Source organism: Trachypithecus francoisi, unplaced genomic scaffold (assembly GCF_009764315.1).
Source record: "Trachypithecus francoisi isolate TF-2019V2 unplaced genomic scaffold, Tfra_2.0 Contig01580, whole genome shotgun sequence".
In the NCBI taxonomy this organism is placed as follows: Eukaryota; Metazoa; Chordata; class Mammalia; order Primates; family Cercopithecidae; genus Trachypithecus; species Trachypithecus francoisi.
The window spans coordinates 1,515,488-1,764,493 of NW_022681443.1; the positions used below are offsets into that span (position 1 = coordinate 1,515,488).

General features: G+C 49.4%; 7 protein-coding genes and 1 pseudogene across 21 annotated transcripts; 3 read left to right on the forward strand and 5 right to left on the reverse strand.

Annotated features, from left to right (window-relative positions):
• Positions 1-1,115: 1,115 nt before the first annotated feature.
• On the reverse strand, positions 1,116-81,261 carry FAM227A (family with sequence similarity 227 member A). The gene is made up of 18 exons (XM_033189745.1): positions 80,822-81,261; positions 74,161-74,397; positions 69,034-69,116; positions 64,771-64,840; positions 63,856-63,932; positions 61,247-61,393; positions 53,572-53,673; positions 52,978-53,082; positions 50,997-51,120; positions 48,267-48,374; positions 45,320-45,398; positions 39,766-39,774; positions 31,320-31,399; positions 28,844-28,938; positions 18,931-19,088; positions 16,040-16,192; positions 8,882-8,982; positions 1,116-1,903 (listed from the first exon to the last, which is right to left on the reverse strand). The coding sequence occupies exons 2-18, from the start codon at positions 74,300-74,302 to the stop codon at positions 1,824-1,826; spliced, it is 1,713 nt and encodes a 570-aa protein (XP_033045636.1). The 5' UTR covers positions 74,303-74,397; positions 80,822-81,261; the 3' UTR covers positions 1,116-1,823.
• Positions 81,262-81,342: 81 nt separating this feature from the next.
• Positions 81,343-99,827, forward strand: CBY1 (chibby family member 1, beta catenin antagonist). Of its 6 annotated transcripts, XM_033189683.1 has the most exons (7): positions 81,367-81,464; positions 82,035-82,305; positions 90,063-90,202; positions 92,835-92,950; positions 96,857-96,962; positions 97,042-97,160; positions 99,140-99,827. In XM_033189683.1, the coding sequence occupies exons 3-7, from the start codon at positions 90,112-90,114 to the stop codon at positions 99,215-99,217; spliced, it is 510 nt and encodes a 169-aa protein (XP_033045574.1). In that variant the 5' UTR covers positions 81,367-81,464; positions 82,035-82,305; positions 90,063-90,111; the 3' UTR covers positions 99,218-99,827. The 6 variants fall into 6 exon arrangements, with proteins under 6 accessions (XP_033045595.1, XP_033045584.1, XP_033045574.1 ...); XM_033189693.1 differs by lacking the exon at positions 82,035-82,305 and having other exon boundaries at positions 81,359-81,464; positions 90,108-90,202; XM_033189721.1 differs by lacking the exon at positions 90,063-90,202.
• A 10,656-nt stretch (positions 99,828-110,483) lies between these two features.
• On the forward strand, positions 110,484-113,666 carry TOMM22 (translocase of outer mitochondrial membrane 22). Its single transcript, XM_033189733.1, has 4 exons — positions 110,484-110,644; positions 110,872-110,990; positions 112,061-112,178; positions 112,940-113,666. The coding sequence occupies exons 1-4, from the start codon at positions 110,528-110,530 to the stop codon at positions 113,012-113,014; spliced, it is 429 nt and encodes a 142-aa protein (XP_033045624.1). The 5' UTR covers positions 110,484-110,527; the 3' UTR covers positions 113,015-113,666.
• Positions 113,667-114,791: 1,125 nt separating this feature from the next.
• JOSD1 (Josephin domain containing 1) lies at positions 114,792-133,194 on the reverse strand. Of its 6 annotated transcripts, none has more exons than XM_033189636.1 (5): positions 133,098-133,194; positions 131,930-132,746; positions 118,476-118,604; positions 118,115-118,309; positions 114,792-117,168 (listed from the first exon to the last, which is right to left on the reverse strand). In XM_033189636.1, the coding sequence occupies exons 2-5, from the start codon at positions 132,112-132,114 to the stop codon at positions 117,069-117,071; spliced, it is 609 nt and encodes a 202-aa protein (XP_033045527.1). In that variant the 5' UTR covers positions 132,115-132,746; positions 133,098-133,194; the 3' UTR covers positions 114,792-117,068. The 6 variants fall into 6 exon arrangements, with proteins under 6 accessions (XP_033045527.1, XP_033045506.1, XP_033045553.1 ...); XM_033189615.1 differs by having other exon boundaries at positions 133,036-133,183; XM_033189662.1 differs by having other exon boundaries at positions 133,052-133,141.
• A 4,776-nt stretch (positions 133,195-137,970) lies between these two features.
• On the forward strand, positions 137,971-167,055 carry GTPBP1 (GTP binding protein 1). 2 transcript variants are annotated; one of them, XM_033189786.1, is made up of 12 exons: positions 137,971-138,390; positions 141,094-141,205; positions 148,760-148,940; positions 149,845-150,193; positions 154,948-155,071; positions 157,817-157,931; positions 159,515-159,659; positions 159,767-159,949; positions 160,720-160,855; positions 161,490-161,668; positions 162,959-163,159; positions 164,110-167,055. In XM_033189786.1, exons 1-12 carry the CDS (start codon positions 138,199-138,201, stop codon positions 164,200-164,202), a joined length of 2,010 nt encoding a protein of 669 aa, XP_033045677.1. In that variant the 5' UTR covers positions 137,971-138,198; the 3' UTR covers positions 164,203-167,055. The 2 variants fall into 2 exon arrangements, with proteins under 2 accessions (XP_033045677.1, XP_033045684.1); XM_033189793.1 differs by lacking the exon at positions 141,094-141,205 and having other exon boundaries at positions 138,178-138,390.
• Positions 155,922-157,660, reverse strand: LOC117070527 (annotated as a pseudogene). Its single transcript, XR_004431951.1, has one exon. The product of XR_004431951.1 is annotated as a thioredoxin-dependent peroxide reductase, mitochondrial-like (transcript).
• A 1,192-nt stretch (positions 167,056-168,247) lies between the features above and the next one.
• On the reverse strand, positions 168,248-189,425 carry SUN2 (Sad1 and UNC84 domain containing 2). Of its 3 annotated transcripts, none has more exons than XM_033189765.1 (18): positions 189,174-189,425; positions 185,932-186,093; positions 184,624-184,799; positions 184,311-184,448; positions 183,674-183,769; positions 183,217-183,310; positions 182,152-182,222; positions 179,516-179,640; positions 176,164-176,418; positions 175,345-175,422; positions 174,834-174,877; positions 174,073-174,238; positions 173,525-173,746; positions 173,147-173,231; positions 172,681-172,796; positions 172,397-172,564; positions 171,984-172,076; positions 168,248-169,926 (listed from the first exon to the last, which is right to left on the reverse strand). In XM_033189765.1, exons 2-18 carry the CDS (start codon positions 186,054-186,056, stop codon positions 169,813-169,815), a joined length of 2,166 nt encoding a protein of 721 aa, XP_033045656.1. In that variant the 5' UTR covers positions 186,057-186,093; positions 189,174-189,425; the 3' UTR covers positions 168,248-169,812. The 3 variants fall into 3 exon arrangements, with proteins under 3 accessions (XP_033045656.1, XP_033045648.1, XP_033045664.1); XM_033189757.1 differs by having other exon boundaries at positions 183,674-183,832; positions 189,174-189,420; XM_033189773.1 differs by lacking the exon at positions 189,174-189,425 and adding an exon at positions 188,454-188,892 and having other exon boundaries at positions 183,674-183,832.
• A 23,541-nt stretch (positions 189,426-212,966) lies between these two features.
• DNAL4 (dynein axonemal light chain 4) lies at positions 212,967-229,317 on the reverse strand. The gene is made up of 4 exons (XM_033189820.1): positions 229,187-229,317; positions 217,376-217,586; positions 215,383-215,466; positions 212,967-214,069 (listed from the first exon to the last, which is right to left on the reverse strand). The coding sequence occupies exons 2-4, from the start codon at positions 217,442-217,444 to the stop codon at positions 213,905-213,907; spliced, it is 318 nt and encodes a 105-aa protein (XP_033045711.1). The 5' UTR covers positions 217,445-217,586; positions 229,187-229,317; the 3' UTR covers positions 212,967-213,904.
• Positions 229,318-249,006: the final 19,689 nt, after the last annotated feature.

Here is a 249,006-nt window from a genome sequence, read left to right on the forward strand (position 1 = left end):
AAAAATAACTATAGTACACTTTATGGCTCAGCTGGCAATAATGTTATGGTATCATTATGCTGCTTAGTGATCCAACCAAAATTACAATATAAGCCCATTGGGAGGATGAGAGATAGGAAGTGTGTGCATATGTGAGAGAGAGCCTGGCCCTCATCTTTCCTACTGAGAAGTCAATAGATAATGCCTAACATGGAAAAATCAAGAGGAAGCTGGGTGGGGTGCAGTGGCTCATGCCTGTAATCCAGGCACTTTGGGAGGCCGAGGCAGGTGGATTACCTGAGGTCAGGAGTTCAAGACCAGCCTGGTCAACATGGCAAAACCCCATCTCTATTAAAAATACAAAAATTAGCCAGGCATGGTGGTAATCCATGGTGCCTATAATCCCAGCTACTTGGGAGGCTGAGGCAGGAGAATCACTTGAACCCAGGAGGTGGAGGTTGTAGTGAGCCAAGATCACGCCACTGCACCCCAGCCTGTGCAATAGAGTGAGACTCCATCTCAAACAAACACACACACAAACAAACAAAAAAGAGGAAGCTGCAGCAGTATGGTATTTAGATATACAGTGGAGAAAAAATACCAAAATGATCAGTTAAAAAAGAGGAAAGTAAAAAAAAAAAATAGAGGAAAGTGTTGTGGGGGAAAAGGAAAAGCAGCCTAGAGGAGTGCAATTTTTTGTAACAAGCTTTGTAGAACTATTAATTTGATAATTTGATAGGCGTTTCTATTATGCTGCCTCTGAGCCTTTGCCCCCTGCTCCTCTAACCACTGGGCTTGCCAGCCTCTTTCCAATATGCCCCCCTTCCGCCTGGCAAACATCTTGTCTTTTCTTTTCTTTCTTTTTTTTTTTTTGAGGCAGAGTCTTGCTCTGTCACCCAGGCTGGAGTGCAGTGGCCGGATCTCAGCTCACTGCAAGCTCCGCCTCCCGGGTTCCCGCCATTCTCCTGCCTCAGCCTCCCAAGTAGCTGGGACTACAGGCGCCCGCCACCTCGCCCGGCTAGTTTTTTGTATTTTTAGTAGAGACGGGGTTTTACTGTGTTTGCCAGGATGGTCTCGATCTCCTGACCCTGTGATCCGCCCATCTCGGCCTCCCAAAGTGCTGGGATTACAGGCTTGAGCCACCGCGCCTGGCCACATCTTGTCTTTTCTAAACTCGGCCCATGGACATGACATCTGTAAAGTGTTTCTGTGTGACTCCCAGGCTTCTGCCTTCGTTTTCCTCTGTCCAAGACTTAGAGCATTTAATGTGTTGATACATCTGTCCTCCCTCTGTCCAATACTTAGAGCATTTAATGTGTTGATATATCTGTCTTCCCTCTGTCCAATATTTAGAGCATTTAATGTGTTGATATGTCTGTCTTCCCTCTACCAGATGGTGACTCCCTTGAGAACAGGGACTGTGTCTTATCTACTGTTAATTACTCAGTGTCTACAGCAGAGAACTTTAGAAACCTTTCTAAACCTGGGCTTGCTGCTGTGTAAAATGCAGTGCATAATCCCTACTTCATATGGCTGGTATGAAAGTTTAACTTTTGTTATGAGGTCATATTTGTAACATACTTACCAACATGCATTTAATAAAATACTGAGTGAAAGAGTAAATGTATGAATAAATGTAGTGACCCAAGCACCAACTCTCTACTCCAGCTTTTCACTCAGCCTAGGAAAAACTACAACGGAATCTTTCCCCTATGGTGAAATCGTGATTCCTATTTCTCAGTCTTTGGCCACAATTTTCTTATTTTCTTGTTCTTCCACTCCACCTCATAGCAGAAATATCACAGATTCTGTAGGCACTTCCTGGTTCTAGGTTGTGGAGCTCCTCAGGGCTTGGAAGTGAGTGGAAGGAAATGTTCAACTTCTGCTTCTCTTCTCTTTCCCTCTCCTCCTTTCCCCTCCTGTGGGGGAAACAAACAAACAAAAACAAAAATTAATTTACAAATGTAATTTCTTCAAAGACTGCATGTGAGCAGTGGCGTGGCCAGTGGTGATCCTTGTGTGCATGGAATATCGAGGGCGCGCTCCTGCCTCCAGAGAAAGTGGTCGAGTAGGACAGCTGGCATCCACGGCTTCCACATCCCCAGTGCCTCCACCCTTCATCTTTCACCAGTACTGACAGGAACACTGCTGCATGGGATCTGAGCTGGGCCCCACAAACCTCTAGGCAGCAAGCAGGTACCACCCCATTGGAGGTGACAGCACTCTGGTGACGCTTAAAACCTGGATTGTGTTTTCTAACTCTGTGTTCCCTACTGCTTTACACCTCCAGATGTGAATCTTCAGAATATTATTTGCTGGGCTATGGCATGGAGACTAGTCTCACAAGCCTAAAGGACTTCCTTTAATATTTCACAAAAGCATCATACTTCTTTTTTCTTTTTCTTTCTTTCTTTCTTTCTTTTTTTTTTTTTTTGAGATGGACTATCGCTCTGTCACCAGGCTGGAATGCAGTGGTGTGATCTTGGCTCACTGCAAACTCTGACTCCCGGGTTCAAGTGATTCTCCTGCCTCAGCCTCCCAAGTAGCTGGGATTATAGGCATGTACCACCACGCCCAGCTAATTTTTGTTTGTTTGTTTTTTAGTAGAGACGGGGTTTCACTATGTTGGCCAAGATGGTCTTGATCTCCTGACCTTGTGATCCGCCCGCCTTGTCCTCCCAACCTGCTGGAATTACAGGCGTGAGCCACTGTGCTCAGCCTATACTTCTTCCATTTAGGTTCACTGTCCTTATTTGGAAAGAACATGCTACAACTTGAAGGAGAAATCATAAGACATACTAAAAAATATTTTGAAATAAAAACAAAAACATAACACAATAAAACTTATGGAGTAAAGCAAAAGCAGTGCTAAGACAGAAATTTATAGCTATAAATGCCTATGTTTTAAAAAGAAGAAACATCTCAAATCAATAACTTCACTTTATGACTTGTGGACTTAGCAAAAGAAGCACAAACTAAATCTGAAGCTGATAGAAGGAAGGAGATTAAGATTAGAGCAGAGGACATGAAATAGAGAATAGAAAAAATAGAAGGTCAATTGAGAGAAACAAAATGTTAGTTATCAATAAAATTAACAAACTGAGTTTGAATGACTACCAAGAAAAGGACACACATAGATGAAAGTGGGAACATGAGTACCGACCTTACAGAAATAAAGCTTGTAAGAGAATACAAATGCCAATAAATTACATAGCCTGTATGAAATGGAAAACTTCCTAGAAATACACAAATTACCACAACTGACTCAAGAAAAAAATAAAAATTCTGCATAGACTTATAACAAAACAATTGAATCAATAATCAAAAATCTCCCTTTGAACAAAGAAAAGTGAAAGACTACAGGGCTTCATTTGTGAATTCTACCAAACCGTTAAGGAAGAATTAACACCAATTCTTCTCAAGCTCTTCCAAAAAATAGAAGAGCTAATAGTTTTTCATAGCTCATTTTATGGGGCTGGCATTATGCTGATACCAGAACTAGAAAAAGAAATGACAAGAAAAGAAAATTATAGACCACTATTCCTTAAGAATACAAATGCAGAGATCTTCAACAAATACTAGCAAACTGACTCCAACAGACTATTAAAAGGATTATACACCAGGACCAAGTGGGATTTACCCCAGGAATCTGAGGGTGGTTCCCCTCAGTGAAACACAAATCGATCAGGGTATAGAGCACAATAAAGGAATGAAGAGAAAGCCCCACATAATTATCTCAAATGATGTAGAGAAAGCATTTGACAAGAACCAACAGCATTTCATGATAATAAACACTCAGAAAAATAGGAATAGAATGGCATTACTCTAACATGATTATGGACATTTATGACAAACCCACAGATAACAGCACACTCAATGGTTAAAGACTGAAAGCCTTTCCCTCAGACCAGGGACAGGACAAAATGCCTCCTTTCACTGCTAGTATTCCACTTTGTATCAGAAGCTCTAGACAGATAATTAGGCAAGAAATAAAAGGCATCCAAATTGGAAGTGAAGAAGTAAAACTATGTCTACAGACAGCATGATTCTATATGTAGAAAATGCCAACACAGCAAGACCCTGTCTCTACAAAGAAATTTTAGCTAGGCGCGGTGGCTAATGCCTGTAATCCCAGGACTTTGGGAGACTGAGGTGGGTGGATCACCTGAGGTCAGGAGTTTGAAACTAGCCTGGTCAACATGGTGAAACCCTGTCTCTACTAAAAATGCAAAGATTAGCCGGATGTGGTGGTGCATGTCTGTAGTCCCAGCTACTCAGGAGGCTGAGGCAGGAGAATCATTTGAACCTGGCAGGCAGAGGTTGCAGTGAGCCAAGATCGCGCCATTGCACTCCGGTCTGGGTGACAGAGCGACTCTGTCTCAAAAAAAAAAGGGCTGGGTGCTGTGGCTCACGCCTGTAATCCTGACACTTTGGGAGATCGAGATAGGTGGATCACGAGGTCAGGAGATCAAGACCATCCTGGCTAACACAGTGAAACTGCGTCTCTACTAAAAATACAAAAAAATTAGCCAGGCGTGGTAGCAGGCACCTGTAGTCCCAGCTACTCAGGAAACTGAGGCAGGAGAATGGCGTGAACCCAGGAGGCGGAGGTTGCAGTGAGCCGAGATCACGCCACTGCACTCCAGCCTGGGTGACAGAGCAAGACTCCATCTCAAAAAAAAAAAAAAAAAGAGAAAAGAAAAAAAGAAAAAAGACGTTATAGGTTTAATTATATTCCCCAAAAGACATGTTAAAGTTGTAAACCCCAATACCCATGAATAACACCTTTTTTGGAAATAGTCTTTATAGATGTAATCAAGTTCAATGAAGACATTAGCGTGGGCCTTTATCCAATATGACTGCTGTCTTTAGAAGAATAGATGCAGACAGACATGAAGAAGGCCAGGTGATGACAGAGGCAGAGACTGGAGTGAGGCATCTACAAGCCAAGGACAGCCATGGACTGCTGGCAATCGCACGAAGCTAGGGAGAGGCAAAGGAAGACTACCCTGAACCCCGCAGAGGAAGCATGGCCCTGCTGACACTTTGACTTTGGAGTTTGGCCTCCAGAACTGTGAGAAAATACATTCATGTTGTTTGAAAAAGAAAAGAAATATATATACAGATGCCAAGAGGCGAATAAAGAAAGATAAGAACATTAGAGGATCAATCCAGGAGGTCTGACAGTTGACTATCATAGTTCCAGAAATAGCAAAGAAAATGAAGGGAATTTTCAAAGAAATAATACAAGCAAAAATCTCAGAATTGGAGGACTCTGCCCTCTGGACTGAGAGCACTCCTGACCTCAGTGATGCATATTAAGAAAAGGACTCATACCAAGGTATATCATTGGGAAACTTCAGGATACTAAGAATGAAGACAATATCCTAAAAGTTCCCACAGGGGGAAAAACAGTGACCCACAAAGCCATAGGAATCAGAATAGCATGAGACTTCTCAACAGCAAAAGTAGGACGCAGGAAAAATTTTCCAAAATTCTGTAGAATATTGACTTTTAACTTAGAATTTTTTTCCCAGCAAAACATTTGCCAAATATTAATCAAGAACAAATACATTTTTTCATATCTGTAATCCCAGCACTTTGGGAGGCCAAGGCCAGAGGATCACTTGAGTTCAGGAGTTGCAGACCAGCCTGGGCAAAACAGCAAGATCTCATTTCTTAAATAATTTTTGAAAAATAGAACAAAGGGCCGGGCATGGTGGCTCACACCTGTAATCCCAGCACTTTGGGAGGCCGAGGTGGGCGGATCACCTAAGGTCAAGAGTTTGAGACTAGCCTGGCAAACATGGTGAAACCTCGTCTCTGCTAGAAAAAAAAAAAAAAAAAGGCCAGGCGCGTGGCTCAAGCCTGTAATCCCAGCACTCTGGGAGGCCGAGACGGGCGGATCACGAGGTCAGGAGATCGAGACCATCCTGGCTAACACGGTGAAACCCCATCTCTACTAAAAAAAATACAAAAAGCTAGCCGGGCGAGGTGGCGGGCGCCTGTAGTCCAGCTACTCGGGAGGCTGAGGCAGGAGAATGGCGTAAACCCGGGAGGCGGAGCTTGCAGTGAGCTGAGATCCGGCCACCGTGCTCCAGCCTGGGTGACAGAGCGAGACTCCATCTCAAAAAAAAAAAAAAAGAGAAAAGAAAAAAAGAAAAAAGACGTTATAGGTTTAATTATATTCCCCAAAAGACATGTTAAAGTTGTAAACCCCAATACCCATGAATAACACCTTTTTTGGAAATAGTCTTTATAGATGTAATCAAGTTCAATGAAGACATTAGCGTGGGCCTTTATCCAATATGACTGCTGTCTTTAGAAGAATAGATGCAGACAGACATGAAGAAGGCCAGGTGATGACAGAGGCAGAGACTGGAGTGAGGCATCTACAAGCCAAGGACAGCCATGGACTGCTGGCAATCGCACGAAGCTAGGGAGAGGCAAAGGAAGACTACCCTGAACCCCGCAGAGGAAGCATGGCCCTGCTGACACTTTGACTTTGGAGTTTGGCCTCCAGAACTGTGAGAAAATACATTCATGTTGTTTGAAAAAGAAAAGAAATATATATACAGATGCCAAGAGGCGAATAAAGAAAGATAAGAACATTAGAGGATCAATCCAGGAGGTCTGACAGTTGACTATCATAGTTCCAGAAATAGCAAAGAAAATGAAGGGAATTTTCAAAGAAATAATACAAGCAAAAATCTCAGAATTGGAGGACTCTGCCCTCTGGACTGAGAGCACTCCTGACCTCAGTGATGCATATTAAGAAAAGGACTCATACCAAGGTATATCATTGGGAAACTTCAGGATACTAAGAATGAAGACAATATCCTAAAAGTTCCCACAGGGGGAAAAACAGTGACCCACAAAGCCATAGGAATCAGAATAGCATGAGACTTCTCAACAGCAAAAGTAGGACGCAGGAAAAATTTTCCAAAATTCTGTAGAATATTGACTTTTAACTTAGAATTTTTTTCCCAGCAAAACATTTGCCAAATATTATCAAGAACAAATACATTTTTTCATATCTGTAATCCCAGCACTTGGGAGGCCAAGGCCAGAGGATCACTTGAGTTCAGGAGTTGCAGACCAGCCTGGGCAAAACAGCAAGATCTCATTTCTTAAATAATTTTTGAAAAATAGAACAAAGGGCCGGGCATGGTGGCTCACACCTGTAATCCCAGCACTTGGGAGGCCGAGGTGGGCGGATCACCTAAGGTCAAGAGTTTGAGACTAGCCTGGCAAACATGGTGAAACCTCGTCTCTGCTAGAAAAAAAAAAAAAAAAAGGCCAGGCGCGGTGGCTCAAGCCTGTAATCCCAGCACTCTGGGAGGCCGAGACGGGCGGATCACGAGGTCAGGAGATCGAGACCATCCTGGCTAACACGGTGAAACCCCATCTCTACTAAAAAAAATACAAAAAGCTAGCCGGGCGAGGTGGCGGGCGCCTGTAGTCCCAGCTACTCGGGAGGCTGAGGCAGGAGAATGGCGTAAACCCGGGAGGCGGAGCTTGCAGTGAGCTGAGATCCGGCCACCGTGCTCCAGCCTGGGTGACAGAGCGAGACTCCATCTCAAAAAAAAAAAAAAGAAAGAAAAAAAAATTAGCTGGGCATGGTGGCACGCACCTTTAGTCCCAGCTACTGGGGGAGGCTGAGGCAGGAGAACTGCCTGAACCCAGGAGAAGGAGGTTGCAGTAAGCCAAGATCGTGCCACTGCACTATACAGCCTGGGTGACAGAAGGAGACTCCATCTCAAAAAAAAAAAAAAAAAAAGACGTTTTGGACATGCAAAGACTCAAATAATTTCCCATATGCCTTTTTTGTTGGGAACTACTAGAAGATGTACTCCAGCAAAATGAACATGGCTTTTTAGATCAGGACTATGAGACAGACTTGGGCTGTCCATGGCCCTGAGGCAGAGGTAGCTTGAAAAAGAAGTCAGCTCACAGAAGGGAAAAGGATCAAGAGACAGAGAGAGAAAGAGCCTGAAAATATCAAGCTCTTAGGTTTAATATGCCTGCAGATGACCTGTCATGGCCTTCCCAGTTATTTAAGCTGCTACATTCTCCTTCCATTTAAGCTAGTTTGAGCTGGCTTCCTGGCACATGCAACCAAGGAGCTCTGTCTCATACAGTTCATAAAGTACATAGGCCAATGCTTGGTACAGACGAAGTACAAAATCATTAATAGCCCTTACTACCACCAATAATAACACTAAAACTAAAATGAGAGTGGTGTGAGTAATACATAAAAGTGAACTTTTTTTTGAGACAGAGTCTAGTTCTGTCTCCAGGATGGAGTGCAGTGGTGTGATCTTGGCTCACTGCAACCTCCGCCTCCCGGGTTCAAGCAATTCTCCTGCCTCAGCCCCCCGAGTATCTGGGATTACAGGCACGCCTAGCTAATTTTTGTATTTTTAGTAGAGGTGGGGTTTCACCATGTTGGCCAGGATGGTCTCCATCTCTTGACCTCATGATTTGCCCACCTCGGCCTCCCAAAGTAGTGGGATTACAGGTGTGAGCCACAGTGCCTGGCCATAAGTGAACTTTTATATGCTCTTTCCTATGTTTTAAGAATTTTCCAGCCTGGGCAACATAGTGAGACCCCCATCTCTACAAAAATAAAAAATGAGCCGGGCGTGGTGGCACACACCTGTGGTCCCAGCTACTCAGGAGGCTGAAATGGGAGATTTGCTTGAGCCTGGGAGGTGGAGGCTGCAGTGAGCTATGATGGCACCACTGCAGTCAGCCTTGAGGAGATAGTGAGACTCTGTCTCAAAAAAGTAAAAATAAAATAATTCTTATTCTTACACTGTTCACACTTCTACATTTCCCATGGTTTTTGTTCGAACAAACCGTAAAAGAAACTCAATTTCTCTCTGGAGACTTCCCTTCATTTTTTTGTCAGGTGATTCCTCATTGAAGGCTGAAGGTGGGACGAACATGTGGTTTGCCTTTTTTTTATCTGATGCTTTTTGATCAATATTCTTCATTTCTCTGAGGGGAAAACACAGAGACATATAGAAAAAGGCTGGAGTAATTAACATGTCCTCAATGTTCTGTATGTCCTGTAAACTGATAGATCTGCGTGACCATTTACAAAGCATGTACTGAAGTATAATGTAGAAACTAGGAGTGCACAGATTCTAAGTGTGCAGCTCATGACATTTTCATATACTGAACACGTCCATGTAACCAGCACTCAGATTGAGAAAGAGAACGCTGCCAGCTCCTTAGAAGCCACCTCACATCCCTGCTCAGTCACTATCCTACTTCCTTAAGAGTAACCCTGCCTGGATGTCTAGCAGCACAGGTGTGTTTTAAGGCACCATTTTTATCTGTAGACAAAACTTTGAGAATCACTTTATTAATATAAGGCATGATGAGCTTCTCAACAATATATTTTCTTTTTTTTTTTTTGAGATGGAGTCTCGCTCTGTCGCCCAGGCTGGAGTGCAGTGGCATGATCTTGGCTCACTGCAATCTCCACCTCCCAGGTTCAAGAGATTCTCCTGCCTCAGCCTCCTGAGTAGCTGGAACTACAGGCGCCTGCCACCACGCCTGGTTAATTTTTTGCATTTTTAGTAGAGATGGGGTTTCACAGTGTTAGCCAGGATGGTCTCGATCTCCTGACCTCATGATCCACCCACCTCAGCCTCCCCAAGTGCTGGGATTACAGGTGTGAGCTACCGTGCTCAGCAATAATATCTTAAACAACTAAAAGTGGATATATTTAGCAATGCAACTTCTAACACACAGTTACAAACTTCCTCCTGGCAAAAGAATCTTTACTATGATAATTCACCTAGTAAGAATTTATTTATTAAACAAGGAGATCCTTTATTTCTGAAATGTATAAGCTGTAAACTTAACCCTGGAAATTCTATGTGAATTTAATGTTAACTTTAAACTAGTTCTGAACTTTAAAACGTTCTGGCCATGGAATGGAAGGGCTATTTGCAACTTCCAGAAGAAATACATTTCTTTGAACTCATCTTCCTTTGAACTGGATGAAATGTGGACCTGGTGGCTGGAACTTGAGCAGCCGTTTTTTACCATGAAGCTAAATCATGAGCTGAAGCTAGTGGAGCAATATGATAAAAGATCTTGGCCAGGCACAGTGGCTCACGCCTGTAATCCCAGCACTTTGGGAGGCCGAGGTGGGCCGATCACGAGGTCAGGAGATGGAGACCATCCTGGCAAGCATTGTGAAACCACGTCTCTACTAAAAATACAAAAAAATTAGCCAGGCGTGGTGGCGGGCGCCTGTAGTCCCAGCTACTCAGGAGGCTGAGGCAGGAGAATGGCATGAACCTGGTGGGTGGAGCTTGCAGTGAGCCGAGATTGTGCTACTGCACTCCAGCCTGGGCGACAGAGTGAGACTCCATCTCAAATTAAAAAAAAGACCCTGTCACTATGAACTTTCTATTTTATTTTATTTTATTTATTTATTTTTTGAGACAGGGTCTTGCTCTGTGCCCCAGGCGAGAGTGCAGTAGTGCGATCTCGGCTCACTGCAAGCTTCGCCCCCCAGGTTCACGCCATTCTCCTGCCTCAGCCTCCCGAGTAGCTGGGACTACAGGCGCCTGCCACCATGCCCGGCTAGATTTTTGTATCTTTTAGTAGAGACGGGGTTTCACGGTGTTAGCCAGGATGGTCTCGATCTCCTGACCTCGTGATCCGCCTGCCTCGGCCTCCCAAAGTGCTGGGATTACAGGCTTGAGCCACCGCGCCCGGCCTATGAACTTTCATATCTACTGGAGTCCTTGCAAATGAGAGAAAATAAATTGTAATAAATTTTAGCCACTGTTTGAGTTTTTCTGTCATTCTAAGCCAAACATAATTATAACTGATACAATTACCTACCTATGGGCCTAGTTCTGAGAAAAGTCTTTACAGACCTTAATTTATTTGATCAATAAAACCCTACAAAGTAGGAAATACTATCAAATGACTGAAGTGCAACAAAACAACTGAGGATCAGTGAGCTGTGTGCAAATAACCCTTCCATCTTTTATTCCATGGCTAGAACTTAGCCCCATACCAGGACCTACCTGTGGCCTTAAAAAGGCAAAAATAGTTTAATAGTCCATGGTAACAGATTTTTTACCATGTAAAAAGTAAGTAAGTAAAAAGTAAGTAAGTAAAAAGACCTGTATTCCAACCTTAGCCTCGGCCATTCCATGGATCCTGCCATCAAGGCTTGTTACAACTATTGGGAGAGACAGATATGTAAGTAATCATAATGCCTGGTGCCCAGAAGGTGCTGAAAATATCTGTTGGGACAATGAACTATAGAATAAATGAAGCATAATGGTCCGGGCGCGGTGGCTCATGCCTATAATCCCAGCACTTTGGGAGGCCGAAGTGGGCGGATCACAAGGTCAGGAGATCGAGACCCTCCTGGCTAACATGGTGAAACCCCATCTCTACTAAAAATACAAAAAAATTAGCCAGGCATGGTGGTGGGTGCCTGTAGTCCCAGCTACTTGGGAGGCTGAGGCAGGAGAATGGCATGAACCCGGGAGGCAGAGCTTGCAGTGAGCCGAGATCGCACCACTGCACTCCAGCCTGGGCGACAGAGCCAGACTCCATTTCTTAAAAAAAAAAAAAAAAGAATAAATACAGCATAGTGAACAAGTTACAGAGGCAGAAGCAAAGAGCCCCAAAGAGCAGTCCCTGTGTCTTCTCCCTTCTCCATCCTGATGCTCTCCTCCCTCACCTACATGTTCAATCTCTCCCCCTTCACACAGGCTTGGGTCTTCTACCTTATGTTTATTTACTTATTTATTTATTTAGAGACAAGGTCTCACTCTGTCATCCAGACTGGATTGCACTGGCGTGCTCTCGGCTCACCGCAACTCCTGCCTCCCAGGTTCAAGCGATTCTCCTGACTCAGCATCCCAAGTAGCTGGGATTACAGGTATGTGCCGCTACCGCCCAGCTATTTTTTGTATTTTTAGTAGAGATGGGGTTTCACCATGTTGGCCCGGCTGGTCTCAAACTCCTGACCTCAAATGATCCACCCGCCTCGGCCTCCCAAAGTGCTGGGATTACAGGCGCGAGCCCCTGCGCCCGGCCTTCTACCTTATGTTTAAATAGCCCCTGTTACTTGACATCTGATCTTGCCTTTTTGATGCAGAATTTTATTCCTTCTGCTTCCTAGGAATCCCACCCACCCATGGGGACTTACATCTTCCCCTACATGTCCCAGGCTCTGCCTTCCCACTTTAGCCTTGTTGAGACTGCCCTCTACCAAGTCGCCTACCTGTCTCTGCCCCACGTTTTGGAGTCTGGCCACCACACTGCTGCTTGCTGCTTCCCTACTGTCCTTTGTCCCCTTGGCTTTATGGTCAGTGTATCTACATGTATGGACTCTCCTCCTTCCCTTCTGGTCACTCCTCCCCTTACAGAATGTTCTGTCCTCCCTGACGTATGTGGTTGCCCTCCAAGGTTCTGTCCTCAACCTCAGCTTCCACATCTGTAAAATGGGAATAAGTAAATAATTGTACCACTTTAAACACACTGTCTTATAACCTAAATTTTGGTCCAATAATATGTTGTGACCATCTTTCCTTGTAAAATAAAAATAGAGGGACATTTTTCTTGGCTGCAGATTATGGAGGTATGATAGTTTATTTAACCAATCATCTTTTGATGAACATTAATGCTGAACTGCTGGTGGTGGTGGTGATGTTTAACAGGGTTTTGTGAATGTGTGTGGTCTGTGTCCCATAATATTTTATAAATAACCCAATTGTGGCTGGGTGCAGTGGCTCATGCCTATAATCCCAGCACTTTGAGGTCAAGAGGTCGAGACCATCCTGGCCAACATCTCTACTAAAAATACAAAATTAAAAGGCCAGGCATGGTGGCTCACACCTGTAATCCCAGCACTTGGGGAGGCCAAGGCGGGCAGATCATGAGGTCAGGAGATTGAGACCATCCTGGCTAACATGGTGAAACCCCGTCTCTACTAAAAATATAAAAACTTAGCCGGGCGTGGTGGCAGGCGCCTGTAGTCCCAGCTACTCGGGAGGCTGAGGCAGAAGAATGGCGTGAACCTGGGAGGTGGAGGTTGCAGTGAACCAAGATCGTGCCACTGCACTCCAGCCTAGGCAACAGAGCAAAGATTCTGTCTCAAAAAAAAAAAAAAAAAAAAAATTAGCCGGACATGGCGGCATGCACCTGTAATCCTAGATACTTGGGAGGCTGAGGCAAGAGAATCACTTGAACCCGGGGGCAGACGTTGCAGTGAGCTGAGATCGCACCACCACACTCCAGTATGGCGACAGAGCGAGACTCCATCTCAAAAAATATATAAAAATAAAAATAAAACTCGGCCGGGCGCGGTGGCTCAAGTCTGTAATCCCAGCACTTTGGGAGGCCGAGATGGGTGGATCACGAGGTCAGGAGATCAAGACCATCCTGGCTAACCCGGTGAAACTCTGTCTCTACTAAAAAACACAAAAAACTAGCCGGGCGAGGTGGCGAGCGCCTGTAGTCCCAGCTAGCTACTCAGGAGGCTGAGGCAGGAGAATGGCATAAACCCGGCAGGCGGAGCTTGCAGTGAGCTGAGATCCGGCCACTACACTCCAGGCTGGGCGACAGAGCGAGACTCTGTCTCAAAAAAATAAATAAATAAATAAATAAATAAAAATAAAACTCAATTGTATTACATTGCATAACAAAATATTTATCTACATGTTCATATTTTTCTGTCCCTCTTATTATGAGAGACATGGATAGCTGTCTAGCCAATAGCAATTCCCTCTTTCTCGTTTGTAAACTGAATCCCATTTTGTTTTGGACAACAAAGTGCCCAGTTCTATGGAAGGTCTAGTCCAGTCACGGAAATCTCACCCTCCTTGGCCAGGTATTTCCCATGCTTCCCTTGCAGACAGGGTGGCTACATAAAAGAGTTATAGGGCCATGCAGGAAAGACATGAGAGAGACAAAGTAGGATAAAAGAAAGTGAGCTATTCTCTATGGAAAAATGCCAGCTAATAAATGTAGAAGAAATGGCAGAAGTAGAAAAATCACCATTTTGCAACCTTAAATGTAATAGTTAATCAGGCAAAGATCATTGATGAATGCTAAAACCACTGTGTGAAAGATATTGGGGAAGCACATTCACACAGTCTGGCAGAATCACATCATTTATTCCTGACGAATTAGAAAGACATACATGTGCTCTTACAATGCAGAGATCTGGCAGAGACCAGTTTAACCAAGTGTTTAAATTTAGCATCACCAGTAGCGGGGCAACCTGACATGATATGACTCCTAATGGGATGCAATGTAAATATACAACATCAGGCTGGGCATGGTGGCTCACGCCTGTAATCCCAGCGCTTTGGGAGTCCGAGGCAGGCGGATCATGAGGTCAGGAGATCAACACCATCCTGGCTAACACGGTGAAACCCCGTCTCTACTAAAAATACAAAAAATTAGCTGGGTGTGGTGGTGGGCATCTGTAGTCCCAGCTACTCAGGAGGCTGAGGCAGGAGAATGGCGTGAACCTGCGGGGGTGGAGCTTGCAGTGAGCGGAGATTGCGCCATTGCACTCTAGCCTGGGAGACAAAGCAAGACTCCGTCTCAAAAAAAAAGAAAAAAAAGAAAAAATACACACACACACACACACACACACACACACATACATACATCATCTGTGAAAGATTCTGAGCAAAAGGATTTAACTTGAATCTAATCAAACCTCTAGCATAGACCTAATGTCCAGTGTTTAGGAATAGGCTATATTGGAATAAATTCAATGATACTTTGAAGAAATATCAGAAAAACCCAGAGGGTGGCTTGAGCTTTTCAAAAAAGCCCATGTCGCAAAAAACAGTTAATAAAAGGCAGAGGCAGGATACTGTTATAGATTCAAAGATCCCAAAGAGATAAAACTAAATATAATTTCTGGCTAGGCACGGTGGCTCACGCCTATAATCTCAACAGTTTGGGAGGCTGAGGTGGGGGCAGATCACCTGAGGTTAGGAGTTTGAGACCAGCCAGGCAATATGGCAAATCCCCTTGTCTACCAAAAACACAAAAATTAGCCGGGCATGGTGGTGCACACCTATAGTCCCAGCTACTCAGGAGGCTGAGGTGGGAGGATTGCTTGAGCCCAGGAGGCAGAGGCTGCAGTAAGCCAAGATCACACCACTGCACTCCAGCCTGGGTGACAGACTGAGACTCTGTCTCAAAAAAACAAAAAACAAAATATAGTTCATGATTCTTGAGTGGATCCTGGAGCAGCAGGTAAAGCCAAAAAAGACACATTGAGTTAGGCACAGTGGCTCATGTCTGTAATCCCAGCACTCCAGAGGAGGTTAGGGCAGGAGGATCACTTGAACCCAGGAGTTCGAAGCTGCAGGGGGCTGTAATTGAGCTGCTGCACTCCAGCCTGGGTGACTGAGTAAGACCCTGTCTCTAAAAATAAAAACACAGTTTGGGGACAATTGGGGAAATTTGAATTTGGATTAGATATTAGAGAGAGAAAGCAAATGGGGCAAAATGTGAATACTTGGTAAATGCCTGATGGCACATGCTTGTTTAGTGTACTATCAACTTTCTGAAAGGTTTTTCTAAGTAAAATAAAAATTTTGAAAAAGGCAGAGACAGAGGAAAATGTCCATAATATGCTGCAAAGTGGGAAAAAATAGTTCTAAAAAACAGACCAACAGTATGACTTTACTACTTTATTTAGTGATACAGATATATGGGCCCAGAAAAGAAAGACCGGAAGGATTTACGGGAAAATGTTGGCGCTGTGTATCTCTTGGTACTTTTATGTGGTTTTCTGGATCCTTTGTTTGCTTTCATTGAACACATAATGTTTTTGTAGTTAGAAAAAAAAAAATAACAACAAAAAAAGTTCTGGTCTCTGTTATTAGGAGTTTATATTCTGACCACAAGAAAGCTGATTATGCTTATGATAGTTACAGGAACCCCCCCGCCCCCACCAACCCATTTAAAAATGATGATGATGACAATGTGCTGCAAAAGATGAGTGCTGGAGCAATGGCATTCCCCAAAGCCCCTTCCATACCTGGAGAAATTGTCTTGCAGTTCCTTTAGATGCTTGTCAAAATAATTCCATTCACTCCAGTGACGCTGGTACAACTGATTGAGGTTGTCTTTCCGCTTCTTCATGCTGCACAGGGTCTCGCTGATGACATCGGTATACGTTGGGGTGCAGTCAGTGGCTTCTGCTGTCAAGGAAATCCCCGTACTGTCTAACTGCGTTGACGCTGCATTATTCGTGGCATGAGCGCAGTGCATGGGGAGGAGAGGCATGGAGGACAGAGCAGGGAAAACGCCCTGCATTTCTGGATAAGATACTTGAAATCTGAGCAGGAAATGACTCTCCTGTTCTTTGACCATGGCCTGCTTTGGAGGGAAGAGGCTATCCTATCTGTGGCCAGGCATTCTCTACCTAGGAATAAAGCCCTTCTCTGCCCCTGTGGATGGAAGGCAGGGCTAAGGAATACTTTTTTAGACTGTCATCTGAAATTCTTACTCTATTATCACAGCGGTGAATAGGAAGGGCTTCCAGCTTTCCTTTTCTCTCAGCCCAAGGCCTCATTCTCCATCTCGTTTGTATATAAAAACATTCTTGGCCAGGCGCAGTGGCTTACACCTGTAATCCCAGCACTTTGGGAGGCCGAGGCGGGCGGATCACAAGGTCAGGAAATCAAGACCATCCTGGCTAACACAGTGAAACCGTGTCTCTACTAAAAAATAGAAAAAATTAGCCGGGCGTGGTGGTGGGCACCTGTAGTCCCAGCTACTTGGGAGGCTGAGGCAGGAGAATGGTGTGAACCCAGGAGGCGGAGCTTGCAGTGAGCTGAGATCGCACCACTGTACTCTATCCAGCCTGGGTGACAGAGTGAGACTCCATCTCAAAAAAAAAAAATTAGCTGGGCATGGTGGCACATGCCTGTAATCCCAGCTACTCGGGAGGCTGAGGCAGGAGAATCACTTGAACCCAGGAAGCAGACGTTGCAGTGAGCCGAAATTGCGCCACTGCACTCCAGCCTGGGCAACACAGCGAGACTCTGTCCCAAAAAAAAAAAAATTAGCTGGGCATGGTGGCACATGCCTGTAATCCCAGCTACTCGGGAGGCTGAGGCAGGAGAATCACTTGAACCCAGGAAGCAGACGTTGCAGTGAGCCGAAATTGCGCCACTGCACTCCAGCCTGGGCAACACAGCGAGACTCTGTCCCAAAAAAAAAAAAATTATCCCTCTGCTCTGCCCTCCTTCCACCCCTTCTTGATTGGTTAGAATCTCAGCTACACTTGCCACAAGCTGTGGGACCTCAGACAAGATAGCAGTCATCCTCTGTGCCTACATTTCCATATCTGTAAAACAGAGATCATAATGCCTACTTTAGATGATGTGAATCATAATCGTGGTAGTTATTTATGTAGTACCAGCTGTATGCCATTTAATCTTCATCACAACACTATAAGTTTGGTATAACCATCCAAATTTTAGGAATGAGTAGATAAAGATACTGAGCTTGGAGGTCGAGCTGTGCACATAAGATCTTAAAGCCAGTGGTTGCTAAACTGGGACTCAAATCTAAGGCTGTGTATCCCAACCCAGATTCCTTCCACTACACTAAACTGTCTTTAGAGAACAATGAAGTGATGTTTGGGAAAACACGTTGCAAGAAATAAAACACTATGAAATGTGAGTTTTTGTTACTACTCTCTCCCTATAGAACATGTGAATAAGTTTGTGGACATGGAGTTCTATGCAGCAGAAGATGCAAAGTTCTCCCTAGTTCATTACGAAACTCCTCCTGTTGGGGAGCTCAATGTAGACGTGGATCATCCCAGCCCCTGTTATCTGCCAGGCACTAGCCTTTATCTCTGTTGTGTCTGTAATCTGCATAATAGCCCTATGAGGCAGGTACTCTTATCCCTATTTTACAGGTGAAAAAAATGACGCACAGAGAGAAGTTGGAACTTATCTCAAATCACTCGGTTTGCAGTAGAGTTGGTTCCTGAGTCCAGGTCCATTTGAACCAATAGACCAGTTTGATTCCAAATAGAACCTGTGTTCTCTGACTCCTATGGTAAGCTGCTAAGACTCAGGACACCAACATATGCCACACTTATTTTCCTTTTTCTTTTCTTTTTTTGGAGATGGAGTTTCGCTCTTGCTGCCCAGGCTGGAGTGCAATGGCGCAATCTAGGGTCACTGCAACCTCTGCCTCCTGGGTTCAAGCGATTCTCCTGCCTCAGCCTCCCAAGCAGCTGGGATTATAGGCATGCACCACCAGGCCCAGCTAATTTTTTTTGTATTTTTAGTAGAGACGGGGTTTCATCGTGTTAGCCAGGCTGGTCTCAAACTCCTTGCCTCAGATGATCCGCTCATCTTGGCTCTCACAGTGCTGGGATTACAGGCGTGAGCCACCACACCTGGCCAACCGCACCTATTTTCTTGAGATCTGAGCTTTCGATTCGATCTTTAGGATAAATGGCAACAGGGCCAGGGATTTGCTGATGGGTCTAAGGCAGGAGTGTGTCTGAGGAAGGTGTTAGATGAAACATACATGTGGACAACAAAATTCCTGGTCAGTACATACGCTGGGGTCTACGAGGGTCTGGGAAGCATTACTTGGTTTCAACGTATGTTAGAATACTGAGTTAGCACATTCATTCTGGTAGGTGGAAAAGAGATTTTGCACACAAGGAAATCTGACACACCCCAGGGTCTCACGGCCAGTTCACAAGGCTGGCTCTAGATTTGGAACTGAGATGAGCACGATTCTGACCCTGAGGCTCGTACCACTGGCCACCTCTGGCGAGTACACGTGGTGTGCCAGGCGCTGTGCTAAGGCCTGGGTGCCATTCCCTGACCTTTGCTTCTGGGAAGAGGACACGGGGGCCTGGAGCAGTGCGCACCCTGACCACAGTGACAAGGATATGGGGTGCTCATGGTCTTTTCCCTTCTGACTATCAACACATTCTTGCCATGCTGCTGCAGACTGACGTAGTTCTGGAGAAAGTACACAATCAGAGGGCTCTTCCCATAAATGTCGAAGAGGTTTGAAGTCAGCTCAGGGCTTTTGCAGGCAGCACATGACTGAGGATGGAAGAAAAAGGAAAAATGAAGGATAATGTTATTTTTACAGTATGTATTAAGAACCGGAAAGGTATCAAAGCACTCATGTCCTTTGATCCAGTCATTCCAGTTTTAGGATGCATCCTAAGAAAATTACTCAAAATAAAGAAAAAAGAAAAGTCAAGGGGCAAATATGTCCACTGCAGAGATATTTACTGTATGTAGCAAAAGATGAGAATAACTAAAATGTTCAAGGAGAAGATATTCATCTCTTTACCCAAAGGAATGGTATGCCACTATTAAAATGTTTATGAAGCGTTGATAACTTAAAACAGGTTTCAGGTATAAGAGTAAATTTTTAGGCCGGGCACGGTGGCTCAAGCCTGTAATCCCAGCACTTTGGGAGGCCGAGGCAGGCGGATCACGAGGTCAGGAAATCGAGACCATCCTGGCTAACATGGTGAAACCCCGTCTCTACTAAAAATACAAAAAAATTAGCCCGGCGAGGTGGCGGGTGCCTGTAGTCCCAGCTACTCGGGAGGCTGAGGCAGGAGAATGGCGTGAACCCGGGAGGCGGAGCTTACAGTGAGCCGAGATCGCGCCACTGCACTCCAGCCTGGGCGACAGAGCAAGACTCTGTCTCAAAAAAAAAAAAAAGAGTAAATTTTTAAATACTGAGATGCAAAGTTTGATAGGGTTTTTATATGTGTGTGTGTGTGTGTATATATATATATATATATATTTTTTTTTTTTTTTTTTTTACTTTTGAGACTTGAGTCTCAATCTGTTGCCCAGGCTGGAGTGCAGTGGCACAATCTCAGCTCACTGCAATCTCCATCTCCCAGATTCAAGCAATTCTCCTGCCTCAGCCTCCCGAGTAGCTGGGATTACAGGGGCCTGCCACCACACTTGGCTAATTTTTGTATTTTTAGTAGGGACAGGGTTTCACCATGTTGGCCAGGCTGGTCTCAAACTCCTGAACTCAGGTAATCTGCCTGCCTCGGCCTCCCAAAATGCTTGGATCATAGGCATGAGCCACTGTGCCCAGCCGATAGTGTCATATATTTTATAGAAAATAATTTAGTAAAAGCCGGGTGCGGTAGCTCACACCTGTAATCCCAGCATTTTGGGAGGCCGAGGCAGATCGCAAGGTCAAGCGATCAAGACCATCCTAGCAAACATGGTAAAACCATGTCTCTACTAAAAATACAAAAATTAGCTGGGTGTGGTGGCGGGCACTTGTAGTCCCAGCTACGCAGGAGGCTAAGGCAGGAGAATCACTTGAACCTGGGAGACAGAGGTTGCAGTGAGCCAAGATTGCGCCACTGCACTCCAGCCTGGTGACAGAGCAAGACTCCGTCTCAAAAAAAAAAAAAAAATTATTTAGTATAAAACAGATAGATGAGAGACTGGAAGGCTCTTACCAAAATGTTAATAATTCATTCAGCAAATATGTATTGAGTGATTACTGTGTATAAACACTATTTTAGGTGCTGGAGATTTAGCAGAGAACAAGACAAATTCCAGCCCTTACGGAGTTTGCATTACAGGTGGAAGAAAACAATGAAAATAAATGAACAAATAAAAACATAACACAATATGATGAATACTAGTAAGATCAAGCAGGCCAGGGTATGGAGAGTGGTAGGGAGGAGAGGACTGGGGTTCCATGGGGTGATCAGGGAAGGCTGTGAGGAGGTGAGACCCCAGGGATCCTGAATGCTGTGGGGGAGGGAGCCATGAGAAGATCTATCAGGAGATATTCCTGGCTAGGAGGACAGCAGGTGCAACAGATCCAGCCACGATATGTGCTTGGTATGGCTGAGGAGCAGAAATAGGGTGGCTCACAGGGGTGGGGGCAGGTGCAGAGGGAGCAGGCGCTCTGGTCATGGTGAGGAGCTGGGATCTTTTTTCTAAGGGTCATGGATGCCACTGGCAGATTCTGAGCTGGGGTACAACATAATCTGAGTAATCTGTTAAGGTCTCTTTGACTGATGTGAGGAGAAATGTGATGGGTGAGAACGGGTACAGAAGAGCAGTCAGGAGGCCCCTGCAGCAGTTGGGGAATTTCTGATGGGGCTCAGGACTTGGTGGTGCACACAAGGGGTGAAAAGTGAGCAAATTTACAACACATGATAAAGGAGAACTGGCAGGATTTGCTGACGGACTCAACTCCACGTGGGTGTGAGAAAGAGAAGAGTCTAGGGCGGCTCAGAGGGCTTGGGTGTCAGCTGCTCAGGTGGGACGATCTGGGGAAGAACAGGTTGGGGCAGTGGGAAAGTTGAGTCCCATTTTGGGTGCTATTTGAGATGCTAATAGACAGCCAGGAGCAAACAGATCAGAAAGAGAACAGGCTGGAGCCAAGAATGGTTTGTTTTCTTCTGCCTTTTTCCAAACATGACAGTACTACTTGTGTGTGTGTGTGTATGTTGTTTTTTTTTTTTTTGAGACGGAGTCTCGCTCTGTCTCCCAGGCTGGAGTGCAGTGGCCGGATCTCGGCTCACTGCAAGCTCCGCCTCCCGGGTTCCCGCCATTCTCCTGCCTCAGCCTCCCCAGTAGCTGGGACTACAGGCACCCGCCACCTCGCCTGGCTAATTTTTTTGTATTTTCAGTAGAGACAGGGTTTCACCGTGTTAGCCAGGATGGTCTCGATCTCCTGACCTTGTGATCCGCCCATCTCGGCCTCCCAAAGTGCTGGGATTACAGGCTTGAGCCACTGTGCCTGGCCTTTTTTTTTTTTTTTTTTATACTTTAGGTTCTAGGGTACATGTGCATAACGTGCAGGTTTGTTACATACGTATACTTGTGCCATGTTGGTGTGCTACACCCATCAACTCGTCATTTACATCAGGTATAACTCCCAATGCAATCCCTCCCTCCTCCCCCCATAATAGGCCCTGGTGTGTGATGTTCCCCTTCCCAAGTCCAAGTTATCTCATTGTTCAGTTCCCACCTATGAGTGGGAACATGCGGTGTTTGGTTTTCTGTTCTTGTGATAGTTTGCTGAGAATGATGGTTTCCAGCTGCATTCATGTCCCTACAAAGGACACGAACTCATCCTTTTTTATGGCTGCATAGTATTCCATGGTGTGTATGTGCCACATTTTCTTAATCCAGTCTGTCACTGATGGACATTTGGGTTGTACTTTTGTGTTTAAAAAAATAATACATTTTATTTTGAAGAAGCAGTTATACCTTAATGGAACAAAAATTCCGCCTCATGAATAAAGGCTGCAGTAGTACCCAATCACACTATTTTCTAATCCTGTCCTAATGGGATAGGGTTGCACTTAATTAATCGTCTAATGGGATTTCTTCTGTCTCCAGCAAAGTTTCTCAACCTCAGCACTATTGACATTTGGGGCTGGATATTTCTTTGTTGTGGGAGGCTGTCCTATGCACTGTAGGATGCTGAGGAGCATCCCTGGCCTCCCCTGATGTCCCCCTGCCCCAGTTGTGACAACTAGAAATGTCTCTAGAGCTGGCCAAATGTCTCCCAGGGGACAAAATTGCCCCATTTGAGAACCACTATTCTAATAGCAAGATACCACTGGAATCACAGAAACCTGGAGTTAGTAGGGAATTTATAGATCATTTGGTCCAGTGACTCGGACACCCTGTCTCCTAATGGGGGCCATGCTGTGTCTGGTGGTCACCAGGGAAATGAGGGAAACAAGGAAAAATCAATATGAGTCTAACAAGAAGTAAACTGATTCAATTTAAGGACTTTTTACATTTTTTGCTTTGTGGTATTAATGACTTTCTTTATAAAATGCTACTGATGACAGACAGCATTCTGTTTTAATGAATTTACTTAGTGAAAACCTTTTTTTTTTTCAAAGTCTACGAAAGTCCAGCATCTAGGATCCACTAAAGAAGTGCAACGTTTCTCTGAGGGTCATTCCTTTGGCAACCCAGTGTCCTTCCCCTTTCCTAACAGCCCCTGACTCTTTGTGTGTTTTAGGGGGTGATCTGCCCTCTACTGCATTTGGGCTTGAAGTCTTTTTGTTTGTTTTTGTTTTTTATTTTTGAAATGGAGTCTCACTCTGTAGCCAGGCTGGAGTACAATGGCATGATCTCGGCTCACTGCAACCTCCGACTCCTGGGTTCAAGCGATTCTCCTGCCTCAGCCTCCTGAGTAGCTGGGACTACAGGCAAGTGCCACCATGCCCGGCTAATTTTTCTAATTTTAGTAGAGACGGGGTTTCACCATTTTGGCCAGGATGGTTTCAATCTCCTGACCTCATGATCCACCCGCCTTGGCCTCCCAAAGTGCTGGTATTACAGGTGTGAGCCACCGCGGCCAGCTGAGGGGGTTTTAAATCAGGTGTCTTGCTCCCCTGACGAGAGCCACAGGAGGGGTCTTCAGAGGCCTTCACAGGCTCTCGAGTCAGAATCTTCCTTTCACTTCCCCTACCCCGACCCCTGCCACTCAGTTACAGCTCCTGGAATAGCCTGGCCATTCAAAACTTCTGCTCCTTGGATTCTGAGTTCTGAGTAGAGTGAAATATGGACTGAAAACATGTGGAGGTTCACCCATTCCAGAGATGTCACCTTGAAAAGATGGTTCGAGGGTTGCAACTACCTTGATGTTTCTGCTTCCTGGACTGATTCTCCAGACTCTTCAGTTACTCAATGTTCTTTCAGTTTTGGCTTAAGCTGACCAGAGACAGCTTTGTTACTTATAAGCAAAGAAATGCAACTGATACACATCCTTTCAGTAATATTCTCAACAGGTAAGTGTACATTTTTCCTTCCCCAGCTTTGGAGACACGGAACATGCTACCTTCTCAAACATCCAGTACTACTGTTCGGAAGTATCCGATTCCTCCCAGGCAGAAGGCAGGGTAGGGCGTTTGGGTATAGGGACCTGGGCATAGAAATGGGAAGGGCTGGCTCATACCCACATCACTAGGTAAAGAAGGAGCAATGGGCAAGGGAAGAGACAATCTGGAACATCCGATCTAAGGAGCAGATAGAAAGCAAAGCAGGAGGCTGGGCACTGTGGCTCACGCCTGTAATCACAGCACTTTGGGAAGCTGAGGTGGGTGGATCACTTGAGGTCGGGATTTCAAGACCAGCCTGGCCAACATGGCAAAACCCAGTCTCTACTAAAAATACAAAAATTAGCTGGGCGTGGTGGCGCACACCTGTAATCCCAGCTACTTGGGAGGCTGAGGTGGGAGAATTGCTTGAACCCAGGAGACGGAGGTTGCAGTGAGCTGAGATCGTGCCACTGCACTCCAGCCTGAGCGACAGAGCAAGACGCTGTCTTAAATAAATAAATAAATAAATAAATAGCAAAGCAGGAGCTAGCATTAAGGGGTTAGCATCAGAGATCTAGGATGAGGAATGGCTTGGTTTGAGAGCTAGAGCTGGAACAAAACCTAGCAGCCTGCAGCACAGCCAGATGCAAAGTGGGTTTGAAATAACAACTTGGACTCTTAGGAAGTTCTTTCTTACCTTAGATAAAAATCACACTGTCTGTAATTCCGACCCATCTTTCTCCAGGGTCACAGGTTACATGACAGTCCTTAAAATATCTGAGGAGAGCCCTCAGGTCTTCTCCAAGTCTTGCTTTCTCCAACCTAAACATCTCCAGTGCCTCAAGGGCTCCTGAACATGATTCGAGTCTGATTGTGCTCTCTGGACACATGTCAGATAGGGCCATAAAAAGTAGGACCATCTTCTCTCTTGCTCCAGGCTTTCATTTTGACATTTAGATAGTATTTTTCTGCCACAAAAATATTTATTTTTTTTACAAAATAAATTAATGCTCATTGTGAAAAATTCACATAATCTAGAGATGTAAAAGAAAAAGCTTTCCTCATCTCCACTCATATTTCTTTTCTTTTCTTTTTTTTTTTTTGAGACGGAGTCTTGCTCTGTCGCCCAGGCTGGAGTACAGTGGCCGGATCTCAGCTCACTGCAAGCTCCGCCTCCCGGGTTTACGCCATTCTCCTGCCTCAGCCTCCCCAGTAGCTGGGACTACAGGCGCCCGCCACCTCACCCGGCTAGTTTTTTGTATTTTTTAGTAGAGACGGGGTTTCACCGTGTTAGCCAGGATGGTCTCGATCTCCTGACCTCGTGATCCGCCCGTCTCGGCCTCCCAAAGTGCTGGGATTACAGGCTTGAGCCACCGCGCCCGGCCCACTCATATTTCTTAGCAATAAACACTGTTAATATTTTTCTGTGTATCTTTCCAAACCTTCTCACAGGCACATACTGACTTTATACCAAAAACATACTTCAAAAATAAAGATGGAATCATCCTATATACAATGTTTTACAACTTTAATTTTCACCCACTAACTACATTGCCTGTAATATTTTCTTGATTAATTTTATTGTATTATTATTATTATTTGAGACTGAGTCTCACTCGATCCCCCAGGCTGGAGTGAAGTGGCACAATCTCAGCTCACTACAACCTTCGCCTCCTGGGTTCAAGTGATTCTCGTGCCTCAGCCTCCCAAGTAGCTGGGATTACTGATGCCTGCCACCATGGGCACCTAATTTTTGTATTTTTTTAGTAGAGATGGGGTTTCACCATGTTGGCCAGGCTGGTCTCAAACTCCTGACCTCAAATGATCTGCCCTCCGAGGCCTCCCAAAGTGCTGGGATTACAGGAGTGAGCCACTGTGCCTGGCCATTTTCTTGATTAACTTTAGATGTCATTGGCTGATAATCTTTCATATCAGTGTAAATCTTCCTCACCGTTTTTCATAGCAGCAGAATATGCTTATTATGGACATTTCACAATTTACCTATTTCTCTATTGAAATTGAAGTTTTCTACGATGTCTGCTGGTACAGATTAATGCTGTAAGGGATAGCCTTGTAACGAACATTTCTACATGACAGATTATTAGAAGAATTACCAGGTCATAGGTGTATTTAAAAATTTTAAAGGGTACCCTAAACTCATGACAAAACATCTAAAAATGCAATATACATATTTTTTAAAACCCTTGGCCAGGCATGACGACTCACACCTGTAATTCCAGCACTTTGGGAGGCTGAGGTGGGCAGATCACGAGGTCAGGAGTTCCAGACCAGCCTGACCAACATGGTGAAACCCCCATCTCTACCAAAAATACAAAAATTAGCCGGGCATGGTGGTGCGAGCCTAATCCCAGCTACTCAGGAGGTTGAGGTAGGAGAATCGCTTGAACCTGGGAGGTGGAGGTTGCAGTGAACTGAGATCACACCAGTGCACTCCAGCCTACACAACAGAGCGAGATTCTGTCTAAAAAAAAAATAGGCCAGTCACGGTGGCTCAAGCCTGTAATCCCAGCACTTTGGGAGGCCGAGACGGGTGGATCACGAGCCCAGGAGATCGAGACCATCCTGGCTAACACGGTGAAACCCCGTCTCTACTAAAAAATACAAAAAACTAGCCGGGCGTGGTGGCGGGCGCCTGTAGTCCCAGCTACTCGGGAGGCTGAGGCAGGAGAATGGCGTAAACCCGGGAGGCGGAGCTTGCAGTGAGCTGAGATCCGGCCACTGCACTCCAGCAGTTCAAGTGATTCTCCTTGCTTAGCCTCTCAAGTAGCTGGGATTACAGGCACCTGCCACCATGCCTGGCTAATTTTTGTATTTTTAGTATAGGTGGGGTTTCACCATGTTGGCAAGGCTGGTCTCGAACTCCTGACCTCAGGTGATCTGCCCACCTCGACCTCCCAGAGTGTTTGGATTACAGGTGTGAGCCACCACACCCAGCCAACTAATATTAATTTTAAAATTATTTGCATTACTGTGGGCTGGGAGTGGTGGCTCATGCCTGTAATCCCTTTGGGAGGCCAAGGTGGGCTAATCATTTGAGGTTAGGAGTTCGAGACCAGCCTGACCAACATGGCTAAACCCCATCTCTACTAAAAATACAAAAATTAGCTGGGCATGGTGGCACACGCCTGTAATCCCAACTACTTGGGAGACTGAGGCAGCAGAATAGCTTGAACCCAGGAGGTGGAAGTTGCAGTGAGCCAAGATTGCACCACTGCACTCCAGCATGGGCAACGCAACAAGACTGTCTCAAAAAAAAGAAAAAAAAAAATTATTTGCATTCCTGTGATATGGGCACCCCTCTCCTCATCTCTTTAAACTTCAGTAAAGTCTTCCATTCTTCCATATACACAAATATATGCACACAGAGGCCTTGTGTGAGTGGTTTTTGTAAAAATCAGAAGAGGTGAGTTCCACATTAGGGCTGATGCAGTTAGTATGTGCATAGCGTATGCAGGACAGATAAGGAGCTTAGTGCCAGAAAACATCAGGCCCCCAGAGTTCACAAACATATTTGAGAGGGTAATAGACTTCAAACAAATTAGGTAACAAATGCTTAAGCCAATCTTTAGCTAAATTCCAAGGAATAGAGTGACCCCTGGTGATACTGGGGGGTTACGTGAGTAAATATTTTATTGAGAATAGGTGATAATATACTGGGAAAAAATTGGGGAAGATGTTTTATATAATCTTAGAATGGTAAAATGCTTAGCAGGAAATCTAGAAGCCATAAGAGACTACTAAATATGACTATAATAATTAAAAACTTCTAACATAAAACACCGCAATTAAAGTCAAAAGATTAGCCTGGGAGTGGTGGCTCATGCCTGTAATCCCAGCACTTTGGGAGGCCGAAAGGGGCGGATCACCTGAGGTCACGAGTTCAAGACCAGCCTGACCAACATGGTGAAACCCTGTCTCTATCAAAAATACAAAAATTAGCCAGGTGTGGTGGTGCACGCCTGTAGTCCCAGCTACTAGGGAGGCTGAGACACGAGAATCACTTGAACCCAGGAGGCAGAGGTTGCAGTGAGCTGAGATGGCACCACTGCACTCCAGCCTGGGTGACAGACTGAGTCTGTCTCAAAAAAACAAAAACAAAAAACAAGAAATCTACACTGCTCGTGGTACTTGGCCCAAATTCTATGGCTGACTCCCTTGCTAGCTGGTGCCTGGGGAAGCTCCCAAACCTCTTACCCTGTTCTGGTCCCGCTACACAAGACTGAAGTTCCACTGACATACACTACCATCCACTGAGGTTTGTGGGGAAGGGGAAGAGGAGAGAATGATGCTAGTGACTTTCCTGCACTAGGCACTGCGCTGCAGGGAAGGCTCAGTGGTTGAGAGCTCAGGCTCAGAGACAGGCAGATCTGCATGCAAATCTTGATTTTATCACTTATTTGCTTTTTATTTATTTATTTATTTTGAGACACAGTCTCACTGTGTTGCCCAGGCTGGAATGTAGTGGCACGATCTTGGCTCACTGCAACGTCCGCCTCCCAGGTTCAAGCGATTCTCCTGCCTCAGGCTCCCGATTAGCTGGGATTATAGGCATGCCACCATGCCCAGCTAATTTTTGTATTTTTTAGTAGAGACAGCGTTTCACCATGTTGGCCAGGCTGGTCTCAAACTCCTGACCTCAAGTGATCCACCTGTGTCGGCCTCCCAAAGTGCTGGGATGACAGGCGTGAACCACTGCGTCTGGCCTTGTTTTATTATTTTTTTTTTACTTTTAATATCACTTATTTGCTTTGTGATATGTGACAAAGTGGGTACCTGCTCCCAGCATCACTTTGCTCATTAATAAACTGAGAATAACAATAGTAACTATCTCAGAGGTTGTGACAGTAAAAGAAAACGCACTGTTTGCATAAGGTTCGGCATAGTACCTGGCATTTAGTAAATATTCATTAAATGTTATTTCTCATTTTCTTCCATCTCTCACCCCCTTTGGAATCACCTTTACTATTAAATTTCCAATCATGTGCTCACCTTTTTAGGAAACCTATTCTCACATTCTCTTCCTTCTGATATCCTCTTGACTTCTTGTGTAGGTTTCTTCAAGACCAGGGCCTGAGAATGATGCTCTGTCAATGTGACATTAGCAAGAAATGACCATTAGGTTCAAGCGATTCTCATGCCTCAGCCTCCTGAGTTGCTGGAATTACAGGTGTGTGCCACCACACCCAGTTAAATTTTGTAGTTTTAGTAGAAACGGGATTTCGCCATGTTGACCAAGCTGGTCTCAAACCCCTGGACTCAAGTGATCTGCCCACCTCAGCCTCCCACAGTGCTGAGACTACAGGCGCGAGCCATTGTGCCCGGCCAAAGCAGCGTTTAGAGGGAAGCCTGTAGCCTTAAATAAATGTTCATATTAGAAAAGAAGGTCTCATTTCGTTCAGTTCAAATATTTTCTAATTTTCCTTGGCAACTCCTCTTTGACACATGGATCTTTGTGAATTGAATATATATGTAAGCTCTGGGGGACTTGCAAAGCTTCCTACAAATATTTACCTCTATTTAGAGCCCTGGCTAAACCTGTTGATCAGTGGTCCCCAAGCTTTTTCTTTAACAGCTTTTTTTTTTTTTTTTTTTTTTTGAGACGGAGTCTCGCTCTGTCGCCCGGGCTGGAGTGCAGTGGCCGGATCTCAGCTCACTGCAAGCTCCGCCTCCCGGGTTTACGCCATTCTCCTGCCTCAGCCTCCCGAGTAGCTGGGACTACAGGCGCCCGCCACCTCGCCTGGCTAGTTTTTTGTATTTTTTTAGTAGAGACGGGGTTTCACCGGGTTAGCCAGGATGGTCTCGATCTCCTGACCTCGTGATCCGCCCGCCTCGGCCTCCCAAAGTACTGGGATTACAGGCTTGAGCCACCGCGCCCGGCCATCTTTAACAGTTTTATTGGGACATAATTCACGTACTAACTTCTCTGAGCATCCATTTCTCCCTCAAGAAAAAGAATAAAGTTTAAATAACAATAATGATGTGAAATAACCTAGGATGGTACTTCAGAGCTCCTGTTCTGTGTTTTCTTACATTCTGTATTTGTCTATTTGCCATCCATTAATTACAGGGCTAGACTAACAGATACAGTTGCTAATACACCTCTCCTACAATCCAGAGGCTACACTTTGAACCAACTCTTTTATCTAACTCACACACCAACCCAACTAGGGAGAGCCCCTCTGCCCCAGAGCCCGCCGGAATTATTCAACCCAGCCAAGTCTAAATTTTTTTTTTTTTGAGACAGGGTCTCACTGTCACCCAGGCTAGAGTGCAGTGGCTCAATCGTGACTCACTGTAGCCTCAATCTCCCGGACTCAAGTGATCCTCTCACCTCAGCCTCCTGAGTAGCTCGGACTACAGGTGTGCACCCCCGTGTCCAGCTAATTTAAAAATTTTTTTGTAAAGACAGGGTCTCGCTATGTTACTCAGGCTGGTCTCGAACTTCTGGGCTCAAGCAATCCTCCTGCCTCAGCCTCCCAAAGTGTTGGGATTACAGGTGTAAACCGCTGCACCCAGCTAATCCTAAACTGGTTACCGTACCTTGCTTTGTCTTTCCTGCTGAAACTTCAAAAAAGAGTGTGGCCTGTCCCTTCCCCACGCTCCTTTCTGCCTCCTGGTCAGCACTGGTGCTTCCCGCTGTGTCCCTGCACAGTGTGCTGAGTTTAATGTTACTCGCAATTTCCAGGGGGAGTTTCTAGGGGAACTGCGAGTAACATGAAACTTTTCTTTCAATGGCACTGACCTCTCTGTACTATCACTCAGTCACCAATATAAATTAAGACCTGGGTGCAAATTAGTTCTAACCTTAGTAATTACTGGTTTCTGATGGGGCAGAGGAGCAGTCATCATGTCTTAAATTTATTTTCTTCCAGTGTCAACAACCTCTCTTCCCCATAGATATTAGCATTGTGCTGACCTCATCACCACAAAAGTGGAACTTAATCAGTGCTTAGGCTGGGTGAGGTGGCTCACGCCTGTCATCTCAGCTCTTTGAGAGGCTGAGGCGGGAGGATCACAAGGTCAGGAGTTCGAAACCAGCCTGGCCAACATGATGAAACACCCATCTCTACTAAAAATACAATAATTAGCCAGGCGTGGTGGCACATGCCTGTAATCCCAGCTACTTGGGAGGCTGAGGCAGGAGAATCACTTGAACCTGGGAGGCAGAGGCTGCAGTGAGCTGAGATCGTGCCATTGCACTCCAGCCTGGGTGACAGAGTGAGATTTTGTCTCAAAAATAAATAAATAAATAAATAAATAAATAAATAAATAAATAATCAGTGCTTACTGAACTAAAAGACAATTACATCCTTTCATAAAATATTACTTGGTGCCAAGCCCTAGGCTGGGACCCCAAGTATAAAGTAGGGTAGCAAATTCTGTTCAAATGAACCCAAGAAACCAGCGTTTTGGAGATAATAACTAAGCCAAAAGCTTACATTTCCCTTTTTGGTAGTCAATATACCTTTTGCAGTATTCTGTATTCGTAAGCTTTTTTCTGAGTTCTGCTTGGCCAAAGAGGCTTTTTCATTGGGTGAATTTGCACTAAAAAACTTCAGGAGACAAAAGAGAAAGAGAGGGAGAAAGAGAGAAACAGAGAGCGAGAGAACAAAATAAAATTGGTAGTGAGAGAAATACAAAAAAGTAATACATGCAATTTCTTTGCTATTTCTTATTGTTCTCAGCAAAGGAACATGCAGAATCAGACCTTTCCAGTCCTCCCAGGAGCATGGCAGACAGCAGTGGCTGATGTGGAGAACACATAGGCTGGGGACCCAGGCCAACCAGGGCTTCAGTCCCAATTCTCTCACTCAACAGCCAGTGATCTGGGGCAAGTCATCAAACCTCTTTACCGCCTTGGTTTCCTTGTAGGATTAAGTCAGCGAATGCATGCAAATTACAGGAGTGCTCACGGTGAGTGCTCCAAAAACACTGCCATCACCTTTGATGCAATCACCTTTTCCAGCAAATGTTTCACTGGGCAAATACTAATGTGTCTGTACTGGGCAAACACTGAAACCTAGCCCCTGGCTTGAGGAGTTTCCAGGGGAAATAACAGGAAATGGACAGTTACACTGAAGTGTGGAAAGCATCCCATATTTGTTACAGAGAGGCAATAGAAGTTAGGATTCTGTTTGAATGTGACAGAGACTCAAAATAACAGTGGCTCAAAATAGGTAGAAATTTCTCTTCCACCAGCCTGGGCAACATAGTGAGACCTTGTCTCTACAAAAAAAAAAAAAAAAAAAAAAAAAAATTAGCCAAGCACGCTGGTGTGTACCTGTAGTCCCAGTTATTTGGGAGGCTGAGGTGGGAGGATTGCTTGAGCCTGGAAGGTTGAGGCTGCAGTGAGCCATGACTGTGCCACTGTACTCTAGACTGGGCAACAGAGCAAAACTCTGTCTTTAAATAAGTCAATATAAATACATTTCTCTCCCACATAAAAGTCTGAAGGTGGGCAAGCCCGGGCTTATATGGTGTTTCTAAGCACTGGTGGGCTAAGTCCTCAGGGATTCTGACTTCTTTTTTTTTTTTTTTTTTTTTTGAGATGGAATCTTGCTCTGTTGCCTAGGCTGGAGTGCAATGGCATGATCTCAGCTCACTGCAACTTTTGCCTCCCGGGTTCAGGCAATTCTCTTACCTCAGCCTCCCAAGTAGCTGGGATTACAGGTGTCTGCCACCACGCTCAGCTAATTTTTGTTCTTTTATTGGAGATGGGGTTTCACCATGTTGGCCAGGTTGGTCTCGAGCTCCTGACCTCAAGTGATCTGCCCGCCTTGGACTCCCAAAGTGCTGGGATTATAGGCATGAGCCACTGCGCCAGGACTGATTCTGACTTCTTCCAGTGCACAGTTCCAGCTTTCATAAGATAAAATAAGACCCTTGTTCCTTTTTTTTTTTTTTTTGAGATGGCATTTTGCTCTTGCTGCCCAGGGTGGAGTACAATGGCACGATCTTGGCTCACTGCAACCTCCGCTTCCCGGGTTCAAGTGATACTCCTGCCTCAGCCTCCCGAGTAGCTAGGATTACAGGTGTGCGCCACCACACCTGGTTAATTTTGTATTTTTAGGAGAGAACACATTCACCATGTTGGCCAGGCTAGTCTCAAAATCCTGACCTCAGGTGATCTGCCCGACTTGGCCTCTCAAAGTGCTGGGATTACAGGTGTGAGCCACTGCGCCCAGCCAAGATCCTTGTTCTTAGGGTCCAAGGAGGCATCTGGAGCTCCTGCCATCACATTCACATTACAGGCAGCAGGAGGGAGGAAAGGACAAAAAGATAAAGCTGTTTTTTAAGGAAGGTTTCCAGAAACTGCCACACGACACATCCACTTACATCTCATTAACTGGATCTTAGTCACGTGGCCACACATAGAGGTAGGGGAGGCTAGGAAATACAATCTTTATTTCGGCCAGGTACACGCCCAGCAAAAAATCAGAGGTTTTCTTTTCACAGGTGAAGGGGACAACAGATATTGGGAAACAACTCATAGTTGGCCACAAGCAGTATGAGGAGATTATCACGGGAAGCTAGAGCGCAGAACGCTGGATTCTGTCTGGGCGAGAGCTGGAGGGCTTCCAAGGAGAGAAGACACTCGCATTCTGTCTTTAAGGATGAGTAGGAGGTTGGCAATGTTAAACAGATGGCCCACCAAGTGGCAGACAAGCAGTCCACCAGCCTCAACAACAACCGTTTGCTTTTATAGAAATGTGATATTTGAATGGGCAGGAGAAAGCCGAAAGGACTTCCCAGACATCATGCAGCTGGCTGTCCAAAAGCTACTGAGTTTTATAGTGTTGAGGTGGTTGCAGGGAAAACGCTCCCAGGGCTCACTGAAGCATCAGTGCTCATTCTTTTTCTTTTCTTTTTTTTCCTTGAGGTGGAGTTTCACTCTTGTGGCCCAGGCTGGAGTGCAATGGCACGATCTCGGCTCACTGCAAGCTCCACTTCCTGGGTTCAAGTGATTATCCTGTCTCAGCCTCTCGAGTAGCTAGGACTACAGGCGCCCGCCACCACGTCTGGCTAGTTTTTTGTATTTTAGTAGAGAGGGGGTTTCGCCATATTGGCGAGGCTGGTGTCGAACTCCTGACCTCAGGTGCTCTGCCCACCTTGGCCTCCCAAAGTGCTGGGATTACAGGCATGAACCACAGTGCCTGGCCGTTTTTTTTTTTTTTTTTTTTTTTTAAAGAGACAGTGTCTTACTCTGTCACCCAGGCTGTAGTGCAGTGTTACAATCACAGCTCACTGCAGCCTCAAACTCCTGGGCTCAAGTGAATTTTCTGCCTCAGCCTCCTGAGGAGCTGGGTCCACAAGCATGTACCATCACACCGGGCTAATTAAAAATATATATATTTTTGGTAGAGACAGGGGGTCTCACTATGTTGCCCAGGCTGGTCTCAAACTCCTGGACTCAAGCCATCCTCCCACCTTAGTCCCCCAAAATGTTAGGATTACAGGCCTGAGCCACCACTCCTGGTAAGGCTCATTCTTTCTTTTTTTTTGAGATGGAGTCTCGCTGTGTCGCCCAGGCTGGAGTGCAGTGGCCGGATCTCAGCTCACTGCAAGCTCATCAAGGCTCATTCTTAACAGGCCTCAGAGAGGTCTGCAGTGGAGCAGAGAACAGTGCGGGGGATTTGCCTGGGTTTCAGTGACTAGACCCTCCTACTTGCTGGAGAGGCAGCTTGCTGATGCAGAAAGAGCTCAGACTGACAGTGTCCTGACATCAGCTGAGGTCAGCTGTGTGGCCTGGGGCAAGCCATTCACCCCCTCAGTCTATTACTTCCTTTGTCAAATAAAGATAAGAAGTAATAATGACCCACCTTGCAAGGCTGATGTAAGAGAAGACATATGCAAAGAAAACTTAAACATGGGAGGCCGAGGTTGCTGTGAGCTGAGATCGCGCTATTGCACTCTAGCCTGGGCAATAAGAGCGAAACTCCATCTCAAAAACAAAACAAAACACCCTGAACATGGTGGACTCCCCATAGAGACCATGCCCTTCCACTTAGAAAGTACTTTCCTGGGCCAGGCTCACGCCTGTAATCCCAGCACTTTGGGAGGCTGAGGAGGGCCGATCATGAGGTCAGGAGTTTGAGACCATCCTGACCAACATGGTGAAAACCCGTCTCTACTAAAAATACAAAAATTAGCTGGGGGTGGTGGCAGGCACCTGTAACCCCAGATACTCGGGAGGCTGAAGTCGGAGAATCACTAGAACCCAGGAGGCAGAGGTTGCAGTGAGCCGAGATCACGCTACTGCACTCCAGCCTGGGTGACAGGGTGAGACTCCGTCTCAAAAAAAAAAAAGTACTTTCCTATCCATTCTCTCATGTTGTGACCAGCCACCACCCCATGGGTGTATGAGGCAAGGTGACTATCATAAGGGTTGGGGGTAAACCAAGACTGTTCTGAGACCCCCTGTCCCACCACAGCATAGAGGAGATGGAACTGATCTAGCCCACCTGGCCACCCAGCTGCTCAGATTCAGCACGCTGAGGGCTCAGTTGTTATTGTACAGTGTTGGACGGGGAGCCTATATTTGAGCTACTATGAGATACAATCTAGGGATGCCTAGAAATGTCTGGGTGGGGAGAGAGCTGCACAGACCTGGAATTAGCAAGTATGGACACGAGCTGGAGAAATCTGAGTCATTATTGTTAAGGACACTGACTATATCTATGCTGTGGAACTTGGGAAAATTCTGGTTAAATTAGTAGGTATTCTGACAAGACATAACTAAACGACAATCTCTGGGACCTCAGCTACCCCTAGATTGAATCTATAAGAATGAATACCAGTGGTGATGCCCATTTCGTGGATAAAAACATGGAGGCCTAGATCTGCCTCAAGGCATGTAACTGATAGGAGGCATCGCCTAGATGGAAATGTAGGTCTCCTGGCACCAAGTCCAGAGAAGGCGAGTACCATAGCGCAGTGCCTTTGCCTGTGGCTCCACAGTAGTCATGCACTCCTAGTTCCCATATTTTGGCTTGGGTAGAAATTGTTCTCTCTGTAAGCCAGGCCTCTCCTCCAAAGTCCAGTTTTGTATATCTACCTACTTGGCACCTATCTTCATTTGCACTTTTCATAGGCATCTTAAAGTTAACAAGTTCAAAGTTGAACTCTTAGGTCAGGAGATCGAGACTATCCTGGCTAACATGGTGAAACCCCGTCTCTATAAAAAATACAAAAAACTAGCCGGGTGAGGTGGCGGGCACCTGTAGTCCCAGCTACCGGGAGGCTGAGACAGGAGAATGGCATGAACCTGGGAGGCAGAGCTTGCAATGAGCTGAGATCCAGCCACTGCACTCCAGCCCGGGCGACAGAGCGAGACTCCGTCTCAAAAAAAAAAAAACAAAAAACAAAAACAAAGTTGAACTCTTGATAGCTTTCCGCTAACTCAAACCCTACACGGTCCATCTCGGTAAATGGCACCATTTGGATGCTAAAGCTGCACACCTGGGAAGCAACCTTCAACTCCGTCCTTTCTTCTCCCACTTCTCCTCCCCACTCCCAAAGCCATCCCACTAGTAAGTGTTGAAAGATCCATCTCCCAATGCGTCAGGTCTGTCTGCTTCTTGCCACCTTCTATATTTGTCATTTAGACAAATACAGAAGCCTCCCAGCTGGTCTTCTGTGCCCCTCCAATACATCCTCCATATTCAAGAGACAGTGTGATCTTTAAAACATATAAATCACATCATGTCATCCCTAATGTAATGAATTCTCATGGCACTTCAATTATATCCATATTCATATTGCTTTCTATGATGCTTATAACTCTGCAGCATCCAGCCCTGTCTACATCCCAGCCTTGGCTTGTGCCTCTCTTCTCCTCACTCTCTGGGGTACAGTATTGGCCTTCTCTGTTTCTTGAACACTCGAGCTCTTTTTTTTTTCTGCCTCGGGGCCTTTGCACATGCTGTCCCTTCTTCCTGGAAGGTTCTGCCATTTACTCTTCCAATGGCTGACTCCTCATCTCTTGGTTCTCAGCTCAAACGGCATCTTCTGGGGTCATTACTTGTTACATGTGTGATTTTTTTTCTTCACATATGTGAGACCCATCCCCAAGGTAAAAGACTTAGGTTGCAGCTGGGGTGCAGGCATTTCACCTAGGCTCTACCTGCAGATACACCGCCCCTGCCTGAGACTTCAAGATGGAAATGAGCAACGGGGAGGAAATGGGAAGCATGTGGACTCCAGTTTTTAGACAGACTGTTGACAGGAGCAACTGGTTTTTCAAGGAGCAGAGTAGAACTTTTAACATCCAGTCCGCAGTCACACTGGCACACAGTAGCACACCTTGGCAGAGGCACTATGGTTTGGGCATCATTCTTGGTAGCATGGCCTCTGAAGCTAACACAGAGGCTCTTCCAGGGGAGCTGTGCGCCTTTAATGCATTTCTTTCTACTTTAAGTAGCTGGAGTGGATTCTATGGTTTGCAACTGAGAACTTTGATGATGATTCCTGCTTACAGAAGCCTTCCTCACTGTCTTTTTTTTTTTTTTTTTTTTTGGCTCTACAAAAACTCTACCAAAAAAATATATATATATTTTGCCTCAGCCCCCTGAGGAGCTGGGTCCACAGGCATGTACCACCACACCTGGCTAAAAAAAATATATATTTTTTTGGTAGAGACAGGGGATCTCACTATGTTGCCCAGGTTGGTCTCAAACTCCTGGGCTCAAGCCATCCTCCTACCTTAGTCCCCCAAAAGTTTGTTTGTTTGTTTTCCCCCCTGCAAGGACCTAGGTCCAAGGTCCCAGCCCAGGGATGTCCTTGGACCCTGACAATGCAGTTTCTAGCCATCTCATCTTCCCAGAGACAAAGCTCAGGATCCTAATACTACGTGTTTGCACCTGATATATATAATGGGGGAAGGTGTGTACAACTGGGTTTCACGGATGCTGGGAGTCCCTGAAATGTATGCCTTCCTAGCTCAAAGACATCATTTTTCCTAATCTCCAGCTGTGTTTCTCTAGGTACCACCCTTGTATAAGATGATAAGAGCTAATGTTTATTGAGCTCTTACTCTGTGCTATGCTGTTTGTTGAGTGCTTGTGTATAAGATCGCATTTAATGCCCACATTGTGACTGATTTCTCTGGTACCCATTTTACCGATACGAAAACTGAGGTTCAGGGAGATGAAATGACTCATCTAAGAGCTAGAATTCTTTTTTTTTTTTTTTTTTTTTTTTTTTTTTTTTGAGACGGAGTCTCGCTCTGTCGCCCAAGCTGGAGTGCAGTGGCCGGATCTCAGCTCACTGCAAGCTCCGCCTCCCGGGTTCACGCCATTCTCCTGCCTCAGCCTCCCGAGTAGCTGGGACTACAGGCGCCCGCCACCTCACCCGGCTAGTTTTTTTTTTTTGTACTTTTTAGTAGAGACGGGGTTTCACCGTGTTAGCCAGGATGGTCTCGATCTCCTGACCTCGTGATCCACCCGCCTCGGCCTCCCAAAGTGCTGGGATTACAGGCTTGAGCCACCGCGCCCGGCCTTTTTTTTTTTTTTGAGACAGGGTCTCGCTCTGCTGCCCAGGCTGGAGTGCAGTGGTGTGATCTCAGCTCACTGCAACCTCTGCCTCCTGGGTTCAAGCAATTCTCGTGCCTCAGTCCCCCAAGTAGCTGGGACCACAGGTGCATGGCACCACGCCCATCTACTTTTTGTGTTTTTAGTAGAGACAGGGTTTTACCATGTTGGCCAGGTTAAGAGCTAGGATTCTAATCCATGCCTAACTTGATAGTCTGGTCTCTCAGCTATATACTACTTCTCCAGGTTTAGGACCTGGGGAGCTAGGAAAGGGGACACAGAGTTGAGCCACTGTACAAAGAGAGGCAGAGGAGAAGATCCTGCCTGCTGCTCTTTTCATCTCTCTGGTGTTCTCTCCCCCTATCATTTTCTCCCTCAGATTCCATTTCCTAAAACTTTTCCAACTTTAAAAATATTTATTAAATGAACAATGACTCAGTCTCTAATAGGTAGGTGTCCTCATTTATAGCTGGGTCTCATAGCAGAAGTCAGCTCTGTGGTTAGATACTTTTTCATTTCCACTGTGCAAATCCCTAACACTTAAACAAGCGAAGGGCAGACAGCAGGTAAGAGACGGAAAGTAATTGCAACTCATTCCCCTGAATTGTGGACTCTCAGACAGACTATTGCCATTGAAAAGCATATTTTGAACACAGCCAGCTCTTTCATTGAGCAGATGGGAAAACGTGTCTGCTCTTGACGAGAGAGGCTCTATCCCCACCACAAAACCCAATTACTCCCTCTATCCTGGTTTGCCCACTAAAACTTCAGCTGTGCTCAAGGTTCCAGAGTTTCTGATTATTTCTATTTTGGGGGAAGTAAATGGAATCTCTTAACCAGGTTCCTGAAATAACTGTCAGAGAGTTTATGTATTTCAGTACAAAGAACACACGCTTGCTTCAAGCCGCTGTGACAGGCGGTACCCAAACACTGAATAATATTTTGGTGTTGGCCGGGCGCGGTGGCTCAAGCCTGTAATCCCAGCACTTTGGGAGGCCGAGACGGGCGGATCACGAGGTCAGGAGATCGAGACCATCCTGGCTAACACGGTGAAACCCCGTCTCTACTAAAAATACAAAAACTAGCCGGGCGACGTGGCGGGCGCCTGTAGTCCCAGCTACTTGGGAGGCTGAGGCAGAAGAATGGCGTAAACCCAAGAGGCGGAGCTTGCAGTGAGCTGAGATCCGGCCACTGCACTCCAGCCTGGGCGACAGAGCGAGACTCCGCCTCAAAAAAAAAAAAAAAAAAAAAAAAAAAAAAAAAATTTTGGTGTTGGTGTCTGAGTGCTGGCTGTGCCTCTGCAGTACCTGTGTCGTCTGCACTTTTTGGGAACTGATGTGTACAGAGTACCGTCACATGCTGAGCACAGGGCCAAAAGTTTACATAGATGACCTCATTCACAAAGTCCAGAAATATTTGTTAAGTGTCTTCTTTGTGTTAGGTCTGTTCTAGGAGGTAAAAGAGAGAGAACAGCAATAACTGTTGCCCAGGCTGGAGTGCAGTGGCACGATCTCAGATCACTACAACCTCAGCTCACTGCAACCTCTGCCCCCTGGTTCAAGCAATTCTCCTGCCTCAGCCTCCTCCGTAGCTGGGATTATAGGCATGCGCCACCACGCCCAACTAATTTATGTATTTTTAGTAGAGATGGGGTTTCACCATGTTGGCCAGACTGGTCTCAAACTCCTGACCTCAAGTGATCTGCCTGCCTAGGCCTCCCAAAGTGCTGGGATTACAGGTGTGAGCCACCGCACCCGGACAGAGTTTACCTCTAAGAGAGGGAGACAAACTCTAAACAACACATCAACCCAACAGGAAGGTAAGTACTGTGCCGAGAGTGAGACAGGTGATGGGAAGACAGTGGCTGGCCGTCAGGGACAGCTTCTCTAGGGCAATGACAGTGAACCTGGCATCTGAGGGACAAGGAGGAGCCAGCTTTCTCCTCTGGATCCCTGAGGAAGGCAGATTCCAGGCAAAGAGGACAGCGAGTGCAAAGGCCCAACCAGGCATAGACCTGGCACATCCAAGAGGCAGAAGGAAGTCCAGTGCCTGGTGCTGCGGGAGGGAATGGGTGCCAGGCGCCTGGAGTCAGGGGTCCTGATTCTGTACTGCACTGCAAGTCAGGTGAATGAGACTGGATTTTATTCCAAATGCAATGAAGAAGTTATTGGAGGTTTTAAGCAGGGAATGACCCCATCTGATGTATCCCTGTAAAAGGTTACTCTGGTCACTGTGTGGAGGCTGGGTTGGAGCTACGAGTAAAAGAAAGGAGCCCAGGTGGCAGCTGCTGCAGTCAGCCCAGCAAGAGAGAACATCGGGGGCTAGGAGTCAGGTGCTTTCCTCACCTGGCTAAGTCTCAGATCCTCCTGGTGTGGCTGAGAGGGCTGGTGGACAGACCAGTGCAAGTTCCGGGAGAGGCCAGGACGAAGGTGGGTCACTGGCGTGTGGGCGGTATTTGAAGCTACCAGACCAGATGAGGTGACCCAAGGAGAATATGTAGATATAGTAAGGAAGGGGGCTTGGGAAAGAGTAGACTGACAGGACAAGGAGCTGGCAGAGAAGATGGAGAGGGGTCAGCCAGTGAGGAAGGAAGACACTGTCAAAAGTCTAGCAACAAAGAAGCCAAGAGAACAAAGCGTCTCAAGAAGATGGGAGTGGCCAACCACACCAAACAGGTTAGAGGATTGACTCAGTCCAAGCCAGTGGGGTCCCCGCGCTGTTGCCAAGAGCAGCTGCAGTGGCTGCCGAGGGTAGGAACCTGACAGGAGTAGCCAGGCAGAGATGGGGTTACAGAGGCATCTTTCAAGAAGTTCTGGGCCCGGTGCGGTGGCTCACGCCTGTAATCCCAGCACTTTGGGAGGCCGAGGTGGGTGGATCGCCTGAGGTCAGGAGTTCGAGGCTAGCCTGGCCAACATGGTGAAACCCTGTCTCTACTAAAAATACAAAAAAAATTAGCCGGGCATGGTGGCACAAGCCTGTAATCCCAGCTACTCAGGAAGCTGAGGCAGGAGAATCGCTTGAAACCAGAAGGCGGAGGTTGCAGTGAGCCAAGATTGCACCACTGCACTCCAGCCTGGGCTATAAGAGTGAAACTCCGTCTCAAAAAAAAAGAAGTTCTGGAGTGAAAGGGAGCAGAAGATGGGGATGTGGAGTCGAGATAAGAGATGCTGAAAGCACCGCTGTTCAGTGACGGGAATGACCCCACAGAACGGGAGGAAATGAGGATGCAGGAAAGAGGGGCACTAAGGGCATCTCCTTGGGAAGCTGAGAGGGCCGAGGTTCAAAACACAGGTTGGGGACTGATCTGGGAGGGGAGCAGGACCTCTCCATGGGTACAGAGATGGCAGATGGCGAGGGTGCAGAGGAGGGCAGGATGTCTTGGTGGTGGGAAGGCACAGGCCTTCCTGCTGACTGCTCTTGATTTCTCAGTGAAGACCTTCCCTGGGTGGTGCTGGGGTGGAGGGCAGGTGGGGAAGGATGCCCTGCAGGGGAAGTGTTTCGAAGGTGGGAGAACCTGGGCATGCTAGGGCAGTACAGTGGTGCGGCCAGGCAGCGCTGAGTGCCCTTCTGAGCTATGGGGTCGCACAGTCTTCAGAATGTCTGCAAGAAGGCACCATGGTTGTTGTACCTATTTTATATCTGTAGAAACGAAGTCTTAGGGAAGTCAAATAACTTGCTTGAGGCCACACAGTTAGAATCTGAACCTGTGAGAACACACTTTTTTTTTTTTTTTGAGACAGAGTCTTGCTCTGTCGCCCAGGCTGGAGTGCAGGGGCGCGATCTCAGCTCACTGCAACCTCTGCCTCCTGGGTTAGAGCAATTCTCCTGCCTCAGCCTCCCCAGTAGCTAGGACTACAGGTATGTGCCACCACACCTGGCTAATTTTTGTATTTTTAGTAGAGATGGGGTTTCACCGTGCTAGCCAAGATGGTCTCGATCTCCTGACCTTGTGATCCGCCTCCCTCGGACTTCCAAAGTGCTGGGATTATAGGCGTGAGCTTCTGCACCCAGCCAGAGGAGGCTGTCTTAATAAATGTAGTCTCTAATGCCATTTATTAAGGAAGTATGTATTAGAAATAGGGCATTCAGGTACTAGAAGTGGGAATATTCTCCCAGGGTTTAAAGATTAGCGGGGAGGCTGGGCCTGGTGGCTCACACCTATAATTGAAGTGCTTCAGGAGGCTGAGGTGGGAAGACTACTTGAGCTAGAAGTTCAAGACCACCCACCTCTACTAAAAATTCATGGTGACATGTTCCAGCTACTCAGGAGGTTAAGGCAGTAGGATCACTTGAATCCAGGAGGTTGAGGCTGCAGTGAGCTATGATCACACCACAGCACTCTGGCCTGGGCAACAGAGTGAGACCTTGTCTCTAAAAGAATAAACCAATTAAAAAAAAAGATTGAGGGGGGAAACAGCCATGATCACAGTAATAACCAAATAATTACATGAGTGCTCTGAAGGAAAGGGACATTGGTCTGTATTACAAGGATCCTCATCCAGCCCAGAGGGGCAGAAAGCTGACCCTGAGGATGAGAGTGAAGGGGGTCAGAATCTGCCATCCCAAAATAGGCCACTTTGCATAAGAATTATTTTGAGCTGAAGGCAATTGAAAAACAGCAGATGCAGGAAACCTCTTTACAATTCCACTTTCCATCTAAAAGCAGAGCATAAATTTTCCTTTGTGAAGGTGTCCCTGCTTCCCATCTCCAGTACCAGGAAGAAGAGACAACTTATTGGCCGGGCGCGGTGGCTCAAGCCTGTAATCCCAGTACTTTGGGAGGCCGAGACGGGTGGATCACGAGGTCAGGAGATCGAGACCATCCTGGCTAACACGGTGAAACCCCGTCTCTACTAAAAAAATACAAAAAATTAGCCGGGCGAGATGGCGGGCGCCTGTAGTCCCAGCTACTCGGGAGGCTGAGGCGAGAGAATGGCGTACACCCGGGAGGCGGAGCTTGCAGTGAGCTGAGATCCGGCCACTGCACTCCAGCCTGGGCGACAGAGTGAGACTCCGTCTCAAAAAAAAAAAAAAAAAAAAAGAGACAACTTATCACTGGAGATAGCATCCTTGAATCTGCATATACAAACCTTATTGATATATATATAGAATCTTTATCTTCCATTAGTTTCTCCCATATATTTACCTTCCCACAATTTACCATCCTGAAAGCCCAAACCTCTTTTCCTTTGTCTTGTCACAGCTCCACAATTAACTGCTCTTTGTTAGGCTGGTATGTGAACTATCAGACCTAGCCACTTCCTTGAGGTTTTCACTTTTTTCCAATGAAGTCCTGTGTCATGTAAAGATATTAACATCAAATAAAATTTGAATGCCTTTTTCCTGTTAAACTGTCTGTCTTTTGTCAGTTTAACTTGTAGGGATCCATACACTTTGCCTAAGAGGGTAGATAAAAGGTTTTTTTCCCTCCCTACAAGAATCTGAACTGAGATGGAAGGATGACTATATATCTCTTAGACCAGGGGTTGGCAAACTTTTTCTGCAAAAAGCCACATGACAAATATTTGGCTTTCTAGGTCATAAAGTCTTTATTGCAAGTATTCAACTCTGCTGTTTCTGTGCAAAGGTAGTTGTAGACAATAGTAATGAATGGCCATGGCTGTGCACCAATAAAACTTTATTTTCAAAAACAGGCAGTGAAAGGTCTGATTCATAGTTTGCTAAACCCTGCCCTGGATTTTTTTTTTCCAGTTCTTCAGGAAAAAAAAAAAAAAAAAAAAAGCCTTTATTTGTGGCATTTGGTTAACTGCATGTTATCAATGTCTCTGGACTTGGGAGTTGGGAGGAAATGCTGACAGTGACAATGGCAGTGGTGATGGGAGCTTACCTGGGACAAGAAGAACAGGAGGTACAGAGGCCACATACAGGAAGGGAGTGTGGTATACAAGGAACTGAAAGAAGTCCCCCATGGCAGGACCCCTAAGAGCCCAGGAGGGTGGAGAAGGGGTTGAGCTAGGCTGTGCAAGTCAGTCTACTCTAAAGGCCAGAGGAAGCATTCTGGGGTGTGGAGGGTGTAGTTTTATCGGCTAGAAGTGGGACTTTTCTTTTTTTTTTTTTGAGACAGAGTCTTGCTCTTTCACCCAGGCTGGAGTGCAGTGGTGTGACCTCAGCTCTCTGCAACCTCTGCCTCCCGGGGTCAAGCAATTCTTGTGCCTCAGCCTCCTGAGTAGCTGGGACTACAGGTGTGTGCCACCAAGCCTGGCTAATTTTTGTATTCTTAGTAGAGACAGGGTTTCACCATGTGGACCAGGCTGGTCTTGGACTCCTGGCCTCAAGTGATCTGTCTGCCTCGGGCTCCCAAAGTATTGGGATTACAGGCGTGAGTCACTGCGCCTGGCCTGGAAGTAGGGTTTTTAGGGTCGGGGGATAGGATAGAGTCAGGTGGTGATGGGATGATGTACTTAGCTTTGCACTTTGAAAAGATGGCCCTAGAAGTATCTGAGAACCTGAGGGAGACCAGTTAGGTGCCTACTGCAGTAGTGATGGGAGCTCAAACTAGGTTGGTGGGAGTGGAAGAGTGAGAAACAGGTGGTTCTGGGAGGTATGTCAGAAGGAACATCAATAGGGCAGAGGAGAAAGTAGGTATCAGGGATGACTGCTAGGTTTCAGGTTTGCCATGAGGATTAGTGGAGAAAAAAATATGTAAAAGCATCTTGCACTGAAGCCTACACTGAAAACCTGGTTCCTTCCCTTTCACTGCTCGATCGCTGCATTTCTGTGAATGCCCCTTAGTGCGCCATTTACCCACGGGAGACCTGGAGGCCTCCCGGGGCCCCTCACTTAGAAGATGGGGTAGACCCGGGCAAGGGGTACAGAGATGTGCAACTAACAGGAGGCCACTGATGCTCCAGAAGAACCCAGGGTTTCTGAAGCTTATGGGACCCCAAGGGGTCCCGGTCTGTGCCTCCCCACTTACTGAGGGTGGCAGAATTTCCTGCTCTGGGCTGGCTTCTGGGAGAAGGCTCTCGTACCCGCAAACAAAGAAAACTCTCTCCCTATAGAAGGGGAAAAGCTGTTATTAGTTCCTCTTATCATGGGGCAATGAAGCTTGCAGCCCAGGAGCTTGAGACAGCCTCCTTTCTGGAGAGACTGACACCCAACAGACCTAGAGTCTCTCTGTTGACTCCACCTGCTGGGCAAGTTACCCAACCCTGATCCTGTTAGACTGTGAACAGTATCTCCCTCTAGGGCGAATGCACCAATTAAAGGAAATAATGTATGCACAGGACCGGGCGCGGTGGCTCACACCTGCAATCCCAGCACTTTGGGAGGCCGAGGTGGGCAGATCACGAAGTCAGGAGATCAAGACCATCCTGGCTAACACGGTGAAACCTCGTCTCTACTAAAAAAAAATACAAAAAATTAGCTGGGTGTGGTAGTGGGCTCCTGTAGTCCCAGCTACTCGGGAGGCTGAGGCAGGAGAATGGCGTGAACTCGGGAGGCAGAGCTTGCAGTGAGCCGAGATCGCGCCACTGCACTCCAGCCTGGGTGACAGAGCAAGACTCCGTCTCAAAAAAAAAAATAATAATAATAATGTATGCACAGCCCTGTGCATAGGGTAGACACTCAACCCACAGGAAAAAAAGGACTGGCTTCAGAAGAAAAACCAATTCGGAGCTCTGCAAAATTAAAATGCTTAAATGCTTAAGAAACAATCTATCAAATTCATAGCTGTTTAATTTAATATTCATTAAAGTGTCATTAAACTCAAGACAATTTATGGGTTAGGTTTTTCTTCACTTTGAAAAAACTCCTTGAGTTGGCCGGGCATGGTGGCTCACGCCTATAATCCCAGCACTTTGGGAGGCCAAGGTGGGCAGATCGCTTGAGCTCAGGAGTTTGAGACTAGCCTGGGCAACGTGGTGAAACCCTGTCTTACCCTGTATTTTTGTACTAAAAATACAAAAATTAGCTGGGTGTGGTGGCGCATGCCTGTAATCCCAGCTACTCAGGAGGCTGAGGCTCCAGAATCACTTGAACCAGAAGGCAGAGGTTGCAGTGAGCCGAGATCACGCCGCTGCACTCCAGCCTGGGTGACACAGAGAGACTCTGTCTAAAAAGGAAGGAAGGAAGGGAGGGAGGGAGGGAGGGAGGAAGGGAAGGAAAAGAAAAGAAGAGAAGAAGAAAAAAAAAAACTCCCTGAGTGTGCATGATGACTACTGGGAAATCATATCTATGAAGGGATCAAGAAATGGAAATGCTTAGAGAGCTAACAGGTAAAAGTGTTGGGAGGCTGAGGCAGGAGAATCATCTGAACCTGGGAGGCGGAGGTTGCAGTGAGCTGAGATCATGCCATTGCACTCCAGCCTGGGCGACAGAGCAAGGCTCTGTCTCAAAAAAAAACCCAAAAAGCGTCTGGCCCTGAGTAAGTGCCAGCTTATAATTTCCAGCTAGTAACCACCACTGTGCTCTGCTCCAAGGGTTTCAGGTATTCTCTTCCTTTGTGCCCTAAACCAGGGCTTCTCAAACTAGAACGTGCTTCTAGATCACTGGAAGTCCTCCTGATCAACTGCAGAGTCGGAGTCAGTAGATGTGGAGAGATACTGATGCTACAGGTCCTTGGACCAACACACCCTTCGACTCTCAGCTCAAACGCCACGTACTGACCTTCTCAGGACTGGACTGAATCCCTCCACTGCAGCGCCCAATCCCCTGCAGGACAATTGTGTGGCCTGAATTTCCCACTAGATCATAAGGAGGTGAGGCTGGAGGTGGAACTCTACTCCAGACCTAATTGAAGACTAGCTCCCTAAGACATGCCCACCAGGCGTCAAGTCAGTTTATCATTCCCTAGCAATGACCGGACCTGGAATTTACCACCCCTTTTTCCAGAAATTTCTGAATAACCTGCCCCTTAATTTGCCTGTAATTAAAAGTGGGTATAAATGAGCCTGCAGAACTGGCCCTGAGCTCTTGTTCTCAACACACTGCTTATGGGTTAGCCCTACTCTGCAGAAGCAGTCAGAGAGCTGCAATAGTCAAGGTGAGACACTTTGTTCTACCACCAGCTCATCCTTGAATTCCTTCCTGGGCAAAGCCATGAACCTTTCCAGGCAGAAGCCCCAATTCTGGGGCTCCTTGGCCCTGCAACAGAGGGACTGGGCTTGCCTCCACCACCGTGTTCCCAGTGCTGAGCAGAGTACCTGGCACCCAGAGCTCATTATGTGTCTGCTGAGTGAAACAGAAAAGCTGACCTTGGACAAGTCACTTCTCTGAGCTTTAGTTTTCTCATCTGTGAATTGGATTCAGTGTGTACTTCAGCAGGCTGTCGTGAGGATTAAATAAAACGGGCTGGCCAGGCACGGGGGCTCACGTCTCTAATCCCAGCACTTTGGGAGGCCGAGGCAGGTGGATCATTTGAGGTCAGGAGTTCATGACCAGCCCAGCCAACATAGGGAAACCCCATCTCTACTAAAAATACAAAAATTAGCTGGGCATGGTGATGGGCACCTATAATCCCAGCTACTCGGGAGGATGAGGCAGGAGAATTGCTTGAACCCGGGAGGCGGAGGTTGCAGTAAGCCAAGATCACGCCACTGCACTCCAGCCTGGGTGACAGAGTAAGACTCTATCTTGAAAAAAAAAAAAAAAGAGGCAGAGAGCTCATCACAGTGCCTTGCACACAGGTAGACACTCATCATCTGGCATCCACTATTCCAATACAAAAATTCCATCCCCTGCCTTCCAACAATTATGTTGTACACTACAGTCCACAAGCACGAAGAATTTTGGTGGCTAGTTTGGGGGTACCCAAGAGAGAACCTGACCAGAGGACAACAAGGCCAAGGCCTCTCCTCCCTCATTAGATAGTGGTTGGGTATGGCAGCGGCAAAGAAGGCGGGAGGCTGTAACTGCTAACTTACCCTTTATCAGTCTTCTTCTGTGTAACATTAATTCTTCTCTGCGGAATCGCTCTGGGTCTAGTTCTGAGTAGTTCCAGCTGTCATAGCTCTGTGGGCTAGGATAGGTGCCTAAGGGAGGAGTCAAGAGTGAGAATGGGGCTGGGCGTGGTGGATCACGGCCGTAATCCCAGAACTTTGAGAAGCCAAGGTGGGAGGTCGCTTGAGCACAGGAGACCAGCCTGGGCAACATAGTGGGACCCCGCCTCTATTTAAAAAGAAATTTTAAAAAGAGTGAGAATGGATGCTTCTGCAAAAGAGGACTGGGGAGCCCCTGCTGGTTCCTGGGAGGCTGGGCTTCCAGTGTTAGCCCTGCCCCATACCAGCCTTGTGGCCTTGGGTCAGTCACTTCCTCTCTAGAGGGCTTTGGCTTCTTCATCTGGAAAACGGGGATGATGACCTTGCCCTACCTGTCGGCTGGGTGTAAGGGTCAGAACACACAGGTGTGTGAGTCCCTGACATGCTTTGCAAATGTGAAGACATCATAGTTATTTGTTTTCCATGTCCCCTGTTCTGGCTAGACCACGAGTTCCCTGAGAACAGGGGTTGGGTATTCTTCATCTTTATACCTCCAGGGCTCTAGGTCTGGCACATAATAAATACAATAAGTGCTTAGTAAATGTTTGTTTAACGTGATCACACTTAGCTTAGTGCCAGAAATGGTTTCTCTCTATACATTTGACAGTGATGCTTCCAAGGATTACTTGAGACATTTGAGCCACTATGCAAAGCTGCTGGCTCCACTGGACAAAGTAGACAGGGGGTTTATTTATACAGGGGATAAACTGGGGTAAGGAGGTGCAGCCTTGGATGTTAAAGGGAATAGCAAGGTGGAACAGCAAGAAGAGAAGACAGTCAGAAAATGGGAGGTAGGGTAGCATAATGGTCAAAGACCCAGCTTTGGAGTGGCACAGCCCTGGAATGAACACTTGTTCAGTGGCTCACACCTGTAATCCCAGCACTTTGGGAGGCTGAGGCAGGTGGATCACCTGAGGTCAGGAGTTTGAGACCAGCCTGACTAACATGGTGAGACCCCATCTCTACTAAAAATACAAAAATTAGCCGGGCATGGTGGCGTGCACCTGTAATCCCATCTACTCGGGAGGCTAGGCTGGAGAATTACTTGATCCCTGGAGGCAGAGGCTGCAGTGAGCCGAGATCGTGCCATTGCACTCCAGCATGGGCAACAAGAGCGAAACTCCATTTCAAAAAAAAAAAAAAAAAGAAGATTAAATGGGTGTGCAGAAAAGAGTTAATACAGCAGGCCTGAGACTGCTATCCTCAGAAAGGCCTGCTTGCGAGGATGCCTTGGCTGGCCTCTGGGAACCTGGCTAGTAAACAGTTTATTCCACTGATATAAAACTCTCTCTAATGGAAGAAGAGCGGCTCGTTATGCCTATACTGTTGGTACAAACAATATGGCTTATGCTGAACACCTGCCTTCCTGGAATTGTGGTACGTGACAGACAGAGGTGTCTATGTGACTATCCCAATGAAAACTTTGAGCACTCCAGCTCTAATGGGCTTCCCTGGGCAGAAGCAACACACACATGTTGCTAGCTTTTCGTTGTAGGGGGATGAGTGGGTTCTGTATGACTCCTTATGGGAGGGAGAGGGCATAAGGAAGTCTGCATATGGATTCCTCCAAACTCTACCTTTTTCCCTTATAATCCAGCTCTATTTCCTTACTACATTATTGTAATAAATCATAGTGAGACTACACTTACATATGGAGACCTGTGAGTTCTTCTAGCAAATCTTCTAACGTGAGGGTGATCTTAGGAAGCCGCAACACAATAGGAGATGTGAAAAGTGCTTACTTAGCACAGCACCTAGTACACAGGAACCTTTCTATACATGGCAGCTTTTAATGAACTTAGAAAATGTCAAGGTTGAGATTGGGGAAGGGGACTGGGAGGTGGTTGATAAAGCAGGCATCAAGCTGGTCCTGTGTGTGCTGGAGGGAGGGACACATGATTGCCCAGTGCGGGGTCACATGGAGGCTGGGAGGGTGGGATGATCTAAACTCACATACTGCTTTTGGGTTCCTGAGTCCTGCATGCATCAGCCCACAGCACACGGTTAACTAACAGGGCCGTGCTGAACCTTTGCTATCTTGTTAGGATATGGCCCTTCACTCCCTGTAGATGTAGCTGAGCACAAAAAGGGGATGAAGGGCCGGGCGCTGTGGCTCATGCCTATAATCCCAGCACTTTGGGAGGCTGAGGCAGGTGGATCACAAGATCAGGAGCTTGAGACCAGTCTGACCAATATGGTGAAACCCCGTCTCTACTACAAATACAAAAATTAGCTAGGCGTGGTGGTGCATGCCTGTAATCCTGGCTACTCAGGAGGGTGAGGCAGGAGAATCACTTGAATCCGGGAGGCGGAGGTTGCAGTGAGCTGAGATCGCACCATTGCACTTCAGCCTGGGCGACAAAGAGAGACTCCATCTCAGACAAAAAAAAAAAAAAGGATTAGGAAGGGATGTCTCAGAACTGTTTTGAGGAAGCAGGAAAATTTGTATTCCTTGGGGCTCCAACCACATACATACTTTGCTCTCTTTAATGTTAAGGAGAGAAAAGAGAGAATGCCTTGATGAAGGGTGTCAAAGTAAACAATGACATACCTAGGTACCAGTGGAAAACATTTTTCCAGAATTGCTTTCCCCGGCGGAAAAAAGTCACCGCTCACCTGAAATCCACAGGCTCATTGTGTTACAGATGTCAGACTTGAATTCATGTGTGTTGAACCAGGACTGTGGGAAGCAGCAACAGAAGCTGGTATACATGGCTTTACTCAGAAGTGATGGCAGCCTCTGCGGAGCAGGCAGAGCTCAGGCAATGTTCTCAGCATTTCCACCCTGGCTTACGTGATTTGGGGATGAGGAAGGACTTTCTTTTTTTATATATAGTTTTTGTCGTTATTGTTTAGAGACAAGGTTCTCACTGTGTTGCCCAGGCTGGATTTGAACTCCTGGCTGAAGTGATCCTCTAATCCTGTTGCCTCAGCCTTCTGAGTAGCTGGGAATATAGGTGTGTACCACTGCACTTGGCCATACTCTTTAATCTACACAATCTAGGAAGTAAAATGGGGCTGGGCGCAGTGGCTCACGCCTGTAATCCCAACGCTTTGGGAGGCTGAGGCGGGTGGATCACCTAAGATCAGGAGTTCGAGACCAGCCTGGCCAACATGGTGAAACCTTGTCTCTACTAAAAATACAAAAAAAAAAAAAAAAAAATTAGCTGGGTGTGGTGGTGCATGCCTGTAATCCCAGTTACTTGGGAGGAGGCTGAGGCAGGAGAATCTCTTGAACCAAGAAGGCGGAGGTTGCAGTGAGCCCAGACTGTGCCATTGCACTCTAGCCTGGGAAACAGAGAGACTCTGTCTCAAAAAAAAAAAAAAAAAAAAGAATTAGCTAGGTGTGGTGGCGCCTGCCTGTAGTCCTAGCTACTCAGGAGGCTGAGGTAGGGGGGTAGTTCAAGCCCAGGAATTTGAGGCTACAGTGAGTTATGATTGCACCACGCTGGTAACAAAGCCAGACATTGTTTCTAGAGGAAAAAAAACAAAGGAAGTCCTTCCTCATCCCTAAATCATGTGAGTGTTCACTTGTATTTTCTTCCAGCAATCCTTTTAGTACATATATACATACATATATACTCATATAAAAAGTATATATGTATAGTCACATTTTAAATTTTCAAATTATATGCTTATTTAAATACTACAGAAAAATATAATATGGAAAGGGAGGCTGGGCACAGTGGCTCATGCCTGTAATCTCAGCACTTCGGGAAGCCGAGGCAGTGGATCACTTGAAATCAGGAGTTCGAGATCAGCCTGGCCAACATGGTGAAACCCTATCTCTACTAAAAACACAAAAATTAGCTGGGTATGGTGGTATGCATCTGTAATCCCAGCTATTCAGAAGGCTGAGGCAGGAGAATTGCTTGAACCCAGGAATTGGAAGTTGCAGTGAGTCGAGATCATGCTACTGCACTCCAGCCTGGGTGACAGAGTGAGACTCTGTCTCAAAATAAATAATAAAACGGAAAGAGAAAGTTTCTTTTTTTGTTTGAGACAGAGTCTTGCTCTGTCGCCCAGGCTGGAGTGCAGTGCCGCGATCTTGGTTCACTGCAACCTCCGCCTCCCGGGTTCACGTGAACCCTGCCTCAGCCTCCCGAGTAGCTGGCATTACAGGTGCCCGCCACCACTCCTGGCTAATTTTTGCAATTTAGAGACGGGGTTTTGCCATGTTGGCCAGGCTGGTCATGAACTCTTGACCTCAGGTAATCCTCAAGCCTTGGCCTTCCAAAGTGCTGGGATTACAGGCGTGAGCCACCGTGCCCAACGGGGAAAGTTTCTTATAACCTCACTTCCCAGTGATAAGCATTGCTAAGAGTTTGGTAAATACTTTTCAGGGTTTTTTTTCTATTCATAGGCATATATATATGTTGTATAAATTGCTTTTTCACTTAAATATATCATTGCATCTCCCAATCAGTATAAATAGCTCTACTGTATTTTTATAACTTCTGCATTGCAAGTCAGTGTATGGATTATCACGATTTAGTAATTACTCCCTTATGTAAAGAATGTTTAAGACATTCTCTTGGCATCAGAAATGAATAGAAACCTAATGTGACTTTTTTTCTAGATAGTGGCTGATGCTCACTTTTAAGAGCGCCTCTTCATAGTGGGACTTGGGTACAGGAAACAAAAGGAAGGCGTAGTGCTGGGCTATCCGGTCGAACAGATGATGCTGGAGCTCCTTGTTTGGCTGCCAGGAATAGAAATGAAAAAGGAATTACTAAAATCCCTTGCTGAAACAACTGAGGGCTGGGATTTTTAAGTCAGTATTGCTTTCATTTCAGCAATCTTATTCTCAAGATATTTGGCCTCGTTTGCTTTATGAAATAACGTGTTCATTTTTGGGGATGAGATTTACAAAGCACGTACACAGAGGCAGAGCGCTGTTGAAGACAGCACCGTAACGCTGGCCCAGAAGTCCTGAGGTCTACTCTCAACCCTGCCTGTGACAGCCGTGCAACCAGCTCCTAAAGCCTGGGGGAGCCGCAGGGCATTGCACAATGGCTGAAGCATAGGGTGTGTGGTTGAGGCATGGATGGGGAGGGGACCGGGTGACAGGTGAGGCTGTGGCGTGCTCCATGGGATCAGAAGGGCTTGTAGCCCATGTCAAAGAGGATGGAATTGGTTCTGTAGCAAAATGACTGAAGCAAGGCAGAGAAACAAGCAGATTTGTATTTACCTGGTACGTCTCATGAAATATCCACCAAAAGCTATCCAGCCAGATGGCTCTTGGAGAAGGAGAAGAGAGAAATTTCTCTAATTCTCTCCCTGAACAGAAACGCTTGAAAAAAAATAAAATTCACATCATTATTATTGTTGTTATTCTTTTTTAAAAAATCTATCTGGAGTCAATGTATTTTAGAGTGAACAGAAAAACCACCTAACCTGTCAGTGAGGCCCTATCCAGGTAATTTTACATACTCTCATTTAACTCCTATAATAGTCTTATGAGGCATACATTGTTATCTCGTAGATGAGGAAACCGAGGAGCAAAGTGGCAAGTGGCTGAGCCAGGATTGGAACCCACAACTCTAGACTCTGGACAGCTGCTCCACACACCAACTACCTCCAGCTCTCACCTCCTACACTCAGCCAACAGCAACTAATATCAACAAACCAGTTACTGGGTAAACATAAACCACAGAACTCTAAGATTCTGCTGAGTTAGCAGCAAGCATATGGAATTCTAAAGTTAAAATGGAGTCATTTGTGGGGTCAGAGCAGCAGTATGCAGCTTCCATTGTCATACAACTGGGTCTTCACCCTTGTCCTGGCTCCAAAGCTCCCACTGTAGTAATAACATGTACCACTGAGTGAATGCTTCCTGTATCTGCCCCAGGGCTAGCACCTCCTCCCACTTCTATTTTCCACAATCTATGTGGTAGGTAGTATAGTTATCCTGCTGTATAGAAGAGGAAAGTAAGGACTGAAAGGTCAGCATTCTTGCCTGAGCTCACATGGGCCAGGAGGTTCCAAAGCCAGTAGCCGGGTCCCAGACTCACACGGGTGCCTCTCCTTTACCATCTGGAGACAGCCTGTTCTCACCATCTCCGGGATGCAGAGGGAAAGACCCTGTGGCCTTCCCCTGCAGCCTCCACACGGGTAAGATCATCATGCATGGATACACGAGCCTCATCCACTCACAAGGAGCTCTCTGAGCCCTGCTCTCTGCTTTGCCTTTCTCACCTTTCCTCGTGTTTCTTCAGACTGGCGGTCTAGTGGAGTGATTAAGAGCACAGACTTGAGTGCCAGACTGCTTGGATTCAAATCCACCTCTTTCACGTATTGGCTGTGTGACTTTGAGTAAAGTTACTGAACCTCTCTGTGCTCCATTTCTTCACACAACACATGGAGATGGTCATGGTCCCCGCCTCAAGGACTGTTGTGGAGGTTTGATGAGTGGTTCCTATTATGTGCTTAGAACACTGCCAGGCATTCAGGAAACACTTGCAGGAGTATACTAGTTACTGATTGTTTATTCATTCACACTCCTCCCTCCTTTCAAAAAGAATTTCATGTCAGCTCTTCAAAAAAATATTTATTGAGCACCTACAGGTGCTCAGGATGATGCCATAGACTCCCTGCCCTCCAGGTGTTCACAGATGAAGAGACGTTTACAACAGTGTGATAGGAATCCTGGGACAAGGCATCCCAGGGGGATGTGGAGCCCTGAGAGGGCATCTCATCTGCGCTTCAGGTCTCGGGACAGTGTTACGAGTAAAAATAACTGGATGGCCAAATGCAGTGGTTCACGCCTGTAATCCCAACACTTTGGGAGGCCGAGGCGGGGGGGGATCACCTGAGGTCAGGAGTTCCAGACCAGTCTGGCCAACGTGGTGAAACCCTGTCTGTACTAAAAATACAAAAATTAGCCAGGCGTGGTGATGCGCATCTATAATCCCAGGCCCTTGAGAGGCTGAGGCAGGAGAATCTCTTGAACCTGGGAGGCGGAGGTTGCAGTGAGCCAAGATCGCACCACTCCACTCCTGCCTGGGCGATAGAGTGAGAGTCTGTCCCAACAAAAACAAAACAAAACAAAAACTGGATGATGCAGCCATAAAAAAAGAATGATATCGTGACCTTTGCAGCAACATGGATGGAGCTGGAGGCACTATCCTAAGTGATCTAACTCAGAAACAGAAAACCAAATACTGCATGTTCTCACAAGTGGGAGCTAAACACTGGGTATGCATGGACATAAAGATGGAAACAATAGACACGGAGGACTCTCAAAAGGGGGAGGATGATGAGGACGAGGACTGAAAAATAATTTGTCGGTACAATGTTCGCTATTTGGGAAATGGGTTCACCAGAAGCCCAATCCTCACCAGTGTGCAATATACTCATGTCACTCACATGCACTTGTGCCCTCTGAGTCAAAATAAAATACGATGTAAGAAAATAACTGCATGATGAAGGGAGAGCTGAGAGCTCCTCAGAGAGGAGGAAAGCATGTGCCCAGGCTGTGGAAGCACTTGACCCATGTGGGGTGCTCCAAGGGCTTTCTGTGCAGAGGAAGCAACGGGTGCAGGTGGTGAAGAAGCAGGCAGGAGCCAGGCTATGAGATGCCTGGTGCCAGGACTGGGAGCGGTTCTGAAACTGGACCAGGGGTTGAAAAGGCACTGGTGCTGAGACATTTTCAACAGGGTAGAACACTGTGACACTGGTATTCTAGAAAGATCCCTGGTGGCAGTGTACAAGATGCATCGGAGGGGATTAGAACTGCAAGGCAGACAGCAAGCTGGGCAAAAAGGCACAGTAACCCAGACAGGAAGCTGTGGGGCCTGAACTTGACAGTGGCCAGTGGGAAGGGGAAGAGACACAGGAAAGACAGTAGTTACATCTTCCTAAGAGTGCATAGAGGTAGAGATGAGGGTAAGAGAGGAGACTGGCTGATGCCCAAGTGGAAAGCTGTGTTTTCAACAAGATGGGGAGTCCTGGAGGAAAAGCAGAACGGATGGGTATGAGAGCCTGAGGGCCGCTGAGGCCAGAGGCAGAGGGATGGAGGGATATGGGAGTCTGGAGTACAGTGAAGGCCCTGGAGGAAGTGACACAATTCTGAAGCAGTGATTGGTCTCATATGGGAATATGATTGTTATGGTCTGAATATGTCCCCCAAAGTTCACATATTAGAAACTTAATCCCCAGTGCAACAGTGTTGGAAGTAGGGGACTAAGAAGAGGTGACTGGGTTAGAGGGCTCCACCCTCATGAATGGATGAATGTGGTTATCTGGAGGTGGGTCGGTTATAAAAGCAATTTCAGTCCTTTCGCCCTCTCTCTCTAGCCTCTCTCCCTTCCATCTTCTACCACAGGATAACACAGCACGAAGGCCCTCACCAGATGTGGCCCCTTGATCTTGAACCTCCAGAACTGAAAGAAATAAATCTCTGTTCTTTATAAATTACCAGCCTCGGATATTCTGTGATAGCAGCACAAAGAGAGTAAGACAATGACCCAGGTCCACCTGACCCCTAGGGTTTGTGCAGAGGGAGAAGACAGAGAGCAGAGGGAGGGGTCCCAAAGAACATGGGTGGTAAAGGAGCCTGGGAGACCAAGATAGTGCTGTTTGCATAGAGGGAGAATGACCCACCAAAACCAAAGGGGAAAGAATTTCAGAATGTAGGGAGTTGTCGTCTGGGTCAGTTCTACAGAGGTTATCTAATAACAGCAGAAACACAATCTTTAGATTTGATAAGGTGAAAGCTAATGATTGACTCAGGACACTTTCAGCAGTGGGTGAGGGTGGGTTGCAGCCGGATAAAGAGAGTGGAGATGAGAACATGAAGCCAGCATGTGTGGACAGCTCTTCTAAGAAGTCCCAGGCAAGGCCTGGTACAGAGCTGAGACGGCACTCCCAGATAGGGCAAGATGGGAAGGGCTTTTGTCTCTGTGGAGCTCAGGGTTGGTGGCAGCCCCCAGACTCTAAAGCAGAGGCAAAGTTGACTGCCAAGAGTGAGGGGAGGTAACAGAGGAGAGGATTTGAGGAGGTGAGTGAAAGTTTGACATGGCCCCTAAGCAGGGTGGAAGAAGGTCCTTTCAAAGACGGGGTACAAATTTGCTTTGAGTTTCCTGGGAGCCAAAGAAAAGCAAGAAACAGTATCAGCTGTAAGGCTGAAAGCATTCTGGAAGTTACAGTTTTATTTGTAGTAAGTCTGAAGGAAAAGATTCCCCATAGGACCTCAAAAATGGGGCATTAAATAACATAGCAGTCGCTGTGCTTGGGGGCTACCAACCCCACAAATGAATTGAGAACACTCAGGCTGTGCCCAGGTGGTCTGTCAAGGCAAACTGTGCAGGAACAGCGGGTCCAAAAAGCATAACTCCAGGTGCTTCTTACAGACAACTTGAAAACAGAAGACGTAAAAGGAGGAAAACAACTATAATCTTATAATCTTTTTTTATTTGTTTGAGATGGAGTCTCGATATATCCCCAGACTGGAGTGCAGTGGTGCCATCTTGGCTCAATACAACCTCCGCCTCCAGGGTTCAAGCAATTCTCCTGCTTCAGCTTCCCAAGTAGCTGGGATTACAGGCGCGTGCCCCCATGCCCGGCTAATTTTTGTATTTTTGGTAGAGACAGGGTTTCACCATGTTGGCCAGGATGGTCTTGATCTCCTGATCTTGTGATCCAACCACCTCAGCCTCCCAAAGTGCTGGGATTACAGGTGTGAGCTACCGTGCCTGGCCTATAATCTTATAACCTTGTAACTCAGAGACCAGTGGTAATATCTATGTATTTCATCTAAAATTTTCCCATGTGTGCACTTACATAGATTGAATTGTTGGCCAGGCGCGGTGGCTCACACCTGTAATCCCAGCACTTTGGGAGGCTGAGGCAGGTGGACCACTTGAGGTCAGGAGTTCAAGACCAGCCTGGTCAACATGGGGAAACCCTGTCTCTACTAAAAATACGAAAAATTAGCCAGGCATGGTGGTTGTATATCTGTAGTCCCAGCTACTCAGGAGGCTGAGACAGGAGAATTGCTAGAACCCAGGAGGGGGAGGTTGCAGTGAGCTAAGACTGTGCAGCAGCACTCCAGCCTGGGCTACAGACCGAGACTCTGTCTCAAAAAAAAAAAAAAAAAAAAAAAAAAAAAAAAGATTGGCAGGGCCCGGTGCCAATCTTTTTGGGTGGGCTCACGCCTGTCATCCCAGCACTTTAGGAGGCCAAGACAGAGGGATCATGAGGTCAGGAGATTGAGACCATCCTGCCTAACACGGTGAAACCCCGTCTCTACTAAAAAGTACACAAAATTAGCCAGGCACAGTGGCGGACGCCTGTAGTTCCAGCTACTCGGGAGGCTGAGGCAGGAGAATGGCGTGAACCCGGGAGGCGGAGCTTGCACTGAGCCGAGATGGCGCCACTGCACTCCAGCCTGGGAGACAGAGGAAGACTCCGTCTCAAAAAAAAAAGATTGAATTGTAGAGAGTTTTACATAATGATACTTTTCATTCAACATCACAGCACGGCATGTTAAAATACACTCTTTATAAACATTCACTTTTATCATCACATTTTATCATGGCTACATGGTCCATGATATAGATGGCAAAGATGACCATGCTGTTCCTCTATTATTGACCATTAAACTGTTTCTAATAACACTAATCATAGACCATTAAACTGTTTCTAATAACACTAATCATACAAACTACCATTTTCTTAGAATTGATGACTTCTAGCACTGTGCTAGACACCTTTCTATGCATTATCTTATTTATTTCACAATAACACCTCAAGGTAGAGACTGTTTTTATTCCCATTTTACAGGAGAAGAAATTAGAGACCAGAGAGGCACTTAACCACCCAGATGTACTGCTTTCCACTTCCTTGCTATTGTAATGAACACGGTGGTGAGCATCTTTGTACACTGTCCTGTAGGGAACCTGATGCTCTGAGCACCGGTCTCTCCTACTGCCTCTCCCCTGAGGACAGCAGGAGCAAAGGGAATCAGGTACCCGACACCTGGGCTGCCACTGCCAGGCCCAGAGACCAGCGCCCCTTCCACTGACTGACTGCAGGCCATGCCAGCAAACAGCACTGTCATTCTGGGCAGTGACTGGCCCAAACAGATCATCTCTCTTAGGAAGTCAGAATGCAAGAAACAGAGGGGACCGACATAGCCCAGAGAGAAGGCAGCAGGAAGAAGCCATAAAGAAGAGAGGAGGGGGCCGGGCGCGGTGGCTCACGCCTGTAATCCCAGCACTTTGGGAGGCCGAGGCAGGCAGATCACGAGGTCAGGAGATCGAGACCATCCTGGCTAACACGGTGAAACCCCATCTCTACTAAAAAATACAAAAAACTAGCCAGGCGAGGTGGTGGGTGCCTGTAGTCCCATCTACTTGGGAGGCTGAGGCAGGAAAATGGCATAAACCCGGGAGGCTTTGCAGTGAGCTGAGATCCGGCCACTGCACTCCAGCCTGGGCGACAGAGTGAGACGCCGTCTCAAAAAAAAAAAAAAAAAAATTAGAGAGGAGGGAAGGGCATGACGAGAAGGAGAGGGAGACAGAGATAGAGAGATGGGGTGTGGCTCAAAGCAGCAGTGAGAACTACAGGTAGAAGAGACTGAGATGCTGGGTCTCAGGAATGGTGGGGTGACTGCCTAGGAGCTCAGAGGACAATGATCAGAGCTGCTTTGGGGACACCAGAGTTGTTTGATGATGAAGAGCCACGAGGCACAGCTGTACAGCGGCCGAGACCATTTCCTGGGCTTCTTCCCTTCTCCAAGACCTCCCTACAATGATCCCCCATCTCCAGAGCTGCCAGTGTTTGTGTCGCCTGAGCAAACAGGTTCCTCTGGGCCTTAGAATACTTCCTTCCTTTCTTCGCAAGGAACCCAGGGTGCTCTAGTGCGCAGCTCTGCAAGGAGGCATACGCACCCCCAGGGGCTTGAGAAGAGAATATTCTAACTAACATCTACATAAGAAAGAAAAGCAATTGGCTGGGCATAGTGGCTCACACCTGTAATCCCAGCACTTTGTGAGGCCAAGGATGGGGAGGGGAAGATGGCTTGAGCCCTGGAGTTTGAGACTAACCTGGGCAACCTAGCAAGACCTTGCCTCTACAAAAAAAATTTTTTTTTTAAAACTAACCAGTGTGGTGGTGCATGCTACTCAGGAGGTTGAGGCGGGAGGATCACTGAGTCTGGGGGTTTGAGGCTGCAGTGAGCTATGACAGTGCCACTGCATTCCAGCCTGGGTGACAGAGGGAGACCCTGTCTCCAAAAAGTAAGAAAGAAAGAAAAAGAAAGAAAGAGAGAGAGAGAGAGGAAGGAAGGAAGGAAGGAAGGAAGGAAGGAAGGAAGGAAGGAAGGAAGGAAGGAAAAAAGAAAGAAAGAAAGGAAGGAAGGAAGGAAGGAAGGAAGGAAGGAGAAAGAAAGAAAAAAGAAAGAAAGAAAAAGAAAAGGAAGGAAGGAGAAAGAAAGGAAGGAAGAAAGAGAAAGAAAGGAAGGAAGGAAGAAAGGAAGAGAAAGAAAGAAAGAAAGAGGGAGGGAAGGAAGAAGGAAACAGAAAAGAAAAGAAAAAAAAGAGAGATTAAGCATACTAATATCCTTTGTAGTGATTGGCAACAGAATAAGTATGTAATTTATAAACAGACACATTTCAATGAGGGTTTGTGATAAAAATTGCACACCAGTAGGATATGTGATTAAAACAGTGTGAACACTGTTGCTCTGGTAGAAGGAATCTAGCTTTTGCAGTGAGGTTGGGCTGGGGTTCCTAGTTCAGCTCAGACACCTGCCAGCCCGTGGCCCTAGGTGAGTTCCTCGGTTTCTCCTGGGGTGTGAAAGGGTGACAGCTGCATTTGCCCATGAGGTGGCAAAGTCAGGGCAGGCACTGCTTTTTCCTTACCTTGCCACTAAGGCAGTCTCTCTCAGCCCGGACCACATTGCCCACCATGTCACAGAAGTTTACTCCATTCGGAAGCTTGTTTGGCTTGGAGCTGTTAAAGTTGGGATACTGGTACAACTCCGCTAGCAGATTTTTATCTGCTGTTTTCTGAAGCAAAACAGCAGAATATGAAAATGAGGTTCACATTTTGACAGTTTGAAGCAATAGGCTAGCTTCCCCTCTTTATTATGAAGACAATATAACAATCTTACAGGATGTTGAGAAAATGAGGGGCATTTAGGATCCTAGGACCCCTTCCAAATTCCTATCTACAGTATTTCTTTCTTTCTTTTTTCTCTTTTTTTTGAGAAGAAGTTTTGCTCTTGTTGTCCAGACTGTAATGCAGTGCATGATCTCTGCTCGCTGCAACCTCTGCCTCCTGGTTCAAGCAATTCTCCTACCTCAGCCTCCTGAGGAGCTGGGATTACAGGCGCCTGCCACCACGCCCAGCTAATTTTTTGTATTTTTAGTAGAGACGGGGTTTCACCATGTTGGCCAGGCCGGTCTTGAACTCTTGACCTCAGGTGATCTGCCCACCTCGGCCTCCCAAAGTGCTATCTACATTATTTCTGTTTTCCCTTATAGACTTTGAGCAAATGTATACAAACACAAATATGTAACTTCAATCGCAATATGATTTATATATGATTTGTCTGGCTGACTTTGATAGCTCTAAGAAGTCAAATATGTATATATATGATTTTTATATCCCGCTTTATCTACTTTACTTTAGATTTTCATGTAGTTATGTTGTCTTCAAAATTTAAGATGAAATATCGGCTGGGTGCAGTGGCTCACACCTGTAATCCTAGCACTTTGGGTGGCTGAGGTGGGTGGATCATGAGGTCAGGAGACCGAGACCATCTTGGCCAACATGGTGAAACCCCATCTCTACTAAAAATACAAAAAAATTAGCCGGGTGTGGTGGCAGGTGCCTGTAGTCCCAGCTACTCGGGAGGCTGAGGCAGGAGAATGGCATGAACCCGGGAGGCGGAGCTTGCAGTGAGCAGAGATAGTGCCACTGCACTCCAGCCTGGGTGACAGAGAAAGATTCCATCTCAAAAAAAAAAAAAGGTTAATATATCATGTTAAGATGTGCTATAATTTAATTAACTACTCACTGATTACTTTCGGTTATTATTAATATCATCAATAGCTTGGAGCATATAGTTCCCCTTCCTTTAGAGTTATTTATTTAGTGTGAATTTCTTAAAAGGCTAACATTGGATATTACTATCTTTGTGGTTAATATATACCATTAAATGATTTTTAGGATAAAACATGATGACTATAAAAAATGTAAAAATATGTAAAAGAGGAAACTACTGACACCCAAAGGCGCCCACTGAAACATCTGGATGGCCCAGATGACTTCCTAACTGGGCTCTGGCCATGGACAATGGAAGAACAGTTAATGATTGGTGGCACTGACTCTGAGTCAGATGACTGGAGTCAGGTGGCAGCTCTGCACGTGCTGGCTGAGGCACCTTTGCAGGACACTTAGCTCAGCCACCATCAATGGATTGTATGACAGTTCCAATGCAGACTCACACCCCCGTTAGGCCTTGTGCTGTTTTGGAATTTCCTAGGCCAAAAGGTGTAAGAAGGATATGAATAACATACTGTTTCAGATTCCCCAGCATTTAAAGGTTTGGATACTTAAGACCTAGGTGGTGTAAAGAACAAGCTAAGGGCCGGGCACGGTGGTTCATGCCTGTAATCCCAGCACTCTCGGAGGCTGAGCCGGACAGATCACCTGAGGTCAAGAGTTTGAGACCAGCCTGGCCAACATGGTGAAACCCCATCTCTACTAAAAATGGAAATTTAGCCAGGTATGGTGGTGCATGTTTGTAATCCCAGCTACTTGGGAGGCCGAGGCAGGAGAATCACTTGAACCCTGGGGGCAGAGGTTGCAGTGAGCTGAGATCGTGCCACTGCACTCCAGCCCTTCAGCCTGGGGGACAGAGAGACCCCATCTCAAAAAAGAAAACAAAAGAAAAAAGAAAAAAAGAAGAAGCCAAGGAGGATCTGAACTGGGGGACTGTGCAGTGGGGCCAGATCGCTGCAGGGGAGGCAGTGGGGAGAGCCTGTCTCAAGTCAGAGGACTGAGCAGGAAGTGGGGCTTGCCATCGGTGAGCGGCATGACCCTGTGACAAGTCACCTTACTGCTCCTGAATCTCAGCTTCCTGAGGTATCCACAGTAAGTCTGCAGTGGCACAACTAGCATGGGGTGTGACTCAGAACAGTCGCACAGGAGCCTGCAGCGTGGACAGCCCCTTGGAGCTGCGTGGCACTGTAGCTCTGGATTAGACCTGAACATCTCTGAGCGGAGACACCTTCTAAGTTCTAAAAATAAGCAGATACATGACCTCTGTCACACTCCCTATTCTGAGGCTGGGGTCAGCTCTGCCCTTTTGAGGGTGTTATGAGAAATTCTAGATTTAGGAACTCTGTGATTTTCCTTCATAATCACTACCCAGGCACCAAGTATTCTCCTCCCCAGGAATAAAATATTTAATTCATACCTAGCAGAAGCCAGTCAGAAACAGACCCAGCAGTAGATCCCTTACCCTTTTTATAACAGAAGATCTGGCATGTCTGAGTTCTGAGCCTCTGCAGGAATACTGAGATTTTCTTTGTCTCTTGACTGCAGAAAAATGGAGAAAGAGATAAATGAGGAACCACAGGGTCTGTCCACAGCTGTGCAGTGCTTACAGCTGTGCTTTTTTTCTTCCACCTGAGCTGCCAGAGGACACTCCTACTACTAGTCTCATAGATCCCAACTGTGTTGCTGACTTATCTGATTAGACCACTTGATCCAGAGAAGCAGCAAGGAGGAGCAGACAGTGTGACTTTAGGTAAGTTACTCCCCTCCCTCCAAGGCTGTTTCCTCGTTTATAAAATATATTAAATGGTACCTACCTCCCAGGTGTTATAAAAATTTAACAAGGGACCGGGTGCAGTGGCTCACACCTGTAATCCCAGCACTTTGGGAGGCTGAGGTGGGTGGATCACTTGAGGCCAGGAGTTAGAGACCAGCCTGGCCAACACGGTGAAACCCCATCTCTACTAAAATACAAAAATTAGCTGGGCATGGTGGCGAGCCCCTGTAATCCCAGCTACTCAGGAGGCTGAGGCAGGAAAATTGCTTGAACCTGGGAGGCGGAGGGTGCAGTGAGCCGAGAATATACCACTGCATTCCAGCCTGGGTGACAGAGCGAGGCTCCATCTCAAGAAACAAAAAATAAAAAAAAAACAAGGGAATGTGGATAAAAGCACCTGGTGTCACATGTAGGTGGTCTCTAAATGGTACTGTCCCTCCCTCCTTCCTTGCCCAATGTCAAAAAGTCAGGTTTAAGGCTCCTTCAGAAGAAGATAGAAATATCGTCAACTGAAACTTGCGATTCCTACTCAGTTGCATTTTAGATACTAAAAAAAAACAAACCCCATGAAAACAGCATCAAGGCTAAGGGAAAGGTTTTTGCCTTTGTCTCCTGGACTGCTGCGAGTTTTCTCTCTTAAAGCCTTCTTCTCCAACTCAAATCTCTCAATTGCCTTCAAAAACCAAGAAAAAGAGGGGCATTAGGGATTAATGCAAATCCTGGAGAAGGGTGGGGTTAGTGACTGGGTCTTTTCTCTCATTGGTACACAGAAGACCTGGAGAAAAGTTTGTGGCCAGTGCCTTGTCTTTCTCCAGGTGGTAGGTCCTGGTGGCCTCAATGTCACTGACATCATCCTCCAGAGTGTCCCCACTGTCTCACGCTGCCCCTTCTTCTAGGAGTATGTGATTTAGAGCAGGAATTAGAAATTAAACAAGCGATTGTTTAATCTCTTTGTAAAAGAGAGATAATATCTAATTAATATCTAATAATATCTATCTTCTAGGGAAAGTAAGACCACTGGGTACCGTCCAGCCCACCTGGCCGCCACCTTCTGACTGTGGCTGCACAAGTGAGCCAGCCGCTGGCTCATCCAGTGGACAGACCATCTGAGTCCTGATCCACAGAAACCTGAACAATACACCTTATGAAGCTTTAAGGTGGGGTGGTTTGTAGCACAGCAATGGATCTTTGAAGCAGGTGTGATTCTGCACGCAAGGCTCCAGCAATTGCCCCAAACTTTATCCAGTCTCCAGTGACGAATTTCTTTTTTCCTTTTTTTTTTTTTTTTTGAGACGGAGTCTGGCTCTGTCGCCCAGGCTGGAATGCAGTAGTGGCGATCTCGGCTCACTGCAAGCTCCGCCTCCCGGATTCACGCCATTCTCCTGCCTCAGCCTCCCCAGTAGCTGGGACTGCAGGCGCCCGCCACCACGCTCGGCTAATTTTTTGTATTTTTAGTAGAGACAGCGTTTCACCAGTGTTAGCCAGGATGGTCTCGATCTCCTGACCTTGTGATTCGCCCGCTTCGGCCTCCCAAAGTTCTGGGATTACAGGTGTGAGCCGCTGCGCCCGGCCTCTTCCAGAGTTCTTATAACGGTCAAAAATAAAGTGTTTAATGTATTTTAAAACACTGGCAAAGAGGCTATCAGATAGGAGCTGTTCAGTAAGGGGTATCTATTATCTACCTCTGACCTCTCAAGAGAGACTTCTCTTCATCTCTGACTCCTCCCCACCCCCATCCTCCTACCCCCTGAAAAGGAAGAAAGAAAAATGAATGCCAGTGACCCAAGTTGCACTGACTGTCAACCAAGAGTCCAGCAATAAGCTTGGGTAACAAAGTTAACGAACAACTATGAGTCTGTGTTTTTGCCCTCAAGGGACTTACACTCTATTTGGAGAGCCAAATCAGCACTCATGGAACAATTAAACGCTAAACTGCAGTGATTACGAATCAAAGAAGTGAGGTCAATGTGGGCCAGAGCAGTCACAGCCAAATGTCCAGAAGAGGTGGACATGAGTGTTGGTGGCATCAGGCTCCAACTTTCCCCAGCTTGATAACTGGAAAATACCTCTCCAGGCCTCCCCCATCTTTCCCCGGCATCGGCCCTCCCTGGTCTGCATGAGTGAAAGGTACTGGGCACGTGTGCAGGGGTGTGTGTATGTGTGTGCCAGGGGTTGGGGGGCGGTCACAGGCGTTAGTCTATGTATTAACATTGTTGCTTCAATTAAGTCAGCTGAAATTTAAGGCATGAGGAATGAATTGGATGGGTATGAGTCACTGTAGCAATATAGCAATGCCTCTGATCTTTATCAATGTCATTGTAGCAGACACTGTATGGCCTGGAAGGATGGATAAGATTTGCACAGAAAGAGGGGAGAAAGGATAGTTGAATGTTGAAAGAAGAGCAAGTTTTGGAGGAAAGATGATAAGACCAGCATTAGGCTGAGTTCACCTTTGAGATGACTTCAGGGCCTACAAGTAGGGCCATTCTCCAGGAAGGCAACTCCCAAACCGGACCAATGACCAGCATTTTGGGTAAGTATTCAAATACACAGATTCCCCAGCCTTCACATTAGAGATGCTTATTTCCTAGATCTGCACTGGGTCCTGAATTTTTTATGCATTTATAGTGGCTCCTGAAAAAAAAATTAGCTGGGCGTGGTGGCACGTGCCTATAATCTCACTACTCGGGAGGCTGAGGCAGGAGAATTGCTTGAACCCGGGAGGCGGAGGTTACTGTGGGCCGAGATCGCACCATTGTACTACAGCCTGGGCAACAAGAGTGAAACTCCATCTCAAAAAAAAAAAAAAAGAAAAGAGCCAGGCACGGTGACTCACGCCTGTAATCCCAGCACTTTGGGAGGCCAAAGTGGGCGGATCACGAGGTCAGGAGATTGAGACTATCCTGGCTAACTGGTGAAACCCCGTCTCTACTAAAAGTGCAAAAAATTAGCTGGGCGTGGTGGCGCGCGCCTGTAGTCCCAGCTACTTGGGAGGTTGAGACAGGAGAATGGCGGGAACCTGGGAGGCGGAGCTTACAGTGCGCCGAGATTGCGCCACTGCACTCCAGCCTGGGCGACAGAGCAAGACTCCGTCTCAAAAAGAAAAAAAAAAGAAAAAGAAAAAGAAAAGAAAAGGAAAGAAAAGAAAAACCTGCAGGCGAACTCGCCTGTAGCTCACTGGATCTCTCAAAGAGTAAATCTTCATCATTGTAATCCTCAGCCTCACACCACTATGAGCAAGTGAGCTGTAAGGGGCCATCCAGTCTGAGCAGCATGGGAAACTGACCCCAAAACAATGTACCCAGCACCATCGAGGAGCAGGTCTTTAGTAGCGACCTGTTGGTTGGCAGACATTTCTTTGTGGTCCTCATTTTTAAATCTCTATCTCCATATCTTAGAGATCTTTAGATTTATGCCTCAGATTTCTTAAGTGCAGTTAAAAAATAAGAAACAAATACACACTATTGCCAAAATCCAAAATAGCCAAAAAGATACTTACAGATGATTCATGCCCGTGTTCTTCCATCTTGTGGGAGCTGTGCTACACAACAGCTACTTGCTTAACATTTAGCACTCCTGCCTCTCAAAAAGATATGTGTGTATGTGTAGGTGTGGGTGTGTTTGAGAATTATTGAAGGGTTTGTATTTTTTCCCAATAAAAATGTACCAAAATTAACCTTCAGACTTCTCATTTCAGGTCCACACGTAAGGATCTCATAAGTCACCATTCTGTCCCTATAATAAGTAAAGGTGAATAAACTGAAAAATTAACAACTCTTATTTCTATCAGAGAAGTGAGGTCACAGGGCAAACTACTGCCCGAAAACTGAAGAGACAGGCAGGTAGATACAGAGAATCACAACCGGCAGGAGGATAAACCCATGGGCAGAAACCTCCATGGGAACCAGCAGCAAAGTCAAAACTGTCATAAATGAATTCTGGAGGCTCAGTGTAGACACGCTGAGAGGTAAAAACTACAGCGATCACAAAAATGAACTCAAGGCCGGGCACGGTGGCTCAAACCTGTAATCCCAGCACTTTGGGAGGCCGAGACGGGCGGATCATGAGGTCAGGAGATCGAGACCATCCTGGCTAACATGGTGAAACCCCGTCTCTACTAAAAACTACAAAAAAACTAGCCGGGCGAGGTGGCGGGCGCCTGTAGTCCCAGCTACCCGGGAGGCTGAGGCAGGAGAATGGCGTGAACCCGGGAGGCGGAGCTTGCAGTGAGCTGAGATCCGGCCACTGCACTCCAGCCTGGGCGACAGAGCGAGACTCCGTCTCAAAAAAAAAAAAAAAAGAAAGACACTAGTCAAGAGAATGAAGTGACAAGTCACATACTAGGAGAAAATATCTGCAAAAAAATCCAACAAAAGGCTGTTATCCCAAATATCCAAAATATTCAAAGAGGCTGGGCATGGTGGCTCATGCCTACAATCCCAGCAGTTTGGGAGGCCGAGGTGGGCAGATCACTGGAGGTCAAGAGATTGAGACCATCCTGGCCAACATGGTGAAACCCCATTTCTACTAAAAAATACAAAAATTAGCTGGGCGTGGTGGCAGGCACCTGTAGTCCCAGCTGCTCGGGAGGCTGAAGCAGGAAAATTGCTTGAACCCAGGAGGCGGAGGTCGCTGTGAACCGAGATCACGCCACTGCACTCCAGCCTGGCAATAGAGCGAGACTCCGTCTCAAAAAAATAAAAAATAAAAGTTTATTCATTTTTTAAAAAATTAACATTGAGTGCTCAATTGTATAAACATGTTTTCAAATAAATGGAGAGGCCCCAGGGCACTGTGACACCTTGATGATCCCCAGGGCCCACCCCTGTCAGAAGCTTTGTCTCAGCTCCAGCACAGGTAACTCACCAGGCTGTTGGCCGACGGCTTGGTACGCAGATTTATGTCAGCAATCTTTTGGTTCACCTGGTGCATACAGCCAATAAGGCACGCTGGGAGGTGAGTCTGCTAAGGAAACTCAGGGTGATGATGACACACAGAACAGGATAGGGCTTGTCTGGTGAGAAGGGCAGCCCCTGTCTACACAGCCTCTCTCCTTAATTATTTTTTTTGCAAACATTCACATTTTTCACATTTCTTTCTTCCTTTTTTTTTTGAGACAGGGCCTCGCTCTGTTGCCCATGCTGTATTGCAGTGGTGCAATCATGGCTCACTGCAGCAGACCTCCTGGGCTCAATGGATCCTCCCACCTTAGCCTCCCAAGTAGCTGGGACTACTGGCGCACACTACCATGCCTCACTTATTTTTAAAATTTCCTGTACAGATGCAGTTTCGCCATGTTTCCCAGGCTGATCTCAAACTCCTGGGCTCAAGTGATCCACCCACCTCAGTCTCCCAAAGTGCTGGGATCACAGCATGAGCCACCGCACCCAGCCCATATTTCTTTATCTTGTTTTAAATGAGATACTTTGCAAATTATAAATGAGAGTTGACCATATTAATAGACACCTTGGAACATACAAAAAGTGAAAAAGAGCCATCCATAATGCCACCATCCTAACAACTCTGTTAGGACTTTGGAACTTCCCTTCTAGTACTTCGTACATACATATTTTTGTCTGTATTTATAATCTCAGTGTAAGCCTGTTTTACTACTCTGACTTCTCTTCCAATCATTATTATTATTATTATTATTATTATTTGAGATGGAGTCTCACTGGCTCTGTCACCCAGGCTGGAGTGCAGTGGTGCGATATTAGCTTACTGCAACCTCCGCCTCCTGGGTTCAAGTGATTCTCCTGCCTCAGCCTCCGGAGTAGCTGGGATTACAGGCGCCCATCATCACGCCTGGCTAATTTTTGTGTTTTTAGTAGAGACAGGGTTTCCCCATGTTGGCCAAGTTGGTCTCAAACGCCTGACCTCAGATGATCCGCCCGCCTCGGCCTCCCAAAGTGCTGGGATTACAGGCGTGAGCCACCACGCCCAGCCACTCTTCCATTCATTATTATGAGCATTTTCCCTTTGGCTAAAGGATCTTCATGATAAGCATTTTAAATGACATTATACTAATCCATGTAGAGGATATACCTTAATATACTTAACTGTTCCTTAGATATTAAAAATTTAAGTTATTTACACTTTTTGGCAATTATAAATAATGCTGGCTGGGCACGGTGGCTCACTCCTGTAATCCCAGCACTTTGGGAGGCCGAGGCGGGCAGATCACGAGGTCAGGAGTTTGAGACCAGCCTGGTCAGCATAGTGAAACCCTGTCTCTACTAAAAATAAAAAAAATTAGCTGGGTGTGGTGGCGGGTGCCTGTAATCCCAGCTACTTGGGAGGCTGAGGCAGGAGAATCACTTGAACCCAGGAGGTGGAGGTTGCAGTGAGCCAAGATCGTGTCACAGCTCTCCAGCCCGTGTGACAGAGTGAGACTCCATCTCAAAAATAAATAAAATAAAATAAAACAAAACAATGCTGTGTGCCAGGCTCGGTGGCTCACGCCTGTAATCTCAGCACTTTGGGAGGCTGACTGGGTGGATCACTTGAGGTCAGGAATTTGAGACCAGCCTGGCCAACATGGTGAAATCTACTCTACTCTACTAAAAATACAAAAATTAGCTGGGCGTGGTGGCACATGCCTATAGTCCCAGCTACTCGGGAGGCTGAGGCAGGAGAATTGCTTGAACCTGGGAAGTGGAGGTTGCAGTGAGCTGAGATCGTGCCATTTACTCCAGCCTGAATGACAAAACAACACAACAAAAAAAAAAAAAAAAAAAAAAAAAAATGAAAAATAAATAAATAATGCCGTGATGCACATGTGATGTCACATAGAGAGCTGTTTCCATATTTTAAAATATTTCTTTATGAGAGATTTTCAGGTGACAGATGACTGTGTCAAAGGGTATCTCGACCTTATCACTTAAAATCTGTTCAGTTCTATTGCCCCTCTTCCTACCCTCTCAGCTTTTACATTTCTTTCTGTCTTAGCCTCTATTGATCTAGGATATATCCTTTGTAAAACCCTCATAATCCTATCACCCCTCACTGCCTTCACATAAAGCAAGTTCACTCTTACTTCCATTACCCTCGGTGTTCTTACAAATCGGAGGATACTTGAAAAGGAAGACACCAAGAAGGGACATGACAAATCACAGTAGGTGAAATGGACTTGTTAGGTGTGGGATTAAGAAGAAAGAGGGGACATTAGAAAGCAGCCCTGCAAAGTGAAACCCTGAAGCAAATTCTGATGGGATGACACTTTGCCTTATCTTAAGAAGGGCTTCTGAGAGGCACGGAAGGTGATGGGGGCAGAGTGGTACATGCAGCTGGGCTGGCAGCATGGCTTGAAGGTAAATGAGTTCCACAGGAGATGGAAAGACCTGGGGTTATTTCCAGCCCGAGAGGGTTATTTGCTGGACAAGCTGTAAGGTCCTCCAGAGATGGAGTTCTGTGACCCTGGAATACAACTCAGGGTCAGAAGTGAGATGAGGATGAACGAAGACAGGGCCAGGGCAAGTATAAGATGCTGGTAGAGCCTGGATGATGCCAGAAGGAGCAGATTTGGGGCCAGGAAGAAGGACTGGCAGGTGAGAAGAGTCAAGATCAACCTGATTAAAAAAAAAAAAAAAAAAGGCCGGCCCAGTGGCTCATGCCTGTAATCCCAGCACTTTGGGAGGACGAGGCGGGCGGATCACCTGAGGTCAGAAGTTCGAGACCGGCCGGGCGCGGTGGCTCAAGCCTGTAATCCCAGCACTTTGGGAGGCCGAGACGGGCGGATCACGAGGTCAGGAGATCGAGACCATCCTGGCTAATACAGTGAAACTCTGTCTCTACTTAAAAATACAAAAAACTAGCCGGCGACGAGGCGGGCGCCTGTAGTCCCAGCTACTCGGGAGGCTGAGGCAGGAGAATGGCGTAAACCCGGGAGGCGGAGCTTGCAGTGAGCTGAGATCCGGCCACTGCACTCCAGCCTGGGTGGCAGAGCAAGACTCCGTCTCAAAAAAAAAAAAAAAAAAAAAAAAAAAAAGAAGTTCGAGACCAACCTAATCAACATGGAGAGCCGGGCGCAGTGGCTCAAGCCTGTAATCCTAGCACTTTGGGAGGACGAGAGGGGCGGATCATGAGGTCAGGAGATCGAGACCATCCGGGCTAACACGGTGAAACCCCATCTCTACTAAAAAATACAAAAAACTAGCCGGGCGAGGTGGCGGGCGCCTGTAGTCCCAGCTACTCGGGAGGCTGAGGCAGGAGAATGGCTTAAACCCGGGAGGCGGAGCTTGCAGTGAGCTGAGATCCGGCCACTGCACTCCAGCCTGGGTGACAGAGCGAGACTCCGTCTCAAAAAAAAAAAAAAATGGAGAAATCCTCTCTCTTCTAAAAATACAAAATTAGCCAGGTGTGGTGGCAGGTTCCTGCAATCCCAACTACTTGGGAGGCTGAGGCAGGAGAATCGCTTGAACCCAGGAGGTAGAGGTTGCAGTGAGCCAAGATCGTGCCACTGCACTCCAGCCTGGGCGACAGAGTAAGACTCTGTCTCAAAAACAAACAAACAAACAAACAAACCCAAGCAAACAAAATATTCAAAGAACTCTTAAAAACTCAACAATAAGAAAATAACCTGATTTAAAAATGGGCTAAAGGTTGGGCGTGGTGGCTCACGCCTGTAATCCCAGCACTTTGGGAGGCTGAGGCGGGTGGATCACCTGAGGTCAGGAGGTTGAGACCAGCCTGACAAACATGGTGAAACCCCATCTCTACTAAAAATACAAAAATAAGCCAGACGTGGTGGCGGGTGCCTGTAATCTCGGCTACTCTGGGGGCTGAGGCAGAAGAATCCCTTGAACCTGGGAGGCAGAGGTTGTGGTGAGTTGAGGCTGCGCCACTGCACTCCAGCCTGGGCAATGGAGTGAGACTCCGTCTCAAAAAAAAAAAAAAAAAGAAAAAGAAAAAGCTGGGTTTCATGCTCATCTGTCTGAGGGTGGAGGGTTGCACCACAACTTCTTAGTTGCTATCAATAACATCTATAATTCTTTGGGAGGTCGAAGGGAAACAAAGCAACCATTTTTAAAAATTAGCTTTTAGGCCAGGCACAGTGGCTCATACCTGTAATCCCAGCACTTTGGGAGGCCAAGGAGGGCAGATCATGAGGTCATGAGATCGAGACCATCCTGGCTAACACGGTGAAACCCTGTCTCTACTAAAAATGCAAAAAAATTAGACGGGCGTGGTGGCAAGTACCTGTAGTTCCAGCTACTAGGGAGGCTGAGGCAGGAGAATGGCGTAAACCGGGAGGCGGAGCTTGCAGTGAGCCAAGATTGCGCCATTGCACTCCAGCCTGGGAGACAGAGCGAGACTCCGTCTCAAAATAATAATAATAAAATAAAAAAATAAAATTAGCTTTTAAAATCTTCTTCCCCATTCTTTCAACAAATACTTCCAGAACTTCTTCCTTTGGGGCTCTTTCTGATTATATTAGTAAAATATACTGGAGTCAAACAATCCTTCACAGTCTCAAATTCTTTTAGAGGACAGGTAGAGTTTAAGTAACTGAAAAAAATGTATCTGGCCGGGCGTGGTAGCTCATGCCTGTAATCCCAGCACTTTGGGAGGCCGAGGCAGGTGGATCATTTGAGGTCAGGGGTTCAAGACCAGCCTGGCCAACATGGTGAAACCCCATCTCTACTAAAAACATAAAATATTAGCCAGGTGTGGTGGCAGGCACCTGTAATTCCAGCTACTCAGGAGGCTGAGGCAGGAAAACCGCTAGAACCTGGGAGGAAGAGACTGCAGTGAGCTGAGATTGTGCCATTGCACTCCAGCCTGGGTAACAGTGTGAAACTCTATCTCAAAAAAAAAAAAAAAAAAAAAAAAAAAGAAGAAGAAGAAGAAAGAAAAGAAAAGAAACAATGAATGTATAAGGGACAAACTAATAAGTAATGTGCATTACAGACCTGAGTACTGATTAGATCTCTGTGGCATGACTTAAGTTAGGTGTATTTGGTCTGATTGTAGGCGACACCACCAGAAGGATACAGGGTGGATTGTTCTCTAACTCCTTCCTCACAGTCTTCACCATTGTATTCCGTGCGACAAGTGAGACAGCCAGGTGCTCATCCACTGGTATCATCGGTAGGGCGGTGAGGTTGATGACCTCCATCTTCCTGAAGTGATTCATTGTCCAATTTCTTGTAAATGGACAATCAAAAATTCTTCCACTTTTAAGAGCCTCTCATTTCCCACTCCAGTCTTGTCCTTTGTTTAATCAGCCTCCTGGAAATCATAAATGGCATAGAGGCAGCTCAGAAAACACAAGAGGAAGAGCCCAGCCACATTCACCAGCTACACAGGGTTGATGGCAAAGCACATGTCCCATGCCTGCACGGGAATGAAAGCGTTCCATCTGAGAAGCCCATTCTTAAATGAGGATTTCAATGTATATGAACTTGTTCTTCCAGTGTCTGATGCCTGACTCTCCCTCTGCCTCTCCCCCATGATGAAAATTGTTCTAGTCTTAAAAATAAGGAGACTAGAATGCGGAAAAGGCCAGGGCTCCAGACTACGCCAGACCACTCAGACCAAGTCAGTTCCCAAACTAGAAATGAAATCAGATCTCTTTGCTTCTCTGAGTCCCAACTCTAAAAGAGACTTGGATTAGGTGACCCCGAGGCTCTCTCCAGCTTTCTGATGCTGTGGTTCTAGAATACAGGGTCCATCTCCTCAGCACAAGGCTCCTGATCAACCTTAGGCTTTTTGCTCCCTCTCAGAAAACTGGCCCCAACCCTACTCTTCCTCCTTGGCTCTGCAACACTCTGGCCTGCCAGCTCTCCTGGGTCCTTGTTTGTTGGCCAGGAGCCCATTACTACCAATTGTGGGCCCTCTATGTCCAGAGTCTAGTGTGACAGGCCTCGTTATAATAGAGCAAAAGATTTCGATCCGGCCCTCTAGAAGCTCATACATAATGGAAGGACAGAGAAAATGTTGAGTTTAGTGGAAACATTAACTCAAGTACCCTTTCACCATACTCTCCTTCCCTCTCCTCCGGTTCAGGCCTTTGCTCCATCCTCTTCTCCACAGACATGCATCTTACACGCCTGACCCACAGAACTTCTTCCTGGTCCCTGACCACACCATGCTCTTCCTACCTTTGTGCCTTTCCAGATGCAGTTCTCTCTGTTGGACTACACCCGGGTGACACATCTGTGGAAACCTTCTCAAATAATTCCAAGCCTTTAGCACCATGCCTTCTCTGCAAAGCCCCAGGGTTCTGCATTCATCTATTACAGGACTCACAATAGTGAACTTGAATGATTTGCTTCTACTGCTTTCTCCATTAGGCAAATTATGGATTAACTGTGATTCCTTTTAGACTTACCACAGTTTTTTTTTTGTTGTTGTTCATTTGTTTTTTTTTTTTTGAGACAGGGTCTCGCTCTGTCACCCAGACTGGAGTGCAGTGGCGCGACCTCGGCTCACTCACTGAAGCCTTGACCTCCTGGACTCAAGCCTTCCGTGTAGCTGCGACTACAGCTACCTGCCATCACACCTGCCTAATTTTTGTATTTTTAGTAGAGATGGGGTTTCACCATTTTAGCCAGGCTGGTCTCGAACTCCTGACCTCTGGTGATCCACCCACCTTGGCCTCTCAAAGGGCTGGGATTACAGGCGTGAACCACGGCTCCCAGCCACTTCTGAATATTTCATACCATTTTAGGTATTCTCGGAAACATGGTAAGTTTTTACTGCCATTACTTGGGGAGGATAAAAGGAGAGGGAAGAAACCTAGCTTCATTAAATATCTACCCTGTGGCAAATATCTACTATGCTATGTGCTGGGGGCAGATGAGTGGAAGAGTAAGAAACCTTCTGCCCTCATGGATCACACATTCTGGCAGTCAAGATTCAAATGCTTTGTTTAAAGTTAACATACTTGTGCTGGGCGCAGTGGCTCTCGGAGGCCGAGGTGGGCAAATCATGAGGTCAGGAGTTCGAGACCAGCCTGGCCAACATGGTGAAACCCCAACTCTACTAAAAATACAAAAATGAGCCGGACATGGTGGCAGGCGCCCGGAATCCCAGCTACTCGGGAGGCTGAGGCAGGAGAATCACTTGAACCCGGGAGGTGGAGGTTGCAGTGAGCCGAGATCACAACATTGCACTCCAGCCTGAAAGAGCGAGAACCTGTCTCTAAATAAATAAATAAATAAAGTTAACATATTTGATACTTTTCAGAATAGGGGATATGAAAAAAAGAAAAATAGGCCGGGCGCGGTGGCTCAAGCCTGTAATCCCAGCACTTTGGGAGGCCGAGACGGGCGGATCACGAGGTCAGGAGATCGAGACCATCCTGGCTAACACGGTGAAACCCCGTCTCTACTAAAATATACAAAAAATTAGCCGGGCGAGATGGCGGGCGCCTGTAGTCCCAGCTACTCGGGAGGCTGAGGCGAGAGAATGGCGTAAACCCGGGAGGCGGAGCTTGCAGTGAGCTGAGATCCGGCCACAGCACTCCAGCCTGGGCGACAGAGCGAGACTCCGTCTCAAAAAAAAAAAAAAAAAAAAAAAAAAGAAAAAGAAAAAACAAAAAAGTTAATATATTTGAGCATATAAAAACAATTCTGACTTTAGCATCTGACAGACTTTTTTTTTTTTTTTTTTGAGACGGAGTCTCGCAGTCGCCCAGGCTGGAGTGCAGTGGCCGGATCTCAGCTCACTGCAAGCTCCGCCTCCCGGGTTTACGCCATTCTCCTGCCTCAGCCTCCCGAGTAGCTGGGACTACAGGCGCCCGCCAACTCGCCCGGCTAGTTTTTTCTATTTTTTTAGTAGAGACGGGGTTTCGCCGTGTTAGCCAGGATGGTCTCGATCTCCTGACCTCGCGATCCACCCGTCTCGGCCTCCCAAAGTGCTGGGATTACAGGCTTGAGCCACCGCGCCCGGCCACATCTGACAGACTTTTTAGTATAACCTTCCGTCATACAATCAGGGTTCCCAACCCTGGGGCCATGGATGGGTGTAGGTCTGTGGCCTGTTAGGAACCAGGCTGCAGAGCAGGAGGTGAGTGGCAGGTGAGAGAAGCTTTCTCTGTATTTATAGCCACCCCCCATTCCTCACATGACCGCCTGAGCTCAGCCTCCTGTCAGATGAGCTTCAACATTAGATTCTCTTAGGAGGGCAAACCCTATATGAACTGTGCGTGCGAGTGACCCAGGTTGTGTGCTTCTTTTTTTTTTTTTTTTTTGAGACAGAGTCTCACTCTGTAGCCCAGGCTGGAGTGCGGTGGCGCGATCTCAGCTCACTGCAAGCTCCGCCTCCCGGGTTTACGCCATTCTCCTGCCTCAGCCTCCCGAGTAGCTGGGACTACAGGCTAGTTTTTTGTACTTTTTAGTAGAGATGGGGTTTCACCGTGTTAGCCAGGAGGGTCTCGATCTCCTGATCTTGTGATCCGCCCGCCTCGGCCTCCCAAAGTGCTGGGATTACAGGCTTGAGCCACCGCGCCCGGCGGTTGTGTGCTTCTTATGAGAATCTAATGCCTGATGATCTGTCACTGTCTCTCAGCACTCCCAGATAGACTGTCTAGTTGCAGGAAAACAAGCTCAGGGCTCCCACTGATTCTACAATATGGTGAGTTGTAGAATTATTTTTTTATATGTTACATTGTAATAATAACAGAAATAAAGTGCACAATGAATGTAATGCTCTTTTTTTTGAGACAGAGTTTCACTCTTGTTGCTGGAATGCAATGGCGTAATCTTGGCTCAGTGTAAACTCCGCTTCCTGGGTTCAAGTGATTCTCCTGCCTCAGCCTCTCAAGTAGCTGGGATTACAGGCGCACACCACCACGCCCGGCTAATTTTTGTATTTTTAGTAGAGACGGGGTTTCACCATGTTGGTCAGGCTGGTCTCAAACTCCTGACCTTGTGATCTGCCCGCCTAAGCCTCCCAAAGTGCTGGGATTACAGGCATGAGCCACCGCACTCAGCCTGTAATGCTCTTGAATCATCCCAAAACTATCCCCCCACCCCAGGTCTGTGTAAAAACTGTCTTCCATGAAACTGGTCCCTGAAGCCAAAAAGGTGGGGGTGACATGACTATTTACTGAGTACCTACCATAAGCCAGCAGCATCCTCATACTCGGGACAGAAAAGTGAACCAAACCAGACTTGATCCCTGCCCTAAAGGGGCTTACATCTACTGGAGGAGATAGGACAACCAGACAATTACCTAAACCATAAATACGAGTTATAACTGTCATCACTGCTTCAAAGGGAACAGCACCGTGAGATGACATAATAATGTGTTTTGACCATACAAGGAGGTTAAGGTGCTAAAGGAGGAGCACAATTTAATTAGATAAAGGGGAGCAGGGCTGGGCGCGGTGGCTCATGCCTGTAATCCCAGCACTCTGGGAGGCCGAGGTGGGCGGATGAGGAGGTCAGGATATTGAGACCATCCTGGCTAACACGGTGAAACCCCATCTCTACTAAAAATACAAAAACCAGCTGGGTGTGGTGGCGGGTGACTGTAGTCCCAGATACTCTGGAGGCTGAGGCAGGAGAATTGCTTAAACCCAGGAGGCGGAGCTTGCAGTGAGCTGGATTGGGCCACTGCACTCCAGCCTGGGCAACAAAAGCGAAACAAGGTCTCAGAAAAAAAAAAAAAAAAAAAATGCGGAGCGGAAATAATATGCCACCCAAAATGTACCATCCAAGCAACGGGAAGTGAGGCTGGAAAGGTAGGAAGTGCCCAGACGGTGCTGGCCATCAAAATAGCACTAGCTGCATGTGACAACTAAGTCCTTGGAATTTGGTTAATGTGACTGAATAAGTAAAAAAAAATTTTTTTTTTTTTTGAGATGGAATCTTGCTCTGTTGCCCAGGTTGGAGTGCAGTGGCGCGATCTCCACTCACTGCAAGCTCCGCCTCCCGGGTTTAGGCCATTCAGCCTCCCATGTAGCTGGGACTACAGGCACCCGCCACCACGCCCGGCTAATTTTTGTATTTTTAGTAGAGATGGGGTTTCACCGTGTTAGCCAGGATGGTCTCGATCTCCTGACCTCGTGATCCGCCCGTCTCGGCCTCCCAAAGTGCTGGGATTACAGGCGTGAGCCATTGCGCCGGGCCTGAATAAGTAAAATTTTAAGGCTGAATGCAGTGACTCCTACCTGTTATCCCAATACTTTGGGAGATGGGGATGATGCCACTGCACTCCAGCCTGGGTGACAGAGCGAGACCACGTCTCACAAAAAATAAACAAAAGGCTGGGCATGGTGGCTCAGGCCTGTAATCCCAGCACTTTGGGAGGCTGAGGCGGGCAGATCATGAGGTCAGGAGATCCAGACCATCCTGGCTAGCTAACACAGTGAAACCCTGTCTCTACTAAAAAAAAAAAAAATTAGCCAGGCATGGTGGCGGGCATCTGTAATCCCAACTACTTGAGAGGCTGAGGCAGGAGAATGGCATGAACCCAGGAGGTGGACCTTGCAGTGAGCCGAGATTGCACCACTGCACTCCAGCCTAGGTGACAGTGTGAAACTCCATCTAAAAAAAATAATAATAATAAATAAAAATACCAAAAAAAAAAAAAAAATTAGCCAGGTGTGGTGATGGGCACCTGTAGTCCCAGTTACTCAGGAGGCTGAGGCAGAAGAATGGCGTGAACCAGGGAGGCAGAGGTTGCACTGAGCCAAGATCGCGCCACTCCAGCCTGGGCGATAGAGCAAGACTCCATCTCAAAAAAAAAAAAAAAAAGTAAAATTTTTTAAAGCAATAAAAGAATGGTTACTCCATAGATAGAACAGCCAAGAGTAAAATTTTAATTTTAATTAATTCAAATTTTGGCCGGGCGCAGTGGCTCGCACCTGTAATACCAGCACTGTGGGAGGCTGAGTCAAGCAGATCACCTGAGGTCAGGAGTTCGAGACCAGCCTGGCCACCATGGTGAAACCCCATCTCTACTAAAAATACAAAAAATTAGCTGGGAGTGGTGGCGGGCGCCTGTAATCCCAGCTACTTGGGAGGTTAAGACAGCAGAATCGCTTGAACCCGGGAGACCGAGATCAGCCACTGCACCCCAGTCTGTGCAACAGAGTGAGACTCCGTCTTAAAAAAATATATAAATACATTTTGAAATGGAAGCAGTATAAATTTAGAAATACTGATTATATCTTGAAATAGTAATGTTTTAGACATATGGAGTTAAACATTACTCAAATTAATTTCACTTGGCTTTTTTTAAAAACTTTTTTTAAAATGAGGCTACTAGAAAATTCCAAATCACATATGCTTTATGTTTCTATTGTACAATGCTGAGCCAGACTGTGAAGATTTTAGTTCTAGGACATGGAAGTCTCCCCTCTTTTAATGCAGGGTCGTGTAGTTGGAAGAGAACTGCGCTTGGAGCCAAAGACCCCTGGGTCCTGCCCTTCACTGGATGGATGCCCTGGTACACCCACTAGGCAGCCGGTAAACTCCTTGAACGGCCTAAGTTTCTTCACTTATGAGACAGAACCTAATACGCTGTTAGGACTCTAGAAGGCCTGGAGTTGATAGTCCGGTAGTTCTCTGTCCGTTGCCCACAGTGCGACTTTTAAGTATTCCCTGGGCCTCAGCTTCCCTTGCTTGTAGAAGCCGCCATAAGGGCATGGAGAGGGGGCCGACTGTCAGAGGCGGGTCATGGTGCGTCTGTCCGTCCATCTTACCTGAAAGCATCCGCGGAATTTGACGAACCCGGGGCCGGTCCCGCCACGGGTCCCTCAGGGGACCCCGCAAAGTTCTGGGTGGGCCCCCGACACCCGGTGCCCCAAACTCACAGTAAGCGGTGCCCTTTGCCTTGTGCTGAGGGAGGAGGAGGGGAGTTGGGGAGAGGCCCATTTTGCTACTCTGAGTCCAGGCGTTCTCCAGGCAACGCCAGCACGGTCACCACTTTCGCGTTTCCCACAACAATGGAACTGTCGTGAGCCGCCGCGTAGTCCGCTAGACGCCGTTTCCATGGTGACAGTCCGGCCGGGGGCCCAGACCAATGTTTCTGTGGGGAGGGTGAGTGCAGGTCGTGGTCCTAGCCTGTAATGGGAGACACAAAAAGGACCCCGGAAGACACTGCCTTTGTATAATCCGTTTACTATCCCGAGGTGATTCACGGAGTTTCTGGGGATTCGCGCAGGCTGGCGCTGGGAACCCCCGCGCCGGTGCCCCCTTTCCTCGGTGGTAGAGGCCGGCCGGGGTGGCGCATGCGTGTGGCGGGCGGGCGGCAGGCGGCGGGTGGGTAAAAGGGTATCTGTACTACAGAGTCCTTGATAGGGCGTTTCGGGGAGCGCTTGGACCCTGGCTTCTGGGACACGTCAGGTACGTCTCCGAGTCCGGCGTCGCCGGCCAGCACGGCCTGGGTTCACGTGGGGGCCCGAGCTGGGCGGGACACCCGGGCCTCGCCTGGAGAGAGGCGTCGGGAGGGAGCGGGGAAGGGGGCGGAGGCCGGGCGACCGCGGGTGGTGGCCGCCCTCCTCTGTGTGTCTCCGCGGTTGTGAATTGGGGGGGTAATTCCTCCCCGTAGGTCGCCATGAAGGTGATTGCATGAGATCGTGCGTGTGAACGTTTGTTGACAGCTGTTACTTGAGTCCGACAGCCCTGGGGGCCGTGCACCTGCGTGACATGGCTAGCTCTGAACTCCTTGGGGGACACGTATACTTTTGAGAATCCGATGAAAGCCAAACATTCCTCCCTTGTTTTCTTAGAATTAAAGTAAGATAATATATTTCATGGCCGGTTGCAAACAGAAAACCTTTACACAATGATTAGTGATCAGTATCTGTGGATTGGGGAGGCCCCACTTACTTGATCCTCTTCCCAGGGTCGTTGTGAGGATCAAGTGCACAGCTTCTTATAAACACTAAAACACTATAACATCTTGTGAGCCAGGTACTATTATTATTCCTCATTGCAAAGAAAGAAGCCGAAGCCCAAGGAGGATAAATGCTGGGGTCGCACTGTGGGTGAGCAGCAGAGTGATCATTGGAAGCCAGGTGCTCCCCCTTTACTTCCTTTGGGGCCACCCCCCCCCCCGGAGTTTCACTAGAAAGAAGGTCGCCATCGGCCACAGGGACAGCTTGTACCTCAAGTGCACGCGGATGCCCTAGAATCCCAGGATCTCAGCCGAGCTGTTTGTGGATTATTAGATCTGACTTAAAAGGTAGCTAATCCAGACCCTTCCTCATCTGTAATATATGGATGACAGTTCCCAGCTGTAGTGTTATGAGAATTAGTGCGGTCATGAGTGAGGTACCCCAGTTAAAGCCCGAGAAGTAAAGCAGCTGGACCAAGGTCTAGCAAGCAACTGAGGGGCAGAGCCAGGCCCGAAACCTGGTTGTGTCCAGCCCATGTGCTCAGGCCCAGTGCAGTTAGCATCAGTGGGGACTTGCTTATTTCTCCTTCTTCAAATGTCTCTAGGTGCTATGAGTGCTGGGGGCTGCTTTTTTTTTTTTTTTTTTTTTTTTTTTGAGACGGAGTCTCGCTCTGTTGCCCAGGCTGGAGTGCAGTGGCGCAATCTCGGTTCACTGCAAGCTCCGCCTCCCGGGTTCACGCCATTCTCCTGCCTCAGCCTCCCGAGTAGCTGGGACTACAGGCACCCGCCACCTCGCCCCGCTAGTTTTTGTATTTTTTAGTAGAGACGGGGTTTCACCATGTTAGCCAGGATGGTCTCGATCTCCTGACCTCGAGATCCGCCCGTCTCGGCCTCCCAAAGTGCTGGGATTACAGGCGTGAGCCACCGCACCCGGCAGGGGGCTGCTTTTTAACTGTGTTTTGTTTATTTTGTTCATAATACATGAGTATATTCTCATTGTAATAATTCATTAAATCTCGAGTATATTTAATATAATTTTATATTGTACCATATGAAATTGTCACAGTTTGACCTTTTTTTGACCTATAAAATGACAATTTCATTTAAGCCAGTCATCCTATTCCCTTTTTCAGGTTTAACCACTATGAGCAGTTTGGTGTATCCTTCCAGATCTTTCTTTCTTTTTCTTTTTTCTTTTTTTTTTGAGACAGAGTCTCGCTCTGTCGCCCAGGCTGGAGTGCAGTGGCCGGATCTCAGCTCACTGCAAGCTCCGCCTCCCGGGTTGACGCCATTCTCCTGCCTCAGCCTCCCGAGTAGCTGGGACTACAGGCGCCCGCCACCTCGCCCCGCTAGTTTTTTGTATTTTTTAGTAGAGACGGGGTTTCACCGTGTTAGCCAGGATGGTCTCGATCTCCTGACCTCGTGATCCACCCGTCTCAGCCTCCCAAAGTGCTGGGATTACAGGCTTGAGCCACCGCGCCCGACCCAGATCTTTCTTTCTTTTCTTTTTTTTTTTCCTTTGAGATGGGATCTTGCTCTGTCACCCAGGCTAGAGAGCAGTGGCGCGATCTTGGTTTACTGCAACCTCCACCTCCTTAGTTCAAGCGATTCTCCTGCCTCAGCCTTCCAAGTAGTTGGGATTACAGGTGTGAGCCACCGCGCCCAGCTTAGGCCTACGATTTTATTATAATAATGTGCCACAAATTATTTGGCTACACCCAAATTGTTTGGATTGTTTCTTATTTTTTACTGTTATCAACAATAGAGAACACTGGGTATGAGCATGTCCAAGTCTTTCTAGAGTGTAATATTTTAGAAGTAGATTTGCTGTCCAAAAAGTGTACACATTTACAATTTTGCCAAGTTTTATTTGAGTGCCCTTGAAAGAATTATAGCATCTTCTGATTCCACCAGTAATAACAGTGTCTTTTTCTTCACATCCTTATCAACCATGGGTATTACTCATCTTTTTAATTTTTGCCAATACGATGAATGAAAATGCATCTTTATAACAAATTTTTTTTTGAGATGGAGTCTTGCTCTGTCACCCAGGCTGGAGTGCAGTGGCATGATCTTGGCTCACTGCAACCTCCGCCTCCCAGGTTCAAGTGATTCTCCTGTCTCAGCCTCCCAAGTAGCTGAGATTACAGGTGCCTGCCACCGTGCCTAGCTAATTTTTGTATTTTTAGTAGACGGGGTTTCACTGTGTTGGCCAGGCTGGTCTTGAACTCCTGAACTGAAGTGATCCACCCGCTTGGGTCTCCCAAAGTGCTGGGATTACAGGCATGAGCTGCCACACTCGGCCGAAAATGTATCTTTTAATGATGTGTCTCACATGTTACTAATACAAGGATAAGTATATACATGTGTATATAGACACACACACCATATGTATATACACATATACCATATATATGTGTGTGTGTACAGGTACATACACATACACCCACACACATAGACACATATATACCTTCAGCCAACCGATTGTGGCTGTGTACCTTGGGAAAATTGGTAAACTTCCCCAAGCCCTAGCATTTTCATCTTTATTTATTTATTTATTTTTGAGACACAGTTTTGCTCTTGTTGCTTAGGCTGGAGTGCAATGGCGCCATCTCGGCTCACCACAACCTCCATTTCCTCGGTTCAAGTGATTCTCCTGCCTCAGCCTCTAGAACTTTCTTCATGGATATTCCTCCTATTTTATTCTTGTTCTGCCCTTTACATAAGATTATAGACATAAGATTAATGCTTTTCCCTCTTCTAACCTCTTTCTCTTCTCCAGCAGAAACAGTGCAAGGGCCTTACAATGTGTTTTGGATGGTGACATAGCATCAGTCCCCCTCAGCATCTTGATCCCCACCCTGTCCCCTCCACTACCAAGCTGGAAGCACTCTGGTTTGTCCAAGTTCTAAAGTGCTGTGCCCAGGCCCAAATGCCATCCCCTAAGTTGCTGGTCTATGATTGTTTTTATTTTTGTGATTTTTATTTTATTTTGTTTTATTTTTGAGACAGAGTCTTGTTCTGTCACCCAGGCTGGAGTGCAGTGGCGTGATCTCAGCTCACCGCAACCTCCGCCTCCCGGGTTCAAACATTTCTTGTGCCTCAGCCTCCCAAGTAGTTGGGATTACAGGCGAGCACCACCATTCCTGGCTAATTTTTGTATATTTTTAGTAGAGATGGGATTTCGCCATGTTGGCCAGACTGGTCTCAAACTTCTGACCTCAGGTGATCCACCTGCCTTGGCCTCCCAAAGTGCTGGGATTACAGGCATGAGCCACTGTATGATTGTTTTTAATTCAAACATGTAACTACCAGGAAAGCTGTCATGAGCACATAACCCCAAATACCTTCATTTATAAATTATATATACATATACTTATGTATTGTATGTTATACATACATTCCAAAGAAACTTCTCAACTTTTATCATTAATTTTAGTGAGATCAATTTCTCCCTTAATGAAAACAGCCCAGAAGTTTTTTTTCCCTGTTCTTATTGGATACATGTCTTGCTGATTGTGATGGATTCATACTTTGAATTCTCTTTTAATGATAATGGATATAAAACTTTGTTTCAAATGGTCTTGAAAAGATACCAACCCCTCCTCCTGCCTTTGTTGGCCCATTTCTTGTCAGATCCAATTAACCCGTTACTGCTTTTATTTCCTAATGTGGTGAAGGAAGACCTTCTTATACTCAGGAGGAGCAGTGAGGTGTCTGCTGTTTGCTTTTCGCTCGCTCGCGCTGTCATGGTTGTTCTCTTCAGTCTATGGCTTCTTAGAAGGATTATTCGTAAGCTGTGTGTGTGCTATAAATTAAAATTGGGTAATATAGGCCAGGCACAGTGGCTCAGGCCTGTAATCTCAGCACTTTGAGAGGCCAAGTTGGGCCAGTTGCTTGAGCTCAGGAATTCGTGACCAGCCTGGGCAACTTGGCGGAAACCCATCTCTACAAAAAACACAAAAATTTGCTGGGCCTGGTGGCGCATGCCTGGGATCTCAGCTACTGGGGAAGCTGAGGTGGAAGAATCGTTTGAGCCTGGGAGGTCGAGGCTGCAGTGAGCCGAGATTGTGCCACTGAACTCTAGCCTGGGCAACAGAACGAGACCCTGTCTCAAAAAAAAAAAAAAAAAAATGGCGGGCTCGGTGGCTCAAGCCTGTAATCCCAGCGCTTTGGGAGGCCGAGATGGGCGGATCACGAGCTCAGGAGATCAAGACCATCCTGGCTAACACAGTGAAACCCCATCTCTCCTAAAAAATACAAAAAACTAGCCGGGCGTGGTGGCGGGTGCCTGTAGTCCCAGCTACTCAGGAGGCTGAGGCAGGAGAATGGCATAAACCCGGGAGGCGGAGCTTGCAGCAAGCTGAGATCCGGCCACTGCACTCCAACCTGGGCGACAGAGCGAGACTCCGTCTCAAAAAAAAAAAAAAAAAAATTTGGGTGATATATGGGGAAAAAATAACACTAACCCCTGTCTTACATCATATACAAATATTAATTCAAGATGAATTGTAGTCACAAATGTAAATGTAAACAATATTACCAGAAGTTAACAATAAAAAATATCGTCATGACCTTGGGGTAGGCAATTCTTTTTTTGGGGTGGAAAGGGTCTCACTCTGTCACCCAAGCTAGAGTGCAGTGTCATAATCTCAGCTCATTGCAACCTCTGGCTCCTGGGTGCAAGCAATCCTCCCACCTCTGCCTCCTGAGTAGTCCCTCCTGTGTGCCTCCACAGGCGCACACCACTATGCCCAGCTAATTTTTTGTATCTTTGGTAGAGACAGGGTTTTGTTTGCCATGTTGCCCAGGATGGTCTTGAACTCCTGGACTCAAGTGATCTGCCTGCCTCTGCCTCCCAAAGTGCTAGGATTTATAGGCATGAGCCACCATACCCAGCCTGGGGTAGGCAAACATTTTAAAAATAGAATACGAACACTCATCATTAAGAAATAATACCAAATTGGGCTGGGCGCAGTGGCTCAAGCCTGTAATCCCAGCACTTTGGGAAGCTGGGATGGGTGGATCACGAGGTCAGGAATTCAAGACTAGCCTGGCCAACATGGCAAAACCCATCTCTACTAAAAGTACAAAAATTAGTTGGGTGTGGTGGCAGGTGCCTGTTATTCCAGCTACTCAGGAGGCTGAGGTAGAACTGCTTGAACCAGGAGACAGAGGTTGCAGTCAGCCGAGATCACATCACTGCCCTCCAGCCTGGGCGACAGAGTGAGACTCGATCTCAAAATAAATAAATAAATAAATAATTGGATTTCATTATAATTAAGAATTTCTGGCTGGGTGCTGTGACTCACACCTGTAATCCCAGCACTTTAGGAGGCCGAGGCGGGTCAATCAGGAGGTCAAGAGATTGAGACCACCCTGGCCAACATGGTGAAGCCCCGTCTCTACTAAAAATACAAAAATTACCTGGGCGTGGGGGTGCGTGCCTGTAGTCCTAGCTACCCGGGAGGCTGAAGCAGGAGAATCGCTTGAACCCAGGAGGTGGAGGTTGCATTGAGCGGAGATCATGCCACTGCACTCCAGCCTGGTGACAGAGCGATACTCCATTTCAAAAAAAAAAAAAAGAACTTCTTTGATCAAAAGACACCCATAAGAAAGCAAAAAAAGCAAAAAGAGGCCGGGCATGGTGGCTCACACCTGTAATTCCAGCACTTTGGGAGGCTGAGGCAGGTGGATCACTTGAGGTCAGAATTCGAGACCAGCCTGACCAACATAGAGGAAACCCTGTCTCTACTGAAAATACAAAAATTAGGCCGGCGTGGTGGCGCATGCCTGTAATCTCAGCTACTCGGGAGGCTGAGGCAAGAGAATCACTTGAACCCAGGAGGTGGAGGTTGCGGTGTGCCAAAATGGCGCCATTGCACTTCAGCCTGGGCCACAAGAGCGAAACTCTGTCTCCAAAAAAAATAAAAAGAAAGAAAGCAAAGAGGTCGGGTGTAGTGACTCATGACTGTAATCCCAGCACTTTGGGAGGCCGAGGCCGGTGGATCACTTGAGGTCAGGAGTTCGAGACCAGCCTGGCCGACATGGCAAAACCGCATCTCTACTAAAAACACAAAAATTTAGCCGGGTTTAGTGGCAGGCGTGTGTAATCCCAGCTACTTGGGAGGTTGAGACAGGAGAATCTCTTGAACCTGGGAGGCAGAGGTTGCAGTGAGCCAAGAGAGCACCACTGCACTCCAGCCTGGGTGACAGAGCGAGACTCTCTTTCAAAAAAAAAAAAAAAAAACGCAAAAAGAAAAAAGTGGGAGAAGGTATTTTCAGTACTGTACATGTATACAGTAATGAAACCTGTATCCAGCATATATAAATACCCTTACAAATCCTTACAAAATGAACATGATAGACAGCTCAATTTTAAAAAATGGCAAAAGAGGACTGGGTGCGGTGGCTCATGCTTATAATCCCAGCACTTTGGGAGGCCGTGGTGGGCGGATCGCTTGAGGTCAGGAGTTCGAGACCAGCCTGGCCAACACAGCGAAACCCTGTCTCTGTTAAAAATACAAAAATTAGCTGGGCATGGTGGCATGTTCCTGTAATCCCAGTTACTTGGGAGGCTGAGGCAGGAGAATCACTTCAACCTGGAAGGCAGAGGTTGCAGTGAGCCGAGATCGTGCTACTGCACTCCAGTCCGTTGACAGAGGGAGACTCCATCTCAAAAAAAAAAAAAAAAAAAAGAGGTAAAAGACATGAACAAGCATGTCACAAAAAAATCCATATATGTCCAAGGAGTATGTTAAATGATGCTCAACTTAATTAGTTATTTGGAAAAAGCAGATTAAACAATGCAACACAAGTACATACCTGCCAGAATGGATAAGATGAAAAAGACAGAAAGTGCCAGATATTGACAAGGCGTCTTGCAAACTGCAGATAGGAGTCTAAATTGGTACAATGACTTTGGAAGACCATTTGGCAGTATCTGTTAAAGCTAAATATATGAATGCTCTATGACTCTACAGTTTTTCTTTTTTTTTTTTTTTTGAGACGGAGTCTCGCTCTGTCGCCTAGGCTGGAGTGCAGTGGCCGGATCTCAGCTCACTGCAAGCTCCGCCTCCCGGGTTCACGCCATTCTCCTGCCTCAGCCTCCGAGTAGCTGGGACTACAGGCGCCCGCCACCTCGCCCGGCTAGTTTTTTGTATTTTTTAGTAGAGACGGGGTTTCACAGTGTTAGCCAGGATGGTCTCGATCTCCTGACCTCGTGATCCGCCCGCCTCGGCCTCCCAAAGTGCTGGGATTACAGGCTTGAGCCACCGCGCCTGGCCATGACTCTACAGTTCTAACCCTAAGTGTGAAACCAGAAAAGTGTACATATGCATGTAGATACACATGCTCAAGCCTCATGTTCTTATATTCTTAGCAGCACTTTTTTTTTTTTTTTTTTTTTTTTGAGACAGGGTCTTGCTCTGTTGCCCAGACTGGAGTGTGCAATGGTGATCATAGCTCACTGCAGCCTCAAACCCCTGGGCTCAAGCGATCCTTCCACCTCAGCCTCCTGAGTAGCTAGGACTACAAGGGTACACCACCACGCCTGGTTGGTTTTTCAATTTTTTGTAGAGATGAGGTCTCATTATGTTGCCCAGGCTGGTCTCCAACTCCTGGCATCAAGTGATCCTCCTGTCTTGGCTTCCCAAAGTGCTAGGATTACTGGCATAAGCCACCATGCCTGGCCTAGCAGCAATATTTTTGATGGTCAAAAACTAGAAACAGGCCGGGCGTGGTGGTTCACACCTGTAATTCCAGCACTTTGGGAGGCCGAGGCAGGCAGATCACTTGAGCCTAAGAGTCCAAGACCAGACTGGGCAACATGACGAAACTCCCATCTCTGTTAAAAATGCAGAAAATTAGCCAGCATGGTGGTGCGTGCCTGTAGTCCCAGCTACCCATGAGGCTGAGATGGGAGGATCACCTGAGCCTGGGAGGCTGAGGCTATAGTGAACAGAGATGGTACCACAGCACTCTACCTGGGGCACCAGAATGAGACCCTGTCTCAAAACAAAACAAAACAAAACAAAACAAAACTGCAAACAGCTCAAGTGTCCATCTTCTGTAGACAAGTAAATTTTGCTGTGTTTATACAATAGAATATTATCCAGCAATGCAAATGAACAAACTATAACTACACACAGCTGCATGGACAAATGTCAGAAACGTGACGCTGAGTGTGAGAAGCCAGATGCAAACAAGGACTCACTGTGCAATTCCGTGCATGTACAGTGGCCAGGTGAGGCTTATGGAGTGCTGAAATGCTCTGTATCCCGATCTGGAGGGTAGTTTTAAAAAAATGTTTTGAGCCAGTGCATTTGTTCACACCTGGAATTCCAGCACTTTGGGAGGCCAAGGTGGGCAGATCACTTGAGGCAGGGGTTTGAGACCAGCATGGCCAAACATGGTGAAATCCCATCTCTACTAAAAATACAAAAATTAGCCAGGGGTGGTGGCGTACACCTGTAATCCCAGCTACTTGGGAGGCTGAGGTGCAGAGCAAGGCTCTGTCTCAAAAACAAAAAAATCACAAATAAAAAATAAAATTTAAAAAAATATTTGATTTTGGCCGGGCGCGGTGGCTCAAGCCTGTAATCCCAGCACTTTGGGAGGCCGAGACGGGTGGATCACGAGGTCAGGAGATCGAGACCATCCTGGGTAACACCGTGAAACCCCGTCTCTACTAAAAAATACAAAAAAAACTAGCCGGGCGAGGTGGCGGGTGCCTGTAGTCCCAGCTACTCGGGAGGCTGAGGCAGGAGAATGGCGTGAACCCGGGAGGCGGAGCTTGCAGTGAGCTGAGATCTGGCCACTGCACTCCAGCCTGGGCGGCAGAGCGAGACTCCGTCTCAAAAAAAAAAAAAAAAAATTGATTTTAATGTTTTTAGAGACGGGGGTCTCACTGTGTCACTCAGGCTGGTCGTGAACTCTTGGGCTCAAGCAATCCTCTCACCTTGGCCTCACAAAGTGCTGGGATTTCAGATGTAAACTACCACGCCTGGCCCTGGAGGGTGGTTATACTTGTGTAGTAAAAACTTATGAAACCTTACACTTACGATTTGTAGTAGGCTTTTCTGTATTAATATTATATATATGTGTATTCTTTTTTTTTTTGTAGAGACGGATCCTGCTAAGTTGCCCAGGCTAGTCTTGAACTCCTGTGCTCAAGCAATCCTCCTGCCCTGGCCTCCCAAAGTGCTGGGATTACAGGTGTGAGCCACTGAGCCTAGCCTAAATAAAAAGTTTGCTTCTCTCCTCCTTTCCTCCCCAAAAACCAGGGTGTTATCAGTAAATCTACTTAACTAGGCCTAGGTGAATTGCGATAGGTTGCACTATGCTGAAAGCAAATGTACAGGTTGGGGGTTGTCGTTGTCAGCTCTGCCATGTTGTGGACCTGCCCCCTTTTCAGGACACCTCACCTCACCTTCCATAACAGAACAGGTAACCTGACATATGAGGTGCACTGTTGACAAGTGACACTGGTGACAAGTGAGGGACACTGTTACCAATTCGGAAAGGAAATATAAACATAGCTTTATTTATTTATTTATTTATTTGTTTATTTTTGAGATGGAGTCTCACTCTGTCACCCAGGCTGGAGTGCAGTGGCGTGATCTCGGCTCACTGCAACCTCTGCCTCCCAGGTTCAAGCAATTCTCCTGCCTCAGCCTCCCGACTAGCTGGGATTACAGGCACCCGCCACTATGCCCAGCTAATTTTTTGTATTTTTAGTAGAAGCGGGGTTTCACCATGTTGGCCAGGGTGGTCTCGAACTCCTGACCTCTTGATTCATCTGCCTTGGCCTCCCAAAGTGCTGGGATTACAGGCATGAGCCACCGCGCCCAGCCATTTCTTTCTTTATTTTTTTAGAGACAGGGTCTTGCTCTTTGACTCAGGCTGGAATGCAGTGGCATGATCATAGCTCACTGGAGACTGAAAATCACAGGTTCAAGTGATCCTCCCACTTAAGCCTACTGAATAACTGAGACTACAGGCACACACCACCATGCCTGGCTAATTTTTGTATTTTTTGTAGAGACAGGGTTTTGCCATGTTGGCCAGACTGGTCTTAAACTCCTGGGCTCAAGTGATCTGCCCACCTCAGCCTCCTGAGTCACTGAGACCATGCTAGTGACTCATGTGTGCCACCATGCCAGGCTAATTTTTTTTTTTTTTGAGACATGGTCTCTCACCTTGTAGCCTAGACTAGAGAGCAGCAGTGGATCACAGCTCACTGCAGCCTCAACCTCCCTGGGCTCCAGCGACCCCCCCCAGCCTCAGCTTCCCAAGTATTTGGGACTACAGGCATGCGCCACTGTGTCCCACCCAAAAATCTCAGCATACTGTGTAGCACAAAGGAAGTGTTCAGCACATGGGAGCTATTACCAGGCATCTTAATCCATTTTGTGCTGCTGTAACAGATTACCACAGACTGGGTAATTTATAAAGAAAAGAAGTTTATTTGGTTCACAGTTCTGGAGACTGGGAAGTCCAAGAGCGTGGTGCAGATATCTGGTGAGGGTCATCCTGTGTGAGGCAGAAGGCTCACATGGTGAGCAAGTGCACAAGACAGATGGCATGGCAGCAGAACTCATCCTTTTACCAGGAGCCCACTCCCGAGAAGACTAACCTACTCCATGACAATGGCATTAATCCATTCATGACAGCAGGGCTCACATGGCCCAGTCACCACCCGTTATACCCTTAAACAGTGGCAATTCAATTTCAACATGAGTTTTGGTGGGGACATTCAAACCATAGCACCAGGATCATTAGTAGCCACATGATAAAATGTATGTCTTAAAGATTTGAGGACAATGGTGTAAGGTCAATGATCCAGCTGTTTGTACCCTGACTTTTTCTGATCCTAGGAGAAGGGAGCGTTGGCTTTGCTTTCATCAGGCCAAAGATGCCTTTCTTTGGGAATACGTTCAGTCCGAAGAAGACACCTCCTCGGAAGTCGGCATCTCTCTCCAACCTGCATTCTGTGAGTGACGGTACTGGGGTCGGCCCGGTGTGCAGCGTGAGCTGAGTTCTGAGCGTGTCTCTGAATGGAAAGTGTGGTCCTCCAGAGGCATCAGTTCAGGAGGGCATCATTTCCATCCATATCATTGCTATTGCTGAAAACATTTTTGAGCCGGGTGCGGTGGCTCACGCCTGTAATCCCAGCACTTTGGGAGGCAGAGGCCGGCAGATCACAAGGTCAGGAGATCGAGACCATCCTGGCTAACACGGTGAAACCCCATCTCTACTAAAAATACAAAAAAGTTAGCTGGGCATGGTGGCGGGCGCCTGTAGTCCCAGCTATTTGGGAGGCTGAGGCAGGAGAATGTCATGAACCCGGGAGGTGGAGCTTGCAGTGAGCCGAGACTGCGCCACTGCACTCCATCCTGGGCAACAGAGTGAGACTCCATCTCAAAAAACAAAAAAAAGAAAACATTTTTGAACTCTTATTTGGGAATGATTGTCAGAGCTTGTTTATCCAAGAACCTCAGAAGACAATCTCATTATGATATTTGATCCCAAATATCCTTTTTTTTTTTTTTTTTTTTGAGATGGAGTCTCACTCCCGTCCCACAGGCTAGGGTGCAGTGGCGCAATCTCGGCTCAATGCAACCCCCACCTCCCAGGTTCAAGCGATTCTCCTTCCTCAGCCTCCTGAGTAGCTAGGATTACAACTGCCCGCCACCATGCCCGGCTCATTTTTGTATTTTTAGTAGAGACAGGGATTCACCATGTTGGCCGGGCTGGTCTCCAACTGCTGACCTCAGGTGATCCACCTGCCTTGGCCTCCCCAAGTGCTAGGATAATAGGCTTAAGCGACCGCGCCCAGCCAGTATTATCGAATTTGACTTCTGCTTTATTCTGTGACCTTTTCCTACAGAGCTGGCTGTGCAGATTGGCCATGTCTTCACAGAAAGCGAGCAGGGTTGAACAACAAGGCTGTGGGGGCTGAGCATTCATTCCAGGCTTCAGGTCTCAGAGTCTGTTGTCTGCTGTTCCCAGTGAAACAGGCTTCAGGTCTCAGAGTCTGTTGTCTCCTGTTCCCAGTGAAACAGGCTTCAGGTCTCAGAGTCTGTTGTCTCCTGTTCCCAGTGAAACAGGCTTCAGGTCTGAGTCTGTTGTCTCCTGTTCCCAGCGAAACAGGCTTCAGGTCTCAGAGTCTGTTGTCTGCTGTTCCCAGCGAAACAGGCTTCAGGTCTGAGTCTGTTGTCTCCTGTTCCCAGTAAAAATCATGGTGGGGGCAGCCCCGCTGTGGCCAGAGCTGGGCATTCTGTGGAGCAGGCCAGGCAGAGGCTTAGGCTCTCAGTTTCTGGTGCCCCCAGACCTGAGGCTCCCTTTTCTCACTGCCACGTGTCAGAGATGCAGATACACCTGGCGGTCCCTCTGGAACATCCTCTGTCCTAACCCCACACAGTGTAAGAGCAACAGCGTGCTTACGTGACAATTGTTTCTGACCATGACTTGAAGTCGGTCCTCCCCTACGTTGTTTTCCACATTCTGACAGGTACTTGCAAGCCTTGGGAGGGAAAAAGGCCTCCACAGCACTCCGTGTGGTCTCTGGTGGAGTAGTTCCCCATTATTATAGGATAACGACTCAGATCTTGGGAGTGGCACAGATGACCCTTGGTGGCCTCACTCCAGCTCTCCTTCCTGCCCTTGCCCTCTGCACACCCTGTGCTGCAGCTGCCCAAGCCCCATGTGAGCCTTCTCTGTGCACGCTACTCCTTTTGCCTAGAATGTTCTTCTCCATTAATTCAAAAGCTATTGATTGATACCCTTCTGTGTGCCAGGCACTCTCCTAAGCACTGGGCATGCAGAAGTGGGTGAAGGAGGGGAGAGGGAAAACATCAAATCCCTGCTTTCATGGGGCAGATATTTTCATGGAAGGCTACAGAAAATAAGCAAATTTATATCAGATGGCGATACATGCCAGACAGCAAAACAAAGCATAGGCCTGGGATGGGATGTGGCTGAATACTGGGGATGGAGCTGTCATTTTCAACAGGGTGGTCAGGAAGGCCTGACTGAGAAAGACCCATATGAGCACTTACCTGAAGGTCTCTGCCTGTTGAGCAGGGGCAGAGCTGGTTGAGGGCAGAGCTGGTCATTCCCATCCCTGGATACCCAGTACCGAGTCCTGAATCGGGGTGCGTGCTCAGTGAGTTGTAGAAATGAATATATAGGCCAGGCGCGGTGGCTTATGTCTGTAATCCCAGCACTTTAGGAGGCTGAGGTGGGCGCACCACTTGAGGTCAGGAGTTCGAGACCAGCCTGGCCAATGTGGTGAAACTCTGACTCTACTTTAAAAAATACAAAAATTAGGCTGGGTGTGGTGACTTACGCCTGTAATCCCAGCACTTTGGGAGGCTGAGTTGGGCAGATCACAAGGTCAGGAGTTCGAGACCAGCCTGGCCAATATGGTGCAACCCTGTCTCTACTAAAAAATACAAAAATCAGTCGGGTGTGGTAGCGCACATCTGTAGTCCTGGCTACTGGGGAAGCCTGAGGCAGGATAATCACTTGAACCTGGGAGGCAGAGGTTGCAGTGAGCCGAGACTGCGCCACTGTACTCCAGCCTGGGCGAAAGAGTGAGACTCCGTCTCAAAAAAAAAAAAAAAAAAAAATTAGCTGGGTATGGTGGCACATGCCTGTAGTCTCAGCTATTTGGAGGCTGAGATGGGAGGATCACTTGAACTCAGGAGGCAGAGACTGCAGTGAACTGAGATGGCGCCACTGTACTCTAGCCTGGGTGACAGAGCGAAACTCCATCTGAAACAAAAAAAAGAAAGGAAAGAAAAGAAACGAATATATAAATTGTACTCTCGCATGTTAAGAAGCAACTCCTCCTCCTCCTAATTGTTAGAATTTTATGTCTTTTCCACAACATATGTAGCTCCATATTAAGCAAATGAAACTTATTATATTTAAAAAGGATCTTTTACTTAACAATTTATAGTAGGACTGCTTAAACTATTAAGTGTCAACTAGGTGTAAAATAATTCAATTTAGGCCGGGTGCGGTGGCTCAAGCCTGTAATCCCAGCACTTTGGGAGGCCAAGACAGGTGGATCACGCAGTCAGGAGATCGAGACCATCCTGGCTAACACGGTGAAACCCCATCTCTACTAAAAAATACAAAAAACTAGCCAGGCGAGGTGGTGGGTGCCTGTAGTCCCATCTACTTGGGAGGCTAAGGCAGGAAAATGGCATAAACCCGGGAGGCGGAGCTTGCAGTGAGCTGAGATCCGGCCACTGCACTCCAGCCTGGGCGACAGAGCGAGACTCCGTCTCAAAAAAAAAAAAAATAATAATAATAATAATAATTCAATGTATACATTTCAGCATATATAGCTTTTCTAGAAACATCTAATGTATAAAACAGTATATTTTTATCTCATAATTAAACTTTTGCTGTACATCATTTGATTTTATGGCCTTTAAAAAAATCATTAAAGGTGCCAGGTAGGCCGGGCGCGGTGGCTCAAGCCTGTAATCCCAGCACTTTGGGAGGCCGAGGCGGGCAGATCACAAGGTCAGGAGATCGAGACCATCCTGGCTAACACGGTGAAACCCCGTCTCTACTAAAAAATACAAAAAACTAGCCGGGCGAGGTGGCGGGCGCCTGTAGTCCCAGCTACTTGGGAGGCTGAGGCAGGAGAATGGCGTGAACCCAGGAGGCGGAGCTTGCAGTGAGCTGAGATCTGGCCAGTGCACTCCAGCTTGGGTGACAGAGCGAGACTCCGTCTCAAAAAAAAAAAAAAAAAAAAAAAAAGGTGCCAGGTAATGATTAGAGAAATGAGTTGTTGGGGTCATATTGTTGGCGGAAGAGGAACTGGGATGAGGGCGTGTTCTGGGCCTGCTGAAGTCGTCACGTATCATCTCGCCCACAGTTGGATCGGTCAGCCCGGGAGGTGGAGCTGGGCTTGGAATATGGATCCCCCACTATGAACTTGGCAGGGCAAAGCCTGAAGTTTGAAAATGGCCAGTGGATAGCAGGTGAGCTGCACTTCCTGCCATTTGTCAAACAAGATTGTAGGAGGAAGCCCTCCTTTAACTGGTTCTGTCCTTCCTCCAGAGACAGGGGTTAGTGGCGGTGTGGACCGGAGGGAGGTTCAGCGCCTTCGCAGGCGGAACCAGCAGTTGGAGGAGGAGAACAATCTCTTGCGGCTGAAAGTGGACATCCTCTTAGACATGGTGAGGCAGGTGACGGGCAAGAGATGCCTAGCTTCTTCTTCTGGGGAGGCTCCACCTCGAGTCATTTAATCCAACAGGTATCTCCTCAATGCCAGTTTGGCCAGGTATGTTGCTTTGTGTCCAAAGACACACTCAAGAAACAAGACACAGTTCTTGCCCTCACAGTGTACAGGCAGGTGAACCGTAAGCATAATTAGAGTGGTAAGGACCCAGTTGGAGTCTGCACAGGATCTGCACAGCACACGAGGGAGAAGTTCATTCTGTCAAGTCAGGAGAGCTTCCCAGAGGAAGGGATATCTGAGCTGAATGTGGAAGAATAATGGCAGGAATGGAGGTTGGATGAAGGCATTCCAGGAAGAGGGGAAGAGCCGGCTCATGGCTTGGAAGTGTCTCATACCAAGTAGGCATTAATCAGTGCCCAGCACAGACCTGCTGAGGGGCTCACACTGCATTAGCGTTGGTTTCTTGTGACTGTTAAAAATCCAGCAACCCATTGGGCCTAGAGGAGCCTGTGAAGGTTCAGAGGCAGGAGAGCATACACTGTAGTGGTTAAAAGCACACACTCTGGAGCAAAATGGCCTGGGTTCCTCACCCAGCTCTGCTGCTGACTGACTGCTCTGTGACTTAATTTCTTCAGCAATAAATGGCATAATAGCTAATTGTGGTAGTGCATCCCTGTAGTCCCAGCTACTCAGGAGGCTAAGACAGGAGGATGGCTTAACCTCAGGAGTTTGAGACCAGCTTTGGCAACAAAGTAAGACCCTGTCTTTTTTTTTTTCCTTTTTAAAAAATAACTAGGCTGGGCATGATGGCTCACACCTATAATCCTAGCATTTTGGGAGGCCGAGGTGGACGGGTCACAAGGTCAGGAGTTCGAGACCAGCCTGACCAACATGGTGAAACCCTCTCTCTACTAAAAATACAAAAAATTAGCCGAGTGTGGTGGCATGCACCTGTAATCCCAGCTACTCAGGAAGCTGAGGCAGGAGAATTGCTTGAACCCAGGAGGCAGAGGTTGAAGTGGGCTGAGATTGTGCCACTGCACTCCAGCCTGGGTGACAGAGTGAGACTCCGTCTCGGAAAAAAAGAAAAAAGAAAAAAAAAAAAAAAGAAAAAGACTGCATTTTAGGCTGGATGGTTTTTTATTTTTATTTACTTATTTATTTATTTAAGACAGAGTCTCGCTCTGTAGCCCGGGCTGGAGTGCAGTGGCATGATCTCTGCACACTGAAACCTCTGTCTCCTGAGTTCAAGTGATTCTCCTGCCTCAACCTCCCGATTAGCACCCACCACCATGCCTGGCTAATTTTTGCATTTTTAGTAGACATGGGGTTTCACCATGTTGGCCAGGTTGGTCTCCAACTCCTGACCTCAGGTGATCTCCCTGTCTTGGCCTCCCAAAGTGCCACCACGCCCAGCCTGGATTTTTTTTTTTTTTTTTTGCCTGGATGTTTTTTTAAAAAATGAGCATAATCGTAGTATCTACCTTACAGTGAGTTAGTACAAGCAAAGCACCCAGCCTGGCCGACAGAGTGAGACCCTGTCTCAGAAAACAAACAAACCAAAAAACAAAAAAAACCCTAAGGAGGAGAGTGGCGTTCTTTTTCCAGCATTTTCTCCCCTAATCCCCCTTATGGGAGCTACAGCTTAGAATCAATTTAAACTGTAATCCCTTAGCCTTAGAATCACCAGTATCTGCCTTTGACATCCTCTGAGACCTGCTGTCCTTCGTGCAGGGAGTGCCATGCCCTCGTGGGTGACAGCGTGCTGACAGAGTGGACTGTGAATATTCTTCAAGGACTTGTGGTCCTGGGCCATCCGGGGTTGCATTCTACCCCGTTTCAGAGGGTTTCCCACCATGGAGGCCAGCAGTGTCAGAGAAGTGTCAGGGGGCCTTTCCTCCGCGTGTAGGGCTGGCCTTGCCAACCTGAAACATCTAGAAATGCGCTGCTTACTAACAGCTGCTGCTTTACTTTCAGCTTTCGGAGTCCACTGCTGAATCCCACTTAATGGAGAAGGAACTGGATGAACTGAGGACTAGCCGGAAGAGAAAATGAAGACCCCAGAGACATTTATTGGGGAGTAGGATGTAGCTAAGTGCTTTTTTTTTTTTTTTGGCCAGACCTAGTGGATTCCGTCCTGGGAGAGAGTATCATATAATGGGACCCACAGGCACTGGCACCCTTGGGTTGGCAATAGAAGGTGACATGGAATGAAGAAAACCAAGATTGCAGATGGGGACAGTAACTAGAAGGTGCTTCAGATGCACTCCCTGAAAACCAGACCGCATGGAGGCCTGGGGCTGCTGATGAGCCTTTGGGTGCTCTCCACACACAAGATTGCAAACACACATGTCCCAGAATAGCTCTGTCGGGCCCTGTTGGGAGAAGCGGCTGGAGTTCATTCTCTCACCCCCTTACATTGGGGTTTGGGGTTTGGCAGCAGTTCTGCAGAGCTCTGTGTTGGGGGTCATGGATGAGTGGCTCTCTTGGCTCTTAAAGGCAGGCCTCTCTCCTTGCCTTTAAAGAATCCTCCTTCCTCACACCTGGCCTCCTCTGGCTTCAGCTTCTCAGCAGCAAGCACCAGCCTTCCACAGCAACACTATATTTTTATGCTACTTTCCTGTTTGCACTACTACTTTTTTATTAAATGATGTTAAATAATCTCTCTGTGACCAAAGTGACTAAAAAGAGAACCATGAGTTCCTCAAGAAGTAAATGGAGCTGGCCAGGCATGGTGGCTCACACCTGTAATCCCAGCACTTTGGGAGGCTGAGGTGGGCAGATCACCTGAGGTCAGGACCAGCCTGGCCAATAGAATGAAACCTCATCCACTAAAAATACAAAAATTAGCCAGGCATGGTGGTGGACACCTGTAGTCCCAGCTACTCAGGAGGCTGAGACAGGAGAATTGCTTGAACCCAGGAGGCAGAAGTTGCAGTGAGCTGAGATCACACCACTGTACTCCAGCCTGGGCGACAGAGCGAGACTCCGTCTCCAAAAAAAAAAAAAAAAAGGAGCCTGGCCAGGTGTAGTGGCATACACCTGTAATCCTAGCACTAGCACTTTGGGAGGCTGAGGCGGGCTGATTGCTTGAGCTCAGGAGTTCAAGACCAGCCTGGCAATAGCAAAACAAAATACAAAAAAAATGTTAGCTGGGCATGGTGGTGCACACCTATAGTCTCAGCCTCTCAGGAGGCTGAGATGGGAGGGTTGCTTTGAATCCAGGGAGGTTGAGGCTGAGGTGAGCTGTGATTGCTCCATTGCACCCCAGTCTGGGTGACAGAGCAAGACCCTGTTTCAAAAAAAAAAAAAAAAGAAGTATCTGGAGTCTAAGCTTCTGTTGTTCCATCAAAAGACAGAATTGTCTGGGCATGGTGGTTCACGCCTGTTATCCTAGCATTTTGGATCGTCTGAGGTCAGGAGTTTGAGACCAGCCTGGCCAACATGGCAAAACTCCGTCTCTACTAAAAATACAAAAGAAAATTAGCTGGGCATGGTAGCACATGCCTGTAGTCCCAACTACTTGGGAGGCCGAGGCAGGAGAATCGCTTGAACCCAGCAGACAGAGGCTGCAGTGAGTTGAAATCACGCCACTGCACTCTAACCTGGGCAACAGAGCAAGACTCCGTCTCAAAAAAAAAAAAAAAAAAGACAATGTTTAGCGTGTGGGGAAATGTCACCCTTGCAGGAGAGCATTCCAGCTTTCCTGGGCATTGGCAGAGGCTGATGCCAAACAGAAACAATCTCTGCTCAAATTCGCCTGCCCTCCTGCTTCATGGTGTTGGGACTGGCCAGGACCTGGCAGAACCTAGTGGTTGGTGTGAGAATTTGTGCCTTAGGCAGTATGAGCTGGACTTTTCTGGCAGGAGGAGGGAATCCAGCTCCTGAAGTCAAGCCAGAAGGAAGTAAGGGGGTGGGGGCATGGTGCCCAGGACTTTAGGGACAGGCTACCATGGCTGGCCACTTCTGAATGCCTGGGACATGCCTGGCACCAGGCTCCCTTTGCTCTCACTGTCTCATTTCCCCTTCAGCTCGCCCTATGGCAGGGGCTGTCAGCACATCCATCTGCAGAGACGGAAACTCTGGGAGGTTCAGACACTGATCTAGGATCACACAGTGGAAGTGTTGGAGCCTGATTCACACAGCCCGCAGTGAAAGAGAGGAGCTGGGGGCGGCAGTGAAAGAAAGGGAGCTGCTGTCTGCAGCCCATCCTTATGGCCAGCAAAGCACTCTATCGGGGGGATGGATCGAAGGGCAGATTTTTAGCTCCAACCCATAACCTTACTTTCTGATACAGGAGAGAATGTTTAATACAGAAGAAATTGGAAAAGGATCCACATATACGCAAGGTGTAAATCTTCAGGTGCAGATAATAGGAGCAGTGGAGTTTGCTTATGCCTCGGCTGGTATCAATGGGGACCCTTTATTAAGTACTCCCGATGCCGGACACCCCCCGATGCCGGACACCTCCCGATGCCGGACACCCCCCGATGCCGGACACCTCCCGATGATGGACACCCCCCGATGATGGACACCCCCCGATGCCGGACACCCCCCGATGCGGACACCCCCCGATGATGGACACCCCCCGATGCCGGACACCTCCCGATGATGGACACCCCCGATGATGGACACTCCCCAATGATGGACACCCCCCGATGCCGGACACCCCCCGATGCCGGACACCTCCCGATGATGGACACCCCCCGATGATGGACACCCCCCGATGCCGGACACCTCCCGATGTCGGACACCCCCCGATGCCGGACACCCCCCGATGATGGACACCCCCCGATGCCGGACACCTCCCGATGTCGGACACCCCCCGATGCGGACACCCCCCGATGATGGACACCCCCCGATGCCGGACACCTCCCGATGTCGGACACCCCCCGATGCCGGACACCCCCCGATGATGGACACCCCCTGATGCCAGACACCTCCCGATGATGGACACCCCCGATGATGGACACCCCCCGATGCCGGACACCCCCCGATGATGGACACCCCCGATGATGGACACCCCCCGATGCCGGACACCCCCCGATGCCGGACACCCCCCGATGATGGACACCCCCCGATGCCGGACACCTCCCGATGATGGACACCCCCCGATGATGGACACCCCCCGATGCCGGACACCCCCCGATGATGGACACCCCCCGATGCCGGACACCCCCCGATGCCGGACACTTCCCGATGCCGGACACCCCCGATGATGGACACCCCCCGATGCTAGACACCCCCTGATGCTGGACACCTCCTTCGCATGACCCTTTTTCAAGTTTGTTATCCCCATCGCCATCTTCTAGATGAAGAAACCACCCAGCACGGTGTGCGGCCAGGACTGAAACCTTGGGCATCACGTGGGCATATTCGGTTGTCACAATGGTGTGGATCCCCCCACGACCAGCACCATTAGGACCTTTTGGGGTTGCAGCCAGGGACCCTAAACATCCTGTGGTAGGAGGGGCAGTTCTGCAGTGAAGAAGGAATTTCTTTTGAGTGAGCAAGGAAGCAAAAGCCATTGTTATGAGCAGATAAATGCTATGATCCAACTGTGCTTTTAAAAGGCACTGGGCATGGTGACCCACACTTGTAATCCCAGCATTGTGAGAAGCTGAGGTGGGTAGATTGCTTGAGCTTAAGAGTTTGAGACCATCCTGGGCAAAATGGTGAAACCCCATCTCTACCAAAAATACAAAAAGATTAACTGGGTGTGGGGGCGTGCACCTGTGGTCCCAGCTACTCGGGAGACAGCGGTGGGAGGACTGCGTGAGTCCAGGAGGCAGAGATTGCAGTGAGGTGAGATCGTGCCATTGCACTCCAGCCTGCTGACAGAGTCAGACCCCATATCAATCAATCAATAAAAATAAAAGGATCCCTCTGGTGGCTGTGTGGTGAGAACAGACGGAAGGAGGCCAGGCCCGGCCCAGGGAGGCTGCAGTAGATGAGGTGAGGTGGTCTGATTCTGGGTAAGACTTGAAGGTGGAGCCTACCAGTGTTTGCTGATGGGCGGGAATCAAGGACAATCCTATGAATGAAAGTCTTTAGGAGAAAAGGAAAAATAATCACCCATATATCACCACACTAACCCTGTTTCCTTCAGTGAGGCGTTTTGTTTTTGCTTTTCTTGAGACATTATATATTTTCAAATCTAAATAGAGCCAGATGTATCCTTCAGGTTCTGGCTAAAATTCTTCATCCTCAAAGACTATTGGCCAGGCACAGTGGCTCATGCCTGTAATCCCAGCATTTCAGGAGGTCAAGGAAGGAGGATTGGCTGAGCCCAGGAGTTTGAGACCAGTCAGGGCAACATATTGACACCATCTCTACAAAACAAAATTTAAGTTAGCCATGCGTGGTGACACACACTTGTAGTCCCAGCTACTTTGGAGGCCTAGGTGAGAGGATTCCTTAACCTGGGAGATGGAGGCTGCAGTGAGCCAAGACTGCACCACTGTATCCTCCAGCCTGTGCAACAGGGCAAGACACTGTCTCTAAAAAAATTTAAAAAGGGCCTGGCGCGGTGCCTCACGCCTGTAGTCCCAGCACTTTGGGAGGCCAAGGTGGGCGCATCACCTGAGGTCAGAAGTTCAAGACCAGCCTGGCCAACATGGTGAAAACCTGTCTCTACTAAAAATACAAAAATTAGCCTGGCATGGTGGCAGGGACCTAATCTCAGCTACTTGGGAGGCTGAGGCAGGAGAATTGCATGAACCTGAGAGGTGGAGGTGGCAGTGAGCCGAGACTGCACCAGTGCCCTCCAGCCTGGGCAACGGAGCAAGCCTCCTGTCTCGAAAAAGAAAAAAAAAAAAAAAGTTCTGTGGGCGAGAGGGAGGGAATGAATGCAGGATTAGAGGCAATAATGGGAGGAAGTCTGAGTTTGAGTCCTAGCAAGGGGAACTGTGCGCACAACAGGACAGGCATGGGCTAATGTGCACTTTTTAATGGGAGGGGCTTATAGTTTTTATAGGATTCTCAAAGGGAGCCATGCCCCATCCCCCAATTAAGAGCTACTATATCACCTGTTTCTAATTCTGACAGGACAGAAACAAGCAAGGTGGAAATCTTGGGCTTGAGAGACAGGGAGTAGAGGAGCTAGGAGCCCAGCGTTCTTGAACGTGCCTCTCCCATCCGATGGCAGTCACCTGGGCTTCTAGCATGGGGCATTGTCACTCACTTGCTGACACCCTTGTCCACTGATGCGACCTCCATCCTGGCACCAGTCTCACCATGTCATCTCTGCTGCTAAGCCTTCCTCTTGAAGCCTTCAGCAATACCTCAGCCCTCTGGTTTTTTCTCTCCCCAATCTTGATTCCACAGGACTGTCTTTTTTTTTTTTTTTGAGATGAAGTCTGGCTCTGTCGCCAGGGTGGAGTGCAGTGGTGCGATCTCGGCTCACTGCAACTTCCAACTCCCGGGTTTAAGCAATTCTCCGGCCTCAGCCTCCTAAGTAGCTGGGACTACAGGCATGTGCCACCATGCCTGGCTAATTTTTGTATTTTTATTTTATTTATTTATTTATTTTTTGAGACGGAGTCTCGCTCTGTCACCCAGGCTGGACTGTGTGACAGATCTCAGCTCACTGCAAGCTCCGCCTCCCGGATTTATGCCATTCTCCTGCCTTAGCCTCCCGAGTAGCTGGGACTACAGGCGCCCGCCACCTTGCCCGGCTAGTTTTTTGTATTTTTTAGTAGAGACGGGATTTCACTGTGTTAGCCAGGATGGTCTCGATCTCCTGACCTCGTGATCCGCCCGTCTCGGCCTCCCGAAGTGCTGGGATTACAGGCTTAAGCCACTGTGCCCAGCCCTAATTTTTGTAATTTTGGTAGAGACAGGGTTTCACCATGTTGGTCAGGATGGTCTCGATCTCTTGACCTCGTGATCCACCCACCTTGGCCTCCCAAAATGCTGGGATTACAGGCGTGAGCCACTGCGCCCAGCCAGGGCTCTGTCTTCTGTTCTCACTTTGCCTTTTCTTTTCTTTCTTTCTTTTTTTTTTGAGATGGAATCTCACTCTGTCGCCCAGGCTGGAGTGCAGTGGTGCAATCTCGGATCACTGCAAACTCTGCCTTCCAGGCTCAAGCGATCCTCCTGCCTCAGCCTCCCAAGTAACTGGGATTACAGGTGCCCACCACCACGCCTGGCTAATTTTTGTATTTTTAGTATAGATGGGGGTTTCACCATGTTGGCCAGGCTGGTCTTGAACTCTGGACCTCAGGTGATCCACCCGCCTCGGCCTCCCAAAGTGCTGGGATTATAGGCATGAGCCACCGCCCCCGGCCTCACTTGGCCTTTTCTTTTCTTTTTTTTGAGACGGAGTCTCTCTCTGTCGCCCAGGCTGGACTGCTGTGGCACGATCTTGGCTCAATGCAAGCTCCGCCTCCGGGGTTCACTCCATTCTCCTGCCTCAGCCTCCTGAGTAGCTGGGACTACCGGTACCCGCACCACACCCAGCTAAGTTTTTTTTTTTTTTATGTATTTTTAGTAGAGACGAGTTTTCACCGTGGTCTTGATCTCCTGACCCCGTGATCTGATCCGCCTGCCTCGGCCTCCCAAAGTGCTGGGGTTACAGGCATGAGCCACCACGCCCAGCCACTCTGCCTTTTCTAGATCATCTCATCTCCTTCCAAAGTTTTGAATACTCTGCATTGCATGATTTCCAATATTTTTTCTTATCCCTTGGAAATTCTATAATTATTGAAAGAGCTCTTTCATCCTTAAACAGGTTTTTTTTTTTTTTTAAATCATGTGTTGCTCTTATGAATATAAGCAAAATTCACTGGTTTTCCTAAAACTTCTCCACATTAGCATTGCGAATTACTTTCCATTTGGAGTCACTAATGTCTGTGCTTTTCACATAAGATTGGTCCCTCTACCTTCAATAGCGTTAGTCTTCTAGCATTTCTTAAATGAACTCATAAAAGAACTAAAAGCCGTTGGCACTGGGCTCTTAAGCTGCCCTTGAATTTATAAAGGGCTAGCCCGCTTTTTTTTTTTTGAGACCGAGTCTCACTCTGTCGGCCAGGCTGGAGTGCAGTGGCACAGTCTTGGCTCACTGCAACCTCCGCCTCTCAGGCTCAAGGATTCTCCCGCCTCATCTTACCAAGTAGCTGGGAATAAAGGCGTCTGCCACCACACTTAGCTAATTTTTGTATTTTTAGTAGAGAGGGGGTTTCACCATGTTAGCCAGGCTGGTCTTGAACTCCTGACCTCAGGTGATCCACTTGCCTCAGCCTCCCAAAGTGCTGGGATTACAGGCATTAGCCACCATGCCCGGCCCCACTCTTTTTTAAAAAGTACTTTTTTTTTTTTTTGAGACGGAGTCTCGCTCTGTCGCCCACCCTGGAGTGCAGTGGCGCGATCTCCACTCACTGCAAGCTCCGCCTCCTGGGTTCACGCCATTCTCCTGCCTCAGCCTCCCAAGTAGCTGGGACTACAGGTGCCCGCCACTGCGCCTGGCTAATTTTTGTATTTTTAGTAGAGACAGGGTTTCACCGTGTTAGTCAGGATGGTCTTGATCTCCTGACCTCGTGATCCGCCCGTCTCGGCCTCCCAAAGTGCTGGGATTACAGGCGTGAGCCACCGCGCCCGGCAAAAAAGTAAACTTTTTTTTTTTTGAGACGGAGTCTTGCTCTGCCACCCAGGCTGGAGTGCAGTGGCCGGATCTCAGCTCACTGCAAGCTCCGCCTCCCGGGTTTTACGCCATTCTCCTGCCTCAGCCTCCCGAGTAGCTGGGACTACAGGCGCCCGCCTCGTCGCCCGGCTAGTTTTTTTTTTGTATTTTTAAGTAGAGACAGGGTTTCACCGTATTAGCCAGGATGGTCTCGATCTCCTGACCTCGTGATCCGCCCGTCTCGGCCTCCCAAAGTGCTGGGATTACAGGCTTGAGCCACCGCGCCCGGCCAAAAGTAAACTTTTAACACAGGCAAAAAAGCACAGTTCATAAGTGTACAGCTTGATGAATTACCCAAAATGAACACACAGCTAAGAGAACCATAGCATTCCAGAAGCTACTCTCCCCACCCTTTCCAAAATTAACCCTTCCAAGGGAATCACTGTCCTGACCTCTTACCATAGATTGGTTCTGCCTGTTTTTGAACTTTATATAATGGAATCATACAGGAAGTACCCTTTTTGTCACATGAAACTGTCTGATAGGCCAGACTCACGCCTGTAATCCCAGCATGTTGGGAGGTCGAGGAGGCTGAATCACTTGAGGTCAGGAGTTCTAGACCAGCCTGGACAACATGGTGAAACCCTATCTCTATTAAAAATAGCTGAGGTACGTTGGGCATGGTGGCTTACGCCTATAATCCCAGCACTTTGGGAGGCTGAGGCGGGCGGATCACGAGGTCAGGAGATCGAGACCATCCTGGCTAACACAGTGAAACTCCGTCTCTACTAAAAATACAAAAAATTAGCCAGGCGTGGTGGTGGGCGCCTGTAGTCCCAGCTACTCGGGAGGCTGAGGCATGAGAAAGGCGTGAACCCGGGAGGCGGAGCTTGCAGTGAGCCGAGATCGTGCCACTGCACTCTAGCTTGGGTGATAGAGCGAGACTCCATCTCAAAAAAAAAAAAAAAAAAAAAATATAGGCCAGGGTCATGCCTGTAATCCCAGCTACTAGGGAGACTGAGGCAGGAGAATTACTTGAACCTGGGAGGCAGGGGTTGCAGTGAACCGAGATTGTGCCACTGCACTCCAGCCTCCATCTCAAAAAAAAAAAAAAGAAAACTGTCTGATAGAGTTGCCCTGTCCAAAGATGAAAGGGAGGCCTGGGGACAGTATCAGAGGGAGTGTGAGACACAGGACAAACACTCATTACTTCATCCTCATGCATCACAGAAGGATTTGAACTGTCCCATCCTGGGAGTCTCTGATTCCAGGTTCAGTTGGCTAAACATGCTTATCAAATTACCCTGTTTAATAACATGGGGCACGTTTTAAAAAGAAACACTTACATCCATCATATAGGCAAAAAGTAAAGAGATGGATAACACCTAATGCTGGGGAGGGTGTGGGACAAGGACACTTCCATTTACTGTACTATTATGAAAGTATATGACAGAGGCTGGGAGCAGTGGCTCATACCTGTAATCCCAGCACTTTGGGAGGCCAAGGCAGGTGGGTCACCTGAGGTCAGGAGTTTGAGAACAGCCTGGCTAACATGGTGAAACCCCGTCTCCAATAAAAATACAAAAAGTTAGCCAGGCATGGTGGCACACACCTGTAGTCCCAGCTAATTGGGAGGCTGAGGCAGAAGAATTGCTTGAGCCCAGGAGGTTACAGTGAGCTGAGATCATGCCACTGTACTCCAGCCTGGGCAACAGAGCAAGACTCCATCCCAAAAATGAACAAACAAACAAAGATTTATATCTGCATACTTTCTGACCAGCTCACCCACTTACTAGAAATCTATGTCCTATGGGCCGGGCGCGGTGGCTCATGCCTGTAATCCCAACACTTTGGGAGGCCGAGGTGGGCAGATCATGAGGTTAGGAGATGGAGACCATCCTGGCTAACACAGTGAAACCCCATCTCTACTAAAAATACAAAAAAGTAGCTGGGCATGGTGGCGGGCGCCTGTAGTCCCAGCTACTAGGGAGGCTGAGGCAGGAGAATGGCGTGAACCCAGGAGGTGGAGCGTGCGGTGAGCCAAGATAGCGCCACTGCAGTCCAGCCTGGGTGACAGAGCGAGACTCCGCCTCAAAAAAAAACAAAAAACAAAAAACAACAAATCTATGTACTATGCCTTAGTTTCCTCATTTCTAAAATGGGGATAACAGTGCCTACCCCAGTGAGCTGCTGTGCAGATTAAATGAGTACACACCACACCCACCCACACCCACAGGCACCAGAGCATTTGGTTTTTAAGTGTTAACTCTTACCTTTGTTTGGTACATTGGGGAGATTAACCTGATATTTTCCCAAAAGACCTCCAAGACACTAATTTATTCCTACCAAGTAACACATGGCTCAGGAAAATGAAACTGGATTAGTGTCTCTCAAAGGGTGTCTCCAGGGAGGCTTGTTAAAATGCAGGTTTCCAGCCAGGGTCTGGGGAAGGGGCTGCAGGCGCCCTGTCCACGAAGGTGGCAGAGAACACCCCTAAAACAACCCAAGAAGCAGGCCAAGGAGACAGACAAGGAAGATAAATCTTTGGCCCTGGCCACAGGCAGAATTAAGAAATCTGGCAAGGTAGGGCGCAGTGGCATAGGCCTGTAATCCCAGGACTTGGGGAGGCTGAGGCAGTTGGATTGCTTGAGCCCCGGAGTTCGAGACCAGCCTAGGCAACATAGTGAAACGCTGTCTTTATACATATATGTGTGTGTGTGTGTGTGTGTATATGTGTGTATATATACATATACACATACGCATATATACAAATATACATACATATACACACACACACATAAAATATTTATTATATATAATACATAAATATATATAGGCCAGGCATAGTGGCTGATGCCCGTAATGCCAGCACTTTGGGAGGCCGAGGCGGGCAGATCACTTGAGGTCAAGAGTTCAAAACCAGCCTGGCCAACATAGTGAAACCCTGTCTCCACAAAAAATACAAAAAATTAGCGGGGCGTGGTGGTGCACGCCTGTAATTCCAACTACTCGGGAGGCTGAGGCAGGAGAATCGCTGGAACCTGGGAGGTGGAGCTTTGAGCCGATATCACACCATTGCACTCCAGTCTGGGCGACACAGTAAGGCTCTGTCTCAAAACAAAACCAAAAAAAAAAAAAAACTAAAATCTGACAAAAAACGACCTGTTCCACTGTCCCTTGTGCCTGCGGTGATGGTGGGCCTGACTCCATTCGTGTTTTAACATCTCGATTCCCGGCCACATCTTGGCCACCTAGTTTAGAATAAAGTGTTGTCTTGGAGCCTGTTGTACATTTAAGAATAAACTTTTGTTAAAAAGAAAATACATCATCAAGAGATGATGAGCCACTCCTACCCTAGTTGTGAATTTAAAGTAAAACAAGCCCCCAGAATCTTGCCAGAGTCAGCCCTTTGATCTTTGTTCTTCCCTGAACTCTATTACCTGGAATTAAAACAACTCATTTGAAAAAAAGAAAAGCAGGTTTCTGAGCTCACCCTAAACCCGCTGAACAGAATGACTGCGGTGGCGCCCCGGAACTTCTCACAGGCCTCCCAGCTGCTGCTAATGCCCGCTGAAGCCCCAACGCCCGGGTAAGCCCAGGGCGGCCCGACCGACTGGAGCACTGGAGGACCCGGAGCTAGAGGGCGCCGCTCTCTCCCGGCTCGCGCCTCGGTTCCCGGAAAAGCAGCTCCTTCCGTCGTTTCGGCTGCGCTCACCTCTTTTCCGCTTCCGGTGTCCCCTACAGTCATGGCTGCCGCCGTTGCTGCTGCCGGTGCCGGGGAACCCCAGTCCCCGGACGAATTGCTCCCGAAAGGCGACGCGGAGAAGCCTGAGGAGGAGCTGGAGGAGGACGACGATGAGGAGGTACTAGGGCCTCGCGGGGTGCGGAGCGGGTAGCGGGCCAGCTTGTGGATGTGGGATCCGCGTGGTACGGGATCGAAGCGAAGCGGCTTTTTTGGGAGGCGGGGTTGGGGCCCTGCTGGGCCTTGGGGTGCCCTAGCTCCAGTGGGGCTCGGCGGCTCCCAGTGCCGCAGCGGGGCCAGGAATGGATGTCGCTTTTTCGGCTAAGACCCGTGTTTCCTCCACCACAGCTAGATGAAACCCTGTCGGAGAGACTATGGGGCCTGACGGAGATGTTTCCGGAGAGGGTCCGGTCCGCGGCCGGAGCCACTTTTGATCTTTCCCTCTTTGTGGCTCAAAAAATGTACAGGTAAGGAACGAGGGCAAAGGCATTGGGTACGTGCATGGGATGACCGTGGTGCTGTGAAAGAACACGGGGTTTGGAAGCAGCAGACCTGTGTTGGGTGACCTTGGACCCTATCCTTTCTGAGTCTCAGTTTCCTCTTCTGTAAAATGGGGATTCTTCCCTGGCAGGGGCGTTGTGGGGGTTATTTCAGATTGTTGGAGATAATGAATAAGGAGCTTTGTAAGAACTCAGGAGAATGTTAAACCGCCATCACTAGATGATACAGCTACCACAGCTGCTTCTCCTGTCTCTGGTAGGAGTATGGTTCAAGGAGCGGGTAGAATACGTTTATCAAAACATTGGAGTATGTAGGGCCGCGCAGGGTGGCTCACGTGTGTAATCTCAGCAGTTAGGAGGCCGGGGCAGGTGGATCACCTGAGGTCGGCAGTTCGAGACCAGCCTGACCAACATGGAGAAACCTTGTCTCTACTAAAAATACAAAATTAGCCGGGCGTGGTGACACACACGCCTGTATTCCCAGCTACTCGGGAGGCTGAGGCAGGAGAATTGCTTGAACCCGAGAGGCGGAGGTTGCGGTGAGCCGAGATCATGCCATTGAACTCCAGCCTGGGCAACAAGAGCTAAATTCCGTCTCGAAAAGAAAAGAAAAGAAAAACATTGGAGTATGTAATGTGAGAGGTTTGGTTACTGAGTAGTTCTTGCCGTTTTTTTTTTTTTTTTTTTTTTTTTTTTTGAGGTGGAGTCTCGCTCTGTCGCCCAGACTGGAGTGCAGTGGCGCAATCTCGGCTCACTGCAAGCTCCGCCTCCCGGGTTCACGCCATTCTCCTGCCTCAGCCTCCCGAGTAGCTGGGACTACAGGCGCCCGCCACCTCGCCTGGCTAGTTTTTTGTATTTTTAGTAGAGACGGGGTTTCACCATGTTAGCCAGGATGGTCTCGATCTCCTGACCTCGTGATCCGCCCGTCTCGGCCTCCCAAAGTGCTGGGATTACAGGCTTGAGCCACCGCGCCCGGCCATCTTGCCTGTTTTGTTTGCATGTCTTCCTGCTCACCCTCTGGGGGTTTTCCTCTACAGGTTTTCCAGGGCAGCCTTGTGGATTGGGACCACTTCCTTTATGATCCTGGTTCTTCCCGTTGTCTTTGAGACCGAGAAGTTGCAAATGGAGCAACAGCAGCAACTGCAGCAGCGGCAGGTAAGCCCAGACCCTGGGCTTTTTGCCAGTGGTGGAGACGCAAGTTATTTCACTAACACATTGGTCCCCAGCCTTTTTGGCACCAGGGACTGGTTTCATGGAAGACAGTTTTTACATGGATGGTGGGGTGGGGGTGGCGGAGGGTAGGGGGCTTTCCAGATTATTCAAGTGCATTACATTTATTGTGCACTGGATTTCTATTATTACATTGTAATATATAATGAAATAATTCTATAATGTAGAATGAGGGGGAGGCCTGAGCTTGTTTTCCTGCAAATAGACAGTCCTATCTGGGGGTAATGGGAGACAGTGACAGATCATCAGGCATGAGATTCTCATAAGGATCTTGCAACCTAGATCCCTCACATGCACTGTTCACAAGGGTTTGTGCTATAAGAATCTAATGCTGCTGACCTGACAGGAGGTGGAGCTCAGGCAGTAATGTGAGCAATGGGGAACAGCAGTAAACACAGATGAAGCTTCTCTCACTTTCCTGCTGCTCACCTGCTGCTGTGTGGCTCGGCTCCTAACAGGTCATGGGCCAGTGCCAATCCATGGCCCAGGGGTTGGGGACTCCTGTTCTAGCACCTGGGTTGACCAACAGCTAATGTGTGGGTGGGGATTGGGATTGGGCCCATGCTCTTTTAGGTGTCTGATGGTGCTTTCAGTATTATTTCTGTAGATGTTGGCCCCATCAGGTATGGTGAGAATAAGTTCTCTAGGCCTGAATGATGCCTTACACCTTTCCTTTTCTTTTCCAGATACTTCTAGGGCCTAACACAGGGCTCTCAGGAGGAATGCCAGGGGCTCTACCCTCACTTCCTGGAAAGATCTAGATTGTTACTGCTGTTTGAGCTGTCTTGGTGGGATAAGTTTGAAATTCAAGTGTTTGAACTGCTGATTATTTGGATTTTTTTTTTTTTTTAACTTTGGCACATTGATCTATCTAAACCTGGTGGGGAGAATTCTCCTCACATTGTCTCATGGAAAGACTCAACTTGCAACTGTGCCCTCCACACTATCCTTACTTCTGTCTTCACTCTGATACCAGAGTGCAGCCATGCAGACGGTTATTCCTGCTCTGGCCACCCCACTCCTTTCACCAAATTGCTTCTAACTAGAAGATGTCACTTTCCCCTTGTGGGTAGGAACCGATGCCAGTGGGAGGGATGTGCCCCTGACCATTAATGACTGCCTTTTTTATTTTTATTTTTTTTAAAGAATGGAGCTGTTGGGGAGGGACATGCACGCAATGTGAAAGACAAAAGGCATTACACCTGTAGTGTAAAGCGGCCACTATGAATCCCTATGTATAAGAGGAGGGAGGCTGGCTGCAGCTTCAGCCACAGAATGGGGACTGTGGAAGACAGATCAGGAGTTCATTTCCCCTGCACAGTTTGGTTGTTAGACCTGTGTGTGTGTTTAAAAAAAAACAGAAGTCAGTGCTTACTTTTTGTATTTAAATATTAAAAATGATTCCAACTGAAAGCGTCATCCTAAGTACCTTGAAATGAGACCAGGTCAGAGACACGTACTGCCCCTCACATTTTCTCATCTAAACCAGCAGCACCTCCATCTTAACACCCATAGGCCCAAATTGTTTCCAAAAGTGAAAAAATTCGTTTTTAGCCAAGTACTTCATAGCAATCTTTGCCCTGAATTTAGGCAGTCACTTTGAGATCCAGCAGCCTAAAACAAAGGATTGGGTCTGTGTACTACTTTAGTCTGTGACACTGTGTAATTATAAAGTTATTTGTGGGGAATAACGTAATACTGATTTCTGGGGAATAGGGGAGGGGGACAGAAATTTTTTGCTGGAGACCAGGTCTAACTGGAGTACAGGTGGTGTCATTTGAGTTCACTGCAACCTCTACCTCCCAGAGTCAGGTGATCCTCCCAACTTGGCCTCCTGGGTAGCTAGGACTACAGGTACACGCCCACCATGCCCAGCTAGTTTCTTGTATTTTTGGTAGAGTCAGGGTTTTGCCATGTTGCCCCAGCTGGTCTTGAACTCCTGAGTTCTAGCCATCCACCTGCCTCTGACCTCTCAAAGTGCTGGGATTACAGGCGTCACCTACCATGCCCGGCCAGAGTATACCTTTTATGTGAATTATTTATTAGATAAACCAACACTACAATTTTGGTGGTATTGTTCCCATTTTATGGAAGTGGAAACAGCCACAGAAAGGTAATTGCTCAAGGCCACAGAGTTAAGTGCTAGACCTGGATTCAAATCCAGGCAGTCCAACTACAGAACATTGCTGCTGTGTGCTCGGGATGGTGAGGCTGGGCCCAGGCCCGCTGGGCAGATGCATGATCTTTCACTTGTTAACTAGGGAAAAACACTAGTCACCAGTGTGGTACCAACTTGTACTTACGTGGATTATCCAAACTGTCAAGATCAGTTGTACTGAAAAATGTCTTGGGGACATCTTTTGAACCAAATCCCTTTTCAGTGAGTATTTTGTCTGGATTTCTCAGGTGAAAGACTTAATCAAAGCATGATGTCTCTAAAAGATGACTTATGCTGGCAATGAATTCCTTTTAAAACAGCATCATACTTAAGTTTATTTTTCTTTACACAATTATAGAATTCAGGCAGACAAAGAGACATACACGGAGTTTTCCATTTTTAATATTTGGTTAAACAAAATACATCTTTTGTAAACAAACCCAGCACAAGGCCAACAACAAAAAGGAATAAAAGCAAGAAAAAAAGCCTAGGGTTGCCCGTTACTGGGCATCAGGGTCAGGCCTGTTCACTTCCTTAAAGGAAGTGGGGCTTTTTGCCCTTGGGCATCAGCATGGGTCCCTGTTCCTAAGCACCAGGATTGGATATGAACAGAGAAACCAGCCCTGAAATGTTTAAGCGTCTTTGCATATCCCATTGGCTCATGGACTCCAAGTGCATGGGGACTCTTTGAAGTGCCATTTGCACAGGCCCAAGCAGATTTGTGGAGAGGAGTTTCCTCCTCTTCCCAAGAAATGGCTTACTATTTCTGACAGTGCCAGTGGCCCCAAGGTCCTGCTTGTGACAATCAGCACGGTTGGCTGTAACGTCTGGCTGGTGGTGGTTGGAATGTCATTGTACAGGGCGGGGAAAGAGCTCCCTGTGGTGCCAAGCAGGTCTGGTGTAGAAAATGATGCAGAAGAGACTGCGGCCGGTTGCTGAGAAGACATAATGCAGTAGCCGCTTGGTGGCCTATTACTCAGCATAAAAAAAATGGCCTTGTTGGATTGAAGATACATGTGCAGAAAAAGTGCTGGTGTCAACATGCACTCCAGTCACAGGGGAAAAAAGCCTCAGCTTTACCCCGTTAAGCTTGCTCAGGATCAACATGCAAGCCCCAGGCTGGCTTTGCTGCTGGAGAGAAGTCTGGCCAGTGGGGCAGCTCTCAGACCCATCGAGATCATTGATCTGAGGGCCAGCGGGTCACCCCTGCCTGCCCACCTGCCTTGAGGCAACCACATCCACTCTGGAGACACGCGTGTGGTATGATACTTATTTCTCCTCTTTTGTTTTCCAAAGTTACAAGAGAAAAGTGGCCTACAACTATTTCAAGAGGTAGGGGCAGGTTGAACTTCCATCGATACATAAAGGAAATGACATAAAGGTGACCAACCCAGGTCCTATTCCATCCATCCAGTACAGAACCACCCAACCTGAGCTTGGCACTAGAGTGGCAGCCTCCGAGCCTAGAGCGTCTACTGAATTCTGGCTGTCCCTATTCCAAGCAGCTTATCTTCACAATACTTTCCCCACCCAACTCTGCCCCAAATTAGTGGAATTTGATGGCAAAGGCAGACTTTTTTTTTCTGATTTTGCCAGAGTAAGTAAACTGGGAAAACTGCTCTTTGGCTTCTCTTTTGTCCCAGAGCCTCCTAAATCAATGCTGCAAAATGGTAGGGACAACACCGGAGTGAAGAAACCAAGCCACCCCGTGGCTGGCCCAGTTTGGCTTTAGCCACATCCTGTTTGGTATCTTACTTCATACTGGAGTATTAGCATAGAATATTAATTTTTCATTATAAAACTCTGCCGGGTGCAGTGGCTCATGCCTATAATCCCAGCACTTTGGGAGGCCAAGGCAGGCAGATCACCTGAGGTCGGGAGTTCGAGACCAGCCTGACCAACATGGAGAAACCCTGTCTCTACTAAAAATACAAAATTAGCCGGGCGTGGTGGCAGGCGCCTGTAATCCCAGCTACTCGGAAAGCTGAGGCAGGAAAATTGCTTGAACCAGGAGGCGGAGGTTGCAGTGAGCCGAGATCATGTCATTGCACTCCAGCCTGGGCAACAAGAGTGAAACTCAGTCTCAAAAAACAACAATCCTCCATGTATGGCCATAAACCACCCTTAAACCCGGGGATAAGGGTTGGAGACAGCTCACTACCGCTGCTAGGGTTCTGGACATGGTTTCCTGAGAGACCTTTATGCTCTGGGTCCTTCAAACCAGTCACATGGGGTCTGTGTGCACTATCTTCAGACCCACTGTTTTCAGACCCAGACAGGACGGAAAGTGGAGGCAGCATCTCTAGGTGAGTGTGGAGCAGCAGTGACAACTCAGCAGAACCTATGTCAAGTCCTCATAGAAAAGGGAAAATAAGCTAGGATTCCCTCCCCGCTCCACTTTCTCTTCTCTTAAATAAAACAAGGGTTTGTGACCGCTGGCCTTGAGTGCACAGAGCTCCTACCTTCCTTGCCCAGGAACAAAACACTGGGTAGTTCTTACAACAGTCCACACGTCTGTCCTATTGCACTGTCAGATCTGAAGGGGAAAAACCCGATGAGATGTTTGGGGAAGTGGGAAGGGCAGACCCACTGCAGAGGCCACACCACATCACAGAGGACTGAAGGGGCTGAGGCGAGAGGGAGGTTGGGGAGAACTGCTACACGTCAGTCCTCCAACTCTGATGAGCCTCTACCTCTTCTGGTACCACCAGCAGGAGTTCACAGTTCTTTCCTCGCAAATGATGTTTTAGAAACTTCCTATGGAAAAAGAGACAGAAAAAATGAAATACTGGCAAGTTGCAAATTCCAGTCTCAGGACCACAAAGTCACCTGAAACCTCACTATACCCGTGGCAGTCCAAAACACATTCCTGCAGTCATCTGGTTTTGGAGGGTTCCACGTTTGGTTACCCTCCAATCTTTCCAGTTAAAATTCCAACCTGAATTTTTGCTCATCCTTATAGTTACTGCCAACAGTAGCTGGATCTGTGAATAACAGTACCCAAAGTACTATAAAGGACTTTTTTTGGTTTGTCTGTCTGGAAACGGAGTTTTGCTCGTCGCCTGGGCTGCAGTGCAATGGCATGATCTTGGCTTACTGCAATATCTCCCTTCCGGGTTCAAACGATTCTCCTGCCTCAGCCTCCTGACCAGCTGGGATTATAGGCGCCCACCACCACGCCTGGCTAATTTTTGTATTTTTAGTAGAGACGGAGTTTCACCATGTTGGCAAGACTGGTCTCGAACTCCTGATCTCAGGTGATCCACCCACCTTGGCCTCCCAAAGTGCTGGGATTACAGGCGTGAGCCACCGCCTCTAAAGGACTTTTATAAATGTTCTTTGGTCCTAGGGAAATTCAGTCCTCCTTGGCCTGAATGTCTGTCTTCCTTTCTATGAACTGGTAACTACTGTCTCAGTTGTCTTAAATGGAGAGAACATTACAATGCCAGCCCCACCAGACCAGAAGGTTGGTATCTCAGGCTGTGCATCTTCCCTACCAAAAGGACTTAAAAGTACTGATGGGCCATCGAAGATTAGGGTCAGGTCCAAGACACTATGATTCTATGATTCTAAGGAAGGCAGGGAGAGAATCCAAGGGCACAGGAATTTCATTTCCTTTGTCAAATAACCAGACATGAGCTCAGTGTCCCCAACATAAGAAATGAAGCAGCCTAGCGCCTTCGTCACAACAGGTGCTGATTACCTGAGCTCGCTCTCGCCTCCAATCCACTCGGGCATCTTGAGTTTGGAGTCGAGGTTGTAGTAGGCCCCTCCCACCTCTCGGACACAGATCCAGTGCTGCCTTTTGAGGGGCAGTTTCAGTGGACCCCAGCATAGGCTGGAGGGCAGATTCATGATGAAGCCCATGACATTAGTGAGGGCAATGACACCGACATCCCTGCAGGGGAGAGATGGTGGCAGACTCTGAGGCAGCACACTCCCCAAGGTTCCCTGGCTGTAATACCACAAATGGCTACCTCCCCACTCATGCCATGAGCCCAAGTACTAAAAGCTTATACCACAACCGTGCTGTTCTCCATCAAGCCAAGCCTGATTCAGATTACCTGCGCTTGTCCCACCAAACAGCTTCATAGCCTTTGGTCTGAAGTGCTGCCATAATGACATTCACATCGTAGTTGCCATTTCCCAGCATGCTCTTCTTGTGAGGTGTCACCATGGTGTTTGGAGACAACCTACCAATGTGAAAAGAGGAGGCTGAGACTTGCTGGGCTGGCTAACCCCTCCTGACCCTGCACTACCGGGGGTGAACACTTTACATCACTGCCCCTGGAAGTTAAGTTTCCCCACATTCAAGTGAAATTTCCCCAGCTTCTACCTAAGTATTTTGTAAGTGTTCCATGAAGGAGCCTCACTTATGAAATCCCAGCCTCCTGCAGCCTTTCTGCAGTCTTCCTCCCGATACTGATCTTCCTGCCTCATGCAAGCCTTTTTTTTCAACACTGGAAAATAGGATTCAATATTTTCACTTGCATGGATAGTAACTGTGGTCACTCCTGCTTTCTATTTAAGGCATGTACACTTGGTAATCATTAATCATTAAATACTGAAAGGCATACAGGAGCCTAGACAGGTGACACAAATGTATCAACTGGGGTTGGACATAAGGCAATAAAAAGCAGTGAGGCCTATGTGAAACTGGAATGCATGACCCACCTAAAGGCAATGTGTGTGTGTGTGTGTGTGTGTGTGTGGTACTTGAATAAATTATTCTTAAAATACCCAATAAATGAACTGAAAAAAAAGTTGTGCCCAGCAAACAAAACTCAGCTGCAGCACTGGTTTGCCCACCCAGCTTGAAGTCATTTACTTCCAGGGTTCTTTTGCCAGTCTATATTTCAAGACAAGGTCCATGCTGAAGGCATTTCTAATCCTATTAGTTTGCTTTCATAAACTTATCAGGCCAGGAGCTGAGGAAAGGCCATTTTGAAGGAAGGGTTCAAGGGCGATATCTTTGGGCTTTGTGTGAAGGGGAGAAAGGGAAGTGTGGTGAGTTCCTCAGGACATAAAGTGCATGTTTAAGAGGCTACTACATGCCATCTCCAGAAAAGAATCAAGACATTAGGCCAAGGATGTCAACTCTAAAAAACTTAAGAAATCTTGTAAAGTGTTTTTTAAATTTTTCTGTGCACAGCAAAAATACTGGTATTTTTTTTCTTTTCTTTTCTTTTTTTTTTTGAGTCAGAGTCTTGCTCTGTCGCTCAGGCTGGAGTGCAATGGTGCGATCTCAGCTCACTGCAACCTCCGTCTCCTGGGTTCAAGCGATTCTCCTGCCTCAGCTTCCCAAGTAGCTGGGATTACAGGTGCCCGCCACCATGCCCAGCTAATTTTTGTATTTTTAGTTGAGACGGGGTTTCACTGTGTTGGCCAGGCTGGTCTCAAACTCCTGACCTTGTGATCCACCCACCTCAGCCTCTCAAAGTGCTGAGATTATAGGCGTGAGTCACTGTACCCAGCAATACTGGTATTTTTCAAATATAAAACATACTCCTGGCCAGGCACAGTGGCTCATGCCTGTAATTCCAGCACTCTGGGAGGGTGAGGTGGGCAGATCACTTGAGGTCAGGAGTTCAAGACCAGCCTGGGTAACGTGGTGAAACTCCGTCTCTACTAAAAATACAAAAATTAGCCACGTGTGGTGGTGCACGCCTGTAGTTCCAACTACTTAGGAGACTGAGGCAGCAAACTGCTTGAACATAAGGAGGCAGAGACTGCAGTGAGCCGAGATTGCACCATTGCATCCAGCCTGGGTGACACAGTGAGACTCCATCTCAAAAACAAAAACAAAAACAAAAACAAAAAAAATCCATGCTCCTGGCTGGGGGTGGTGGCTCGCGCCTGCAATCCCAGCACTTTGGAAGGCCAAGGTGGGAGGATCACTTGAGCCTGGGAGTTAAAGACCAGCCTGGGCAACATGGCAAAACGCTGTCTCTGCAAAAAAATACAAAAATTAGGTGGGCATGGTGGCATGTACCTGTGGTCCCAGTTACTTGGAAGGCTGAGGTGGGAAGATCACCTGAGCCAGGCAAGTTAAGGCTGTGGGGAGCCATGACTGCACTCCAGCCTGGGTGACAGAGTAAGACCCTGTCTCAAAAAAAAAAAAAAAAAAAAAAAAAACCCAAAATTAAAAACAACAAACATACTGCTGCTACACTGCTTAAAACCTTCCAATGGCACCTAGAGCACTTAAATACACTCTAACTACTTCCATTGGCCTGCAAGGCCCTCAAGGTCCTGAAGATCTCATCTCTTACCTTTTATTACACTGACCTTCTTACTGTTCTCTAAAAACAAAGCTCTTTTTCTCACTGTGCACTCATGCACTCACTCACTGTTCCTGCTGTCTAAAATGTTCTTTCTGTAGTTCCTTATTGTTTGGGTGTCAAATGTTACTGCCATAGAGAGGCCTTTTCTTTTCTTTTTGTGACACAGAGTCTGGCTCTGTTGCCCAGGCTGGAGTGCAATGGAGCCATCTCAGCTCACTGCAACCTCCAGAGAGGCCTTTTCTTGACCACCCAACCATAAGTTTCTCCCAGTCACCACCTCACATCAACCTTTTGATTTAATTACAGTCCTGTCACTACCAGATGGGTTTCTCATTGGTCTGTTTTTCTACACCAGACTGACAGCAGGGGCCTTGACTATCTGAAAGCTACATTGCTAGGGCCTAAAGAGTGCCTGGCACAAGACAGGTGCTCAAGGAATGTCTGCTGAAATGTTCAGTGTTTATTTCTGTTATCCTTCTCTTTCCCTGTAAACATTAGTAATTGACTCTTAAAAGGGCTTATATGTTTATCTCCAGGGCTAGCAAAGAAATCGGCAACCAAACTTTATCCTACCTGTAATAATAACTACCACTTATTGAAAAACCTTTGTGCCAAGCACTATAAGGTACTTTAATTTGCATTTCATTTAATCTTCACAATAAACCTATGAGGATGTGAATTATTTCTATTGTATAGGTCCATAAAAGTGAGGTTTGGTGGTTTTAACTGACCTGCCCATGAGCACTTACAAGTGACAGAACTAGGATCCAACCTTGGATTCATCTGAACCCAAAGTTACGTTTTGCTATCTTACAGCAAGGACCCAAGTATCAGAGTGGCAGGGGGTGGGGGCTTGAAAAGAGGAGAGGCCAGCTACATCCCTGAGGCCCAGGGCTGAAACATAGCTTAAAAAGACAAAGGCTCTCACATGGGTTCTTGCACATTTGGATTAAATGAGAACACAATGCCAGGTGTAGTGGCCCACGCCTGCCATCCCAGCACTTTGGGAGACCAAGGTGGGAGGATCACTTGAGGCCAGGAGTTTGAGACCAGCCTGGCCAACATGGTGAAACCCTGTCTCTACTAAAAATACAAAAAAATTAGCCAGGTGTGGTGGTGGGTGCCTGTAATCTCAGCTACTTGGGAGGCTGAGGCAGGAGAATCGCTTGAACCTGGGAGGCAGAGGTTGCAGTGAGCCGAGATTGTGCCATTGCACTCCAGCCTGGGCAACAAGAGCAAAACTCTGTCTTAAAAAAAAAAAAAAAAAAAAAGGGAGGCCGACGCAGGCGGATCACGAGGTCATGAGATCAAGACCATCCTAGCTAACACGGTGAAATCCCGTCTCTACTAAAAATACAAAAAATTAGCCGGACGCGGTGGCGGGCGCCTGTAGTCCCAGCTACTCAGGAGGCTGAGGCAGGAGAATGGTGTGAACCCGGGAGGCGGAGCTTGCAGTGAGCCGAGATCGCGCCACTGCACTCCAGCCTGGGTGACAGAGTGAGACTCCGCCTCAAAAAAAAAAAAAAAAAAAAGAGAACACATATGAAAGAAGGGCTAGCCCCAGATATAATTGGTTCTTTTCTCTTTCCCAAGCTTCTAATAGCTTCTCGTTCCTTTCAGTGAAGTCTCTGACCAGTACATGAATGAAGGCTCCAACAAAATGCTGGGTCTTCCCCCTCATTCACCATCAAACTCCCTACCAGGCTCAAACCTTAGAGCAGCGCTTCCCAAGAGTGCTCCTGGAGATGCCATTTCCATGTTCATTAACAGAGGATTCCAGAAGGCAGCCAATCCAGTAACAGCTGAATGAACCAAGTAGGTAAATGGGTTTCCTGCAGAATTCTTGGAGTCCCTAACATGCTAATCTTCACCTTCAGTCTCAAGGAAAGCGGGTTATAAAATATGTTTCAGTTTCCAAACAAATCTGACCACACACTTGTTTTGAGGTATACCTTACAGAACCAGGGTTCCAATGATCTTTCTTCCCTGTCCTTCTTCTTCTGTCTTGGATTCAAATCCGTTCCTATTACCACTCCATCTCTCTCCTAACCAGAGGCTCCTCACCTCATACCTTGACTTTTGAAACAGATTTCTAAATTGATTACCTTGCTTCCAAGTGTTCCTTCCACCAATTCAGCCTCTATGCTCCTGCCAAATTCACCAAGGCATCAATTCACTTCCCCTTGTATACACAGGAACTGACAATGGTGCCAACTGCCTGGCTGGCCAGTTCTACACCTCCTGGCCCCACTTGGCCAGCTATATCCCTCTCATTGGGCTTAGTGCACTTTAGGCACCATGATCATATGGTCTTTATTCTATTTTTTCTTCCTCTCTCACCTAGGCTGGATTACAGTGGTGTGACTGTGGCTCACTATAGCCCCAAACTCCTGGGCTCAACTGATCCTCCTGTCTCAGCCTCCCTCTTGAGCCACTGTGCCAGCAGCCTCTATTCTTTTATCCTATTTCCTGTTCCAAGCCAAATCCTACAGCTTCTTCACACCCCATCTCTTCCATAGGATCTTCCCTGGATCCTCTATGAAAAAGGAGGGTGAGGACCATACATATCTGTGTTCATATCCAAGCACCATCAACACTAACTGTGAAATTTAATCTCCATGCCTGTTACTTTGCCTGTAAAAATGGAAATAATTACTATTTTATAGAACTGTTGGAGAATTCAGTTATTTTATATATGTTTAACCAAACACTAAATTCCTGGATAGTTCTTTACTCTATATCCCTCACAGCTAGGCACTGGCAACTCAACACATGGTGGGCAATCTGAACACAGGAAATGTTGAGAGTAGCTTCCATCTCATTCTAGAGGAATGGTCATTTGAATAAGTGGGGCTCACCCAGTGTATTCACCACACCAGCACTTGCTTGTACTTTAACAGTAATCAAGTGGCCACTGTGTTAACTGCTTTTATGAGGTTTATCACTTCCAGCCATCTTGATACCATAAACATGGAAGCTGAGGTGCAAAGGTTATGGTGATTTGCATAGTCAGGCATAGCTGTTGAGTGGCAGGGCTAGGATTCAGCCTCTACCTTAAACAATACTGAACAGTGCTCTGGATATTTCAACACACCAGTCCCACTGAGTTCCGTGGGATCCTGATGATTCCAGTGGAAAGTATTCTTGAGACTCCTTGGCAAACTCCTGTTCAGGACTGTCTTAATGATTTCCATAGAAATTCTGGGCTACAGCTCTGCAGACTCTTGCACAAGCTGACCCAGTGTCCCTCCGCTGGGATAGAGAGGGTTGAAGAGATGCCTGCACGCCTGCTTTTGTTTTCAGGCTGGACTGCGAAGTTTCCTCTCTCTTGGCCCCTCTCTCTTTGCCCACCCAGCTTTCATCACAAACCTCGGATCCTGCTGCCAGGAGTCCCTTCTGGACTGCAGACATTTTCCAACAGTGTAATTTCTTTCTAGCGGAAGGACCCTCAGAAAGCAATCAGAGGGGTGCGGAGTAAAAATAAATCAAGTTCTTGTGACTCAGTTTGGGACAGAAGCCGAGAGTCTTCAGCAATAAAGTTTCTTTCAAATTCATGCAAAACAGGACACTTAGCCCCCACATAGTAATTCCTGGTCATTCATGAGTGGAGAAAACAATAATCCAGACAGTGACCTCCTCAAATGTTCTGTTGGAGAGTTTCTAGAATCCCTCTTCCACTCACCAGAAGAGCAGAGGAAGGCTTGGAAGGGTAGAGAGCCTGAGGAATCACCTTCAAACCCGCCACCATCAATCAAATCAAAGGAAACCACAGCACCCACCCCCAGAGCCCTGGCTAGGCGGAAATTTTAAGATCAATTTGGCCTTCCTCAATGAGCAGAATGTGCTGAGTAGATCATTTCTCCTCTGATCAGCCTTTCTCAATTAATCTCCCACAAGCCTCATACCCTGTTGTGTGAAAGTATTCCTGGCTTCAGGAGTTGGCTCCCTGCTCTCTCTGGATGGGTCTCAAATGTTGAGTGGGGGAGCAGAAGCCCTCACTCTGTCTCACCACTGTATTGACCTGCCTCCTCCCCTTGGCCCCTCTCTCTTTGCCAACCCAGCTTTCATCACAAACCTCGGATCCTGCTGCCAGGAGTCCCTTCTGGACTGCAGACATTTCATTCACTTGAACATGAGCACCAAGCTACATGCCAGCCACTGGCTGTGGGGGTACAACCGTGAAACAGTCCTACTGGTTCTTACCCTCAAAGGGCTCAGGGTCAAATCAGAGACACAGAAATGTAAACAGATCAAAACAGCCTGGCAAGCACCATTTAACAGAAATATTAACAGGCTAGGTGCAGTGGCTCACGCCTGTAATCCTAGCACTTTGGGAGGCCAAGGCAGGTGGATCACTTGAGCTCAGGAGTTCGAGACCAGCCTGGGAACATGGCAAAACCCATCTCTACCAAAAGTAAAATAAATAATTAGCTGGGCATGGTGGCACATGCCTGTGGTCCCAGCTACTCAGGAGGCTGAAGTGGGAGGATCGCTTAAGCCTGGGAGGTGGAGGTTTCAGTGAGCTAAGATCGCACCACTGCACTCCAGCCTGGGTGAAGGTAAGACCCCAACTCAAAAATTTAAAAAAAAGAAAAAAAAAGTATATATATAAAGAGTTGTATGAATAAGCCCACTCAGTTCACACTTTTCAGATCCCTTTTGTGAGTAAAGTCCTTTCACATTCATCACCTTGTTTGTTCCAGACACCTCTGTGAGGTAGGTGAGGCAGATTTATTTCACAGATAAACAAAAACGCTTCCCACTGAACTCTTCAGAGCTGTGCTGTCCAATATGGTAGCCAATTTCTGCGTGTTATTTAGATTTAATTAAATTTAAATAAAAAGGCCGGGCGCGGTGGCTCAAGCCTGTAATCCCAGCACTTTGGGAGGCCGAGACGGGCGGATCACAAGGTCAGGAGATCGAGACCATCCTGGCGAACACAGTGAAACCCGTCTCTACTAAAAATACAAAAAACTAGCCGGGCGAGGTGGCGGGCGCCTGTAGTCCCAGCCACTCGGGAGGCTGAGGCAGGAGAATGGCGTAAACCGGGAGGCGGAGCTTGCAGTGAGCTGAGATCCGGCCACTGCACTCCAGCCTGGGCGACAGAGCGAGACTCCGTCTCAAAAAAAAAAAAAAAAAAAAAAAAAAAAAAAAAAAAAATTAAATAAAAGTTAAAATACAAAAATAAAAAAAAAGGAATTCTGGGCTACAAAGTGAGCCTCTCACTTCTGTCATCACAGTCAGAAGTTAGAGCCATGAGATGTGAAGTGATGTAAAAGTGAAAAGATGGGCCGCATGCGGTGGCTCATACCTGTAATCCCAGCACTTTGGGAGGCTGAGGTGGGCGGATCACGAGGTGAGGAGATCGAGACCATCCTGGCTAACATGGTGAAACCCCATCTCTACTAAAAATACAAAAAATTAGCTGGGCATGGTGGTGGGCGCCTGTAGTCCCAGCTACTCGGGAGGCTGAGGCAGGAGAATGGCCTGAACCCAGGAGGCAGAGCTTGCAGTGAGCCGAGATCGTGCCACTGCACTCCAGCCTGGGAGACAGAGTGAGAGACTCCGTCTCAGGAAAAAAAAAAAAAAAAAAAAAGTGAAAAGACGGGCTCTAGTCTAGGTCTCCCCACTGTCTGTGTCCTCAGATAAGTCCCTGTTCCGCTCTCATGGTTTCCACTGTGTCTGACTATGGTGATGAATTTAGATATTAATGAAAAAAGGAAATGGAAGACATTTCATCAAGATTCTTTTCCCCACCCTAATTCTTTCTTTCCTTATCAGATCTGAAGAGATGTGACATCAGAAAATATAGCTCAGAACTTCCTGATGTTTCTAAATCAGGCATAGGTCAAAGAGCTAGGCACACATTAGTAATCTGTAGGTGTTAGCTATTATTACTACGTGTTTGCCTAGCCCTTGGACAAGAGAATTCAAGTCTCTAGAGGTTAATACTTAACAACAACTTTTCTCAGTTATAATCACCCACTTTTAAATGTAGCCCCTTCTACCTGCTCAGGGACTATGTAATGGGGAGGCTGGAATAGTCGCCCTCTGTGGTAGAGAATGCTAGTCGTTCACCAATATCCCCAATCTCTTTGTCCCTTCCAACTTTCTTTTTTTTTTTTTGAGACGGAGTCTCGCTCTGTCTCCCGGGCTGGAGTGCAGTGGCCGGATCTCAGCTCACTGCAAGCTCCGCCTCCCGGGTTTACGCCATTCTCTTGCCTCAGCCTCCCGAATAGCTGGGACTACAGGCGCCCGCCACCTCGCCCGGCTAGTTTTTTGTTTGTTTGTTTTTTTTTTAAGTAGAGATGGGGTTTCACCGTGTTAGCCAGGATGGTCTCGATCTCCTGACCTCATGATCTGCCCGTCTCAGCCTCCCAAAGTGATAGGATTACAGGCTTGAGCCACGGCGCCCAGACCCCTTCCAACTTTCATTAGATTTTTTTCCCTTGATACCAAGCTACTTTTTGCCTAGATTTTTCTTTTTTCGAGATAGGGTCTTACTCTTTTGCCCAGGCTGGAGTGCAGTGGCACGAACATGGCTCACTGCAGCCTCGACCTCCTGGGCTCAAGTCATCCTCCCATCTCAGCCTCCCAAGTAGCTGGACTACAGAACTACAGGCCCCCATACCCAGCTAATTTTTAAATTTTTTTGTAGAGATAGGGTCTCACCATGTTGCCCAGGCCGGTCTCAAACTGCTGGGCTGAAGTCATCCACCCAACTCAGCCTCCCAAAGTACTGCGATTACAGGCATAAGCCACCAAGCCCAGCTCTGGATAAATTTTAATATTAAATATCCAAGACTGGGCGTGGTGGCTCACTCCTACAATCCTAGCATTTTGGGAGGCCAAGGTGGGTGTATCACGAGGTTAGGAGTTCAAGACCAGCCTGGCCAACATGGTGAAACCCCGTCTCTACTGAAAATACAAAAATTAGCCAGACGTGGTGGCGGGCGTCTATAATCTCAGCTACTCGGGAGACTGAGGCAGGATTCCTTGAACCCGGGAGGTGGAAGTTGCAGTGAGCTGAGATCATGCCACTGCACTCCAGCCTGGGCAGACAGAGCAAGACTCCATCTCGGGTGGGGGGAAAAATCCTATTTGGGAGAGGAATGCAGAGAAATCAGAGGATGCAAGAATCAGATCACTTAAAAACTGGGATGAGTCTAGTGAAAATGTTTCAGGCCTGAGTATTTTCAAAACAACCTAGCAAAGCTGCCATCATATAATTTGATCTACGCGGACTGCCAGGCACTATGAGGCACCATAGAAAAAACAAGTCGAACAGCCCTCAGCCTCTGAGAATCATATAATTTGATTCTATGACCCTTTTTTTTCAAACCGTAGACACTTTTTTTTTTTGAGAGATGGGAGTCTCACTCTGTCACCCAGGCTGGAGTACAGTGGTGTGAATGTGGGCTCACTGCAACCTCCACCTTACGGGTTCAAGTGATTCTCCTGCCTCAGTTTCCTGAGCAGCTGGGACGACAGGCGTGTGCCACCACGCCCAGCTGATTTTTGTCTTTTTTAGTAGAGACATGGTTTTGCTATATGTTGGCCAGGCTGGACTCAAACTCCTGACCTCAGGTGATCTGCCCGCCTCTGCCTCCCAGAGTGCTGGGATTACAGGGGTGAGCCACTGTGCCTGGCCCACATTCTTTACATAAAATGATGAGATCGAATATCTACATCTGTATACATATACACTGATGACAATTGCCCAGTTTATCTTTTCTCCAATTTCACAGGTTGAAAACAGATGCTTTTTAAACAAATGACCTCTTTTTGCAGATGTTACCACTATGTTCAAATCCCGGACCAAGCCTCTGACACACCTGACTCCTCTCTTCCCTGTCCTTGTTGCCGCCATGTTGAGTCATTAGCTTAGCTCTGAGTTCCTATTCATTTCTAAGCATGAATCATCTCATATCCACAACTCTGTTAAAACTCCACCCTGCTTTTGTATTTTGCTTCTTTTTTCTGGCTAAAATTCAACTGCTAGGATGAACTTCCTCTCAACAAATAGTGCTTATCAACATTTCCCTCCCATTTCTACCATTCACTAGCCACACTTTAAAACAGCATAGAATTATTTCTGCTAAGGTTCAAATTAATCACTTTTCACTTTTTAATTGCCCTAAATGCCAGGGTTCTAACTTCACTTAAATGTAATCTCAAGGCTTGGTTAAAGGATAGCTGAGAAGTGCTTCTCAGGGGCTGAGGCCTGTTCGACTTGTTTTCTCTATGGTGCCTCACAGTGCCTGGCACTCTGCAGGCAGCTAGTCAGTGTTTGTTTAAAAAATTCCATCTTCTCTCCCTCACCTCTTCTCCCTTTGCTTTTTCCTCTAGATTCCTTTCACATTTCTTTATTTTTTGTTCCTACCTATTCATACATTCTTTCAATATAAAATACTCTACGCAGAATTCCACTTCTGGAATTGGGACAGAATACATGCCCTTATGTGCTGGCTTGCCAGCACTTTTTGGATCTTTTTATTATGCTGCTAGAATTGGGGAGTGCAGTACAATTCGCCAAAGCTTCAAAAGGAATAGGATCTTGGTTCCATGTGGGCGTTTAGCAAATATTTACCATTCCTGTATTCAGGAGAACACAGCTGAGAAACTCCTGTTATCATCCACACACGCTTGATGAACATAGTCCAGAATGTCAGTACTGGCCCAGCTCAGCAGCTGGAGGAACAGCTACTGACGGCACTCTATAGGCCCTTCCAGTACTCGAGAAACAGGAGAGCGGTTAGTGGGGCGGGTTCTAGAGTCACAAGGCGTGGGGCCAAATCCTGCCATCAGTAGCTATGAACTCTCTGTGCCATGATTTCCTCATCTGGAAAAATGGGCAGCAACAGAATCCATCTTGGAAGATCAGTATGAGGACTGAGTGAACACAAGGAAAGCACTCAGAATAGTGTTTTGCAGCAAGTGTTCATACGTGTTAGTGATCCCATCATTATTCCCATAGTCAGATCGGGGCCAAATGTACAGAAGTGAAAACTTTTCTACCAAAGTGTGACTGGATACACAGAATCTTGTTTCTGGAATTTATTTACCAGTGGGTGAAACTGGGCAAATCGCCTAAAATGAATCCTAGTTTCCTAAGTTCATCACTGATGAGGTTGTTGCAAGATTGTTTGTACATATCACAAAGTACTAAGCACATTCAGGTATTCACCCTGAGTCCTTTCTTCTCCCTGGTTTTAGATCAGGAAATAATTTACAAATATCTGATTAGGAGTAGGAGAAATACTAATGGCTAGCCAAAAGGAAGCAATCCAATGTACTGGGTTCTCCTTTCAGTGACATGACCTGATGATCTGAGACAACTTATCTCCCAGTGCACCAGGTCCTGAAGAGTCAATTCTACTAGTGGCCAGATAATGGCCATGATGCAAATAACATATTTACTCTGGTAAGGCATTACTCCGGTTACTACTGGCATTGGAAAAGAATTACTCTCATCATAGTTTTGTCTGCATCTGGGGATTAACATTCTTCCTTTTTTTTTTTTTTTTTTTGAGACGGAGTCTCGCTCTGCCGCCCAGGCTGGAGTGCAGTGGCCGGATCTCAGCTCACTGCAAGCTCCGCCTCCCAGGTTTACGCCATTCTCCTGCCTCAGCCTCCCGAGTAGCTGGGACTACAGGCGCCTGCCACCTCGCCCGGCTAGTTTTTTGTATTTTTTTAGTAGAGATGGGATTTCACCGTGTTAGCCAGGATGGTCTCGATCTCCTGACCTCGTGATCCACCCGTCTCAGCCTCCCAAAGTGCTGGGATTACAAGCTTGAGCCACGGCGCCCGGCCTGGGGATTAACATTCTTCTAAGAGTAGGCCTCTGGCTCTTTCAGGCCAAATGGTCCATACCTGTGTTTTACAAATCACCCCAAATAGGTTGCTTCCAGCCGTAATTCTGGTCCCTATGTGGCAATAATTTCATTTCCAAACTAAGAGAGTAAGAAAAAGGTCTTCTGGAATTGCCAATACGCACTGCTTGAAGAACCCTTGAGCTTCTCTGCAGTGAGGACTGCGTGGGCCTAACCCTTTCTAGTTGAGGTCATCAGGCAAGATCACCACCACCTGAGTTGCTATGGACTGCAGATATGCTGTTGTGTCCATCAAGACATCACAGAACTGACTCTCAAAGCCTTTAAAGTAATTCTAGAAAAGCAAAGCAAAGAGAAAAAAGCTGAGCTTTTTTTTTTTTTTTCCTGAGACCTGTCACCCAGGCTGGAGTGCAGTGGCACAATCTCGGCTCACTGCAACCTCCACTTCCCAAGTTCACGCGATTCTCCTGCCTCAGCCTCCCAACTAGCTGGGACAAGCGTGCACCACCACACCCGACTTAATTTTTTTATTTTTAGTAGAGACAAGGTTTCACCATGTTGGCCAGGCTGGTCTCAAACTCCTGAACTCAGGTGATCCGCCTTCCTCGGCCTCCCAAAGTGCTGGGATTACACCGTGCTTGGCCAAAAGCTGAACCTCTACTAACCTGTGAGGTGGCATTTGTTCTAAATGGGTAAGAAAGGCCATCTAGAATAAAGGAGAAAGAGGCGATCTGGAGTCAACTTCAAATTATAACTTTGCTATTTAAGCTATTTGGACATATTACCTGACCTTTCTATCAGTAAAATACAGGCAGTGAAATGACTGTTAGGAGGGCTACACAAAGCAATGTACGAACAGCACCACTGCCAGCACATGGCTTCACAGAAAAGCTGAGCACTGTGTATACCTCTTGCTTGTGGTAGTCACCACATTCCACCTTTGATGACAGGTGACTGAACGTGTACGTATCTGGTCCCATTTCTAGACTGTAAACTCCTCGGCAGCAGAACTTTAGAGGCATTGTAGCATAGTGGTCAACAGCATAGATGTAAGAATTCAACCCCAGCTCCAAGTCTTGTTACCTTGAGCAAAGTACGGAACTAAATGTGTCTTCATCAGTAAAATGGAAATAACACCACGTATTAACACGTATTCCATGGGATTGTTGAGCAGATCACTCAAGAAAACACAGCCGAGAATATGAGCACTTTCCCAGCCCACAGTAAGTGCCCGATACATGGTAGTGATTATCTTTTCCTGTCTTGTGTCCCTTATACCTGCTAACGGCATCTAGCTAATACCTATAGATTTAAAGGTTTATGAAACTGAAACATTGTCCCACCCACAGAAATCCAGAAATATCAGTAATTATCAAGATGCCAAGGAGAAGGGTCCCCTACCTCTGGAAAATCTCTTGCAGCGTATCCCGGGTGAAGGCATTGCTGTCCTGGAAGACATTATTGAGGGCGTGGAGGGCACAAAGCTCCCTGCGCTGTTTCTCATGGTAGATTTGTGGGGGTGCTGCCTGGGGCAGCTCCAATGATTCAGATTTGGCCTTGTCTCCTTTCCATGGCACACAACTCATGTTTTTTGTTTTAGGTTCCAGAGATGGCTATAAACACCCCACTCTTTCCTCCAGAGGAAGAATGTAAGCTTCTCAGTCTTTTCCGGGTTCCTGAGGTCCACCTTATTCTCTGGTGTCCATGATTTATGCTTTGTCACTGGGAGAAAGGACTGGAATCAAAAGGAAAAAAAAAACCCACCTCTTTTCTCTTCTCAATAGAAAAATAACTTTTGGATTGCTTTCATTTTGCTACCACTGTCAAAGTGCAGAATTAAAAAAAAAAAAAAAACCATAAAATGTAAGATCTTGTTTCCGTTCCCCCACCCTTCCCTCCCACCCCCCTCAAAACTCCCCACGATTTTCTTGCTGTTTCCCTCTGCAAATGCCAGGCCTCAAAGCAGGAGGACCGAACAGCATCGGTCACATCGCTCCTTTTCTTCCATTTCTTTCGAACCACGATGCCACTGACTCGGTAGACAAGGCCTGGGTGGCGGATGAAGCGCACGAGTCGAGCAGCTAGCGCGGGCCGGCAGGCGTGGGACCGCGAGCCGCGCGGGGGCCTCGGGGGCAGCCCTCCATCCCCTTGGGTACGGTAGGGCCCGCAGGGCGCGGCTCCCTCGGAAAGCGCGGACTCTCGCCCTCTGGCCGCGGCCCTGCGGAGAAAGAGACAACTCTGGTCAGCGGGGAGCGGGAGCGGGAAGTGCGCGGCGAGGCCGGCCCCTGCCCGAGGGAAGGTTCCCTCCGCGCGGCGACGGTTTGTCCCGCAAGGGGTGGGGCCGGACAGTCAGCCTCGCGCTCCCGAGCCCTGACCCACCCGGTTCGCCGCTCCTACACCAGCCTCCCCACCCGTCACGTGAGCGCAGGCCCAGACGCCCTTCCGCCGCGCCCCCGGCCGCAGACCCCAGCGCCGTGGGGACCGCTCAACGCCGGCCGCCCCCTCACCGCCGACAGCCGCCACCTGGAGTGAGGGCCGCCAACTGGGCCGCGCGGGCGGGCGCGCGCACCTGAGCCCGACGTCAGCGGCCCCCGCCCGGCGCGTGCTCCGGAAACGCCCTCCGGCGCCGTCCTCGCTCCTCCCAGCCGTGGCGTCACGCCTAACGTAAGTCTGACGTCATCGGCACCGGCCTGGGAGCCGCGGACGCCGGGCGTGTACGAGCACAGTTGAACGGTTGGGGTGTGGCAGAGGCATTGGGTGTGGGGCTGCGGGCTGCGGAGCTCGGCGGCGGCCGGCAGGATTGAGGTCCAGCCGCTCGGCTCCGCGCGGTCTCTGGCGGGGCGGGTTGGGGCGGCCTGAGGGAGTCCTGCAGGCCAGCAGCTGCCGTCCGCGGCTTTCAGCACCCCTCCCCTCTCTGGACCGGGCTTCTCGGCCGAGCGTTCTCGCCCCTTCTGCGTTGGCTGTTTTCTGTATGGCTAACGTGCGGCCCACCAGGGGGGATTTTGAAGCACCTGATTCAGTCGGGGGCAAATTGCCTTGGTTATTGGGCCGGACCGTGCCGCACTGTCCAGGGAGCGCCAAGGGTAGGTGCCTCGCTGGGAATCACATTTCAAGTGGAAAGGAGACTCCTGTTGCAGTTCCGTGTTGTCGCATTTCGGTTCACTACACACAAGCCACTGCCCTCTTGTCTGGGGGCTCCCCGCTCATCTCACGGTGGCTTTCCTCTCTGCAGAGACCTCTGCGCGAAGTATACCGAAGCGCATTGTGTGCGTCGTCCGGAAACGGCGAACTGCTCGCAGTCCCACGTGGATTTCATTTTTTTCCCTTTACTTAGGGTGCGTGGTAGGCATCAGTATCCACCTTAGCTGCCCTCCTTTTGGGTTTTTCGTAAAACTGGAAAAACGAGAAGAAATTGCACTTTAAATTTAGTTTGTTTTTGTTTATTTTTGAGACGGAGTTTCATTCTTGTAGCCAAGGCTGAATTGTAATGGGGCGAGCTCAGCTTACTGCAATCTCCACCTCCTGGGCTCAAGCGATTCTCCTGGCTCAGCCACCCGCGTAGCTGGGATTGCAGGCCCCTGCCACTTACCCAGGGCTAATTTTTGTATTTTTAGTAGAGACGGGGTTTCACCATGTTGGCCAGGCTAGCCTCGAACTCTTGAGATCCAACCGTCTCGGCCTCCCAAAGTGCTGGGATTACAAGCGTGAGCCACCACGCCCGGCCTAAAGTTTTATTTATTTTTGAGACAGGGTCTTGCTCTGTTTCCCGGGCTGGAGTGCAGTGGCGCGATCACGGCTCACCCGCAGCCTCGACCTCCTGGGCTCAAGCGATCTTCCTGCCTCAGCCTGCTGAGTAACTGGGGCTATAGGCATACACCACCACACCTGGCTCATTTTTATTTTTATTTTTGTAGAGATAGGGTTTCACCACGTTGCTCAAATTGGTCTCGAACTCTTTCCTGGGCTCAAGTGATCCGCCCGTCTCAGCCTCCCAAAGTGTTAGGATTACAGGTGTGAGCCACCGCACCTGGCAAACGCGACTTTTTTTTTTTTTTTGAGGTGGAGTTTCACTCCATTGCCCAGGCTGGAGTGCAGTGGCGTGATCTCAGCTCACTGCAAGCTTCGCCTCCCGGGTTCACGCCATTCTCCTGCCTCAGCCTCCTGAGTAGCTGGAACTACAGGTGCCCACCACCACGCCCAGCTAATTTTTTGTATTTTTAGTAGAGACGGGGTTTCACTATGTTAGCCAGGATGGTCTTGATCTCCTGACCTCGTGATCCGCCCGCGTCAGCCTCCCAAAGTGTTGGGATTACAGGCCCGGCCCAAACGCGGCTGTTTTAACACCATTACACTCAATGTTATAATTTAACACGCTGGAGTGCCTGCCACAGGGTGAGGAGCCCTCTGGCTGTGTCCAGCCAACTTATGAATTACCTTAAATTTTTGTGGCCTGGTGTGGTGGCTCACCCCTGTAAAAATTAGCCAGGCATGGTGGCGGTCGCCTGTAGTCCCAGCTACTCAGGAGGCTGAGGCAGGAGAATGGCGTGAACCCGGGAGGCGGAGCTTGCAGTGAGCGGAGATCCTGCCACTGCACTCCAGCCTGAGGACAGAGCGAGACTCTGTCTCAAAAAAAAAAAATTGTAAGCACGGCTGTGGTTATATTTACATATGAATAGTTTGAGGGCTTGCTGTGCAGCAATCACTGTTCTAAGTGCTTTACATATATTCGTTTGCAGCTGATTTAATCCTGTTAGATACTTTATTTATTCAAAGGAGAAAACAAGCTCTGAGAAGTTAACTTGCTTAAGGTCCCATACATATGGTATGTGAACCCAGTATATAGTGAATACAGAATTTGAACCTAGGCTCCAACTTTTCTTTAGAAAGACGTGTAGATGGGTAGGGTAAGGAATTCCCTCTTTAAAATGTCATAATAGAGTTCCCTGTTCAATTCAAAAGTACCTACTCTGAGAGTTCTTTTCTGGGTAAAGGCTATAGTGCAAAGGGCATGTTTTTTAGTTCGCTATCAGCCGTCAGCACATTTTGGACTTGAACTCTTTTTTTTTTTTTTTTGAGACGGAGGAGCTTCGCTCTTGTTGCCCCGGCTGGAGTGCAATGACTCAATCTCTGCTCACTGTAACCTCTGCCTCCCGGGTTCAAGCCATTCTTCTGCCTCAGCCTCCTGAGCAGCTGGGATTACAGGCATGCACCACCACACCCGGCTGATTTTGTATTTTTAGTAGAGACGGGGTTTCTCCATGTTGGTCAGGCTGGTCTCGAACTCCGGACTTCAAGTGATCTGCCACTTAGCCTCCCAAAGTGTTCAGTTTACAGGCATGAGCCACCGCGCCCGGCCGACTTGAACTCTTTGGAAGAGCCAGTTGGTGAGATGCTATCAATCTGGGCCATATAGGAAAAGCCAAAGTCTGTTTCTTAAAATTTTTACTCTCAATACAATACAACACTTCTGGTCACCAAAATGTGTGGATTTCTCCCCACCAGCAACCCATCAGTTCTGCAGGGGACACCAGCTGGATGTCCTCTGGTTCAATTCAATTAGTCTCACACTGTCTACCTGGAGATACTGTCAGATCCCAGTGGTTAAGGGCTCAGTCCTACAAGACTGTGCCCCTCCTTCAGAAGCCAGTTATGAGTTCAGGCCTCCAGTACTTTGTTTTGTTTTGCTTTGTTTTGTTTGTGAGACGGAATCTCACTCTGTTGCCCAAGCTTGAGTGCAGTCATGTGATCTTGGCTCACTGCAACCTCTGCCCTCCCATGTCCAAGGGATTCTCCTGTCTCAGCCTCCAGAGTAGCTGGGATTACAGGCGCATGCCACCATGCCCAGCTAACTTTTGTATTTCTGGTAGAGACGGCATTTCACCATGTTGGCCAGGCTGGTCTCGAAATCCTGACCTCCAGTGATCCACCCGTCTCAGCCTCCCAAAGTGCTGGGATTACAAGTGTGAGCCACTGCTCCTAGCCCATATAGGATGGTGGTGAGCAATTTGGCAAGGAAGAAATTAAAAAGCACATAAGAACAGTATCAAGACCATTGGACTCAGATGACTTCCTGTCCAAGATTCCCAGCTGTGTTTGTGCAAATAAGACTTGATAGTAAGCTGGGCGTGGTGACTCACGCCTGTAATTCCAGCACTTTGGGAGGCCGAGACGGGCGGATCACCAGAGGTTGGGAGTTCGAGACCACTCTGATCAACATGGAGAAACCCTGTCTTTACTAAAAATACAGAATTAGCTGGGTGTGGTGGCACATGCCTGTAATCCCAGCTGCTCAGGAGGCTGACGCAGGAGACTTGCTTGAACCCAGGAGGCAGAGGTTGCGGTGAGCCGGAGATCGCACCACTGCACTCCAGCCTGGGCAACAAGAGCGAAACTCCGTCTCAAAATAAAATTAAAAAAAAAAAAAAACAAAAAACAAAAAAACGGCTTGATAGTAGTGGAAAACAGGGACAAGAAGACTCTTTCTTCTCAGGTAGATCCCCAAAACTGAAAGCCATTTTCAATCCTGCCACTTGCTCACTAAAGATTTAGGGTTTAGGTCTAAACCCTAAATCTTGGATTCCTTATCTTCTCAAACATGCTCTTGTTTGCTTGATGCCTGGAACGAGTGGCCAAGGCCGACGTTATTAGACGTTGGTTAATCCCTAATTTCGCCAAGCAATGACGGCTTAGGGTTTTCCGGCTTTTGAAACAGGAATTCAAGACTAAAACTTGTGTTGATGGCATTTTGGGTTGGGGCTTTTCACAACTGATGACTCTGGAAAAATAACCCATGGGAAACTACCTTATGAGACCCTAGATCTCGGTTTAGCAGTTCACCACAAAAGTGGTGAGCTGTTTTTTTGGCTTTTAATTTTAGCTGCTTGCCTCTGTTTTTAGTTCGTGTGATTGTCTCCGCAAAGGCAGTGAATGTAGAATTCTCCCTAAGGTCAGCATTTAATTATTGCCTCACTCTGGCTGCTATAGTATTACAACTCTTGGAACGTACAGCATCGATCCTACTATTAAAGTTGCCTGGAGCATGCCAGCACGTTGGACATCGGCGTTCCAGCGACTGCCTCAGTCACTGAATCGAGTGGGAGGCTCATTTTGCAGTTTACTATCTCCGTGAGCGGGTCCAGGCGCGGGACCTGTTCTATGACTCGATTGGGTCCTGCCCTTGTCCGTCATCGGAAGGCTTACAGCGCCTACTGTTTTGCAGTACGATTTGCAGGTTCAGCACCGCCTATGGAAACAAGGCGAGTGAAGGGGCGTTGAGAAGTAACGTTGTTTGTATCTCTCTCCTCATTGGATGGCTGCTGTGTCAGTCACACTCTTCTCTGCTTCCGTTGGCGGGAAGGCTTCAGGCGGGTAGCAGGGACTCGGTACTGCCCCCTCCCAAGCTGGGAGCAGGGCGCGTGACGTCTCAGACATTTGTTGTTGGGGTTTGCGCCTCATTAATTATTCATTAGGTACTTGAAAGCTCTGCAGGGATTGGTGGCTGAGAGGCCTGGTCGACTGTTTCTTAGCTAGAGATACGCGTCACCCAGTACGCGGCTGGAGTTTTGCATAAATTATTCCGATAAGGAGCGGGGCGGGGCTCTGTGCATAGATTAGTCAAATGAGCCGGGGAGGGAGGGAAGCCGGCTACGAATTAGCCTAAGTTATTAAAGATGGCGGCGGAGCGCAATCGCTCCGCGATGGACTCGCCGGTCCCGGCCTCTATGTTCGCCCCCGAGCCCAGCTCCCCGGGGGCGGCCAGGGCCGCGGCGGCCGCCGCCCGACTCCACGGCGGCTTTGACTCGGACTGCAGCGAGGACGGCGAGGCGCTCAACGGCGAGCCAGAGCTGGACCTCACCAGCAAGGTAGGCCCGGGCGGCGGCGGCGGGCGCTGAGGGGAGCGGGCGGCGGGCCGAGCAGTCTCCGGGCCGAGCAGTCTCCGGGCGACGGCGGGGCCAGCGGCCGTCCTCTCCGCGGGGAGCGCGGAATGGGAGGAAGGGGCCGAGCCCGCCCACCTGCTGGTCCCCGGGACGTGCTGGGGCTTGCGGCGCGAGGGGCCGTCACCATGGTCCCCGCACCCACCTTGGCTCCCCGCGTCGCCAGCCCAGCCTCCCGCCCTCCCGTCTCCCGCCGAGATCGTAACCCCTCGGCTCTGCCACGTGGAACGGGGGTGCCCTATGCCGGCAGCGCTGCGCGCGGTCCTTGTCCCCGCTCAGTGCCCCTCCCCGTTCTTCGGGTCCCGCTTGAGGGGATTGGGAGACCTGGAATCTCCTCTCCCTGGACCGCGCGGGACAGCAGAAGGGCGAGGGGGCCCGGGCAGGGGGCCGATACGCTCGCGAAGACAGGTAGTCGAAAGGCAGGGCAGGGTGGCAGCCGCGTCTCTTCCCAGACTCGGGAAAGGAAACAGAAAGTAGTCGCTCAGCTGGGGACGAGCATGTCCGAGAATGTCTACTTTTCGAGGCCACCCGAAACAAAATGGAAAGATGGGTAGGCTCCTTAGTCTCGCTATCCTGGGAGTGGAAGCTCATCTTGTATGAGTAGAGCAGTGAAGGACGTTTAAAACCGTGTCTTCTGAGCTGTCGAGAAGGTAGGCAGGAATTAAGGGCTCGCCAACGGCTTGACATTGTGAAGAACAGAAAAGTAAATATAAGATGTGACTGGTGTTTTGAAAGTGCTTAACGTTCCTTAGGGAAAGAATGCCAAGTTGGGAGTCAGACAGGGCTGAGTTCGCTTTCCTGCCCTACCATCGAAAGGCTCTGTGACGTTGGAAAGTTTCTTAACCTTTGAGTTCTCCAACCACCTCATCTTAAGAAAGTACAGATGGGTTGTAAAAATTAGAAATATATAATAAGACACCTAATAGTGCCGGATGCATACTAGAGATTCAGTAAATGTTTGAAGTGAACGAGATAGTTCCTGATTTCCTGTGCAGATTAAATAGCAGTAGGTGAAAGACAGAACACCAATACCACCACTTACATTTGTAGGATAGTTACGATAGACATTTTATCCAGCTTTGAAAATATTTGTGACTTTTTATAGTTTATGGCGGCAGATTTCCATGAAACTTGGTCCTAAACTGGAAGGAACTTTTCCTGCAACCTAAGAAAGTTATTTTCAACTGCTCTTTGCCCTTCTAGTCTCAGGTGAGCACATGGAAGCCAGCTAGCCTGTCAAAGTTGGTCCTGTCTTGTGCCTTTAATGCCATAATGAGGATGGCCAAACTTAGAGAGAGAGGGATGGCCAGGGTGATGTAAACGACCCAGGAAACATCCAGGTTACAATTACAAGCTCTGATGAGTCAACTCAGGAAGTTACAAGATTATGGACCTGACTCCAGAGCAAACAAACTGGGTGTCAACACATGGTCAAGGTGCTGAAGAAACATGGTAGGAAATTGCAGGGCAGAGTTGCGAAGACGGTAGTACCTTCATTTCTTGACCAGCTCATTTAATATTCCTAGAAGTGTTATTTCATCACATAGCTGGGGAAGTCCTCACAATTAAAAAAAATCGTATGTATATTAATATTGATGATCTCAAAAAGAAAAAGTGACGGTGTGGAGGGAGAGAAGGGTTGGATTGAATAGATTGATTCCAGAGGAACAGATTAGAAGCTAAAGGTTCATATCCTTACAATAGTAAATGTGGAGACCTAAGGCTCCGAGAGCTTCCAAAGGGAGAAACACTTAGTGGATAGTGGTGGCTAGTTTCATCCAATAAGGTTTTTCTGGGAATGATTGGGTGAAGAAAAGCTTGTAGTTTCACGTTTATTGAGCTGTGGACTAGATGCTTTACATGTTATTATATTTGCTGTTTACGGTGGCCTTAGGATGCAGGTAGTATTAACTCCGTTTTATAGATTGAAAAACTGAAACTCAGGGGTTAAATTCTTTGTCCAAGGTCACACAGGAGTAGTTAGAGAATGGGGTCTGATTGCCAAATGGCTTCCCCAAATAAGTGGTTGATACTTGAATGTTATGGGCAGACATTGGCAAAATGATGGTGGTAATACTCCTCGTAGTGGTAATAGTGATGGTGTTTTGTTGATGAAGATGAGTCTTGCAGGCAGTTTTCATTCCCAAATATTCAATATAGCTAAGAAGATAGAACAGAATTCTTTTGTTATCCTGGGAGCCACTGGCCTGTGGGTGGAGAGCATGGAGGTTTATGAGGTAAATGTCCTGTGGGCTTCCAGATGTCAACTGCAGGTAGAAGACTTTGGCATGTAGGTGGAAAGCACTGTGCTTTCTATCCACAGTGCCATATTCTCAGTCACTCGGGTCCTGCCCCTCCTGTTAAGCAGCAGGAGGCAGGCTGCTTGTGCCCTCTTTACCATGGGTTATGGCTCAGACATACACATTTTAGTATATCATTTGGCTCATATAAGGCCTGAGGCTCAAAGGCTACTTCAGGAGAAGCAGAGAGGGCATGAAGGGGCTGTGCAGCTTTTTCAGATGAGGGTGCTGTGGGTTTCAGTCAGGATCTTTGGTTAGGCTATATTGATCGGCTTTGGCTGTGGTGCTCTTCTAGCAAGTGTGGTCCTAAGGCTGTTGGTTTCTTTTCTAGCTGGTTCTAGTGAGCCCTACTTCAGAGCAGTATGACAGCCTACTTCGGCAGATGTGGGAGAGGATGGACGAGGGATGCGGAGAGACCATATATGTCATTGGGCAGGGATCAGGTGAGCATAGTTTTCCTTTCACTTTATTTTAAAAAATTATTGGGCCGGGCGCGGTGGCCCTGCCACCTGTAATCCCAGCACTTTGGGAGGCCAAGATGAGTGGATCACCTGAGGTCAGGAGTTTGAGACCAGCCTGGCCAACATGGTGAAACCCCATCTCTACTAAAAATACAAAAAGTTAGCCGAGCGTGGTGGCGGGCGCCTGTAATCCCAGCTACTCGGGAGGCTGAGGCAGGAGAATGGCTTGAACCTGGAAGGTGGAGGTTGCAGTGAGCCAAGATCGCACCATTGTGCTCCAGCCTAGGCGACAAGAGCGAAACTCCGTCTCAAAAAAAGTAAAAATTATTTAGAGCACATTTTCCCCTCTTTTTGAACTTTTCTGCTTATGTGTCTTAGTTATAGTGATTCTTTAGTGTCTGCCGAACTGTTTGGAGTACATGAAAGTACAAAGCGAATGTTAATTCTGACCTTAGTGGCTATGATACGGTTGACTTGAAAGATTCACTTTCCAAGCAGTTTTATAGATGCTTCCTTCTTGCCTCCAGTACTCTCCATTTGCATAAGAGGAAATGAAGCACAAAGCAAAGGAACTTCTTGTCTAAGGTAATAGGGCAAGCCATAGTTAGGTCTAGAATTAAGCTTATTCCTGGGCTGCTGGAGGTCTTCCCTTCCAAGCTCTGTTTACAGATCCCATTGTTACTTATTTTCTGCTTAGCTGCGGACTCTGTGATTCTTCTTGGTGTCGGCACAGAAAAGATGCCCAGAATTCCTCTCTTCAGTCAGGCTCCTTGCCCCAGACCATACTGACCATTTAGTCTGGATAGCTGGGATAACAGAGGTCATCAGACACATAGGCTTGTAACCATTCTGAAAGGGACTAGTTATTGTTCTCCAAGCTGCTTATTCCTTATAACAGAACCTACTATTTTAGAGGAAGGCAGCCCTTACAACAATCCCAGAGTATATTACGGTTTTTTTCCCCTCGTTGCTCCTAGTTGGCAACTTCAATACAAGACCTGCCTTCGTCTTCATTATGGGATTATCTTTGCTGAAATGACAACTGGGGTTCTTAACGATTAGGATTCAGCCCATACCAGCACTTGTCTCTGCCATCTTTGCAGGAAGTCCAGGTGGGCCTGGATGCATCATTAAAGAAACACTTTTCTTTGCTGAAGGTAGGCTTTGTAAAGCCAGGTAATAATTCTTTTGTAGTTTGAGTTGAAGACTGAAGAAATCTCAAAATCATTCTTAAACTATTTGACACATATCTATTAAGTATCTTCTAAGGCTTGCGACTGTTGCAAAGCTCTTTTGGAAACTTAAAATCTGGTCCCTGCCCCAAGGAGGAAAGAAGGCATATACACAAATAATCTCCATGGGAAACAGTATTTGGAAATGTAAGAGTGACATAAGGAAGAAGGATTTGCTCTCCAGATGCAGCTGTGCCTTCCTTTGAAATATCTTTCATATCTGTTCTTTCCTTCCCATCCTTGCTGCTACCTCCCTAGATGCGGGTCTTACCACCTAAAGGAAGGCATGGTCAGAGAGATAGGCAAACTAAGAGGTTGCACATCAAGAAAGGGAGAGAGTTGATTAGCATTATCAAGTGCTACAGAGGCAGCAATGAGTGCCAGGTTCAAAAGAAAAAACATTCCATTTGTTAAGTAGGAGATCATTGGTAGCCTTTTGAAGCTTTGATGTCAGGTACACATCTGGTCTGCTCTAATAAGATGAACCACTCAAAGATCACTTAATGATTGTAGAATTTCAGAAACCACATATAGGTCAATTTTGACAAGTGTTGAGTCTGTTCTTTGAAGACCCAGATTCTTTTTTTTTTTTTTGAGACGGAGTCTCGCTCTGTCGCCCGGGCTGGAGTGCAGTGGCCACGGATCTCAGCTCACTGCAAGCTCCGCCTCCCGGGTTTACGCCATTCTCCTGCCTCAGCCTCCCGAGTAGCTGGGACTACAGGCACCCGCCACCTCGCCCGGCTAGTTTTTTGTATTTTTTAGTAGAGACGGGGTTTCACCGTGTTAGCCAGGATGGTCTCGATCTCCTGACCTCGTGATCCACCCGTCTCGGCCTCCCAAAGTGCTGGGATTACAGGCTTCAGCCACCGCGCCCGGCTGAAGACCCAGATTCTTAAGACTCCCCTTTTCCCTCATCCTTTTATGTGGACTCAGTGAATTTTACCATGCCTTGACAGCTCACAACTAATTAACCCACCCATGGCAAAGCGTAAGATGTCAGACATTTATTAACACATCTGTATACCCAAGCATCATCCTCGAATCCACCAGGTGGATGCCATTAGATTCATAGTGACTCCTCCTGCTGGAATTATTTACAAATAGAAAGAGATCATAACTAGTTAAACAAGTTGAACATTAAACAGAAGATGAACCCAGATACAGGGCCCCCAAGGAGTCAGTTTCATCAGTGATTCCCTTGCTGCTTCACCTCTGTTTATCGCATCCTTTCTCTGTAAAATGGGAATAATGACACCTTCCTCATCCTACCTCAGAGAAATTTTGCATAGAGAAATGAGACATTTAAAAATTATAACCAGTGTAGAGGAATGTGCTCTTTAAGTATACATTCTTAATGTTGTTATTTTAAAAGGGGACGGTCTGGCCTAATCTATAGGATCTGGAGCCTGGCAGGCTTGGATTTGCCTACTGAATCTTTTCCTTGTCTTAAAATGGGGATAATAATAGAATCTCTCCCATGGTGTAATAGTGAAGATTAAATGAGAATTCGAGGAGATCATCGGGAATAGTAAGCATTACATAAGTGTTAGCTAGTGTTAGTAGTTGCAGTAATAATTGTTTTAAGGGTCCCAGGTTGTAGTTGATTTATCGTGAGATTTCCTTCAAAAAGAAGGCTCATGCCTATAATGCCAGCACCTTGGGAGGCCAAGGTGGGCCAATCACTTGAGGTCAGGAGTTCAAGGCCAGCCTGGCCAACATAGTGAAACCCCATCTCTACTAAAAATGCAAAAATTTAGCTGGGCATGGTGGTGCACTGCTGCAATCCCAGCTACTCAGGAGGCTAAGGCACAAGAATCACTTGAACCTGGGAGGTGGAGGTTGCAGTAAGCTGAGATGGTGACAGAGTGAGACACTGTCTCAAAAGAAAAACAATAAAAAAAAATAAAAGTTCAGGGGACCTAGGAGGAGTATTAAGTCTTTTAAAATTATTATGATTATGATTATGATTTTTGAGACAGAGTTTCTCTCTGTCGTCCAGACTGGAGTGCATTGGTGCAATCTCACTGCAACCTCTGCCTGCTGGGTTCAAGCAGTTCTCCCACCTCAGCCTCCCGAGTAGCTGGGACTACAGGTGCCCGCCACCACGCCTGGCTAATTTTTGTATTTTTAGTAGGGACGGGGTTTTACCATGTTGCCTAGGCTGGTCTCGAACTCCTGACCTCAGGTGATCCGCCCCACCTCAGGCTCCCGAAGTGCTGGGATTACAGATGTGAGCCACCACACCTAGCCGAGGAGTACTAAGTCTTTGTGGAAGAGTCAGGAAAGGCTGTGAAGAGGAGCTGCCCCTTTAATTGATTCTAAAGAATGAGTAGGAATTTTCCAGGTAGATGGAGGGAATAGTGAATGGGCAGAGGAAACCATTCTCACAAAGGCGTGGAGGCATTGGAGACAGGAGTATATAGTGGACCAGAAGTAATCCAGTGGGATGAGTGGAGAGTATGAGGTACTGAATGGTAGGAGGAGAGGCTGGGCAGAGGAAGGCAGGGCTCAGATTCTCAGGGTCCTTAAATGCGAGGCCACAGAGGTTAGACTTTTATTCTGAAAGTCTAGGGAGTCTTTGCAGCCTGTAGAAAAGGAGAATACATATAAGAAAGGTAACTGAGCCAGCAGGATGGAAATCTGATTAGCGTCTGGCATGGCTGAATATGTGGCCTTTAGTAATTGGACCTCTGCAGCTTTTCTCCTCCACCTTTGTCTCCACTTCCACAGAGTGAGGAATGTGATGCATGCTGGAGACGGGTAATGTGACTGACCGAGAGCCCTGATGGACAAGGTGACATTGGTGATAGCCCTTGGTGCAGAGCAGGACCTGAAAGAACAGGGGCAGGGGAGATTGAATAGAATTTCGCCAGCCTTCTCAGGAACACTCCCAGCAAGCCCTTCTCTAACCGGGAAGGCTTTCACAGCTCACTTGGCCGTGCATTTAGAAACTCCTCTTCCCAACCGCTCCCTCTTTGTTCATTTGTTTTACATTTTACAAACATTTGAGGACTTGATGTAGGAAAGGCATTGGTTGTGGGGCATCAGGAAATTGTTGCGGTATGTTGCTTGTTTTCAAGATGCTTATGTATTGTGCGGGGAGGGGAGGATGTGTATCCAAAACACTGTTGCACAAGGCAGTACTTTGCAAATGTAAGGGAGACACAGACGTTTGTGGGCAGAATGAGTAGGATTTTGCCAGGAGGAGATGCACTGTTAGGCTTCCAGGATAGGAAATCATGAGCAAAGGTGTAGAGCTAGGACCCTGCAGAGAACCCCAGCACAAGGAAGGGGAGTGCTGTGTGTGTGATGGGGCCGCTTGCACTGGGACAGAGCTTACAAGGGGAGAGTGAGGAGGGAGTACGGCACAAATGGGGAGGCTGTTAAGCAGCTGGGCCTGGGGAGCCGTTCAGAGGCTTTGACTTGAAGTGACAGCATCAGAGCTGTGCTTTATTTAGGACCTTAAGGGGTTGGTTGGAGGGAATAGACTGAATTTGTAAAGACAAAAGTTAAGAGTCTGTTGTGGTGGTTCAGGTAGAATAAGAACTTGAATCAGGCTGGTGGCTGTGGATTGGCAAAAAGGGCAGACATCAGGGAAGGAGGCAAGGTAAAATGCTAGAATCAGGAGGACTGGACTGAGGAGACTGGTGGCTAGAGAGGTGGTATTGTCATTGTCAGAAATAAAGAAGGAACTGGTCAGGCAGTAAGAGGAACCCTTGCTCTAGAGGAAAAGGCTCTAAGTTTGGAATCTGAAGACCTGAACTTATGGCCCCTCCCAGCTCTGAGATCTCCCTAGGTTCTTTTTACCCCACTGTTAAAAGGGAACAGTAATGCCCACCTCATAAGATTACAGTGAGAAATAAAATGCTTTATTAACATTGTTAGTGTTTGTGCTGTTTAAAAGAGGGTTGTGGTGGGTGTTGAGTTTGGATATCAGACTTCTAGGTGTTATCATCCAGGCAATTGGAAATTCAGTCTGGAGTTCTGGGCATAGGATGGTGTTAGGAATGAGTGTTTTTATAGTTTTCTTCTTTTTTTTTGAGACGGAGTCTCGCTCTTTCGCCTGGGCTGGAGTGCAGTGGCCGGATCTCAGCTCACTGCAAGCTCCGCCTCCCAGGTTTATGCCATTCTCCTGCCTCAGCCTCCGGAGTAGCTGGGACTACAGGCGCCCGCCACCTCGCCCGGCTAGTTTTTTGTATTTTTAGTAGAGACGGGGTTTCACCGTGTTCGCCAGGATGGTCTCGATCTCCTGACCTCGTGATCCGCCCGTCTCGGCCTCCCAAAGTGCTGGGATTACAGGCTTGAGCCACCGCGCCCGGCTATAGTTTTCAAAATGACACCTGAAGCCATAGAACAAGATGGCCAAGGGGAAAGTTTGGAGGAAACAGAACAGGGCCACTGAAGACTACTGGAAAAGACTGGCATTCAGGAGACAGGAGCCGGGGACAGGGGTGGGGAGGAACATCAGGAGAGGTCAGGTGATGCGCAAGCAGGGCAAGAGGGAAGTGCTTCAAGAGGGAAAGGCAGAGTGGCCAGCAGTATCGAATGCTGTGGGAATCAAGAAGAGGGCATTAGATAGAGAGTTTAGAAGACCACTGGTGGGCCAGACATGATGACTCACGCCTGTAATCCCAGCACTTTGGGAGGCCGAGGTAGGCGGATCACCTGAGGTCAGGAGTTCGAGACCAGCCTGGCCAACATGGTGAAACCCTGTCTCTACTGAAAATACAAAACTTAGCCGGGCATGATGGCGGGCTTCTGTAATCCCAGCTACCTGGGAGGCTGAGGCAGGAGAATCGCTTGAACCTGGGAGGCAAAGGTTGCAGTGAGCAAAGATTGTGCCACTACACTCCAGCCTGGGTGACAGAGCGAGACTCCATCTCAAAAAAAAAAAAAAAAAAAGGCCACTGGTGGCATGTGACAACTGCAGTTTCTTCTGTAGTGGGCAGATTCCCAGTGAGTAGATGGTGGGGTAGTACAGTCAACATGCGTTGATGACTCGAGATGTTTGATGGTGAAAGGAAAAACAGGAGATGGTAGCTTTGCAGATAAGCAGGGGCAAGGGAAAGGGGGTGGTTTTCCTTTCCTTAGTTTAGGAGCTTGTTTGGAGTGGGAGGAGGAGAAGAAGAGACAAGGAGAATACTTGGTGCGGGGGAAGAGAGTCACACATGCTGAAGGGGTTAGCCAGCTAGGGAAGGAACAGGGGCGCTTGGAGACAGGACAGCTGGGAAAGGCTGAGGGAGTGATTGTGGAAATTAAATTCAACACCTCATGGAAAGCAGCTGACAGGTTGTCATATAGTAGGAACTCAATAACTGTTTTGTCAGTTGGTCCTGCCTTCTGTCTGATTCCCTTCCTTGTCCTTAGCTCAAACTCATTTCTCCAGCTGCTTGCTGGACATGTCACCTGAGCCACCTCAGTTAAAAGTCTTATCTCTAAAATGTTTCTGAGTTCCTCCCCCATTTTCCTCCATCTTTCTGTCGTCATCATCTCTTGCCTGCATTATTAGAATTACTTCCTAACTGGACTCCCCATTACTGGTCTCTCACTTGCTGGTGCACGCTCGGCACTGCTACCCAGGAGATCTTTTTAACCCACAGCCATCTGATCATGTTACTCCCCTGCCTTAGCCCATGGGTGTCTCACTGCCTGGTGCAGAAGGTGTGTCGCTGCTGTTTGTCTATTGTGCCGCTTCCACCTCTCATGTGGTCTCCCGCCACTCCATGTCACCCATCCTGCTCCCCAACACACTGAGCTGCTTCCTGGTCCCCAAACGTGCCATGATCTGCCACGCCACGCTTTGTTCCTCTAGCTAGGATGTCCTTCCTCCTTCTGCAGGCCCAGCACTTGTTGACCTAGCTTGGCGTGAGTCCACTGCAAAACTGTCCTCGGCTTCCCCAGGCAGTGCTTTATGTTCTGTTCGCACAGTCCTAGAGTGCAGCACTCGAGCTGTATTGCAATTAATTAATTTCCTGTCTGCCTCCCCCACTGGGCTGTGAGCTCACTAGGGGCACCTGTAGTCCTAGTACCCAGCATGAGGCTTGGCATAAAACCTGGGAGAGCCTCAGTGACTGTTGTTGAATGAATTAGCGAATGCTCTGCTTGATGAGGAGGTCTGTGGCACTGTCATGTTTTAACTTGGTGTGTGCCCAGGTTTTCTCTCAGGTAGAGAGGACCCCTGTTCCTCTGCAGTGCTGGGGTCAGGGGGTGGTGGCCTTTGTTAGGTGGGGTTCCTGGCTGGCTGGTTGGCATGCTGGTTGGTCAGGACTCTCTCTCCTGCTGATGTCTGGGCTCTTGTCACCAGATGGGACTGAGTATGGGCTGAGTGAAGCTGACATGGAGGCCTCCTACGCCACAGTGAAGAGCATGGCGGAACAGATAGAGGCCGATGTCATCCTTCTGCGGGAACGGCAAGAAGCTGGGGGCCGCGTGCGTGATTACCTGGTCCGGAAACGAGTAGGAGACAATGACTTCCTGGAGGTCAGGTGAGGAGGTCTCAGGACGGTTTGGGGTCCCCATTCTTTTTTTCTTTTTCTTTCTTTCTTTTTTTTTTTTTTTTTAATTAGACAGAGTCTCGCTCTGTCACCGAGTGTGGAGTGCAGTGGCGCAATCTTGGGTCACTGCAACCTCTGCCTCCTAGGTTCATGCCATTCTCCTGCCTCAGCCTCCCAAGTAGCTGGGACTACAGGCGCCCGCCATCACGCCCGGCTAATTTTTTGTATTTTTAGTAGAGACGGGGTTTCACCGTGTTTGCCAGGATGGTCTCGATCTCCTGACCTCGTGATCCACCCGCCTCGGCCTCCCAAAGTGCTGGGATTACAGGCATAAGCCACCGCGCCCAGCCAGGGTCCCCATTCTTCACGGAAGTTGGTGACTGAGCCTGTGGCATTCGGCATGTCAGCTCCATCCTTTCCCCTCCTGAGGAGCGGAAAGAAGTGTCCGGGTGTCCGGGGACGTGGTGGCTTCTTGCTCTAATTCTGCACTTCCCTGTCCCTTTGGAAGGAGCACGAGAGAGGCCAGCCGCACATTCTGTGGCCATTCTCTGTGGGTTTGTTTCTTTTCCCTTCAGCCTGTGAGTCTGGAAACCAGGGTCATGGAGAAGAGCCTTTTGTGCCTCTGGTAGCCTTGCGGCTCTTCCTGGCAGCACCCACAAGCTAGTGGGAGTTAAGGGAGATAGCTGCTGTGGGAGTCTGGACCCTTCTGATGACTCTTCAGCAGCAGCTCCAGGAACCTTCCCACTGTGCTCCTCCTGCTCAAGGAGGAGCTGTGAGCCGGAGGGGATCAGGGCAAGCCTGGACTTGCGGATCCAGTTACTGGGGTTGTGAGTGGTCACTCCACTTCACTCACGCACTAACTCTCACACAGATGTATGGGTTCATCTACATGCAGGGTAGCAGTGGTGGGCAACGTGGATGCTGGCAAAAGCACGCTTCTGGGGGTCCTGACACATGGGGAGCTGGACAATGGCCGAGGTTTTGCCCGCCAGAAACTCTTCCGCCACAAACATGAAATTGAATCTGGTCGCACCAGCAGTGTGGGCAACGACATTCTGGGCTTTGACAGTGAAGGCAATGTAGTGAACAAGCCTGACAGCCACGGCGGCAGCCTGGAGTGGACCAAGATTTGTGAGAAGTCCACTAAAGTCATTACCTTCATCGACTTGGCTGGTCATGAGAAGTACCTGAAAACCACTGTCTTCGGCATGACAGGCCATCTGCCTGACTTCTGCATGCTCATGGTGAGTGGGAGGCGCCCCAAGGAGGAGAGGCTTCAGCAGGGCTGCATGGGTCTGATTATGTCCAAATCTGAAATTGTTCTGAGACTGAGGCCTGTTGGTGTGGGGCTTTAACATCGGGTGAGGCTGGCAAGTTTTGCAGGGGTGCCCAGTCCTCTGAGTAATGGTCTTCTCAAGGCTTGAACCTTGATCTCTCCCATACATTAGGCTAGGGAAGGGATCCTCTTGGTAAAAACCAGGTACCCTTGAAGACCTGTCTTATTTTTTGCAGAGGCATAGAGGAGGGTTTCTCCTGGGGCTTACTTGTTACCTTCAGAAATGTTTTCTGCAGAGGATTGGGCTACTTTGAGGAGGTGACACCAGGTAGGTAGTACCTTCAGAGGGGGAGGCCTGGGGAAGAAATGGAGAAGACAGCCATAGGAGGCACAGGCCACATTCGAGAGGCCCGGAAAGGTGGCCTCCTGGAGCCTGGGAGGAGGATAGGCCAGTGCACAGCCCTTGTTGAGAGGCTCCTGTGTGTCTGGTACTGTGTGAGGTCTGATGATAACAGCAATGAACAGGACTGTCCAGAGGCTCCCAAAAAGCTTAGGGTCAAGTGTGATTAAATTTTTAAGTAATATTCCCGCTAGGAACATTAAGAACAACCAGGCCAGGCGCAGTGGCTCACGCCTGTAATCGCAGCACTTTGGGAGGCCGAGGCGGGCAGATCACGAGGTCAGGAGATCGAGACCATCCTGGCTAGCACAGTGAAACCCCGTCTCTACTAAAAATACAAAAAAGTAGCCAGGCGTGGTTGCAGGCACCTGTAGTCCTAGCTACTCGGGAGGCTGAGACAGGAGAATGGCCTGAACCCCGGGAGGCGGATCTTGCAGCTAGCCGAGATCGTGCCACTGCACTCTAGCCTGGGCGACACAGCAAGACTCCGTCTCAAAAAAAAAAACAACCAAAAAATTTTTAAGCAGCTCATCTAATAGATTTAACTGAGAAAGAAAGGGAGCAGAGGACTCCGTGTTAGATCCCATTGCTAAACTTGCCTTTGTGAGCCACTGATCTTCCTCCCTGGACAGACAGTGGGAGTGCCGAGGGGAGTGGCAAGACCTATAACCTCGTGCACGTCTCCACAGCTTCCACAGCAGGAATAAGGAAGAGGGAGGGCGGGAAGGGAGAGAGTCAGAGACACACATGCCTTGAGTGTTCCCTTGGCAAGGCCTTCCCAAAACCCTTCCCCATTTCTCGATTCCTTCAGCTGCCTGTATTAATAAATGCAGTAAACATAAGCATCTGTTCATAGCAGACTTGATCAAGTTGCTGCACAAACACAGGTTCTCAAGCAAATTCTCCCCAAACTGGAGAGCGGTAAAGAGAGGCTGAGCATGCTGTGTGAACACTCGTAGGCTCTCTGCCTGAGGCTTTTGGGACCTCAGCGTGCCTTCATTTTCCATGTCCTTGAATGTTGCAAAGGGCCATGATGAGCTTCTTGACTGGGCTGAGGAAAGCTGCTTGCCAGGAAGGGATCTTAGCGGAAGATCCAGAGGGCATATTTGGGGAAGTTGTTGGGTTAATATTAAGAAGGGTATAGAAACTGATTGAGAATAAGCATTTTTCCAGCTGAGCTACAGTGAGTAAGACCAATTAATGGAAATGTCTTACACCCTGGACAAAAATGTTACATATATATTATCTGACTTTTTGGTTGTGATCCAAATATTAACATTTCTGTAGAAAACAATGAGATATTTCATTATAGTCCCATGGCATTTGACTTCTAGGAAAAAATATTTAAAATATATAGAAAACAAAGCCGTAGAGCACTCTCTTCTCCAGGTTGGGAAGAGCAAAAACAAGTCTGCCTTGGGTTGGAAAGGTGGCTGAAGGACACAGGAAGACATAGGGAAGACTGTGGAGGTGTCCTGGTGGAGGGAGGGGGATGTGCCAGCTGGGGTGACTCATCTGGGAGCCATGGAAACCCAGTGGGCATCCCCATGACACACTGGAATGGATAGGGCGCTGTGTAAACACATCATGGCAGTTTTTCTTTCAGATTTTCTTCTAGTTTAGTATGGTACAAAATAGTGAAGAGTTTCCTCCCAGAGGCAACCAGGATTTCCAGTTTCTTGTGTAGCTGCTGGAGATATTTTGTACTCAGACTAGCAAATTTGTATATATACTCTCCCTCCAATTTTAAACCTTCAGAAAAGGTCAAATAATAGTATAACGAATATCATAAACCCACCACTTAGATTCAGCAATCATTAACATTTTGCCATATTTATATGCATAATATATATATGGTGGGTACATATGTGTTTATATGTTTTTTATTTATTTATTTATTTATTTTTGAGATGGAGTCTTGCTCTGTCGCCCAGGCTGGAGTGCAGTTGTGCACTATCAGCTCACTTCAGCCTCTGCCTCTTGGGTTCAAGTGATTCTCCTGCCTCAGCCTCCCGATTAGTTGGGATTACAGGCACGCGCCACCACACCGAGCTAATTTTTAGTATTTTAAGTAGAGACAAGGTTTCACCGTGTTGGCCAGGCTGGTCTGGAACTCCTGACCTCCAGCAATCTGCCCACCTCGGCCTCCCAAAGTGCTGGGATTACAGGCATGAGCCACTGCACCCAGCCCGATTTAATATTTTTTAAAGAGACAAAGCCTCACTCTGTCACCCAGGCTAGAGTGCGGTAGTGCGACTATAGTTCACTATAAGCTTTCAAACTCCTGGGCTCAAGGGATCCTCCCATCTCAGCCTCTTGAGTACCTAGGACTATAGGCGTGCACAACCACGCCTGGCTAATACTAATTTTTTTAGAGACTAGATCTTGCCATGTTGCCCAGGCTGGTCTCAAAACTCTTGACTTGAAGTAATCCTCCCACCTTGGTGCCTCCCAGGGTGCTGGGATTACAGGTGTGAGCCACCCTGCCCAGCCAAGTATATATGTTTAGTTTTTTTTTTTTTTTTTTCTGAATCACTTGAAAATAGTGGAAATGTCTTCACCCCGGACAAAGTCACAATGTAGACATTGTGACTTTTCACTCCCAAACAATTCAGCATACAGTTCCTAAAAGTAAGGCCTGTGTCCCACTGTTTTCACAATCAAGAAAATGAAGAATAGTTACCTAATATCCTCAAATATCTAGTCTGTATTTATATTATTTCAGATGTTTCCCAAATATCTTTCAGCTGCTTTTTTTAAGCCGTGAATCAGTCACCACTTATCCCCCACCGCCTTTTATTTTCTTTGAGATGGAGTCTTGCTCTGTTGCCCAGGCTGCAGTGCTGTGGCACAATCTTGGCTCACTGCAACCTCCGCCTCCTGGGTTTAAGCGATTCTCCTGCCTCAGCCTCCTGAGTAGCTGGGATTACAGGCACCCGCCACCATATGCAGCTAATTTTTTTATTATTATTATTTTTAGTAGAGAAGGGGTTTCAGCATGTTGGCCGAGCTGGTCTCAAATTCCTGATCTCAGGTGATGCACCCGCCTTGGCCTCCCAAAGTGCAGGGATTATAGGCATGAGCCACCATGTCCAGCTGACCACTCACCTCTTTTTATGATAGCATTCTATATACAACTTACTTTTTTTTTCCCCCGTTAAAAGCATATTTTGGAGATTAGTCCATATCAGTAGATAAGGAATTTCTTCCTTCTTTTGTACAGCACATTTCATACATGTGCCCTGATTTTTGTAACTAGTCATTATGGTGATATTTGGAAACATTTGTTGTTACTGGAAGGATAGTAACAGTAATAACAGGTGCAGTTGCTTAAACACGTAGTTCATGCTAGTTGTGTGCTGGACCCTTCATGTGTGTTGTGACATTTAAACATCAAGTGACCCTCTGAAGTGGATATTGTTATCCCCCCATTTTATAGATGGGGAAACTGAGGGCCAGTGATGTTAAGTTGAATCAATTTTTTGTTGTTGTTGTTTATGAGACACAGTCTCGCTCTGTTACCCAGGCTAGAGTGTAGTAGCTCCATCATGGCTCACTGCAGCCGCAACCTCCCAGGCTCAAGTGATCCTCCTACCTCACCTCCCAAGTAGCTGAGACTACAGCGTATGCTGCCATACCCAGCTAATTTTTCTTTTTTTTTTTGCGGGGTGGTGGGGGGAAATGAGTTTCACTCTTGTTGCCTAGGCTGGAGTGCAATGGTGCGATCTCGACTCACCGCAGCCTCCACCTCCCAGGTTCAAGCGATTTTCCTGCCTCAGCCTCCTGAGTAGCTGGGATTACAGGCATGTGCCACCACGCCTGGCTAATTTTGTATTTTAGTAGAGACAGGGTTTCTCTCATGTTGTTCAGGCTGGTCGCGAACTCCCGACCTCAGGTGATCCGCCTGCCTTGACCTCCCAAAGTGCTAGGGTTATAGGAGTAATCCTGTGTGCCTGGCCTTAATTTTTGTATTTTTTTGTAGAGACGGGGTCTTACCAGGTTGTCCAGCCTGGTCTCAAACTCCTGGCCTCAAGTGATTTGCCTGCCTTGGCCTCCTAAAGTGGTGGGGTTATAGGAGTGAGCCACCGCTCCTGGCCTGGATTCACTTTGATGGTTCAAGACAGTTGTTTCCCTGACTGGGTTTATCTTTTTTATTGTTTGCAAGTCTCCTCCGATTTTGACACCCCACATCGTTGAGTCAGGGGTTAAAGTGATTTTTGCCCAGCCCGGCTTTCATCCACATCTGCCTTTGAGCCCCTGTGTCCACCCAGCAGCAATCTCTTTCTCTCTTGTCCTGACAATTCCTTTCTGTGTTGGGGCAGGTGGGCAGCAATGCTGGCATCGTGGGGATGACCAAAGAACACCTGGGCTTGGCACTGGCACTCAATGTACCTGTCTTTGTGGTAGTCACCAAGATTGACATGTGTCCTGCCAACATCCTGCAAGGTAAGTGAAGCCTCCAGCTAGCAGCCGCTGCTCTGATGAATGCTGTCACCTGTGTGCCTCCAGGTGGTCTGCTACCACGGCTTTAGCCCAGAAACTTCTTTTCTTTTTTCTTTTTATTTATTTATTTTACAATATGTTTTTATTTTATTTTTTTTATTTTTTGAGACAGAGTCTCGCTGTGTCTCTCAGGCTGGAGTGCAGTGGCGCGATCTCCGCTCACTGCAAGCTCCATCGCCTCCCAGGTTGATGCCATTCTCCTGCCTCAGCCTCCCGAGAAGCTGGAACTACAGGTGCCTGCCACCACACCCGGCTAATTTTTTTTTGTATTTTTAGTAGAGACGGGGTTTCACCGTGTTTGTCAGGATGGTCTTGATCTCCTGACCTCGTGATCCACCCGCCTCGGCCTCCCAAAGTGCTGGGATTACAGGCGTGAGCCACCGCGCCCGGCCAATATGTTTATTTTTTTATATGCTCTGCATTTAACACTTCAGCAAAGAAAATAATAATTTCAAAATGCAATCCCTGGATCCAATAAATATCCTTTATAATCCATGACACTAATCAATATCTAGAAATATATGTAGACAAAGTTAGCTAATGAATAAAATAAATAAAATGACTATGTAAACTATAAATTTCAGGCATGAAGGATCATGTATGATCAGTTAAGTCACTCTGCCACTTTTTAAAATAATATTCACATTTGCTTCAATCACATAAACGTTCATTGCAGGAGTTAAATTTGACTGCTGATAACAACTGAAAGCTGTGATCTTTGTTAGCTTAAAAGAAAATTCAGTTTAATACAAAGACATTTAAGATGAAAACTTTAGGACCCTTGATCAGAAGCTTTCAATGTGTGTTGCTCTACTTTGTTGTAGGCAAGATTCAAGTAAGGCTAAGACAGAAGAGTGTTTCCATTGAAGACATGATCTAAGAATTGCCTTCTACAGAGGTGAATTATGTTCTGTAGAAACTAGCTAGTTAGCCACCAAGATGTTACCAATAAAGGATTCCTTGTACTAGCAACTAACCAAGCTTAAAAGGCCCTAGCCAGTATTATGAAAATAAAACATTTAGAGTAATATTTATGAATACAAACACAATTGGTTCCTTGCCTTCTACAGATAGTCATCTATAAAATGATAAAAGGTTTCAACTGTGGTTCCTCTCTGGGTTGAGAAGGTGCAGATACACATGGGTGACCTACCGATTTACCTTCTGAAAGTACTCTTTGGAAGCAGCTGGATTTGGCTTGATTGCAGGAGAATCTGGTGTCCAGTTTGCTAGGCAGACTTCTCCATGGGTTTCTACATACTGGAACGCCTTCACCAAGCAGAGGGTCTCTTCCACGTTTCGGCCCACTGGGAGATCACTGATGCTCAAGTGCTTGATGACTCCATTGGGGTCAGTTATGAAGAGACCTCTTAGTGCAAGACCAGGACCTTCTAACAGCACACCGTAGTCTCAGGAAGTTTGCTTAGATCTGACAAGAGTGGGATGTGCATGTGGCCCAAACCACCATTCTTTCTTGGTGTATTTATCCAGGCAACTAAAGTGGGAATCCACTGAGACCACAACAACTTCACAGTTCACATTGTGAAATTCCTTAGCTTTGTCACGAAAAGCAACAATTTCTGTAGGACACACGAAGGTGAAATCCAAAGGATAGAAGAAAAGCACCAAATATTTCCCCTCAAAGTCATCAAGGCTTAGGTCTTTGAACTCTCTATTGACAATGGCTGTACCCTTAAATAGGGTGCATGCTAGGCGACAGCAGGTGCATGTTTTGAGGAGCTGGTGCTAAAGAATTTTGCTTGACCAGAACCAGACCATAATATGTTTGTCAAGCTCGTTCTTCCCAGAAGCAGCAGGCCTGAGGGCTGCAGTGGCAGAAATGCCCCAAGGAATGGCACTCACATGTCGGAGCAGCCTTCCCACAGCAGCTGCCATCTTCAGTGCCCGCGGGTGAAACTTGCTTTGTCTTGTACTTAGATCTTGGCCTGAATTTCCATCAGCCCAGAATCTTCTGCTACTTCCTCCCCTATAGTTCTTGGTCTGAGCACAGCCTAGAATTATCCTCTTCCTTGTTCCTTCTGGTTCCAAATGCAGAAATTTTGAGCTCCTGAATCTGGCATCTCTTTTCAGGTGACCCCAGGCAGAAGGAGTTGGGCTCTACCAGCTAAGCTGGATGTATATGGGGAAGTTTGGACAGTGGGTCTGATTACCTTTTACCACCAAAGCTTTGACACAGGGTTGCAGGACTAGGCCTTCGTGCCTTTCTCCCTCACTGCTAAAGATTGCAGAAAAGTATCCCTTTGGGAGGCCTCATAATAAGGTCTCTCTAGACTTCTAAATATCTAAGAGATCCTTTTTGTTGGATGAGATTTTTTTTCCAGGAAATAGTGCATTCTGAGAACTGAAGTGTGAACTGAATTGTTTTTCTTGGGGACCCTCAAGTCACATGCTTACAGGAGGCAGCTCGTCCAGGCACAAGAGAAATCTGCCAGGTTTCAGACGCAGAACCCTAGAAAAGAGGCCCCATCTTTGCTTTTCTTACTCTAGCAGCACCCAAAGTTTTGATCCTCGTTTTTGCTTCTCCAGGCATTGTGGCATTTAATACTGGTCCATCTATCTGTGTCTGTCTCCTGCTTGCATCAGTAATGAGTGGACCCATCTTGCTCTGGAAGCCTGGCCAAAGAGAAGGTTGTGTCCCCCTAATTCTGTTCCATTTCACCCTTTAAGAAACCCTGAAGCTGTTACAGCGCCTGCTGAAGTCACCAGGCTGCCGGAAGATCCCTGTGCTGGTGCAGAGCAAGGATGATGTGATTGTCACAGCCTCCAACTTCAGCTCCGAAAGGTAATGGGTAGGGAGCGCACACTTCAGACAGGCACCCTTGCAGGCAGGACCACAGTGAGTGATGGGCCTGGAGTGGCTGTCAGCTTTGGCATGAGGTCTCATGAAAACACCACATCAACACCTCTTCCTATTCAGAGATTGGAAAAAATAGAAGCTTCCGATCTTAGCCCAGGGTCTCCCAAGCCAGCATTGTTGCCCAGGGGCAATATCATGTAACCCAGATTGTGAGGTGCTGGCATTCCTGAGGTTGGCATCCCGGCTGAGACTTCAGTGTCCTTATCTGTGAAATGGGAATAACATTCCCTTCCCTGTAGGGCTCCTGTGAATGTTGGAAATGAATTATGTAGAGCACTTAATGCCCTGCCTGGCTGATGGATGGTAAATATGCAGCCATTTTTGTAACTCAGTTTTTTATATTGTTGTTCCTCAAAAGCTCACTAATCATAGATAAGTTTTGGCATTTACTCATTAGTGTATTCTTTCATTCCATAAATATTTACTGGATGTTTGTTCTGCCAGACTCTTCATCTAAACGTTGAGGATTCAGAGTTGAATTGAACACAATCCTTGTCCTCAAGGGGTTCAGCTCCTTGGTTAGAGATGCTGTCTCGATAATGGTGAACTCTACCAATTTTGCCTCTTTGCCCAGAGCTTGGTCTATAGTGCCAGGCCCAGAGCAGCCTGGCTTTTTGCCTATGCCTCTACCCTGATGTGATCCTCAGTACCATCAGTTGGCCAGCAGAGGGGGCACGTTTCAGACAGCCCCATTTGAGCTTGTTGATATTGTCCAGTGCCTATTCTGTGCAGACACTATTCTAGGAGCTGTGGGGAATGTATAATTCCTGATCTCAAGGATTTTAATTCATTCACCCTGAGTAGGAGCGATAGAGACCATTTACAGGACTCCGATGAAAAATCAGATGCAGTAATGTGTAACAGAGAAAAAGCTCTCCAGGAACTCAGAGGAGTTAAGAGTGTCTACCCAGGAAGGGTTTCACGGAAGAAGTGGTATTTGAGATGAGCTCTGAAGGGTGAGAGAGCCTGGTAGTTGCGTAAAAGGGAAAGAATTCAGGAAGGAAGGTCAGAGTGAGCAAATCCACAAGGGCAGAAAAGTGCCAAGGTTTTAGGAGAAGGGAAAGTTCTCTGGTGTGGCTGCAATATAGGAATTTGTGAGAAGTGAATCTGCAGAGATGGCTACAAACCCAAGCAAAGGGCTGTGAGTGTTGGGAGAGGGATTTGGAGTGTCTTCTCTGCAGCGGAAAGGCGGTTAAGGATTTTAAGCAAGCATGCGTGTGCTTGAGGAAGAAGCAGTCATGAGGTTCCAAACTAGGGCAGTGGTGGAGGACAGAGAGGAGAGGACAGGTGTCAGAGACAGAACTGAGTGAGAGAAGAAGGCCTCAGAGCAGGGCTAGCCAGGAACTTGCTAGGTCAGGGCAGAGAGGTCAAGCCCTTGGAAGAGGGAGACGTGGGGTCATGAATAGCAGCATCTGCTCCTCGAGCCCTGTTGCTGCCCCTGCCCTGTGTCAGAGCAGGAGCTAGCCTCCTAAGTGCCTCTCCTTTCTTCCTCTCCTCCCTCTGCTTAGGATGTGCCCAATATTCCAGATCTCCAATGTTACAGGCGAGAACCTAGATCTGCTGAAGATGTTCCTCAACCTCCTCTCCCCCCGCACCAGCTACAGGGAGGAGGAGCCTGCTGAGTTTCAGATTGATGACACCTACTCCGTCCCGGTGAGTGGCTCTGGGCGGGTGGCTGGGTAGGCATTTCCTACAGTGGCATCAGGGGGTGAGTCTGTGCTGGGGATGCACTTATGAGGCCAGGGTCTTCTCCTTGGCAGGGTGTGGGGACAGTGGTGTCGGGGACAACACTGAGAGGCCTGATCAAGCTGAATGACACACTGCTGCTGGGCCCAGACCCCCTGGGTAACTTCCTGTCCATTGCTGTCAAATCCATCCATCGCAAGCGCATGCCTGTCAAGGAGGTGCGGGGAGGCCAGACAGCATCCTTTGCGCTGAAGAAGGTGAGTAGCGATGATACTGAACACTCCCCTCAGACTCCATCATGCTAGGCTCTGGGCCAGATGCCTTACCCACTCCAGTCCTCATGGCTGCTCTGCAAGATCGGGATTACTGGCCTCATTTTTACAGATGATGAAACTGAGGCTCATAGCCCAGAGACTTGCTCAAGACCCACAGCTTGTAAGTGCTAGAGTGAGGAACGCCTGCCTTCTCTGCTCTGTTCCTCCCTCTGGTGCCTGAGCAGGGTGGCCTGAGCTCAGTGGTGAGGTCAGATAGGAGTATCCTTGCTGTGCAAGGATCCTTCTACATAGGGCCATTGGGATCTGTGCCAAATCCTCTTCCCATTCAGCCTTCTATCTTCTGGGGTTTGGGGTGGGTTCTAGTTCTGGGGTCACCTACCTTTACCCACCAACTAAATTAACCAGGAAAAGTAGGACTTTCTTCCCCACAGTGGTCAGGTCATGCTCACCTGTTCCTTCCCCGTGAATGCTTGCCTGCCTTTGCTTCCTCATTCGTCCTTCATGGCCCAGCAGCTGAAGTGCTGATTCCCACATGAAGCCTTCCTGAACCCCAGTAGTAGTGTTGAGTCTTCCCATGGAGCACTGAGGCTGCTCGTGCTGTCCACCCTAGAAGACCTGTGGTCCAGGTGGTGAGGAAACCAGGCAGAGTTGGGGTGGTCCCTATCCCTAGAAAGACTCTTGGTCCCTGGGACCAGGGGTGAAATCAGAAGGCATCATTGTCCCTGAGGGCTGGGGCTCCCTCTTTCTTTCAGATCAAGCGCTCGTCCATCCGGAAGGGCATGGTGATGGTTTCCCCACGTTTGAATCCCCAAGCCTCCTGGGAGTTTGAGGCCGAGATTCTCGTCCTCCACCACCCCACCACAATTAGCCCGCGCTACCAGGCCATGGGTAGGTGTCTAAGGCCCTGCCAGCCCAGGAGGCCCTCGTGCTAGCTCCCCTCAGAAGGTGCTCCAGCAACCCAGGCCCCCTAGTTCCAGCTGCAGCTGGGCGGTGGGTCTCCTTCCTGTTTAGTGATGCTGTTCCTTCTGTTCCACCCGTGAGCTGCAGTGTTGATTCCTTCCCACAAACACTGAGGGCTGGGCTCTGAGGCCCAGACCTGTCCTCAGGGACCTCACATGCATTCCTTCAGCAAGGTCTGCTGAACGCTGCTGGATGCCCAGCGGTGTTGCTAAGGTGCCGGGAACAAAGATGAGGTAGATGAGCAAGGATCCTTCCCCGCAGAAGCCCACAGTCCAGCGAGGAGGCGCATGTGCAGAGTGTGCTGTAATCCCAGGAACTAGGACCCTTGTCTGCACAGGGCCTGGGGTTGGGGGATGATGGGTGGGCATTAGCTGGAGGAAAATGTGGGAGATGGTAAGGCAGGATCAGAGCCAAGAGCAGGCTTCACAGGGGTCTGTAGCCCCAGAGATAAGCCCCCACCCTTCCACAGCTTAAGCGTATTTCATGCTTTTACTCACTGCCTCCCTTGTCCTGAAGCCACCAGGTGGCTCCAGCCTATCCTGACCTCTGGCTCCCTTGACAGTGCACTGTGGGAGCATCAGGCAGACAGCCACCATTCTGAGCATGGATAAGGACTGTCTGCGCACGGGGGACAAGGCCACTGTACATTTCCGCTTCATCAAGACCCCTGAGTACCTGCACATAGACCAGCGGCTGGTGTTCCGGGAAGGCCGCACCAAGGCTGTCGGCACCATCACCAAGGTATGGCCGGGGCAGACCTTGCCTGCCTCCAGGAAGCACTCAGGGGCCACCCTGAGCACAGGGCAGAGGTTTAGTCATTGCCATGGGAGAGCTGGACCCACTGAGGTGTAGCCTTGGTGCCATCTCTCTACCCCCTTAGAGGTATCCCATGGCCTCCTGTCCTGGGCAGTGGTGGTGACCATGGAGAGGAGAAGGTAGGGTTAGGGTATGGTTTGGAAAGTCTGGGCCCAGCCAGGCTCAGCCTCCAAGGTGCTATCACAGGTTCCTGTGGCCTCGCTGGGGCCATGTCTAAGGTCTCCTCTCAGAGCAGAGGTCTGGTTGGAGTGAGTGCAGGGAATTATGGGCCTGAGTTCTCTTGGGGCTTAAGCTGTTTGTGTGTTCTGGACAGTTGCCCACTGCAGACCTTACCCTTGGTCTTGGAGGGGCATTTGATAGAGGGGTTTGACCCCTGCTCCGTACAAAGGAGGTACTGGCCCCAGCCTATCTGAGATCTTGGGATCAGTCTTTGGCTGACCTTGCCTCTAGAAAAGGCAAGGCATGGTCACCCTGGGGCTACAGATGTCCTCGAAGGCCTGCATGCTCCTGGGACTGCTGAGTTTGGCCAAGCCTGCAGCAAACATTGTAATGTCCTCTGGGACTCATTGGGCTTCTTTTGTGCTTTGTATGAGAGAGAACTTGGGCCACAAGGTAAGATTGCAAGTCAGTTACTTCTGGCTGACAGCTTTCAAGATTTCTGATAGCCAAACTTCAAATGTTTCCAGCTGATGAGACATTGACTTGGTCTCTTTGGGAGGCCTGGAGTTAACACTTGCCCTAGACTTTTGTTATGGGAGCAGCAGCAGGGTCCTGGGGCTGGAGCTGCAGCTCACGCTCTGAGGAGTCTCCACCAGCTTAGCAATGAGAGCCCGGAGCTCCACTTGCCAGGTTCTGTGCAGGCTCTGGGCTCTGGGGGCTGGACTGAGCGGGAGGTGGGAGCAAGGTTCACCGATTTCCCTGTAGGAACAACAGCTGTAGCAGAGAAGAGGATAGAGCCTTTCTGGGCTGGGCAGAGGCAGGAAGTGAGGCATGAGCCCAGGGCCATAGCAGTCCTGGGCTACTGAGCGGGGATGAGAATGACTCTTCATCCCCACTGCCTCTTGTCACGTCCTTCCTGCCATCTGTCTTGCTCTGAACTGGCAAGATCAAGGAATGAGGAGTCCCTGGGAGAAGGGGGCTGGGGGTGGGGGGGTAGCCAAGCCAGTGCCACTGCCCTGCAGCTCCAGCCTCAGCCTCTCTCTATGGCTCCCACAGCTCCTCCAGACCACCAACAACTCCCCGATGAACTCCAAGCCCCAGCAGATTAAAATGCAGTCGACGAAAAAGGGCCCCCTGACGAAACGAGACGAGGGGGGCCCGTCTGGTGGGCCAGCAGTAGGAGCACCCCCACCTGGAGATGAAGCTGCCTGTCTAGGGGCTGGGCAGCCAGCTGCGTCCAGCAGTCTCCAGCCTCAGGTGAGCACGGGCCCCTCGTGGCTTTGGCACGGTGGTGGGGGCTGTGGCTTCTACCCTGATTTGGCGAGGGTGACATGTAGGCAAGCCTCAAGCCTGGCTAGAAGGTCTCCTCAACAACTCTGGCACTGAAGTGCTCCTAAGTGTGAGGCATTTGTCTCTAGAAGCTATAAGGCAGTGCTTTCCAAAGCAGGGAATACAGCCCACCTGAAACCAGTTTAATTGGCCCTAACTAGCATTTGGTTTTAATGAAAAAAAAATAGAACAGAAAAATGTCGAAGCTTCCCTTTCATAGTAAGTCTTGCAAGTATTGCTGGTGTGAGTGTCCAGGTGATATATGTGTGCACTGCAGTCCAGCAGGTTTGAGAGACACTGCCTTAGAGGGTCCTCCTCTGTCCCGTCCCTGATGTGCACACATCCTGAAGGGCAAGTGGCCTTGGGATGTGCCATTGAGCCTCTTACCCGGCCTCTCCTGCCAGCTGTCTCCTGCAGGCACTCTCTCCTGGCGTGAAGAAGGCCTGGTGCCCCTTGCACCCCTCTCCCCAGCATCTTTCTCCGTTGTCCCCTCATTGGAAAAGGAGGCTATGCCTGGATCTGTCTGTCCATTCTGTTATCTGTCTCCCATTGGGTCTTTCCTCTGGTTCGTTCGCTTCCTTTCTGTCTCTCCTGCTCTGCTTTGTGCTTCTCTGAACATCCGCGTCTCACACCCTCATCACATGTGTCCTACCCACCCTGTTAGGAAGGCAGGGCAGGCACTGGCTCCATTTTAGAGAGAGAGGGGAGGTGTTGCATGCAGAGTGGCCCAGGAAATTCCTGGGCAGGCTGGGGTGAAGACAGACCACGCTGCCTGCTCATGCATCTTCCGTCCCCCTCTCCCCACTGCTCAGCTCCTCTGCTCTCTGGCCCTGCTCCCGATGGGCCAGTGCTTCTCAAGCTCCTTCTCTCTCTTTCAGCCCAAGCCCAGCAGTGGAGGCCGGCGACGAGGGGGCCAGCGCCACAAGGTGAAGTCCCAGGGGGCCTGTGTGACTCCTGCCAGCGGCTGCTGAACCTTCTCCTGGCCCACCCCCACCACCCAAAGGGTCATCATACTCTGGCCACCGTTCCACCAGATGGGCAGAGCAGCTATGACCGCCACCCAGCCCTCCTGCTCAGGCCACAGCCGGAGCCTCCGCATTGCTCCCACCCCCATTTTCCAGGGGGGTTGTAATTTATAAGCTGAGGAAGGCAGCCAGACCTGGGGGACTAACCATCTCCCACTGTCCTCCCCACCTTCTTCCTCACTCTCACATTTTTTGTACATCTGGGCCCTTAGTTTTTATTCTGTTTATTATACGTCTCTGTCTCTCTCTATTGTGTGTGTGTGTGTGGTGCAGGAGTGCCACCCCCAGGGCCATGTCAGCCTCTCTTTTCTCCTCCATGGCTGCCTGCCTGCATGTCTGTCTCTTTGAGAATCCTCGGGGCCATCAGGGGATGTCAGGAGCGGAAGGAGCCGCTCCCCTATCTTGCTGTTCCTCTTGGCACTCAGGGGCCCCTTCCATGGAGACAGACTGGGTGGAGGGACCTCTGGGATTTGGTGTCTGCTGCTGCCAGAGCAGGAACCCCCAGTCTAGGACTTGGGCATTTTAACAGAGAGAAAGTAGTGGCTTCTCCTTTTCTCTCTCCTCCTTTTTCCCTTTAAGCCCCCAAACAGGTCATGCCCAAAGCTCTCTGGTTATAACCTGGAGACATGTGGAGGGGAGTAGTAATGAGATTGTAGGACTCTCCCCATCCAGGGCCCGGGCTCTGACCCTGACCCTGACCCTGACCCTGGCCCTGGCCCTGGCCCTGGCCCTGGCCACCGACCCAAAGACAGCTGGTGGGTTTCCCCTTGGAGACAATCCTGCTTTTGCCTGGGCCGGCCCTGGCTGCCCTCAGCTTTTGCTGATCTGCCCGGCCTGGAGCCTCCCCTCACCCCGCTTCTTGTTGGGCCTCAGGCACTGGTTACCAAAAGGGTGTCTGGGTCTGCTCAGGATCATGTTTTCTAGCACCTCCTGTTGGAGGGGTGGAGGGATGTTCCCCTGAGCTAGGCTGAGACTAAAACCCCATCTTCCCCATCACGTCACCCCCGTGGCTGCTACAGGAGCACAGTAGTGAAGTCCTGAGCTCCAGGTTTAAGAGACAACTGGACCGTGGGGAGGGCAGGTAGGGGTTAGTGAAAAGACACTTCCAGGGTTAGCACAGAGCATTTAGCCCTCTGGAAGAACCCCTGCCTGGGGTGGGACTGTGCAGGCCAGAGAAGGGGACATGGGCCTGAACCCACCTGGACTGACTGCTGCACTGAAGCCACAGATGTAGGGTAGGCTGGTGGGCAGGGGTGGTTCCTTCTCTAGCCGGGGCAGACACCCAGCTGGCTGGGTCCTTCCTCAGCCTTGCCTCCTCCTGTCCCCAACCCTTTCCTTTCCTCCTGCTTGCGGACTGCTGGTCCCCTCTCCTCCCCTCCTTCCAGCTGTTTCTAGTTACCACCTACCCCTGGCCATGGACTGATCAGACCAGCATTCAAAATAAAAGTTTGTTCCAAGTTGACAGTGTGGTGCTCCCTGCCCAGCCCCTCCAGGTGGAGGTGCTGCCACGGGAACGCAGTTGCTCTGCCTGCCCTGGGGCCCCTGGCAACAGCTGGGAGCAGGGCAGTGCTGTGAGGAGCCCAGCTTCCCCTGTCAGGCAGGCGTGGCTTCCATGTTCAGGCTCCCTCACCAGCTGGTGACACGGGACAAGCTTACCAACCTTCTCTGAACCTCAGTTTTCTCATCTACAAGAGGCAAAGCCATACATCAAGGTTGTGTGGATTCAGAGAACGTGAGGCCCTGGGGTGTCCTGCACATGGGAAGGGGTTGCTCAGTGAGTGGTCTGCACGCCGTTAGCCACCCTGCCACCTCTGTGCCCTGGGCAGGCTCGAAAGGAGAGCTGTGGCTGAGACTGCCAGGGGTCTAGACGCACGCTCCTGTTGACATTCCCAGCAACCGCCCCTGAGGTCGATGTTGTGTTTTTCTTTTTCTTTTGTTTGAGACTTGAGTCTCGCTCTGTTGCCAGGCTGGAGTGCAATGGCGTGATCTCTGCTTACTGCAACCTCCACCTCCCAGGTTCAAGCGATTCTCCTGCCTCAGCCTCCTGAGTAGCTGGGACTACAGGCGCACGCCACCACACCCAGCTAACTTTTTGTATTTTAGTAGAGACAGGGTTTCATCATGTCAGCCAGGATGGTCTCGATCTCCTGACCTCGTGATCCGCCTGCCTCAGCCTCCCAAAGTTTTGGGATTACAGGTGTGAGCCACTGCACCGGGCCTGTTCTGTTTTTCTAGTTAAGGAAACTGAAGCTCAGAAGTGTCACCAGCAGGTGTACATTCCCGTGCCAGCCTTGCCCCCCGGCTTTTCCCAGGCAGGCTCCTGCGTGTCCGCTGGCCCCAGCCCAGTCCTCTGTCTCTAGGCTGCTTCCCTCCTGCTCTCTGTCCTGACTCTGGCCCTGCTTACAGGGGCCACTACTTGCTGGTGCCTCCATAGCAAGCCTCTGGCATTGAGCCCCCTGGCATGGGAGGGGCTGTGGGGTCTGGGTTCCCACAAGGCTTAGCCATGGCAGAATCTCATTTTAACTCTTTGCCCCTACAAGCAGCAGTACTTGCCAGAACCATTCTTGGGATTCAGCTCTGGCGACCACCTTGGCCTCTGGCCGCACTCAGGAGGGTGGGGTTGGATTTGTGTAGCTGCCAGGCCCACACCTGCCAGCAGGGGGCTGACTGGATCCACGCTTTACTGTGTTTAACGGGGGTAGCGGGGTCCCTACAGCCCTCCCAGCTAAACATTTGGAACAAAACACCAGCCCTTTTGTAGTGGATGCAGAATAAAATTGTTAATCCAATCACCTCGAATGGCAAGGCCTGACCCTTCTGTGTGTGCAGCAGGTGTTTGTGGCGTCCTTCCCAGGAGTAAGGCCTGTGATTGATGGTGGGATGGGGATGGCCAGACCCCTGACGCCACAGTCAGGACTGTTCTGGCTTATCGGCCACCCTGGCACAGAGAAGGTCACAGGAATGAATATGCCACGCACAGGGGCAGCAGAAATTTAGTTGGGTTGGGGGAAGTACTGTGGAGCCAGCAGTGTGAGGGCTGTGCTGTGAGGACCCAGTAGGATTTGAATGTACAGATAGGCAGAGGTCACGTGCCCAGCCCAGGCTCTGGGCTCTTGCCACAGCGTGTGGCAACTTCCGGGGCTTGCTTATTGGTGCTGCACGGGGATGTCTCCTTTGTTGAGATGGCACCAGAGGCAGAGCAGGTGTTAGTGAAGGGGAGTGAGCACAGGACCAGCTGTCTCCCAAGAGGCTGAGGCACTGGCCAAGGCTTTGGGGGCTGGATTTGTGCCCCACCCAGCTCCTCTCTTGTGGCTATCTCCACAGCCCTCCCTACTGACTGGGTTCCTGGCTTTGTTTTCTCAGCCATGATGAGGAGCAGCCCTGGGCCAGGTGCCACAGTGTGAGAGGCGCCAGGGTCAGGCTATAGAACCACCCAAACCAGGTCTGGGGAGCTATCTGTGGGAAAGGTCAGGACCTGTTTTTCTCCTCGACTTGGCAGCTGCTGGCTGTTCAGGGGACCTACCTCCTTGTCCCTTCCCAGCCACAGGTCCAAGAGGCAAACAGCGAATTCCCATGGAGGAGAATCACTGTACTCCAAGTGGACATGGCCGGTAGGTAAGTGTAACTTTTTCTGCTGCTGCTCAGTAGCACTGAGAGACAGGAAGGCACCCCCCCACCCTGCCACCCCGCCACACCCTTTGTGATGGGGTTATCAATGACAGCTAATAAAACCACCTCACTTCTTCCCCATGCCAGCCCTTGACCCACAGACACTGGAGGAGGCCTGCATCAGGTCCCGCCCCTACCACAACTGGGCTTTAGCTGAAAGTTGTGGGTGTCTGAACTTTAGGAATAAGTCTTTGGGGACATTCCTTTGGCCAAGAATTCATTCCCTCATCTGCCCAAGAGCAGCTGCCCTAGGTGATGTGCAAAGGTCATTTCCTCATCTGCCCAAGAGCAGGTGCCCTAGGTAATATGCAAAAGCCACATGTAGGCCACATCCCACAGCTCTTGGGCATCATTTATTTTTTGCATAGGCATAAATTAGGATCTGGAGATAAAAAACTTAAGAACCAATAGTGCAGCATTTGTGACAGGAGAGCGCAAAACAAAGCCTGGCTGCCTCGAGATGGAGCAGGGGCAGCCTCACCACCACTGCATCCAGCCTCAAGCTCCAGAGTGGATTTGAGGCTCAGCACTGCAGTGAAGGGGCCTGTCTGCCTTCTTGCCCCTTCCCCACAGCCGGACCACCAGACACAGCTGGAACCAGTGCCCCAGGCCCCTCTCCATGGCCAGGAACAAGAAACTGAGTATCACCCAATGCCCCACAGAACGGGGCTAGGAATCAAGCCCTTAGCTTTTCAGTTAGAAAAACAGACCTTGAAAAATATATACATAATACAGTGGGGCCTGCTGGCTCTAAAAGTCCCCTCCTCCCCCTTCCCTACCCAGGGTAACTTCTGCCAGCCTCTTCCCCCAGCCCCCACCAACTGCCCCACAGAGAACAAACCAGAAGGGCCACTACCTGAACAAGAGCTGCAAGAGCCCAAGGGGGCAGCCTGAGCAGAGGGCCCCTACATCAGGGGCTGGTTAGATCGGGGGGCCCAGTGCAGACAGACCTCCCACCCAAATACCCTGAACGTCCCCACGAGAGCCCAGGAGTTCCATGTTCCCCACTCTTCTTGCTAACCCCAGATGCTAATCGCCCCAAAGACAGGTCTAGGTCTCTGTACCCCAGGAGAATGTGGAAAGCAAGCTTGGGCACTGGCAGGTCCTAGCAGGAATGGGGAGCAGGGTGGGCCCCAACCCAGCATCAGGAGAGAGAAAAGCAACTACTGTCCCCAGCAGAGGGGAAGCCTACAGGGTTGGCCCTGGGCCTTAGAAGATCACAGGAGCCAGTCCCCTTTAGGGCACAAGAAGCCCCATGGCCCACTGCTACTCTACCTGGGACAAATACTTTTTGTCTAAGCCCCTCAGAGACCCTGTGGTTCAGGCTTCCCTAGGTGGAGGGCACTAAACTTGCAGGAGAGCTGGGCAGCTCTATATCAGGTGCTTCCTACCTGGATAAAGTCCCATCCTGCCCTTGAGCTGAGCACCCTCCTCCCAGAGGGCCTCGCTTCCCTGCCCCGGGGCAGAGGCAGCTCACCTAGTCTAGGCCCTAGCTTGCCCCTCCCACAGCCCTGGCACCTGCTTCATCCATAGGCCTCCCTGCAGCAGCTCCCAGGCACCAGCCCCCAACCCCAGGCAACACCAGTCAGGTCTCACCTCTCCCAACGTCCCAGACCCCCACGATATGCTACATATATACACACTCCCAGGATGGGAAGCAGACACCACGGGCACGGAGGGAAGGAAGAAGGGAGCTGCTGGATCCTGCTGACCTCCTCAAGCCAGCTGCTGCTCAGTAGACTCTGCCCATCCTTCTCATCTGCATGGGGCCACAGGCTCCTCTCTTGTGCTCCTGGAAGTCGGAGCGCCGAGCAAGCGTGTGGGGGAAGCGGCGGGGTGCTGTTCACCCACTCCCAGATGGCTGGCAGCAGGCACCAGAAAGCGGGGCTAGTGGGCAGGCTCCCCATGCACTCTGAAGCGGTAGATGCAGGTGTACTCAGGGTGGCCCCAGTTAGTCAGGATCCGCAGCTCCACCACCTGGTATGTGGCCATCGAAGGGGCCTGGGTAGAGAAGAAAGGGATTAAGAGCATCAGAGACCTGAGGCCTCACTGACAGACAAGGTGGGAAGGGGAGACAGCCTCGCCTAGGGCCAGATGGCTCCCCTGCTCCTCCCCTGGGGCTCTGAAGAGAACCGGGCTTCAAAAGCTCCGATCTTTAGTCTCCCAAGCAGTGTTTCCAGCCAGTGGGCTAAGGGGCCACCTGTAGCATGATTCATCTGAAGCCGGAATGAATTCATCCACAATCGCTTTTTTATTGTGATCAACAGATAGAACCACCTTTATAAAGGGCTTATAGATGCTGATGTGTGGCACACTTGATTCCTTTCTCAAGTGACCATCAGGCCTCTGTCTAGCGACAGTGTGGGGAACAGTGTTAGCAGCACATCTTACCCGGCAGATGCCACAGGCCTAGCATACTGCTGGCTTGTCCCTTCTCTCTGGCACATCATTCTGTCCTCTACCCTGTTTTTTTTTTGAGACAGGGTCTTGCTCTGTCGCCCAGGCTGGAGTGCAGTGGTGTGATCACAGTTCACTGCCTCAACCTTCTGGGCTCAAGGGTTAGCCTCCCCAGTAGCTGCCAACACACCCGGCTAAATTTTTTTTTTTTTTTTTTTGAGACGGAGTCTGGCTCTGTCGCCCAGGCTGGAGTGCAGTGGCCGGATCTCAACTCACTGCAAGCTTCGCCTCCCGGATTTACGCCATTCTCCTGCCTCAGCCTCCCGAGTAGCTGGGACTACAGGCGCCCGCCATTACGCCTGGCTAATTTTTTGTATTTTTAGTAGAGAGGGGGTTTCACCGTGTTAGCCAGGATGGTCTCGATCTCCTGACCTCGTGATCCACCCGTCTCGGCCTCCCAAAGTGCTGGGATTACAGGCTTGAGCCACCGCACCCGGCCAATTTTTAAACATTTTTTGTAGAGACAGGATCTCGCTGTGTTCACCAGGCTGGTCTTGAACTCCTGGGCTCAAGCAATCCCCTTGCCTTGGCCTTGCAAAGTGCTGGGATTACAGGCATGAGCCACCTCTTCTGGTCTCTCTACTTTCCTAAAGAGAAATCCCAACCTCTCTCGAAGCCTAGTTACCACCTCAGAGCTGATGACAACTCAGTTCTTTCTGGCTCCCCTGACAGCTCCACCGGACTGTCCCATAGGTGCTTCAGACTCAGCCAGACCTGCTCCCTGCTCCGCATCAGCCCCCTTCCCAGTTGCTTCTTCCTCCCACCCCATCCAACCTGACATTCACGACCCTCCCTGATACATCTTTGTCCTCAATCCCAACGCCCCTCTCCCCCACCTATCCTGTTCTGGCTGCTTCCCCGCAACCACTTCTTGACGGGTCTCCCAGGCCCAGGCTCGCCCCCTTTGAGTCATATAGTGATGTTAGTCAAATGGACATAGCTTTGTCACCTGAAGCACAGCACTGCCTCCCCCAGGCCCCTGAGGGCTGAATTCCTGCCTCTGCGGGCTCCTCTTCCTGCCACTGTCCCTTGTCCACCTCCCACTATCCCCCTGCAACCCAATTTTTCACTCCAGGATGCCCTCGGTGTGGGGCTTAGGCGACTGGTTTGTTCAAATGCAGGCTCTTGGGTCCTGTCAGCCCTAAGGAACCAGTCTCCTGGGGTGGAGACTGGGAATCTGCATTTCTAACTGACCTAGGAGATCCAATGCCCACTGAAGTTTAAGCAGCATGCACTGCCTGAGGCCCCAGCTGGCCTTGGGAGAATGCCAGCACCCTGGCACGTGCTGGCGGTGGCTCCTCAGATGCCTCTCCCAGCCCTTCTCTCCTGGCCACCCAACCCCTCCTGTGTAAAGCCTGCCTCCTGGTGTCCTTTTCCAGGAAGCTTCCCTTATGCTGCCCTTCTGGAAGGTGCCTTCCCCTGTGCTGACATCTGCAGGATGCGCCTTACACCCCATTTGGATGTCACATCTTGAGCTGTGGGAAAGGAGGGCAGGGCTTCCCTCTCTGAGCCCCATGCCCAGCAGAGTAAGTGTCCAGGGAGCGCCTGCTGCCTGGATGGGCGGTTTGCGCTGCTTCTGCTAGCACAGCAGAATCCCGTACCTGCAAGTGAAACGTCTGAATAGGCTCGCCGTCCTGATCGTAAGTGAACTTGCCAAGGAGTGTCCCCTCCTGCTGCAGGTCTTCATCAAACCCCTGCAAAGAGAGTGAAGGGAAGTGTGGAGGGGCTGGAGCAGGGAGAACACCCCTCCCCACTCCAATCCCTGCTCCTCCCAGCCAGAAGGTCAGGCACCAGCGTGGCCTATGACAAGTCCCTTAACTCTCTTATTGCCAGTTTCTGCCTCCAAAGCCTGAGGTAACACAGACTGAAACACTGTCTCCCACCCTGGCTCCTCCTCTTCCAAATCCACTCCCCTCCCTCCCAGTCCAAGGGTGACCCTGACTTGATCCTCAGTAGAGAGGCCCACAGGATCCTCCTGCAGCCCCTCTGGCCCTGCCACGGGACAGATACTCACAAAGATGGCGAAGTCCTTGGGAGCACTGGAGATGGTGCTGTTGGGTGACAAGGCCTTGGGCACATGCTCTAAGGTAACGGCTGTGGGGCGGATGCGAGCAGAGAGGCGGACCACGGCGAAACCCTGGGGCCCCTGGAAGGCCCAGCAGTTGCCTGGGTGCACATCTGGCTGGAGGAGCAGAAAGTCATGTCAGACAGGGCCCTGAGTCTAGCTCTGCTGACCCCAGACGGGACCGGCCCCCAGTGTGCTCAGAGCCCCTGCTACTGTGCTTGCCAGGTGCCCACCTGGAGGATGACTCGGGGTGACTGGGAGTGGTACCACAGGGGGATGCCGAAGAGGCTGAGGAGGGCCGTCTTGGTCTCATAGGTCTCGGAACATCGGGTGCTGATGACGCTGGCCCCTGAGACAGGAGAGGAAGGCAGGGTGAGCTCCCGCACGGCAAGAGGGCCCAGCTCAGGCTATTGGCTGTCTCCTCGCGGAGGGCAGACGGCAGATGCCCCAGGTCTAGTCTTTAACCCTAACCCAGATGCCCAGAGCAGCTTTAAAGGTCAGCCTCTCCCCAGCCCAGGATGGTGCTCGGTACGTCCCGACTTGCCTGAATTGCCACTTGCCTTGTGGGGGTTCTAGGTTTGGGTAACCTGCTGATCCTGAGCTTTGCTTGCTCTACCCCACCACCAACCTGGTAGGTGCCAGGGGACCGGCCATTGTGGGGCCCAGGACAAGGCAAAGCGAGGAAAGCAGGGCACGTACCTCCTGACTCCAGGGCATAGTCCGCCAGCCCAATGCGGTCTTCACTGTAGCGCTGCAGGGCCTGCTTCACGATGCGGTGCACCTGCTGCAATGCGGGCACCAGGAGACGGTTGTGGCAGGGAGCAGACATGTCCCCTGTCACCTCGCGGCCGTGGGCCAAGCACCCATGGGCTGACCCCTTCTAGGCTTGCACTGTGCTGGTGCCCAGGAAGATGTGGGCACACTGCCACCCACCCATGCCGGCCCCACAGCATGCAGAGCCTCCTGCTTGGCAATTCCATCCTGGAACCTGCCAGGGAGCTGGCAGTATGGGACTGTCCAGGGCTCCCAGGGAGGAGAGCTGTAGGTGGGTGTGTGGAGGGGGCATGTGGGCCTCACCTCCTCTGTCACTCCAATCACACCTTCTTTCTGCAGTGTCATGCCCAGGGAGGCTGCGGCTTCCCTGGCCGACTTGCCCTGCATCTCTGCCACATGGGTGAGGATCTTGCTCTCCAGCTCTCGCAGCTGAGCTTGCATCTCCTCTCTCTGAAGGAGCCCCATGCGGCCCCCTCCGCCTCGGGCAAGAAACTGACTGATCCAGGCTGGGAACTGAGATTCCACCTAAAGGAACCAAAAAGGGTGTCACCCTGGGGGGCTTGCAGGGACAGCAGGAGCTGCTATGACAGGGTCAGTGCTTAGCTGGATAGCAGGGATAGGGTAGGAGGGAGGCCACTGGAGGAGAGTTATGAACACTCTCCATGGGCACTGACAGAAAAACAGGGAGAATGCCTGCCAATGAGAGCCCACATGTGCCAAGGCCAGCGCCACAGTCTCTTGGGCATAACAGAGGCTGCAGGGGCAAGGGGTGCCTGCTTTGCAGGCCCCAGGACACGTGGTCTCAGAGGAGGAGGAGAGGGACCAGCAGGGCCCTGATGGTTCCCACTCACGTCGTCCCGCACGGCCTGGATCTGCTGGGGCAGCAAGCCCACTTCATCCGCCACTAAGCTCTGCTTCAGCGCCAGAGCCGCCAGCTCCTGCTGCAGGCTGGCCAGCTGGTCCTCCAGCCGCCTCAGCTCCTTCACAGAGCTCTCCCGGAAGGACTCCTGGGTCATGCTGGTCCCAGAGAGAGAAGAGTAAGCCTCAGATCTCTTTGGTGGGAGGTAAGGCCACACCGAAGAAGAAAGAGGACCCCCTAGTGGGTTCCTGTCCTGACAGCGGGTGTCCAGCACTCATCACGAACCTGAGAAGGGGCAAGGCCTCTCCTGGGGGTTCTGGCTGCAGAACACAGTGCAGGTGCCCAGGAACTGGCCTGCCTGTGCCAAGGAGCTAATTCTGAGCCTGCTCCCTTTCTAAGCCCAGAGTCCATAATTTACTCTGCCTCAGCCTCTCACATCTTCCACAAGCATGGACATCTAGGGCATGGGAAGGCGGTTATGTGAGGCTGTAAGAAAGGATGCCATGTCTATAAATGAATTGAGGTCCTCTCACAGGGCCTGCCCCCCGCCCTCAGGATCCCCCTGCTAACCTCCATGGCACCTCAAAGACAGGCTCTGGGCAGGGGTCCTGAGCTGGGCTTCAGCCCCTCCCCATAACCCTCTGCTTGGCAAGACAATCAGAACTCTGTCTGGGGCTCTGCTCCCCAGTCCTGCCTGGAGAGTGGGTGGGGCTGGGGAGGAGCAGGCCGAGGCCAGCTGGTGGTGCCCAGTACCTTTGCCACTCTGACTTCAGCTGCTGGATGCGAGCCTCGGACTCCTGTGTAGGAAGAAGAGACAAACACAAGAAATGCCCAGCTCAGAAATTGATGTTCCAAGCTCAGAAACTGGTGTTTCAGAGTAGGATCTGCTGTCTGTTAGCATCTTTGCTTAACCACACCCCTGCCCAAGGTGTGGTTGCTGACTCCTGCAGCAAAAATCAAACTGGCCTCCTGATCAAAGCCCTCATGAGTCTCATCCATGTCTAACACACTGAGGTATCCGTTCACCCACACTCAGCACGTGCACACCAGCATGGCAGGCTGCTGTGCCCCGGCACACCCCAGGGAGCCCCTGCACAGCTCTCCAACTAAGGGGTCAGGGGTCAAACAGAGAAGTCAGAGGAGGGCACGCCCCTCCCTATGCAACACCCAAGCAGTCCCTTTGGAAGGGCTGAGGGGTCCGAGGTGAACATGTTGGATGGGGCCAGGACCTGGTCACAGGCCCTGAGTGCCCAAGCCCGCTGACCTGGGAGGCCCGGACGATCTTCTTGAAGAGGTCTTCTGAGTCTTGCTGATGCTCTGCTCTCAGGGCAGACAGTTCTTCCTGTCAGACAGCAGTGAGAGGACAGGTCTGACAGAGTCATGCTTATAGGGACCCTTATGACTAGGAAGTGGTGGAACTGGAATTCAGACAAGGTGTTTGCTTCCAAAGCCCTGGCTGGCTCTCAGCCTTCAGGCTACATTGCTTCTCTGAACCATGCAAGACTCCTGCTTCATCTCCACTGCACACCTGTGCGGTGTCAGGCACCATGCTGGGGCCTTCTACTCACACAGCTCACTATGGGGGTGGGGGAGACATGATGGCCTCCATCAAAGAGGAGGAAACTGAGGCTTAGAGAAGGTGAGGAAGCCTGGCGTGGTGGCTCATGCCTGTAATCCCAGGACTTTGGGAGGCCAAGGCGGGGAGATCAGTTGAGGTCAGGAGTTCAAGACCAGCCTGGCCAACATGGTGAAACCCTGTTTCTACTAAAAATACAAAAAAATTAGCTGGATGTGGTGGTGCACGCCTGTAATCCAGCTACTTGGGAGGCTGAGGCAGGAGAATCACTTGAACCCGGGAGGCACAGGTTGCAGTGAGTCGAGATCGCACCACTACACTCCAGGCTGGGTGACAGAGTGAGACCATGTCTCCAAAAAAAAAAAAGAAGAAAAAGAGAAGGGGATTAACTGCCAAATGGCAGAGCTGTCTGATCCCAAATGGCACTTGTTCTCTCTCTTGCTGGCCACCTTCAGGCGTTCCTACGGGTGTCACCCACCTCCCACCCTGAGGTATTCCGCCTCCTACCTGGATGCGAGCAGCAGCTTCCCTGCGGAAATCCTCCTTCAGGGCAGCCTCACGGCGGCTCACCAGCCCCTCCAGCAGTGCCAGGGTGTCCTCGTGGCTCAGGCCACCACCACCTCCCTGGCCAGGAGCCCCTTGCCGCAGCTCTAGACGTTCCAGCCGCATGGCCTCCTTCTGCCAGTTGGAGGAAAATTCAGCAGCAAGAGCTTCCAGACGCCGCTCCAGAGAGTGTACTCGGGACATAACACGCTGCTCAGCCTGGCAGGGCGGAGAGAGAGCCACTGAGTGAGGGACCCTTGGATGACAGTGCTTCCCAAAGACCATCCCGACACAGCCAACACAGAAAGAAAGGGAAAAGATTCCACAGATATTCCAGCGTAAGTCCATGCAGGGCCAGCTGCAGCTCATAGGCAGGGGCTGCCGACCTCTGAGCTGGGGGTGCCGGGAGCTGGGGATCACTGGGTGCTGGTCACAGAGGAGGGTCCCTGAGGACACAGTACAGAAGTCTGATCCCAGAGGAGGAAGGAAGGTGGGCCGGGGAGAAGGTCTGAGTGCAGCGACGGTCCAAGAGGAGGACTGGAAGCTTCAGGATGGCTGCAGGGGGCCATGGACCCTGCTGGCCTGAAGCTCACTCCTTCCCTGCCTCCTGCAGGGGCAGGGGAGCCAGGGCTGTGAGTTCAGCCTGTGGACTCTCAATGGCTTTCACTCTTTTCCTAGGGAACTATGGCTAAGAGACAGAATAATTGGAAAATATGTTCTTTTTCTTCTTTAGCAGGATGTCCCACAGAGAAAATGGAATAAATGTCATTTGGACTGAGGATGGCATTTGATAGTGTGTCATGAATTTGAGAACGTTGTTGGCTTAACAACAAAATCATTGCCAAGAGAAGTGATAAAAACTGTCAAAAAAGGGCAGGGAGCTACTGAGCAGCAGAGGTTCTGAATTTTAGAAATTTTGGTTTTTAAATAGGCGCTACATTTGCATGACTCAAAAAGCACACAAAAAGGCTGGATGTGGTGGCTCATGCCTGTAATCGCAGCACTTTGGGAGGCCAAGGCTGGTGGATCACCTGAGGTCAGAAGTTCGAGACCAGCCTGGCCAATATGGGGAAACCCTGTCTGTACTAAATATACAAAAATTAGCTGGGGATGGTAGCAGTCTCCTATAATCCCAGCTACTCAGGACGCTGAGGCAGGAGAATCGCTTGAACCCGGGAGGCGGAGGTTGCAGTGAGATGAGATCATGCCACTGCACTTTAGTCTGGGCAACAAGAGCAAGACTCTGTCTCAAAAAAAAAAAAAAAACCCACAAAAACCAGCAAAAAATCCTCTGCCCCATCTCCCTAGTTGCCTCACCACCAGCCTCTCCCAGACCAGGAAGCTGTTTTTATTTTAACTTCATGCAAATGTTGCTAATACAAGATATATATATATATATATTTTTTTTTTTTTTTTTTTACTCTTTTTTTTTTTTTACAAAAGAGATGGCTCTGAAATTGAACTGTATTTAGTGTCTTTAATGGTGAAAAAAGGAAAAGTCATAGATGACATGTCATTATTTTGTAAAACAATAAGATCATGGTCTGGTACTCACTTTGGCAGCACATATAATAAAATTGGAAAGATCATGGTCTGGAAAGTAATATATGATTAAACATGTGATACTGGTTGGATGCGGTGGCTCACGCCTGTAATCCCAGCACTTTGGGAGGCCAAGGCGGGTGGATCATGAGGTCAGGAGATAGAGACCATCCTGGCCAACATGGTGAAACCCTGTCTCTACTGAAAATACAAAAATTAGCTGGGCATGGTGGTGCGTGCCTGTAGTCCCAGCCACTCGGGAGGCTGAGGCAGGAGAACCGCTTAACCCAGGAGGTGGAGGCTGCAGTGAGCCGAGATCGTGCCACTGCACTCCTGGGTGACACAGCAAGCTTCTGTCTCAAAAAAAAAAAAAAAAGGTGATACCATACCAGGTGCAGTGACTCATGCCTGTAATCTCAGCACTTTGGAAGGCTGAGGCAGGAGGATTGCTTGAAGCCAGGAGTTCAAGACCAGCCTGGACAACATAGTGAGACCGTGTCTCTACAAAAATTTTTTAAAAGATTAGACAGACATAGTGATGCACACCTGTAGTCCTAGCTACTTGGCAGGCTGATGTAGGAGGATCGCTTGAGCCTGGGAGTTCAAGGTTACAATGAGTTATGATTGTACCACTGCACTCCAGCCTGGACAACAGAATGAGACCCTGTCTCAAACAATTTTTAAATGAACAATAAAAATATGATACCAAGTTAAATTCAGTGAGGTGTAAGTGTAACTCAAATAACTATAATTAGAAAATGAAGAGTTTTATTAAAAATACAGACAGGGCCTCACTGTGTTGCCTAGGTTAGTCTCGAACTCCTGGCCTTAAGTGATCCTCCCACCTTGGCCTCCAAAGTGCTGAGATTACAGGTGTGAGCCACCAGGCCTGGCCTAGAGGTTTAAATGGTCAGTATCAGGACCTGTGCTCACCTTGCTTTCTGGTTATGCTAACTGCAGGCTCCTTGAGGGCACAGCCTGGGCCTGATCCATCTTTCGACTCTGGCAGATTATAAAAATGGCCACTATTCCTCACTTCTCCCTGCAGCCGCACCTCTGCCATGTGACCTTGTGCGTTCTCTTGCTGAGAGGTGAAGTCTATTTCCCTCTCCTTGAATCTGGATTTGGCTCTGAGATTTGCTGTAGCCGACAGAATGTGGTGGGAGTGATGGTGTACTGGTTCTGGATCAAGGCCTCAAAGGTCTGGCTGCCTTGGTTCTCTCTTGAAACCCTGCCTGGGTCCGATAAGAAACAGCTGGGGCTAGCCTGCCAGGTGAGCAAAGTGCACATGGAGTACAGCTGTCCTAGGCAAGGGCCTCAGCCAGCCGGCCCCCAGCTGACCCTGCCAGCCAACTGCAGACAGACAGATCCACACAGGCAAGTGCGAGCCCAGCCAAGACTGCTTCTCTTTTCTCAGACCAGAAAGACCACCCAGATAACCCACAGGCTCATGAACTAATCAAACGCTTGTAGTTTTAAGCCACTGCTTTTAGGGGCGGATTATCTGTGGTAAGAGGTAACTGACTGAGATATTACCTTAGTCATAGAAGGTGCTCAGTAAATATTCGTGAAACAGTATCAAAAAGGAACAAAGTAGACAAGACAATTTGTTGGATTCCTTTTCTTTCTGTTTTCTGTGCTTCGTAGGGTGGCAACTAACAGTACGCCTCAGCTTTGTGTATACGGTGTGAGGCAGGCTGAGGGCGCACCCACCACTTTCACTGTCACCTAATTATTGCTAAACTCGTGGGAGCTACCACCCTTAGAGACTCACCTGGAAATGTGACGAGTCTCTGGATTCCCAGCCCTCATCCTGCCTCCTGCTGTCCTTCGCTGCCCACCAGGAAACCAAAGCAGGGTGGAATGTCTGCAGCCCATAGGGGTAGAAATACCAAGCGCCTGTGCACAGGGGAGAGGGTGTCACCCCAGCTGGGCCTCCAGCAAGAGGCACGTGCCAGGGAGGATGGCTGCCTGATCCCTGCCAGTGCTCCTGGCCTGTCCCACTCGTGGAGCTGTGCCCTTCCAGAAGCATCAGAGGGATACAGATGCCCCCATTCTCTGAGGTGGCAACTTCCACCCGACAACCTCAGAGTATATTTATTCTCACACTCCCGCGGGAATCCTTCATCTTTCCATAAATGGGAAAACTTGGAGGAAACATTTTGACGAGTTGGGGATGATCCAGGGTACAGCCCAGAGGACCTGATGGTGGTTCTCAGCCCTGTCTGGATGTCAGAATCACCTGGGGAGCTTTTAGTACAGCCAGGCCTGGCCCTGCCCTCCGAAGAGCAAGCTAATTGGCCTGGGGTGGGTCCCCTGTTTAGGTGGGTTTGCAAACCTCCCTGGTGACTGTCATGGGCTGCCATGGCTGAAAATCACTGAAACAGAAAGCACCACCCCCTCTAAGAGAGGCTGCTCGCTGCCCAGACATGAGCACCAAGCTGCAGCCACACAGACATGTTCATTCTGTTGTCAGGGCCATCTGTTTGAGACCTGTTTACTCCTGAGCTCTGGGGCAGGTGGCGGGGGAGTGGGAGAGGGAGGGCTTTCTGTCCTGATAAACCTCCATTTGCTACTCAAGCACCAGCGGTTGGCAGGTGCAAAAGGAAGCTCATGCCCATGGGGCTTGAAGTCCAGCGTGGACATGGCCCTCATGCACACACTCCCTGAACAGGTCACTCAGCCCCCTCCACTCGCATTTCCACGTGATAGGTTCACAGCACCGACTACAGCAACCCCACGAGGCCATGGTGAAGCTCAAATTAAACTGAGATAATGCATGGGAAAGTGCTCTCTGGGTACATTGCTATGCAATTATAAAGAATCACTGACTGGGCCAGGCGCGGTGGCTCATGCCTGTAATCCCAGCACTTTGGGAGTCCGAGGCGGGCAGATCACAAGGTCAGGAGATCGAGACCACGGTGAAACCCCGTCTCTACTAAAAATACAAAAAATTAGCCAGGCGCAGTGGCAGGCACCTGTAGTCCCAGCTACTCAGGAAGCTGAGGCAGGAGAATGGCATGAACCTGGGAGGTGGAGCTTGCAGTGAGCCAAGATTACGCCACTGCACTCCAGCCTAGGTGACAGAGCGAGACTCCGTCTCAAAAAAAAATAATAATAATAATAATAATAATAATCTGGGCACGGTGGCTCAGGCCTGTAATCCCAGCACTTTGGGAAGCCGAGGGAGGTGGATCACTTGAGGTCAGGAGTTTGAGACCAGACTGGCTAACATGGCGAAACCCCGTATCTACTAAAAATATAAAAATTAGCTGGGTGTGGTGGCATGCACCTGTAATCCCAGCTACTCGGGAAGCTGAGGCAGGAGAATTGCTTGAACCCAGGAGGCAGAGGTTGCAGTGAGCCAAGATTGTGCCACTGAACTTAAGCCTGGGCGACAGAGCAAAACTCTGTCTCAAAAAAAAAAAGGAAGCATTATTATTATTTTAAGAGTGGTGCTCAGTTTCCACTGGATATGAAATAGCTATTCTTGTAATAGCAAACACAAAAAGGAAGCTAACTTTTGGAAAACTGTTGTACCCTGTTATTAATAAAAGAAATACAAGTTGAATGATATTAAGCTTATTAAATGAACTCTCAAGAAATAATAAAACACGATCTTTAATTGGTACAGTCATTAAAATTGAGCTGAGAGTCACACAGGCAATTCATATGAAACTAGCAAAGCTGTCAAGTGAAAAGCTGAACACAAAATGCCTATATAAACAAGGAAGGGCTGGGTGCAGTGGCTCACACCTGTAGTCCCAGCAGTTTGGGAGGCCAAAGTGGGCGGATCACCTGAGGTCAGGAGTTCAAGACCAGCCTGACCAACATGGAGAAACCCCATCTCTACTAAAAATACAAAATTAGCTGGGTGTGTTGGCACATGCCTGTAATCCCAGCTACTTGGGAGACTGAGGCAGGAGAATCACTTGAACCTGAGAGGTGGAGGTTGTGGTGAGCTGAGATCGCGCCATTGTGCTCCAGCCTGGGCAACAAGAGCAAAACTCCGTCCAAAAAAAAAAAAAAAGCACATTATCTCCCTTTGCTGCTTCATTGTTTTTACTTTAAAGACAGCTCAAGATTTAACTTCATCTTGTAAAAATAACTCCCTCACAGCCGATGTCCCTGTTGGAGTGGAGGGAGGATGACTGCTAATGATAATGGGAGGGCATCCCACTCTTCACCCAATGCTGCAGCACTAGGGTGTGCTCCTGCCCAGGGCGGCGCAAAGGAGGCTCAGGAGAGGTGGGGAGGGTCATGCAGAGATGATCCAGGGTCCAGAACTCAGGCCCTGCCCAGGCACGGGTTCACCCCACCCCATCCTACCCCTTCCCTGCCTGCCAAGGGTCACCACCCTCTGGTGAACACATGTCTGTGCCTCCCTCCACTCTCCCCAGGCAGGCTTACCATACGTCAGGCACGTCAGCAAGAGCAGCGGCAGCAGGAACCAGAGGAACGTCTTCAGGGACGAGAAGCGCCTGGACCACATGGAAGGACAGGACAGGGGAGGCAGAGGTGTGAGGGGAGCTCCAGGCCTCCACGTTCCACCCAGGGAGTACCCTGAGATGTTTTCCTGGGTGCTGAACTAGAGCTAAGGAGGATAGCTTTGAGCTTCTTACCATGCCAGGGCCAGCCTGGACACATCAGAGCCTTTCCTGCTGGGCAGGTCTTAGAGTGATGGGACAATTTTTACTGAATTTTACTGATGTTATTAAAAATAGTATGGTCTTTTAAAAACTCGAAAATTTTTATATGGACAGGTCCTCTAAGTATGCAAATATAGAAAAAAAGTAACTCCTTAAATAATAACAAGGAACCTGTTTTTGGTGACACAAACCCATCCTTGCCCCTTGTTTCAGTGTGGCCAGCTGTCCTCTCTGCCCAGACCTGGATTGTGGCCAGAGGGATCCTGACTTCTGGGTTCCGTGTTCTTTCTTCTGCCTAAGGGGCACGTTCTTAAGTCCTGGTTCTGCTGGTTTAGGGACTTTGGGGAATGCACCCACAGCATCCTCAGGCAGAGCCTCTTTGTGGCTCTGACCATGAGTGGGGAACTCGGGGGGTTAGATTGTCCCAGGCCCAGGAAGGAAGATGGACTTTCTGGGAAACCCCACTTCTTGCCTGGAGTCAGTGGGCCTACCCCGCAGGAGGAAAGCCATCATGTGTCTGAGAGCCAGGCACAGCTGGACTAGTGTGGTGTTTAGTTGAATGTGTCCAAGAAGAAACAATCCGTGCTCTGGAATCCTGTCTTGAGGGGCTATCGATTTGGGGAGAAAAACCTGAAAACCTGACTCTGAGTCTATCCTCTGTCAGGCTGGGGTGGCCTTTGGGGAGGCTACTCCGTGATCACTAATAAAAGCTCCAGGGAAACCGGGGAAAACTCTCAGAGAATCGAACATTACAAGTTGACACACTTTATCAGTCCCTTCACCCCAGGGCCTTGCGATTGATTGGCAAGGGTGGAGTCTCGCTCACCTGGTTAAAACGAAGACGTCAAGGAGGGAGGCAGCTGTGGTCAGGCGGTACCAGGTGGTGCCAGCCCACCAGTAGAGAAGTCTGAAAAGCCGGCCTAGAAGAATGACCATCAAGCCTAAGGCTCCACATGGTGGTTGGGGGCACCACTCCCTTGTCCCGTTTGTCGTCCTCCCTGCCCCCACCCCACCCCCACCTGCCAGTATGCCTCTGTCCTGCCCTACCAGGACCCAGCTCCTTGGATCCCACCTGCCCACACCTTCTGTCCTGCTCTGCAGCTGCTCCTTCCCTTCCATGCAAGGGGGTCCCCACAGCCCTGGGCTCCCAGTGATTATTCTAGAATGACCTTTCCCCGACGGTCCTACAGTCTCTGCATGGGCAGGATGCCCAACTGCAGAGAGATGGGTAAGAAAGCACTACCACCAAGAATGGAAGTAACTGGGCACGGCCTGCAGCCCACCTGGCGAAGTGACCACCATCCACAGTAAGGAGCCCGCCCGTGAGACAGCGTTCCGGAGCCGTGAGCTGGAACTCTGCTGGTCCGCATCCGAGTAGCCTGCGGGGAACGAGGACACTGGCTCAGTCTCTGTCACTTTCAAGCCTCTTCCTTCACTGTCTTCTGTGAGCCAAGACCAGAAGTCACCTATCCTCCTTCATATCCCCGCAGCCCCACACAGACCATTCTGTTTCCTCTGACAGCTTCCTGTTTGCATCCCTCTCCTCACCAGCCACCCCTCAAGCTGCTGTTCAGAACTAGATGATGGGGTCTGACATGCACACCACTCAGAATGACTGAGCACCCACCATGTGTGGAGCCCCATGGGAAAGTGTTGGAATGGGCCTGAATGCAATGGTGTTGGCCTTAGGTTGCCACAGACTTGTGGGGTGGGGAGGACAGAGAAGTGAGGGGCGGTCACAGCCTAGGGCGCCAGGGGCCACCGCAGGCCAGGCTGGAGCACATCCAGCGCCGGGCATGGGAGGGGCGGTGTGCCTGCCACATGCTGCCCGCTCTCCAGCTCCCCGGGGCTCTCTGCCCAGCCTTCCTGAGGCTTCCCAGCAGCCTCGGATCTGCTCGGGAGGGAGGAAGCATCACCTACCCATGTAGTCGTCCTCAGAGGAGTAGCCCGAGGAAGAGCCCAGGAAGTCCTCGGTGGCCTTGCGCCCCACGAGCCCGCTGGCCCTGCTGCTCTCCGAGCCGCCGGTGCCTCTCCTCCTCCGCACCCGCAGGTCCTCGCCTGTGCAGGGAAGAACCAGGGGCTCTTCTGGGCCTCCAAGAGCTTCTGAAAAGTGGGGCCTGGGCAGAGAGGTGCTCTGAGGAGGGAATCCCGGGGACTGCAGGGGACACTGCGAGGAGTATCTCGAGGGAGGTGGAGGAAGCAAAGCCCAGGGAGAAGAGGGCTCCACACTCACCCCAGTCGGTGTCACCGTGCAGTTCCTCCAGGGCGCTCCTGGGCGGGAACGCGGTGCCGATGTAGGACTCACGGACCAGTGACTCACTGTAGTAGGAGGTGTGTGCATCAGAGGATGGGCCCAGCTGTGGTGCTGGGGACAGGCGCTTCATGTTGCTGGATTTCCTCTTTAAGGTCCTGTGGGACAACCGTGAGGGCAGAGGCAGGGAGCAGGGAGGTGAGCCCAGCCAGAAGCATGAAGGAAAGCCACAGCCTGCAGCCCTGCCTAGTGCAGGGTGTGGGTTCCCTTGTTGCTAGGCAACTTGCAGCTGCCATTCCCCTGACTCTTCCAATGCTGGCACTTCCTCTCCTGTTATCTCTGAATCTCACCAGCAGATGGGCAAGACAGGCAGTGGCAGCCAGGGATGGAGCCAGATTCAAACTGTATAACCCACTGAAACCAGACAGACCTGGCCTGGCCTCGGAGCTAGCCAGAGCCTCGGGGCCTGTCCTCTGGGCCCCATGTCTGTGAGAGGGGCAGGACAACCAGACAGCTGCCGCTGCAGCCCATTTCCCAGTGGCCTGAGGACTTGCGCCTGTCCTCAGCCGTGTCGCTGGCCAGCTGCTGAGGCCGGACAGGTGGTGAGACATGCGGGCGTGGGGCCAGGAAGGATGGTAAGGCTGACACGCCCGTCCAGAGCAGAGGGGGTTCCTGTGAGCCCAGCCTGCAGTTTTGGGGTTTCCGGCCTGGCTTATGCTTGAAGCTGCCTCTCTCCACTTCCTGTTTTCTTTCTTTCCTTTTTTTTTGAGATTGAGATGGAGTTTCGCTCTTGTCGCCCAGGCTGGAGTGCAATGCCATGATCTCGGCTCACTGCAACCTCCGCCTCCCAGGTTCAAATGATCCTCCTGCCTCAGCCTCCTGATTAGCTGGCATTACAGCTGCCCACCACCACGCCCGGCTAATTTTTGTATTTTTAGTAGAGACGGGGTTTCACTATGTTGGTCAGGCTCAGGTGATCCACCCACCTTGACCTCCCAAAGAGCTGGCATTACAGGTGTGAGCTGCCGCGCCCAGCCTACCACTTCCTGTTTTCTAAGCATGAGGGCAGCAGCCCGGCTCACAGTCGCGGGGAGAAGAAGGGGTGCTGCATGCTCATACACGTGGAGCAAGGCAGGACCCCCTTGACGGGATGGGGGCCCACGTCCTTCAATCTCTGTCCCTGACGGTTGCAACAAGAAGGCAGAGCGATGGCTGGACTAGAGGGCGTGCGGGCAGTGACCAAAAGCGTGTGCGGTCGCCAGGGGCTGTGGCACTCCCTCGGGTCCCTACCTGAGAGGACTCTCTTTAAACAGGGTGCTCTGGCTCCCGGCCACTGAGCTCCCTCCGCTGCTGCTGCTGCCGCCGTCATCGTCACCCTGGGAGTAGCGCGTGAGGCGCTGGCTTCTTCGGGACATGATGAGGTGGGATGTGGACTCTTCCCCTGAAGAGAATCTAAGGAGAGAGAGGAGGAGGAGGACTGGATGTGAGGCCTGGGGCTGTCCCCAGCTCCCCTCTGGAGGAGGTGGAATGGAGGCATCACCTCACAGCCGAGAACAGACCACCCCCCGACCCCTGGCATTCAGTCTAAACAGCCCTGATGGGGGGCAAGGCAGGGATCTGTGAAGCACCCCCGCACTGTGCATCGGCTGGAGTCATGCCCGGCCTGGGGCTCACTTAGTGACTCTGGAGCCTCTTCCAGGGCGCTTTCCACAGGCTTCCCAATTTTCAGTTTCCTTGTCTTTATCCTTCGTGGTGCTGAGCTCCGCACAAGCCAGAATTGGGTCTTCCTCGACCTCTAACAGGTAGCAGAGACTCTGGCACGTGACAGGCATGTGCAAGCTTCTGGTCACTACCTGCACGCCCGGTGGTCCAGCCATCCCACCTGCCTTCTCCCTAGAGACTTCTCCCAGTCTCACTCTAGCTGTGTCCCTTTGCTGACATACGCTCGTTGATCGAGGGCCCCAGCGAACCTTGATGGAAAACCTTCCCCATGTAGATCCCACCTATGTTCTTCTTCTTTTTTTTTTTTTTTTTGAGACAGAGTCTCGCTTTGCCACCCAGGCTGGAGTGCAGTGGTGCAATCTCGGCTCACTGCAACCTCTACCTTCCCGGTTCAAGTGATTCTCCTGCCTCAGACTCCCGAGTGGCTGGGATTACAGGTGTGCGTCACTGTGACCGGCTAATTTTTGTATTTTTAGTAGAGAGGGGATTTCGCCATGTTGGCCAGGCTGCTCTCAAACTCCTGACCTCAGGTGATCCGCCCACCTCAGCTTCCCAAAGTGCTGGGATTATAGGCATGAGCCACCGCGCTCAGCCAAAAGCATTTTTCTTTTTTCTTTTTTTTATAGTAGAGATGGGGTTTCACTACGTTGGCCAGGCTCCCACCTACGTCCTGATGGTGCTCGCACTCTCTGTCCCCATGGTGCACATTGTGCTGCCACATCTTGGTAAGATGATGATAAAATGGTAAGTGTCTGCTGGGTCCAGTCTCCTTGTATACCCCATTTATGATTATTAGAAGCAAGGTAGGAATCATGACTCCCAGTTACAAGGGAAGAACCTGGACACTGAGGCAATAGGTAACTTGCCTACAGTCCCCAGCCTGTAAGTGACAAAGCCAGGGTTTGGGCTCAGCTCTGACAGGCTGTAGGGCCTGGGTCTTTCTACTCAGCCATAAAGTTTTCCAGTTGTTTCAGGAATGTATTGAAGATTCTAGAATCTTTTTTAGCCCCACACATGCACAAAACAAGGCTGTATACAAACTTGTTACACAACAAATATTTGTTAGCAAACTAACAAAATAGGGAGGAGGAGGGCAGCATGAGTTACAGTCAGTTCTGGTCACCACGTGCGGCAGAGATCAAGGCTCTGGAATTGATAATGAGGACAAAGGAAGCCAGAGCGCAAAGATCTGGCAAAAGGTGGCATTCTGTGACTGGAGGAGGATTAATGAACCGCTAAGGTCTAGACACCCAAATTCAAAGTCCTCGACTGCCAACATGAGGAGTCTCAACGTTGGTGCCTCCGCTGGCCTGTATGACAAAGTCACTTGAGAATTCCTAGCACTTGCTTGTGACTTTTGATCACTTCTAATATTCCTAGTTGATACTTAAATGACCAGTTCTCTGGGTTGTGTGGCAGGTATAGGAGTACACTTCCCAACCCAGGCTGCAGAAACCCGAAGGTCTGGTTAGTCCAGCTAGAAAGTCCTCCTCTGAAAAACAAGCAGCCTCATGTCCTGGCCTTCTCATCTGGCATCCCCCCCTACTTTTAGCTGGTGTTGGAAAAGGGACCGATTGGTAGCAGGAAAAGCAGGAAGTTGGCCTGGGTCCTTGTCTCTATTCCTGTCCTTATAAGGTAATCCCCCTCCCCCCTCCCTGCCCTGGCCTGCGCCGCCCCTACCTGAAGGCTCCAGCTGCCCACACAGGGACTCCTCTTAGCCCCTGTCCTGCTGAAGGAGGTGACACCTTTGCCCAGGGCAGAAACAAAGCAACATGTTTATACCATACCCAAGCTGCTGCTAGGAAGAACTAAATATTCTGATGGAGGTGGAGGGGGGAGTGCTGAAAACTGTCAGCACCCGCCTCTGCCCTCCCAGAACTCCCAGAGATGCCTCTTAGTCTTTCCTGAGGTATCCTGGCATCACGAAACGGTTTACCATTGAGTCTGGGTTTCACAAGATGAAAAAGGTCGAGGCCCCATTCTCCAAAACAAGAAGTGAGCCTCTAGGAGCTGAAATCTACTCCTGCGCATCAGAATAGACGCCACCCCCGCCCCACCTCCTCCCCAACAATCAGTTAAGAAACGCTCACCTAAAGCATCCTTCCCCACTTCTCAGCTGGGCGACATCCTTTTCTCAATTCCGCCCTTCCCCATCACAAACATCTCCATCCATCTTCAGACTTAACCCAGATCTGGGGCATCTTCCTCGTGACATTTCCACTCCCTGGGCACAGTCAGGCCACACGCCCTTGTGGGACGTGCCAAACGGCCGGTGCTAACTCCCCCGGCCCTCATTCCCACAGGCCGAACCTGCAGAAATTGTCACCAAAGGCGCGCCTTCAAGGCTCTCTAAGTCACACCGCGGCCCCCATTGCTTTGTTTTGTTTTGTTTTGTTTTGTTTTAGAACTGAACAAAACAGGCCTTCCTCCGAGGCCCTGAGTTCTGACAGGCAGAGGCTGGGAACTGCCTGTCCCTGGAAACGGCTTGTCTGGCACAAAACCCGTAGGGGCTGCCCGGGGCCGGGTTGGGGCAGCTGGCCTTTGCCCTCCTCCTCCCGGGAGGCTGCCCGGGAAGTCCCGCCCGCAGACACCGCCCTCCCGGCTGACCAGTGGCGCGGCGGGCGCGGCGGGGGCCGGGAGGTGAGTCAGGGCGCGGGCCGCGGACCCGGGTGGGGACTGGAGCCGACCCAGCGCGGCCCGGAGAGGAGGAAGCAGGCCTGGCTGGGCGGCCCCGCCCAAGCGGCCCGACGGTGACCCGGGGTCAGGCCGGCCCGCGGCCCCTCACCCTCTCCTGCGCTCGCCGCACTCACCTGCTGCCGCGGCGGCTCCTAACCCGGCCGGGGGCGTTCGAGGCCCGCCCGCCGCCGGGGCGCGCCCCCTTTCCGCGTGGGGATCCCGCGGGCGGTGCTCCGCGCAGGGCGTGACGGCGGCCGGGCCCGGGGCGCGCGGGCACGCGAAGAGCGGCGACGCGGGACGACGCGGGCGGGCGGACAATGCGGCCGGCGGAGGCCCGCGCTGCGTGAGTGGGGCCGGGCGGCGCGCGTGTGGCCGACTGTGTATGTGTGCGCCTGTCAGTCAACGCTGACAGGCCGCAGCCCATTGGCCAGGCCCTGCCGGCCGTTGCCGCCCACCGCCGCCACCCATTGGGCGGTTTGAACACAAAGCCCCGGCTCGCCCCGCCCTCGCGTGGGCCCAGCTGCCCTGCACGCTCAGCCTAGGAGTCCGCGCGTGGGAGACACTAAGCGGGCGGGGACCCCCAGGCCGCGGGAAGACGCCACGGGAGGCTGTGCTGGGGCTCGGGCTAGGCAGGGCACTGGACTCCAGATCTGGCGGCTCAGAGCACCTGAGACCGCTCCGAGTGCCCCCACGCGCGCCCGCAGGCTGGCTCACCAGGCCGGCGTCCGAGGGAAAGGTGGGAGTCCCCGCAGCAGCGGCGCGCGGGTGGCCCTTGGTGCGCTCTCGGTGAAGTTGTCAAGGACTTGCTCAACACCCGACACCGGTGCTGTTGTCCTCTTAGCCGACCATGTCTACACCCATTTTACAGACAAGGAAACAGGTTGCTAATTTTGGGATTCCAGACATGCTGGGAGGCCCTGCCTCTTCCCAAGCTTTACTCAGAGCACCCAAGTTTCACGACAGGTCTTCTGTTGTTTGTCTTAAATAGATTTTCTATTTTATTTAAATAGAGACAAGATCTCACTATGTTTGCCTAGGCTGGTCACGAACTCCTGAGCTCCAGTGATCCTCCCTCCTCGGCTTCCCCAAAGTACTAGGATTACAGGCATGAGCCACCGCGCCCAGCCAGCTCTTCTGTTTTAAGGACGGTGCTTGCCGCGCTTGAGCTGTGGGAAGGCAGGGCTGGCCACTCATTGTTCTACCTTACTCAAACTCGGAACGAGTGCTCAGCATTTGAGTAAAATGCCGCCTGACTCCGGGGGTCCTGTTCCTTGCCTCACTCACCACCTGCCAACTGTACAGATAGAGCAGGTGCACAGTTTGGGATGAATCACTTTATGTGCCAGCCCTTCTAAGGGAAGATGAACAGTCGTTATTTTACTTTTATTTTATTTTATTTTATTTTATTTTTTTGAGATGGAGTCTCGCTGTGTCGCCCAGGCTGGAGTGCAGTGGCGCGATCTTGGCTCACTGCAAGCTCCGCCTCCCGGGTTCACGCCATTCTCCTGCTCAGCCTCCCGAGTAGCTTGTATTTTTAGTAGAGACGGGGTTTCACCGCTTCAGCCAGGTTGGTCTCGATCTCCTGATCTCGTGCTCCGCCCGTCTCGGCCTCCCAAAGTGCTGGAATTACAGGCGTGAGCCACGGCGCCCGGCCTTTACTTTTAAAATACCAAGAGGAAACGAGACAAGAATGACAAAATCACAGGAAGGCACAGGAAGGCTCTGGGGTCGGGGGATTGAGGAAAGGCAAAACCCTCATGCTAAAGTGTCTTCAGCCCAACTCCAGACAAAACCAGTCCCCTTTCCTGGGCCTACATTGCCCGCTCTGGAAAGAGAAGATTCTCCTGCTCCTCCAGCCTCCTGGAGACCCTGGTGCTGGCCATTATCACTCCTAGGTTTAGACTGCAAGCTCTTTGAGGACATGGACAAGCTCTCCAGAGCCTGGTACCGAGCCTGGCTCTGGTCTGAGTGTCTGCTGAATGGAGGAATGAAAGGAGAATTCAAATCAGACATAGGGGCGGCATCCAGGTAGGGGAAGGGCCTCTCTGACTTCTCATCTCTGGGATGCTTAACTCCAGAATTCTGTCCTAACCACTTCTGTGGAGTTTCCACATCCTACCGCCCCCACTGCACAGCCTGCTTCCCCCTCTTTGGGGTTCCTGGCAGACAGGGGGTTCTGGCCTTGTGGGGGGTGAGGAGTCCAGGTGTCCTCCCAGGATGTGCTGAGTGGATGTGTGAGGCTCATGCCCACAGGCTGACTGAAGGCAGACCCCTCTTAAACTCTGCGTCCTCTGGGGGCTGGGAGCAGGCAGAATAATGGTCGCCACAGGAATTCGGTACTAATGCTTGGAATCTGTGACTGCTACCTACACTCAAAGACTTTGCAGATGTGACTAAAGATTCTGAAATGAGATTATCCTAGATTATCAGGGTGGGCCCTAAGTGTAACACAAGTATCCCTTTAAGAGAGAGATAGGGGCTGGGCACCGTGGCACACGCCTATAATCCCAGCATTTTGGGAGGCTGAGGCAGGTGGATCACTTGAGTTCAGGAGTTCGAGACCAGCCTGGCCAAATTAGTGAGACCACCCCCCCCCTCCCCGCCCCATCTCTTAAAAAAAAAAGAAAAGAAAAGAAAAGAAAAAAATAGCTGGGCATGATGGTTCATGCCAGTGGTCCCAGCTACTCAGGAGGCTGAGGTGGGAGAATCACTTGAACCCAAGAGTTTGAGACCCGCCTGGGCAACATAGTGAGACCCCATCTCTAAAAAAGAAAAACAAAAAAAGAAAAAAATTAGCTGGGCATAATGGTGTGTGCCTGTAGTCTTAGCTACTCAGGAGGCTGAGGTGAGAGGATAGCTTGAGCCTGGGAAGTCAAGGGCACAGGGAGCCAAGATCAAGCCACCACACTCCAGCCTGGGTGACAGAGCAAGACTGTTTCAAAACAAACAAAAAACCAAAGAGAGGCAGAGAAGACGAGGAGAGGGCAACGTAACCACGGAGGCGGAGATTAGACTGATGAAACCACAAGCCAAGGAATCAGAATAATGATAACTGGCCTGTGTGCCACACCGATGGGCTCTGTGGCCTTGGACAAGTCAACGGGGCTCTCTGGCTTTCATTTCCTCTTGCGTGAGGGTCACGTGAGCAAAGGACATCTGAACTACGTCATCACAAAGGGGTTTTGTCACCATGATCTTTGCGGGGAGAAGGGAGGAGGTTGGGCTCTTGATTTGTCCTGGATCCATCCTCTGTCAGGTGGGCTTCCCTGTGCTGCCAGAGAGCAGGGCTTCCCCTCTAACACCCCACGTGATGGTGGAATGTGCTGTGTGCCTGTCTGCCTCCCCCATGGACACTGGACAGTGACAGGTCCTGGTGGGTGCTCAGCGTCCTGTGAACACGAGAGTGAAGGAAGAGCCTCCAGACACCTGCCTGCAACCCAGGCCACCTCCACGTCCCTCCCTGCTGTCAGCATCAGTCAGCAGCCAGGGTGTCGGCGTCTGTCATTTAACCATCACAGGCAGGCCTTGGCGGGGGCGGGGGACTTTCATGTCAGGCATTCTGGCTGCAGGAACACGCTTGGCAGCTGTCAGAGGGTGGTAACCTCAGGGGAGCTTGGCAACCCTCCCTCCAACTCCTAGGGGCTGTTTCTCTGCACCTTTGGGGATCTGATGTGGGCTCCCTATTCCACCTCACCCAGCCTGGTGACAAAGGCTCCGTTTTTACACAATCTTTCATCCGGAGAGCTCAAAGAGCTCCGCACCAGGTGACAAGCGCAGTTAAGCTCATTTTATGGAAGAAGGCTACTCCGAGGAGTGCAGGCGTGGGATCCAGGTTACAAAGTGGGTCAGCCAGGGTGCCAGGAACACAACGTGGGCCCCTGACCGAGGGGAACAGTCTTAGGCATGCAGAGATTTGGCCAGACTCTTGTGGGTGACTGTGCCTTAGTCACCTCTGTCCCCCACACCTATTACAGTGCCTGGCTCCTAATAAATGCTCAATAAACGTTCATCGAGTGACTGCCAGACTGCAGCTTCCCAATCTTAAATCACTGGCTCCCCAGTGGTTGCAGACACCGATCTCCTGCAGGCCTCACTTGCACACCTAGGGTCTCACCCCAAGGCCTCTCCCACTCCTGAGCCCTTACTCAGCCTGTGCCTCAGCCTGGAACGCCTTTCCTTGTTTCTCTGCCTGATGAAATTCTAATCTTTTGGCTGGGTGCAGTGATGAACGCCTGTAATCCCAGCACTTTGGGAGGCCAAGGCGGGCGGATCCCCTGAGGTCAGGAGTTTGAGACCAGCCTGGCCAACATGGTGAAACCCTGTCTCTACTAAAAATACAAAAAAATTAGCCAGGCATAGTAGTGTGTGCCTGTAATCCCAGCTACTTGGGAGGCTGAGGCAAGAGAATTGCTTGAACCCGGGAGGTGGAGGTTGCAGTGAGCTGGCACTCAGTAGATGTAAGCTCCAATTAGCCGTCATTGTCACCAATACCCTGAACACAGAATCTGGCTCAGTGTTTGCTGCCCACGTGGAGGAATGGCCTGAGCTGGCTGTGCACTCAGAAGGGAGGTTGGGGCAGCGCTGCAGCTCCTGAGGGCACCGATCCATGGGCCGGAACTCATGGGCTGACGTAGCCTGCTTGCCCCATGTCTACCGGAGGGTGTTCCTCCTGGACTCAGCCTCTTCATACATCCACCAGCTGCACCACCTTCTGTGGTGACATTCTGGGCCAGTGGTTCAGAGAGCAGGCTTGGGATGCAGACATTCCAAGTTTAACATGGGCAAGTTTAACCTTTCACTGCCTTGATGTCCTCTTCTGTAAAACGGGGATACTATCAATGTGTCTGTGTCACAGGAACCCAGTACAGTGCCTGGCCCTGGGCAAGGATTGCTAACTATCACTAACTAGCAATCAATGCTAACTTTTAAAAAAATTTATAAGCATTTATTTATTTAGCAAATGCTTACTGCTTGCCTGTTATGACAATGTAAGACATGCCCCTGCCCTCCCGGGGCCCACTGTCTGGTGGAGAAGGCAGTCATGTGAGCAGACCATCACAACACTTGAAACTCATGCCCAGGAGGGACACAGGGCTCAAGGGGACCCAGTGTGAATTCCATGGGTCTTCTCCTCCAGAAAAAGTATTAAATATTGTGTTTTGCAACTATGTCAGTACCCACAAGCCAGGCTAGGTTATATCCATTTTTTCTCGCCGGATCTCAGCTCACTGCAAGCTCCGCCTCCCGGGTTTACGCCATTCTCCTGCCTCAGCCTCCCGAGTAGCTGGGACTACAGGCACCCGCCACCTCGCCCGGCTAGTTTTTTGTATTTTTAGTAGAGACGGGGTTTCACCGTGTTAGCCAGGATGGTCTCGATCTCCTGACCTCGTGATCCACCCGTCTCGGCCTCCCAAAGTGCTGGGATTACAGGCGTGAGCCACCGCGCCCGGCCCTTCTCTTATGATTAAACAAATAATTAAAACATTTCTCTCGGCCCCTGAAAATTCGCAGCCCTGGCGCTGGGCCTGCTGTGCCTGGTGGAGAGTTGGTCTGGCCCTGACTCTCCTAACCAGACTTGGGGAGTCAGAGAAGCTGCTGGAGAAAGAGACCTGAAGGGCAAGAGGAGTAGCCAGGGACAGAGGGGACAAGAGTACCAGGCAGAGAGGACAGCAGCGAGAGCGCTCAGCTCAGCTGGTGGGGAAGCTGCCAGATGGACCAGGCCCCCTGCATGGTGACAGCTGGCAGAGCCGCCTCTGCCCATCCAGCCCTGTCGCTGCAACCTCCAGCTCTGTTCCCTGGGCTAGCTGGAACACCATAGCACAACCCGAGTGCCCCTGACCCCAGTGAAAACTCCCCGGTCTACCCACCTCCCTCCTGCAGGGCTGCAGCCCACAAACCCTGCTCTCGTCTTGTTTTTTTGTTTGTTTGTTTGTTTTTTGTTTTTTGCCTGTAGAGCAAGGGGAGTAATTGTCCTGCCCCCTTCCCTGCCAGGTGTCTGTGGAGGCAGAGGAGGTGGCAGGACCCTCTAGGCCACCACTTCTCACAGCAGTGTTGCTGTGGGTGTGGCCTGTGTGCTTCCTATGCAGGGACACTCAGCACCCAGCTGTCAGCACTGCAGCCTGCACGCAGTGAGTCACTCAGGGTGGTTCCCAGGGCAGCTGGAGGGCTGGTGGGCCTTGGTCATGACTGAGGGCATTTGAGACTGGGACTCCAGTTCATTCAGCCCTCCTCTGTGCCCACTGCCCCTCCCCCAGTACCTCTGTTTCTCTGGGGACGGTGCTTTCCGACAGCCAGAGTGACCCAGGTGTGGGAAGTCTGGGTGGGTGGCCTTGATGGCACACAGCTGCATGTGGGCAGCTGCCCAGCTCGACTTGACTCGGCCCTGCAGTCAAGCACGTTGGGTGGCACCTCCCAGGGCCCTGTCCATGCACCTGTGTGTTATATGCAGGACGGCCTGTGGCTGCCAGCCCAGGGCCTCCAGGGGCTTGAGAAGCAGGAAGTGGCTCTGCAGTAGGGCGTGCTGGCCAGGAGGTGTGGGCTGGAGAGTGCCGGCTTCTTGATGCTGAAGGGAGGGATGGTGGGGCAGGATCAACTGAGCCAGGGACCGGGGCTGCCCCCTCCCCTCTGTGTCCAGGAGAGACTCACCTCCAGGTGGGTGTGAGTGAGAATGTGAGAGTGTGTGTGAGTATGAATATATGTATGAGAGTGTGTGAATGTGTGTGTGACTGTGTGTAAAAGTGTGAGTGTGTGTGGGGAGTGTGTCGGGGGAGTCAGTGTGAATGTGTGTGTGACTGTGTATGAGTGTGTGTGGGGGGAGTGTGTCAGGGGAGTGTGTGTGAATGTGTGTGTGCAAGTGTGAATGTGTATGTGTGTATGATTTGAGTGTGTGGCAGTGTGTGAATGTATGTGTGAATGTGTGTGTGCAAGTGTGTGACTGTGAGAATTGTGTGTGAATGTGGGCATATGTTTGTGGCATATGTTTGTGTGTGTGAATATGAATGTGTGTGAATGTGTGTGCATGTTTGTGTGAATGTGTGAATGTGTATACGAGTGTGTGACTGTGTGACTGTGAATGTGTATGTGTGTGTGTGTGAATGTGTGTGAATATGTGTGTGTGTGTATGAATATGTGTGCATGTTTATGTGAATGTGTGTGTGTGAATGTGTGTGAATATGTGTGTGTGTGTATGAATATGTGTGCATGTTTATGTGAATGTGTGTGTGTGTGTATGAATATGTGTGCATGTTTATGTGAATGTGTGTGTGTGAACTGATGCCTGCTCTGACGACCTCTCCTCTGTTCCCTGGACTGGCTTCCCAAGCTTGGCCACACAGGCTCTGAGGGTCCCCTGGGTCATGGTCTTCCCTCTCTCCTTTGAGTCTGGGGTGCTCGGAGCTCTCCTGTTTTCGCCTTCTTTTCTGTGCCCGGGTTCTTTTCTCAGTGACCCCATCCTCCTCCTCTGTTTGATTCTCAACAGCTCGGCTCTTAGGGCCACGGTGGCTGCGGTGATTTGTAATTCAGGCAATTTCTTAATCTTCCCCTTCCGGGCTCTCCCCAGCCCAGCCCCCACCCCCACCTCAGCTACCTCAGTGCCAGGTTCCTGCCCCCACCCCATGCTCACCCAAACCCTGCCCAGGACATGCTTTTTGGATCTTGCACCGCCCTCTCCCTCTCCCAGGCTCAAACAGTTCCCTGCGGACCCCCTTGGCACAGCCCCGCCTCCTCCTCCGAGACAGATGGGCCTTCTGCCCCCATGGGGCCTCTTGCTACACTGTTCTCTTCTCCAGTGAGCTTGAGTCCCTGAACTTGACTCTGGATGGTTTCTGCAGCTTCCTGGCTGCCCGCTTCCCTCCCCTCTGCTCCAGCCTCCACAAAGCTGCCAGGCGAATGTTCCTGAAGCAGGGGCTGGACCCGGTCACCTGCCTGCAGCCAATCATCCTGCATGGCTCATCAACCCCATGGCCAAGTCCATGGCCTGGAGGCCCCCATGACATGGCCTCTATCTGCCCCTCTGCCTCATGGCCTCCCCTCCCCTCCTTTCCCCACTAACTGTGCAGAAAAGAATGAACATAGCAGGCTGGAGACAAAGGCCTGCTTGCAAGGCTGGCCCTGGGCTGGCATCTGGGAAGCTGGATTTTGGGAGGATTGCCACCGTTCCGTAAGACCAGCTCACAATGCCAGAACTGTTTCTACACACAGTGTGTCCACAACGCACACCAGCTTTCCTTCTGGGGGGCTGGAATTCTGGTATGTGCCAGGCAGAAGGTGCCCATGTAACCAGCCCCCGGGCCGAACCCCGGGCACTGAGTTTGTTTTGGGTGTCCCTGGTAGACAACATTCACGTATTGCCACCACTTGTCCTGGAAGAATTGATTACATCCTGGTAACTCCACTGGGTCCACTGGGGGAAGATTTTTTTTTTTTTTTTTTTAACCTTTAAGCTCTGTTGGACTTGATGGGAGAAGATTGTTTTTTTTTTTTTTCTTTTTTCTTTCTTTTTTTTTTTGAGACAGAGTCTCGCTCTGTCGCCCAGGCTGGAGTGCAGTGGCACAATCTTGGCTCATTGCCACCTTCACCTCCCGGGTTCAAGCGATTCTCCTGTCTCAGCCTTCCGAATAGCTGGGATCACAGGCATGTGCCACCACACTGGGCTAATTTTTGTATTTTTAGTAGAGATAGGGTTTCACCATGTTGGCGGGGCTGGTCTTGAACTTCTGACCTCAGGTGATCCACCCACCTCAGCCTCCCAAAGTGCTGGGATTACAGGCGTTAGCCATCGTGCCCAGCCTGTCCAAGGCTTCTTGACCAGGGCAACTGAGGTGGAGGCTCCCCCACCTTCTTGCATTTTTCATTATTAGTAAGCCTCACAAGCGTGTTATAAACAAAGGCTGATTTTCACGCAGTCTTTGGGGAGCCCTCCTGTCTGTGTAGCAGAGTGACCCTGAGGGTCAAGCTGGTGACAGTGGGCAGGAGGTCTGGCTTGGTCCACGTCCAATGGCAACACTACCCCACTGGACAGGGGTCGGAGACACTCCTCCTTCCACATTCTTGTGCTGGAAAAGATGCCAGCCTGGGCAGCTGGGGAAAGAACCCCAGGCAGCTGAAAAACAACCCAGGCTTTGACTGTTGGAAACGCCCCCTGCTTTTGTTTTGTTTTGTTTTGTTTTGTTTTGAGATGGAGTCTCGCACTGTCACCCCGGCTAGAGTGCAGTGGTGCGATCTTGGCTCACTGCAACCTCCGCCTCCCAGGTTCAAGTGATTCTCCTGCCTCAGCCTCCAGAGTACCTGGGATTACAGGCGCCTGCCACCACGCCTGGCTAATTTTTTATTTTTATTTTTGTATTTTTAGTAGAGATGGGATTTCACTATGTTGGCCAGGCTGGTCTTGAATGCCTGAACTCGTGACCCACCTGCCTCAGCCTCCCAAAGTGCTGGGATTATAGGCGTGAGTCACCGTGCCCGGCCGGAAACACCCCCTGCTTTTTAGTCCTTGGGGTGGATGATGCTGTCCCCACCCTCAGGAAGGACGCTGGGTATCAGGGCCACAGCGCTTTCTAAATGGAGTCACTCTGGCCTCAGCCTCAGTGACCCTCTGCCCTGGTGAGAACTAGAAGGGGACTGTTTCTGCAGCAGGATGGCCATCCTGACCCCACCCAGCCATGCCTCTGGTGTGGGAGTGGGACCTCATCCGCAGAAGCTGCCCCTTGTGCGTTATGGGACCTCGTCAGCCACGCACCTCTCAGAGGACAAGAGTGCTTTGTGGGGTTAGTATGAAGGTTAAATGAAATTATTTTTATTTCAAATGATTTTTAAAAAATAATTTAAAATATTATGACTTGGCTGCGCATGGTGGCTGATGCCTGTAATCCTAGCACTTTGGGAGGTTGAGGCAGGCAGATCACTTGAGGTCAGGAGTTCGAGACCAGTCTGGCCAACATGGTGAAACCCCATCTCTACTAAAAATACAAAAATTAGCCGGGCGTGGTGGTAGGCGACTGTAATCCTGGCTACCCGGGAGGCTGAGGCATGAGAATCACTTGAACCCAGGCGGTGCAAGTTGCAGTGAGCTGAGATCATGCCACTGCACTCCAGCCTGGGTGACAGAGCAAGACTGTGTCTGAAACATAAATAAAATAAAATAAAATAAAATAAAATAAAATAAAACAAAACAGTATGACTCAATGAATGAATCTGTGCCGCACATTTTAGGATCGAGAAGGGATGGGCTGTGTATCCCTGGGCTGTCCCCGGGCCTAAGACTCTGTGTCTGTGTCTAAAGTCCTGGGAACCTCACTTGTGGTGGTTCATAGATATCACCAGGTCACGGGCGGTGACAGAAGACAGAACACCCCAGGGGAGGCTCTCACCTGCTGTCTCAGCACTCAGGAGAGATGAAGAGGGGTTTCTGTTCCCCTCCAGACACAGGTGCACACAGATACATACAGAGATACACAATGACATAGACACATACATTAGAGACACACAGACACACTAGGTTACATCGAAAGACGTGCGCGCGCGCGCACACACACACACACACTCCTGAGGAGCTCTGCTAGGCCTTGGGACCTTGGGGGTTCCCGGGGAAATGTAGGAAAGGGGCTCCCCCAGGCCACTTGGGGTAACAGTGGGGGGGCTCCCCATTTAGCCCTTGTAGCCACTGTCACCCTGAAGTGTTCAGGTTGGGAAAGGCTCTGTAAACCTGGGGAAGGGGCCATAGGGGACCACAGTGGTGGCCTGCGGGGGCTCAGGGATGGGGCCACCCGCTAGCTAGGAGTCAGGAGCCCCTGCTCCCATCCAGTGCTGTAGGACAGGCTACAGGTAGGTGGCCTGGTTGCTTGCCAGCCATTCTAACCAACTACTCAAAGCCCAAACCTCTCTGAGCCTCACTGGCCCACAGGTAGAATGAGGAAGTGGCCAGATAGCGGTTTGCCAGAATGTTCCCTAAGATCTGAGGACAGGATCCCCGCCGACTCCCCCTACTTCGACTAGAGCTGTTCTGCTCTGTTTGACACACTGGGGTTCCCTGGGCAAATTGATTTGAAAAAAGGGATTCCGCTGCCAAAAAAGAAAAGGAAAAACACACACACACACACACATACACACACACACACACATACACACACACACACACAACTGGCCTGGCCAGCTGCCCTGTGACTCACCCTGGACTGGCACCTGCCACCTGCGTCCAGGATGAGGATGAGCAGCAGGAATCCTTCGGACCCAGGCACAGCAGGCGAGTTCGTCTCCCCTGAGAGGCAGCTGGGAGAGTCATGGGCATAGCTTGGCTGAGAAGCTCCAGTGGCCGCAGACCCACCCCAGTCATGGGGCAGTGGTTGGCCAGGCTGGGCCCAGGGAAGAGGGACGATGTCTCATAGGCTCGGGTCTCGTGGAAAGGCCGAGGGGCTGTCAGCAGACATGGCCTCATGTGCGCCCTGAGCTCAGGGAAGGCTGTTGGCTCGTTCCCTATTCCTCTCTGAGCCTCAGTCATCCCAGAGAAGGGCGTGGCCATTGACTGCCTTCATTATCTTGTGCCAGGCATGGGGTTCCCAGTGAGTGAGACCCCACAGGGCTGTCCTCTGGTGCAGAGAAGAGGGATTTGTGGGGTCACACCAGAGCTCACATAATCACTTAATGTCCTTACAGTCTCTTCAGTCCCGCTTCAGGCCTCTCCTCTTTTTTTTTTTTTTTTTTGGGTCGGAGTTTCATTCTTGTTGCCCAGACTGGAGTGCAATGGCACGATCTCGGCTCACCACAACCTCCACCTCCCGAGTTCAAGCCATTCTCCTGCCTCAGCCTCCTGAGCGGCTGGGATGACAGGCATGCGCTACCATGCCCAGCTAAGTTTGTATTTTTAGTAGAGGTGGGGTTTCTCCATGTTGGTCAGGCTGCTCTCAAACTCCCAACTTCAGGTGATCCACCCGCTTCGGCCTCCCAAAGTGCTGGGATTACAGGCGTGAGCCACTGCGCCTGGCCAGGACTCTCCGCTTGCTGTCCCCTCGCCTGGAACACTCCCGAACATAGCTAGCTACATGGCCTGTTCCCTCCCTGGCCCTCCGCCTCAGAGTCCCATGAACATCAAGATGCCTTGGCAGAGGGCAGGGACACTCACGCTAGGCCAGGGATGGCCACTGCTGGTCCTGGGTGGAGGGGCCACCACGGCATGCCTTCTATAGCCCCAGGGACAAGATCCTGCACCTGCCAGACGACCATGGGTGCAGCTTCACCTCCCAGGGCTTTGGCTCCTTTACCTGCTAAAAGTGGGATAGTGACGTCTGGCTTGAGGGGCTGTGGATAGGCCGGAATGAGAACGTGGCTCAGGGCTGTGCACATGCCTGCCTCCTTTCCTCCCCTGGCTTCCTTCCCCAAACAGCCCACAGGCAGGCCATTCTAAAGTTGGGGAAATTGGGCCTGGATCCCTCAAGGACACGGGGCTTCGAGCCTGTTCTGGACTCACTGTTGTGCTCGGCCACATTAGCTGTGTGATCCTGGCAGGGCACCTGGTCGCTGTTTCCCGCCCCCTGCCTCCTCAGGTGCACCTGCAGGTGTACGTGGTTCTAGAGGAATACTCCTGGGAGTGGGGTTTTTTTGGGGAGGAGGGGGCAGTACGGAGCAGGGCAGGGTCCCTTTTCAGGGTGACTGTAGGCTTGCAGGGTGGGGTAGACTGTGTTCTAGAGGTGACACCCCCAGCCACAAAAAGGACGCCAAGAGGGGCTGGCCCTGCCTAGACTTTCCCTAAGCCCAGATACTGGGGCCTATGCTGCCTACAGGGGGTAGGGAGCCCGCGTCCCCTGCAGGGAGCTCAGAACTTCCCGGCTTTAGGCAAACCTAAGTGAAGAATCCGAAGAGGCTGTGGAGGGAATGTTGGAGTGCTCCCCAGAGCTTCCCCCTCCAATTCCATTGTCTTATCCCCTGGGGGAAGAGGATGAACCAGTCACCCCCATGAGCTCCCAGAGAGGCACCCGGCATGGACAGGGGCACTGGGACAATGAGATTTGGGCACCCCAGGCGGGAGCTCTTGGAATAACGCTCTGAAAGAAGGGGCCTTGGAGTGCGGAGGCAGGAGCAGTGGGAGGAGGAGGTGGGTGATTGCCAACAGGACCACCAGGTCCCAGGTGTCTCCCTGGCCAGGACATGAGCACCTTCCCCTCTGCTGTCAGGAGCCCTGTGAGACCAGCAGTACTGAGTGGCAACACGGGGTGGGCTCGGAGAGGTAAGAGGAGGCGCTGGGGCCTGCAAGCCTGCTGCTGCAGCGAGGTGCAGACCTGCCTGCTCTGAGGTGGTTGCTCTAGGACCTACACAGGTAGGGTATGCAGCAGGTGCTCAATAAATATTTGTGGCCAGGCACAGTGGCACACGCCTGTAATCCCAGCACTTTGGGAGGCTGAGGCGGGTGGATCTTCTGAGGTCAGAAGTTTGAGACCATCCTGGCCAACATGGCGAAACCCCATCACTACTAAAAACAAAAAAATTAGCCGGGCATGGTGGCAGGCACCTGTAATCCCAGCTACTAGGGAGGCTGAGGCAGGAGAATCGCTTGAACCTGGGAGGCAGAGGTTGTAGTGAGCTGAGATCGCACCACTGCACCCCAGCCTGGGTGACAGAGCAAGACTCTGTCTCAAGAAAATAAATAAATAAATAATAAATAAATATTTGTGACTGAAGAGCAGAAGGAAGTCAGGTCTGACTTGAAGCCACCACGCATTTTCTCAATTAGTGTGAAGAGTCTGAGCCTTAGAGAAGAGTGAAGTGAGCCCCCCAGCTCCCTCCCAGTAGGTCCCCTCAACTGCAGTCCTCCCAGCGTCTCCCCCAAGTCCTCCCAGGGCTTGGCCGGCCCTCCCAGGGTCCCACCAGCGCCCTGCTGATGAGCCATGTTATGCCCACATGTGGCCATGAGAGGTCGCCCTGCGCCGCCGGCTGCAGTGAGACTCTGTGTGGTGGAGGAAGGAGCTCATCTTGGAGAAATAGCAGGATGGGGCCAGGGCAGGGTTGGAGGATTGTATCATCCAGAGGGGCAGGGGTGCAGGGAGCCCCAAAGTTCTGCTTAACAGCGCACCGTAAAGGGGCCCCTTGGGGCACAGAGGAGAGATGGTCCCAGAGAGGGGATGGCTGGCCCCAGAGACACACAGCAAGCCCATGGCAGAGCCAGAGGGTGCCCCAACCCAGGCCCTCGCCTCCTGGGCTTGAAGAAGGCCTGCCCGTGTTTGGGGCACATCACGGTCAGCCTCGGTTGGTTGCCCAAGACTTCTGGACTGCAAGGTGGAGATGAGGTCAGAGGACAGGGCTGGGGACAGGGAGCATGCGCTGGGGGCTGAGGGTGGAATTGGCTGACCCAAGGCCACAATATCCTCCCTCACCGGGGGTCCTGCAGGTCATGCTGGTCACCCCTGTTGATGTGGAAGTGGAGCTGGGTGGGGCCTGGCTTGGTGGCTCTGCCAGCTTGCTTTGGACCTCACCGATCCTGGGTCCCCAGACTTGAGGATCAGAGCTGGGCCCTGCTGAGAGGTGGTGGGGCCAGGCCACGCTGGCCCTCACAGGTCAGGTTGAAGTGCTGGGTTTTATCCAGGGAAGTGGAGAAACCGCTGGCTGGGGGGTTAGGCCACGCTAACCAGCATGGTTCCTCTGGTTATTGTCAGGTGAGAAGCAGGCGAGAGCTGCCTTAGGAGGCTGCTGCTCTCTGTGCCTGTAGCATAGTTTGAGGCCCAGATCCATCCTTGACCAGCAGAGCAGGTTACCAGCCCTCGGAGCTGGAAGAAGGGGCCTGTGTTCCTCAGGCCCCGCCCTGTGGCATCCCTCTCCTGCAGGAAGCCCTTCGTGGCTCCCTGCTGTGGGCCCAATAACGCGTGTGTCTCACCCAGCCCCGTCTTTAGCGCTGTGCACTCCTCACCCATAGCTCGTTGGCTGCAGTGCCCCAACCCCTCCTCATCTCCCTGGGGCCTACTGACATCTCTCCCAGGTCCAACTCTAATGTCCCTTCCTCTGAGAAGCCCTCCCGGCCAACCCTGGGCATCAAGGCCTCTGCTCCTCTGGGCTCTCTGGCACTTCCAACCCCTGGGAACTCAGTGGTCATGTTGGCGGAGTCTGCAGTCAAGGCCTCTGAGGGGAGGGAGCTGCTGCTGGTGGTAGGGATGGGCCGTATCTGGCCATTCCAGGGTCCAGCAGCAAATACGGCATTCAACAAAATGGATGGAGCCCGGGACAGAGGGGACAGAGAAACCGGCTGAGACCCTGTCCTGGAGCCCCTGAGCATCGGAGCTGTATAGGCCTCATGCAACCTCCTTGCTTCTCACCCCACTGCGGCCTGGAGGGGCTTGGCTCCAGCCTGGGTACCCAGCACTGTCCTGGGGTCTGGCCTGCTGGAGCCTTATTGAGGAGAAGATGGGGCTGGGCTCCGGAATACTCATTATAGGATGCGTGCTCGCCCTGGACAAACCTCCAAAGACGCGGCCCATCACCAACAGGCTACTGTCTTCTTCAGCTCCATGGGGTCCCTGTGCTGGGGCAAGGACCACCCAGCTACATCACTGAGACACCCCTCCCCTTGAATCCTTGAGGTCCTCTTTTCACAGTGGCATTTCCTATGTCTGGTGAGTCGCCGCACCTGGTCCCCTTCCCCCGTTCAGCACCCTCTCTCCATCCTGGCCCATGTTCCCTGCCCCCAGCCCACCCTCCGGGAGGGAGCTGCACCTGCCGTGTGGGTGCTGTCACCTCCTTCCAAGCCACCCATTTCCACACCTTGCCTCAGCCAATGAAGCCCATACAGGTCTGACCCCTGCCTGCCTCTCCAGAGGCATCTCTCACGACCCCCTCGCCCACGTGGCCCCCTTGCCCTGGCTGCACCAAATGGCCTTGTTTTCTTTTTCTTTTCTTTTCTTTTCTTCTTTTCTTTTCTTTCTTCTTCTTCTTTTTTTTTTTTTTTTGAGATGGAGTTTCGCTCTTGTTGCCCAGGCTGGAGTACAATGGCACGATCTTGGTTCACTGCAACCTCTGCCTCCCGGATTCAAGCAATTCTCTTGCCTTAGCCTCCCGAGTAGCTGGGACTACAGGCGCAAGCCACCATGCCTGACTAATTTTGTATTTTTAGTAGAGATGGGGTTTCTCCATGTTGTCCAGGCTGGTCTCGAACTCTGGACCTCAGTTGATCTGCCTGCCTCGGCCTCCTAAAGTGCTGGGATTACAGGTGTGAGCCACTGCGCCCGGCCAGTGGTCTTGTTTTCTAAAAATGTCATGCTGTTTGTTTTCAGCACTGTGCACACACTCCCGGCTCCTCCTTAATCCCATCCTCTCGTATTGACCTCCAGCTCCTTCCTAGAGATCCAGTTCAAAAGTCCCTCCTCTGGTCTCTGCCCCTGTTCCGGGCACTCTCAGCACCCAGAATGGCACTCTGCATACAGAGCTGTCCCTGTTGTCTCCTGCGTCTGCCTAAACACAAGGTTCTCAAGTGTGGCAACCACGTCACACTGTCCTGTGTTCCTGGCCCCAGCAGAGGCCAGCACAAAGAATGGACTGGAAAGTTTGGTAAGTGAATACGTGGATGACAAGGGCATTTACTTAATAAACAATGATTGAGCACCAGTTGGGTACACAAGCCCATACTGAGCCTCGTAATGGGTGCTGTAACACAAAGCCCCTCAGCTGGGGCAAATGCCTTGAGAGCAGTCAAAGCAGGGAGGTTCTGCTTTCTACCCCGCCCCAGGGTGAACAGGGAAGGCGCCGGAGAAGCTTTGCAGAGCACTTCTGCTGGGAGCACCCTCCAGAACATCTGCCCGGTGCCCCCTCAGCTCTGCCGGTTCCTTTAGGAGGCCCCTTTAGAGTCTGTGTCCCCTGGGAACCAGAGTGAGTATCTGTTTCCTCTGCATAGGGCCCAGCACCTCACAGGAGCCCCTGAATATTTGCTGAATGATGGCCGGACAGACCACCAGGACAGCAGGCTGGTTCCCAGTTGCAGGTGAGACTGAAAGCTGTTGTCATGTCAGAGGCTTGTGAACCAGAGCAACTCCATCTTGAATAGGAGCTAGGTAAAATGAGGCGGAAACCTACTGGGCTGCATTCTCAGGTGGTTAAGACATTCTAAGTCACAGGATGAGATAGAAGGTCGGCACAAAATGCAGGTCATAAAGACCTTGCTGATAAAACAGTTTGCAGTAAAGAAGCCGGACAAAACCCACCAAAACCAAGATGGCGATGGGAGTGACCCCTGGTCGTCCTCACTGCTACACTCCCACCAGCGCCATGAGAGTTCACAAATGCCATGGCAACGTCAGGATGTTACCCTCTGTGGTCTATAAAGGGGAGGCATGAATAATCCACCCCTCATTTGACATATCATAAGAAATGACCATAGAAGTGGGCAACCAGCAGCTCTCGGGGCTGCTCTGCCTATGGAGTAGCCATGTTTTATTCCTTTATTTTCCTAATAAACTTGCTTTCACTTTACTCTATGGACTCACCCTGAATTCATTCTTGCACGAGATCCAAGAACCCCCTCTTGGGGTCTGGATCCAGACCCCTTTCCTGTACAGTCACAGGACTAACATAAGACCCAGAGCCAAGCTGGTCTCTTACTGGCTGCTGACCACCCTCCGGCAGCTGCTACTGGTGACAGAAGGGTTATGACCCACTCTGCAGCTGCTCCCCCAGACCCTCATCCTCCCAGTGACCCTCTGGGCTCAGCTAGCAAGGACTTCTCCCCATTTTGCACACAAAGAGAATGAGGCTCAGGAGATGAAAGAACTCACTCAAGGCCACACGACCGGCACAGGGTGGGGCCGGCACTGGAACTCGTCTCACTGCAAAGCCCATGTGCTTTCTCCGCTGGGCTCCCCTCAAACAGCACCTTCCCTTCCATCCATGGGCTCCACTTGTGCTGGATTTTCATCTTTTCTTAGGAACCAGCTCTAAGTGGAGTGACTGGGAGTCCCAAACAGACCTGAGGCCTTTCATGAGGGGCCTGGATTTTTGGCAGAGGGCATCGGAAGTCAGAAGACAAAGTTCGACCCCCAACCCAGTCCTTGCTGATACACCTCCTGGAGAAGTCTTTTCTTTTTTCTTCCTTGTTTTTTTTGAGAAGCAGTCCCGCTCTCTCACCCAGGCTGGAGTGCAGTGGCGTGATCTTGGCTCTCTGCAACCTCCGCCTCCTGGCTTCAAGCTATTCTCCTGCCTCAGCCACCTGAGTAGCTGGGATCACAGGCACGTGCCACCATGCCTGGTTAATTTTTGTATTTTTAGTGGAGACAGGGTTTTACCATGTTGGTCAGGCTGGTCTCGAACTCCTGACCTCAAGTGATTCACCAGCCTCAGCCTCCTGAAGTGCTGGGATTACAGGCGTGAGTCACCACGCCTGGCCCTGGAGAAGTCTTTCCATCCATCCACCTATCCACTCATCTACCCACCCATCCACTCATCTACCTATCCACCCACCCACACACCCACCCATCCATCCATTCACTCACCCATTCACCCATCTATTCATCCACCTACTCACCCATCCATCCACCCATCCATCCATTCATCCATTCACTCACCCATTCACCCATCTATTCATCCACCCACTCACCCATCCATCCACCCATCCACCTATCCACCCACCCATCCACTCATCTACCCATCCACCCACCCACACACCCACCCATCCATCCATTCATCCATTCACTCACCCATTCACCCATCTATTCATCCACCCACTCACCCATCCATCCACCCATCCATCCATTCATCCATTCACTCACCCATTCACCCATCTATTCATCCACCCACTCACCATCCATCCACCCTCCACCTATCACCCACCATCCATCTCTACCCATCCACCCACCCACACCCACCATCCATTCATCCATTCACTCACCCATTCACCCATCTATTCATCCACCCACTCACCCATCCATCCACCCATCCATCCATTCATCCATTCACTCACCCATTCACCCATCTATTCATCCACCCATCCACCTATCCACCCACCCATCCACTCATCTACCCATCCACCACCCACACACCACCCATCCATCCATTCATCATTCACTCACCCATTCACCCATCTATTCATCCACCACTCAACCCATCCATCCACCCTCCACCTATCCACCCACTATCATCCATCCATCCATCCGTCCATCCATCCACCCCCACCCACCCACTATTCTTTCATTCACTCACTTGCTAGTCACAATGCATTTTCGATCCATATCAGCCCCTGACCCAGTCATTGCTGATGCACCTCCTAGAGAAATCTATTCCATCCATCCACGCATCCACCCATCCATTCATCTATCCATCCATCCACCCATTTACCCACCCAGCCATCCATCCACCCATCCATTCATACTTTCATTCGCTCACTTGCCAGTCACGATGCATTTTCCAGGCACATCAGGCCCTGGGCGAGGCATCGGGGATGCAGAGAGATAAGACAGCCCCAGCCATCGAGTAAATAAAGCATAGCAGGTATAGACACCATGACAGGAGATGTGGCACCATGGGGACGCAAAGTGACTATGTCAGGGGGTGCAGCAGGGAAGGGGTTCTGGAGGAGCTGGTATCGCTCTGAACTGCTGATGTGCAGTGGAGACCTGAGGCCAGCTCCCACCCTGGCATGTCACACGTTCTCTATGACGCCATCTTCCTACTGTTAGGGGAGGGAAGAGCCGCATGGAATCTTCCAGGCTGCTTCACTGGCCATTTTGAGCCTGGAAGAACAAACGCAGTGTGGACCCTGCTGGGTCAACAACCGAGTCCTCCCACATAGTTGCCGTTGGGATTGCCTTTCCGGGTTCTGGTCACAGCCACCTGGCGTCCTTGGTCACTGGACCAGGTGCATGTGCATGTGTGGCTGCCCTGCCTCTCCTGCTTTGGTTCTGTGGGGCCCCAGTGCCTACGGGCGCTTAGAGATGATAACCTCCCTACCTGGCACACCCCAGCCTTCCAGCCTCCCAAGCCTCTCACCCAGAGTGGAGGCCCAAGGAAGGGATGGCTCCCCACAGTCCCTGACCCGAATACTTATCAGCCCTTCCAACTTTAAAGCACGCTCACATTCAGGGCCACTGTCTCCTCGGGGCCTTACAGTAACTTTGGGAAGCAGGCATAGCCGGAGCTGCGAACCCTATCTTGCAGGTGACGAAACTGAGATCTGAGAAGCGAAGTGGCTTGTTCAAGCTGGCAGACAACCCTGGCGAGGGTTCAGAGCTGTCACAGGCCTGCGGGGAACCCTGGCTGTGCCACTTAGGTCGTGGGTCTCCTCATCTGTGCGAGGGGGATACTGAGGGCATCTGCTCACAGAATGGACGTACACATTAGAGAAGATGGGGTTGGTGAAATGCTTGGTGCCGTGCCAGGCATGTTTGAGGAATCTAATAGTTTGGGAATATTATTCAAAATGATTCAAGTCTTCTACCTTCTAGGCGTGCTCTCCTTCCACCCCCACGGCCTTTCTAAGGATTGGAGATGGCAGCTGGTGGTGGGAGGTGGTTACTTTAAATATGAGATGAGGAGAAGGAAAAGAAATTAGGACAGGGTGGTGGTTTTTGTGGCTGCACTCTGACAACCCCCTCCCAAACCTGGACACAATCAGATGCTGCCAGCTTCTGCGCTTAAGGAGCTGAGCCTCTGCTGCACAGCTCTCACTCCTGCTGCGGGGCGTGGGTGGGGGACACCGGTTTGAGTTGGGTCCCTACAGCCCAAGGGCACACCCCCTTGCCTATCTGTAGGGTCTGTCCTCTGGAGAAGCAGGAAGTAAGTTAAACAAGATGCTGGAGTTTCTCTGTGCCTCTTCCAAGGCAACATGAAATATTCACCAGATTTCTCCACAGGCCCCGCAGAAAGCTTCAAAGGTGGTGGTTCCCGCGGCAGCACACCCCCTCCCGCAGGCGCCATGGGACCTCGTGACCAAGCCCTCGCCCTCCACCTTCTCACACTGACCGCCTCGGCACCCCTTGCTCCCCACTTTCGGGAGGCCTGTGGTTCTGGGGTCCCAGCAAGGGGACCTATGGTTCACTCTCTCTGATCCGGCCGGGGCACTCACTGCTCTCCCAGGCAGAGGGACGGGCCCTGGGGTTGGGGCCTGTGACTCCCTCTAGACATGTCCAGACAAGGTTTCCGATTTGCCCCGCACTGACCCTGGCTGGGCCCAGCAGAGGGGACTGGGGTGTCAGTGGGGCGAGGCCCTGCTCCCCACACTGCAGATGGTAGTGAAGAGGTGGGGTTGGTGGCAGGCCTGTGGTCGCTGCCTCCACTATAAATGCTGCAACTGCCATGGAGGGTGCAGGGGAGGCCTGGCGATGGTAAGGGAAGCAGCCAGGAGATGGATGGCCCAAGGCATGGCCAGGCCGCGGGGAGCCCAGCTGTCTGTGGGGGACGGGGCAGGAGGGAAGTGGACAGAAGGTCTGAGAATGCCACGTGTGTGGAAGAGCAGGGACTATCCAGGCAGGCAGCCCAGGTTCAAGTCCCAGCTACAGCTGCTCCCTAGCTGGACTCTGGGCCAGACACTCCATCCTCCGAGCCTGGGTTTCTCCATTTGTAAATAGCAACAGCAACCCCTAATTTGGAGGTCTGTTGAGAGTTACACATCAGGGTCCTGAGGGAGGAAGCCCAGTGCCTGCCAAGTCGGGGAAGCCTCCTTCCTCCTGAGCCCCAGCAAACCCCTTCACCTTCAGCCCGTTCTCTCTCCCCACCCCTGCACCCTCTCCCATTCACGGCCACTGCCCGGCTTCCCTGAACCCATCGTGAGTTTCCTGGAGCTGCGGCTCTGCACGGGAGGCTGGTCCCTCAAACAATGGTGACTTCCCCCTCCCTGGGAAAATGCCAAGGCCCAGTTCAATGCCACCTCCTCTGTGAAGCCCTCCCTAGTCACTCTCTTCTCTGAACTCCAGATTCCCTGAACCCCATCTTCTCTTTTCCAGCAAATGAACCTGTCTTGCTTTTCTGTTCCCGCGTCTGGCCCTCAGTAGCCTGTGTGCTGGGTGGCAAGGACGGTGCCTTCTCCGTGGTCATGGCCCTCTCCTTTCAGCCCATCATCAAATGCTTATCGAATGGTATGGGCAGCAAGGGCCCTGGAAGGCCGGGTGCCCACGTCTGGCATGGGTCTAGGGGAGTGGAAGGAAAGCCACCGGGGCAACACACCTGCCATGGTTCCCAGTCACCTGACCTGGCCCAATGGTCACCACACCATTGTCTGGGAGCAAGAGAGGGAGACTGAATGACCCATTTCTGGGAAGGCAAGTGAGGAGGGGTCTGCTGCAGTGACAGAAGTGACTAGGGTGGAAGGCAGGCTCACCACCCGTGGTGCCACTGCAGTGTGCCTGTGAGGGCCAGGCACTGCACAAGCCCCATCTCGCTGCATCTCCACCCACCCTGAGAAGCTGGTGTCAGCACCCCGTCCATGAGTGGCAAGAGGAGGGGCACAGCGACAATGTGGTGCACACCTCGGGGGCGTCACCTGTTCCAGATGTGGTCCCAGGCCTGCCGTCAACCTCATGAGGTGGGTGCAGTGTATCCCCATTCTACAGACAGAGCCACCGAGGACAGAGAGGTTAGGAGGAGCAGGGCTAGACCCGAACTAGCTCTGCGGGCCTCAGCACCCACGCTCCTAACTGCCACCCCCACCACCCTGGTTGCCGGCTGAGCCAGCCTCGCTTTTTGGCACCCACGTGCAGCAGATGAAAGGAGAGAACAGATGCAGAGCGGGCGGTTAATCAGCGCAGCTATTCTAGGCCTCGGCGCCTGCTCCCCACCTCCAGCGCCAGCCCTCACCTCTCCGTTCACTCCCTTCTGCCAATCCCTCTGCAGCACCCGAGTGGCACAGGGCTCTGGCCAGGGCAGGTCTGAGGCCAAGGAGCTGCCCATCCGCCAAGTCCCAGAGGGCCAGGACCAGCTGCAAAGCCGCCCAACCAGATGGTCAGCCTTGAGGCGGCAACTGCGCCTTCTCGTTCTCGCTTGTCTGTCCCGCTGCTCTTAGGCCAGATGCACACACGGCAGCAACCTTCCCCTCGGCTGCAGGGGTCTGGTCTAAGCAAACCTTACTTGCTTGCCATGAGGCTGTCCAGCCAATCGGTTGACAGATCTTGTTAGTGCTGGACGCTCAGCCTCATAAGGGCGGGACTGGGACTGACAAGGACAGGGTTTCAGCTCCCAGACCCATGTGTCCTAGGGACCACCTCAGGAGGGCCCCTGTGTGCATGGCAAGGCAGGCTCTCCCAGCTCTGTCCATGCCCGGGGTGTTCACTTCTGAGGCTCGAATTCAGGGGACAACCCCTGAGGGAGCTTCACAGTCCAGCACGTGGCTCCTGTCCTCAAGTCACTTCTCATCTTCTGCGTTTACCCCAAGTGCCTTGGGGTAATGTCTAGTTTCCTGTCCCGAGAGCAGCCCTCTCCCTTGATAAGATCCCGTTTTCCCTTCAAGTGTCGGCTGTCACGCCTTACCCCACTGGAGACCCCTGTACTCCCCAGGCTGGGCTTGGAGTTCCTCCTTCCTCCTCCCTCCTCCCAGAACGCCCCATCCTATCTTACAAGGTTACTTTTTGCATGAGTGAAATGATGGAGCCCATGCCCTCTGCAGTGGACCGAGAGCTCACTGAGGCCAGATCTGTGGCTTCTGTCTTCGTATCCTCAGCTCCTGGGGCCTGACCCTCAGTGGCTGCTGAATAAGCATCTGTTGAACTGAGTGAAATTCTATGGGCCTGAAAACATCTTTAGTGTAGCTCAGTCCAGCTGCCAAGAGTATCTCAGTGTCTGTGTGGCCCCATCCAGCTGCACTTGGCCCCCAACCTCAGTGACCTAATGGTGACAGGGGCTGGGCCGGATCCAGTGGGGCTATGCCTGGGCCAGGGGCTTCCAGCAGCCTCACAGGTTAGCCAGAAACATCTCTAGGTGCCTGAGCCTGAGGATACTGATCACACCTTCCCCTAACATCAAGAGACTGTAGAATGAGGTCAGTTTTTGGTAATTTTAATTGTAAAAGCCAAGACATTTATATAAATAAGACCGCTGTGTAAAATACGATTCACCCTTCTACTAAAACTTTTCTCCCACGCTCAAAAAGAACATAGAAAACCCAGCAGAGAGCAGTACAAATCAGCATGTGGTCCCTGATGCGAAGTCGCGGGCAGGCCAGGGTTCCCTGCGGAAGCAGCCTCGTGGTGAGAGCACTCCTGCCCCGGTGTCCCACCAGAGGCTCGGTGACCCCTCGAGAAACTGCCAGGCAGCAGCTCCCACCCACAGCCCCTGGCTCTCAAGTGCGAGGGTCGAGGAGGGGACGGGAAAGGCTGCTTGGTCCCTACCAAGGCTGGGGGCTGGGTGGCTGCCGGCCCAGTGAGATGCAGGGGTCTGTTCAGCCTGGGGTCAAGTTGGGGGGAAGGGGTTTCTGCGGGGTCAGCACCTCCCCAGAGGACAAGGAGAGAAGCTGCCTGTGTCCCTTGAAAGAATCGTCTCCTTCTTGGGGCCATTTTCATGCGGCCACTAACGACAAAGGCAGCAGACACTTCCCGGCAGTACTGGGGACGGTAGAGCAGCGGGGCTCCCAGGATGCAAGGGGAAAGCAGCCCTCGAGAAAGGGGGGCTGGTGCGCTCCTGTGTGGAAAATCTCGTCTCCCACCTCCCCTACCCTGTCACAGCGCCCCACCATGTTTCCCACACAGACCCATGCCTGCTGCCCCGTCTACACCCTGAGACTCCGAGGGAGATGACTGAGAGCCTGGGGATGGAGATGGCAAGTTCACACACTGGGTGTGGCTCAGGAAACTGGTACACAAGGACGAACAGAAAAGATCCCAACTCTCCTTGGAGAAACCAGGACCCGCCTGGGGCTGCTCCCCCCTACAGATGAGGGGCAGGAAAAGGCCCTGCAGGGGATGGGGCAGGGGACAGAGTGTCAGGAGCACTTCCAGACGCACACGGCCAGGGCGCCCCCGAAGTACAGGTAGAGGAGGTTCTTCACCTCGTGGGTGATCTCAAACCCGAAGCCCTCGCCGATCACCACGTGCCAGGAGGAGCCAAACTTCTTGTCCATCGTCTCCTTGATCATCTTGGCGGCGCTCTGGAAGGAAGAGGGCGCTCATCACAGGGGCGCAGGGGAGGAGGGGGCAGGACTCAGGTCCTTCTCCAGGAAGGAGAAGGCTGGCACCGAGGTCTTGGCAAGAGAAAGACCTGCTGTCCTATTTCTGTTGTCCTCCTGCTTCAAAAAGGATTTCCACACAGGCCACCTCCTGCCAGGTCTATTACACAGGCACAGAAAACCAGACATCGCCTCAGCAGTCAAGAAGAAACTGGCTGAGGCGGGAAGGCAAGCGCCACGTCTACAGACAGCCTGGGGCCACGTCCTGGCTGTGCACTTACTGCGGGCTTCCCGGGCCAGTGCCACCTCCCTCAGATGTAACCCGGACAAGCGGGGCACCAGGCAGTCTCAGGACCAACTGAATGGACAGACCTGGCACCCTGCAGACTGTGAGGTACCTAATGCGTTCAGTGGGCTCTGGGGAGGCGCCGACTGCTCCCCTAGTCGTGGCCACAGCCGACTTCTTCCTGTGCCTGCTCTTCCAAGATGTGCCCCCCATGTGAGGAGGTCTAGAGGGGCAGGGAATCCCGCTCAGCAGGGCGAGTCCAGGCGCAGGCGCCTGAGGTACACCAACAGTGCCTCCCACCATGCCAGGCACCACGCTGGGCACTCTGTCCCCATTGTCTCAGTAAATACGTCCTCACGACTGGCCCAGTGAGGAGGCACCATCACCACCCTCCATTTAAGGACTAGGAAACTGCGCTCAGAGTTGAGAAATGGCTCATTCAAGGGCACAGCTGGGAAGGGCTGAAGCCAGGACCTGAACCTGGGCCTGGCCGACCCAAAGCCTGGGCTCCCACTGGCCAGTGTCTTGCCTCCCCACTGGCTGCCACAACACTGACTTCTCACTTTCCCCACCAGATTGATGAATGGCCTTCCTGCATTGATGCCTGCTGGCCATATCCCCAGCACCTAGAACAGCACCCGTTCAACACCTTTTTGAATGGATGAATGAATACATAAATGGATGCCTAGGCAGGCCTCTGTTCACCACTGGGATGGAACCACAGGGAAAGGTGCCCTATTCAGCAGCCCACCTGAGGCAGGGAACACAGGCAGGGGCGTCACGGAGACCCCTGTGGCTTTGCTCCTCTAGGGCTGGGTGTGACCGTCAGTGCCTGGAGTCAGCACCAGCCTCTCACTCACTGACTTTCCCCAGACTGAACGCTTCCAAGGAAGGCTCTGGCCTTATACTGGCAGTACTCTCTGGAGCTGACTGCAGGCAACAGGGGCCACTCTATTCACCCACACGGGCCACCAAAGGCACGAGGGGCCACCTGCACTGCTGGCAATACCTCGTTGTTGTTGGAGAATTTCTCACAGGCTGTGACACATAGCTCCATGGTCTCCACGCGCATCTCCTCTGGCATGTCCGAGTGCTAGAGACAGGGCAGGGGTGACAAACAAGAGACAGGCTTAGCCCGTGACCTGGCCTTCCTGGCTGGCCTCTCTGTCCCAAGCTTAAGGCATAGACAGCAGGTAGCCTCCCTGGCCCAGCCCTGGGCAGGTGACCCATCTCCTGACTGAGGGCCTGCAGCTGGGGCAAAGGTGTGGCATGGAGCTGAGCCGTGTGGGCTCTCAAGCCCAGGCTCTCTGCAAGGGTGCGAAGCCAGCACCAGGCTCCAGCCAACAGACATGGGAAGAAGGCTGGCTGAGGGCGGAGGGAATGCTGGCTATGGAAGTGCATTCCGACGGACTCTCACTCCGGAAGCCGCTGGGCGCTCTCTGGGGGCCCTGGTTTTCCTCCAGCCTTTCCCTCTGCTCCTTCTCCATTGATCTGCTGGATTTCCTTCTTCTTCCCAGATCCTGGAGGGCCCTGGGCCCCACCTCCACTCTCCCGTCTCCAGCGACTCCATCTCTGGGGTCTTGTGTATTCCATGCCTCTCTGTGTCCTCTCTAGGGGAGGGCTCCCACACTTCCACCCCCAGCTCTAACCTCTTCTTTGGGCTCCTGACTACTCTGTCCAACTGGCCACTTGATAACCTCACTTAGAGGTCTAAAAATAACTTGATTCCCACAAACCCATCTTCTTCCATCTTCCTTTTCCTGGTAATTGATACCACTTTTTTCTCCCAATACTCAGGAAAAGACAGACTCTAGCAGCCACCCTGGACTCTCTTGTTCCCACACCCAGTCTCCAATTTGGCAGCAGGTCCTTCGGCCTCTGCACTCATGGAACACCCTGAACCCGACCGCATCTCACACTGCGCCGTGAGCCGCACCCAGCCACCCTCATCGCTCTGGGCCTCCGCAGTGGCCTCCTCGCTGGTCTCCTCACTTCTGCTCTAGCATCCCCAAATCTGGAGTGAGCTTTTGAAAACCAAACAGATCTCATCACTCCCCTGCTTAAAACCCTTCGCTGCTCCCCCTTCGATTCAGGACAGAACCCATAGTTCTCACCACATTCTTCACTGTGGCTGGGCAGGCCTGTGGGGTCTGGCCCCACCGGTGATTACGTCCAGCCACCCCTCTCAGCACTCCAGTCCAGCCATGCTGGCCTTCTCTCTGTGCCTCCAAAATGCCAAGTTCATTCCCATCTCAGGCTTCCTGTGCCTCTGTTTCCCCGGCTTAGCATATTCTTTCCCAGGTCTTTGTGAGGTTCGCTCTCTGTCTTCAGGTCTCTGATCTGTGGAAACCTCTCCAGAAGCTAACCTCGGCTCTCCAGCCCCTTCCACCTGCTTCATTTTTCATTATAGTACTTACTGCCTACAATCAGGCTCTTTTTTTTTTTTTTTTTTTGAGACGGAGTCTCGCTCTGTCGCCCAGGCTGGAGTGCAGTGGCCAGATCTCAGCTCTCTGCAAGCTCCGCCCCCCGGGTTTACGCCATTCTCCTGCCTCAGCCTCCCGAGTAGCTGGGACTACAGGCGCCCGCCACCTCGCCCGGCTAGTTTTTTGTATTTTTTAGTAGAGACGGGGTTTCACCATGTTAGCCAGGATGGTCTCGATCTCCTGACCTCGTGATTCACCTGTCTCGGCCTCCCAAAGTGCTGGGATTAATCATGCTCTTTAAACATGTCTTTCATGTGGGCCAGGCCTTCGCCTGTCTCATTCGCCATCCCCACAGCGCCTCGAACAGTCCCCGGCATATAGCAGGTGGCCTAATACTTGGTGAATGAATGAATGAATGAAACAATGAATCACTGTCAACTCCAAGATGTCTAGGTCTGAGCCAGCAGAGGCCTTCTTAACTTCCTCCCACTGCCATCCTGCAAGGGACAAGCTCCACCCACCTCTCTCCAGGCTATGTGGGCCCCGTCAGCAGTCCTGCCTCCCTCCCCTGGGGCTTACCCTGACCAGAGGGAAGGTCTGCAGTCGCTTATAATCAGCCTCATCTTTCTTCCCTTCTGTTTCTCCCATGATCCTTCCACTGTGACCGCTGGAGGAGAGAGTGGGGCTCTCAGGAGGTGCTGGGACTGGCAGTTAAGACACGCCCAGGAGATTCAGGAAGCAGGCCCTGCCAACTTGGTGGGAGCAGAAAAATGTCTTTCCCCGGGGGGTGCTGTAGAAAACAGGAAAAACCAGAAGAAAAGAGTTGGCTTCAAAACCATACATCACAAATTAGAAATGTCTCAGTAACAATCTGACACCTCCCCATCTTAACTCCTCCGCACCCTTTTCCAAATGGCCAGCAAGTCTGCAGACGGGAGGATGAGTCAACATGAGATGCTGGGACCTGGTTAAGAACACACTGGTACGATGCTGCAAGCCCACACTGCCGTTATGAAGACAAATACTGACTGTGGGCCAGGCCTGCGGGATGGAGCCTTGAGCTGGCAGTGAGCAAATGCAGCTCCCCGCGTACCCACTACATACATGAGCCTTCCTTCTCACTACATACACGGGCCTTCCCTCCCGCTGCAGACACGGGCCTTCCCTCCTGCTACAGACACGGGCCTTTCTTCCCAGAAGCTGTGCTCAGGAAGGGAAATGTTCAGGTCACCACTGACAGTCTGGGCTTACTGGCAAGCGAGGGGGACACTCTGCAGCCCTGATCTTCAGGGGAATGGGCACGGGGCTGCTTTGTGCCCTCCCTGGAACACCAGGCTCCCTGGTTGTTCTTTCCTACTCCTTCTTGGACCACTGGGTCCTGTCCTGCTGGCCCAGCAGCTGGGAGGCCTGGGCACTGCTGCTGGTTCAATCCCTCACCAGCAGTATGGCCCTGGGCCCCAGACTCCTCACCATGAACGCCAGGACAGTCACATCCATCTCATGAGGCCATTATGAGAATTCAGTGAAACAGTGTCTGTGAAGCTGAGACAGTGCCAAGCACAGGGCAGGCACTCAGTACATGGCTGTTCCCTAACTCACGGGGCTTCTAAAGAGACGGGCCTGGACCTGAGATGACTGGGAGCACTGCTGGCAATCCAGGCATTTCTCTTTCATCTTCAACCCAATTTATCTCATAATTCAAAGGTTTTTTAAATCTCAGAAGTACTGACATAAGCGAATACAAATCACCAGGTTGTTAAGCCCTTTTTAATGATTTATATTAGACAAATACAGCAAAATAATGTCATTCCAGCATTTCTCACATTTCCAAACAAATTTACTTTCACTGCACGGTCATGGAACCCAAAGGTGCCGAGCACAGTAACTAACAGGCAGGTAATGACACGTGATGACTGTCACTGTCCTGCCTATCGGTGTTCCACATGCATTTACACACCTTGTCATCGCAACAACCCCAGGAGTTAGGTCCTGTAGGGACAGAGGCATGAAGCTGGTCAGTCGCTGGCCTGAGGTCACTCAGCTCGTTAGCGACAGAGCTGGGGTGTGAATCCAGGCCTGGCTCTCGGTGTGGGCACTCCGAACCCCTTATTCATCCGCCTCCTCGTGGGCACAGAGGAGGCACTCACAAGCATACATCAACTGTCCACTGGGGCAGCTCCTGTCTTCCTAGAAGGGAGACAAATCAAGTATTTGCTCTTCCCTTCTGCTGTGTCTTTTTCTTTTCTTTTTTTTTTTTTTTTTTTGAGACGGAGTCTTGCTCTGTCACCCAGGCTGGAGTGCAGTGGCGCCATCTCAGCTCACTGCAAGCTCCACCTCCTGGGTTCCCGCCATTCTCCTGCCTCAGCCTCCCGAGTAGCTGGGACTACAAGTGCCTGCCGCCAAATCTGGCTAACTTTTTTTTTGTATTTTTAGTAGAGATGGAGTTTCACCGTGTTAGCGAGGATGGTCTCGATCTCCTGACCTCGTGATCCGCCCGTCTCGGCCTCCCAAAGTGCTGGGATTACAGGCGTGAGCCACCGCGCCCGGCCTGCTGTCTCTTTTTCTAATGTTAACTTGACCCTGATTTGGCCAAGCCTTGAGCTTTCTGGGCACTCTCTCTGGGCTGTGCTCTCGATTGGATCCCCACTCCAATGCCTCGGTGCCACTCCATTTGGTCAGCTCCCTCGCGTGAGGCTGGTAGCCTGGCACGGACCCCACCATCCCATGACATTGGTATTTTCTGATTTCCCAGTGGACAGATGGCTCCACTTGTCTCATCAATTCTGGACATTTGTACCACTCAGATGGTAGCAGGTTTTGTTTGTCTCTCTCTATAAGCTGGCAACTTACCAAGCACAATTTCATTGTACTTTCTGGTCAGGTTTCTTATGTCACAAAATTCAGGGAATCGTTTTGTTTTTGCTCATGAATGTGAAGGCCTATTTCCAATTCCAGGCTGTCCTCCTAGCCTTCTTGCTTCCTCCTCTACCTTTGTGCAGGTGTGACAGAGGTGGCGGCTACACTGATGATAGAAGGAAAAGGTAAACACAGTTTGTTTACCTCTGAGAATTTCGAGGGGGAACAACCGAAAATGTGGAAGCAGCTTCTTAGGCACCTTCCACTGACATGTTTCCATTTGATTCAATTCATCCTCGAGGCTAAAGAGTGCGGGCATAGAGGAGCCAGGAGGGAATTAGAAGCCAATTGTGGACATGCCGCCCTCCAGGAGGTCAGGGTCTGTGACAGCTGCTCTAACATGCAGAATCCTGCTGAGATGTCCTATGGCTTCAGAGGTATTACCAAGGCCCATTTCTCAGGAACAACGGGGAAAACCAGTGGGAGAGTGACCTGTGCAGCATCTTGCGGAGCAAAGAACCGTGTGGGCCGCCAGCCAGAGTGCGCAGGCGTGGACACCAGCTCTGCCAAAGACGCGCACTCTGTTCACTTCCTTTCTCTGCAGCCTTTGGCGAGTAATTTCACCTAAGCCTTGGTTTCCTTCTCTATGAAACGCGATACTAAATCCTCTCTCTGCATTCTCAGGAAGCTGTTGCAAGCCCCAGGTATGGGCATGTGAGCGATTTGAAATGTTAAAGCTCTCTGCACTATTATCACACTGCTCTCTGCTACCACCATTCGTTAGCCAGGACTTGGTCACCGTGATTCAGCCAAGTTTACTAAGGACCATGACTACAAAGAGCTTTTTCTAACCACTACACATACTTCTGGGGACCTAAAAGGGATGAGACAGAATAAAAAGGAATCGTTATAGATGATGTGTTTCCAAATACAGAAAGGCAGGAGAATTTTTTATGACGCTGTATCATTATAGTACAGCTAGAGTCATTCAGCCACAATCCTAAAACTCTGCTCAAAGAAAGCTACCAAAAATAGCAGAACTAGAGGTTCTAGTAACCTTATCAATCTTCCATGCAGAGGAGCATGTGCCTGAATGCTTTGGGCCAGAAAGAGTCGTGTCAAGTCTAAAAGAGCCTTTTAATAATGTAATTGTGGCTGGGTGCGGTGGTTCATGCCTGTAATCCCAGCACTTTGGAAGGCCGAGAAAGGTGGATCACTTGAGGTCAGAAGTTCAAGACCAGCCTGGCCAACAGGATGAAACTCTGTCTCCACTAAAAATACAAAAATTAGCCGGGCATGGTGGCACATGCCTGTAATTCCAGCTACTGGGGAGGCTGAGGCAGGAGAATGGCTTGAACCCAGGAGGCAGGGGTTGTGGTGAGCTGAGATCACACCACCGTTGCACTCCAGCCTGGGCAAAGAAGCGAGACTCAGTCTCAAAAAAAAAAAAAAAAAAGTAATTGGGCCCACTGCCAGGGTACTTGAATCTGCTGGGTACAGAAGCTCAACCCCAGCCCATCTGGCCCACAGTGGTACAAAGCCAGGAGCAGCCTTATTCTCTCTCTCGCTGCCCGTGTTCTCCTCCTCACTCAAGGGCCATCTGTGGGCTTTACATATCCTTGCCCTGTTTGATGTGAGGCTCTTCCTAGGCAACAGGGGGCACAGACAAGGGCCCTTTATCTCATCACCTGGTCAAGGCCAGTGTTCCCGGTCTTGCTATCCCTTGTTCTTTTGTGGCACTGACCTTAGTCACTATTCCTTACTCTGTGTCTAAAGCGTCTGGGAAGAATCCTAAAGAGGGTTAGGGTATGTGGGAGGGATCGGGAAAAATGAATGTGTTCTGGGAAATAAGACCCAAAGTATCTGCCAGCCCCATGGGAGGGGGACAGCCACTCAATGTCTGGAACATCCCCGGCCCTTAGATCACGGCTTGGCTCCCTGTACCACCCACCATGCACCTGAGATTGCACGACACACCTGGAGTATGCCATGGTGGTTCTGAGTACAGACTCCACCATCAGATCTGAATTCACATCTTGGTTCTGTTTCAGACAAGGGCTAACCTCCCTAAGCCTCAGTTTTTTCTTTTCTTTTTCTTTTTCTTTTTTTTTTTTTTTTTGAGACAGAGTCTGGCTCTGTTGCCCAGGCTGGAGCGCAGTGGCCGGATCTCAGCTCACTGCAAACTCCGCCTCCCAGGTTCACGCCATTCTCCTGCCTCAGCCTCCCGAGTAGCTGGGATTACAGGCGCCCGCCACCTCGCCCGGCTAGTTTTTTGTATTTTTTTTTTAGTAGAGACGGGGTTTCACCGTGTTAGCCAGGATGATCTCTATCTCCTGACCTCGTGATCCACCCGTCTCAGCCTCCCAAAGTGCTGGGATTACAGGCTTGAGCCACCGCGCCCGGCCAGTTTTTTCTTTTCTTTTTCTTTTTCTTTTTTTTTTTTTTTTTGAGACAGAGTCTGGCTCTGTTGCCCAGGCTGGAGCGCAGTGGCCGGATCTCAGCTCACTGCAAACTCCGCCTCCCAGGTTCACGCCATTCTCCTGCCTCAGCCTCCCGAGTAGCTGGGATTACAGGCGCCCGCCACCTCGCCCGGCTAGTTTTTTGTATTTTTTTTTTTAGTAGAGACGGGGTTTCACCGTGTTAGCCAGGATGATCTCTATCTCCTGACCTCGTGATCCACCCGTCTCAGCCTCCCAAAGTGCTGGGATTACAGGCTTGAGCCACCGCGCCCGGCCAGTTTTTTCTTTTCTTTTCTCTCTTTTTTTTTTTTGAGACAGGGTTTCACTCTTGTTGCCCAGGCTGGAGTGCAATGGTGCGATCTCGGCTCACTGCAACCTCTGCCTCCCAGGATTAAGCAATTCTCCTGAATCAGCCTCCCAAGTAGCTGGGATTACAGGTGCCCACCACCACGCCCAGCTAATTTTGTAGTTTTAGTAGAAACAGGGTTTCACTATGTTGGCCAGTCTGGTCTTGAACTCCTGACTTCAGGTGATCCACCTGCCTTGGCCTCCTAAAGTGCCAGGATTACAGGTGTGGGCCACTGTGCCCAGCAGCCTGTTTTCTCATCTGGAAATTGGGGCTAAGGACTCAGCTCCTGTCACTGGTGCAGTAGGAAGGATACTGCGACATCCTTCTACATAGACCAGCCTGCTACACATCTAAACGTGCAGCCAAACAAACCACTGTTTCCCCAGTTCCCACTACGTGTGAACCGCTGTGCTAGTACTGAAGGAGAAGAGTCACAAGGAAATTCTGTGAAACCTCTTGGGGCCGGGTGGTAGTGGTGTGGCTACGGTGTGCCTTCACATCCACCATCTCATTCCATCCTCGTAACACCTGTGAGGGAGGATCCAGCTCCCCATTCTCAGACAAACCACTGCAGCTCAGAGGGGTTTTATGGGCAGCCTGAGGGTGCACAGCCAGCAATGGCAGAGCCAGGATTGGAACCCCAATCCATTCTTCTGACTCTACCTTCTGTGCCTTCTCCTTTGGCACAAGCAAGTAGGAGACAAGCCAGTAACACAGATGACTTCGATACTCAGCATCCACTCATCCAGCCTCTGTCCAGGCCTGCCTCTTGCTTCCTGCCACACTGGGGACACAGGCAGGCACTCCAGTCTTCCTTGGCCTTCTGGCAAACAAATGAACAAAGCTGGCCGGGGAGGAAAAAGGATCCTAAGGACTTGGGCATTCATCCAAGATGCCTGTAGTGAGGTCAGGAAATGATGCAGAAGCCAGGCTCCCAGACCAGTTTAAAGTGGGGACAGACACAGGGCTGCCATTTTAAAATTCTGCTGCGAAAGGGCCTTAGAAGACACATCATCTACTATAAAAGAGGAAAATCTGGCAGAATAAAGATCAGACCTCCTTAAGAAGTCAAACACACTAAGTTGTTGTTTTCATGTGGTCCTTAATTTTTCTCATTTCACTTAAGTCCAATGAAAACTTAATGTGCCCGGGACTGAGGGAGGAGTGGAGGGAAGGAGAGGAGGGAGGGAGAGCAGAGAGGCCTGTTGTCTGGATCTGCAATTCTCAACATTTCCTCATGTCCGACACGATGTGATAAGTGACATTGACTCACACAGGCACCCTCAAGGACTTAACCAGACTTGGATGAAATCCCAGACAGTTTTGTCAAGATACAAAGTATAAGGAAAGTCACAACCATCACAACTATTAGCTCCCAGAGAACAGCTGCTCACCACACACAGCAGGGCAGGCTCCCGCCCCACTCTCTCCCACTCAAGAGAACAGATTTGAATCTAAGGGAGTAAGACTGACATTATCACAGAAATAAATTGGACTTAGCATGGATTTATTTTTTAGAAGCTCATTCACAATTGCTAATTACCAGTGACATCTCACAACCGATCACGACTTAACCGTGCCTGTGAGTCCAGATTCCCAGGGGCTGAGGAACTCGATTTGGCTCTAGATGCCCTAGAGCACAAAGGCCAGTGTCTGGCACACAGCAGAGGCCCAGAAATTATCCAAATTGTAATTAACTTATATTTCATTTGCCCCCTGGGAGGGGAGAGGACCTATCACATCCATTCAAGACTATTTATTGAACACAGATCCTGAGCCAGGCGCCAGAATGGGCGATCTACATACAGGATGTCCCTCCCCCAGTCACTCTGTCAGATAGGCACTACTAGCCCTACGTTACTGGTATATCCACACAGACTGAAAAAAAGAGAGTTTCCACTCAGTTAATAAACAAAGGGGCTAGGATTTGATCCCAGGTATATATGACTTCAACGATTATGCTTTTGCTTTTCTTTTCAAGACAGGGTCTCACTGTCGCCCACACTGGAGTGCAGTGGCATGATCACAGCTTACCGCAGCCTCAACTTCCCAGGCTCAGGTGATCCTCCTGAGTAGCTCATGCTACCACACTCAGTGGTGGCACTCTACAGGCTTGTGCCACCATCCTCGGCTAATTTTTGTATTTTTTGGAGAGATGGTGTTTTGCCATGTTGCCCAGGCTGGTCTCAAACTCCTGAGCTCAAGCAATTCCCCCACCTCGGCCTCCCAAAGTGCTGGGATTATAGGTGTGAGCCACCATGCCTGGCCTGATTATGCTTTCTCAACTACTGGACTATAAGCAACAGCCAGTCCCTGCCTTTAAGGAGCTTACAATCTAATATGGAGACTAACAGGCACACACAAGGAACTAACTATGGTTCCTGGCAGAAAGTAGTGCCACAAGACAGGCACACTGGTGGTGGTGAGGAGGGTGAGATAAGAGGGCAAAAGCAGCTTGCTGGTAGGGGCAGCATTTGAGTCAGGACTGGAAAGGTGAGGAAGAATTGTAACAGGTAGACGAGGTGAGGAAGACCTTCCAGGCGGATGTACACAGCAGTGCCAAGGCAGAAAGTACAAAGCATCTTCTGGGAAAGTCTAACAGTCCAATTCAGCTAGAAGATAGAATTTGGCAAAGAAGGGAGAAATAAATCTGGGAGAAAAGGCTGGGGTTGGGCTGTGGAAGTGTAGATGGGTCCTGAAACCCCTGCTTAAATATTTTTGTAGACATGGGGGTCTCTCTATGTTGCCCAGGCTGGTCTTGAACTCCTGAACTCAAGTGATCCTCCCACTTCAGCCTCTCAAAGTGCTAGGATTACAAGTGTGAGCTACCATGCCTGGCAAGAAGTGTGGATCTTTTTCCTAGTGAATGGGAAGCTCTTTGGAGGTTTCTGGGTGGCTGGTGACGTAGGTGGGCTGGGTTGACAGGAGCAGAGACTGGAGGTAGGAGCAGTTGCTAGGAAGCTGCGGTAATTAGTACCAGGGGTATTAATGTCACAGGAATGAAGGAGAGTGGTGGCCTCAGGAATGGAGATGATGTGAGCTCCGCATGGAGGCAGAATCAAAACAACCTGACAACTGCCCGAGTGGAATGGGCATGGTGGAGTGAGGTATGACGCCCAGGATGATGGTGATGCCACTGATGGGGAGAGGGGAAACCAGGGGGCACAGCTGGGTAGAGAAGCAGGTCAGTTTCATTTCAGAGCTGCCAAGTTTAAGTTGCTGGTAAGATATGCACATGGAGGTATCTAGTCAGGAGAAAGAAATCATCAAGTCATGGGCTATCGGGGCAGAAGGGAAGCCATCAAGTCCAACTATCGCATTAACACAGTCATACATTGCTTAACGACAGGGGCATGTTCTGAGAAATGCATCGTTAGGTGATTTTGTTGTGTGAATGTCACAGAGTGTACTTACACAAACCTAGATGACGTAGCCTACTACAGACCTAGGCTATATGGTACAGCCTATTTCTCCTAGGCTCCAAAGGTGTGTAGCATGTTACTGTGCTAAATACTGTAGGCAACTGTAACGCAATGGTGTTTGTGTATCTAAACATAGAAAAGGTACAGTTGGCTGGGCGTGGTGGCTCACACTTGTAATCCCAGCACTCTGGGAGGCTGAGGTAGGTGGATCACTTGAGATCAGGAGTTCGAGATCAGGAGTTCGAGACCAGCCTAGCCAACATGGTGACACCCCGTCTCTTCTAAAAATACAAAAATTAGCCGGTATCATGGCGTGCACCTGTAATCCCAGCTACTTAGGAGGCTGAAGCAGGAGAATCTCTTGAACCCGGGAGGTGGATGTTGCAGGGAGCAGAGATCACACCACTGCACTCCAGCCTGGGCGGCAGAGCAAGTCTCCGCCTCAAAAAAAAAAAAAAAAAAAGTACAGTAAAAATATGGTATAAAAGATAAAAAAATCATACGCCTATAAAGGTCACTTCCCATGAATGAAGCACGCAGGACAGGAAGTTGCTCGGGGAGAATCAGTGAATGAGTGGTGAGGGAAAGTGAAGGCCCAGTACATTAATGGACACTACTATAACTTTATTTTATTTTTTATTTATTTTTATTTTATTTCATTTTTTGAGACTAAGTCTGGCTCTTGTTGCCCAGGCTGGAGTGCAATGGCGCGATCTCGGCTCACTGCAACCTCCGCCTCTCGGGTTCAAGCGATTCTCCTGCTTCAGTCTCCTGAGTAGCTGGGATTACAGACGCCTGCCACCACACCTGGTTAATTTTTGTGTTTTTAGTGGAGATAGGGTTTCTCCATGTTGATCAGGCTAGTCTCGAACTCCTGACCTCAGGTGATCTGCCCGCCTCGGCCTCCCAAGGTGCTGGGATTACAGGTGTGAGCCACCGCACCGGGCCTATTTATTTTTATTTTTTAGATGGAGTCTCGCTCTGTTGCCCAGGCTGGAGTGCAGCAGCATGATCTCAGCTCAATGCAACATCCACCACCCGGGTTCAAATGATTCTCCTGCCTCAGCCTCCCAAGTAGCTGGGATTACAGGTGTCCGCCACCATGCCTGGCTTTTTTTTTTTTTTTGGGGGGGGGTACAGACGGGCTTTCACCTTGTTGGGCAGGCTGGTCTCGAACACCTGACCTCAAGTGATCCCTCCGCCTTGGCCTCCCAAAGAGCTGGGATTACAGGCGTGAGCCACCATGCCTGGCCACTACTGTAACTTTATAAACATTGTATACTTAGGCTGCACTAAATTTTTTGAAAATATTTTTCTTTCCTCCACAATAAGTTAACCTTAGCTTATTGTAACTTTTTTACTTTGTAAATGTTTTGATTTTGTTAACTTTTTGACTCTTTTGTAATAACACTTAGCTTAAAATGCAAACACATTGTGCAGCTATACAAAAATAGTTTCTTTATATCTTTATTCTACAAGCTCTTTTCTATTTATATTTTCTTTCTTTTTTTTTTTTTTTTTGAGACAAAGTTTCTCTCTTGTTGCCCAGGCTTGAGTGCAATGGTGCTATTTCCACGCACTGCAACCTCCACCTCCCAGGTTCAAGTGATTCTCCTGCCTCAGCCTTCCAAGTAGCTGGCATTACAGGTGCCTGCTACCACATTCGGCTAATTTTTAGTCTTTTTAGTAGAGACGGGGTTTCACCATGTTGGCCAGGCTGGTCTCCAACTCCTGACCTCAGGTGATCTGCCCATGTTGGCCTCCTGAAGTGCTGGGATTATAGGCGTGAGCCACCGCGCCTGGCCTTTTTTTTTTTTTTTTTTTTTTTTTTTTTAACATTTTAAACTTTTTTGTTAAAACTCAGACACAGATACATTAGCCTAAGCCTACACAGGGTCAGGATCCTCAGTGTCACTATCTTCCACTACCACATCTTGTCCTGCTGGACTGTCTTCAGGGCAATAACACGCATGGAGCTGCCATCTCCTATGATAATAAAGACTTCTGCTTGAATACCTCCTGAAGGACCTATCTAAGACTGTTTACAGTTAAATTTTTTTTTTATAAGTAGGATGCATGTACACTGTAAAATAACAATAAAAAGTGTAGGATAGTAAACACATAAACCAGTAACAGTCATTTATTACCATTATCAAGTATTATGTCCTGTATACAATTGTATGTGTTATATTTTATATGACTGGCAGCACTGTAGGTTTGCTTACACCAGCATCACCACACACATGAGTCATGCATTTCGCTTTGACATTACGATGGCTATGTAACTAGGTGACAGAAATTTTTCAGCTCCATTATAACCTTAGGGCACCAACGTGGTATCTGCGGTCCATCTTGACCAAAAGGTTGTTATATGGTACATGACTGTATTTCAATCTCCATCTGTCCCACTCCCCACCCCCTAAGTAACTCTAACCATGGAAGCCCAGGAGGAAGATCAGAGAGGGTCAGCCGGAGAAATGACAGTTCGTGCCGATCGCGTTGATAACATTTCCCAGAGAGGGAAAATGTGGTGAAGAGACAAAGGAAGGAAACTAACAAATATTGAATATATACTGGACTGGACTCTGTACTTCATATTAGCCTCAGAATTCCCAAAGGAGATGCACCGTCGTCTACTGATTTTACATATGCACAGATTAAGAGCGCAGGTAGGGTAGGTCTTGAGACTGGGAATCCAAATTAGATTTGCCAAGTTATTTTCGCAACACACGATACCTCCCATTGGGGAGCACATCCTCTAGGAAGCCTAAAGTTGGGTCAAAGAACAACGACATCCCAGAACGTCAGAGTGGAAGAGGCCTTAGAGATCACTCAACCCAACTTCTCCTTTACAGATGGGGAAACTGAGGCCCGAAGAGGGGAAATGACCAGCCCGGAATCCCAGTACGTCGTCGCCAACTCTCCAAGCCAAGAGCGGTCTGACCGAGGTGATGGCGGTCCCGCGGGAGAGGGGATTACTTCGCGAAAGGTCGGGGGATCAAGGTGCTGGGGGAAGTTGGCTAAAAGAGGACGTGGGAGCAAGAAGCTGAACAGGCCTCGGGTGGGTGGGGAAGAGCAGCCGGCAGAGTCGCGATGGCAAACCTGTCACGACAGAGCTCGCAGGTCCCGAAGTCGGGGTGAAGTGGGGGTGAGGGTGAGAAGACCTGGGGCTGGGGAACAGCAGGCAGGAGACTGAGGTGGGGCCTCGGCGGCGGGCGAGGCCTCTTCCGCCCTGCGTTGCCTCCCGCCCTCCCTCCGGGCGGGCCCTCCCCGCCTGGCTGCCCGCCGCGCCCCGGGGCCTCACCTGCTCCCGCGGGGGCCGGAGCCAGGGCCGCAGCCAGCGCACCCCCGCCAGGGTTGTCAAGGAGCGGAACAAGAGTGTCTTAGCAACCAGCAAGGAAGTCCTGCCCCCTCACCGGACGTTGACGGGAATTTCACTTATTATTGGTCAATAAAAGTATCAATCAGTGTGAAAGGGCCTTACAAGTCAGGCGTTTGCACAGAGAGGCCAGGGAGGCGGGACTTCACTTATAGTTGTCTTAAGCGTGCCCAAGGAGCTGGGGGCACATTGAAGTTCTTTTTCTAGGGAAACAAACTTCGAAAAGCGGTACTGCCTTGGGAGTTTCTTTAGTCATTTGAAATAACAAATGCAACTTGTTGGTGTCATGACACTTAGCCACCACTTTATTGGGATCTGGAAAGCCTAATAATAACTAGCATTTATGTAGGGCTTTACAATTAATGTCTCACTCGATTCTCACTACAGTACTTTTAGGTAATAATATTCGTCATCCCATCTGAACTAAAGTTCAGAGAGGTTAAGTAACTTGGTAAAGAATAGAGGTAATGTCTCTGGAGAAGGAACCCAGGGACTCCTTCCTCTGTGCCACACCCTTGTATGGTCACCTAGCCCTAGTCACTAGGAGAGATTTGTACCATCTAATTTGAGACACAGCAGTCCAGAGCCTGCCTTTTCTTCCCCTTGGGAGGGAAAATTAATCTGAAAGTACGGAGAAGGAAAAGGGGAAAGGGGAAGAACTGGTGGATTCCATTATTTGATTGGTAGATCAAAGGGTCAGTTGGGATACTTCATAGTTTAAACTTTTATTATTGTGATAAGTACTTGGGGTGAAACCCCACTGCCACATTTACTGGCATTGAAACCGTCTTTGCCAAAATTATAACAGAGGAAATTATAACAGTGAAAGAGATCAGACCTAAACCACTCCATCTTGCCTTTCTAGCCTTTAAGCTGTCCTCGTTCCTTCCTAGCCATAGGCCAAACAAACCTTGGGAAGGAATTTAGTTTATAGTTTTACTCTGAAACAAAATGGACAATAGCCCTTTCCCAAAAAGACTCTCTTCCTGCCTTGGGACCAGTCTGCCTTTGTAGGACTAACAAGTTAGCCACAAAATTAGAAATTATGGTTTAGGGGTCACACAGCAGCCTTTGACTGCAAGAGTCTGAACCTTCCCAAATTGCTCCTGGGGATAACATCGCTATTGTGAAACGTAAGATCAGTGCTTGAGATATTTTGCAGACCCTGCACTCGATGGATCAGCTGACACTACCCAGACCAGTAATTTGGCTCAAACAGTTCTGTGATCCCTCCCAGGAACAGAAGACAGCAAGAAAACCTCGCTTCAACCCCCGTGGGATTCCATCTTCTACCTGATCAATCAGCATTCCTCACTTGTCAAGCCACAAAATTATCTTTAAAAATTATCTTTTATCACAAAATTATCACAAAATTATCTTTAAAACCTCCGATCCCTGAATGCTTGGGGAGCATATTCAACTGCCTCCTAGCCACGTCCACCAGAATGTTCCACAAGCCCTTCAAACTCAGTGTGTCCCAAACTGAATTGATCGTCTCCCTCCAATCTGCTCTTCCTGCATTCCCCATTGCAGTAAATGGCGCCATCCCCCACCCAGTTGCCTCCATCAAAAACCAGGGAGTCGTCCTTCACCTTTCCCACTACCATCACCCACTTCCAATCACAAGCATGTCAATTTCAACTCCTCACTACTTCCTGATACAGCCTTTCTGGCCCTGTTCATGGCACCCTCCATGTGCGCACCACCACAATCCCATCTACATGAGTGCAGTCTCCTAGTGGGACTCCCTGACTGCAGTCTTGCCCCTCTCGAATTTATCCTCTGTACCATAGTCAACATGACCCTGCCAAAACCCAAATATCACCACTGTATTCCTCTGTTTGAGTAATTTGAGTAACAATAAAACTCCCGTCTCCCACACAGCTTGCTCTGTTTGAATTACCTTTCTCCATTGCAGTTCCCCTGTCTTGATACATCGACTCTGTCTAGGCAGTGGGCAAGGCGAGCCCATTGGGTGGTTACAGCATCTACTGGGAGTTCAGCCCTAGTAAGTGATAATGATTCAGAAAGGAGTAAGATGAGGACCTTGATCCCATGGAAGGCACAGTCCAGTGGACAGACAGCCATGTGAACAAATACATATAGAATAACTCATTCTACTAATGCTATGGTAGAGGTGTGGGCAAGATTCTGGCTTTCCCAAGGAGGGAGTAACTAACTCTCAGAGTGTGGTACTTGAGTTGGCTGAGTCCAAGATGACCCCGGGGGGGCTGAGGATGGGACAACATGTTTCACTGGGGAACTGTGGGCAGCTCCATGAGGTCTGGGTGGAGGGTGAATGTAGGTGTAAGTGGGAGGTGATGGGGGTGAAGATGCTAAGGGAAGTAGAGAAGTAGTCAGAAGGGTTTTGAATGCCAGGTTCAGGGACTTGAGTGCTCCCTGGGGCGAGGTAAGAATGGGCACAGTAGCTGTTGGAGGGTTTCAAAATGTGGTCACATTTGTGCTATGGAAAGATCACTATGGTGGTGGAGACAGTGAATTGGATTTTGAGTGGGTAGACAGGGGGCAGGCACAGGGGGTTTGGTTCTGAAACTTGGCAGCTTGAAGGGTGCTAGTTCCTTGCTGGTTCTCAAGATGCCTCCCTGGTGCGTTCTGATGGTCTGTGGAATGTCTGACTCAGCCTCCAGATTTCCTTAATCCTCTTTGCCAACTTTCTCCAGGAGAGGGAAGGTAGCCTTTGAGGGGGAGGATGCTCTTGCCTACGTCTCTCATCCAAATTTCTCCCAAAAGGGGTCCACAGTTGCTGTCTTCTTTTTCTCACCTCCCATTCACTCTTCAGCCCACTGCAATCTGGCTTCCACTCCCACGACACCACTGAAATTTCCTCCTCCATGGTTACCAGTGACCTCCTGAAGAGCGGAATCCAATAGATCCTTCAGTCTTTAGCTTACTGGACCCAGCCCCTACTGCTGGCATGAGCCTGTTGACCATGCCCATCTAAATGAACTTCTCTACCCCATCAGTGGTACCTGGAGAACTCTTTACCATATATATTCTAGGGCCCTACTGCTCCAGAATGGTGAAAAGCAGGAATGTGTATTTCTTATCAGCACCCCTGGTGCACACTAGAGAATCACTGCTCTATCCCAACACCAAGGGAACCTCACTTTCCTTCATCTCCTCAAACCTCTCCTCCTTTTCGGCCTTCTTGGACTCTTCCTTCTTTGCTCTCTGTGCCTATCTTGACCCCCTTTTCTTCTCACTAATGCTCTCAAATTTCTTTCTACCTGAGGTCACCTCCTCATCGGTAACAGTGTTCCCTTGAGTCACATTCCCTGGAGTATTTACAGGAATTGAGGGTAGGGTATGCACTTTTGGAAAAGTCTCCCTGGTGATCCTGAACACTGTCCCAGGGAGCTATGCCACCCCATGCATATCTTGTTGAGGATTGCTGCCTTAGGTACTTTCCCTTGGGAGTCTCCTCCATTCCCATGGTTTCCATCGTCAATATCCTTCTAAATTCTGATGCTTCCTGTATTTCTCTTTCTACATTACACCTCTCTTTGGAGCTCTGGACCCAAATATTCAGCTGCCTCCTGGCCACGTCCACCAGAATGCTCCACAAGTCCTTCAAACTCAGTGTGTCCCAAACTGAATTGATCATCTCCCTCCAATCTGCTCTTCCTGCATTCCCCATCTCAGTAAATGGCGCCACCCCCCACCTCCCACCAGTTGCCTCCATCAGAAATCAGGGAGTCGTCCTTCACACTTCCCACTACCATCGCCCACTTCCAGTCAATCAAAAGCGGGCCAATTTCAACTCCTAACTGTTTCCTGATACAGCCTTTCTGGTCATGTTCATGGTACCCTCCATGTGCACAGCACCACAATCCCATCTGCATGAGCGCAACAATCTCCTAGTGGGACTCCCTGGCTGCAGTCTTGCCCCTCTCTAATTTATCCTCTGTACCACAGTCAACATGACCCTGCCAAAACCCAAATCTTACCGGTGCATTCCTCTGTCTGGTAACTTCTTCTCTCTTTCCATGGCTTCCCATTGCCTAAGGGTGACATTCACCTGCCCTGTCCTGGCATTTAAGCCTCCCCATGGCGTGGCCCCCAGGCTCCCTCCTTCTTCCTGCTGCTCCATCCCCTGTGCTTTACACCTCCACTACACCAACTCTCATGGCTCTCCACACACACCAGGTTGTTTCTCACCTCCCTGCCTTTGTTCACGAATTCTCTCTGCTCACATCCTCCCTCTGCTCCTCCCTCCCTCCTTTTGGTTCTATGAGCCCGTAAGATTTTGACCTAAGCTTGTATACTTTGGAATCTCTTCTCTTGCAGCCAGAAGAGTCCTTTGTGTTCCTGTCTCATCTGGTGCGTGATCCTGTCTCATCTGGTGCATGTTTCTGTCACTGCCCTTCTTCACCATTTTGTACTTGAGTTTCATTCTGTCTCCCTTTGTGAGCTCCTGGAGAGCAAGGGCCTTGCCCTCTTCATCTTTGCATCCCATGTACCACACAGGACCTAACCAAGAGTTGGTGCCCAGTCAATACTTTGTGAATAAGTGTGTGAGTGAATGACTGAGGTGCGGAGGGTCAGACTCTACTTCTCCCAGACTCCGCTCTTGTCAGTTTCAAGACTTAGCCTAGGTACCAGCTACTTCCTTTCTTCGGCTGCTCTTGCTGTTTAAAGTGGCTGATGGTGGACACCCAGGAATCAGCAATTGGATCAGTTGCAAGTAACAGATTGGAAAAATAGTGGCTTAAACAATGCAAAGTATCTGTTTTTCTCATGTAACAAGAAGTAATTCAGGACTGCCAGGCATGGGTCTCCATGGTCTCATCAAGGACCCAGCTGAGCCAGCACAAGATCCACACCCACACACCTCCAACATCTCACGTGCACCCAGGTAGAAAAAGAGGGAAGGACAAAGGACAAACTAATGATTGCTAACTGGGTCAGTGCCCTTAAATGACACTTCCTCTAGCATCTCATTGGTCAGAATGATGTCATACGATGGTCTTAGCTGCAAGGGAGACTGGCGAATATATTTTAGCAGGGCATATTACAGCCTCCAATAGAATTGTGGTTCTGTTTGTAAGGAAGCAGGGAAACGCAGACACTGAGTCTGCCTACCCACCCAGTTGCCATCTTCCCAGCCTTCTTTGCTAATGAGAGTTGCTATTGAATATGGGTATTGAGTAGCACATACTCAGGGAAGTTGAGCTCAGTCCCAAAGGATGAATCCTGTCTAGTTTAAACCAGTCATGGTACTCCCATTTACACCCGAGATGGGTTTGGGCTGAGCATGTGACCTACTTCTGGATAATGAGACATAATTGCCTTCTGAGGGCTTTCCAGAGAGTTTTCCTCCCTCATAAAGAAACAGATGTGATGAGGTAATCATCTCCCCTTTTTCCTGTCTTGAACACAGTTGGGCGATGACGTGATCCTGAAATGGTCTTGGTAACCTACAACCATGAGTGGTCAGGGCTACAGGAAGCCAAATGCGGAGGATGGTGAAGCAGAGAGATGGGAGTTCCTGGCTTGATGGATCTCTGAGTGGCTGAGTTTACCACTCTTGAAGTTGTCTACATCCAGGCTTCTTGTATAAGCCACATTTTAGCCATATGTTCTGCTACTTGCAGCTGAAAATACCTGATATTTGTGATTTGTCTGTCTAGCATCCTTCCCTTGGGAAATAGCACCCTTTCTTTTTTGGGGGAACTCCTATCCTCACTCAACCCTGTGGTTCTAGTTGGGGATGGTATTCATTGTACCTCATCCTCCCTGGGGAAGGATGCCTGATACAAGCTAGAGCAGTCCTAATCCTTCCCTGAGATTGTTTTTTTTAAACTAAGCATACTAAGGAGCCTCTTAGAGCAAGTCAACCTGGAGAAATAAACAGACACTCAGAAGGTATGAGGGACAGGGAACCAAAGAGTCTTGCTGGAGGTCCAGTTGTCCTTGAGGCCATCTGTTCCCATAGGTTGATTATGGGAGTTCATAGATGCCCCACTTTTTGCCTACACTGGTTCAAGTTGAATTTCTGTTACTTCTGACACACATGGGGCCTGAACCTCCTTCTTCCTCTACCTAAGTCCTTCCCACCCTTCAAATTTCCACTTGGTTGCCTTTTTATAGCCAATTCTTTGCTGGAGTTAGCTGCTGAGGACATAGGGATTATTAAGACTCAGTCCTCACAACCCAATGGAAAGACAGACACAGACAGTCACAATCCTGGGGGGCAAGTACTACAAGACACAGAAAACCTAAGGCCAAGGTGACTGATTTATTTTTATAACCTAATGTGGTTTGGATTTGTGTCCCTGACCTAATCTCAAGTCAAATTATAATCCCCGTGTTGCAGGGGGTGCCTGGTGGGAGGTGATTGGACGATGGGGGCAGATTTCCACCTTTGATGCTATTCTTGTGATAGTGAGTGGGTTCTCACAATATCTAGTTGTTTAAAAGTGTGTAGCACCTCCACCCCATGCCTCTTCCTCCTGCTCCGGCCATGTGAAGACATGCTTGCCTCTTCTTCACCTTCTGCATGATTATGTTTCCTGAGGCCTTCCCAGCCATGCTTCCTATAGAACCTACAGTACTGTGAGCCAATTACAATTCTTTTGTTTATAATTTACCCAGTGTCAGGTATTTCTTCATAGCAGTGTCATTGTGAGAACTGACTAATCCATAACTCTAGTGTCTAACAAAGGGTCTGGCACAGAGTGTTAGTGTGATGAATGAATGAACACATGCACAAATTTGGTTAGAGGAAAAAGCCTTTTCACCATATATAGCGTATGGTCAATGCTCTTATCCCTAGGGTTTTGCCGTCATGGCCCAAGCTATTTCACACCACATCCTATCCCATGCAACAGGATGGAGGAAGGAAGGGAGAGGAGGGGAAGGGCATGCCATCTCCATTTAGAGATTCAGCTGGGAAGCAACATGCATCATTTTACTCCATCCCATTGCCCAGAACTTAGTCGTGTGGCTTAGCCGCAAGGAAATCTGGGAAATGTAGTCTTTATTCTGGATGGCCATATTAGCGCCTAGCTAAAAACTAGGTGTGTGCGTGGAGTTCTATTTCCATGAAGGAGATCAGAGAACAGGTATTGATGTCCAGCTAGCGCCTCTGCCACAGTGGGGCCTCAGAATAAGGCAGATGTGATTTCAAAACTCAGTTTCTCAGATCTATGATCTCAGCAAGTCACTTGACCTCTCTGAGCCCAACTCTCTTCATCTGTAAAATGGGAAGGATTGTGAGGTTGGATGGCATAACTTGCACTCAGCACTTTATGGGGGTTAAATGTCTATCGCTCTTCTCTTTTCCCTCCAACAAAAGGACTCATGCTTGAATTCTAGCCCTGTCTTTAGGGCTCTATGTGACCTAGACTCCTGGGTCCTCTTGCTGGAGGAAGAGGTATTTAAGGCTTGACTGGATGATCACTTAGTGGGAAATTGAGAAGGAGATTCAAGATCATATAGATCTTTGGCTGGACGCAAAGATCTGAACCTGAGATTATAGTATAGGTTTTTTGACACCTGGAGTGAGTGTGTGTTGAGTGTTATGAAGCTTCTCCTAAGACAGCACACACACATGTTGCCCTACTCAGGCAAAACGGATAGACTCGAACAACAGTTTCTCTGTTCAGGTACTGCAGGGGTATACCTCCAGTTCCACTATTTGAGTGTCACTTGTTTGTCTATATGGCTGCCTTGTTCTGGACTGAGAGCTCCTGGGAGCAGGAAGAATCATTATATTTATTTATTTTTTTATTTTATTTTTTTTGAGACGGAGTCTTGCTCTGTCACCCAGGCTGGAGTACAGTGGCCGGATCTCAGCTCACTGCAAGCTCCGCCTCCCGGGTTTACGCCATTCTCCTGCCTCAGCCTCCCAAGTAGCTGGGACTACAGGTGCCCACCACCTCGCCCCGCTAGTTTTTTGTATTTTTAGTAGAGACAGGGTTTCACCGTGTTAGCCAGGATGGTCTCGATCTCTTGACCTCGTGATCCGCCCGTCTCGGCCTCCCAAAGTGCTGGGATTACAGGCTTGAGCCACCGCGCCCGGCCGGAAAAATCATTATATTTATTGAGCAGCTGTTATTTGCCACTTGATGTCTTGTTTAGTTCTCACTACCACCTAGCAAGAACAGTTTTATTGTCCCCATTTTGCAGATGGGGAAATTGAGGCTCTGAGTTTACTACAGTCACCTGTCTCTCAGTAGCAGAGCCAGAATCTGAGCCCCAAACTGCATCATGAGAGCCCATGTTCTTCCTCCTGCACCGTGCTCCCATTGCCTTGTTCATTTCCAAATCCCCAGCTCTCAGTATGGTTTCTAGAACACAGGAAATGTTTAATGAATTCTTAAAATAGAGAAAACCTTGTCACAGGGAGCAGTGGCTCATGCCTGTAATCCCAGCACTTTGGGAGGCTGAGGTGGGTGGATCATTTGAGGTCAGGAGTTTGAGACCATTCTGACCAACATGGTGAAACCCTGTCTCTACTGAAAATACAAAGTAGCCGGGTGTGGTGGTGCATGCCTGTAATCCCAGCTATTCGGGTGGCTGAGCACGAGAATCACTTGAATGCGGGGAGGAGGAGGTTGGAAGTTACAGTGAGCCGTGATTGTGCCACTGAACTCCAGCCTGGGAAACAGACTGAGAAACAGACTGAGACAAAAAAAAAAAAAAAAAAAAGAGAGAGAAAGCCTTGTGTGGACCAGAGTTGAGGTGGAGGGGAAGAGGTATTAGACTCTCCTATCCCCATCCCTGAGCACCTCTCACTCCATTTCTGACCAGGCAGTTCTCCACTTTCCTGGGGGTCGCTTCACGCTAGGTCCAGATGACCCAGTGGTGGGGAATGTGGCTCAGCTGTAAGCTTAGATCCTTCTCCAGAGCACAGCTAGCTTCAGGATAGCTGTGAAAAAGTCTTTGTTACAGCTCTCTGGGGCTTGTTCTTGGAGCTCCCCACCCGGGGCACTCCCTGGCTCCCAGAACTTTCTCCCTGCCTTTGTTTCTTTCTTTCTCTTTCTTTCTTTTTCCTTTCTCTTTCTTTCTTTCTCTTTCTTTTTTCTCTCTTCTTCCTGTTTTCGCTCTTTCTTTCTCTCTTTCTCTCCTTCCTTCCTTCTTTCTTTTCTTTTCTTTTCTTTTTTTTTTTTTTGACGGAGTCTCGCTCTGTCGCCCAGGCTGGAGTGCAATTCTGTCGCCCAGGCTGGAGTGCAATGGCGCGATCTCAGCTCACTGCAAGCTCTGCCTCCCAGGTTCATGCCATTCTCCTGCCTCAGCCTCCCGAGTAGCTGGGACCACAGGCGCCTGCCACCATGCCCAGCTAATTTTTTTTGTATTTTTTAGTAGAGACGGGGTTTCACCGTGTTTGCCAGGATAGTCTTGATCTCCTGACCTAGTGATCTGCCCGCCTTGGCCTCCCAAAGTGCTGGGATTACAGGCGTGAGCCACCATGCCCGCCCCCCTTTTTTTCTTTCTTTCTGTTTTTCTCTCTCTGTTTCTCTTTCTTTTCTTTTTTAAATAGAGACAGGGTCTTGCTTTGTTGGCCAGGCTGGTATTGAACTCCTGGCCTTGAGTGATCCTCCGCCCTCAGCCTCCCAAAGTGCAGGGATTGCAGAAATGAGCCACCATGCCAGGCCCCTTTCTCTTCTTTCTGCTTCACTGAACTTAACCATCCTAAATCCTTGTTTTAGAAGGAATCAATTTTTGGTTTTATTGGTTCTCTCTATAATATTTTTGTCTTCTGGCCAGGCGCGGTGTCTCACGCTTGTAATCCCAGAACTTTGGGAGGCCGACATGGGCAGATTACTTGAGGTCAGGAGTTTGAGACCAGCCTGTCCAACATGGTGAAATCCTGTCTCTGCTAAAAATACAAAAATTAGCCGGGTGTAGTAGTGCATGCCTGTAATTCCAGCTATTCGGGTGGCTGAGGCAGGAAAATCTCTTGAACTTGGGAGGTGGAGGTTGTAGTGAGCTGAGACCACGCCATTAGTCTCCAGCCTGGGTGACAGAGTGAGACTCTGTCTCAAAAAAGAAAAAAAAATTGTCTTCTATTGTATTAATTTCTGCTATTATCTTTATTACTTCTACTTTCTTTCTGTTGCATGTACTCTGCAATTCCTTGAGCTGGAGCCTTAATTGACTATCAGCCTTCCTTCTTTCCTAACATATACATTTATGCCTACCAATATCCCTCTAAACATAGCTTCAACTGCATCTCATATGTTTTGCTGTTCCATATTTTCATTATTATTTAGTTAAAATTGTCTAATTTCTATTATCATTTCTTCCTTGATCCTTGAGTTATTTAGAAGTATTTTGCTTTATTTGTAAGCATTTGGATATTATCTAGATTCTTTTGTTTTGTTTTGTTTTGTTTTAGAGATGGGAATCTTGCTGTGTTGCCCAGGCTGGTCTTGAACTCCTGGGCTTGAACTCCTGGGTCTTGAACTCCTGGGCTCATCATCCTGCCTCAGCCTCCTGCGCAGCCGAGATTACAGGCATGAGAAACCACACCCAGCTGGGGCTATGTATTTTTTCAAGAACATTGATTTCTGGCTTCCAACTTAGTATGTTTTCATTCTCAAAAATTCATTGAAACTTACTTTTAACCCAGGCATGTCAGTCATCATCATACTTTTCTACTTTTTTACACGCCTGTAATCCCAGCACTTTGGGAGGCCAAGATGGGCAGATCACCTGAGGTTAGGAGTTTGAGACCAGCCTGGGCAACATGGTGAAACTCCATCTCTACTAAAAAAAAAAGAAAAAAAAATTACCTGGGCATGGTGGCGCATGCCTGTAATCCCAGCTACTTAGGAGGCTGAGGCAGGAGAATCGCTTGAACCCAGGAGGTGGAGGTTGCAGGAAGCTGAGATCGTGCCACTGCACTCCAGCCTGGGTGACAGAAGACACGTTCTCAAAAAAATAAAATTAAAAAAATAAATAAAATAAAAATAATAAAAATGAAAAATGAAATGTGTCTCATTGGGCTAAAATCGAGGTGTCCCCAGGGCTGCTGTCCTTCGTGAGTCTCTAAAGGACACTCCATTTCCTTTCCTTTTCTGGCCTGTAGAGGTTTCCCGAATTCCTTGGCTCACGGTCCCTTTGCATCTTTAAAGCCAGCAGTGACCGGTTGAGCCTTTCTCATGCAGCATTTCCACTATTTGAGTGTCACTTGTTTGGCACTCCCTCTTCCACATCTACGAACCCTTACAATTTCACTGGGTCCATCCAGATAAGCCAAGTTAATCTCCTTATCTCAAGGCTACTTGACTAACAGCCTTAATTCCATCTGAAATCTTATTTCCTTTTGCATGTAACATATTTACAGCTTCTGTGCATTAGGATGTAGACATCTTGCTGGTGGGACATTTGTTCCTTTGTTCCTTTGTTTGTTTGTTTTTGAGACAGAGTTTTGCTTTGTCACCCAGGCTGGAGTGCAATGGTGCAATCTTGGCTCACTGCAACCTCCGCCTCCCAGGTTCAAGTGATTCTCCTGCCTCAGCCTCCAGAGTAGCTGGGATTATAGGTGTGTGCCACCACACCCGGCTAATTTTTGTTTTTTTAGTAGAGACGGGGTTTCACCATGTTGGCCAGGCTGGTCTCCAACTTCTGACCTCAGGTGATTCACCCACCTCGGACTCCCAAAGTGTTAGATTACAGGTGTGGGCCACCACGTCCAGCCCAGTTTGGGTAAATTTTTCATGTGCAATTGAAAAGAATATCTATTATGTAGTTGCTCTGTTAGGTCAAATTTGTTTAATCATTTTGCCAAATTTTCTATAACCACACTGGATATAATTTTTTTTTTTTTTTGAGAGAGTCTTACTCTGTTGCCCAGGCTGGAGTGCAGTGGTGCGATCTCTGCTCGCTGCAGCCTCCGCCTCCTAGGTTCAAGTGACTCCCCTGCCTCAGCCTCCTGAGTAGCTGGGATTACAAACATGAGCCACCGTGCCTGGCCAGATGTAAAACTTTTATCTGCTTGTTCTATAAGTTACTGAGAGAAGTGTATTAAAATATTCCATTAGTCAACTCTTGTTTTGCACTTGTTAAATTTTCCTTTTGGTTCTGCCAATTTTTTGTTTTGTTTTGTTTTGTTTGAGACTGAGTCTCGCTCTGTCCACCCCAGGCTGGAGTACAGTGGCATGATTTTGGCTCATTGCAACCTCCGCCTCCCAGGGTCAAGTGACTCCCACGCCTCAGCTTCCCAAGTAGCTGGGATTATAGGCACCAGCCACAATGCCTGGCTAATTTTTTTTTTTTTTTTTTTTTTGAGGCGGAGTCTCGCTCTGTCGCCCGGACTGGAGTGCAGTGGCCAGATCTCAGCTCACTGCAAGCTCCGCCTCCCGGGTTTACGCCATTCTCCTGCCTCAGCCTCCCGAGTAGCTGGGACTACAGGCGCCCGCCACCTCGCCGGCTAGTTTTTGTATTTTTAGTAGAGACGGGGTTTCACCGTGTTAGCCAGGATGGTCTCGATCTCCTGACCTCGTGATCCGCCCGTCTCGGCCTCCCAAAGTGCTGGGATTACAGGCTTGAGCCACCGCGCCCGGCCTAATTTTTGTGTTTTTAGTAGAGACAGGGTTTTGCCATGTTAGTCAGGCTGGTCTTGAACTCCTGACCTTGAGTGATTCATCTGCCTTGACTCCCAAAATTCTGGGATTATAGGCATGAGCCACTGCGCCCAGCCTTGGTTCTGCCAATTTTTACTTTATATGTTATGAAGCTATGTTAATATGTGCATACAAATTTAAAACTGTCATACTGTCCTAAGAGACTGATTCTTTACCATCAGGAAATGTCCCTTTTATTTGTAGCAATGCTGCTTGCTCTAAAGTCTGCTTTAATATAACTATACCAACTTTCTTTGAAGTAATGTTTGCATGCTATATATTTTCTATCCTTTTAATTTCAATCTTTCTATGTAGTTTTTTTAACCCAGATTGACACTATTGGAATATGTATCTTTTTATATTTAGCACAATTACTATTTACATTAAAATTGTTTAAATCAGCCCACTTACTATTTATTTTCTATTTGTCCTCTCCTTTGAGAGTCCCTTTTTTCTCCCCTTTTTGGGCCTTTTTTGAATTATTTTTACTATTCTTTTAGTAGCTTGTTAGTTCTTGTTAGTTACATATTCTTTTCCAATTCTTTTTTTTTTTTTTTTTTTTTTGAGACGGAGTCTCGCTGTCGCCCAGGCTGGAGTACAGTGGCCGGATCTCAGCTCACTGCAAGCTCCGCCTCCCGGGTTTACGCCATTCTCCTGCCTCAGCCTCCCGACCAGCTGGGACTACAGGCGCCCGCCACCACGCCCAGCTAGTTTTTGTATTTTTTAGTAGAGATGGGGTTTCACCGTGTTAGCCAGGATGGTCTCGATCTCCTGACCTCGTGATCCACCCGTCTCGGCCTCCCAAAGTGCTGGGATTACAGGCTTGAGCCACCGCGCCCGGCCTCTTTTCCAATTCTTTTAGTGATTACTGTAGGAAAATATAATGTTGATCCTGGACAGATTAGAGTTTAATATAAAATTAGTACTTTTGCTACTTCCAGGACAATGTAAGGACATTAGAATATTTTAATTGCATTCACCTCTTCCCAATTTTTGTTTTTATTGTTGTCATGAGTTGTAAAACTCACAAGACGTAATTGCTCTTATTTTCAACCATTATTAAGTAAAATTTATCCACATACGTATCCTTTCTGTTGTTCTTCACTGGAATCTCCATGCTTCCTTCAGGGATCATTTTCCCGCTCCCTAAAGCACTTCCTTTAGTGAAATTCTGTTGATGACAAAAACCATTAGTGATGAGTCCTCTTAGGTTTTTGTTTGTCTGAAAACATCATTATTTCATCTCCATTTCTGAAGGATGTTTTTACTGACACTAGAATTCCAGTAATTTCCTTTCTGCACTTTGCAGATATCAGTTTATTGTCTTCCTTTCTCCATTCCTTCTTTGAAAAGTTAGCTGTCAGTCTTGCTACTGCTCCTTGAAAGGTAATGCATCTTTTTCCTTTGGATGCTTTTCAGATTTTTCTCTTTGTGTTTGATTCACAAATGTTTCACTATTTACAACTGTTTCACTATTAGGGGCTTAGTTGTGGTTTTCTTTTTGTGCTTGGGGTTTCCTGAGATTCTTGAATTTGTGGCTTAATGTCTTTCAACAGCTTTGGGAAAATTCTCAGATGGTCTCTATTAGAACATTATTTCGACCAGGTGTGGTGGCTCACACCTGTAATCCCAACACCTTGGGAGGCCGAGGTGGGTAGATCATGAGGTCAGGAGTTCAAGACCAGCCTGACCAATATGGTGAAACCCCATCTCTACTAAAAATACAAAAATTAGCCAAGCATGATGGCAGGTGCCTGTAATCTCAGCTACTTGGGAGACTAAGGCAGGAGAATTGCTTGAACCTGGATGGCAGAGGTTGCAGTGAGCTGAGATCACGCCACTGCACTCCAGCCTGAGTGACAGAGTGAGACTCTGTCTCAAAACAAAAAAACAAAAACAAAAACAACACAAAAAAACACCAAAACAAAACAAAAAACCATAATTTCCACCCTAATTGTGCTGTTTACTTCTTCTGGGTCTCCTTACATGTTAGACCTTCTCACTATGTCCCATATTAAGCTTCTACCTTTTTCTGCACTTTTCATTCTTTTCTCTCAGTCTTTATTCTGGGTAATTTATTTTGGTCTTTCTGATAGAGTTCACTTCAGCTGTATCTGATCTGCAGTTAAATCTATTTATTGAGTTCATAAGTTCATTTAATGTATTTTTCAATTCTATTATTTCCATTTGATTCCTTTTTACAATTTACAATCCTCTGTTGAAATTCTCCCATTTGTCGTCTAAAGTCCTGAGTAGGCTTCCCTGTAATCCCAGCACTTTGGGAGGCCAAGGCAGGAGGATTGCTTGAGCCCAGAAGTTCAAGACCAGCTGAGCAACACGGTGAAACCCCATCTCTACAAAAAATACAAAAATTAGCCAGGTGCAGTGGTGCATACCCGTAGTCCCAGCTACTCAGGTGGCTGAAGTGGGAGGATCCCTTGAGCCTGGGAGGTGGAGGTTGCAGTGAGCTGAGATGGAGCCACTCCAGCCTTGGGGTAAGAGTGAGACACTGCCCCCCCCCAAAAAAGCCCTGAATATATTAATGATAATTATTTTCAAGTCTATGTCTTATAACACCACTATCTGGATAACAGGCCCATCATGGCCTGTTTTAAATTAAATATTTTATTTCAAAATAATTGTAGACTCACTCAGTTGTAAGAAATAACATAGAGAGAGCCCATGTACCCTTTACCCAGCTTCCTTTAATGGTAACATCCTACGAGAGTAGAGTACAACATCACAACCGGAATGTTAACACTGATACTGTCTTATTTAGGTTTCCCTAGTTTTACCTGTAGTTGTGTGTGTGTGTGTATATATATGTGTGCGGGTAATGTGTGTGTATGTATATATGTGTGTATGTGTATGCATGTGTGTGTGTGTGTATATGTGTGCATGTATGTGTATGTATTTGTGTTGTATGTGTGTGCATGTGTGCATGTGTGTATGTGTATGTGCATATGTGTTTGTGTGTGTATGTGCATGTGTATGTGTGTATATATGTGTGTGTAATGTGTGTGTATGTGTGTGCATGTGTGTGTATGTGTGTGTGTGTGTATGTGTGTGTATGTGTGTGTGTGTGTGAGAGAGAGAGAGATTTAATTGTAGGCAATTTTATCACATGTGTAGGTCTAGTGACCTTAAAAAATTTTTTCCCCCTCTGTCTGGATTTTCAGTCATTCAGTTTCATTTCCAGATATGTCTGGTAATTTTTTTTTTTATTGAATGCCAAACTTTGTGTAACAAAAATATAATGTGAGAGTTTGGATGGCGTTGTTCTCTTCCTCCAGAGAATTTACTTGGCTTCTGGCAAGCTGTTGGTGAAGAGGCAGACACCTTAATTCAATCAATGAATGGGATGCTTGGAAACTGCCATTCTGTGTGTGGGAGGGCTGGACTATTTCCCTACTCGAGTGTGTAACCCACTAAAAGCCTGGGTCATTTACCAGAGCTCCTCATCCTAAACTTCAGTTTTTACCTGGAAGCTCTAGTTCTCATTGTCATGTAATTTCTTGAAGATATTAACTGACTCCTCAACTTAGCCATTTGTTGTTAGTGGATAGGGGCCAAAAGAGGAAGGCTGCTGCCCCAGAATCCAGGCTCACCTCTCTGAACTTCTCTTCTCCCTGGGATCTTTGTCCCTCAACTCTGGCTTATCTTGATACCTCCCCAATGACTTCCTTGGATGCCTTCTTTTATTTTTTTTTTTGAGATGGAGTGTTGGGATTACAGGGGTGAGTTATTACTGCATCTGGCCAGATAATGGATTTTAAGAGAAGAAACTGCATTTTTAGGAGACAATGGTGGCTTGGAACAGAGTGATAGTAGAGTGGAGAGGAGTGGACGTGGGTTGAGATATGAGTTAGTGGTTGAGTCATTGGGCAGTGGATTGAATAGATGGGTAAGAGAAAGAGAGAAGTCAACGAGCAGCCGGAATTGAGCCTATTTATTTGAGCCTATTTATTGGGAAGGGGGTGAGTGGGGCAGGGAGAGGAAGATGAAGTGTTTAGTTTTGGATACATGCATTTTGAGACTCCTATTGGGTAATCTGCATATGCAAATGTGGAGTTCGGGGAAAAATCTCGGAGGGAGTCAAAACCATGGGCCTAGATGAGATTTCCTAGGGAAAGCATCTAGGTAGAAAGAATAAAGAGACCCAGAACTGCACCCTGGGGTACGACAGCATTTAGGGACCAGGGAGATGAGGGGGTATCAGAAGGAGCCTGAGAAGGAACCGCCAGTGAAATAGAGCAGTGGTTCTCAAAGTGCGGTCCCAGGACCAGCAGCCATAGCATCATCTGGCACTTGTTAGAGAGGCAGACTGTTGGCCCCCACCCCAGATCTACTGCCTCAGAACCTCCAGGGTGGGGCCCAGCGGTCAGCGACCAGTGCTTTAACTCGCTCCAGGCTATTGTAATGCAGGCTACAATTTGAGAACCACTGAGGTGAAAGACAAACCAGGACAGAGTGTGTTTTGGAAGGCAAGAGGATAAATTTTTCAAGAAGGAAGGAGTGTGTTTGATGCAGCTGAGAATGTGGCTAAGGCAATGGCAGTAGGCCTGGCCATTGGATTTTGCAACATGGACGTTATTGTTGGCCTGGACAGGTGAGACTTTGGTGGAGTGGGAGTGTGGGGGGAACAGCAGCCTCATGGGAACTGGACAAGGTGTGAATGAAGGTGGGATGAAGTGGCATAACAACTGTAGACCTAGCTGGCTGTGGTGGCTCATGCCTGTAATCCCAGCACTTTGGGAGGCCAAGGCAGGAGGATTATTTTGAGCTCAGGAGTTTGAGACCAGCCTGGCCAACATGGCGAAACTCCGTCTCTACTAAAAATATAAAAATTAGCCAGGTGTGGTGGCAAGTGCCTGTAATCCCAGCTACTCTGGAGACTGAGGCAGGAGAATCGCTTGAACCCAGGAGGCAGAGATTGCAGTAAGCCAAGATGGTGCCACTGTACTCCAGCCTGGGTGACAAAGCGAGACTCCATCTAAAAAACAAAAACAAAAAATCCCAAAACTCCCAAAAAACTGTAGACCCACTGTCTAGCAAAGGGTTAACTCAGCAGGCTTGGGCTGATCAAACCCTGCACATTCCAAAGAAAGGAATGGGCCTGGAGCAGCTCCCCAGCAGGTAACTTCCAAACCCTTGGAAGGTCCTGCCTGATGAGACTGTCTTTGTTTACCTTGGGCCATGCCAGCTAATTTATGCTGACAAAGTCTTTTATGGCAAATGCCCTTAGTCACACTGTATCAGTTTGACCTCTGGAGGGGGGTCCTTAGACTGAGTAGTTAAGGTCAGTCATATGGGTCCTCCATTACATAATCATCCCCCAGTATAGACCCTGGACACCAAGACTGGGGTGAGCTTCCCTGATGGATAAGTCTCTTGTGCGTGTGTCACACATCATTGCTGAGTGAATGAAGTGCTGTCCGTAGGACTTTGGGAGAGAACGACTGGAATTCTGCTCCTGGTCTGTCATGGATTCCACCCTATATGCCTTTCTCCTTGGCTAATTGGCATCTATATCCTTTCAATGTAATAAACCATAACCATGAGTTTAGTGGCTTTTCTGAGTTCTGTGAGTCCTTCCAGTGAATCATCAAACCTGAGGGTGGTCCTGGGAACCCCTGATACACCTGATTTTTCAAGAAGTTTTGCAGTGAAAGGAGAAAAGGAATGAGTGACAGCTGCAGGAGGTATTGGCTCGAGGATTCTGTGTAAGAGAGGAGATACTGGGGCAGGCTTGGAGGCCCATCGAAATGACAAAGTAGATAAGGATAGGTTGGTAATGCAGGAGAAATGTTGTTGAGAAGACAAAGTGGAAGGGGATCCATTACACAGTGCCTCTGATAGGAGCAGTGACAGTTTATTCAGAGTAACTGGGGGAAGCCAGAAAATCTGGGTACAGTGCGGGTTTGCAGGCACTGTGGTGGGGTGATGGGAGAAGACTGAACTAATGGTTTTCTCAATGAACTAGGAGTTGAGGCCACCCTTGAGTGTGCAGGGCTGGGAGTGGAGGGCTGTAGATTTGAGGAGAGAGGGGATATGATATAGTCACTTTCGAGAGCAAGACCCCAAACAAGGAATGTGTACTAAGATTGCAGGCCAGGATTGGAGATCTCTGGCAAAGGACCAAAAATGAAAGTCAGGCTGGGCGCGGTGGCTCACACCTGTAATCCCAGCGCTTTAGGAGGCCGAGGCGGGTGGATTATTTGAGGTCAGGAGTTCGAGACCAGCCTGACTAACATGGTGAAACCCTATCTCTACTAAAAAAAATACAAAAAAGTTAGCTGGGCATGGTGGCATGTGCCTGTGGTCCCAGCTATTCGGGAGGCTGAGGTAGGAGAATCACTTGAACCTGGGAGGCGGAAGTTGCAGTGAGCCAAGATTGCGCCATTGCACTCCAGCCTCGGACACGGAGTAAGACTCCGTATCAAAAATAAATAAATCGAAAAGAAAATGAGGGTCAACACACATCAAAATCTGTGCTTTTGCACATCTGCATTCAATTGTGCAGGTGCTGGCACGAAGCAGGTGGACAGCAGTATTTCACCAGGGTTGGACTTTGCCAGCTGAGTGGGACAGAGGGAGACGGAGTGTTTGCAAGTAAACTGGTGCAAGAGAGGATAAACAAGGCATAGCTGCCTATAGCTTAATTTTGCTCAGTGGTAATTAAAATATTTTTATTTTAAAACAAATCTGGAGTAGAATGAAAAAAGCACATGAATTTTTCAGATAACTTAGCAGACTTCCAAGGCGGTTTCCCTGTTTTGAAGTGCCACTGCCAGGGATACCTACCCCCCGGTCCTCACGTGGTGAATCTACTCTTGTTGGAAGTTTGGGAAGCTTTGGAAAAGTCTGGAAAGCCCTGTCCTGCCGGTGTGATCCCCTGTTTCCTGGCTAGCACCCTGACTTTTCACAGGGATCATCTGAGGACGGCATCCAACCAAGAACAGTGACAGTATTGAGAGAGTAGGAGGATGAAGCCTTTGTGGCTCTAAGATGGTGTGTGCAGGGAGGGCTGGGGACTCATCAAGACCCTCTTAAGGATGGGGCAGGTGCTGCAGGGGTGGGGTGGGGTAGCTGACCCTGATGCTGGTCTTAGAGTCCAGTCTAGAGGCCACAACATCAGAGGAGTCTGGGTAG

Bases quoted from the DNA above. Each gene is read 5' to 3' on its own strand.
- CBY1 (XM_033189693.1), top strand. From the start codon at position 90,112: ATGGACAAATGTCAGAAACGTGACGCTGAGTGTGAGAAGCCAGATGCA. The intron at 90,203-92,834 runs GTGAGGCTTATG...TTCTGATCCTAG, and splicing joins CGTGCATGTACAGTGGCCAG to GAGAAGGGAGCGTTGGCTTT. The intron at 97,161-99,139 runs GTGAGGCAGGTG...CTTTACTTTCAG, and splicing joins TGGACATCCTCTTAGACATG to CTTTCGGAGTCCACTGCTGA.
- FAM227A (XM_033189745.1), bottom strand. From the start codon at position 74,302: ATGAATCACTTCAGGAAGATGGAGGTCATCAACCTCACCGCCCTACCG. The intron at 64,841-69,033 runs GTGAGTTACCTG...TGGTTTTTGAAG, and splicing joins AGCCGTCGGCCAACAGCCTG to GCAATTGAGAGATTTGAGTT. The intron at 19,089-28,843 runs GTGAGCACATGA...TTCCATCCTCAG, and splicing joins AGAATAGGTTTCCTAAAAAG to TCATGTGCTGCCTGCAAAAG.
- TOMM22 (XM_033189733.1), top strand. From the start codon at position 110,528: ATGGCTGCCGCCGTTGCTGCTGCCGGTGCCGGGGAACCCCAGTCCCCG. The intron at 110,645-110,871 runs GTACTAGGGCCT...CCTCCACCACAG, and splicing joins AGGAGGACGACGATGAGGAG to CTAGATGAAACCCTGTCGGA. The intron at 112,179-112,939 runs GTAAGCCCAGAC...TTTCTTTTCCAG, and splicing joins AGCAACTGCAGCAGCGGCAG to ATACTTCTAGGGCCTAACAC.
- DNAL4 (XM_033189820.1), bottom strand. From the start codon at position 217,444: ATGGGAGAAACAGAAGGGAAGAAAGATGAGGCTGATTATAAGCGACTG. The intron at 215,467-217,375 runs GTAAGCCCCAGG...CCCTGTCTCTAG, and splicing joins AGACCTTCCCTCTGGTCAGG to CACTCGGACATGCCAGAGGA. The intron at 214,070-215,382 runs GTATTGCCAGCA...TCTTCCTTCCAG, and splicing joins AATTCTCCAACAACAACGAG to AGCGCCGCCAAGATGATCAA.
- JOSD1 (XM_033189636.1), bottom strand. From the start codon at position 132,114: ATGAGTTGTGTGCCATGGAAAGGAGACAAGGCCAAATCTGAATCATTG. The intron at 118,310-118,475 runs GTAATCTGAATC...TCTCCCCTGCAG, and splicing joins GTTTGGTGGGACAAGCGCAG to GGATGTCGGTGTCATTGCCC. The intron at 117,169-118,114 runs GTAATCAGCACC...CTTTTTCCATAG, and splicing joins GGAGGCGAGAGCGAGCTCAG to GAAGTTTCTAAAACATCATT.
- SUN2 (XM_033189757.1), bottom strand. From the start codon at position 186,056: ATGTCCCGAAGAAGCCAGCGCCTCACGCGCTACTCCCAGGGTGACGAT. The intron at 184,800-185,931 runs GTAGGGACCCGA...GTTGTCCCACAG, and splicing joins TTTAAAGAGAGTCCTCTCAG to GACCTTAAAGAGGAAATCCA. The intron at 173,747-174,072 runs GTGAGTGGGAAC...TGGTTCCTTTAG, and splicing joins TCCAGGCCGTGCGGGACGAC to GTGGAATCTCAGTTCCCAGC.
- GTPBP1 (XM_033189786.1), top strand. From the start codon at position 138,199: ATGGCGGCGGAGCGCAATCGCTCCGCGATGGACTCGCCGGTCCCGGCC. The intron at 138,391-141,093 runs GTAGGCCCGGGC...TTTCTTTTCTAG, and splicing joins AGCTGGACCTCACCAGCAAG to CTGGTTCTAGTGAGCCCTAC. The intron at 157,932-159,514 runs GTAATGGGTAGG...CCCTCTGCTTAG, and splicing joins TCCAACTTCAGCTCCGAAAG to GATGTGCCCAATATTCCAGA.